At 40.8% G+C, this 288,358-nt stretch overlaps 1 protein-coding gene across 1 annotated transcript; it reads right to left on the reverse strand.

Moving 5' to 3' along the window:
* Positions 1–79,403: 79,403 nt before the first annotated feature.
* Positions 79,404–193,509, reverse strand: SEMA3D (semaphorin 3D). The gene is made up of 19 exons (XM_070947741.1): positions 193,458–193,509; positions 190,770–190,861; positions 151,554–151,746; positions 141,861–142,021; positions 135,749–135,811; positions 131,774–131,893; positions 129,401–129,494; positions 122,497–122,625; positions 120,860–121,002; positions 113,496–113,610; positions 112,402–112,471; positions 111,867–112,011; positions 100,324–100,546; positions 94,836–94,924; positions 93,419–93,460; positions 92,257–92,414; positions 91,613–91,677; positions 89,530–89,669; positions 79,404–79,808 (listed from the first exon to the last, which is right to left on the reverse strand). The coding sequence occupies exons 1-19, from the start codon at positions 193,507–193,509 to the stop codon at positions 79,404–79,406; spliced, it is 2,499 nt and encodes an 832-aa protein (XP_070803842.1).
* Between the last annotated feature and the right edge of the window lie 94,849 nt (positions 193,510–288,358).

The following is a 288,358-nucleotide window of genomic DNA, read 5'->3' on the forward strand; positions in this document are numbered from 1 at the left end:
TGCTGGGTCTGAAGGGACCTTTTACAAGACCCTGGGGAGAAGCGTGATGGGTTTGGTGTTGTTTTGTGTTATCAAGCCTTCTTGTTTTGTGGCTTTTATTACTTTTATCAGACCATGTCGCTGTGATGGCTTTTCTTGTAAGCCACCCAGGGTTGATTGAGTTGGGTGGCTCTACAAATTTAAACGAATGCATGAATATATTTACATGTTTGATTCTGTTGGGATGGTCCTAGCTGATGAGTCTGGATGTAATTTAGGAATGGTGTTTAAAATTGGACTTGCTGTGAAAAAGAAATCTGATACTTTAATTTGTTTAACACTTCAGGATAAAAAGATGCTTGGCATTTCAATTTAACTCTTGTTGCTTTTTGCAAATGGTTTTCTATAGCAAGGATGACTGGCAAATGCATCCCACAGGCAATCTGTTTGAAGTCTATTGTAGAAATATTTCTGAAAAAACTACACTTAAGAGGGACTGTGTTCAACTGAGTCAGTGCTAGTACTGCAGTGATAAAAGATGGTTGCAAAATAGAAAGTTGGTAGAGTTCATAAGCTTGGCCTTATTAATTGAGCAGAATTGAGCCTGCTTAGTACTCAATACTGTTGGACTTGAAATATAAAATATATTCCATAAGACGTTGAAAGGAGGAAAAAAAACACATCTATCTCTAAGATAACTTTGTGACTGTGTCCATAAGGTCACCAGGAGATGAACTCAACTTGGAGGAGATTTTATTATCATCACTTGCCAAAAGGAAAATGTGGCTTCCTTGGAATTATATTTTGTTTTTATTGCTTAATTTTTTGATAAGGTCAGGCATGTTGGAACATCTTGCTGTTCTGGAGCTCCCTCATCCTGGGTCTAAACTAGCCATGTTCCTTACAACAGATGCTCCTCTACAAGGTGTCACAGGCGGAGGGATAATGGCCACTTTCTTCACCATAATAAATGAAATTCGTATTTAGTGGTCAGCATCTGGAACTTTGGACCAGGCCTTCTCCCTCGGCCCTCAGGATTGCTGTAATGGAGAAAATAGAAGGATTTGTATGTGTTTGTTGCCTTGAGCTATTTACAAAAATAATAAAGGTATATAAATATTGTAAATAAATAAATAAATAAAAAGACTATATTTATCAAATTACAGAGCACTCTAATATGGTGAATTGAACATGTGTAAACGTGTATATTTATGACTGATATACCCTTAGAATGGATCCTGACATTTAGAAATTCCAAATAAGGGATAGAATTTTGAACTTCAGAATATTTTTCTCAACCCCAACTCATATTGCTAAGGTTTAGCCCATGTAGAAGTCTGAATCCATGGTGTTTTCCAGTATATGATTTCTCCAGTGTTTTCAGTGAGACCGGTCCACCAGGGCAACCTGGTCTACCCAGTTATGGGACGGAGCATAACTGCTTCCGCTTTTGCCTTTCAGCCCCAATCCAGGAGCCTTCGCAGGCAGTCACTTGCACAACAAACTATTTTTTGTGTTGAATTCACAAATATATAATATAAATTCAACATTATTTCTTCAGCATCCTGAACTCTATGGCAGGTACCTCAAGCTGTTTTGATGACTGATGAGACGGGACGAAGCTTCCTCATAATCCTATCCTGCTAATTGACCTGCAAGGGCAAATGATGCTGAAGTTGAACAAATACACGGAGTCTTTCAAACAGGGGGCTGATGTAAACCTTGCTGGCATTTTGTCACTTGGCCATGGCAAGTCTGAGCGGAGCCACGGATGGATGGACGGATGGGCGCTATTCCTGGAGAGGCAGATCATGGCAGCTGCCAACCACTCAGCCCGGGTCACCCTGACGCTGATTAACAGCTGAACGAACTATGAAAGGCAGCTTCATGAAGCCCCATTGAGATTCCAGGGGAATAGAGATGTAGGCATATGTCAAGCTAATGAGATGTCAGCCGAATGGGAACCAGGGTCTCATCCAGGAGTTATTGCAATTCCGGCCTAATCAGAATCCGTGCTAATATTAGTGTGAGCTGAAGTAGGTGGATGAAATGCTACATCAAAAGCTCAAAGGAAATCAAAGTCACAGTCATGCCCTCTCTCCCCGATTCTACATTTCAAACCGTGACCTGGGCTTCTGTTTCATGCCCTTACCTGATAGCATAAATTAAGATGAGTTATCCAGGGAATATTTCTGCCCAGAATCCTGGATGGGAATATGACAGATTTGGGATGGCACAATCCAGCCCCATTAAAAGTGGGAAATTACAGCTCAGAAGCAACCTGTTTCCATTGCTTGCAACCCTCCAGGGTCAAAGTGAATCTAATAGCTTGTTGGAATGACCTTGGGAGGCAGGGCAGAGAGATTCTACTAAGGGATGGACAGGTGAAGGGCAGCTGAGCCCCCAGGAGGAAGAAGGATGGGTCAAGAAGCTCAGAGGAGAACCTCCCCTCCCTAGTTTTTTGGGCTGTAAAGGTGGTGGGGCAGGCAGAGGTGTAATTTCAGACTTGCAAGATTCTGTCAATGGGGCTTTATAAAAAAAGCACAATGAACAGAATAATAGAATATCGGACTTCGAAGGGACTTTGGAGGTCTTCTAGTGTAACCCCCTGTTGTGACCTAGGCTTACTGAGTCATTACAATACACAATTAGTCCCAAACAAACCTATTTTATTGTAACAGCTGAGAATTACGTTCATTCCCAGCTGAATCCCAATTAGTTGCAAAACAAGTCCTTCAGAAGAAGTCCTTGGGATAATCACCAATCTTTATATTCTTTGACACCCTGCCAAAGGTTTTACTTGGCAAAGCCCCATGAAGTTCAGAAACAAACAAGAGATGCCAACTAGAAACCGAGTTAGCAATGTTGCTTTCCTGCAAAAGGCCCCAAATGCCTTTGTTTCTCTTTTAAGCCTTTTGGGAGGGGCCAATCATCTCCTGGCCTTACTCCCGAGTTGTCCCTTTTGCTTTAGCTGCTCTTGCCTTCTGGCAGCTCTGCGCATGCATGCAGTAGGAACAGGCTCCTCCTGTTCCTCTGCCTCTCTGCTGTCTCATGGGAGCTCCGGAGTCCACGCATCACTCCCAGATGGCCCTGGCCCCATCTCTGCCTCTGACACAGAGCCCTCATCTGAGCCTTCCCCAGACTCCAGGACTGGCCCATGTTCCTCCCCAGCCTCCTCACTGCCAGCTCCGCGGGCTGTTGGTGGACCACAACACCCCCTGCTCAGGCATCCTCTACCATTCTGGACAAATGGCTGGACAAATTAGTTCAATCTAGTCATGTTTCCTATCTGGTCTACCTTGCAGGGCTCAAAATATTTAAATTCCACATTCTACTTTTGGCCACTAAATCATAAGATAAATAAAGCAGAATATTTGGAGTTGCCTATCTGGGTGACATCATCACAGCCTCCTGTAGGCCCAGCTGAAGATCAGATATTGCTTCATTCCTGCCACAGACTCTGCGTTCAAAAACTGCGGCCCAAAACCACCTCGTTTAATGGATTCTTTCCAGCGATTATATTTCCCATCAGATCCAATTCTCCTCAGAGGAGAGGAATTTGGTTCAGCTGGACGGGATGCTTAAAAAACAGTGTGTGCAGACTTTCGAAAGAAAAAAAATGCCTTGCACTGTTGTGCATTTTAATCATCGATGTCAGAGCAATGTCTTAATTCTTGTGGTTGGTGACAGTGATTGTCATCCAAAAGCTCCCCGGAGAAATGTTTCCATCTGAAGCTCTGTTCTTAGTCAAACCCTCTGGGCATCTTCCCTAAAGCCTTCCACCTCCTGACCAGGAGACACCTGCTAACGCTTCTCCTTCCGAGGCTGAAGATGTGAAGATAATGCCCTTCATATGACCCATTGCCATATTTCAGGGGTTGGAAAAGGACCTTAAACACATTTTATTCAACAGGACTTCATTTCAAGGAGGCCCCTTCTGAACTGTACGGAAGATATTCAGGTGAAAATAGCGTAGCTTTCATCCTGTATAATTGGCCATACGGGCACCCTCACTCGTGCCTAGAAAGTGTAACTTGTAACTTGCATATCACAGTGATTTCAAAACAAAGAAAAAAAAAAGCCAAACTCTAAGTAGGTATTTCTTATCAAAACGCGGAAAGAAGGGTCAAAGCAATCCTAGGCAATCTCTATATGACTTCATTCCTAAAGTTTTATCCTGTTGTTAATATATTTTCAATTGTTTGAATCCTATGCGTTTTACCCTTTTAACTTGTGGAATGTGTTGGAATTGCCACTTTTCATTTGTCTAACCCTTAAATGGCTCCATTTGGCTTTTGCCTCACTTTGTGAAATTTCATTTAAAAAAAAAAACCCCAATGCTTCTTTCTATGTTTTACTGAATGCATTTTATCTGACTTCTGGTCATCCGTCATCCAACTATCTGTTTTTCTACCTAGTTCCTCTTGCATAGCAAGTATTTGTGCACCGTTTCCCTTTATACGCTACATGATTGTGTTGGCAGCAATTGTGCCTGTGGCTGGGGGCAGATGGGAGATGGCAATGTGATCAAAGCCCCTGCGCGCCCCCTCCCCCCATCATTTTGATGCGTAAACACATAATTCTCCTCATTTTAAGAACTGGATCTGTAGTCATACGGCTATCTTCTTCCTCTTGACCAATACCCGGAATCCATTGGCAAATTGATGAAACCCTACCTTACGAGGTCCTATGGATACCATCATGTCCTAACCTAGCAGAGTCTGACATGGAACAGGAAAAGCATCTTGGTTGCTGAAATTTAATCCGAGCCTTTTTGTAATTCCAGGGGAGTCAATTAACTGCTCACTAGCTTTTTACCTCAGAAGTGCTGCTTAGGTCAATCCGAGTGTCTCCTCCTCTTTCGTTTGATTGCCATGCTTGCATCCTGGCTCTTCCCTTTCCATGGCTGGCCAGGAAGTTTCAGAGGAAACAAGAGGCCTCCTCCTTTCCAAGAGAAACAAAGGCAGCCCTGCGGAAGGAGAGGAGTTGCATCCTTCACACCTTGAATGGCCTTCAAAACACGGACCCTCCCTCCCCAGAGTTACCTCTGCTCCTTGTGGCTTAGCAGGGCTTGCCCCACCCAACAAAGCGGGAGCTGTGTTCACACGGCACGCTCGACCAGCTCAGGACAGCAGCCATAGCCTATTTAGTTAGCCTTCATATTCGTTAGTTTTCTCAGGGAAAATATTATACACAAACCTCAGCTATTTCATGGCCTAGTGCATTGTGTGAATCCAGAAAACAACTTAATTTAGCAGCCAAACTAAATGTGTTGTCTGAATATGATTTGAGTTCTGGAGAAGAATTCACATTTTGTTGGAAAGTTTCCCAAAGCAAGACAAAAAGTATGAAAGTAAAAAGTTAAACTATGTTAAGGGGCCAGGATTAAACACAGAGTGCTCTCTATATATACAGACGAAGAGAGATTGCCAGCATTTTAAATGAAGCCAAGTAAGAGATGAGGTTGGAGATGGATGAAAAAGGGAAGATGTTCCACTGTTATCCAGCTTGGAAGACAAGAATGCAACACTAATGACTGTATGACTCAGTCAATCAACACTGGATCTCAATCACCAGATTATATAAAAACATATATTTTTACAGAACCCCTGTGGTTAGACTTATATTTGCTATTCGTTACAAGCCTACAAAATTCAGCTACCAGACACTGTATATAATAGTTTCATTGTTGAGAGAAGTTTACGTGCCTTGACATAAGAGATATTACGCTAATGACATGTTATCCTTTGCATTTTGTTTTTATGTTGTACCTTTTCACTTATTTTTAAGCACTTAGGTATTTTTTTTTAATTATGTAGGTATTTTTGTGTTTGTTCCTTTTAAATGTTTTCTGTTGTTATTTTAAAAGCAAATTTATTTAAAAAAAATATTTTTAAAATGGCCATATTGAAGGATATTTTTGAACAATGGAGGCAGAAGTTATTTTTGTCTGCCTCTAAAAATAGACTAAAAGATGTGATAGAATCGGCAGAAGTTCTGACAAGATCGAGACTGAACTGAATGTGGTGCCACAATTCAGAAGGAATCGTGACTTTTGGGAGGAAGTTCAGGAGGGCAGGTAGGATGAAGACTCTGATGACCGAGCCTTGAAAGGAACGGTTAAAGAATCTGGATAGGTTTGGTTTAAAGAAAAGATGATCAAATGGAGAAGAAGGAATGGACTTCTTTTCTAGTCATCCAGTGGGCAGAACCAGAACTTTTGAGCTGAAATAACAAGGAAGGAGGCTCAGGCTTGACATCAGGATAAATTCAATTCTATGGGGTAAATGGCAGATAAAGGAGAATATTTGTAGCTCAGAGTTGAACTGTGGTGTCCTTGGTGATCTCTGAGTTTGTTTCCTTGCAGATGTTTTCATTACCAAACTAGGGAACATCATCAGTGCTAGAAAGGAATGGGGTTTGCTCTCCGTTTATATTCTGGTGGCTTGCCCCATCAGTGTTGCGGGGCGGGGGGGGTTGGCCTTAGAGCTTCTTTGGTTGGGCTGTTGACAGTGAGCTTGTTTGGGCAGTAAATAGCAGAGCCTTTCAGATGTTCTTCAGACCAGCAGTTTACCAAAGAGTGGGAGGGTTAACATCAAAAACAGCTTCACCCCACTTGAACAGGCTACAGGATCCTCTCCATGTTTTCAGTCCAACCAACTATTCCCAGTAGCCATTGGCTTTCTCATTTGGAAAATTTCTGTTAAGCTGCCAGATGGAACAAAGACAGGTTAGAAGTCTATGGAGAATATGACAATTAAACTAATAATAATAATTCCACAAATAAATAGAGACTTGAAATATATCATGATGCTACTTCTGAATTATCCCCATTTCCGCCCCCCCCATATTTTATTTTGCCATAAACATTCTCTTGTGGTACTCGAAGGGCTTGTTCTAAATGGTGAAATGTTGTGAATGCATCTGGAGCCAATAAGGCTCCCCCTCCCATGAAGGGTTCACGTTCTTTGTAGTTGAGGCATTGTTTGGTCCTGAATGGGTGTTTGTTTTTACATACTTTGTATGTTTTTGCACAAGGATCCCATCCAAAACAAACACCGAAGCAAGTAAACTAGAGGAAAAGGTTGGAAGGTTCCTGCTGAACAGCAACAAGGAAGCACCATGTTAGAGTTAATGTTTTGCCTTTGGGCATATTGTCAGAAGAAGAAAAATGAAATGTGTTGGAAGGGCACCAAGAAAACCCAGAAGTTGAGGCTGAGCTGGAGAATTGGGAGAGCTGATTTTGCTGCTCTTCTATTCCCCTTCAATCCTTGTGATAGTTGAATAACACATATTGTTGCATGCAAAGTGAGTTGGTGTACTACAGGCTTTACACGCAAAAGATCCCAGGTTCAATATGCAGCCTATGGCAAGAAACAAGCCCCATTCCGAATTCCCCATAATGGTTTATAGGGCAAAGAAGTCAGCTGCTTTTGACCAGTGGACCTTCTCTCTCTGGAGCAGAATCAGGTGTTCATTTGACTCCCTGTTACTTTCAGAGGCCAAATAACAAAGGGGAGCAACCAGTTTAACTCATGGAAGCAGGACTTCCATTCAACTCTCTTGGGCCCAGCGGTTGGAAGGGAGAACGCATGGGGGGGGCACCAAAGCAAGGCTTAACCCCCCCCATTGCACCCTGTTATTAACACAGCTGCCTGCAATTTCTGCTGGTTCGAATCTCTCCAAGGCTCAAGGTTGACTCAGCCTTCCATCCTTTCTAAGGTAGGTGAAATGAGGACCCAGTTTGTGGGGGCAATAAGCTGACTTTGTATAAAATATACAAAAGTATGAAGGCTATTGCTTAACGCATTGTAAGCCGCCCTGAGTCTCCGGAGAAGGGCGGCATATAAATCAAATTAAAAAAAAAAAATCCCTCCTGCTGTTTCCCTTCCAGCAGGATAAATGCCAGCTGCCACGTATTTGTTACATTTGAACCGGGGCAAAACTGAGTATGCCAATGACAATCAATCTCGACCTCAATAAAGTCTGCCAGTTTTTGTCGCTAATGAACAAAAAATTGTCATGGACTCAAAAGTGATAGATAAGTTGTTTTACCGTAGAAAGGAAAGAAGTCCTACATTTGCCAATTTGCCTACGGTGTGTCAGCCTCAGGGTTTCAATCCCAGGCCTTCCTGTTGATGGACCTTTGGCCATTCTTGTCCTGGCTCTGAGTCTCTGAGCAGTTTGGACCATCTTTAGATCCTGATGATTTCTGTTCGGCCTAAGAATTGTTCCTCCCTGCATCCCCATGCCAGGACTTTACCTTTACTTTACTTTACTTTTATTAGACTTCTATACTGCCCTTCTCCCGAAGGACTCAGGGCGATGTACAGCCATATTAAAACACATAAAATTTACAAAATTTAAAAACCATTAAAATCAAATATACAAAAATTTGGCCCACAAATTAAAAAACTTACTTATACCCATTAAAATTCATATTCATGTACATTCATGTACAGGACTAGTACAAGGATCCTGCAAATAGAAGTCTGAGAAGATCCACTTGATCAGGAGTGCTATAAAAACAGGTCTACACCATGGTGCAATATCCCAATATATGGTTAAAATGGTACACCCAATGAGGTGATCGAAGGTCCACCTGCTTTTTATGTGAGTTGTGTTGTATATAAGAAATAGGTAGAACTTTAGTTGCACAATTGTAACCACATTCTTGTCTTTTTTAATCATAACTTGTGGAACATTCTGGATACACTGATAACATTGCCAACAGGAGGATAAATGTGTAAGCAAGCAAAAAACAAAAAAAACACCTTATTAAGGATGCAATATTTTTTTGGGTGTGGATCTGGGGGTGCAGTATATTTTTATTGAATCCATTCAGACTTACTTTTGAATTTGGGCCTGTGATTACACCCAGACAAGATAATCTGATGATGTGTGGGGTCCGTTTGAAAGGAACCAGACTGGAAAACCTAATTGTAAGAAGACTGAAAAATATTATGAAGATATTGCCCTGTGCTGCAAATTATCTTTCCTATTCACATAATATTTTGTTCTTTCTCCTTATGCCTTTTGCTTTCATATAAGGATTTGTACAAGATGTTGCAGCGTTTGAAGGATGTTGATGTCTGCTTTTAATACAGATTCGAGATATAGATACAGTAAAAAAAAAAACGAAGGGAAAGAAGAGAATAGAGAACTTTCTGAATTAATTGCAGCCCTGAAGAGAGACAGGATATGTGCCCTGCATTTCTTCAATCAAATAAATGGAATATATTAAATCTGTGTGATGATATTTTTATTAAGATTGACTCCTGGCTACTACATGGATTTGTCAACAATAAATATGAAACTGGCTTGCCATTGCCTTACTCCAGAGTATCCTCCCTCCCCCCCCCACACCCTGATTCTAGTTTACAACTCAGTGTGTCCCAGAAGGTTTCCTTGTAAGGTCCCACTAATCTTTTTGGAATAAGTCAAGGAGAGCCAAGTACTGCCACCTACTGAAAGTTAGAATGCACGGGGCCCTTGCGAATGTGAACATCTGTACTGAGGACCAAACTTACCAATGAAGACACTTGCATGACTTTAGCTAAGTTTTAGGATGCCTTTTAGAAGAACTGGAAGGCAAGCTTGGGAGGGCTTGAGTTACATCCTCCTTATATAAAAGCTCTACTGATTCAAGAGCTTCCTGGGTTCATGTATGCCCATTTTATTGTTAACAATTAGTGAATATTTAAATTCCAACCCATCATTGGAATTTAACTGAGGCTGTAGCTGAGTCAGGGCATACAGAGGTGCGCAATCATTAGAAGGGAACATGGATTTCTTGAAAAAACGGTAAGTAAATGCACCCATGCACCAAAGAGATAAAGGATTCTTGCTTGAGGGACAGTCTAGAAATGTTCAGAAATATGCAAACGTGTATTACCTAACAATAGATTGTGACAGAGAGACTATCAATTCAACATGTCTCCTGCTCTTGACCAATTCAATCTTTCAGCATTTTTAGACAAATGACCTTATGTGGGCCTTCCAGACTAATGCAGAGCACAGAGTTTTTAGGCTGCTAGCAGACTTTGCACTTTGTTGAAAGTTGTGATGCTGCTTTCAGCAGATTGGAAGTAGCTCGTTTTTACTATTATAAAATGAATAATGGCTGCCTCAAGATGTGCTCAAGTCTTGGTGATCACAAGCCCATCACCATGACACTCCCTTGGCAGCTGTACACAAATTGTTTGCTGTTTCCTTCTCTGAATTTTTTTTTTATTTTTTTTTCCAAGTTTTCTGCCTTATCTACCTGTCTGGTGTTCCCTGGTGGGTCTCCCAGTCATTTGGCTTCTGCCAAGCCTATGGCACAGTTTATTATTTTCTCTGACCAGAAGCTAGAATTACTCCTGATCCAGAACGACTTTCTCATGATGTTTCTCATGCAACGGAACTCTTTATTTGAAGCACTTTACTAATTTTCCTCCAAAGATAACATTTTACATCATATTTGTAAGCTGTACGCTAAATATTTAATGGCGTCCAATTCTCTGTATTATGGGTCTTTCATCTGGCAGAGATATTTTATTTATAGGAAGAAGTTCCATGAAATCATGAATAATGTCTCTTCATACCAAACAAAATCTTCCTTAAATCATTGTTGCTTCAAAACACACACCCACACAACCAAAAAAAAAGGGGGAAAAGAATTCAAGCTGGCATACCTGATTCTGCGGGAAGCTGTGGTCATGTCCATGATTTGGGTATTGTGATTTTGGATAGGAATCAACAGAACAGTGTTTCTTTAGTTCAACCCCAGACCAAGAACTAGAAGCAAACTTTTATGATCAGCATAAACCTCACTTACCCTATTATGCTCATTTACTTCAAATGACAATTAGCTTGGCTTTAATAACCTTTTGCTTTCATTTATCTTTGAATATCTTTTTTAAAAGTTAGCAATCTAGATCTGTCAGATAACAGTACCCAGGTAACCTTGGTTGATCTCAAGAATCGGAGCTGAGTTGGCCCTCACTAGCAGTTGGAGGGGAAGACCACCAAGGAATCTCAGACTTCCATGCTAGACTGGGAAGCTGAAGATTTTGTCCTGGAAGACGTCTATGGAAAACTACTTTGGAAGTGTTGCCAGGAATGTGACATGGTTGTGTTCATAAAGTCACCACAAACTGGGAAATACTATATTATAGATGAAGTCCAAGCACAACAAAGGAGTTGTTGAAGGTTGCTAAAATAAAGTTTCTAATAAGAGATTTGCTACTGGTAATTGTCTAGTATAGGTGGACAATAGTCAACCAGTTGTGAATAATGATATGCACTTTTTGAAAGACAGGACTATGGAGCTTTAGTGCTTCAAGCTGAAGGACCTGTAGTAGTACCAAATGTCTTTTCCCAGCTGTGACTGAATGCCAACCGTAATCTGTCCTAGAAAGTCATCCATTTATCCATGGCTAGTTATCTGTGCTCTGGTAACCTTCCCTTTCAATTGTGGAAAGGAGTTATATGCGAGGTTACCTTTGAAGTTGTTAATGCAAATCACAGCTGGCAGAATTCTTACTGCTATTTTAAATGCATCTTGTTGGTTTTCAAGGAGTTTCAGTACAATAACTTTAAGAAAAGTTAAACACGAACTCAAGTTAAATTCAACTCTTGAGCTGGAATTCAACTCAAGTTAAATTCAACTCATGGACAAAAAGCAGAGGTTTTTAATAATAATAACCTTTATTGTCACTGCACAACATATGTACAATGAGATTGGTGGAGCTCCCTCCACCCTTGTTGTTATTAGTGGAATGTTGTGGGTTTTTTTTTCTTTTTTGACAATTTAGAAATGGCTTGCCATTACGTTCTTCCAGTTGGAATTTTTTTAAACTTCCCTTGATCAAGCCTACCCATTCAAGTATTAACTACATTTCTGAGCTGAAATCAGGCCAGGGACCCTTGAATGCTTAAGTATGAAGCCATAATTGAATTGAGAGCAAATACTACAGTAAGTATCTCTTTCCCTAACAAGCAGTGGTGGGTTTCTCCCTGTTCGGCCCGGTTCGGCCGAGCCAGTAGCGGTGACGATATGACATCACCGAACCGGTTCTCTTTGTTCAGGAGCTGGGCCCCCCCCACCCTCCCCGTGTTATTCTTACCTTTTATTTGGCCCCGCCCCCAATCTATTCGCTGCCTCCCAAGTCCCAGCTGATCGGCTAGAAGGAAAAAACCTGTTTAAACTCTTGCCGTAGGGCTTCAAAGGGCCGCCCTACAGCTGATCAGTGTTAAAAGGCAGTGTGGTGGTAGACTGGTGCCTCCAAAAACAAATGAGAAGACCGGTGCCTCCAAAAACAAATGAGTAGACCGGTGCCTCCAAAAACAAATGAGTAGACCAGTGCCTCCAAAAACAAATGAGTAGACCGGTGCCTCAAAAAACAAATGAGTAGACCGGTGCCTCCAAAAACAAATGCGTAGACCGGTGCCTCCAAAAACAAATGCGTAGACCAGTGCCTCCAAAAAGCCTGGTAGACCAGTACCTCTGCTAAATCCTAAAGAATTGTCACATGACCATCAAACCATTCCCACAAAATAAGCCACGTCCACAGAACCAGTAGTAAAAAATTTTAGAATCCACCCCTGCTAACAAGGTGCTTTAACTTTAAGTAATCCAGGAAAGATGTTTTCCAAGTGTCTCTCTACGATTCAGAGCTGGAGTATCCCTGCCTTAAGGTTACCGGCTGTAAAAATCTGGATGACGACTAGATTTAAAAAAAGAGAGACTGAGATGGGGAATGTTGTAATTCAGGTATGGATGCCTTAGGCTCCCGTTAGACCTCAAGGGAAATGAATCATCCTCTCATGAAGTGCTAAGTAGAGTCTCATCTTTTCATAGATTGATAGACAACTTCTACCCCATTTCAGGACCCACAGATTTGGAAGGAGATTGGGCCTGACCCCAAAACATTTTTAAATGTCGAGGAAAAGAAAAAATATCTGGAAGGTAAAGCTTTCGTAAAGAAAATTCAGATAAAGTTTTTTTTTTAAAAAAAAAATGTTCTAATGCAATAGATTTAGTAGTGAATTTACCTACTATAAATAAAATTCTTTTCACTGGAATGTCCAGTGTGTGTCTTGTCAAAATCATTTTTGTGCCTTTGAAACTCCCTCCCCCTCCCCCCATGCAATGCACATAAAGCTCCTGGACCTTCAATGGTGTCACCTTGATCTATTTTTCTTAAAGAAACCCTAGAGAGATTCTGGATCTGCACCTGGGTCTAAAATGTGTGATAATTTCATCTTTTAATAGGTACGTTTAACCTCTCCGTGACTGTAAGGAAGATCCGAGTGTTACTTAGTGTGGGAAGTTTGCCAAGTATAACAAATTGCACTTGAATATGGAATTATAAATTGGAAAGGAAGCTGATAAAAGGAAATTCAAGTAATACTACAAAGTGGTCATTAATGTTATATATGCAGCACAGCTTACGGTGTAGGTGAGCTTATGTGTGATGGAATTATTACATGACAAGAAAGGGAAAACAGTTGGAAATCTGCAGATATTCATCACTTTAGTAAAGTGTTCTCAGAAGATTTTGATTTCCAAAGTATGTCTACTATTACCTAATCCTGGGACCACAGTGGATACACTTAATCATAATGTGTTTGGCTGACTCTGTATTTTGTTTAGTGTTCTAATCACAGCATACTTACTTCTGCCTCACTTTAGCTTTACAAGGTAACATAAAAGAAAATGTTGCTCCAATAAGCCAAAACTGCTCTGGTAAAGCTTTACTGCCAAGTTAATTTATTAGAGAATTACTCTGCTCTGCATTTGCACAAGCTCAGCTGGTCAGGGAAACCGAGGCCTTATCAAAATCAGATTGAGAAGTAAAAAAAAAAAAAAGAACAAAAATCAAAAATCCCTAATGGAATACTAAGCACACTTCAAACAGGGAACCATATGGACTTTGTTACCAGGCAGGAATAAACCATAAACTCAAGGAAACAGATTGCAGAAGTCTTAGGCCTACAAAAATGGCTCTTGGCAAATGAGGCTGCATTAAGAATACATGTATCTTGTCAAAAAGTGAATTGCTGTATTACTACCTGGGCCAGCTCTTTGAAAAAGCTTCTTTCCTCGTCTATAAAGCACACCTTACATATCTATTACTACCCAGGATGGAGGCTCTCTCTCAGGAACTCCTTCCTTGATTTAGGAACGCTTGGGAGGAACTGCCCAATTCGGAGAACATGGAGCTCCACGGCAAAAATCTTTTACAATCAAGACCTTGCCAGCAAACAGCCAATCTCCAGATGAGCATCGTGCAACTTTAATGGTTTTCTTTTATTAAAGGACATGAAAGTTTATAGAACATTTGGAACGATTAGGAAACCATCTTTTATGTAGCCTTGTAAACCAGAACTTCTACAGCGCGATTGTTAATCTTAGTGGTTGCAAAATGTTGTGCAACTGTCATGTGGACAATCAGAGTCCTGAGTTGTTCCTAGGTCCAGCAAGCACAGCTAGGGTAGATTCCTTGCAGCCATCTTGCATTATGAAAAGCTCTGAACAGGCTAAAGAACTTTGGGGTGTCAAAGCAGAACAAGTGTTCCCCCAAACCTAACAGCAGAGACCAAAGAGATGCCTTCCTCTTCACACCTATTTTACGTCTAGTAGTTGTGGTGCTGATTATTTTATGCACATTAGAGTGGATTAGTTAATTCATCCTCATCCAGCTCCCCGTATTACATCAGGCTCAGATGCGAGTAAAGCTAATAGAAGGAAAGTTAATGAGGAATAAATGGAAAGACCACGATACCATCTTCAGTTCTGACATACGATTTAATATACGTGATTAATGGTTTAATTATTCATCCCCCTGCCTGTCCTGCTTGTGGCCTAAAGCTAGCATGAAAACATTCACAAGAAGTTAATTGCATAGTCATAAATCAGTCGAGAATCTTACAGAAAAGAAATAGTTTCAGTCAAAGACAGGGGAAGGGAGTTCAGGCTTCAAGCAAATGGACAGCACACACTGTAGGAAGGACGTGATGTATGGCCAGGCCATACAGAAATTGTGTGGCTTATTAAAGAATCGAGATACAAGAGTTTATGACAAGCTGGATCAATCAGCTAGTGAGGATCAAGTACTTCCCTCTTCAGCGTATGGACCCTTCTTATTTCCTTCTAGTCTAAAGGACATCAGCCTTCATTGCTCAATCCTCCTCTTCCTCCGATGCAGGCACCTGGCCATTTCACTTCATCAGCCTTCCTCCACCTTCCTGGTCTTCAGGGGTTTTGTCTGACACATCAGCCAGAACTGCAGACCAAATCATTGGAAGAGGCTCTCTGTCCTCAACAGTTTGGATTTGGAAGCAATAACCTTATTAGTAGGAGTATTTAAAGGTTTATCCCAAGACATTATAACAAAATGACATACCAATAGAACACCAGACAGCAATCAAAAGTCATCCAATCACATAGAGGAGTGGGGGGGGGGGGAGAAAAGAAATACCTTTCAGCCCATCTCCGAATCAGAATGAAGATGACAATGATTAATATCTGGCATCTTCATGGTTACGTCTGCACCCAAGTTCCATTCCGTGGATCCTTTGCTAATATAGCTTATACAGCTATATACAGTTCACACCATGATTCATCATACCTGTTTCCAATGATTATCTTCTGGATTCCTGGCAGTTAGGAAAACAGTGGGAAATTTATTACAAAGCTTAAGGGTTAACACAGATTGATTTTTGAGTCATGGCATCATAGAACATCGAATAATAGAATTGGAAGGGACCTCATAGGTCTTCTAGTCCAACCCCCTACTCAAGCAGGAGACCCTCTACCATTTCAGACAAATGGTTGTCCTCTCTCTTTTTGAAAGCCTCCAGTGATGGAGCACTCACAACTTCTGAAGGTAAGCCGTTCCACTGATTGATTGTCCTCACGGTTAGGAAGTTTCTCCCTAGTTCTAGGTTGCTTCTCTCCTTGATGAGTTTTCATCCACTGTTTCTTGTTGTGCCTTTTGGTGCTTTGGAAAACAGTTTGACCCCCTCTTCTCTATGGCAGCCCCTCAAATATTGGAACACTGCTATTCTGTCTTCCCTAGTCCTTCCTTTCATTAGACTAGACATACCCAATTCCTGTAATCATTTTTCATATGTTTTAACCTTCAGCCTCCTAATCACTCTTGTTGCTCTTCTCTGCATTCCTTCTAGAGTCTCAACATCTTTTTTATATTGTAATGACCAGAACTGGATGCAATATTCCAAGTGTGGTCTTACTAAGGCTCATGGTTAAGAAAGATTTACTGACTGGCATCAGAAGCAGTTTTACTTCTGGTCATAAGGTGATGAAGACTTGTAGCCTGATGGCAAATGTTGGGTACCCACGAGAACTTGGCATTGTTCAACAATGCATCACTGTATGAATTTTTCTCCTAACATGGGCTGGGGGCATCTAGCTTGCTTTTTTTTTTTTTTAATGTTTGAGTCTCAAATGCTTTTGTATTACTAACTACTTTCTCTAACCTGCTTCATCAACATTTTTTTCCAAACCATAAATTTATGACCAGGTCAGCTTCCATTAACAATTTCAAGTTTCTCTAGACTGAATTCTTTTTTTTGCCCCATTAGAAAACCAAGATTGGATTATAAACTAACCTCCTTCACAGCTGAGAAACGAAGTTAGAAAATGTGATGATTAAATGCCTACATTATTTGCACGTTTGTCAAAAAGCCAGCCTCAGAGGTGTTACAACGGATGCAAAAATCTATATTCATATTTAATTAAAAACTTAATTGCTCTTTACATATCTGACGGTGTGACAACAGCTGGTTGGTGTGACAGATATTGATGAATAAACAACAAACTGGAAGCAACCAAGATGGGAAGAAAAATAGGGGAGGGGAAAAGTTTTTTGTTTGTTTGTTTTTTAACAGCATCCTGAAAAGCCATTGGGAATTTATGTGATAGAGAACGAAACATGGCATGGCAAGGATTTAAGTCTCGCCAGGTCTGGTGGAAAGGTGTGCACCAATCTATTCTAAGCAGTGGTGAAATCCAAATGTTTTTACTACCGATTCTGTGGGTGTGGCTTGGTGGGCATGGCAGGGGAAGGATACTGCAAAATCCCCATTCCCACCCCACTCTATGGGAAGGATACTACAAAATCCCCATTCTCTCCCCACTCCTGGGGGAAGGATATTGCAAAATCCTCATTCCCACCCCACTCTGGGGCCCGCCAGATGTGATATCTCCTGGTTCTCTGTGGTTCTCTGAACTACTCAAATTTCTGCTACCAGTTTTCCGAACTGCTCAAAATTTCCACTACCAGTTCTCCAGAACCTGCTGGATTTCACCCCTGATTCTAAGTCCTTTGCTTCTGAATCGAGGGAAAATCCATAGATTACTTTTCTCTTAAGGCAGACTTCAGTTGAAAGCAATGGATTGAGATCACAGATACGACACCAATGGAAATGAAAATGCTAAGTACTGAAAGTATAAACAAACTAATATAGAGTAGTAAATATGAGAAAGAATTTACGTAATTATCCACTAAAATTGTCTCTTCACAAAATCAAAAGAGATATACCAGTGTTGGCGATCTCCAAATCTTACTCTAATTTTGACATCCACAAAAAATGAATTCCTCAGATAAATCAGAATTTTTACAAAATTAATTTCATGTTGCAGCCCACATTCTGAAATACATGTTCTCTTGCCATGTGGCTTTCAGAGTCAAATATCTTGCCAATCTAAATGGCACAGGCAGTTATACCTTCTTATCCAGATTCAGATAATTTACTTTTGTAGGATAATAAATTTCTTTCCCGCTATTCAATTACCCACTGAATGCTTCATGACTGGTTATGGGCTAAGCCATGTTCTCTTCTGCAGCACTGTTAGAACCGTTATTTGTGGAATGTCAGAGAACTGGAGCTAAAGATGATGGATTATGTAGCAAATAGTTTGTTGGAAAAAAATGAACATTTCTGTACTTTGGTCACACTTAGTAGTGGTCACACTACTAAGAAATGCAATAAAACTTTATATAATTTTCCAAAGATATTATGTGAAAAGCGGTAGTTGACATTTTGTTTAGAACAACCTCCAAAGAGCATTTGGGATATATTTGGTCAATATTGTGTGATATTTTATTGTGATTCATTCATTGTTGTGATGACCAATGCCTCGGGGCAAGAGTAAAATCATGAACTAGCCATGATTGTTCATGGTTTGGGCTAATTTTAGCCGGACAGTTCTAAACCCAGGTTATATTCGGCGAGAGGAGTCCTTTCTGCTAAAGACCATAGATCTCCAACTGAGCAGGAATTGTTTCTTGGTTGATAAATTGCATGCCAAGCTTGGCAGCTGCACTTGATGACTTCCATTGTTAGATTAGGAAATGGCGATGGGTTATGCCAATGAATTTGCTTCTACCGCAGCCCCGAGGATTGCAACTTCTTTCAGCCTGAAACTTTCAGAGTTACCTCGGGAATAAATCCTCTCATAAGCATGCATGGTTTGCTTCAACATGTTTGTGGTTTGGAAATAAAACTGGGAAGATGAAGTTTGACAGCTTCATGCCTTGCCTTGTATGGAACCCATTACTGGTCAAATAGCCCATTGTAATCAAAGGGAACTGTGGTCAGAGCTGCCATATGCAGAGGTTTGACTGGATAAACCCTTAGTATTAAAATAAATTACTTTGGCTTTTCAAGTTGAAACACCATTATGTGCTGGTATCAATCAGATCTTCTCCAATGGGTAATGTTCGCTTTATATTAGCCACTTGGTGATTTTCACTTTGTGTTGAGGAATGCTGTGGAGTAGACTCAAGTATTATTTCCCTAGGGTTGCCCAAGTGCTTCTGCTGACCAACTGCATTTGTGGGCTTAACGTCTATGGATATTATCAGTCACCCAGGTCACGGTTGCTCCAAAGGGGCTTTTTCAAGAGGCAACTGGACTGGTTTTTCTTTGAAGACGTTTTGCTTCTCATCCAAGAAACTTCTTCAGCTCTGACTGGACGGTGGGGATTGGAAGGATTTATATTCCTTGCAGACAGTTGGTCATTTGCATTCTTTTTAGTGAGTCATTAAGGCCACCTGGACGTTTATCTGTGTCCTCAGGGTCAGCTGAGTGGGGCAAACGGGAGTGGAGTCTTCTTAGAACTGCTGAAAGGATCGTGTTGTAGACTGGAGATGACTGGAGAGAGATGGTGTCATATCCCCACCCCCCCGTCTGTTGAGATAGAGCTGTTCCATTTTGACATAGATGGCCTCTTTGACCCCTCTTTCAAACCAGTGGCCCTCTCTGTCCAAAATGCGGACTTTGCTGCCTTCAACAGAGTGGCCTTTGTCTTTTAAGTGCAGATGGACTGCTGAATCCAGTCCTGATAGGTTAGTCCAGTCCTATGTTGTGCTTATTATGGGCTTGACCTTACCTCAACTGTCCATCGCTCTTTCCGACTCATTCAGAGGAAGGAATGCAGTTCTCCAGGGATGAGTTCTGTCCCCAGATGAGTTCTTTCTCCTGTCCATCTTATTTTTCATGGTTATATAACAGTTTCCATTAAAAATCCTCCATGCGCTTTGCAATCAAAGTCACAGCCAGAGTGGTGGGAGAAGCTGCTCACAGGTTTATCCTTGGCAGTGATGTTAGGTGAAGGAATTTTAAATCTGAATTTGGAGAGGTAGGGATGGGACGTTGGCGATTCCCCATAAGGCTGTGGGAAATAAGGCCAGTTAAAAAGCATCCATTCATTATTACACATAATGCTACCAGCCAACCACTCAGGCTCCTGCCCAGTAAGACATTACATTCTATCCAGGGTTACTAAACCAGGCTTGCAATTCTTATGGTCTATTTTCTCAACTAAACACTCCACTCAAAAACACATCCCTACATGTATCTCTCCAATTCAAAGTCCAGAGAAAGTGAGGCGGGATTCTTCATTAGGCTCAAAATGTGCACATTTCTCATTCATTTAATAATTTCTGGCAAGTCTTGCTTTGAGTTCCTCTCATGCTTCCTGATGTTTTTCCATATGAATGCCTTCATCTCTACCAGTTCACATGGGAACCCTCTCTTATCTTCAGAACAATTTCTGCTGTATCTTCTTAGAAATAATCATCTTTAATCACTGGTGGCAAAATTTAAGAAGTGTGTTTTTGCTTGCATGGTGCCATGCACTTCCATTGGCCATTCTGCACGGCAAATATAAAAAGACACCACTGATTGAAAGACTCCGTCCTCATGGCTCTGGAGAGATGAGACCATTGGACAGACAGAGACTCCTTCGATGCTCTTTTTATAGAGATAGTCAGGAACCCTTTTTTCCCAATAACCGATAGGCATCCTGGCTGTCCCAGCACTGCTTATCTCCAGTGGCTACTTAAGGACAAACTGTGATCGCAGCACAGGTGGCTGGATTCGGCACGGCAGCCCTGGGGATTCATCGGACACACATGATTAACCCATCGTAGCTATTTTACACAATTAATGCAGCAAAACCTTTTGCATTTTCACTCTCTCACTCTCTAGTATTTAGTGACTAGATTAAGGATTGATATTATATTATAGTTAGGTCATGCTGTGTTTGGTTTGTATGTAATTGACAGATTGGATGCCAAACTGTGATTTCAATATAGATTTTATTTCTTATTTGATTTTAACAGAGAATTTTTAGCTGGATATTCCTGGAGTGTTTTTAATTTGCTCCGGTCCTTGTAATAAACATTGACTTGACTTGAAGAAGTGCTGTATTTCTATAAACTAAGAGACAGTTAAAATAGGATAATAGGAAACTCTAAAGAAAGAAAGTTCTGTGAAGGGTAGTATGCTCTAGATAATTGTCCAGCATATGGAATCATTGCTCCTATTATAAAAACAAAACCTTTTTTTCAGACATTGCCACAAAAGACAAGAATTATCAAGACAAACAGTGATTATAAATGTTTATTTTAAGCCTTTGCTCTAAAGTTGGAATTAATTTATTTGAATGTAAAAGAGAACAATATTTGCATTTATACTCTTGTGGTACATAATTTAAATGCTAAATGACATGGTGCCAGAATAAACACTCTTTCTCCAAGACATAACATTCTATTATATACATTTAATTTAAATCTACAGAGTTCAAATCATTATTTTTTTTCTGCATTTTGTTAGAAATGAGCTGTTGGCTAAATCTGAACATGATTTTTAATTATTTGACAATATATTTAAAATGTTCTGTTGGTCTTTATAAAGAGACACCATATTTTCAGGTAGAGTCTTCATTTGGGCACCTAACCAATAAAAGCTACCAGTTGCCTATTCTGGCTAAGAAAATGCTTGAAATTCTTTCGCCTGGGTGAAAAAAGACCCAGATGGCTAAAAAGGATGAATTCATGCTTTAAATAGGAGAGGATTTTAACTCTCCTTTAGAAATTAACAAAAATACAAATAAGTATAAGGGGAAAAAATCAGGTGGAACCAGCTATTAGGTAAATAAAATGCTTTCCTGGGATGGAAAATCTGGGAACTCAGAACACATGTGGAGATACCACAGATATTCCAGCAGATTTATTTCTGGGAGATCTGGAAGAACATGCACATAAAAGCCAGAACGGTATTGTCTTGAAGAAGAGAACATTCCAGAATTCCTTGGAGCATTTGGTTTCTGGAATGTGTTTTCTGCAGAAAACTAATCCAAAGGGGAAAATGGTAACTGTGGAAGGTGAATGGATTTCAGATGGAAGCAAAGAAAATATTATGAAGCCGTGTGGAATTTGATGAGCGAATAAGGAGATGAATGTTTCTTTTCCTCTAAATGAGATGGAATATGGTTATAGGCAGATACGTCCCCTTTTCTGAATGTTCCAATACAATTTGCACCCAAAACATTTATAGATTGAAAAAAAAAAATCTGGTGCATATTCAGAGTCGAACCAGAACAATTTCTGCTAAAATCAAAATGGGGTTCAACCATGTTGCTGTTTCAGACACCTGCCCTTCAAATGTTACCTTTATGCAATGGATCATCATCCTCTCAACCTCCGAAGACAGGATTTTGTTGAGTATTTTAGTCTTCCTGGAGATGCTCGTGGTAGCCAAGATCATCATCTCCCACTGTCACTGCTTCCTGCACCCCTGGAAGGATCCCATCCATTTATTCTAATGGTTAAAAGGGAGATCGAGCCCTGACTCTCTGACTTTAGTGTCGTTTCCTTCTAGAAGCTTCCATTCATGACTTCCCTGCCTAATGAAAATTAATTGCCAACTCACCTTGACAATTCAGTTGTGTTCGATCGTGTTTCATGGAGCTGCAAGGGTCACTCGATGCATTCCTTAAGCAGCCCCTTCAATCTGCAGCGAAGGGTAACCTTTTGCTGCAGTCTATACCAAGAAATGCTAACGATGATGCTAAATGTCATTGTTTATTCAAGAATCAATACATCAAACTGCCCCCTTTTTATGAACCCTGTTCAAATGCGTTCTCTCCTTAATGATAAGAAAACACCTCTGCAGCCCATCCATGTTCCTTTTCAAAAGCCAGAAGGTCTTCATGCAGGGCAGTGAGTAGCTTCATTCCTGACTTGGATCACTGTGAGTGGACACTGACCTTATCACTGATGGTCAAAGTACTGAAATGATCTCAAGGAGTTTCAGTAATGGATAATTTTGCTTTAGCAAAAAGTCTGTAGAGATTCTCAGTCATCCTGGTCAGGATTGTCCCAAAGGTGCTTTTTCTGGAGGCAACTGGACTTTCTTTTTGAAGACCTTTCACTTCTCATCCCAGAAGCTTCTTCAGCTCTGACTGGATTAAGGGAAGGATTTATACTCCTTGCAAACAGCTGGTCATTTGTTTCCTTTTACAGGGTCATTGAGGCCACTTGGAGGTTTATCTGTTTTCCTTGGGGTCACCTGAGTAGTGCAAATGGTTCCTGTAGTCTGCAATTTTTCCTCTGGAAATCCATTCCTACTCCCACCCCATTCAAAGGGTGTTCATCCCAAATTGTATAGCTTAGGTTTGCTTTAGCAACTTTTTAAAAAAAACCCTATTATCAGACACCCTACTTCGGATCTTACTGGGTGCTCTACTAAGATTATGTCTTAAATCCAAAGATCAGTTCAATGAGGTATGGAAGCAACACAATTTGTTTCATTAAAGCTCTTCACTTTGCTGCAAAACAGTGATAGACACTTACAATTGCCAAGTGATGATCCTGCACATACGTTGTCCACGAAGCCTCTTGTTGCACCCTTCCTAAAAATAATAGCTGAGACTCAAATCCACCTTCATAAGAAAGGTGATATCTAAAGCAGCTTTTCCTCTGGAAATTCAGCAGAGACAGAAGTAAAAAGCAGAAAACTGTGGAGGAGACGTGGTTACATTCATGAGTCTGGAAACTAAATTGTTCTTGCTGTATCTATAAACCCTTTTTGTTATTTTTCTGTATGCATTCTTAAATGAGAAGTCAATTAATTCCTTGGAGCTGTTATGGATGTGACAACATTTTGAGCAGATCCCATCATAACCCTTGAACGAGAGGGATAGTATTTCATAACTTTAAAAGTATGAAGACCCAGGGAAGCAATCTTCAGATGAGGTAACTAATAAGAAATTCAAACTGTTCATAATTTCCAACTTTAATGAAATCTACCAAAATCCAACAAAATGGAAATGAAAGTATGGAAGGACAAATCACCAGGAGTGAACGCACCCTTTATGAAATATTCCTTTGTGAAATTTTGAGCCTTGATTTATTTACTGAACCAGGAATATCTAAAATAAGAACCAGCAGCTTAGGCCACATACTGTATCATACTGAGCCTCAGTGCAGTCTGCTTACTTTAGACTTGTGAGAGATAAATGAACAAATCACAGTTTTAGAAATCCAGTTTCTAAAGCGTACAATGGTTTGATTACAATTCGAGATCTCTTTGCAGAGTTCAGACCTAGCAAATGGCGACTTGTTTATGTTTTCTGCTTAACTGTTAGGCTTCCTATGTCCATTCTCCAAGGCTCTTTTCTTTCATCAGTAAACAAATGCTTTTTGAGATTGGTCTCCTTTTATGGGAATGGCAATCTTCTTTTTTCCAAATAAATATTTCTCTTCATTAGCATAAGAAAATAAATCATGTTTTTTTCTGCTTAATAAAGACCATTTTCTTTCATTGGAAATCAATGGATTTAGAGTTTGAGCCTAAACTAAATATTTTTGAGTTCCCAAATTACGCTAAACAATGATTCATTTTATTATGACTCATTAGATAAAACACACCTGGCGTGGTTCAAACAAAATGCCATGTCACAGATTGTGGTTTATAAATGACCATAGTTGGATGCATACAATATTCTAAGACAGCACCAAGCAAACTTTACTACCAACCAGTGGAAATGTTGTTCCACTGTAGCTCATTCAGAGCTTTTGTGTCTTCTTTAATTATGTATCATTAAGTCAGGATCAACTGTTAATGACCACAACCACACAGACCAGGGGTTTTCCAACCTTGGCAACTTTAAGACTTGTGGACTTCAACTCCCAGAATTCCTCAGCCAGCCATGGAATTTTGGGAGTTAAAGTCCACAAGTCTTAAAGTTGCCAAGGTTGGAAATCCCTGATATAGACTTTCTCCAGGATAGTCTGCCCCAACTCCCAATGGTGCCCTCATTACGATTGTCCATCAACCTTTCTGCTAGTTGTCCTCTTCCCTTCCACCCTTCCCAGCATTATGCACCTCTCAAGAGACCAGCTATCTTTATGAGGTTTTATTCAGACAACCGTGCATCACAACTTAAAAACAATTTTCAGAGTTCCCTGATGCCTATTAAATACTTTTAATGACTTACTGGAAACAAAGCTGTCAAAGAGACTTTCAGGAGATTGACAGGTGCAATGGAGCCCATTTGTCCTATGAGTCATACTGGTTTAAATTTGAAGCAGGGCGGCTGAAATCCATCAGCTGACAATGTAATCCACCATGAACTGTAAACTAACTCACATCAGATGGTGGATCACAGGCTGGAAAGTACCTGAATTCCAAATGGGTTACCATTTCAGCCTCCAGTTTTTTGTTTTTTGTTTTCTCACATCCCTGGAATCTGATCAGGGAATTAAAAAATTACTTCTTAAACAGGCAACATTCCTACTTTGATGGTTGTGATAGAATAAAGTATCACACTATTTGAACAATCTTCGCTCAGTCTGCAGTAGACAGTCTTGCTCAGAGTTGAATTTGGAAGTCGTCCATGTCTATTTGTTTAGATATACACGCCTGCCCCAAAATACAAAGCACCAAGCGTGAACCACTGTTGCTTGACGGCCAGGCTGTCCTTTGTGTTCAGTAACTGGATTGGGAGGAGGTCTGCAGCAGCCTTTGAAGTCCAGTCAGATGGTGCCAATCCATGCACAGAATCAAACACATCAAACAAGGCACCGTGGATTGTTCAAACAGCAGACTCAAGAAACTCAAGAAACAAGAACCACTGAGATTTTTGAGGAGATTGTTGTTGCCAGTACTATACAGTAATATAACAACATCTTGAAAGTCTTCTAAAGGGATTCTCCTGCACATCTCACTTTATACCTAGTAGAATCAAGGTGGAGTTACTCTGAGTTTTTTTCTGTCCCACACTTCCTCATTCCCCTGGATTCAAGAAACTTTTACGAAACAATCTTGTTGCTGTCTCCTCTGTTTTACCATCACAGTTTGTTATACATACAACTTTTTAAAGAGTGGGACAACTAAAATGGACTTCAGCTGCCTCCTACATGGGATGAGAGTGAGGTGGAGGTGACATCATGAGGACATGTCTATTCAAAGCAGTTTGCTTGGCATTTTCATGCCTGCAGATGTGCGAGGATATGTTGCCAATTCACTTTGTGACCAAGACACTACATTTGACCTACAATTGCTAACTTAAGCTTGCTTACTTAAGACGATCACTGGAGGTCACAACACTTGTATGTTGTGGTCAGAAATGGAGCTTAATCACCACTTCTATGAAACGCCAGGAATGCCTTTTGTATTTATAGCGCAATATAGATGTTCCTCATTTTCCCTTTGAACTTGTCAGATGCTGATGGTGTTGATGGACTTTGACCTAATGCCCCAGACAGACCTGACCACAAGTCCAAGGACAGAAGGCAGCCGCTGGCCATTTAATGACCTGCTGGCATTTAACTTTGTTTTAAATGGATCTGCATTGTCGTACTTACTAACACTGCAATTTACCATTAGTCATTTTCATTTGAACATTGCCACAGAGGGAAAATAATCCAAACAAAGTTGAGCAACCATTGTGTTGATTTTGTTTTTCCGAAAAGTAGATCTCATGTCATCCCATCCCATATTTATTTAGAAGTAAGGAAGGATACTTAAGTACGTGCTTAAGGAAGACGGAACGTGCCTTACATTTTTCAGAAGAACAATTTTATGGATTCAAGCTAGCTCGGATAAAACCATTTTAAATATTCAAGTTGTTCTTTGGTTTTCTCTGATACTAATAAGATATTTTTAAATTAAAATTTCTGAACATCCATGGAGTTGCATTAATGGGTTTGCAGAGTTTTGCCCACAATGAAGGATCCATTAACTTGGATTAGTAGATACAGCAAAGATGTACAGAAAATGATCTCAGCTGCCCTTCCATGATCATCTGGATTGTCGTGAGAACTCTCTTCACCTCCATTTTGGTTTAGGCTGCAATTCAGACCAGACGTTTGTATGGTGCAGAGTCATCCATGGGAATCCTCTTCTCTCTCTCTCTTCCCAGCTTTTCTCTTTGCTATAGAATGATTGTTCTCCCAATGGGTCTATGTGAAACCAATTTTCCATTTGACCTTGGAAGGACATAGGAAGGACCTGGGAGGCAGACGGAGTGAGAAGGAACTCAGTTGAAGTGCACCATCTCAACTTAGTGTTGTATTCATTGCTATTGTAATCCTACACTGTGTGGGTACGCTCATCGTTCGTTCAGGCTGACTGGTGAGAGGGCATCTGAAGCCCTCCACCCCATTCCTTCACGTGCCATGTTGAGGGATTGGGGCTATTTTTGAACTGAAATGAAAAGAAGGCTCAGATTCCTGCATTAAGACTTGAAGAACAGCCTCTTAGCCATGGAGGCCCCACAATTTATGTTGCCGACTCAAGGATGGGAGCCTTGCGGTTTAATGTGGTCACAAGAAAGTCCCCCTTTTCCTGTTTGGCTCAGCAGCTAAACAGGCCCATCAATTCTGGTAAATATTTGGATTCGAGACCTCAAGGGTCGATAGGATAGACTGAGGAGTTGAAATAACATCCTGAAAGAACGTAATGGTGGACCTCCTGTATAGCTGCTAACAAAATGATCTGGACGAGTCTGCAATATCACCAGTAATCAAGTGGGTGACCACCCTGGGCCTAATCAAGGCAGAGAAAGAGGGAGGAAAAATATCTGGGAAGAGCACTGCAGATCGCTTCCCTCCATTGTTGTCAAGACAACAAGAAGCCAATTTTTCCTCCTGACAAAGTCAACGTTGACGTTTCTCTTTATTGAGGCATAACAAGAACACCAAAGAGTTTAGGATAAAGCTTTTTATTACAAATACATTATTTGGATTTGGGACTCTGTTATAAATTGCTGTGATATGTTTAGCATAGAAAGCTTATCTTTTTTAAAACTATAGATAGCACTCTTGAATTTTTCCAAATACTTTTTGGGGTATTTAAATCATTTAAAAAGATTTTTTAATTCCGCCTTTTTATTTTTATAAATAATTCAAGGCGGTGAACAGACCTAATGCTTCTTTCTCTTCCCGTTTTCTCCACAATGACAACCCTGTGAGGTAGGCTGGTCTGAAAGAGAATGACCGGCTCAAAGTCACCCAGTGAGTTTTTCATGGCTAAAATGAGACTAGAACTCACCATCTCCTGGTTGCTAGCCTGGTGCCTTAACCTCTAGACCAACTGGCCGTTATTAGGCATGAAAGCAAAATAACTACTTGTTGCATTGCTACAGCAAGTTTGATGCCGTGATCTATTTAAGGAGCAACCTGGAACAAAAATGTTTGCTTATTTGTTTATGACATTTACAGTTCTGTAGCCGGCCCTTCACTGTAGGCTCTGGCAGGTATGAAATAGAGTGATAATTATACAAACCGGGGAAAAGCATTCCTGAAATTGTAATAGAAAATACACCGGGTTAGCTGACGTGACACAAAACCGCTCATATTGAAGGCGTGATAGAACAGAATTGATTTAATCACCTTTCAAAATGCTGGAAAGGAAGGCGCCTTAATTTTTAAATATTCCCTGTGCTTTTCCCCCATTTGCATTTGCATTTCCTTGCATACGGTCTGTGGACTTGATAGAGAGATGAGGATCATTCTAAACATGGCAGCATCTGGAGAGAAGAATTACTTTGTGCACCTGCCTCTCTGAATGAGGGATACAAGCCTTTTCCCACAGCAGACTAAATCTAAAATCCCTCTTCTTTCACTAATTGAATAAGGACATAAACCATTCGTACCAAGTAAATCCACATTAATTTATTACAAAATTTCACCCTGTTCTATTGGGTATTCGTTATTAAATTACCTCCGCATGTACGAAATCTGATACGTGGGTGTAGGCGCTTTCTTGTCATATCCATTCTTCAAAAACTAGGGATTCAGACCATCACAACAATGCTGGAACTAATGAGGAATCAATTGCACACAGCAGGTATTCTTCTGTGGTCTCCGCTAAATGTCATTGTTCTTGTATCCTGCCATTGTTTATAGGTCTCCAAGCATAAGTGACATTATTCATCATGCTTTTTAATACATTGAGATCATCCCAAAGTTATGTTTTCCAGTTAATTAAGAACACCGTCCTCATTCTCATTGTGAAACTATAGACAAAATCAGAAGCAATGAGAGAAAAGCTACTTGAATGGAGGAGGGCTTGGAATCTGGATCCATCTGCCTGGAATCATCAGGACGTAAGCCATGAAACCCAGGCTGTACGTCAGACGTTAAGAGGCAAATAGTTTATTAGGAACCAAGTACAAGAGTGTCAGACCCTCCTTTAAGTAGCTTGAAGAGCATAGCAAATCTGAACGATGCTTTTGGAGAAAGACAAAAGAGAAAGAGAGAAATGAAGAAAAAGGATGACCTTCTCAGTCATGACAGGTGTCAACTAGAAAAGCAAATGCTGCAAAAGTTTTGGGAGCGCTCCAGTGACTGACGTTAAGAATCCAACTTTCACCGGAACATTCCCGGCCAGTGTGTGATTGTTTTTATAAGTGGATTCCCTGTAGAAAATTGGTGGATAAAAGACGCACCTGGCAGACTTATGAGGCCTACGTAGCATTAAAAGTGAGTTATACCTTTCAACCTCTTAGAATCGTTAAACGTAAGATGCTTTGAATGGCATGTAAACCTGATTTTTACGGTTTCAGAAATTGCCAGTAAGCATTAGTTCTGGTGCATTAGAAAGATTTTTCTTTCTCTTCTCTTTGAGAAAATCAGAGAGACACCAATTTCTGCTAACATCAGTTTAAAGGTCAGGCAATCCACACATTGATTTCTCTACCAACCGTATCTTGTTATGAGTTTCGTAATAAAGCAGTGAACATTTGCCAATTCTTGGAGGAAAAAGAGTTGATTCTGAGTGCCGAGACTTAAGTCACACGTTCAAATTAATTACACGGATAACTTTGAGTAGAACCCAGCTACCTAGATTTTCTTTGACACAATCTCAGCAGTGATTAAGCAATGAGAACAGAAATGATTTCTTTCTTAGTCTGTCTTACATCTGTATCTAATTTGTGCATAAAAGGTTGGTTGGTTGCTTTAGATCTTAATGTCTTTGTATTCTTTTTCTGGAGAAATGCATAATAGTTTTGACTTAGATGCAGTGTATATCATAATTCGTTCAATTCCAACTGTTTCTGCTCCCTCTATATATCCTTGAATTCCATTTTGATTCAACCGACCTCTCAGTGAATGGAGACTTCTATCATCCTAGCATAGAGCAGTATCAAGCAATATGTTAGGATTCACCAGGCACATAGAACAATGGGCCATGTAGATCATCCTGCAATGTATGGTGGCATAGAGGAGAAGGTGCTTGGCTCTGGACCAGATGGCTACTTCCCTCGTATAGGTACCATGAGTAGGTATTGATTAAGGCATTGTTTCACCCGGTTAGTAAACAAAAATAAGAAAGCCCACAGCACTAGGGGTGAAGTGGATTCCTTGCCAAACAAGCTTAGAATTCTTAGTTTTTATTGTATGAAATTTGCCTGTTGGGTTTCCTGTTCAGGATTTTTTTTTTAAAGTAACTTGCATTTGCTCTTATGTTGTTTTACATTTTAATACCAATATTATCATAAGTGGAAATGATATTTTGCTGCAAATAAAGGATCACAGGATGAAAGGTACCTGCTTACCATTTAAAAAAAAGAAAATTGGTAGATTTATTCTTTTAGCTCTGTCTATACCAGGGACGCGATGGCTCAGTGGCTAAGATGATGAGCTTGTCGATCGAAAGGTTGGCAGTTCAGCAGTTTGAATCCCTAGTGCCGCGTAACAGGGTGAACTCCCGTTACTTGTCCCAGCTTCTGCCAACCTGGCAGTTCGAAATTGGCATAGGGAAAAATAGTAAAGACAAATCACAATCCTGTTTTTCTTTGACATGAGTGTAGATTTCAATTTAAACAATGAAACCAGCAGAACAATGTCATAGCTAATGACAAAGTGTTATCTGTGGAATAGCTTGCCTCCTGGAGATTTTCAAAAGTCGACTGGAGAACCATTTGACTGGATGGCATGAAGGCTCCTGACTTGAGCAGGGGGTTAAGACCAGGAGACCTCTCAGGTCCCTTTCGGTCCTATGATTTTATGTCCAGTTTTGCAGTCAAGAGCACCTGGGGAGAGTCAATCCCCATATTTGTTATAACTAGAGGAACAATCTGGAGTATTTAGTTCTAAAGCCCAACACGACGAGGCCAAAACTGCAGCTACTGCGGACCGAAGCAACATTTGTTTGGCTGCTTTTGCACCTGAAAAAAAAAAAAAAGCCCACATCATCAAGAGACTGGGGTGAATTATTTGTTCTGGCCTTGCCCATAAAATCCAGCAAGTTGTGCCAAGAAGGTGAATTATGAGGCAAAAGGGGGAAACCAAACAGGTTTCTAGTAATGAAGTGTCACCCCTGCAAAAAAAGGTGGAAGGAAGAATGATGGAAAGCTGGAGTTCTCTGAAGCCAGGCAGAACGTCCACCTTCCCAGATTTACAACGGCAACAGCGCAGAGCCAGTCCAACAACCACAAATTCTTCTTTCTGCCTTTGCAAAATAAAACCACAGAAAAAAAGAAAGTGTCAGTCTCCCTAAGAAGAGAAGTGTTTTGTTTCATACGGGCCTTATTTTTTTCTTTTTGTATTCCCATTAATCATTATTTTAACTCCCGGTGATGCAATATAATGTTTCACTTGATGAAAGAGTAGCTTAACTCTAAAGGCACCGAGGCTTTCATCGTGGTTCTACGACAGACCCCTGGAAAAGTGCAGTCAGGGGGTGGCCTTTCACCAGGACAGGGGTATTTCTGTGTCTTCATAACTATGTAATTTGGTTTATTCCTACATTAGCAAGATTACCTTCCCATAAAAGTAGAATGAGCTTTGATGTCTCCTCTCAAACTCTGTTGGAACACATTGCCCGAATACATTGTCAAAATATTCCGATGTGCTCAGAAGAATCCTGTTACGGGCAAACCCCTTCCAAAATATGATCTTCCCAGTGAATTAATCAATACATAATTCAATGTATGAGTACACTGGGACCCCAAGCCTTCCATAGGTTTCTCCCCATTTATGCTATGGTCCTGCTATCCAGGTTAGTGGATGTTAGCCCTGTGAGGTAGTCGGGCTAAAAAGGACAACTCGATCTTTATTGTTTAATGATAATAAGATAATTCACATAACATTGCAAGTCTGGAAGCATTTCTTCCTTCCTTTCCTTCCAATTTCAGGGAAACTAGGAAGGGTCCCTTCTGAAAATATTTTCCATGCTCTTCTACTTTCTGTGGGGAAAATATCTTTTGCACCTTAGTTGTCCATTACTGGGACAATTTCCAATTTAGCTTATACCCGGCACATTCCCAGTTAATCCCAGTATCCAGATCAGAGCAGGAATAGACTGTATACCAGTCAGTTCAGCTCGTAAAAAAACAAAGCTTGTTTTTCTTTTTTTACTGATTAAACCTCAGCAAACCTCACCCAAACTGATAAAGGAGGATGAGGCACACAAAAGCAGGAAGAAAAAAAGACACAAACAAGAGGCAACCATTTACATTATCTATATCTTCCTAGTTATATTAAAAAGCCCAGAACATTCCGTGAGATCCTGGATGAAACTGATTGCAAACTGATTGCACGCTAAATAAGAGCCACCTGTGAGTTACAATTGCATAGAAAGCATGTGCAATTTTAGGCTGAATTAACAAATGTATCTTAAGAAGAAAAAATTCCATGTGGATTGTGTCAGCCCTCCGTCTTGCGTACTAGGGCCGGTTCTGGGAGCTACACTTTGTAAAGAAGATTCAGAGGAACCAGAACAGCTTCAGGAATGGAAAAACCACTAACTAGGTACTACATTCTGGGATAAGTTTTAAAAGAACTGAATTTGCTGAGTGAAGACAACATGGAGGGAGATTACAGTCTTCCAATATTTATTTATTTGATTTCTATACCGCCCTACTCCCGAAGGACTCAGGGCGGTGAACAGCCAACAATAAAATCCATACATACAAAATTTAAAAGCAGAATTAAAATCAAATTAAATAGTTTTGGCCCAGACAAATTAAAACCCCAATCAATTTAAAACCAGTTTTAAAATTTGAATATATAAAATACTAAAAAATATTAAAAATTAAAAATTCTTTTATAAAAGGGGGAGAAAATTAGGCCAGGCCCGCCTGGTAAAATAAAAAGGTCTTTAGAGCACGGCGGAAAGTGCACAGATCCGGGATCCTCCGTATCTCTGGGGGGAGCTCGTTCCAGATAGTAGGTGCCCCCACAGAGAAGGCTCTCCCCCTGGGGGCCGCCAGTCGGCATTGTTTGGCCGACGGCACCCGGAGGAGCCCCTCTCTATGGGAGCGTACCGGCCGGTGGGAGGCTACTGGTGGTAGTAGGCGGTCCCGCAATATATGGTTGGAAGGTGATCCATATGACAAGGTTGTTCATTCAAGATATGGAAGAATGCATTTAAGCTACGGGAAAGTTGGTTCTGATCAAATCCAAGAAATAATTTTTCCAATGAGTCAAAACGGTTCAGCAAAGGAACCAACTAACCAGGGAGAACCTGCCCATCTCTTCCACCTGATTCTCTTTAGCTGCCCATCTGCCTTAATTTTGAGAGTTGGACTTTTAGCTGAAGGGTTTCATACACAGAATTCCCATAGCTTAATTGCTCCATAGCCTTTAGAATTCAGAAGGATGAAGCTTTATCCAATTCAACATTTAATATATCATTGATATTAAATCATTGACCGTTAACAAATGGTCATCAGGATGCAACTTCAAACTGTAAATTTGAATTAATTGTATTAATATGTCACTAATTGTATATTTTGTGTTAAGTATGTACCCAAGTTATCTATTCATTAAAATAGATATAAATCTCCATGTTTGCTCCTTTGCTTGCAACAAATAATGTTCAACATGGTGAACAGAAAAAAATGAACAGGAGCAAAATCTGGTTCTCTTTAACACCATCTGTTTTAGTGATAATGTTTTTACTTCTTCTTCTTCTTTTTTTTTTTTTACTTTTTCTCCAAAGTTCATAATTATTCTGATGATATACTCTATTTCACTACATGCAGTCACTAAAAACTGCTAATAATAGTCATTCCTATAATTTTGTGTGCCATCGCTCATTGAAAATGTTTCCAAAAATCTCATTCTGAAAGCGTCCCTTTCTCCAAATAACCAGTTTATTCCGGTTTCCACTTCCCAGAATGACACCGGCAAAGGCTGTGCTTACAAATAGGGCATGCCTCGTAACTTTGATTTCTTTTCTTTCTAACAATGAATGAAATGTACAGATGGCCTCCTGGTTCCTACTCCCTGGAGTTGCGGTTTATTAAAACTGCAACTGTTTTTTCCCTTCCCATTTGCACTGGTTTCCATCTAAAGTTCATCCTCCTTCACTTTATAAGAAACATGCTATTCATGGAAATGGCGTTATTGGAAACATAAATCATGACATAAACCCAGCTTACACACACCCTATTGTAACTCTTGTGGATTTCATTGGAGGTGGGGCAGAGAGGGTGGGAATTATTTCCTGGGCAGTTAGTTGCCTTCGGAATTGCTAAAGAAAAGTTTCCTTCAGGTTCAGCACAATCCTTGTGAGTTGGCTGATTTTATTTTATTTTTTTCATCTTCTGCCTCTCACCAGCCTTTTCAGCCAAGGCAAGGATGGGTGAATTCAGAATAAATAAAAAGGCATTTGATTCCTTTTTGATCTCTACAGAGTTGTTGCAATTGTTGTGTCTTTTACTTACAGCAAATTAAATTGCACTAAAGGTTTCAGGAAAAGCACAAAGTTAGAAAGGGTTGCCATCTTGAAGTGTGGTCCCTAGACTTCAACCTCTCGGTCAAATGCTCTGTTTTTAGACCAGCTGCAACTTAAATCTTTAAATAGAAATGTTCCTCAGCTCCATTTATTGAGAAAGGTATAGTTTTATTAGAAGTTAAGTGTAGTAATGCAAAGTCAGAATTGAAAATAATGTGCCAAAATCCCCAAATTAAACTTTTTCATTCCTTAACTACTTCCCATCACTCACTTACACACACACACCATGACCAATCAGGTTCAAGTCAAATGTTTTCCGAATGGTCACTTGAGGCATAGATTGGTATGTAGCTGCCTTCTTTTCCTAGCTGGGTGACCTTGAAGCAGTGTCTAAGAGAGAGACAGTACTTTCGCTTTCCCCCAAGCACCCCGTAGCATAGCACACAAGCAAGCATAAAGGTGGCAACTGAGGCTCTACCATACTTGATAATTTTCTTCCAAGAAGAAGTGGACTTATAAAGGAGAAGAAAGGAAGTGGACTTCTCTGTGAGAATCAAAGGTGCAAGTGTGTCTTTCGTACCATTAATTCCAGATAATATGACCACTGGCGATTTCTCACGTCTGCCTTTGGGGAAGGAAGAGCAGTTTCTATGCATATTTGGAACCCTGCGAGGGATGTGAGGCGTAATCTGGTTTCACTTTGGTTAATATAAATCTTGTGCATAATAAAAGGGTATAGAATGCTTTAAAAGTCAGCATGACACTGATACGGTCCCATTTTGCTCCCCTTTCTCACCCGCTCTATTTATCTTGAGTCTTTTCTTTAAGTTAGTTCTTTGAAAAGGAGATTGAAACAGGAAGGAAAAGCCCAGGAAGGCAACGTGCTACAGTCTTTCAATGCTTTACTTCTTGGCATCGGGAGAAAGAAAAACAGGATTTTAGGCTCTCCAACACTACCACAAAACCTCACGTTACGCACTTGCTACATGATCATAGGAACCATCATTGTCAAATTCTGGAAGGAGAGCGGTGGTTTCTGTTGGTGGCAACTATTGTCCTCCTCTCTACAGCTCCTTCTGAAGGCTACTCAAAGACGTCTTGGAGCTTACAGTGAAGCTTTTCCTCTGCTCCAGTTATTGGGCACTGGTTGAACGTGGCTGGAAGAGGAAATCAGCCCTGCAGAGTAACAAGATAACTGGGACCCTTTGTTGAGTTATTTGCAAGCGGGTAAGTTTAGTGTGGCTGAATAACTGAATAACAGAGTTGGAAGGGACCTTGGAGGTCTTCTAGTCCACCCCCCTGCTCAAGCAGGAGACCCTGTGCCATTCCAGACAAATGTCTGTTCAGAGTCTTTAAAAACCTCCAGTGATGGAGCACCCACAACTTCTGGAGGCAAATTATTCCACTATTAATTGATCTCGGATTATAGAATAACCGAATAACAGAGTTGGAAGGGACCCTGGAGGTCTTCTAGTCCAACCCCCTGCTCAAGCAGGAGACCCTTTGCCATTTCACACTGGTGGCTGTCCAGTCTTTTCTTAAAAACCTCCAGTGATGAAGCATCCACAACTTCTGGAGGCAAACTGTTCCACTGATTAGTTGTTCTGTGTTAGGAAGTTTCTCTTTGATTCCAGGTTGCCTCTGTCCTTGATGAGTTTCCATCCGTTGCTTCTTGTTTCTTGCCTTCAGGTGCTTTGGAGAATAGGTGGACTCCCCCTTCTTTGTGGCAGCCCCTCAAATACTGGAATCCTGCTATCATGTCATCCCTAGACTGGATAGAATTAGAGGAACTATTTATGGACAGCAAAGGGAATCCACTGGAGGTTTTCATTCCCTAATTTGGTGGAAAACGAGTGTGGGGTGCATTTGTCCTTCCTTCCTTGCACATTCAAATTACATATTTTTGCAACATCTGAAAGTTGGACTATGTGTGTTATGTGTGTAATTATACTGGTAAATATCTTGGTAATTGCATTTAGCAAGCATTCCCTGTACCAAAATCACCTTCTATAGCTCAGATCAAAGAAAAGTTTAAAACCATCAGAAATAGCCCATCTACTGTAAGTAAATTGGCCCATTCCCAGGGGAGGTGCCATCCATTGTTAGAAACTGTCTGGAGCTATGAAACATCAAACATTTCAAACTTTCTCCACACAGGCCCCAGATTTTTCTCCTTAAATCTAATATCTCTCTTATTCCCTTAACGTTTCAGAAGAGGACTGTTATAGATTAAGGGCCATTTTAAAGGCCATGTTGCCAGCTGAAATAAATGTTAATAATTTTTGAGAATGGAAGAATGACACTAAATGAACTCTGTAGGATACACAAACTATTATCTGTCTTTATAGCCCCTTTGAGTTGTAGCTTTTAACATCTGAGACATTTTCTAGGCCAGGGAAAGGAGATGGAAAGAGAGCTTTGGTCCTGATCAACTACAGATGCTACGGCTTAATCTCATTGGAAAAGCAGCTCAAACAACTGCCTTCCAGGCCATTAAGTGAAGAAAGTCGAGCTTTCTTCCCAATTATTCATTTGTGTTCCCTCTCTTCTTTTGGGAACTGACACTTTCCTGAGGGCATCTAAAAATGGGAATGTGACTGATAATCCCCCATGAACTAGAGGCCTCTCACTCCCAGGGCCCTGCTCTCAAGCATGGTCTTCTCATCCTGGAGGAAGAGCTGTCTGCTTGTGGGGGGATGCAGGTCTCAGGGAATAACCGTGTTGGTTGGGGCCATCAGAAGAGGAATCGCTGGTTTCATGAACGCTTTCCATGTGGTGGGAAGATGGGAGGAGAAACGGAAGTCTTCCTGTTGTTTTTACTGGCAGGGTAAAGAAGAGGAATAGGAAAGGTTAAGAATTAGGTGGTTGAAGGAAAAGGGAGGATGAGAGGCAGAAGGAGAGGAAAGGGAAAATAGGAACAGAAAACGGAAGAAGAAAAAGGAAGGAAAATAGCAACAAGAAGAAAAAAGATAGAAGAGAGTTTTAGAAAATGAAGACTGTCAGAGGAGGAGGAGGGATGAAAAGATAGCAAGGGGTCTTGATCACATGATCAAAGACCCGCCCCTTTCTATGTTCATTGCCACATCCCTGCTACCAACACCCCTGTCTTGTACTGGGTTTTCCTTCTACTGCAGGGAGACTATTCCCTTCACCCCCAACTCCCTCATCAGCTTCTACCTCCTCTCAAACACAGTCTTCCCCCACTCCAGGTCAGAAGCAGCTTTGCGGTGGGGTCCCTGTACCTGCACATGTTGCTGTGACATAACAATGGAAGGTGGGTTTCTGACCCAGTTGTATCAATAGTGAAATCCTGAGTTCTACTTATGGGGGATTTTAGGAGGTTATGGAACTACAAAGTTGGAAATTCTTTCCCTTAGGGACTTTTCCTTGGAGGGGTGTGTGTGTGTGTGTGTGTGTGTATACTGGGTAAGAGGACAAACACATATTCTATGTGTCCCATACACACCCTTGTCAAATACTCAGGAGGCTTCCCATTTGGGAAGGGGGTGTGTGCATCTGTTAAAGTTGATACTTGCTGGCAAAGCCACAGAAGAATACATTCGGTCCGCAGCCCAGACAGCATTAGCGTGATGATAAATATTTCTACCAAGACAGACCACCGGGCCGTTTGCCCTCCATCCAAATCTGAGAGGAGAGAGAGAGTAAAAATAATAATAATAAATCCTTCAGGAATAATGATAAGTTGATCCTCGGCTATATTGTATGTCGCTGTCAACTCTCAGTTTACTAAAATATTACAGAAGCTCTTACTCCTAAAGTCTAGAAAAATAGGACTCTCTAGCACTGTTATCCAGAGGCAGATTTATTCTTGCTGCCTGTCTGCACAAACCTGAATGGTTTTTTTGTTGCTGTCATAACTTTTTAAAGTTCAAAAGCTTGCATTAGCTTTTCATAGGAGCACAATTATTTTCTGTCTCAATGTGGGTCTCCTGCAGAAGAGTCCTTCCCAGAAAATTCCCCGGACGCTAGAAATAACTGGGGCTAAAAATCAGAGGTAGAGGCAAAAATCCAGACGAAAGCATTGCAATCAAGTCCTGTCCCTTTTCACATCTTTAATTGCATTAATTGCCACTACCATTTTGTGTCCCCCCCCCCACACTTCCATCCTTCCCTCCCTCCCAGACTGCAGCTGCCCTGTGGTGAGTCTAGAACAGTCTTGGAGTGAACTTTTGCAGGACCGACAAAAGTAGTACAGCTGCTCTCAGCACAAGAGACACAAACGCCATAGAAACCATGGATGGATTTGATCCAGAATTACCATTAATTCTTTACTCATTTATTTTTTTAACTGATCTATACCCTCATCTTTCTGGAGAGAACTCAAGGCATCTAAGAAAAATTAAAAATAAAAGCAGAATTTTAAAAAAGTAATATTTTGACCTATATAGATAAACACTATAATCAATATTACCACCATTTAATAATTAACAGCTTGGCAAAAGTGATTAATTTTGTCAATGGAGGCCTGCAGGAATTGGCTTTGAAATCATCATCATCATCCTCATCATCATCATCCTGGACCATGGGGTTTGTGGGTTGCTTAAGAAATCTGTGAATGACACTCACTGGGAATAAGAGCAGTGTTAAATATTAGCATCCCTTCGTTCTTCTGGAACATCTTCAGGGGTATCAGGACTGAAAATCAGAGAACTACCAACTCATTTTTATCTAACCCAAGGATTCTTAAATACACTGATTAACTTCTGGACTGGGTCTCCAGATTTTATTATGTACTTGATTTGATTTATGCCCCACTTTTCTGCTTTAGGGAAAGTAGTTCACAAATTGGTAAAAAAGATAGAATACAAAAATGAAAATAAAAACAGAAACAACATACCCATACACCCTCGTGCTTTCACCTAAAACTAGTGGCTGTTTTCAATATCACAAATAAAACCACCCATTTTTGCCAGTCTAGGTGAAGAAAACAACGAGAAAAATCCATCTTTCCCAGAATTCCATTCACTCCCCTCTAAACTGGAGTATGAAGGTAAAGGTGGGATGGAAACACGGAAAGCGTTCTGTTTCAAGGAATAAGATTGTTAAATGAGAAAGGAGCCCTTTGCTTTTAGAGAACAGGGGAAAAAATTGCCTATGGTTCACCTCAGTGTGTTTAATGCAAAAACTAACACAATTCTGCCCATATAAACATTTCTAGTGTTACAAAGTAATCCAGCTCTTACTATGTTCTTTGATGGATCTGTTGAATATCTTCATTATAAAGGAAGGAGCCAGATTACTCAAAGACAGGCTTTCCACAAAACGGCTCAGCTCTGTTTGATGGCTGCTCAGCAGGCAAGACTTGAAGGACCAAACTAGCCTTTGCCTGACAAGCCGGTTCTTGCTTTGCAAACCTTGTTCTCTGCAGTGCACAGAATGGGACTAATGGACTGTGGGCTTCATGTCTTCTCAGCCATTCCACCACCTTCGGTGGATTCAGGAGGCCTCTTCACAGCTACAATAAACTTCTCACAGAGCAAAGAATTCCTGTTCTCCCTGTCTTGCAGGACATAACAATCATAGTACGCATGGTCACTTGCAGAGGGGAAACATTTCCAAAATGTTAGGCTATCAGGACCAGTACATTGAAACCCCAAGAATTAAGCCCTACTTAATTACTTAATTAATTAATTACTACAGTACATACAGTGGTTTGCACTTTAGACAGGGGATGCTATTAATTTCTGTACCTTAGAAAATATCCCTTCTCCCATAAACGCAATTCCAGCAGCCCCTGTGTGCATTGTAAGAATGGAAAGCCAGAAATACTTCAACTGCCTTCCACGATGAAGTTGCCAGGACAAATCCCAATGCAACGGTGCCATCTATTCAACCACAACCTGATTCCCTGGCCTGGTTTCTGTTGAGAGTCTCTGAATTCTGTTTCCAGCTGCGTCTCTCTGTCTTCCCTTCCACATTCATTAAACCATCTGTGTCTCACATTTCACTCCAAAGGAATTGCCCAGCAGCTGAACTGAAGAAGTTGCAAGTACTTGAGAGACCCACTTCTCTCAGGCCTGAAAAGAATGCATGTTATTGTATGGAATGCATGTAAACGCTGTTTTCTTAAGCATTAGGAACAACTCTGAAGATGCAGGTAGGTGTATATGTAAGATAAAATATGGATTATGATGCTTGAATTTTCAAGAGTCTACCTATAGTTCTGTCAGTCTTCCGTCCTTCTTAATAGTATTCTGGCTACAGATAAAAAAAGAAACTGCTTGTACAGAAATCTGTTCTGACATGTTTTCTCTTTCTTTACATTATTTTTTTTGAAACTTTCTATATGCTGTATAGCACAATTTATACTCTGCATTTTTATCTTGAAAGATATAGTGAGGAAGGTTCATAGACAATTTAAAGACTCTAACCATCCCATGGGGAGACTCTGATGTACCTTCCCCGAACCAAAAACACTGCAGATGCCTTGCTGCCCCATGGGCTACAAAGCATGGGAGGGTCTAAGGCTAATGTTAATGCTAATTTTTATCTCAATCATGATTGATTCAATCATATGATTAACTTATTCATATTGGTGACTTTCCATTTTTTAACGAAACCAAATTCTCTTTTCTCTTTCCTTGTCTATTCTAAACTTTAGTTCCCTTTTTCACTTGCATAACGATGATGATCTAAGATTTCATTTCCCTTCTCAGAGAAGACAGATGCAAAGTAAGGATGCCTTCACGCCATCACCCATCCGTAATTTCCTTTCTCCTCTTGGCAGAGCTACAGAAGATCCCTTTCCTCGTTGCTTTTGGTCTATCTCAAAGGCTTCAGCTCCTTTTGAGGTTGAGTCTTTCTGATACACAGTCTTTCTTTCTTTCAACAGTTCCTCAATACTACCTTATGGTCTCCTTTGGTCTACAGATAAGAGCTGATGTCACCCCAAAAGGAGGATCTCAAGACCTTTCAAGGGATGGAAGGAGATTGTTGAACAACCTTCCTCATCCTGGTGCAATCAGGAGTCCTTACTTTAACTGAATGGCCATAAAAGGGGATTGCAGAATCTCATTGTGGCTACATATGTTTTAGTGATTTAGCTGGTAGTGCTGGAGAAGCACAAGCGTATTCAATGCTGTGAAAAGCTTTTCAAGTTGTAGAATGTAAAACCGATGCCAAAGTCCATAAACACCGGGTCTTGCTTCTGGGCTGAAACAATGCCGCTGTTTATACAAAGTACGATTAGAGAGTGGTACCATATACTGCAATATAAACAATTTAATAAATACTGGCTGTATTATGAGGATTTTAAAAAAGACCATATGCAGATCAGATGGATTCCTGTATTTGGAGAAAGCAAACATCTAAGACAAAATTTGCTGATGTGTTTTGGTTAAAATGTTTACAAATTCAGTACGGGAAAAGTGTAGATAGATTTTTTTCCCCAAGCTCCAGAAACAAAATGACAGTCTTTCTCAGTGCATTTTTTAAAAATTAACCTTACAGCAGGAATTTTAAGTATAAAATAATCTCCCACGTGGTCATATATATAAAATCCTTGTCATCAGCAGCACCGTGTTTCAGTTAATATTGTTGGACCTACTTTATGCTGTTTGTGAAAGACTGGAAAAAAAATCCCAAATTCTTAGCCCATGTGGGAAGATTTCTATGGAAGGCTTCCTTGCCTGTTAGTCATTGGATTTTGAGCGGAGATAAATTGAGCTCTGAATAATTTTGCATGATGGTTATTTATCCACATAAACAGAATTCAGTCAGGAATGGCACTAGCTAACCAGGGACAAATCCAATGTGAGATTTTGATGGACTATTTGAATCTTTATGGGTGGTATTTTTTAAAACTTCTCTATGCAACAAAATCACTGATTTCCATCAAGCGCTAAGCTTGTTTCCAAAATAGCCTCGTTTCCTTTGCAGCAAATAATCTTAGTAATCTTCATGAGAATTGATACCGAAGCAGGAAGAATGAGTTCTAATTCGTTGCTGAAGACTCTCCATGGAGGAAGAGTTTGTCCAATCACTCAGATTAAACAATTTCCTGGACAGTATTTCCAGTATGGCTGATAATTATCATACTCACAGTATAGAATCTGAGGTTTGCAAATAAAAGAACAATCTACATATATTTAAAATAAAATATTAAAAAAGCTTCCTGAAACTCTGCTCACATAAACCTGCAATTTGGCACAGCCTGGATTAAACTTTTATTTCTGCTCGATCTGAACTTCCACTGTTATCATTTTGAGTGTTTTGAGCCCCAGGTGTTTTGAGATTCAGGTTTCTTGAGTTTCCTTTTCAACTTAACAGAATGGCAGAGTTGGAAGGGACCTTGGAGGTCTTCTAGTCCAACCCCCTGCTCAGGCATTTGAAACAAATGGTTGTCCAATCTCTTCTTAAAAACGACTTTGTTTTATCCATTTCCTTAGTTCTAAATAAGATTTCCTAGTTCTTTGAGAAACTCAGGAGAATGATAACGAGGGCTCCAAACTCACCACAAAGCTCGATTACCTCATTTCAAAGTAAATACATATTACGATCTAAAGATCTGAGGAGTGAGAAGATCATTAATTCCAGAACTAAGTTTTTCTAACTACATTGCTATTCCAGACAATGCTCACTTACATATACAGTTAATTTGAAAGAAATAAGAACAATATGTTGGCAACCACACAAATGTTTATAAAACAAAGAAAGTTAAGTTTAGCTTTACTTATTCATTTTCATGTACGAAACACTGAATTCCTCTGATTCAAGAAACTTATTTACTGATCAATCATGGTGGGGAACAAAGAGCAATAGATCTTTCTGCATTTCTCAAGCAAGCAAGCAAGCAATTTTTCTTGTTTTAAAAGTCTCCCTTCTCTGTAATGTTGAAAGGTGCAGTCAACCGAAAAACTGCCTTCCACACCCTCCTCTTGCTTAGCTGGAGAAATTATAGTCTGATGTCTTTCCTGATGCACAATGTTAACCTTTATCAAGTGTATTCTACAGTAATTAAAAGCAGGCCCAGATCCTTTACCGATCAAGTCATTAAAAGATATTGTAGAAGACGGATGCTACTCCAAGCTAAGATGAAAGCTTCCCAATGTATGTTCTCAAAGGTTCTATCAGCAGAATTAAACACAAGAAATTTTTCTTAAGCAAAATTGTTTGAAAAGAGAAAACTTGCTCTCTGCTTGCAATTAGTAGGTGAAAAGCCAGCCGAAAGAGCACACCAGTATCTGTGTCTTTGAGAAGGAAAAAACCTTCAGCTGCCCATGAATTGCTGGAACATCCAACGAGGACAAGGAAGAGCAGCCACTGAACAACCATCGCTATTTCTCCAGGGACCAAATCCCTCTTAAACACTGAAGGAGAGATAGGAAGCAGCAGTCAGAAATCTAGATTGCAGAGAGAAAAACAAACAAACAATTCAGATTACATGACCTTTTAATTCAAACCAAAAATAAAGGAAGGATACAAGACTATTTTCCACCTACAGAATGCAATAAAAACAAACTTTGGGGAAAGGATTCCATCAAACAGAATGTTCTCTAAGTAGGGGTGAAAACCTATTTTGATGCTAAAATGTTTAACGAACCAATTTATTTGCTATGTGCAATAATTTAAAAATTATTGGTTATTATTCTTACTATGTTGTGGACATATTGTGAGACGGCTAGAACAAAGCCCAGTCCCCCCCCCCCCCCCGACAGAAAGTTCATGATATTCTTTTAAACCTGTCCTTGAGTATTGGGGCTTTGGAGCCCTTTCTTCCTGTGTATGAAAATATCCTATGCAAAGACTATTAGGCTCTCTTAATGACCCTGGCATCCCTCTGCCATTGGGCTGCTCAACCACAAAACTGTGAAGAATAGACTTCATTGCAGGAACCAGTCAATAGAGAGCGTGAGGGCTGGGGAATTCTGGGAGTTGAAGTCCACACATCTTAAAATTGCTGAGGTTGAGAAATTCTGGTTTAATCTGTTCTAGCTGACAAATGTCTTAAGCTTAAGAAGGTGCTAAGAATAGCACTTCTCTTGCCAGCTCTTATAATGCTAGCCTTCGGGGATAACATGATTGATTTTATTTAAAAGAAGCACAGTAAGAAAATATGCTTCAGTAAAATGAAATGCCATTGATTGCAGCCCAATACACAGTAACAGAAATGAACCAGGTTTTTTTGTTTTTTTTTTGTGACTGATGTAGACATTCTTCTACATTATTTCACTGAAATAATTACAATAATATGTAATCATTATTTTAATCATGATTAACAGGCTACCCGTAGGGGTCATTTCACTGGGAATAATCATACTGTAAGTTGTTTGTGTTCCACGAAACTTAAGCTATGCAACAGTGCGTTAAAGATGCACTCTTCCATTCAGATTAAGAACCAAATGACAATCTGTAGTTGAGTTGTGAAGAACTGTACTTGGTTTTCCTTAACAGGGATTTTTTTCTTTTAGATCATAGTCTTCTATATCTTTCAAGCCAGATCCTTGTGAAATTGCCCTCTTTCAAATGGAGCCATGCTTTGTTAATGGAAGTCTCCTTTATACTTCGGGGAGCTTGCAAATGTCTGAATTAAACTCTTCTTATTTTTTTTAAAGTTAAAATCCTCCCCCCCCCCTTTCATTTCACCATAAGCCTTTGATTATAAAAATCTATCAAGGGCCTTCTTTATCCATCTACCATTCTCCCCCCATGGATCAATCTAGACACCTCAGATTTCAGGGTGTCACAAACTTTGGGAAAGTAGTTTGAGATCAAATAGCTTCGGAGAACTCACCCTGGTGGCTATTATCCTAATGTCCAAGGCCCACATCACTTAACAGCCCTTACTTGACAGCTCCCCCTTGTGAGGGATAGAAGAGTCATTATCTCCATTTTTCCAAACAGCCGAAGTCATAAGTGGTTTTGTGAAAGGTCATTCAAGAAGATTGCTAGCAACATGGATAATTTGAAATTTGTTCCCCATCTCCCCAGGCTGAAAACTTAGCTATTAGTCTTTTCCTTTACCTGTCAGCTTATTCTACTGTAGGGTTGGATGAAACCTAGGCCTTCATTTCCGCAGACACGTGTTGACAAGAAATATTTGGGATACCAAAGGGGCGAAACCATAGTCAAACACTATTTAAATATCTATGCAGGTCCAACTGATTGTGGAATTTCTTCTCCTACAAATAAAATACTTTGATTATTTGAACAAATATTTTTTTAAAAAGCTGATTTAAATCATATCTGATCATGAATCCTGCTTGTATTGGTAGATTTTCTTTGAGTATGTGTGAAAAGTATATTCTTATTCTATTGCATGGTTTCATGTGTGATTGCTTAGAAGTGGTTGAGGCCAAAGATACAGTATCAAAAAAGATGATCAAATGACCAAAGCAGCTCCAAAATTATCCAGATGGCTCTCTCTGGAGCCCATGCCTATCTCAGGTTGGGTCCTACATAGATTTAGGACTTAATCCATGTGTAATATTGTTTATGTATAACATTGAGTGCAGAATTACAAATAGATTGTAAAGAGACGCAGATTTGACTACCTCCAAAGAGAAATTCCTACATAAATCTTTCTCGCTCAAAGTGGGTTTGGTTACTTCCTCCGTCTCCATCCATAAAATTTCAAAAGAATGCTAAAAATGTAAGAATAAAATAGTAGAATATAAGAAACAGCAGGATGGGGATGGCATCAACTGCATTGAGTTTAGCACAACACTTCTTGTTTACCTGAAAAAATAAAGAAGATTATTTGACTCTCCCTCTCTCCCCTCTCTTGTTGACAGCGAATGAAATGTGTGCATATTCCAAATAACTCTGCCTGGAGACAATTGATTCTCCCCCCCCCTTTCTTTCATGCACACACAAATGCTTGACCTAGGCATCACACTCAGACACCGAGGGGAGCCAATGTGCCACAGCGAAATTCGTGTGTAAGAGTCTTGTTTGTCAGAAGGAGAAGGGAAAAAGAAAGAAAGAAAAACCAACCCAATTTAGCTAGGAAAACTCTCACTGCTTTTACAAGGCTTCAGGTGTGCACAACAGCTGCTCGAGCAAGATAAAATGCTGCTTTAATGACCTATGAAGACAACTTTAATGGAAATGGGATATAAACACGTTTCAGATCATTTGGGCACACTTAAAACTCGAGTGTGAAATCTGCTAAGGAGTACACACTCTAATGGCTTTTATCTGCTATTACCAGACTCTCACGGAAGTTCTTCTCTGACAGCTGTTCTTATTGTCTCTGGTAAACAATCAGTCAAGTCAAAAGACTAGAAAGGACGGTGTAATTTCTAATACATCGAGCATGGAATAAGCTCTAGTACTATTACATGCACACTGACAGGAACACAACCATCAGTCAATGCTTTGTGTTCAAGCCGTATTTTGATTTGCTCACCTGACACAAGCCCCTTGGAACCTCACATGTCCAGATCAGGATTTAAGGTGTGGACTAACCACGAATCATGGGCTGCTTTTCACCTTAGGAATTTTACAATTTCTTTTCCTGTCGCCAGAAGATATGATAATTTGGACTTTTATTCCTCTGACCAAGATTGGAGCTCTGTTTGGTTCCAATTGTAATTGACTATGTATGTTTCGGTGATTCTACAGTGCCCATAATTCTATTGTTCCAATTCTCTAATAATTACAGTATCTATAATAATTATAATTCTATAATTTCTATAATTGAATCCTATTGTTGTCATCCTATTTCTGAACTTGCTTAGGACGTGAACAGGAACCTCTCAGAGAATAGTCCGGTGGCATTTTCTTAGTGTTGCCAAGAAAACGACATACATTTTCCATCAAGACACCAAGGTCAGTTTACCTCTGCCATTATTTTTACAATTACGGCTATTAACCCTCATTATTGTCTTCATCATTATTTCTCTTATCACGGCTGCAGGAACTCTTTTACTTGCAATACTGTAATTTTCACCATGATTATGATCGCCCGCAGAATGGCGTACTATTGTTATTGTAGTCATCATCATTATTGTCAGGACGAGTATGTCGGCTGGTTTCCTGACTGCCTCCCAAGCCATGGAAAATCTAAGCTCATCTTTTGGCACCCAAAATCCATGCTGCTCTAATCCGGAGAGCCTCCTTCATTGAGAAGGCTGTGAAGGTTCCTGATCGTTTGTCTTTGGAAGGGATTGTATTTGAACAGGGCCCGGCTTCCTCAACACTTTTTACAGTCTCTCTTCAAACTCTCTGCTGGAGGTTTGTGCTAAAACCTGGAAGCAGGACACATTACTAGCAATTCACATGCAGATGAATGATTAGGAAAGCCCAACAATTTCAGAAAGAATTTGGAGAACCGAGCAGACGTCTCTGGAGAACTGCTTGCCCTTGACTGAAGGAAGGATCCATTAAAAAAAAATAAAAATAAAGTGGAAGTGGAAAATTTAAAAGAGGAAAAGTACAGCAAGTGAATTGTTGAAACAAAATTTCCTCTGTTAAAAAAAAAAGTTTTTAAAAAAACATATGAAGAAAATCCAGATGGAAACTTTTCAAGTAATACTCAAATAGTATTATATTGAGTAGTAGTATTCCGATGTTTCAACGACGCTAATTTATGCCCTCCACACTTTTTTATGCTTCTGATATTACTGAACTTTGTAGGTTGAAATGCAATATAGGAATGCTATTTTTAGGATCTATGCTCTTGTTTATTGCTTGTTTATTAAATCAGCACCTTAAATTATTTTCTGCTATTTTACCCAAAAGACTGAGCCTCATTGTCATCTCCTTTGCTCATTTAATTTTATGGAAAGTAATATTGTAGAGATGATAAATTGCTTCAGAATATTAGATGATTAGATGTAGATGAAGTCAGGGACCGGGGGAAAAAAGTCATAAAAAGTGAACTACTCAAAAGGGCATTTATTTAAAATTCCTCACTGCACATCTGTTACTTTTACAATACTTTATGAAATAAAGTTTTGACAGTTTTATTATTTCTATATTATTCTACTTTTCTGCTACAAACACTTTATTTTTTTGTTTTTTTACTGTATACTGCCATGAGTTTATATGGGGCATGGAAGTATGAGAAAGTAAGGAAGAAATAAATTAAAAACTACATGGTGGAAAATTGTATCATCAAGGTATGATGGTGATTATCCATGCAGAAGACTTGGGGAAGGAATTAAGCACAAAATAGATTGGCTGTGTAGTATCTTCAGGGTCAGAGATGACAAATTTCTGCTCACCATTGAGGAGTGAAGTTTTGGTGTTTCTGCTCAAACTCTTCTCTAGGAAGCTTTACTCCATCTAGGCTCCCTGAGCTTAGTAGCTCCCTCTTTCATTTGAAACCACTTCTTCAGCTCCACCTGGTTTAATTCGAACCATGCATCTTTCTGTCATCTGAAGCAGAAATGACATCTGATGAACCATTTCATTTGAGAAGAGTAGATTTCATCGTCTCATCAGTGAGAGGCTCCATGTTTCTTCCACTCATCATCATTAGTTGAATGGATCATTACGCTAATTCTGGGCAGTCTTGAGAAAATGAGAGAGGGTTTCTGAGAGCTTTGTGGGAGGCAGATATGATAGGTACAGTACAGGATCAAATGAGCAGTTGGGGATTGGCCTCCTTATTAAATGATCCTGTGTCCTCAATCACAACGGAACAAATTGATATTCAAACGCTCTTACTGAGATCTGTATGACTGTGTGTGTCTATATTTTGGGGAACACCATGCTTTCTGATTAATCAGGAATTGACTTTTTGATCTAATTTTCCTTCCCTTCAACACAGCTAATAATACAACTGTCATATAAATCCTTGGCATCAGTGGTCGGTTGCTACGGATTGGGAGAACTGGTAGCGGCGGTGGTGGGAGGCTCCACCCACCTGCCCGGATGCTTCTGCGCATGCAGAACGAGTGAATTGGTAGTGACGGGTTTTGAGACCTGCCCCTGCTTGGCATGATGAGTGAACTGCAAGAACGTACCATAAATTTTTGGCGAACCTTTAAGTTAGAAGCAATAAATGGTTTTCTGCTGCATTATTGAAGCCAGGTTACATTTTTTTTACATCTATCGCTGACATTATTTTATTCAGTTTGTATGGGTGATCTCAATGGATGGCCTTGTATCCTGAGTCCTCTGTAATTTTATCAGAACTTTGCGTTTTCCAAGCAGCTCTTGCAGATCGTGAGATCAGACTTATGTTTCTCATGTACTAATCAAAAAAACTTCTTGCACAGATATTCATGCCATCCTATACAGCTAAAGCCAATCCCATAACGATAAGGAAAACAATGGGAAATCAGACGTACTGGCTAGAAGATGTAGATCATGCTTCTAAACCATCCTCCAGTTGAGACGCTTTGCAATATAAAAAGAAAAGCAACGACTTTAGTAGGTCGTATTGTATGGATGGAGAAGGTATTGATTTAATTTGCTTATTATTCAATTCCAAATTCCCCTGGTTAAGTTTCAATTCATTGATATTGGGGGGAAAATCAATATATACAAAATCCATGAGTCTTCCAAAGAAAAATATAATATTTGAAATAGTGTCTGTCCAAAATGGAAAATTCTGTCACAAGAAGCCTGCTGTGTTGAAGAAGACGACGACTTGAAGAGGCCTTGTGAGACAGAGACCCTGTCCTTCCTGCTTCCAGCAAGGTGATCCAGCCCCAAATCCAGCAGAGAAACTGAGTTTACGACTATGAGGGAAATCTGGGAATATCGCAACAATAAACACCATTTGCAAGACCAGGAAAGCACTTGAGCATTTCATAGGCATCAGCTTTACAGATGTTAACAGCCAGATGATATTCTCAGCTAGTTTATTGGTGATCTCATCAAATCAGCAAAACCACTTGAATAAGAAACCAATCAACATTTATATGAAAATTCTTAGGATTGGGTGTGTTAATATACTTTATTCATTAACCATAAGGCATATCAGAATACAAAATACAGAACAACCATTATGTAACAAAATAAAGTAAAAGAACTAAAAAGAGCTACACATTACATTTATCTCCTGTACAATTTACCCCAATCAGATCCACTTGGGCTCCCCCACACCAAATAAAAGCCCGTGTTATATGTCATATTTGGGTTCTGACTGCATTTGTTTTAATGCATGGATCCCAATAGGCTGTTGGTCTAATTGTAATCCAAGATATTGATCTCTCTCTTATGTGGTAGGGGAGATACCGTGATCATGACTGGGTTATCATGTTTGTTTTTAGGGCCCGAAATCCACTAATCAAATGTACACAGGTTGTATCTTTGGAAATTGAGAGAGATCTATATCCCTTGGTTGCCACTCCTCAGATCCTCCCACCGGGTCCTGAAAATTGTGTGTTAATGCTGGAAGATGTTTGACTGTTGTAGCCACAACTGTCCAAAGCAATGTTTGAAAAAGCAACCATGTTTTGTGGCTCACAAAGATTGCTTATCACTCCAAAAGGCTTCCTCACCAACCATTTCGCCTGCAAGGTCCTACTGGAATTCTTCCAGCGATGAAAACGGAGAAAAAGGCAAATAAAAGCCCTCACACCTGCATTGCTGAGGGGAGCCGTCTTTTGTGAAGACAAAGGGGAGGGCAGACAGCAGCTCTAAAGCTGGATGCTTTCCCTTCAATTACACAATAAATTAAGGGAAATGACACAAAGGGGAGGGGACCAAACACAATTCAGGAGGTGCATTTAAGACAAGATGATTTGGGAATAAAGACATCTAAAAGAGAGGGAGGAGTTAACACCTAGTGAGAGGGAAGGAAGTTTCCCCCCCAATTCATTCCACCCACTTTTCTTGTTCCTTCAAATTGCAAGGTTGGAATTTAAAGGCGTTTCCTTTAGTTCATCTCAGAGGGGGGAGGCCGCAATTACAGAAGCTGAAGAACTGATAAAGGGAGCATCAGGCATAGGGACCGATGGCATTTTAAAACTGCTTTTAGAAATAGAAATAAAGCTGTTATCTGACTTATACTGGATTGGGTCTAAGTTTGCCTCTTCCACTGTAGCACTCCTTAAATGCTTGTAATGTTTGGAGATGGCGTGACTAGAGAGCCATGTATGCACTTTTATTTTTCAAACAATAAACTTGTCAGACGGATACTAGAAATGTCGCATGGCTCCTTCAGACAAGAAGAGACTGGACAGACATTCTGGACAGAATAGAATAGGTTCTCTTGCTTGAACAGGGGATTGGTCTAGGGGACCTCCAAGGTCCCCTCCAACTCTCTTATTCTGTCAAGTGTCCTTAAGCCCATTCCAAGAAACTAGTTGGAAGAAACATCTCAGACAGGCCTCTCCCCTGGCTCACAGTAAGATGGAGTGAAGGAGGGATAAACATATCCGAACTTGCAAGTTCCTGTTACTAAACCTTTACCATAAGAGTAGCCTAACCTCCATGACATTGTTTCTTAATCTCTCTTATAACAGACTAACATATTTGGAAGGGACCTTGGAGGTCTTCTAATCTAACCCCCTGCTCAAACAGGAAACCCTAGACCAGGGACCTACAAGTCTTAAAGCTGCCAAGTTTGAAGACCCTTGCCCTAGACCATTCCAGACAAAATGGTTGTCCAATCTCTTCTTAAAAACCTCCAGTGATGGAGCACCCAAAACTTCTGGAGGCAAGTTGTACTCACTCTCAGGAAATTTCTCCTTAGTTCTAGGTTCTTATTTCTATGGACTAGGTGGAGGGAGTGGGGGCCGTTCCCAGCAACGGGTACTTACAGGAGCTGCTTCTGGTTTATACAAACCATTGAGTACTTGCTCCTCCTGAACAGGTCCACTCACTTCCACAAACATCCAGTCGGCTGCCTTATTGGTTTTATTTAGTAAGAAAACAATTGTTTCTGCTGGTTCCTGCATTTCCCCACGTTTAGCACTGAGCTGAAGTTGGATAATTCCATATGGTATTTATTGTTTATGCACATGGTAAGTGGAGGCTCTGGTTTGAATTGGGACTCCTGCTCCCCACGCAGTAGCAGGGCAACCCAGTCCCCATATAATCGCTTCAATGAGACATGAAGTGGGTTTTGTTGGAACTTAAATGGGGCTCAGGGTAAGGATCAAGTTGGAAATTGAATAGCAGGGGTGCTGGCTAAGTCACCATGTGGTACATATTTGAATGGTGGACTTGCCATTAATTATTCAATTGCTAAGAGGCTTCTGGGAATTAAAAAATCAAACATCAGAAATGCTGTATAATTTATGGGCAGACCCCACCAGGAAGTAGAACAATTGGAAAATTAACAAATGCCCGGACTTTCTAATGATTCTGCTGAACTTTACTATTTTCTTCCACAGAAGTGCAGTGGAATGAAGCATGACCAATGCCGTCTATTTATAAAAAATGTATTTGGAATAGACGAAAGAAAGAGATACTCCCCAAGGGAGGTTCAACAACTCCCAGTCACAACCCAGCACGTACCATTTACTCAATTCAGAAGCCAAACCAAATAAATCAGAAGTCAAATTGTTATAAATCTGTAATGGCTTAATCCCATGTTAATGTTGCTCTTGATAGTTAAATTCTTCTTTTTTAAAAAATTTCTATTCATAGATAGTTCCATTCTTCCTTGCAAACCTTCTGAGCATTTCAGTTCCTGGCAACACAGATGTTGTGTCAGAGCCCCTCATAAACATATATAAATTGAGTTTAACTAGCCACAGTTTAATTTAGATTCTGGAAGTTATTGATATTTTCTTACTATTTTGTGCTATTATCTTACTTGCGTTTTAATCTAGTTTTCCAAGAAAAGTGATTGCTTTCCTACTTCTGAGCGAAACAAACTACTGTGTTGTAATCCTTGACCCTTCCTGCAAGATCAGTCCACCTATGGATCTATTTGAGGCATTTATCGTTAAAGTCTACATTCTTCTAACACAAAGGGAATATTATCACAACAAAAACCACCATCAGAATATTCAGCCATGTTATAATTAATTGCAATTAGTATCATTATAATAAATGGTTGCATTATTTCCCTGTGCACCCGGGTTTCTTAACTTAGGCAGATTCCAGATGTGCGGACTTAAGCCTCCCAGAATTCTCCCAGGGTTCTCATGGCTGGCAAAGGAATTCTGGGAATTGGAGACCACACATCTGGAAGTTGCTTAGTTTAGGAAGCATTCCCCTCTGCCATCAAATTGTCCTTGAAATGAGGAAGTTTCTTTAAAATTAATATTTATCTGCACTCAATTGTTCCATTTTTTTAAAAAAAGTCCTTATTTATCCTAATACACTGAATTGTGCTAGGATTGCAGGATTGCCTAGGCAGTAGGGTCATGGGTCATGGATTTTGGACCCATTCTGTTAGTTAATTCATTTGAGCTACGTTGATTCAAAAAGTGTGGCCCTATGATGCGCTATTTCCCTCAATTGAAGGTTACAAGGAGAATTTGGTCTTAGTCATATAGAGTTGCTTCTCCCAAAGGTGCTTTCTTCAGAAGGCCACTGGACGTTGGTTTTCCTTGAAGACATTGAGCTTCTCATCCAATAAGAAGAAGCTGAACTGAAGAAGTTTCTTGGATTAGAAGCAAAACATCTTCAGGGAAAAACAAAGTCCAGTTGCCTTTGGAAAAAAGCATCTTTGGGACAACCATGACCTGGATGACTGAGAATCTCCACAGACACACAATCGCTTCATTTTTCACTTCCTTTTGCATTTCTCTGAAATTTATCTTCTATTTGTTATATTTTCTTTAAAACTAATCATTGCATTTTAATATCCAAACTCGTTCTAAAACAAAAATTAGGCAATGTCAAAGGACACTGGAGGGAATTGCCCTGATTTGTGATTAATTTCGCCAAGGTTTCTCAAGAGCTTCGTATTTACTGAACACCGAATGAGCTCGTCGAGATCACCTCATTAATTTTAATGTCAGGACTGGATTTTTCCAGGTGATTCATCATGTACAGTCAGAGGTTTTGTTTTGTTTAATGGATTACCTGAAAAAGAAAAGGAGATACGACCATCGAAAGACACAAGGGTGCATCTCATTCGCCAGTTCATCTTCCTGGTAGAGGTTCTGGGTCAGATATGAAACTATTGCAGTGAAAAAAAAGGGGGGTTCCTCCCTTCAACACCCCCCCCCGAGAGGCTTTTTATCAGCAGTTTAAAGTAAAAAGGCCAAATATGTCCATGATGTCAGTGACACGAATTCTATTCTTACTGCTTTCTCTCCTGCCTTGCCTCTCAACGTATTTCCACTGTAGGGTATGTCATAAATAAGAAAAACTAAAAGGCAGCTGAAGTGTCAACCACCTACTGTAACAACCTATAAAGGCCATGAATAAATTAGAGCTCAACCAACTGCCATTTTTTTGGGGGGGGTATTTTGATTTTAATATATTTTTTAAATTGCAAGCTTCTCAGAATCATTGACTGAGATGGAGGCTCTTTCCTCTTGATGAACATATATTTTCTTCTATGTACACTGAGAGTGTATGCACCAAGACAAATTCCTTGTGTGTCCAATCACACTTGGCCAATACAAAATTCTATTCTATTCTATTCTCTTTAGTTCTTCGAAATTCACCCATAATGTCCAACATTGTGTGGCCAGGAAGATAAAGGCTCTGTCCATTGGAGCTCAACTCCCAGCATTTGCATGGATTGGGAAATGTTGTTTTCTAGGGTCTGGAATCTCCCTTGTCACCCATTTAGGTTACTTCACGAAATCCTTCCCTCTCTTTCCTCCCTCCACCAAAGGCTGAAACTCCCTGCAATTCTCAGAAAAAGAAATTAAATGTATGTTTCAGATAGCTAAGAAGGTTGCCCATTCTTCAGTCAATGGCTGCAAATGATTTTTACCAAGGAGGCCAAAGCACCATAAGGTTGAAAATTGACTTCACTAAACTTTTCATTATTATTATTATTATTATTATTATTATTATTATTATTATTATTATTATATAGGTAGCTCTTTATTCTTCTCACATGGACAGTGGATTGCCAGGAGTGACGTTATGCTGCCTGTATCACCTCTAACAATAACAATTGCAAAGAGTGGAGCATAATCTCTCAAATCCACCATACAGTGGCTGTCCAAACATGATAGGTATCTCTTACTTTTATTAACAAAAAACAGGTGATGAATTAAGTGTTTCTGATAAATGACACTCTCTTCGAGTTCTGAAAAAATGAGACACAGAGAGAGAGAGAGAGAGAGAGAGAGAGAGAGAGAGAGAGAGAGAGAGAGAAATTTCAAGCAGACATATGTTTTGTATAAAATAAAGACTCTTTCATAAAGACATCCCTAACTTGGATTTTATATTGCTAATGGTTTAGAGCATATAAGAAAAAATTAGTAACTTAGGGCCATATTTCTAGGACTGTCTTCATATTTTATCACCCACCGACTCTTCAGTCTCTGCCTTGACAATGAGAGAGGTGGATAGGAGTGTTGCAATTATGACTTACAGGCTTTAATTTTTGCCATGTGGAGAATAAACTATTTATTGTACAAACCTGGACAAAGTAACTGAAACGGTATTCTTCAGAGCACCCAGGAAATGGTTGTGATGTAGGAACACCAGACCAATACAGGATGATGTGTCTGGATAAGCATATGATGAAGGCCACAAATCAGTGTAGCAATACTAGGAACTCTATCAGTGTTTCTCAACCTTCATAACTTTAAGAAATGTGGACTTCAATTCCTAAAATTCCTCAGACAGCAAACCTCTTCTACATTATTGCTCAGAAAATTACATAGTGTCCACAAAGCCAGCCACTACTGAATTCAACTCAAAGGCACCCATAGAATCCAACTTTAAGTGACTTGCTTCATGCTTTGGTTGTTTAGATGGAAGCTTCTAGTTTCCACCACAGTTGACCAGCTCCTACTGCATACCTCTCCCATTCTTCAATTATACACCAGGAGCAAAGATGTTAAAATAGTTATGGACTAATTAACCAAAATTTAGTGTCTGGTAAGTGCCTAAATTAGCAAATGATGAAGTGAAATTGTATCTGCACATGAATAATGTCTGAGTCTCAGGTGGAAGTTTAAGGCAGCCACAAATCTTTGTCCCTCCTCAATTGGGGGAAAGATGCAGCTCTGCGTTTCACACACTCTGCACCTGTCCAATAAACGTGTCACAATGTATTTTGCATGGTGATTTTCCCAAGAAAAAGAGACGATGCTGGGGTTCTTGTTGCTATCAAAATATGTTTCCCAGACAGCAACATACGTTCTTTCGCAAATGTGAATGACAGATGTAAAAAAGTATTTTCCTATTCCTGAGGGACAGGTTAGGGTTGAAATTCCTTTTTTTAATCAGGTGTAAGATTGCAAAAATAATTCTGTTTGCCAGATTTTGGAAACCGCATCCTTAAAGTGAAGTCATCAGTTCCATAGCCGGAATAATACCTGAACACAAAGCTTAATCCTCATTTCAGAAACCCCAGGAAACATTTGCCATCTGGTCAGGATGGGCTGCTGGCGATTGCCTGGACAAATCCCTGCATTTTTTTTGTCAAGATTTCAGAAGTGACTTGCCATTGCCTGCTTCCTAAGGTTGAGAGAGAATGGCTGGCTCAAGGTTACCCAGCTGGGTTCATGCCTAAGGTGGGACTTGGACTCATGGCCTCCTGGTGCCTTCACCACTGCACCAAACTGGCTTTGTAGGGGAGGATGCAGACTGATGTTATTCGTACGGTTGGCTTTATATTCTTTATATTTATATTCAGCTGGTGTCAACCAGGTGCTCCTTCATCCTACCTATAAGGAACATCCTTACAGACAGAAGACCCTACCTGAAATTCAGAGTGAGAGAGTTCCTGCAAATCTTGAGGAACAGAGACCTCTGGGGCTCCTGCTACCCATGTGTCTCTCCAAATCCCACAGGGTGGCCTTCAGACTGGGACCAGGAAAACCAAAGGTTTTTGAGGAAGCTGTGATAAAACTGTCATGTAAACTCTGAGTAGGCACCTCACCATCCCAAACTGGATGGCGTTCAAAGGGCTCCATCTCCCCCTTTTCAACCATCAGCCCTTCCAAAAGAATCAAGTGGATTCCCTTGCTCAACCCAAGCGTGTCTCCTCTGCTGTTCAAGAAGAGTTTGGGAGACCTAACTAGCCAGCGGGTCCTCTTGTAAACAGAGGCAGGGACCAACCGGAGGTGGGGGGGGGAAGCAAAAGGGTATCGGAGCAGTGAGGCTCTTGGCTGGCTCTCTGCAGCATCTGGCACCCAAGTACCTCCCAAGTCGCTTTGGCTCTGGAAGTGAAAGAATTGGGAAATACACTCAGGACCTCTGCGGTGTAAATCTCTTGTTCATTTGTACTAAGGCAACTAATCCTTTTATAATCATAAATGTCCCTTTGTGTTTAAGTGTTGCTCATTTTGCTTCATTTGGTCGGAAGCCCAGAAGGTCTGTTCTTTATTTGATTTTGGCGTTGGGTTGCCGTTTCCTAGTGGCTGCAGAGAGGATAACGCCGAGAGACCAAGAACTTGGCAGGCAGCAGGACTTTCTGTGAAAGGATTTATTTCAGATCTCCAAGATTTGGCTTTCCTGATTTTCTTTAAGCCTATATTTTAAGACTCTGTCCATTAGTAAGAAGGCCCGGTCTGCATTGGGGATAATTTGTTAATAAGTTCATTTCAAGCAATACTTCGAGCGATCTATACATCAATGATAGAAATTAGGAGAAGGTGCAACCTTAACCAAAACTTTACTCTGAGTCCAAGACAGGGCTCGTTTTCTGAAAGAAGGATTGGATATTAGTAACAGGCAGCTGAATTTTCCCCACAGATTCTACAACCACTAAATGCTAAAGGATTATCTCTAATGTAAGTGTTTATTTTTCAAAGTTTTGAGGGGTGGTGGGGGGCAATGAACTAAAATCACCCGGCCAGGTGACTCCGTTTGTGAGCGCCGACTTTGTTTTTACTCACTGCAGTGATTCTGTTCACAGCCCTAGCTGACTTCCAGACCAGAAGTTTTCCTGGCAGCCAGGATCTCATCCCATTTGAAGGCCTGAACAAGGTCACATGGGAAACGGTGCAGCTGAGCGAACCTGGATTTCCTACATCTAAGCCCCTTTGAGAGCCATCAAAAATCACACGATGGGGAAACCTCGATTTCTTTGGCATGAGGTTCCATAGAAGGGGAGAGTTTCCAAAAGTTCATTGGCCTGTTTGAAAAGGGCATATAATCCTCATGATTCTATCATTGCACCAAGTTACAAAGGTTTTAAATAACCTTTATAGCTAATAGAACAATGTTTGATGGTTAGGAATGGCACACAGTGGTGAGTACGTTGGACTGTGGATATCAAAGCTCAAATGTTAACAGTGGCAGGAAACTCACTCTTCTTAGTCATTATCCTTCAGGCCAGTCTCCTCACAAGACCTCCTTCTGGTCTTCTTCTGCAGGTAAAAATCAAGGTGGTTCAGTTATACCTTTCAAGCTAACTAGTGTCCAAATGGCCTGTGGTTCACGAATTCTTGAAGTCTGTGTCCTTTGGAAAATGGCATGCAGAAATAAGACATTTTATGTTTATTAGCATGTATTCAATCCATATCCTGATTTTTTTTTTAATCCAGAGAACATTTCTCTTTGGAAGAAACGCTTACAAAATGCTCATACTTGAAAATAGCCTGAGTGGCACAGCAGACTAATGCTACTGTTAAAAGTAGTATTTAGCTTCCAGCTGCCTGCAATTACTGCAAGTTCAATTCTCACCAGGCTCAAGGTTGACTCAGCCTTCCATCCTTTCTAAGGTAGGTAAAATGAGGACCCGGTTTGTGGGGGCAATAAGCTGACTTTGTATAAAATATACATATAAATAAAAAAAAAAGTATGTTTATTTGTAATACTTACCGAAATGCCTGTATTAGAAAAAACGTGGTGCATTATGTAAGGAAAATGCATATAAATACTCAGGGTGCACAGGACAATTTTTTACCACCCTGTTGTTCTCAGGTACTACTAACCCTGTCACAACATGTAGCTTTTGCCAGTTTTCATGCAACCGCATTCAAAATACACCAGAAGATGATTTATGACACTATGACTTCTAATGAGCGTTTACATTATAGACTGCTATGTACAATGACTTGGTTTACGCTCTTTTAATTACCATTCATTGCTTTTTAAAAGACTTAAAATATGTTTAGATGTTGTTTTATCTTTTTATGTCATTTTTATTTTTGTATTTTTCATTTTTTTGTTAAACCTCATTCCTTATTGTGGTCATTGACTGAAGCAAAGGTTGATTAATTGATTGAATGTTTGAAACATTTAATATATTTAAAGAACTGTTTACCAAATTGTATAAGGGAGAGTATATGGGAATGAAAAAAAAAAGTGGACACATTTGCATTTCACCCCCTAAATTATAGAGTGATCAGATTGACTGAGATAACAAGTTACTTCTCATTAAGTATCATGCCCTGCCATGCATGATCATAGATCAGATAAAAACTGAGCCATATCCTCTCTTATTAGAAGACAGGGTTACACCAAGTTGGGATGAAGTCTTCCTTCAGGGAAGTGTGAGGGATGGTCTTTTTAAGCACATAAACCTGAAGTAGGTATCTGAGGCAGTCCAGATGATTCATGGATTGTTAGGAGAGAGGTTATAAGTCTACCTCTGGGGCAGCTTTGAAAATGCAGAGTTCTGATAACATTAGCTACGCAAAGAGGCTCCAGCAAATCTAGATTACAGGTACAGACTCTTTCAAAAGACGAACGGTTATAAAGCACATTCTTAAGCCTCTGTTTAAATTCTTCTGTCAGGAGACATGGGTAATGGATGCCAGGGGAAGAGAGGACTGAGCAGAGATCTCTTCAAAAGGAACACCTATTTGGGTTTCACTTTAAAGTTACCTTTAAGCTATTTTGTTTGGTTCATGCACGGTGGGGGATGAGGAGTGAATTACAAGGATAACTGATGGGTTGGGTATGATCAGCCACTCCTCTTCCAAAGTAAACCAGTCAATGTAGATAATAAAGTTAAATCTTTTTGTCAGCTTTCCTTCTTTTTAAGGCACATCCACTCTTGAGAGAGCCAAATAGATCTAGTGGTGATTGGGCTTGGATCCAGACTAAGTTTGACACATTTTATTTCCTTGAGTTTCCTTGGAAAAAGGGTCATCATCATTAAGATGTCATGTTTGATTCTCAATACGATGATAGGATGACTAATTTAATTTGCCTTCAGTTCTTTCTCTTTCTTTGCTTTCCTCGAGGAGGGATTCTCCAGCATTTTGTCTGATGTGCCAAATGGAAAAAAGCTTTAGGCCTTTGTGGGATTTTTATAGTTGACAGGAGATTCAAAGATTCTGATTTCCAAGCTGAGATTTTGATTCGGTCCCATGTAGAATCACAGAAAATTTCTGAATTTGCATTTTCTCCTATTAATCAAAATACTGTATATCCATCCTCAAGTGTACTATCTCCTTGAGGTTATTTGGATAAATATTAGAAAGTAAGAAAAGCTATTAGAGTTCAGGAACATTTGTTATCGCTTCAGAAAATCTGAACACTGTTATTATGCCTTATAGCAATAAAGTAGAATTCCAGACCTTCATGGAGTGTCTGTTTCTGGTCTACCTTGAAGGACTTACACAAACACACACATCGATTCTTCTTTTATGTTTAAAACATCCCTCTTCGAAAGGCCTTGTCCTTTCTTGAAGCACACCTCATCATTTTGTGCTATCTAGAAAGATGGAATTCCACATGTTCAGACTTACACTTAAACACTTTCACATTCATCAAGTTGTAAACCTTTTAGGTGACTTTGTTATTTTCATCAGTGCCGGTACTGCTGAATGTGTGGTTCTGTTTCCTGAACCCCCGAGCGTGCCAGCTGGCAGGCCAAAAGGCATCAATAAAATTATGAAATTGCTATTAAACCCCGTAAATGGATCTCTTCCATCCATCTTTCTGCACCAATCCATCTAGGTTTAGGGTTGGGTGCAGTTTCAGCACGCTGAACCAGCTCTCCTTCCGTCTCTTTCCCTGCTCTCAGAAGGAATGACAAGCAACGTGCCTCTGCTTTTCATTGGCAGCCAACAGCTACCTTGTGGGAAAGTAATGAAAACCTTGTTGTAAATAATAAAATATGCTGCAGAGGAGCTTCTTATTCTTTGGCTTTCTCTCTGGAACTTCCTCCTCTGTTTCTAGATGCCAGCAGGAGGCGTTGACGAAGAGAAAACAATGACCCATAAACCCCTCTGCCAGTGTGAACTCGAGGGCACAATAATTTTCCTCCTTTCCACGGAAGACTCCCAAAATACACACTTTGTGCCAAAGGAACACCCCTTCTTTTTTGGGGGAAGGATCTCCCTCAGACTTCCAATGTAAAAGCGGTTGAAACCAGATTTCACAGACTTCAATTCCCACAGCCTTTTGATTGTCCCCAGAAAGCTCGGCATGCTAGCCAGGCGATGTGTGTGGGTTTTCCTTTAAAGACCCTCCTTTATTTTGCTCTGTTTAACTTAGACAGAAAAGATATATTTTTTTCTTCCAAGAAGGTGTAACAGGGCAACTTTCAGATCAGTTCTCAATCATATCACAAAAGGCCTTCCTTCCTTCCTTCCTTCCTTCCTTCCTTCCTTCCTTCCTTCCTTCCTTCCTTCCTTCCTCCCTCCCTCCCTCCCTCTTTCTTTCCTTCCTTCCTTCCTCCCTCCCTCCCCCTCCCTCTTTCTTTCTTTCTTTCTTTCTTTCTTTCTTTCTTTCTTTCTTTCTTTCTTTCTTTCTTTCTTTCTTTCCTTCCTTCCTTCCTTCCTCCCTCCCTCCCTCCTCCCTCCCTCCCCCTTTCTTTCTTTCCTTCCTCCCTCCCTCCCTCTTTCTTTCCTTTCTTCCTCCTTTCCTCCCTCCCTCCCTCCCCCTCCCTCTTTCCTTCCTTCCTTCCTTCCTTCCTTCCTTCCTTCCTTCCTTCCTTCCTTCCTTCCTTCTCCATAATTTTTACATCCCAACTTCTATTTGACAAGATGTTTAAAAAAAGAAATAGAACAGCATGTTCTGAGCATGAGTTGAATCTGCCACAGTGATGAAAGCAGAAGTGGGCTTGTAAATTATACGTTCATTTATATGAGAAATAAGGATCTCGGAGCCATCAAAGCTAGAGCAAGTTAAACATTTAATCCAAATACATTTTTCTCCCAGATGAAATTGGCACCATCTAAAAGCAACGTGAACTTTGCAGAGTGGGAGGTCTCATCCTTTGGTTGAAATCCATCAAGCTAATTGGTTTTCGGCTTGCAATGCTGATAGTGACCTAAATTATTCCTGCAAATTGACTATGATGGGATATTGAGATGCATCATTAAATGCTGGTTGTTGGTTGCTTTTCTGTAATGAACTTATTCTTAGGAATTCAAGTCAGTGTACACGGAAACTGCCCCTTTTCTCTGCCTAGCAGGAGGTCAGGTCCAGAATCACCCCAAAAGTTTTGTGCCCCAGAAGGGTTTGGAACTTTGCTCTCCTGATGCATTTTCAGAAGTTTAATTGGGACTTCACATGCGGACCTGGCCTTTTGCACCTGACAACTGGAGAACCTTTTGTCTGTATATATTTTTTTAAATTTCTCTGGATGGGAGAGAGGGTTGACTCTTCTTCCCTCCTCATGACATGATCTTTGGGGGGTTTTTTTGTTGGACTTTTGTCTGTTTTCATATGTTAAGCCACCCGAGTCACAGCCCAGCCTAGAGATGGATTTCCTGTCCTTTGTAGGGGAAAGCGAGTGAAAACAATCACATAACCCAGTGTTGAAGCTTAACATTGTCCCCACCCTAGCTGGAAATCTAACACCTAAAAGAAACCTTTGGAAATTCCCAGCCTGCCCACCTTAGTGTTATCGACATAGCAAATCTGACTAAAACAAATATAATTATGAGGTCCTGGGTAAAAAGACAACCTGTCCACAGTGATGAGAGAGACTCATTTAAACTGAACGAACTATTTCGGCCTTCCCAACAGAAACCTGACGCTCGGATCCTTGAATGTTCAGCTATGGCCACAATGCTGGGGGGAATTCTGGGCGGTTACGCTCAGAATCAAGAGAGTGGCCGGGTTGGATCATTAGCACAGAATTGTATGCTTTAAAAAGGACCGAAGAGGCTCAAGGAACAGGCTTTTCCCCCTGTCCATTTTGGATCATACCGGGTACATTGTTGAACCCTGTTTTTACAGCTACTATGGCTATAACTGACTAATACACGGAATTAATGCTCATTTAGTGCTGAGGGAGAGGCTTGGAGAGCAAAGCAGATTTCAGAGAAAAATAGCTGCTCTACTGAATACGTCATCTGTGGTTTGCAACCAACTCCTCCTCTAGTTTGGGGGCAACAATCATGTTCAAAGAGTAGTCTCAGGGTGGCAGCTTCTGGTCAGTTGGAGGATCAATGAACTGGGACACCAGTTCAGAGGCTGTAGAACAGTGTTTCCCAACCTTGGAAGCTTGAAGATGGGTGGACTTCAACTCCCAGAATCTTCCACCCATCTTCAAGCTTCCAAGGTTGAGAAACACTGCTGTAGAAGATGCAGGCAAGAAGCACTAGAAAGAAATGCAGCTGTGGACAATACCAGGAGAAATCAAAGGGGAAACTTAAGTCTCCTGAAACTGAGCACCTCCATCAAGGGCTGCCTCCTTATTCTGCTGGAAGAAATCTTGGCTTCTCAGATCCATTATCAGCTGTGCTTTCTGAGACTCTGGTGGTAGAGACTGATTGCTTTTCTCCTGCCTTCTTATCTTTCAGATAATGCTTTGCACAGGTCCTTCCTTCCTTCCTTCCTTCCTTCCTTCCTTCCTTCCTTCCTTCCTTCCTTCCTTCCTTCCTTCCTTCCTTCCTTCCTGTCTTCTCTCTCTCTCTCTCTTTCTTAATTTTGCTTCCCACCCTCTTTCCCTCCCTCTCCGCCTTCCTGCTTTCTGAAAAGAAAAGGAAAATCTATCTTTTATACCGTACATTGATTTGTCAATGAATTCACTACTATGTGAAAAAAATGTGAGATGCTATTGTAAGATATCATGGAAACTATGGTGGAGATTGCTGTATCCTTTGATTAGTAGAAAATATTGTCTGGTCAGTCAGCTCTTACGTTTCTTACACCTACAGCATTAAGAAAAAAAAACTGTTGTCCATACTTTCACATACATTCTTTGGTGAAATACAATTTTTGCTGAATTAACCTTAATCTCAAATCTATGGCTACCTCCATGCGCAAGTTCTTTCCCTACAGCTGGCCAGTCTGCTAAGCTCTGGGCATCAAGGCTTCCTGGTTAGAAGCCATGGCACCAAGTCCAAAGCCTGCTTCTTTGGTTGTTTTCCACAGGGCCAAAGCAATATGTGCATCTCACCTCTACGTCACCCACAGTGTCTTCTCCAGGGAATGTGATGGATGAGCTCTCAAACCCAAAAGCTTTGGAAAAACTGCAGAGAACTGAGATCAAACCTCACCGAGCATAAATCAAACACAGACCCTCCGACTTCTTTTCTCCCCCTTTATTTTGAGAAGCAGCAGCAAGGATTTCTTGGCATCCAGTTTGGTTGACTGATATATTAACTTTCCATCCTGATGGAAAGATAATTCCAGAGGGGAAAAGAGATACTTTCCCCAATTTATTAAAAGGCTGGCCTAAGACCGTTAAAGCCGTTTGCCAAGGGGGGTTGGTGATGTTCAATATATATTTATCTTACATTCCTATCAAAATGCACACTTGAAAAATTCAGCCCAAACTCAATTTCTAGTCATTATTATAACTTACCCTCTAATATGGGCTTATTGTAGTCTACATACATCTCATGCACACTTCTCAAAATAAACTCATCTTCAATGCCATTATCCAGATGTTCAGATATCCTGGAATGGGGCTTCTATATTATCTGTCTCTTTTCACAGACTTTGAGGTACATAAAGAATGTTTTGCAATGTATTTCTGTAAAAAGACACGGTGCAAATATTTTTAATCAACACAGGTGTGACTGTGGAGCAGGAAAGTGTTGCTTATTGTTCCAGAACTTCAGCAACTTCAAAGGCTGTCTGGAAAAAAGGACTTCCAGTAATCTTGATTGGTTATCCTCAGATGAAATGAATAAGGTAGAAAATATCATCTGGAAGGATTCACCCACCCATCCTGCTTGGCCGAGCATGAAGATGACCCACCAATCATTGGTTAAGAACATCAACGTCCATCATTCTCAACCTGCCCCAGGATCAATGTCTTCCCTTATTTTGTTTCTAAAACATGTCTAAAATGACATTTTTCAACTTTGGCCTGCCCAGGCTGTGCTAAGTGTCCGCTTCGAGGCAAGTTTTTCAAAGGAAGCTTATTGGGCAGTCCCTGTGTTGTTGTGTTCGGCTACCTACCACATATCCTTGGACCTTGGACAGTGGTCTCCAGGGCTGTAGTGGTTGATAGGCTGATTCTAACATGTCCACCATGTTGTGTAGGTGGGAAGAACTGTACATGCGTCTCTCTCTCTCCCTCCAAAATTCCTCTCCCTCCACCAGTCTTCTAGGGGAAGCGTCTCAGACCGAAGTCTTTTTCTTTTAACACCCGGGTGTCTCTTGTTGTGAATCCCTCCCCTTCTTTCATAGGAGTTGGATCAAAAGTACAATATATGCTTTCCAAATCAAAGCAACCAGAACTAAGAAGGAGGAAATACAAATTGTCCCTTTCATTGTTAAGCACGTGGATGCTAAACCAATTACAGGTAGCTGAAAGAAAGACTACAGTGCCGATAAAGTCATAAACACCCTCTTAAAAATCAATCTCCAATAAAATACTATTCAGGATACTGAAGAGCAACTGATAGTGGTTTGGACGTGTAGCTGAAAGAGCCAAGGTGGAACAAAGGCACAAGAACCGAGTAGGCATCAAGTACAATAAACTCCCGATACAAAACACCAGAAACAATGACCAGAGACGCATTCCAGCTATCAGCATTGATCGAGTAGATTAAAGCACGCATCTTTAAAAAGATCAAGGACCTGACTGCAAAATGCTTTATTCTTTAGCAACAAAGGATTCTCCCAGCATGCTTTTTCCCGTTCGCTTCTCCGGGGCTCCAGTATCTGGTGTGGACATTGATTGGTTCATCTTTAACTGTGGGTTAATTTGTGTGATTGAAACCACGATGAGTTTCATTTAACTTTTGATGGGTTCAGAAGATTTCTGTGAAAGGAAAAGCGGGCCTGAGTTAATTAAGGTTAAAGGAACAGCTTCCTGTTTCAGTCTAATTTCACACTACAATGAACAATGTCGAGGTGTCAACTTCTTTGTTAAAAGTGTCTTGCGTTGCACTGGCAAACTGCTCATTGGTGTATAATTTGGCAAAAATTCAGGAGATCCTGTCAACTGATATTTTCTGATTTATTTATTTAAAGCATCTGGGAAATGAATTGTGAATAGCACAATGTACTAAAAAGTGAACAAAAGTATGAATAAAGAGAAAAGCTAGATTTGTTTGTGCCTCTTAAATTTCATGAGTGAAAGGTTGACATTCTTCTAGTCAGATCCGCTCTTGATATTCAGTTGCTCACTTGGATCTCTTTTATAATTTCAAGAGGACCATGATTCCCCTCACCTGGTCTCCCTTTCACGTACATCTTGCAAGCCATCTCCAAATCATCATTTGCTTCCTTTACCTATTAGTTAGATGGATACCCTACTTTTTAGTCAGGAACTCAGGGCAATGTGAGCAGAATTCTCTCTTCCCGTTTTGCATCCTAACCACAAACCCTGTCAGATGGGTGAATTTTGAGACAGGCTCAAAGTCATCTAAAGAGCTCTTGCTGCTGCAGAGGATTTGAACTTATGTCTTGTCCTATCCTTCCATTCCCCTCCCCCCATCAGAACTGTTGAAGCTTCTTGGGTGAGAAGATATTTATGGTTGTGGTCCCAGAACAGATATAAATCTCCCAGCAAAAGGAATTAATTTCATTCTGTACTATAATTCTGTCCTTCCTAAATGTCAGTGAATTCATTCAATCTTAAATAAGAGAAGCAGAGAAAAGGACAGGCCTGGAGCAGCGGAACAGATAACAAATTTGGAGGACCTGAGGATGAACTCCTTGTTCCCTCCTGTCAGGCTGTGAACAATCATCCCAAATAATGACTTGGCATCCACCAGGAAAGGGTGAAGAGCCCGTCACACTTAGAGCCTTCAAATTATTTAAACAGGTGCCCAATAGAGCAGGACAGTGTCCCATGTTTAGGGGGATGGAGGAAAACAAATAAGAACCAAGAGCTAAGCAAAAGTTGCAGAAACAAAAGTTGCTTTGTTCTTCTCTGGCTGGATGAAACTTGCCTACAGATTGCTGATAGCATTGCAATTTTTTTCATCATGAGTTTTTCCCCCCTCTGGTACACAAAGAGAAAAGTATATTTGTGACAACCCTGTGATAGTGCTTCCATCTAGATGAAGTTCTTTGTGATGTGTGATGGTATATACCATGGGTATCTGCAGGGAAGGTTCAAAAAAATCAAGATGGTGGCCATGGCCATGTAATCAATGACCCATTCATTTGATGTGCTGTACCCCTCCCTGTGGACCCTTCTGAGATATGTAGAATTGGTCTACATTCTTTCTTCTCTCATTTCCCCCCTCCCCCATCGTCTTCTAAACTCTCTGAGAACATTTGGACAGTTTCATGTTTAATCAGGATTTGAATCTAAGAGCCCAGGACTTAAGGCTAAGGTAGGTTATCTGTGATCCCTCAAATTGGAATCCTCACTTGGGATACAAAAGAAGTCATTTATGGATCTTCCTTACTTCTGAAGATTTAACATCCACACCCATTCAAGACTGTTTCTCTCCACCAGCATCAGTTGATCCTGGATGACCCTGCTGATCTCAAGTCATCTCAAGAAGAGACGTTGAGGGTCTCCACTCCAAGTGAGGAGAAATAGGCCTGAAAAGGCTCAAACTATGGAGCACGTTTCTTCTCAGATATGAGAGATAGCATCTTAGCTGCCTTTTGCGAAGCGGTATTGATCCTTCTATTCAGGAATGGTTTTCTGGTGGATGATGGACCTGAGCAGTGGTTATTTTATTAATTAAAAAGAGCCTTGGTAGTACAGTGGACTAAAGCACTGTTATTAACATCTGCTGCCTGCAATTACTGCAAGTTCAAATCTCACCAGGCTCAAGGTTGACTCAGCCTTCCATCCTTTCTAAGGTAGGTAAATTGAGGACCCAGATTGTGGGGGCAATAAGCTGACTTTGTATAAAAATATACAAAAGTATGAAGGCTATTACTTAACGCATTGTAAGCCGTCCTGAGTCTCCGGAGAAGGGCAGCATATAAATTAAAGCAAAAAATAAATAAAATTGTTTTGTGTTCTTTTCTTTCAGTTTTAACCAGCATGAGTCTTTGTAAACAAGGCAGATATAGAAACATCTATATAAATCAAATACATCAAACAATTTAAAAAAATGCATGAAAAGGGCTAAGGATTAAGTAGCCCTGTTCCCAACTAACTCAGCACCAAGAAAGGTCTGTGAAAAAGCAACCACAATTTCAGATTCCATCAAGAAGTATATATTTTCTACATATCAAAAGTAATTGTTCCACTTAATTCTATATTGGTCAGGCTTCACCTCAAACACCAAAGCCTTTTGTGGCCTCACACTTCAAAAGAATTCTCAGAGAAACTGGAAGAGTTTATTTTTAATGGTTCTGTACATCATTTAAAAAAAGTTCCCTTTATAACAGGGTAAATTTCAACCTTTTAACCACATATTTTCCCATCCTTCCATCTGTATATTATAGCCAAAGTTTTTAGCTCACTTTATCATTCGTTCTTCCGCTCGTTCATCTTCTGTTTTATATTTCAATAAAAGCTTATACTTTAGCAATCACATGTGCATCGTTTGTCTATAGTGCTGTTTCAAATTCAGTCTTAAATGGTTCAAAACCATAAAATCTTTTATCTACTTTCAGATAACTGTAAAGAGTAAAACATAGATATTCATCCCTATAAAGACGGGTTGAAGGAATAGGATATTTTTAGCTTTGAAGGAAGAAAAAGACTGATGGGAACCTAATAGCATTTTTCAAAGTCTTGCAAGTTCATCAGACAATCTCATCTTATTCCAGCTTGCAAAAACATGGAATTATGGATTAATGTTATAGGAAGTTACAGTTTCCTGCTCTGAAAGCCATGATTTTAGGAATTCTGGTTTATTTATGGAGCTTAACTCTTGGTTTTTATTTTACATATTTATTTTATAAACAGTTCATTTCCTAATGATGTAATTCCACTCCCCTTTAACTAGAAATAACTTTTGCAGAAAGCATAAATATGCTCTGCTTAAAGCTCTACTCTTTTGGTGCAGAAACTAAAACTAATATTTGTCATTTGTGATAGAGATTCGGACTGGATTTGGAATTCTAATACTAGAACGTTATTGGGAATTAGAATGTTCTAATATTCTCTTTTCTATAATAGAGAATATTATATATTATAAAATATTATCATTAGAGATTAGGATATTATTTTTTTTAGCGATTTGGACTGGATTTGGTGTTCAAAATAGTAATTCTAACATTTTGACGTTCTAATGTTTATGGGTAGTTATAATTCCAACCAGAACTGAACTGGAATCATTTGACTTTCTTCCTCTTCCTCCCCTCAACTTCAAGGGGGAAAATCCTCGCCACAGACCCAAGCTTTGAAAGATATAACTCAATGTCCTAATATCCCACATGTTCACCCCGAGGATGTGATCTAACCCAGTGACAGTTGGATATAATCTTTATTAGTTTTACCTTTGGAAAGGTTAAACGTGTGAATGAAACCCGCATGAGAAGGCTTAACTCCGATGCTGCTGGGGGATCAGGAGAGGGTGGCAGAAGGAATGTTCCAGAAGTGAAGAAGGGGCCCTCCTGTGATCCGAGGCCTGATGTGATTTAACACAGAAGCCCAGCAGCCTTTCAAGATCGCACTTCTGTTTTCCTAAGGAGCCGCTGCCGAAGATACGCACACAAATTATGATAATACAGAACAGTTGGCAAAAAAGACCAGCAATGACATCTAATAAAAAAAAAATGAATATTCTGTAGGCCACAAGGCTCTTTTGTTATCACAAACCATCTGTTTCTACAAGACGTCTGAACCTCATTGGCATCCTGTAGCTGGGCTTTGTGGAGGGGAAGGAGAGGGAAGAAATATCTTCAAACCTTCCTTCCCATGCTTAGAATTTTCTTTTATTAACAAATCTGTTAATAAGCCACATTTTGGACTATCACCTGTTATTAACCTGGATCTGTAGATGTGCTTAATGCATAGTATCTGCTTTGGAATTGGTCCAATATGTTGGCCCTTGAAAAAAAAACAACACAATTTCCATCAGTTTCTAATTGTCTTTTTCTAATGTTAAAACCAGAAGAAATTTAGAATGGCTTGGTCTAAAATGAGGGATTTAAAGTAGAAACACCTGGGGAAAATATTTGAAGGCTCAACTTGTCTTTGATTGGCAGATGGAAGGATTGGGCCATTCCATGCCACAAACTAGAGGAAAGACACGAGTCACACTTGTGAATATATCTGGGAGAGGGGCTTGGTGGTCTTCGAGCTGTGAAAGAAATGTGAGGAACCCAAATTAAGAGTTTAAAAGTTAATGTTTGAACAGGGTGATTTTTTAAAATTATTATTTTTAATTTGATTTATATGCCGCCCTTCTCCGGAGACTCAGGGCGGCTTACATACAATGTGCTAAGCAATAGCCTTCATCCTTTTGTATATTTTTATACAAAGTCAGCTTATTGCCCCCACAATCTGGGTCCTCATTTTACCTACCTTAGAAAGGATGGAAGGCTGAGTCAACCTTGAGCCTGGTGAGATTCGAATTTACAGTAATTGCAGGCAGCTGATGTTAATAACTGTTAATAACAGTGCTTTAGTCTGCCGCACCACCAGGCCCATTAGATTTAGGCTGTAAAAATCCAACTGTTCACTGGATTCTGATGTACTATCATTCATCTCTCTCCCTCTCTCTCATCTCTCTGTCCATCTTTCCATCCATCCATCCATCCATCCATCCATCCATCCATCCATCCATCTCTATCTATCTATCTATCTATCTATCTATCTATCTATCTATCTATCTATCTATCTATCTATCTATCTGCATGATCTCAAATATCACTTGAAAATGGCTTTTGCAACTGGGGACACTCTGGTAAAGCCCCAAAGTCACCTACCTCTTGCCCTTTCTTCCTTTCTGATATCACAATTTGTGAAGGGAAGTAACTTTTTTCATAATAATTTATGACTGCTTCCTTTTACCCAATATGATAAATGTCATAAATCAAACATTTTAATTTGAATAACTTATTCAACTGTCAGAAACTTAATTTTGTTGCCACAAACGTATTTCCTCTTTTCCAATACTTTGCTTTTTGGCAAACTGTCTCTGCATTTCTGGACTGCAGGCAAAGAGCAAAGATTTCCATTACAAGGAATCTAAAGAAAAAGATCCTCTTTTGGGGCAGCTGGTTACTATATAGCAGTTGAAAATAATCCTACAAGCAACAGGGAACCAGATATTGATGTAATTTGCCATATATAGGATTTCTTTCTGTGTGTGTCTCTCTCTCTCTCTCTCTCTCTGTTTGTATGTGTAAGACCATATGCACAATAAAAAACCCCACTGTGTGTAACTTAATATCAATAGACTATATATTTGAGAAACACCTTTGAAGTGCCAAATCTGATGATCCAAAACATACGTCTATGGTAAAGATATTTATTCTCTCCGCTGCTGGACTGGTAGCCTTTAGGCAATTCAGGGGGGTTTTGTTTTATAATCTGACAAAACAGATATCAAGTTCTCTAATATTTTGAACTGGGGGCATCGATACCATGACTATATTTTAAAGATCTGGGTGTGTTTTTTTCCACGAAATGCTTTTTTTTTTTTCCTTTTCACTTAATTTCTGTGATTTTCATTACTGCTCCTGAAAGTTATAATTTTTTTTTGTTACACTTTTCTTGTCCAAGGTTTATTTGATTGCTGCAAGCTCGTAGCCTTGTGAGAATCAGTCTAATTATTTCCACATCCTTTCCTTTTCAGATAAAACATCAGTCACACCCTTAGAGTGTACTTCAATGTTGCTTTTAAAACTCCATTCCGGTCTGTAAAAGTGTGAACTCTGTAGAATAGTATAAACATTTTCCTAATTTTTTTTAAAAATGACAGCAGGTGGACAGAAGCATGGCATTTCCCTTCTTTGTGCAGTTGTGTTGATCTGGACTTGTGTTGACTGAATTTATTTTATTTATTTATTTTATTTATTTATTTGTCAAGAACCTATTTGGTAATAAGTATAAGCATGGATTGGATACATAAAATAGATACAAATAGAGGAAACATTAGGACAGGGACGGAAGGCACGCTGGTGTTCTTATGCACGCCCCTTGCAGACCTCTTAGGAATGGGGTGAGATCAACAGCAGACATTCTAAGGTCAAAATTTTGGGGGGTTTGGGGAAGAAACCACAGAGTCAGGTAGGGCATTCCAGGCATTGACCACTCTGTGGCTGAAGTCATATTTTTTGTAATCGAGTTTGGAGCAGTTCACTTTAAGTTTGTATCTATTGTGCGCTCGTGTATTGTTGTAGTAGAAGGTGAAGTAGTCATTGACAAGTCGGACATTGTGGCAGATAATTTTATGAGCTACGCTTAGGTCAGACCGAAGGCGACGTAGTTCTAAATTTCTAAGCCCAGGATACATAAGGTATTTTGTTGCGAACAGAGGAGTGGAGGACTCTTCTTGTGAAATATCTCTGGACTCTCTCGATTGTATTAATGTCCGATATGCAGTGCGGGTTCCAGACAGATGAGCTGTATTTGAGAATTGGTCTAGCAAATGTTTTGTATGCTCTGGTTAGTAGTGTGATATTACCAGAGAAGAAGTTACACAAGATTAGGTTTACAACTCTTAATGCTTTTTTGGCAATGCTGTTGCAGTGAGCTCCGGCACTTAGATCATTAGATATGAGAACATAGAGTACTCCAAGGTCCTTGACAGAGTGAGGGTCATCTACAAGGTCGTGTCCACTCAGCTTGTATTTTGTGTTCTTTTATTTATTTATTTATTTATTCTTAAATATTTATTATTTACTTATATTTATATTTATTTATATATTATTAAATATTTATTATTTGTATTTTGTGTTTTTAGCAGCTCCAAGATAAACACTAAGCCCCCCCCCATTACATTGTGCACTTATAAAATGCAACAAGGCAGAAAAATAACCAGCGAAAAATTACCCGTGTTTGTGCCGAGGCTATTTTTATGCTGTCATATTGTTGTATACATTTAATAACTAAATCACCTGCTTTAGTAACAATCACCCTGCCTCTTACCTAAAGCAGAAGGAGAATGCCAGTCTCCCTTATTGCTTATCCTTGCCCATAATTCCATTTTTTTTTAAAAAAAAAAGAGAGAGAGAAAAAACCCTATATTTTTCATGCCAAATTAAACACCCCCATACATTCCGCATTATTGCTCTCGAGCTGCACTCTTGGATAATGGCGGATAATTACAGCCCAGCCAAGCGCCTCAGTTCCCTGTCAGGAAGAACCGGCTCCTTGCTGGGCTGCTTCCTTTCCCGCCTGGCTCCCCCACTGGCAGGTTGTGATGGCAGAGGCTCCTTTGCTTCCTCTGAAGCGGAGGACACCCCTGGCAATGCTGGGGTTTTTCCCCCTGCTGTTGACTTGATCCCAATGCTGGCTTTGGTGGGAAGGCCGGCTCCATTGCCTCTGACTCCTTAGCACCTCCTGGCCCACTGACAAAGGGGAGGCTGTGGGGTGCAGCTAGAGAGCTCAGTATTTCTTCTGGTTTTCCCTCGCTTTTCATCTTGTTTAGTTGCCAAGTTGTGTCTGACTCTTTGTAATCCCATGGACCAGAGCCTGTCAGCCCCCCCCCCATCCTCCATGGTCTCTGGGAGTTTGCCCCAATTCACGTCCATTGTGTCGATGGCCCTATCTAACCATCTCCTCCTCTGCCGTCCCCTGCTCCTTTGGTCTTCCCTCTTTCCCAACATCGGGGTCTAAGAGATGGCAAATCTGAAGTCTATTCCTTTGGCTCTTCTACCTAAGCTTAGAGTAGATGCTTTTGAGCATTTCTTCTGGTTGGGTGTACTATAGATGGCTGGCTATTTTGCTCATTCTCACAATGTATTTCAAGAAATAAGCCTCATTTCTGTTGTAGTTGTAAAACCTGATTGGCTAATGATTGCTTGGGTAAGATTCCTGAGTTCAGGAATTCCAAAACGTACACCGCCAACAGATTTAATTGTGGTAGTGATTATATTTTGTAAGCTACTTTGGGAGGAGAGTATGTGAGTATGGGAGGCAGCCGTTGGATCTTTGAAACTGGGTCATAAGTAGCTCTTGGGAAGTCTGTCATAACATTGAACAGTTGCTAAGCAACTGGTTGTAAATTAAGGACTACCTGTAAACAAACTGTAGTCAGAAGGCAAAAGAAGATTTATTATATATTAGAATATGGTATACCATCTGAATTAACAGCAGCTGTGAAGCCTCATAAAATCTGGAGGCCAATTCATCACCAGCTGACCAAGGACATATTTGTGAGTCCAGGGGATGGAATTCTCTTGTCTTGCCTTTTTCTGGGAACAACTGGTTTTTTTTAGCCCTGCATTCTTTTTTTTTCCTTTTCTTTTCCCCCCTATTTTTTCCAGTGCTGCTGTTTAAGTTTCTTGTGTTCCCAAATCCAAGCCAGGGATACAGTCAACTTTACAGGATTTTCTTAATATAGGAGAATTCATTTAGTTCTGCAGAAAGGTTGATAATTAGAAACAACCCGGAGCATCAGATATTTCACTAACTGTCTATAATGTTTGACCCCTTTAAACCTTTCGTGACAGAATGAAAAATTTCAGCTTAATTGGCTCTCCCCTCAGTGTATGTTTGTGAAACATATTGCAAAACTGGTGCCAGAAAGCAATTTGAAATCTCTCTGTTTATTTCTCTTAGATATTTTTTTCCTTTCTCTCCAATTTTTCGTTTTTCAAAGTTCATGCCTTCCAGATTCAGCTGGTGAAACTTAGGGAAGCTAGTGAAGCAATAGGAAAGTTTTTTTGGATGATTGTTTGCAAAATTAGTTGTTTTTAAGACAGGATTGTGGCTTCATGAAGTCTTTGATTCATTCCAAAATTATTCTTGTTTGCATTCAACAGTTTTTGGCCTGTCTGCCGCAGAATCCACCTGCAGCTTCAAGGCTGAATCTTGCATTCTTCAGTTTCTCAACAAAACTTTTATTACTCTTTGTCTTTAACAGAATACCAGAGTTGGAAGGGACCTTGGAGGTCTTCTAGTCCAACCCTCTGCTCAGTCAGGAATCCCGATATCATTCCAGACTAATGGTTATCCAACATCTTCTTAAAAACCTCCAGTGATGGAGCAGCCACAACTTCTGGAGGCAAGGAGTTCCACTGGTTAATTGTTCTCAGTGCCAGGGAATTTCTCTTTAGTTCTAGGTTGCTTCTCTCCTTGATTGGTTTCCCTCCGTTGCTTCTTGACCTCCACTCCCAAAGTTACAACTTGGTGAAGGATACCTTTTGCATTCATGGGCCAATTATCATTCTTGTCCATCTATAAAGGATCAGAAGCAGTTGGCTGAGCTTGAACCTTTTTTAAAATCTTCGCCTCCATGGAACATCTGACCCAGGTTTACTGAGAACTTTTCTATAAATAACGGTTTAACCCGTTTTTAAAAGTGGGAGAATCTGTTTTGCTTGCTTGCTTTTCAATGACAATGCAGCTATTTTACATATTCATTTTTGCAACAATCCTTCTTCTCTGTATTTTTCAATTCAGCAGTCTAGAAATCACTTTTCACTTTTCCCAGAACAATACATTCTTTTCACCTTGTTTCCTTTTTGCTTTTGTTCACTTTCCAGTCATTTCAATGGAGAATTAACTTACAAACAGGACTCATATTTTCTTTTCTTCCTTCTACTGTTCCTTTTCCTTCTTTTTTTCCTCTACATCTATTAGTTTTCTTAACTTCACTTTTGATACAAACTTTTCCCATATTCAGAACCTCCAGCATCCTTCACTAATCCTCTCCGAACATCAAACAGGTCATATCCAACACCCTTCTAGATTCCTTCCTTGCCCTGGTGTGCATATGAATACGCTCAGAGCATGTATTTGAAGCAAAACTAATGACTTGTGAACAGAAACACACCAGTCACGGTATCGATTCATTCATGGGTCTCCAAATGGTCCAATGGCTTTTTGTAGTCTCTCATTCTGAGCCCTTGTCTCTTAGCAGAATATTTTCCACCCTGGGCTGTGTTCAATCTGGCAACACATCATCTCGACACTTCCACTGTTTTATAACTTAAACTTACTTTAAAGGGTTTTTTTTTTAAAAAAAATCTTGCATCGTTTCAGCCAACAAAAATGTCCTTTGTTGTATTTTTACTTCTTTTCATGCCCGTCTAGTTGGGAGGCCCTCGCTGACTTTGGCTCCCCTCAAAGAGTTAAGCAGGTGTCCTCCTTGTAACGTTAAGTATGAAAGGCCCATGAAACTATGGGCTGTGATGTCTTAAATGTGCTTTGTAATTTTGTGCTTGGGGATGGATGGAAGGACAAGGGGGATTCACAGCAGAGTTGATTTTCTGTGCAGAAAAATAGGGAGGTTTATTTGTAGGCCAGTCCAAGAGTTTTAGGAAGTGGGCTAGAAGGATCTAGTCTAAAAACCAGAGAAATTAAGCCATCCCTGTGATATATCAATTTCACGCCCATTTTCATTGTCTTTAAAAATCCATTCTTTGTAAAATGACCCATACAATTTGGGTCCAAGAAATCCCACCTATACTGTATATACTATTAAAATCAGTTTCATCCCTCTGAAATAAAATTACACTAAGAATTTTCTTTATTTGTACTACCAGGCTAAAGCAATGAAGGGAGCCTGTAATGGCCCCCCGAGTTACTTGCAGTTTTATTTTATTCATTGATGTTTTTTACCCAGTAACCTGAACCACAACATATGAACACCACTGAAATAGTTAGCCTCCACTTAATTTTTAAAATAGGAACTGCCTGAGAGTTTCACTGTGTTATGCAGAAGCCACTGAGCTATTTGGATCCACTGATTTCATCCTACCCGCCCCATATATTTTAATTAAATCCTTATCGGATCTCAGTGCTTTTTCTCTTCTGTTTTATATAATCTCCTGTTTTACAAACAAACAAAAAATCCCCAGTCTTCCAAATTGCATTGGGTTGGACAGTTGACCTTCTTGATGGAGATGTTTAGCAGTATTTTATTCCAGTAACAAATTTTGGTCAATTTGATTTTGGCTCCAGCAATGCTTCAAGATTAGATACTTGAATAAATGCAAGGCCAAATGGCTCACGAGCGCATGGATTCCCCCCACCCCAAAGGTGCAGCCCTTTACCCAACTTCCAAGGCCAAATGTGGCCGCATAATTATTAATCAAAAAATTCACACACACAAATACAGGAAGTACGTAAAGAAACATCTATTTCCCCCCCAAAGCTGGGAATCAAAACCAGCCTCTGTTTTATTGAGTGCCACGCCAATTACATGGATTTCCCACAAAATTTACTCCCAAGATGAAAGAGAACGCATGAGAAATAAGAAAAACCTGCCGTTTTTGGTATCAATCAAAACCTGTAAGGAAAATGGCTAATTTGTCATTTCACACTGACAAAAGGCATGAAACAGGAGGGCGTTAGGTGAGGTAAGGGCAACGGATGGAGAATTGGCATCAAGAAGACAATGCTTGTGCAAAAACAGCCTGAAAAATCAGCAAACTAGGCTCTCCTCCGTCTCGCTTCTGATGCTACAAACCAGCTTCTATGAAACCAGGATTGTGACTTTGGCTGGCCTGTTTCATTTGTCTGCTTGAGAGTAACAACCTGCTGAAAATAAGGCGTCCTTTTGCAAAAACGTATCAATCATTTAAGCAGCAAAAAGTTAAAAAAAATTTTTTTTTAAAAAAAGAGAATATTTTACAAAATTTTTGAAGCTGCCCATCTCTTTTGTGCGCATTATTTACACATGGACTTTGTTTTCATTTTATTTTAGTAAAAATATAAAACACAATTTCCGCCAATGCGCTAAGGCTTCTAACATACCGGGGAAAAGGCTGTTTTCCCACATCTTCTCAACAATGCTGCTCCCCTCCTTTTGCCGGTAGAGTTAATCGGTCTAGATTTCATGTCAAAGAAACACCTGAAAAGCAGCAAGAGAGTTAACATGGTAAGGCGAGAGAGATGTGGAGAAGAGGGACAAAAAAATATCTTCCAAAGAAAACGGGTGTTGCCAGAAGTTCTGCGCTGGCCACCCACTTGCCTCCTGGATATGAGAAGACAGAATAATAGGGTTGGATGGGACCTTGGAGGTCTTCTAGTCCAACCTTCTGCTCAGTTGTCTTCCATCTGTTGGCAGTTCCAATCTGTGTCGGTGTATCCTTTCAACAGACAGTGATCCAACCGGTTGCCACTCATGTCCACCTTCTTTCTATGAAGCTAAGATTACACTGGTTTGATATACGAAGGCATCCCTCTTCTTCCCTAATACAAAGCCTTTCTCACCTGTCCATTCCACCCAGGACATTTGTGGGTGGACCCAAAATGTGTCTGGATGAGGATCTATGGAGGGCTGGAAGAAATCTCACAGTCTGACAGCCACACCTATTTTTTAGTTTCCTTGAATTTAATAGTTCAATCATCCCACAGGCCTTTTGTTCAACCTTGGGGAAGCAGCCCCGGATCTCCTTCATCAAGGAACTTTGCAGAGCATTGTTTTATCTCAGTTCAGAACTGAGGAACATACAAATCCCAAAGGCTTCCCCCCATTAATGGTCTATTTGTCCAAAGATCTCAAAGTCCTTGGTGATTATGTGCCACCAGGTCTCTTTGAGAAGCAACATGGCTGGAGAGAAGCCCACCACAACCACAACAAAAGTACTCTCCATGGCACAACTGTCTCTTAAATAAGACCTAGGAGCTATGTGGATGAGGGCTGGTGATGCCTCCGGTTCCGTTTCTTCTTAATCTCTTGAACATGCTTCCATTTTGGACCGCCTTTGTTACGCTGCCGTTTCTTTTCCCTGTGCCACATCTGCTCACAGTACTCGTCCAGGCTGAAGCTGGGACTGCTAAGCAGCTGGAGATAATCTTTGTATCTCAGCCGGGACTCGGCTTGGAGATCTCGCGTCCGGCTGGGTTCTTCTTCCACTCTGTGACTGTTCTCCATCTGTCCGTTCTCGATGACGTTCAAGTTTAACTTCACGATGGTGTGGACAAAGGTGTGTTCCTGTGCCTTACAGTAATACGTCCCAGTGTCCTTCTTTTGCAAGCTACGGATTAGCAGCCCGTATTCTGTCTTGAAGACCCTTTCGTCGGGTTTTAACTGTTGGGCAGAAGAAGAAGAAAACACTATCAATTTTTATTTTATATTTTATAGAAAAGCAGTATATGTTATATGAACATTGGACCCAGAAAAAGGAAGAGATTTTTTCAACAAAATCTAACACATCACCTCTTTGTGAAGCTCTTTTCTACTCAGACTTAGTCCATATTGTTTTGTAGCTTCCATGTGTTATTTGTGATTACTCCACAAACAAAGTTTGTGATTATTATGATTCTGCAGCCTGTAAAGCTTTCCCTCATCTGTCCAGTTTCAAGTTCAAGTAAGATAATATATAAACATGACATGATCCTAAAAGAACATATCTGGGTGTTCCAATATGACTCCTGTGATACAAAGTCTGCACTTATTCTCATGATAGATAGGGAAAGAAGCAGAATTCTCAGCTGCAAAATGAAAAAGAAAATGTAATTGCTAGATACCCATAAACTGTGGATATATAAAGTAGAGAAACAATCTTCATGGTATGTTCTTGGACTATAATAGAAAGTTATTCTGGAATACATGTTCCATGTAAACTCATATAAACTTTTTTAGATTCTTTATTTCTAGATATCCCATTTCATGCATGAATGCCATTGGCCATTGTGGTATTCCAGATGTTTCTGAACCCATCATCCCTCATAATTGGCCAAGTGGATTATGGCTGCTTGGAGTTGTAGGCAAGCAACATCTGGAAGATGACAGTTTTTACACTCTTACATTTCCTAAGAACAGGAATGTAACAAGATGGTTAGCATGCCTAGAACTAAAAAGGATGGGTTGAAATTAGTCAAAAAATATCGATCAATGCAGGCCATGATGCTTGGAAGCAGTAATTCCAAAACAGATGGAGTATGGTTTTGATCTAAGAAGCTTGAAAAAAATAGATGGTAGAAAATTTAGATGGCAGAAAAATTAGATGGTGGAAAATTCTTAATGTCTGCAGTGGTAGAACTGACAAAAACATCTATTTGATTCGGTGTATGGATGAAACTCCTAGGCCATGCCAAGAGTGCCTTTGTCCAGGGGTCCCAACAGGCCAGATCAAGGAAGTTTTCAAGGAAGACCCTGTTGGTGCCACGGAGTCGAGACAACAGAAATGCTTTCTAATAATAGTGATTCTTAGAAGGGGCAGTCTATGAAGGGAGGCAGTTACTTCCAACTTCCATAGTGGCAATTCTAGGCTTTTTGTGGTCGTTCTTTTGTTAAATGCACCATTTGAAAAGCATGCTCTGGATTTATATTCAAATATTGTACAGGTCAAAATGCATTTTTTTCTTTTCTCCTGAAGAAAAACCAACTGGGTTTTCTGAGCTACTCTGGGTGTGGGCTTGTGTGGATGCCATCGAGTGGGTTGCATTCTCCAATCTGTTAGCAACTGAGTCTACATGGCATTAAAGGGTAAACCGCAGCCATCTTGTACAGATCTTGCAATCAATGTAGTACAATAAACATTTCCTGATGTTGAAGCCAGTATTGGTTTTCAGGCATTTTTACATGCAATTAATAATTATAGGATCTATTACAAATAACAACTGTTTGCATTAGTCTTTCACTGCTGATGAAAGGAACAATGGAGCCCTGCGGTCTAATATTATCGGACAGGTTCATTTGCACGACCCAGTTCCAATCTGCAGCTCTGATCCAGGTATCTGGAAACATAATGGATGGCATCAATCATCCCTAGCAATTTATTCCACAGTGGCTAAATACAAACCCACGAGAAGCCTCTTTCCTTCCTTCTAAGGCAAGGCCGTTTCATGGTGGCTCATCCCTTTATTGTACAATATGAATTCCACAGTTGCCTTTTGCCTTTTTGTTTATCTTCAACCTCTTTACCTTTCAGCTTTCCTGAGTGAGTCCAATTCCAGTTTTATAAGTGAGGAAGAAAATGATTTTCCTATTTTTTTCTCTGCACTGTGCCCATTTTTTTTGGAGGGGGGGCAGAGGGTAACTTTTCCATGCTTATGGCTTCATGCCATTTTATTCCTTGTGCAACTCCCATAAAATATATGTATTTCCTCTTTGCCTGTTCTGGATTGAATGAGAATACCCCCAAAAAATGTCTTCCTCTTTGCTCAGAAGATTTCTTTCAATACACTGAAATGACTTTACTTTAATCACTTTACTTAAAAAAAACCAAAAGAAAGATTAAGGATTTAAAATGGATATTTATTCTAACTGACAACTATTCCCATGGAACAAATATGTGTTGTTGTTTTTCTTTCATTTGTGAAGTTGAGACAACTTTATACTTTAACTTAACAGTTGGTCCAACTGTTTCCCCCAATATAAGTTTAAATGTTCTCCTCCTCTGATGAAGGCAGATGGCAAGGGTACATTCCTTTTTCTGCACTGCCTCCATCCCAGGATGTGAGAGATTGCTAATGTGGTGAGAAATATCCTGTGGAAATACTTCTGGAGCTTCTGATATTCCAGAGCAACAGTTGAAGGAAGCCCCGTCCAGCAGTTCTTACATTTCTGAAAGTAATCTTGGAACTGGACCAGAAGCGATGTGGTGGTCAGTCAAAAATATAGCTACAATGAATTCAAAATGGCTGCCCCAAAATTTCCCCTCAGTAGAGCAGAACAGATCTTAATATCTGATAATCTCATCTTGAGGACATGTTTGTGTTTTCCTTAAATGTTCCAACAGGTTGCTGCATGCAATCCGCCTCAGAAGATTCATAAGTCATTCTGGCCACTGGTCACTGCACATGAAAAGCTAAGAGTGAGGTATAGACTTGTCAGACAGGACCTCCTGATCTTTGGGATCTCCCATTGGGACTTCCTGGCTCACAATTCATGCATTCAGCCATTATATCCCAGGCAGGCTTTCTAAAGCATGTTTTCACTGAAGTAGAGATAAATCTGAAAGCATTCCCTGACATCATGTTCTTCTACTGCCACACTGAGGCCTACAGAATGAAAAGCAGAAATGGTGGAAGGCTGAGCTTGACCAAACAGCATGTAGCACAAATACTGGGAAATCTCAGGAATATGCTAATCATACAAAATAAATTGTCGGGTTAAATTTTAACTTTCAAAAATTCCTGGTACTGTCTTTAGCAGAATAAGAAGAGGGTTCAGATGAGTAAAGCAGAAGTAAAAATGGAACGCTGCCCACTTGATTTGTGTGCCTTTCTAGCAAACTTCGGAAGGAATAGATTTACAAAGCAAGGAGGATGACTTAATTGAATGTATTCCCAGTGGGCAGATCGTATGCTGTTCCTTTACACGAAAAATATGTGGACAAAATTCCCTCTTTCCCTCATCATTCATTCATTCTCTCTCACACACATTCCCTGAAAACTGAATAGCAAGACAGATGCATGAATCTGAATCACTGATTGCATCACAGATTTTAATGTAGATGTTTTAAAAAAAGGAGATTATGACCGAATACCAAGCTAGACATAAGTAGCAGGGAAGACTTCAGGATTTTGATTTCTCCTGCTTCTCATTTGTAATATGCTTTTCTACCGTGAAGTCCAGATCTATAAAACTACCAACAAATGGCCATCAATATCATCCAGTCATTTAGCAAATTTGCAGAAATGAGGAGGCCCTTTTGGTGGTGACAAAGGAACTTTGAAGTTGGAACTGGAGATTTAGAAATACCTGCCATGGTCCTATTTCCTTTCCTATTCCCCCAATGAATGAGTTGCAGAAGGGTTTTGGTTCAGTTTGCCATTATATTGCTAAGGATATTTTAATAAACTCTATTATTTTGTATTAATTATGTTTATGATGGATAACCATTTGTCTGAAGTGGTGTAGGGTTTCCTGCCTAAGCAGGGGGTTGGACTAGAAGACCTCCAAGGTCCCTTCCAACTCTGTTATTCTATTCTATTCTAATTATGGTTTTCTTTTCTTTTTTTTTTTTTGACTTTTTTATGTTACTCAAAGTCACTTAGTTGGTGAGTTGGGAAGCCATATAAATACATCAACTTTAAAATAAAATAAAATAAAATAAATGGAATATTATAATTTTATGATACTTCCGTTGCATTTTAAATTTTGTTGCTTCTGGGAAAAAATGAATGACAGCTAGCCTTGGGCCATAATGAAAAGTTATTCTAGAATAAATCTCTGTATTATCAATTAGATAAACCACTTTAAAATAACCAGCTTATTTAAAATCGTGACTTCTTTTAAATTAAGGAGTCACACCTATTGCAGATATCTTGCTGGAGAAGTTCTATATTTTCCCTCCCACAGTAAGGATGATTTTATTGTTCATTATGACACAGGCATGCATTCTCTTCCAGAGAACATTTTCCCTTTTCAGCCCAATCATTCCATTCAAAGAAAGAAAACACGCCGTCTTGTCATTGATTAACAGTCCTACAATTATTTGACCAAAACATATTTGACTGACAACTGCAAAGAAAAAACCATGAATGTCAAGATTAAGTAGAACTGCAGTGTTATCTCAGCCAATATTTGCAAGGACTTAGCTAAGAAAAACAGATTCAGAGATAGGATGTGGAAGGGGAAGCTCTAAAGAAGGATCTGGAGGAGAATGTCTTCTTTAAATCTGGAGTGGGGAGGCATTTGCTAAGGACCTGTAGGCCGGAAAGTGAGAAACAGCTGACACAAGGACAGAGACCCTTATCCATTGAACTTTGGATTCTTTTTTCTGCATGAATTAGGTTCACTTAATAATTAGGTCCTACAGGTTGCTCCAAGCAGATTCTTCTGAATGGCTAACATTCTAATTGGCGGGTACTTTTAAGGGTTGATCTTCTGCCTTTGACCATCATTCAGTCCTGATCCTTCTTAGATCAGTATAAAAGCTCTTTTTAGACCCAGTCTAGGGGTAGATCTCCAAGTATCCATTTCAGGGATTTTGCGCAAGTAACCACGCCAATTGAAAAGTTTGATTTTGGCTTTCATCAAATTATCTCTGAACTGAATCTCCTGATTGAACTCTTGCACACTTTACATGAAAGCAAAACAGTCCAGATGAAGGTAGTAAAAATGGCTTTTTCACTGTGATTATCTTGAGCTCCGACTTCTGATTCTCTCTCGTTCTAAAATACTAATACTTTCCAGATGGACTGAGCTTCTTATCATTAATTTTCTTTTGCAGCATTAGCTGGGAATTGTGAGAATTGAGATTCATTCTGAGATAACAAGATGACAAGATGGTCTGTTTATCATTGTAGTGATTTTTTTTTTTTTTTTACTCCAGCACTTATTTTTCTCGTCATTGTGATAGGAATATTTCTAACTGGTAAAGCAAATACCATATTGATACAGATTATTGTATTCTGTGTTCCTTATAAGGAAAGTATGAGTTGTATTCAAATTTGAGGTTTTCAGAAATACATGTCAAGAAAAGAAGGGAACCTGGATTTAGTGCCTGACTATCATCTATCATCTTCAATGACACGAAAAAATGACGCCTCTACCTCTCTCACTTTGAAGAGCAGTTCAATATTTTTGTCTTCCTTACTTCCTTTGGCATTTTTGTTTGCCCATAAATTTAGAATTCTTCCTTCCCTGTCCTCAGGCCTCTGGAGTTTCATAAACAGCAGGCATTTCATTTCTTGCTACCAGGTCTTCAATCTTTCATTCAGATGCTTAATTTATAACAGGTTTGGTGGATATAATAGATATACTAAAAAAAACTTTGATTAAATTCCAAACAGTGAAAAAAAAAAAACACCAAGGCACACAAAGCAACTCTACAAGATGTAGATTAAACAAACATTGTGGCTGGTAGATCAGATTCAGTCATAACTAGGACTGTGCAAACTTTTGAGGAGATGCAGCCTTAACAAAAGCTGTTGCTCTCACCCAAAACCTTCACCTAGTGAAGTAAAGCAGAGGTATTACTAACACCTCCCACAGTTCTAACAACGGCAAGAGGTCCTGTCTATGCCAAGAAATCTCTGCCAGTCTTCTGTCCGGCCAAAAGAAGCAGATGTTCAAAGCCGCTTCCAGGGGCAGAAATTCCTGGGGAAGGCTTTGAGCAATCTAATCTTCAGTCAAACTGTGCTGCGTCTTCCGTCTTTAGGCGAGAATTGCATCATTTCTGTGCATACAACGTCTCTCCAAAGCAAAGCCAAACCACTTTGTGCTGGCCCAGAAAAAGAAAGAGGGCTGCAGGAGGACATTCACTTAGGAGTATCTCTATTTCATCGAGTTGTGGACTATTTTGAAGTCTGTATAATCTATGCCTAACGAATGCAGTGGTTTTGTTGAACTTGGCTCTTAAAAAGTGAACATTTAAAGCATGCTCAGGACTGAGTTCAGTTCTACACATGAGCCAATGTGGTAGCATGGTTAGTGTTGGATGAAGATGGGGCCGACCTAGGTCGAGGCCACCCTTAGCTATGGAAACTCACTTGGGAAACTCAGCCCAGACACTTTAAGGTACCAGACTTATGACTGAGGACAATCTTCAGAAATTATGAAGGCGAAGATGCCCATGTTTAAAATTAGAATTCTCCCCATGCAGCTGCAAGAGAAATTATCTTTTACAAAACAGAAGATCTGGGAATGAAAGTATTTTGGGTGGAGGTCACGAGAATCACGATGGAAAAGTGTCAATTGTAACAGTGATGTATCAGCTTCCTACCAATTACAGAATCCTCGGGGAATATTCCACGGAGACAAGATAATGCATTAAATAACTCCCACCATTTCTGCTGAAATAGTCTTAACTCAAACTGAAAAATGCCAGACATTTTCAGTGAGACTTAATTATAGCTATCTGCATGTGAAACAAGCTGCAGATCTCTCTCACACACTCTTACATACAGGACTGAATCCACTTCTAACTAAAACTTGATCCCACCAAAACCAATGGGGAAAAGTCAGCCATGATCTGGGGTCTCCCATTCTGGGGATGGAGTCCCATCAATAAATCAGCTCTAAAAAAAATCCCATTTCCTGGCCTCATCCCAACCCTCTGCTTTGGCCACAGTGATATTTTGATGTTTCATCTAGGTGGCCCTTGATGAATGGAGGATAACATCGTGTCTTCTTGCCTTGAGAAATGTCCTGTGGTCTATACTGGTGCTGACACAAGCTGATCATCTCTTGACTTTAAATGCCACTGATGTCAATCAATCATCTTCATTTTCTTCATCTTCATAGCAATGACATAAGGAATCTTGTATTTTCCGAGCTTGGACTCATATTAATGACTGGGATATCCATTTAGAGCCATTCCGTCTTTCAATACAAATCAAAGCACCATTCAAGGGGATTGGATATTAGGGAGAAAGTATTAAGAGAGTATTTAAAAAAGACAGAAAGCAACAGATTAAAAGTGCACTAAGGGCTGGCAACTTCACTTGCCTTTGCGAATGGTTTATTTAGAAAGGACTTCGGTCTTTCTACTCCCAGAACCTGGAATCTCCATATTAACTCCATTCTCTTATCTATTTTGAGGTAAAAGGCTAAAAAGGTTACATTATGTGGAAATGTCAAAACAGGATATACACGTTTCCCTTTTATTTTATTTTCTGAATTTCATAAACTGATGAAGAAGTGAGCCAGAATGAAATTATATATAAATATTTGCCCTAAGTCAAAATAACCCAAACAATAGATAAATATTTCCTTTCTTAATGATAATATAAATAGATAACATTTGTACAGCAACTTATGTAACTTAAAACATTGTTGGTTTAGGACTTAAGACAGCAAAATTTCCATACCCAATCTCAAATCTCATGGGGTAACTTCTGATAACCTCAGCCTATTTTAACCATTGAGGGAGGGGGAAATACAGAAATAATACTTATGCCACTCTGTGTTCCTTGGAGGAAAAGAGAAAATAGAATCTCAGTAAGTAATGGAATGTAGTTTAGTATTATTATTAGTCCCACATTTTAAATGAAATATAGAAAGATTTAGAAATGGGGAGCTGCCAAAGTTCCTGGCAAAAATGATACCTGAATAAGGAAGTCCTTAATTCATAGCCTGAGCTTCCAAACCATTAAGAGACCTTCCTTATTCTTCACATGAAATCTTAACTGATTACTTAGGAAACCACCCGGTGGGGAAAAAGTCATCAGAGAAGAGTACGGAAAAACAAGAATATACAAGTTGCCATTTTAGGTGTAGGACCCATTCAATTTCTATGAAAGTATACTTTTTATTTTACTAATAAAATTTATATGGCCGCCCATCTCATGGGAAGTGGTTCTGGGCAGATATAACAATCCAACAAAACAATAAATACAAAACAATGGTTTTATATTTATGGCAATCTTGGGGAAAATTGGACTTGGGGTTGTAACTTAATGTAATTAAATTAAGCAACTTAATGTAACTTAAACTGCATCTAATATTTCTTTAAAGTGGCAAACGGCCTTTACCAAGAAGTGGGCAGAAGTTGGTTCTCATGCTTACGTGCCTTTGTATTTCACTGCAGAAAAGAACTTTATGATGATGACTAAATCATTGGATGAGGGTCCTAGGTATCTCAGCTGATTCCAGCTTCATGAGCGAATGATGTAAGGATGATACCCTAATTCCTTTCTCCTTCCTCTCCTCCGGGACTCTAGTACAAGCAGGAGAACAGCCTCAAAACCAAGAGACAAAACTGCTCGTTGGCTTGAGCATCCCTGAAATAAAAGTGATTCCTTCTCACTGCAGGGAGATGTCCTACACACACTCACACACACACACACACACACAGAGAGAGAGAGAGAGAGAGAGAGAGAGAGAGAGAGAGAGAGAGAGAGAGATGACCAAATGACATGGTGAAAGCGACCGGATCACCAGAGATCCTGTTTACTTCCACGCCCAGCTCTGCCTGGAAATGACCCTCCAAAATCTGACCTTTTGGGTGAAGGGGAGGAAAGACCCTGCAGAGCCAAAGGGCCGATCTGGAAGCTGCCCTCTCCTTCCTCTTAGGAAAGCAGATTTTGCACCCTGATGAGACACACCGAGGCCTCTATTTCTGGAGGGAGGCACGGAAGGCCTGGGAAAATGTTTCTGCACTGGAATTCCAGGAACAACTTGTCACTTGCTAAATGTGATTCACCTGGAGTTACCCAAAAGTGCTGGGATCGGGGCTGGGAGTAAGATGCAAATGGAAAAGCTACAATCCCTACTTTTTTGGAGGAAAGGGAAAAGTTGAAAAGAGACACAGAGAAAACTTTAATAAAATAAAAGAGGTTTGGCTGTGGCCAACTTATTTCTGACCAAATATGCAGCATCTATCTATTTCTATAATACAGTACATCCATAGATTGTTCTGTCTGTCTGTCTGTCTGTCTATCTATCTATCCATCTATCCACCCACCCACCCATTCATCTATTATCTATCCATCCATGATCCATCCATGATCCATCCATCCATCCATCCATCCATCCATCCATCCATCCATCCATCCATTCTTCCATCTCTCTCTCTCTCTCTCTCTCTCTCTCTCTCTCTCTCTCTCTCTCTCTCTCTCTCTCTCTCTCCAGTGATGGGTTGACCCCGGTTTGGACCAGTTCAATAGAACTGGTAGTAAAACTGGACGGAGGCTCCGCCCACCGCCCCTGACATCATCAGAACGCTTCTGCGCATGTGTGCGGCCCCATTGCGAACCGATAGTAAAGGTAAGTAGAACCCACCCCTGATCTCTCCCTATCTCTCTATTTCATGAGCTCAATCAGTTATGCTGAATCTAATACTGACAAATTCTATCAGCCCCAGTTTTTTGACCAATGAATATGCAGTTTTCGCTTGAGGGAAAGCCAGCCTCACCTCTTCTCGGTGCTCTTCTCCAGAACGCTGAATAAACCACCTGATGGAAGCTTGCTGTGACTTTGGGACACATTCCAGAAACGTTGAGTTAAATTCAATGCCGAAAATCACCTTTTCGTCCCCGGTTTCAAGACTAAGGCCTGAAAAGCAAACACGGGAGAGGGGATTAACCCTGCCCTGATGTCTTTAAGAACGGGGAAACACGACTGATGTGGAGCAGATGGCAGAACAGCACATAAGCTGTTAAATAAAGCAAACGGTGTGGAATGGCACGCAAACGTTCGAATTAATGTGAGCCATTTCTAACCATGCCCTTCTTCTCTGACTTAGCCCCTTCCTGTCGTCTCCCTCACTGGGAAAGAAGAATTTGATCGATATTCTTTTGTTCGGAAATTGCTTTCAATGAGGCGTAAGACAAGGACGTCAAAGTGGCCCTTCCAAGTCTTTAATTCATTCTTCCTGGAATAACCTATGAACCGGAACCCAATTATTATTTCATTATTATATTTTCCAGTTCATGGAATGCACGTCACCATGATGACCCCCATACAAAAATAAATACATTAACCAAAAAGTGTTCTGGGAAAGAAGAACACACGAGAGAGAGAAAAATATGAATTTGTGGAAAGACCTTTCGGGCTACAGAGTAACCTTTAATCGCTTGGATCTCCAGAGCATTCAGAAGTACTGGAATAATTCTGCTATGAAGGTATCTACATGAATATTTTCAAGGACAGGATAGAAACAATGGACACAATGAACGACACTTTTGTGGTTATGGGGAAAATAAAGCGAAGTTGGGTGCAACAGGAAACTTAAAAAAAATATCGTCCTGTATTTGCTGCTAGAGACAGGCTCACATGCTGGCAATTCAATTCTTTCCAAGATTTATTTTGTGTCATCTCCATCAGCCTACATCCTTGCCTCGTTACAAGACAAATAAAATCTGTTCCTTCCGGAAATTTTCTTTTGACGTCTTCGCTGGGGCAGCTCTTCTCCCCACAGAACAAAAGCAGAGGAACTCTCGTTTTCATTAATGCTGACCGCACTCAAGCCCTGCACATAGCTTTGGAATCGCACACACAACAGGATTAATATGAAAACAACTGTGCAGTAATTGAAACCCTGAATTAGATACTCATTTCTTTTAAGGAAAAAAATACTGTTTTGCTTCAGTGGTTTCACCCTCCCCCACAACTCCTCTAAGAAAGGAAAATAAATATTCTGAACTGAACATTTTACATTCTATGTTCTGTTGTTACAGAAATCTCAGCCTAACCACAAGGCTGACTCTAGATAATGCCTCTTGCCAGACCTGTTGCCAGGGAGCCAGCTCGTCTGGCAGGAGCATCAACAGCTACATTTGTGGGAGACAGTAAGCTCTTGTTGAAAAGGAGATGGCTTAATTAGCAGGGAAGAATTAGAAGGAATCCTGGATTGCTTGCTAATTGGAGCGAGTATTTCAGAATTTGGTCCAAGAGTCGCTGTGCAAAAATAAGTAAGAAAATGTAAGAAGAGTATTTGATGATTTTGCTTCAGGAAACTCTCCTCATTTGGCTCCCTCACTGCAAGTCTTCCCACATTCTTGTAGACACAATATTTTTCCATTTGAGTTCCAGAAGGACTTTTTTCATCTCTTGATGGCTGCTGCTGATAGCTAAAGAGTAAGTTCCAGTATTCAGAAAGAATAACAATACGCCAGCCACCTTTGGTTATGGAATATTGGCACCGATTTGTACACTTAAGCTTCTGCACCAGGGACAAATTCCTTGTGCGTCCGATTACATTTGGCCCATAAAGAGTTTCTGCTCTGCTCTACTCTACCCTGAGCTGAATATCCCCCTTTATTCTACTCTATCCTATGGAATGGGCAACCTCATTCCATAGAGGTTGCTCTATTCATCACAGAATAACAAGAGTCAAGAATACAATTCTCAGCATCTAAAACAGACCAAGGCATCCCTCGGAGACAGAAAGGAGCACCATGAGTTTTTCAAACAAAACAACCAAAAACCAGCCATCACTTTTGGTTGGGTTAAGGTTGCCAGCTTCTCAACTGAAATGAGAAGAACCCAATACTTACTGTCTTCAACGTCCCAGCACTGGGTAATTGGGTCTCCGTATTTCACATCTTGCCTCCTTGCACGCCTAGAAAAGGAACAAATACATTGCTTATGAACGAATTGTTGCCCAAATGGCAATTTCAGATGGAATTCTCATGTTCTTGGTTGCCAAGGCTGGTAGGTACATTATATTTCAGGAAGACAATTCATGGACTGAACCAAAGTAGGGAGATTCATTGGCCATGCATGTTGGGGACGGGAATAAGATGCAAATAATGAGGCTGAAGAAGATTACAAGTGCTTGGTACTTTAAGATCTTTAAACTTGTCCCTGTTGCAACTTTCTTGACTCTTCAACTCCAGGACTGCTTTCAAGCAAAGAAAGAATTGCCAAGATATCTTGCCATGAAACCTGAGATTACATCAAATGAGTGATCAAAAACTATCCTTTCTGTCTAATTGTTAAGGTTTCAGAGATACTTTCTTCTAAATGTGAATAGGAAACTACGGACCCTGTAGAGAACTTAGTAGAGAAAATGATAGTAGACATCAATGGAGAAAGAGGGAAGGAGGAGTCTAATATGCTCCTTGGGATATGTGCCTCATCATGATCATGGTTCAAGGAAGAAGCTACCGTTGACAGCTCAGAAGGGCAGATGCCTTACCTTTTGGAAGTTGGGGTGTATCTGGAGCAGGAATTTCCATCCCAAGCACAATATGGGTCTCTGGCAAGGCAGCAATCAGCACACGCCTTCCCATATGTGTGGCATCTGTGCAAGGAAAGCTGAGCCAGCCCATCTCTGGAACCAATGTACAATTGTTGCTACAAATCAGACAAGGCAAACAAATGAGAAACAACTTCACGTTGATTTATAGCATTAAAATACTTTTTTAAAAAAATCTGCTATTGTAGAAATATGTCCACCAATATTAGGGTTTATAGAGCATGGAACAGACCATTCCATGAAGCAGTCTCTTTCCACATAGTTAAATCAATTTGCTTTAACTAGGTTCATTGGCTCACAATACACAATATTTTCTGCAACCATGTTGTTATAAAGATAAGCAGAAAACCCTGGTATTTTTCCCCCCTGAGACTTTCAACTCTTTCTTTTGCTGCAGTTCACCTGTTTAACATCATGGCATCACTTCCAATTATTTAGATTTGGCCTCAAGTCTGCTTTGAAAATCCAGGGGCAATAACAGTAAAAAAAAATACAACACTGGCAGAAATCTACAGGAGCCATACGCAGAGAAACAAACTGATTAAGTAGCAAAGCCCAGACCACTTTATCTTCTAATTAATGAACACAAGTTTCCAAAAGAGTTGAGATTTTCATGGCTCTTTAAGTCTTGAAATTGAAGGTGTATGGACTTCCTCAGCATGCTGGCTGGGGAATTCTGGGAGTTGAAGTCCATCCATCTAAAAGTTAAGAAACCCTGCTTTAAATATCTTTGAAGATTAGGTTTGAATGCACAGGGTTGGATTTGCGGAACACAATTACTGATAATGATGTATCAGTGTGACAAATAGGTTCTATAGGCATAAAAGCTGTCATCAAGGAAGAATCAAAGTAATATGTATGCCGCATCTTCTTTATTTGTTCCCTCTTTTACTGTTCTTCTGTCAATATGCAATGAATGTAGAGTGTTCATGTGGAATGTGGAAATGGATTTCAAATCAAAAGGAGTAATTTTGACAGGAAGGACCGGAAAAGGTAAGATTAGGGGGAAAAAACCGGGAGCAAATATTAAATCATAAAATATTAAGACATGGGCTTTAAAAAAGCCACTTATCAAGGGCTAAAATTACTACTTGCGAATTACCTGCTTTGGAGACATTTCCATGGTCAAGACAGGTGATGGATGCTGCAAAGCAAATGAACAAACGAAAGTGAAGGCAGGGTCAACATTGCTTGCCTTTATCTGGAGGAAAAGATGTTATCAGGGAGTGATATATTTCTCACATCACCCAAAAACACCAAGTTGAATCGAAGCCTTTTTGAGAAATCAATTATCTTCAGGTCTAACTTGGAATATCAGAATGGAATTCCGGGCTTATATAATCCTGTAAACGAAGGTTATTTGATGGGGGAAACACTCCAGGGCAGTCTTGAGTTTTTGAAGTTGCTTCCTGGATTTGAGTTTTCCATAACTAAGAACTCTTCCTGGGAGACTTCAGGAAGAACGTATTAATTGCTTCCATTCGAATTGATCAATCTTTGGGTGGTCAAATAAATCTTTTGCCTGAAGCAAGCAATGTGGGCTACAATATTCCTTGAGTGAGGAAATCCCTCTCCTCTGTCAATCACGTGTTCTTGGAAATACCTACATCAAATTAAATAACCCTCAGACGGGTTAATAAAAATATACAGGACCTACAGTGATTTTCCCCTTCTATTTTTTTTCTGTAAGAAAAAAAGAAGAAGAAAAGAAACGAAGTACATAAAGTAGAAGGACATCTGTTGAGCTAATAGCTCTTTTTGGTATTAAATCCGATACTACAAATATGCAACAAATTGGTACATGCTTAATAATTCCAGATTACTTGGCAGCTGATTGGCGAGTCTTGATTTTTTTCAACGTGATATAGTTATAATTGGTCTCTGTGGCAGCCAAAAGATGATATAGGGAGGAGGCTTAAAACAAGAATCATCACATCTACTTAACATCATAAAAAAAGCATACGGGGAGATTAATTTCTTTTTTTAAAAAAAGTTTTTTCCCTGTGAAATGATTATTTTGCAATAATAGCTCATCGTATCTGAACAGCCTGAAGGTGTCCATGAAGAGAACAAGGGAGCTTGCCTGGAAGAAGATTTCATTCTGAGGGTTGGTACTACTAATGCGTGTGACCATATCACAAAAAATCTTATTACATCATTGTTATTGGCAGGAGAGCTGCTTAATTAGCAGCCTCAAGATTTGGAACAGGGACACAGCAGCATAGCAAGTGAGTTTGCTAAGATGACCAGAATGATTTTCCTACCCTTGAAGTGATTGCAGACTTTTACTCCACCAGGATTGAGCTCAGATTTCACTCTTCCTGCTTTTCCTCCCTCTTAGTACATAAAAAAGGCATACTATTTATGTTGCTGTTACTGAAGTCTTTATAAGATATAAATATATCTTAGCTGCCCAGAGTCACTGGACAGCAAATAAATTTCATAATAAAATAAAAAGCAAATACCTTACTAATTATTCCCTTAGTGTAAAAAGATAAGTTTGCTTTTTGGAGACTTACCTTGAATACTTGTAGTTCTTCCAGGATCACCTCTTCCATGTCCCATTTTTCTTTGGTGATGCTCAAAACTTTCAGCACAGTTCCAGTATCTGAAATCGAAAACATTCAGCTGAAAAAAAATCTATCACGAAGTTTCCCCACTCTGGAAACTCTTCTTTCGTCAACACTTTCCTGTAAACAGAAGCCTTGTACCTCCAGTCTTCTCCCAGTACTTTTTAGCTAAATCCACACCATATAAATGTCTCTTTTTATTTCTTCTCTGATCACTAGTTGCTGCTGCTGTTGAATACCAAGAGAGAACATGTTATGAGGCCAAGGGATAAAGCTAATTTGTTGCTTATGTATGGCCACAGCCTACAGGGGTGGGTCCTCTCAAGAGAAGAGGGGAAGAGCCTCATCCAAGGGAAAGCTGGTTGGTCTTGTGTTCAGAGACAGGATTATTTGTATTGGTTGTTGTGAGCTGCCTAATAAGACCAGGTGAGATAGGCGACCATATACCGTATTTTTCGGAGTATAAGATGCTCCGGACTATAAGACGCACCTACCTTTTTTGGTAAGGAAAAGAAGAAAAAGAAATCTGCCTCTGCCTCCCGGCAATTTTGCCTTCTTGCAGCAAACAGCAAACAGCCTGTTTTACTTTCATTTTCATTTTCAGCATAGCTTGATTAGCACAAGGAAAAAAAAAAATCTGCTCCCAGCAATTTACCTCCTTGCAGCAAGCATCAGAGGCTCACGCAGCAATAGGCCATGGCAATCCCTGCAGCCTGAAACAGCTGAGAGTAGGGAGGCCGATCCAAGGACAATCAACTTGTGTTAATTAGGCTGTGCTGAAGCTGAAACGGGCTGTTTCTCCTTGCTCCTTGCTGCAAGGAGGTAAATTGCTGGGAGGCAGAGGCCAAAGGGTGGGGGCCAGCGGGTGGGCGGGGCTACATTAAATGTATAAGACGCACCCAAATTTTCATCCCCTTTTCGGGGGAAAAAGATGCATCTTATACTCCGAAAAATATGGTATATTATTTAAATAAATAAGGTATAAGAGATTTTAATCATGGCTGTACTCTAAACAAGTCACAGGCCGTGTCTTTGGCCTTGTGCTTCTAGGAGCAATGCCGAAGCACAAGGCCGAAGACACCAGCCTGAAGATAATGAATGAGACTTTGTTGAAACGTCGCCAAGGTACTTCCAATTTTACGCGGGAGAAAACCCGAATAAGTCGTAGGTTTTTGTGTGTATATTTTTCTTCAACCGGGTATTTCCTATGTAAACCAAGTTTCTCAATTTGCAGCCATAGCTCAGTGGATGTGATTTCGTAGGAAATACCCGGTTGAAGAAAAATATACATACATACATACATACATATGTCTGTCTGTCTGTCTGTTATCAGTTGAATTAGCTCTCAGCAACTCCTTTGACGTAATGTTGTGTCGGAAGGATCTTAAGAAGGGAGAGGAAGAGATGCTGCCTAGGGAAGGATCAGAGAAAATGCCGAGGAGCCCACAGCTGCTTAACAGGCAAAGAAAGAAAGTTAGGAAGGACCCGGCCTAACATATCAGACTATTAAAAGTGACGGTGGGAGACTTGTATTCTCAGACTTGCAAGATTCTGATAATAAAGCCTGACAATAAGGTAGAATTAGATCATCTGGTGATGTTTCCTGTCTGGTTTAACTGGGAGGGCTGACATTTTATTACCGTTCTATTCTCCTATACATGGAAGAAATTAATAAATGATCACATATACTCCCCTAAAATGTTATATAAGGTTGTGTACTAAGCAATCTTTTCATGTGCCGCCTTCAGAGCTCATGCAGTTTTCTGCCACGGACAAGGCCTTTGAGCATGGACTCAGCACTAGAAACTTTTCCTGATCATTCAAAAAAAAAAAAAAAAAGAAAAAAGAAAAAAGAAAGAAAATCAGTTTGGTTCCCATGCACCCCAAAAGCCCTCCAGGTACATTGTCAGTGGATTATGCAAATGAGCAGCATGCAACAATGCCAATTCCGCTGCCATGAATTGTGAATTATTTCCTACATTTCCCCCTGGCCTGCACTGTGTGCATGTGGAACTTTTCATATGGCAGTGATTGAACAAACAAAAGATCCTGAAATGAAATGACTGAGGACCAAAGTTGAAGGAAAGAAGCATCTTTGAACTTAACAGCAGACGTTGCTTCAAGCTTCTCCTTTGATTAAACTGACTGCCCCATATGCTAATTTCACTAAATTTAAACCTCATGATGAAGGTAATTATACCGTTAGTATTAATCTTTGTTAAGAGAAGAATGATTGAGAGATAAATAGTTTCCAGTAAACTGACCACATTCAATTTCCTACTTTGGTCAAATTCTTTCCAATGTGCTAAAATTTCGTGCAGTATCGCTTAATCTGAAGGAAAGGAAGACGACTCTTGTATGAGTAAACCAAATTCTGAAGGTTGAAAAAATAAGCTGAGTCTCATCTATTCACCACATTTTCGAGGCGAAGGGGGTGTCTGGTTACGTGCCGTCTGAGGAGGACTGAAGAGGAGCTCTTGAAACATGGCATAACTGGGACAAATGTGGAAAGATTGGCTATCCTCAGGTCCCAAATGTAAATTGAGGGTTACCTCTACAATGTGGCTCTGAAATCAAGCCTGGTGTAGTGGCATTGCAAAAGACCATTGTATTTAGAGGAGCGTAGTGACATCTCTTGACTTCTCCTTCATATCACGAAGATTCTAGAAGTGTAGAGTTCATTCTGAATTATGATCGTGTTTAACTTGCTTGTCCCAAAGGTGCTTTTTTTTTTCCAAGAGGCAACTGGACTCTCTGGTTTTTCTCTGAAGACGTTTTGCTTCTCATCCAAGAAGCTTCTTCAGCTCTTGAGCTGAGCTTCTACAGAGCTGAAGAAGCTTCTTGGATGAGAAACAAAACATCTTCAAGAAAGTCTAGTTGCCTCTTGAAAAAGCACCTTTGGGACAACCAGGACCTGGATGGCTGAGAAGCTCCATAGATGTTTAACTTGCTTGCTTTTTTGATGCATGAAGAAAAGGAAGGAATCTTCACATAGCTCTAAGAGGTCTTCAGGATCATTTAGGTTGACATGTTTCCCAGGGTCTCATTTACATCTCAGGCTTCTGTGAGTTTGCGTGAGAAACAGATGCACCATCTAGCCAAGTTCAGGTCTTGGTGCCATAGAAACCAGGCATAGTTGTGATCCCGGCTTTTGCTAAGACCCGGTGTTGCCCGTTGAGCTGCAAGCTTCAACCAAGACCCAGCCTTGGGTACTGTGTGACTTGGCTGCTTTGGGGTCTCTCCGTTGTTATTCCACTGGGCCTGCCAAAATCCTCATCTCACATCGAGCTTTTATGTTCTGTTTAAATCTGTCTGCTAAAATTAATAATGTGTTATTAACATGGAATATGTTAACGTAGAAGAGCTCTGCCACCTCCTTCTCCTAAAATGTCTTTTAGGCTTTCCAGTCTCGGAATTTCCTCAAGGAAAAGCAGCCCAAGTGCTAACCACTTCTCAACTTGGATAGTTTTCTCTGAAATTAACCCTGATTAGCTGTCATTAGAGTGAATGTGATCCGGATTGGCACACAGCTCCTCCACTGAACTATCCTGTTCACAAATTACAAAATCTACCTGGCTTTTCCAAGTTCTCAAATGACTCCGGCCACCCAGACTGAACACCGAATTTCTTTTTTTGGTCCCCCGAAGAAGGTTCCTTTTTCACTAGGCAGCCAATGAGTGTGAGTGTGTCCCCTGTGCTTGAGGAATGCCAGGGAAAACTTCCTAAAAGCCAGCAGAGTTTATGCTTCCACCCGGCCATTGGTCAGAGATACCACACCTTCGACTCCTGCCCAGAGCAGAGGGTGGCCGGATGTGTCAATGGCCTTCTCCGGCTTTAGCATTATATGACTCTCTCAGCCCCCCCCCCCCCCCTCAACCCCAGCTCCTGCCTCCCATTTCTTCCCTTCCCTGATTGTCTGACAACATCTACAAAATGTTCCCAGATTGGAAGAGATATTCATAACCGCTCACCTGTGATTTGCAATTGGCAGATAAACATTAAAGGGTATCTACTACTTCTTGAAAAAAAACATATTTTTGTGCCCATTGAGAATCTGGAAATGGATGAGAAATAAGTATCCAGTTCAAGGTTCTGATTAGCTTTTTGGGAAAATAAGTTTTTGTAAACATTATACAATTTGAATTACTAGATACAGTAACTTACAATTGATCTTCAGAATCCTCTACTTTCTCTGCCTGTTTCTAACATTTCTGTTTATCTATTAAGTTCTTATGTTTGGAGGCTTTTATTTGTCTAACAAAGAATTCAGAGTCAAATTTTCATGGCAATTTGGTGGGCGAGATTAGGCTAAAAATGGACTCTGTGTATTCACTTTGCAAGCTTATTAATTGAGCGCTTGTTTCAGCTTTCTTTCAAAACCAACCACAAAAAACATGTTGTTCAGTCTTTCATGCTATTATGTTTAATTGCTGAGAAAACTGCCATTAGATTGATTTAGTATGGAGCAAGTTTCTAGTTTCTTAACATGTCAGAAGAATCTTATTTTTTCATAGTCTAGATGAGTCTTCTCTGCTGAAATTCTGGACTGCCACCTACTGGCTCTTTTAAACCTGCAGGCATCTACTATAGTGAAGAGCAAAGCTGAATAACTAGAGCCAATTTAAATAGGCCTGACATTTTCCTTTGAGAAGAAATCTTGTAAGGATACTTTGCATTCCAGTGGAAGAGTGATATAAAAAATAAAACGTTGGTAAACTAGGGTCAACAAAGCTGCTTCATGTGAATCTTCCATTATATCGGAGGAGGGAAAAAAACTAGTCAGACCAGCTTGTCACTTTGCAAGTTAAAAAACTAGAAGAAGCCTAACTCTTTGTGCAGTATGGAAATGCAACCTTTTGCAGTCTGCTCAGGGGCCTTTCTGGAGCGGAGAAGTAAAAATAAATCAATAAGCAAACAAGAGTGACCATCTGCTTCCATGGGGTTACAAAAACCCCTCCGTGAATATATATATATATATAATATGTTCTCATCAGGACCAGAATTGGATTGTACCTTTAGGTATTGAATGCTGCAACTGCTCTGCTCTAGTTATCGCATCGCTTGTTATTATCATTGGGGTAGATTGTAGGACTGACACCGAAATGTAGTTTTATCATATTTTATCTATATCTTAAATTATTGTATTATATTCCATTTTCATCTTAGATTGTATTTTATTCCAATTTCATTTTAAATCGTATTTTATTCCAATTTCAGTAATAATTTGTTTCTGGAATTCTGCACTTTGATATGGTCCAAGGGCTAATCAATCAATCAATCAATCAATCAATCAATCAATCAATCAATCCAAAAGTGATATCTCATCTCCTTGTGTTTCAGGGTCCAGTCCATCCCAAGCAATCCTTTGGGGAAATTAGATATAAAGCTGCTTTTTAATGATTTGGACATCGCACGGGTCTCTTTGTCTGTGACTTACCTGTCCCTAGAAACAGGACGTCATACTGTCCGTCTTCGGCCGTGACTCGATCCACCACGATCTGGGTCAGCCAGTGGTCCACGTTGACCTGGGTGAAGACCGGAGCCCGGCCCACCGGCTGGACCGCTCTGTGCATCAGGGGGTGGCGCTTGATGAAGCTGATGACGTCATCGGGGAAATCCCGGGTGGTCTTGACCGTGGGGTCGTAGGTTCGGCTCGGACACTGGCAGAGATGGGAGAGAAGAGGCAGCCGCATTTAGCCTGGGGAGGTGTGTGGTCCCAGTTGGCCAGAAGGAGTGAAGGGAAGAGGTTCGGATATTGTCATCAATGCTGATTTGCTCCAGGATGACAAGTAGTCCTCGGACTTACAACAGTACATTTAGCAACCGTTCAACGTCACTAAAAAAAATGACCTATGACCCTTTCCCACACTCATTGCAGCATCCCCGTGATCACGAGTACAAAATCCGGACACTTAGCAACTGACTCGTATTTATGACGATCGCAGTGTCCCGTGATTTTGCGACCTTCTGACAGGCAAAATCAACAGAGAAGCCAGATTCACTTAATGACTACGTTACTAACTTTACAACCACAGTGAATCACTTAACGACTGTGGCAAGAAAGGTCGTAAAATGAAAAAAAGTAACTTAAATGTTTCACTGAATAACAGAAATTTGGGGCACAACTGTGGTCGTAAGTGGAGGATTACTTGTTCTATGACCACCCTGCAGTTGTGGGGAGCCCACTCCCCAGGTTCCCAGGGCCCTCCCTTCTTTCAGAGGTCCCAGTTCCAGGGGAGGAGAGGGCAGAGAGAGGAAAGCAGAGACAGGAGGAGGAGATCTAGAGAGCAGAACAGACTACCAGGGAGTGGATCACCGGAGCAGATCTGCAGTTCAAACACATTCATTGCTAATTGTATTCAGTCCTGCTCTCCAATAATTTCAGGTTTCATTTGTTTCACACAACCTACACCTTTCTTATCTATCTCTCTATCTCTCTATCTCTCTATCTCTCTATCTCTCTATCTCTCTATCTCTCTATCTTTCTATCTATCTATCTATCTATCTATCTATCTATCTATCTATCTATCTATCTACAAGTACAAGGAAAGAAGTAACAGTATAGACATAGACATGGACACATGAAAAGAATTGGCACAAATAAAAGGAAATAAATAAGCAAAACAGAGCCATAAACACATAGAATGATTTCATATAAACGGGGACAGTAGGACAGGGACGGTAGGCACGCTGATGCGCTTATGCACGCCCCCCCTCCTGTTAGGGACCTCTTAAGAAACGTGAAAGGTCCACGGTAGACAGTTTAAGGTGAGAGGTCTGGGGGTTAGAGAGACTAACAACAAGATCAGGTAGAGCGTTCCAGACATTTACTACTCTATTGTAGAAGTCCTATTTCCTACAATCAAGATTAGAGCAAATTACATTTGAGTTTGAATCTATTGATAGCCCTCGTGTTGTTACGGTTGGAATCAAAGGACTCATTTACAGGCAGGACCTTTTGGTAAATAATCTTATGAACTAAGCTTAGGTCGGAACGTAGACGGCGTAGTTCGAGGCTATCAAGGCCTAAAATTTCAAGCCTGGTGCTCTAGGGAACTTTATTTCGAGCGGGGGATTTGAGGACTCTTCTAGTAAAATATCTTCTGCAGTTTAACTGCCGTCATTTGGGAATCTGTCCCGGTGGTGAGAAACATTTCTCATTTAAATCTGAACAGTTAAATGGCTTTCGTTGCTATCATTACGCAAAATATTAAAACTGTCTCTCATATCTGAAAATGCCCAGGTCTTGACGGTGGTGAAAGATACGTCTCGGCTTCGTCTCTTGAAAAGATTCCGTATTTTACTATCTGATACTGTCAGGGAAAGCAAAGGAGGGCCAGAAACCAGCCGGAAAGGATTTGGAGGCTGTCGGGAGTGAAAAGCCTCGGATTAATATGGAAGTTCCTGTTCTCGTAGTCAGCACCAGAGGGATAAACAACAATGCTGATTCACCCAGGCTCCGTTTTCATGATGGCACAGCCTTAGCCAGGCACTCAAAGAGGTACTTTGGCACCGCCAACAGCAAACATTTAATTCCATGTAGTTGAAATCTAAGCTGATGGTCCAGTCGATCTGAATTTACTCAGAGCAAATGCCCAGATTTCTTCATTAACTATTTTTCATCAGTTAATCAAGATCGCCCTCTTCCGGCTGCTGTTGGAAAACCACTTGAATCCTGATGAACTGTATTCAAAAAGATTTATACGCCTAATAAGAATATTCATGTCTCAAAGCCTTACAAATGCTTTTGTTACAGCCTCCACTGCGGCTACTGGCTGGGAAAATAATACGGTATCAGAACATCTATAGACAGGTTGTCTTGAATTCTGATATTTATATTTCTGACATAACATTGGTCTGTAACAGAAGCCTTGCAGAGACCATAGGACCAAACTTATAACAACAATAATAACTAAATAAATTATCCATGCTCCAGAAACAAGCAATGACACTCCTTAAAAATGAATTAAGGAAAGATTGGTCTCCCTGGCCCTTATTCCTATTCTGGATCAAGGTTACCATACACCAGGAACTATTGATTGTCAATGGAAGGCGATTCAAGAATATTAAAAGGCAATTTATGACACAGCATTAATAGCAATGCCAATAGCACTTGGACTTATATACCACTTCATTGTGCTTTACAGCCCTCTCTAAGCGATTGACAGCATATTGCCCGCAACAATCTGGGTCCTCATTTTCCCGATCTTGGAAGGATGGAAGGTTGAATCAACCTTGAACCAATCAGGATCGAACTCCTGGCTGTGGGCAGAGTCAACCTGCAATGCTGCAGTCTAACCACTGGGCCACCATGGCTTTTAATTAATCCAGTAGCTTTGTTGTGTGGTTGTGTGTGCCAGGTAGGAGGGATGAAAATTTTCAGTTAACATTGCTCTGGTTTTCAGAATCCTTTTACAACACTCCAACCAGAAACTCAACACCAGTGAGATGAGGAGGACCATGACTTTTAAGGCAGTGTTTCTCAATCTTGGCAGGTTTAAGATGGGTGGACTTCAATTCCCAGAATTCCCCAGCCAAGTCCACCCATCTTTCAAGCAGACTGGAGCATCAGATGGTAGACTTGCTTATCTGTGACCCCAAAGGATATTAACCAGGGGTGAAATCCAGCAGGTTCTGACAGGTTCTGGAGAACCAGTAGCGGAAATTTTGAGTAGTTTGAAGAACCGGCAAATACCACCTCTGCCTGGCCCCAGAGTGGGGTGGGAATGGAGATTTTGCAATATCCTTCCCCCAGGAGTGGGGAGGGAATGGGGATTTTGCAGTATACTTTCCCTGCCACGCCCACAGAACCGATAGTAAAAACATTTAAATTTCACCACTGATCTTAACACTCCATTATCTTCTCCTATTAAATGGAAAATGCCCCATGTTTTCTCCCAAGGCTCCCACAATTACATAAGAGAAGCCTCTTACATGAAGCAGATGGACAATTGATAAAAAGTTGAAGTTGGAGTTGATGGATTCGCAATTTTGACACAGATCTTTCAAGCAAGTCCAAGCTGCCATCATCAGAGCCAAACACATCATGTGGCAGGTCCATTATGCTGAAATGCAGATAGAATTGGTGGTTTCGGGACGTGCTTGAGAACTTCAGATTTGGCATCACTTAGAGAACATGATGCACGCTGAAACTATCCAAAAAACCTGGACTGAATCTTCTGAGTTGTTTGTGTCCGTTTTTTTTAAACACCCCCCAATTGTTGCCTAATGGTACTTAGGTAATTTTATGGCCGAGTGCCACTTGCTTAAGTCCAGGCAACTGATTTGAACTTTGGGAAGTCAGGAACATTTGTTTCTGATAGGGACTGGAAAATCAGATTAAGTTCTAACAGCTGCAACAACCGTCTTAACACAATGTTTCTCAACCTCATTGGTCTGGACTTGAACTGGCTGGAGAATTCTGGGAGTTGAAGTCCAGATGTCTTAAAGTTGCTGAGGTTGAGAGAACAACCTCATATACTATATATACCCAACTTTAAAACCCAAGGACAAAACAAGCAGTCCACCCGTTCTTGTTCGTTTTCTTTGTTTGTTGAGAGAGACAGACACATTTCTGTGCAAAGAGGCCATTGCTTTCTCCAGATCCAGAGTTCATAGGTTAACTACTGAAAGTAGATCTAACTATCATCACACTAAGTGAATCTGGCCCTGTTCATACCCTGGTTAGATTAATCTAAATGATCTCTCCCCATGACCGTTCAGGTAGAGTATTTCGTGTCTTCTGAACACCGTTTGTAAGGGGAATCACATCTCCTTCACACTTCTCTAACATGATCTGTAGGTCAGTCATCTCAACATTTGGCTCCAGGTTGGCAACACAGAAAGCCAGAGAAATTTCAGGTATTCTACCCATTTTGATTATGCTACAGCTCCCATTTAGATCCTGTCCTAGAAATATCCAGCAAATCCAGTGCTATTATTTTAAAATTGAAACTTCTGCAAACAAGCCTTTACATCTCCCTTCCATACTCAGAGACAGGAAAGCATGCTCTACTTGGGATAACAAATACCCAGAAATCATAAAGTCCAGAAGACAGTAAGGAGAAATATGTGCACTTATAAACATTTAACTGCACTCGAAACAAGCACCACTGCCTGAGCGCTGCTCCTTGTCATTATGTATGAATGTAAGTAGTAACCTTGTGGTAAGATGGGCGTCAATTGAATTTTATAAATAAATGAAAAGAAATGTATTGCCAAAAGCAATTTGGTTTCTTTAACAAGACAGAACAAAAGTTAAGAATTTGGTAGAACAGAATGTTTAACCTCGCAGTGGACACGGCTGAGCTTATGGCAGAATAGCTGTGAAATAAAATAAACATTTCAACAACCTTAATTAAGGTAAGCACTTGGGGGTTTGGAAGGGAAGCCGCATTTTGGAAGGCTCTGGACCTGGTTCACACCCAAGGAGGCGTGTATGTACTAGTACAGGGGTCTCCAACTGGCTAGGGAATTCTGGGAGTTGAAGCCCTCCAGGCTTCAAGTTGCCAAGGTTGGAGACCCCTGTACTAGAGTCAAGAAAAGGTTTCTGAGAGGCTCCCTGTTTCTCCTGTCCTGTTCGGAGGAGGAACTAAAGCTTTAAAAGCAGGAGAAAAAAACCTGCATTCTTGCTTTTCATAATGATCAGCGGTAGTTGGAAAATTCCCTTCCCAATTCTACAAGGGTAGTGTGGAGAATAACCTTCTGAATTCTTACATGTGGGCCTATCTTCCAACGAAGGATCAAAAGACCATCGGCACCATCTCTGCATGGACTGCCCAGCCTCCACCGTCTTTAGACCAGAGTGAGGATTTAATTGCGGGTGTAAATCATACTTTTGCCAAACGTTTCAACGGCTCATTCAAAACCGTCAATGGGATATGGATGTTCTTCATCTCTGCCTAAGGAATCTCTCCGCTTTCTGTTCACCAAGCAGCAGCTGTTCAATATTTCCCCTCCATCCACAGGGAACAGGTAGTTCTGCCAGCTCAAACACCTCTCTGAATCACCGTCTGGGATATCCAGGGATTGTGGGAGGTTAAGCAGTGTCATGCATGCCAGTGAAAACAGCCCATCCTGATGTACTCTGAGCCCTGTTAAAACCCAGAAGGATCGTGAATTTGCCAAATCTCTGATGGGTTTTTATGCGCATCACCCACTGACTGCCAACAATTCAGAGAAGAAAGGGAAGAGGTTACCGCCATTGGGATTATCTCTGTGTCTTGTCAACACCAATAGTCCTAAGAGGCCTAACAGAACCGGAAGCAAAGTCCCAATGGTTAAAGAGAGCTACGTCGACTCTGGAATTTCATTCACACCACAGTACGCAGAGTCCCCGAATCTCAAATCCTGCACCAGAGGGGGGAGGTCTGGAATACATCTGGAGCCCGAAGCAAGTCAGCAGGCCCATCCTGAGCTGGCAGAAGATGAAACTTTTACGCCAATGAACTCAGTTTCCGTCAGGGTAATGAGGGACCCAGGGACAGGTTTCACAGCCTTTGGGCTGCCTTAGACAGTGTCAGAAGAAGAGGGGAAGGCTAATTTAATATCAGCTATGGATGGCTTAAGCCTGCTTCGTTTATCAGCATCAGGGGGACAGGATGATGGCAGTGCCAGAAGAACCGAGGCAGAAGAAGATGTCCCAGGCCATGTGCATCGGATAGGTTGGCCATCTCGAGTTCTTTGTAAAAAATGATAAAGGCAAGATAGAAATAAACATATAAATAAAGTGCAAAACAGATCAATACGGTTTGTTGAAAAAAAAATTGTGTTTGATAAAAACTCCTTTAGGATTCCATGCATGTCAATCATCACTCAAAATCAAGAAGGGAGGGGCTTCCTCAGAGATGGCAGCCTGATTCCTTTTTGGCACACAGGCAAAGCTTTCATCACGCAGTTGTGATACACAACCCCTGTGCACAAGCCCCTGGGTAGAAGCTTCACAAGCAGGAAGAGACTTGTATCTGAAGAAAGCACCCGGCTCCAACACTGTCAGGCAAAACACACAACAAAGGATCTAGCGAAGCACCCACAACAGGAAGAGGGATACTCTGTCTCAAAAGCCTCCCAGACATTTTCCTCAGTCTTTCAGAGAAATAGTTGCTCAATCGTATGGCGTCTTGGCTGTAATTTGAGTTCCAAGTTGGAGCCCAAAATAAAAGAAGCTTCCAAATTCTAGCCTGGGAGTACACCTATTGTTTGGGATTATTGGAAGGATTTAGTTAAGGGTTTTTATTATGCATGGCACATTCATATAAACAATGAAAAAGTAATTTTAATACCTCAAACAGTAAATGCCTTTACCAAAAATCTCATGCAGAAAATCTCAAGGTACAGAATGACCCCAAAATGTTGTCCAATTTTGCCATGAAATAAAATACGTTACATGGATTCCTTAAAAAAAAAAAAACACCCTTCAATATTTAAAAGCTTTTTTTCCCTCCAAAGAAACCCAGGCAGAGCTTGTTTGAATTTTTACAGACTTCATGCCTACAAATTACATTTAATTCCTTCAATTTGCTAATGGACATTTGTTGATTTCCTTTTGGCACTCAACTGAGAAATATGAAACAGTGGATTTTTCTTAAGCAAGATGCCAGTTTAGTCTGCAAAGCAATCTGAATTAATTCAGATTTTTCTCTGAGGTGGGTTCTGAATCGTATCTTATCTGCTGTGCATACTTTTGCTTCTGAGTAATGCTTTATGCCTCCAGTGGCCAGTCAGACATCCACAAGGAGGCGTGGAAAAGGTCCCTTTTCCTTACTATTTGTTTCTCAGAGGAATTTCGGTTCTAATGTAGGAATTTCTATTTATACATTATTAATAGCCACTGCAGACACTCCCTATTATCACATTTTGACACAGTAAATTCCATAACTACATTATGAATTGTGTTGTACGTCTCTATGGGCCTTGACTTTCACGCAAGGGGACTTGTGTCCAGTTTGACAGAGATCTCTTCTGGACATCAGCAGTGAACTATATCAGAAGCAATTCAACAAGAGCCTGGTGGCGCGGCAGACTAAAGCACTGTTATTAACAGTTATTAACATCAGCTGCCTGCAATTACTGCAAGTTCAAATCTCACCAGGCTCAAGGTTGACTCAGCCTTCCATCCTTTCTAAGGTAGGTAAAATGAGGAGCCAGACTGTAGGGCCAATAAGCTGTATAAAAATATACAAAAAGTATGAAGGCTATTGCTTAACGCACTGTAAGCCGCCCCGAGTCTCCGGAGAAAGGCAGCATATAAATCAAATTAAAAAAAAAGTGAATCACTTGTTTCTTTATGAAGCAGCCTTGCAATTTCAGTCTATTGCAGTTGTTAGAAATTCTGTTTATATAAAGCACCACACAGAGCAAACAACGAGTACAGTCACCATGTGCTTTACTGCGCAGCTATTTTGCTGTAACAGAAAACAAGAAACTCTACACAGAACAAAAGAGCACAGAGGTATATACCATAGATCCAAACTTGTAAATACTGCCATCTACTGGCTGAATACTACTGTAGTTGTTGCATAGAAATACATTCCAACAATTAATTCCAATAGCAGTCAAAGAGTTCTGGGCATCTCCGCAGACTGAAACAGCTGGTAGCTATGTCTGATGCATTGGACACATTGAAATATACTAACCTGATTTTTTCCTTTACCCAAGACATTGCCAGGAATTAAATCATCATAATAATGATAATTTATTAAATTTTTATGCCATTCAGCTCCAAGTGACTCCAGATGGTTAAAACATTTTTAAAAACCAGAACAATACAGAACACACTAAAACGAGACAAGGGAGTCTGATGTCAGAGGAGCAAAGGAAGGAAGAAAAGGGCACCAAGGACCAAAGAGCAGGTACTGAAGGCCCTTGGAAATCCCTCTGGATTTGGATTTCGGAGGAACCCTCATTCCAGAGGGCATAAAATAGCAGGCAGACCCTGAGAATTCTTTATTTATTCTGTTGACTTTGGGTAAACGATGTTTGCCCAAAAGAACCAAAATCTCCTATGGAAAAAGGTGTTGGGATTTTCTCTGAAATGCTAGTTTTTAAAATGCAAGCAGACAACAAATATTACATACTGCAGTTGGCTGGGGAAGTCTGGGAGTTGAAGTTCAGACATCCAGAAATCTTAAAGTAGCCAAGTTGGAAAAACACCGTTTTAAGGTAATGTAAGAAAGTTGAACTTCCACTAATTCACCTGATGTTTAGTTATGAAAGGACACGCATGCAAGGAAAATGGTCAGCAGGCAAGCAAGTCAAGGTAAAATCTATGTTTTTCTTTTTCCCCCAAGAAAAATATTTTTGCAAAGGAAGGCTGGGCGCTCCAGCTAATGCTTGATTCTGCATCAAATCAAACTGTTAGTTCAGGTGGCATCTGGAATCAGCTCCTACCCTGCTTAGCGTTGGCTCTGCTCTCTTAGCCTAGGGTTTCTCCTTCAACATTTAGTATCATATTTCTCTCCAAAACATCATTTAAGCTGTTAAAGTGAGGGAGAATTTGGAAAGAGGGTTTGGATTATTTTTTTTCCTTTGGATAAATGCAAAAATCCCCCCCACACACACACACACTTCCCACCCCCAAAAAGAAGAAAACAACTTTGAGTTGGCTTTGTCTGCCTAAAGAACTAGCAAAACTATGAAATACAACGAGATTTACAAGATTCAGGGAGGGGACCTATTATTTAATCAGCAATGATTCATTTGGGAGGGGAAAAAAACCCCAGAACATATTAAGGGTGGATGAAGAGAAGAAAATTTGCAGAACAAAAACAAGTGAACTTTCTCTTTTTAAAAAGCAAAAATAAAATAAAATAAATAAATCCCAACAGCCTCTAACTTGGAGATGCAGACAATCCACAACTTATTCAGCAATACTGAATGTGTGTCTCACTCTGAACGTGTATTTATGTTTTAACATTCTAAAATAAGTGTGGGGTGAAACACAAGGGGAAAAATGGCCGGTGCTTTTTATTTTGGTTTTTAATTTCCTCTTTTGGCTTAAAAGGAACCAAGAGAATTATTTGGTAGAGGCAAAGAACCAGGCTAAAATATTATCCTAGGACTGCCATCCTCCCCCCCACCATAGTCCTGAAGTGGGTACATCAGATGCCCAGATGTTGCTCACATCTGGATGAGAATCAGATTCAAGCCAGTCTCTTTGCATGGCGGTTTTTCTGCCCCGTTTGTATCCCAGAAGAGAAACATGGATAAAATCAGGAAAACCCAAAGAACTGAAGATGCAACATATTGAAACTTCCCTGAGTAAATCCAAGGGTTAGGAAAAGCTTACACAAAAGTATAACAGACATTCACGTGATTGTGCTTGTTTTTCTACTTCACCAAACTGGGAAATAAAACGACACAGATTTGCTCCTGATCTCCTGATACATCAAGTGAGAAATGTCACTTTTAATGGTTCTTTTGGAGCTGGTATCCATTCCCCTGCCTCCTCCTACACTCTGGTTTTTGAGCCAGGGTCCCCGCTGGAGTTAACAGCAGAGGGCAGTCAAGGAGCTTTCGGGAAACTGACGAAAGGAGCATCTTTTCCCATCCATTCAGGCCACACTCAGAAACAGGAGCCCCAGGAGAAAAATTTTGCTCAAAGTCTGACTGGCTCCCATAGGCTGAGTGACTCTTAGACGGAAAACACGCCAAACCCAAGATAACATCTCCTATGCTTAAAAGACGCTAAAACTGGTCCTAAATAAGTGAAGTGCTTCGTTTGCAATTAGTCTTGAACGAGTATGGTTCACAGCGCATTTCTTCGATGCACTCAGAGTATAATCAGAATTTTAAATGACCATCTATTACTTCCCTAGATTCACGTATTTCACTAATTTCCCTGCTTTTTCTACAAACATGAATTACAAATCAGCAAACAACGGACCTCAACAAACTAAATTAGAACAGAAAAAAAATGAAAAGGTGAAAAAAAGAAAGAAGCGTGGCATTTGATTTCTACATACCAGGTGATTTCCCATGTTTCCTATTTAAATCATTTTAATATTTAAATCATTTTAATAGGAAACATGGAAAATTGTCTGATATATAGAAATCAAATGCTACCCTTCTTTCTTTTTCACTTTTTCATTTTTTTTCTATTCTAATTTAGTTCGTTGCAGTTTTTAGTATTGTTCTTAAAACTTTTAATTAAACATATTTTGAAACAAATAAATAGAACATTTTCCTGAAAGAGAATCTTCATATATCTAGGATAGGATAGAATAGAATAGAATAGAATAGAATAGAATAGAATAGAATAGAATAGAATAGAATAGAATTTTTTTTATTGGCCAAGTGTGATTGGACACACAAGGAATTTGTCTTGGTGCATAAACTCTCGCTGTACATAAAATGGTTAAGGGATTAAGGGATAAGGGATAAGAAAGGATAGGACCACCTCAAGTGACTACTACCTCAAAAGTGCTCTTTATCAGATGGGTACTTAAAGGTTTTTGCATGGTCCTGTATTGCCATAACTCATGCTCATTACTATATCTTTTAAAAACGCCAGCCATTATTTACTCTGCTTCTACGAAACGCATACCACCAAGAGGTCACATTTAGTGACTTTATTTAAAAAAAATATTGTGAAGATGAGGTAAGAACACAAGGAAATTGCAAGAGGTGAGAAATGCGTGCTTGTGTTTTAACATTTGACAAAGTAAAATATTCCATGGATGAGATGCTGGCGGCCCTGGAGATGAGCTCCATTTACTTCCCCCAGGAAATCAGAGAAAAAGCAGAAGAGCAGAGAGACACAGTCAGGAAACAGGCAGTCTGATCAAGGCAATCTCAAAGAACAGAAGAAATTAAAAAAAACAAACAAACAAACAAAAAAGAACAGAACCAAGTTGTCAAGTTGAGGAAGGAACAAAAGCAGAATCTTAAAATATTCTGGAAGGAAATTAGCATCCATTCAAGCGAACCCAATATCGGAAGAGTTTTCAGCAAGGGGTCAATATGGGGGGGGGAGATACTTACTGTGCCAGGCCTAGGATAGGGAATTCGCCCATCGTACTGAACCCAGCGGTGGTCCACGCTTTCTTTGTGGGCATAATAGCCGCTGAAGACTGCTCGGATGTCGGCCATGCTGTAGACACAAACAGCTGAGCCCTTGAACACAGAACTGGGAAGGACACAGGGGTGTCATTAATCAAGTTCAACAGAGGCCTGAAAGCCCTCCTCACTTTAAACACAGCTGACATACGATGCGCGTCATTTTTATCTTTAATTGGCTAAAAAGTCGCTGCAAACCCACTCCGTTCTAAACTGATGAAGTTACCTAGTTGGGTAATGAAACGTCTTCAGGTAAACAACCAAGCCTCACAGAGCACCAAGGATCCCCCCTGTCAACCCTGAGCTACAAATATTCTCCTTTAAACCACCAATTTCCTGTCCTTCCCCTCCTTCTAGAGCTCTTGCGAAAGGTAAAAAGAATATTTATTGTGATTCAATCAACAGCCTAATATTTAGCATAATCCATCAAGGGAACTTTAAAGTTTCTTATGGAGAGTACCTGGTGGTTGTGAAAACGCCGTAGACCACGGGGTTCGTTTCGTCTCTCGTGGAAAGCAAGAATATGTCTTCTGCAACGGATAACCTTATTTTAGAGCTCAGATTGTACGCGCTTTATTATATATCATGCCGTGTGATGTTAGTATGTCAGAAAAAAAGCAGGCAGGCACAAGACACACATATACAACTTCCATATTTTAGTTTACACGATATTGTTTATTCACCGAGTGAAACTACATCTCTCTTTAAAATTACTAGATCACTTCAGTGGTAACTACCCCAGAAATTGATAATTATCAATGCTTTGCACATGGTAAAAAAATGTTTGTCTGCCCAAACGCTAAAAGTGCTAATTTTTTTTAATGTTTAAAGATACAATAGACAAAAGTATGAAATTTCAAAGAGGTAAGATAATTTAAACTTCCAGCATTTTAACTGTTGTGCTCTGAAATGATATTTTGTCATTTACTTTAATCTGTCTGAAACTGCCTAGCTGTTTCTAACCCTTAACATAGTAAAAAAAATGAAGAGTTATATATCATTTTTCTTCATATTCTTTTTTTCCTCTGAAAGTCTTATCTGATTTTCTACTCTTAAGTCAAATAAAACACAACACGTGTTCATAAGAAGCAATCTAAAGTATACTTTCCATTATTATTTTGCAGTACAAAGTCAAGCCTATGTTTCATTTGTCGAGATCAAGAATGTGGAAAGGAATTCAAGAATTCTTGATCGGTATTCTGTTTTAAAAATCTGTACTCTTCATCAGCAACTTTATTTTGGAAGCTACCACGGTAATAAAAATTACAACAATTCTTGGTACTTTTCCTATTAATAAAGAAATGTTCATTGTACATTCATTTTTCGGTCCAGATAAGCAGTCCGATACTCAACTAGAAAAAGCTTTCAGGTAAATTCTATTCAAGGAGATTATTCTATGAACTCTATGTTTCATTCTCCCACCCCCCAAAGCATGTAAATATATACATTCTCTTCCAAGGCATCGTGTTTTCCTAAATTCACACTGCTGGCATCACTGAACTCTACAACTCCATGACTGAGGAAAAGAATCAGCTACTACCAAAATTCACTTACGGAGTTCATCAAAATGTGTATCGGCTCCTTCTGGACCTGGGATGGAGCAAACCAGCCTGGCTTTCAGGAATGTTGTCCACTTGTTGATCAGGCTACGTTGACCTCCAATGTCATTCTAAGCAATGAGAATAGCAATTTTAACCGTTGTTGTTTTTTTAAGTTGATGGTTAATAGGAAGACTTAAGTCATGTAAAGAGAGGAGCAAATCTGGAAATGGTTATCCAGCCCATCTAAAATTTACAGTGGAGGAGAGTCCCCAGCCTCCACAGCAGTTCTCATCCTCAGTAATTTTTAGATCTGTGGATTTCAACTCCCAGAATTCCCTACGCAGGTATGCTGGGTGGGGAATTCTGGGAGTTGAAGTCCATACATCTTACAGTTGCTAAAGTTGAGAAACATTGCAGTCAGTTCTACGGTTGACCAGCTTTTCCTGATGTCCAACCAAAATCTTCCTTGGAATTTAAAGTCATCATTTCTTGCCTTATCTCCTCAACTATTCTGCCCCATCTTCTACATGTGGTGGTGTCACACAAGTTTAGCAATTTTCCAATTCCAGAAAACAAAAATCAACAAGAGATAATGACTTTATTTCTTGGCATGTTGTCCTCAAAATTCAGCAATATGATTTTTAGGGGGAATTACCCAAAAAGGATTTGGAGTTGTTATTGAAAGGCCAGTGTCCATGAGGGCTTACAAATAAACACGCCCAGTTCAGGAACTATGGATTTTTAGATGTTACTGGACTACTCAGGAACATCTGGTTACGTTGACATGAAGGTGAAACTTGGGAGCATCTGGAAAGCTCTCCACTGGTGATGCTATAATCCATATAAATCTGGGCACAGTTATTCTTGGCAACTCAACAGCTCTTATCTCTTCACCTAGTCTTAAGAACAGAACATTAGTAATGAAGAGTCAACTGGGCTATTACATTCCCATGTTCATTTTTTCAACAACTTCCTCCCCTTTTTAAAACTGCATTCATGCTGCGGGCGGTTGATGAAAATCCAAAAGTCCTGACTGAGCCCACTAGGAATGCATGGATATCAATTGGCTGATGAAGCGATAAACTTCCTTTGTGCACCTTTCATAAAATGTAAGAAGTCATTCCTTTAGCTGAGACAGGGGAGCCCAGGATTTCAATTTACTCCCCTTCTGTAACTGGATCAATTATGACCACAATGGATTTGTTAGCCTTTTAGGCCTCAAAGTCTTGCCATCTGCTTTGCTGCATTTCTGGAACCTTCTTTTCACTACAAATAACCATTTTATTAGCACCCACTGCTTATTAAACTCTTACCCTGTAACAGAATACTTTGCCTTGAAGTGCCTTGCCTGGCAGTACAAGGAAATAGCTATAAAATCTCTGTTTATCTTTGCACTTGGATCTTAGAAACCTACATAAAGATTGTCAAATGGGAGGTAGATCATTTACCTTGAGAGATTGTTTACAGTCAATGGATAATCATATAGAAAACTGGAGCCTTCTCTCAAACCAAGAAGAGACTAAGAGGCAACCTAGGATAATTATACCTCTGAGTCAGCTCTCCTAGTGATACATAACAAAGGCTCCTGCGGAACCTTTTAAGATTAAACAAAATTTGATGAACCAAACTCCAGGATTTTGCTGCAACAAGTAAAATGGTTATCATTCTAGATCTGTTCGGTCTTCTGTTTCAATAGAAGACCTCTCAAAAGTATTGTTCTAGAAAGACATGTAATTACATTGTGGACCACCAAGTATCAACTACATAATCTCTTTGCTTGTGTTATAAATTAGCAGAAAACAGCTGCAGGAAATCTTGCTAACTTCCTACAGAAAATATGTTTCAAGGCTCTTTTTTTATAGATTTATTTAATGTTTCGTATGCTTTATATTCACCAAAAACCTCAGTGACATCTAGAAACAGATTCCTGTAAAAAGCACAGCTCAAGTCTGGAATCCAACATTTCTTATGCTTTATTGACAGCACTGTATTGCATGCTTTTCTTTTTTAACAAGCAATTATTTTCCCCTTTGGGAAAGTCTGAATAACAAATATACTTGTGCACAAAGAAAGAAAGGAGACATTCAAAGATAAGCCACTGCTTGTGATTGCAAGCTTTACCATTTTCCTGCTGCAGGACGATATGCTGGCAACACAAACTCCTTCAGCTCTTTGTACCCCATCAACAGTATTACTCATTATTATTTTATTCTTTTTCATTGACCCTTTGTTATTCTTTTCCCCCTGTGCAAGTGAAAGGTGGCATACATAGGAAATTCTCACTTATTTTATCCTACAAAAGGAACCAGGTGAAGTTATTGGGTTAACTGGCACAAAACCCAGGGCCAACGGGGGGCTGAATCAGAATCCTTCTAGAATTTAAACACTCTCCTATATTACATCAAAGAAATCACAGATCACGTGATGTGTGATTTCTTGGCTATAATGTAGTAGAGTGCTTAAATTGTAGAAGGATTCAGATTCAGCCCCTCGACCATGCAAAGGGATCTGTGCATATCTGTGCACCACAATGGAAACTGGATCCCACAGAAACATTTAACTTGATTGGAGCAGGAACCAACAGCAATGATAATGTCAGACAGATCAGCCAGTTAAAGACACTGTTTCTAGCCAAAGAGACTAATTTTCCAAACTTGGGAGCCCTCTTTCAGCCTTGTCCTTTGATATTAACGGTGAACCCCTGAACTACAAATATTCTCCTTTATTGAAACCGAAGAGTGCCGTAACAATTTATAAGAGTAACCATGATAAACGGGTATCATCTGAAAAAAACTCAGTTCACCTCTGACCATCTTTGGATAGGAATTTCAAGCTCTTGCTTGGAAACACTATAAACAATGATTAATTCATCAAAGCCAAAAATGTTGCTGAGGACCTATAAAAGCATTGGTGCATTTAAAGTCAACCGTTTTATATGGCTGATCAAATGAAAGCCTCTTTTTGTATTCTTTCATCGTGGACTTACCAAATCCACTCAGTATATTTCAAATACTGCAACCTATCCTTTTATGGATTTTATTTATTTTTATTGGTATCCCCGATTAAGTTAGGTATGCAGAGCAAAGTTGAGGGATATTTATGTCGCATTTTTTTTCTTTTTCTTTTGATTTCCACTGACATCCTGCTTCTTCTGCCTGCCAGGACCACCCTATGATTGATGTTCCTCAGATGCCTGGCCACAGGCACTAATTAATAAGCAACTTCCCCAAACTCAGCTTGTAATCTGGGCAGACTCACACAGCTGCTCAGCGTAATTACGCCTTTTAAAGTGTATTTGCATTTTGCCCCATGTCCAACCTTAACTCTTGTCCAAAAGTTCTGGTTTAGGCTGCTTTTTTTCTGGATACACGTCATCTTTATTTATAGCCAGATTTAGCTTGCTGCAAGCTGCAGATGTGCTCTTAAATTTTATTTTGACATCTTTCTTTGCTTTTCCTTGTTTATGATTTGAAAAGCGGACATCCTATATTCTGCATAATACTCTTTTTGTTAAATCTAGTCAAGCAGAGTTGTTTTGTTATTGGCGGTGTTGGTGGTTTGGTTTGAGGTGGTGTTTTTTTTTTGCCACCCTGCAAAAGTAGCGAGAATAGAAGCATTTTTCTCTTTCTGGTTATGTGCAAATGGAGACAATGCATTTCATGTGCTGGACACTTCTACCCGGGCATCCATATCTTTTAGAAATTTGCTTAGGTCTTGCTAAAATTTCTCTACCACAAATACAAAGAAATATGGGAAATGTTCAATCAGATGAAGCATTCTTGGGAAAATCAAATATCTGTGCATCTTCTAAGCCTGCAAACATATTTTAAATACGAAGCTATCTGTTTTTCTTAGGTCTGCCACACTTTCCATGAGAAGGTCATCCACACCCATTTTCTCCTTCTTCCTCTTTCCTTCAAGAGAAACCAGATGGTTCTTGAGACCTTAGAAGGTAAAAGCACGGAGGTGATAACTGTTTGCATTCAGAAGCTCATCTCTAAATCTACAGTTGAAGGTTAGCCCGGGCCGTCAAAACACATCCCAGGAGAAGACAGTGGAAACCACTGTTGCCAAGAACACTGCATGGACATGTCTGTGAAATCCTCAGCCTGGCTTAAAAGCAGCTTTGTGAGACCAAATGTGATGGATGCTCAGTTGATGAGTGAGCAATGAAGGCAGACATGGATAAATGAAAGGAGAGATTAAACGTGTTGTGAAACGAAGCCTACATTTCATCTAGGTAAATAACATCTTAGATCATGAAAATAAGAATGTATACATGGAGCAAAGGTATGACAGCTACATACTACTGGATATAATTCATCCGCACAATTTCTAGCCAAAAGAGCAAATGTTTTTCCCGAGTGCCCTCGAGATGAGTTTAAGGGCTGCAGTATAAATGGCATAACTCTTCCATGAGTCACGGTAGTTAATCATACATAATTCCCTTACCAAATGAACCCAATCAGGCAAGTATCTATCAGTTTGATAAACAGCGCAAGAGCCAGAGGGACCAACAGATATGCGTTTGTATCCATTGGAGCTTATTATTTTTTAAAGTCTTAAATGTTCATGACATGAAAATACTAAAACTTTGTTGGAGGGTGGGGAGATAAATGAGAGAGAGGGTTGGGAGGAGTGCGAGCTAAAAAGCCAGTTTTAGTTTCAGTTTATGCATCCAAGAGATGGAAATTAGGATTAGGGAAAAATGTCTATGGAGATTCTCAGTCATCCAGGTCACGGTTGTCCCAAAGGTGCTTTTTCTCAGAGCTGAAAAAGCTTCTTGGATGAGAAGCGAAACAACTTCAAAGAAAAACCAGAAAGTACAGTTGTTTCTTGAAAAAAGCACCTTTGGGATGATTAAGGAAAAAGTGCACTGCAAAATTTTAAATAAAGTTTGGGGATATCATTGGAAAGAGGGAAGACTCTTCAAAAGTTGAGGAAATCACCTGTATTTTTTGGCCCATTGGGGTGTTCCTCAGAGTAGGAGTCTCCTCCCCCCCTCTGGTTCATTGAAAAATTATCTTCTGTGAAACCGGTCCCTGTGCCACAAAAGGATGGGGGACTGCTGGCTGCCTCAGAGGACAACGAAGCCAATCCCACAGTTCAGTTAGAGCAGAGGTGGGGAACTGTGGTCCCTTTATGACTTGTGGACTTCAACTCCCAGAATCCCTGAACTGCCATGCTGGCTCTGGAATTCTGGGAGTTGAAGTCCACAGGTCATAAAAGGGCCATAGTTCCCCACCCCTGAGAGTTAGAGGAATTGCTATCCTGCTTGGAGCAGATGGCTATCCATCTTTGAAGACCCTCAATGAAGGGTGACACAACCACTTTATCCGACACCTGCTACGTTGGTTCTAAAACTCTTTATCACCTGGATTCTACTATCTAACCTGTATCTATTTCCTTCTAACTTCGTCTTCCTTCTAGTCTTCTACTATCTAACCCAAATCTACTTCCTTTTAATATCAACCTTTGTTCTTTGAGATAGCACAGAGTAAGTCTATTCCCTCCTCTAAATCACAATTCTTTAGATATATGAAAATTGCCTTTCTTTCTCCCTGCTGAACACACCCGGTTCAACTGATCTTCTCCTCCAAATTGGGAACCAAACCTTTGGAAAGGAATGATTTATTATTTATTTAATTATTGTTCCTTCAAAAATCAATGCTGTCTCAGAAATCCATTGAGGAGTAGCTCAGGGCTGACCTGAGGGGTCCTTGGTGCTCTCTGAGCTTGGTGGTTTTCTTGCAGATGTTTCATGACCCAAACTAGATGACATCATCAATACGCGAGATATTTAGCACTGATGATGTTCCCTACTTTGGGTCCTGAAACGTCTGCAAGAAAACCCCCCAACTCAGAGAGCACCAAGGACCCTTCATTATCTCAGAAATCTACCCCCAAACCCTTAAGGAAACTGGTGATATCAGAGGAGGCCTCACAAATCAAGGCGCTCTTGAAATCTAGAGAGGATTCTTCCTGGGAATTCTGGCAGAAATAATCTCAGCACTTCTGGAGGTCACAAAAAATGAAGATAGTCAGTGAAAAGCTCAGTAAAAAAACCTAGAAATTAAGTAAGAATTTATCCGTGCAATATTTGAGACAAAACAAAGGCATTGTCTCGCATTGTCTGTGACTTTATTATCAAGGTCATTATCATTAGAAGGCCAGCAAAAAGGACACTTCAGGGTTAGATTAAAAGGAAACAAGAACCTCAGCTCCCATTAAGGTTACTTTTATTTGTGGAAAAAAGTAGAATTTAAAATGAGAATATTTAAGCAGATTTGTTGGGTCGTTGTTGTTCTTTTATCTCAAATTTACGTAGACACTGGGCAGAATGGCCATCAGAATAATGAAATGAAAATGTGTCATGAGCTAATAATCTAATATTTAATTATTTCAGAATTAAATAGCACCTTATGATACAATGTATGATATTTGCCATTTATATACCTGAGCCTTTTGCACAGAAAACGCCATGGGTTTTGAAATTTGCAAGCTTATTCCTCCACAATATATTTAAATAAAATGCAAAAACAAAGGTTTAAACTGCATTTCACTTGATATTAGTGGGAACCTTCCAGTGTTTCCCAAGCAAAACAAAAAATGTCAGCTACTGCAGATAAACGGCTGATAAGACTACTCCTTTTTTTTTTAAAGCAAAATATCAAAAATGCCATTTGTCATGACAAATTATGCATTTCAGCCTGATTGTGAACACTGAAAGCATTTCCTCTCAATTTATAACACTCTCCCCCTGGTGATATGCCGAATGAAAAATGACGTAAAGCCAAATTAGGGTTTGTGTGTAAGTGCATGGAATTTTTCTCTCCTTCTCTCTCTCTCTCTCTCTCTCTGTGTTTGTGTGTGTGTGTGTGTGTGTGTGTGTGTGTGTGTGTGTGTGTGTGTGAAATACACATTAAAACGGAAATAGGGAACAGTAGAAAACTTAGAAACCCGAAAGGAAGAAAAAGCAAGGAAGCACAAACAGAAATCTGGAGCCTCAGACTGGTTGGGGAGGATAAATACATTGGCAAAAGTTTTATCTGAAAAGGCAGCATCCTTTGAACCCAGGACCAGGAGCAACGGATGGAAACGAATCAAAGGAGACTCTCTGCAGCTCAGTGGCTGGTCATTAAACTGGCTGCTATTTAATTTCATTATCAGCTGCGAAAATACTTCAGGGCCCAAAATACAACCAGGCTTATCACACTAAGAGTGCAGGACCAGCTGGAGGGATTCTAGACTTTATTATTAACCCATATGATGATGTGTAGGCTAGACGCCACTTAAGGGGAAATTATCCCCTCCCTGGGGGCGATTTATTGAAGAAACAGCAGGATGGGTTTATTTTACAAAATCCGCATTGCTCACCTGACAGACGCGGCCGACGTAGGAAAGAATGGCTCTCTCGGAGGTGCTGCTCTCTTGGGAAACTTCTCGGAAAAAGAAATAGATTTTGTCATCGTCTGGATTATAGGTGTCTGGGATAGGAAAGATTCCAATGAACTTTGCTCCTAAGAGAAATTAAAAAACAATAGGAACAAGGGTAATACCATTTCATTGTATTTTCTCATGCTTTAAGCCCATCGAGACGTTGGCAAAAGAGTTTTCAGGGGACTTATTTCTTCACTTCCTCTTCTTCCTAACGGATTTTTTCTCTAGAATTTAGCACTCATAAGGTAGTCGACTTACAAACATTTGTTTAGCCACCATTTGAAGTTACATCGGTAGTGAAAAAAGGGACTGATGACCGGCCTCCATACTTATGCATAACCTACAGTCATGTGATCAAAATCTGAGCAACCTTACTTTCATGTCTTACTTTAATATTATATATGAGCAACAGCAATAGCACTTAGACTTATCTACTGCTTCACAGTGCTCTCTCTGAACGGTTTACGGAGTCGGCCTATCGCCTCCAACAATCTGGGTCCTCATTTTACTGACCTCGGAAGGACGGAAGGCTGAGTCAACCTTGAGCCAGTCAGGATCGAACTGCTGGCAGTTGGCAGTGAGTCAGCCTGCAATACTGCATTCTCACCACTCGACCACCATAGTTCTAAAACATTATTTTAATATTGAAAATCAGGTATGATTCCCAGTACCGCCAGCCTAACAAAATGGCAGAAGTCTGAGGATGACAGGGGCATAGAATATAATTATTTGCCCTACAACCCCTTCGTTATAGCTTTGCTCAATGTCTATGGAGATTCTCAGTCATCCAGGTCATGATTGTCCCAAACTATTTACTAAGACTGTATTACTATTACTCTTCTCATCCTTCCTATTACCTATATCCCTTTCTACTTATGACTACAAACTTGTTGCTTGTATCTTTATTATTTACATTGTTTTATTTAGTTTCCTAGTGTGATTTTGATTGCTTATTTAGTATCCTATGACTATCACTAAGTGTTGTATCTTATGGTTCTTGATGAATGTATTTTTTTGTGTACACTGAGAGTTTATGCACCGAAGAGAAATCCCTTGTGTGTCCAATGACATTTGGTCAATAAAGAATTCTTATTCTATTCTATTTAATTCTTATTCAAAGGTGCTTTTTTCAGGAGGCAACTGGACTTTCAGGTTTTTCTTTTGAAGACGTTTTGCTTCTCATCCAAGGAGCTTCTTCAGCTCCTTGGTGGGGAATGGAAGGATTTATAATCCTTGCAGACAGCTGGACATTTGCATCCTTTTAGAGGGTCATTAAGGTCACCTGGAGACTTTGCTCATTCCCTCTACTTCCCCTAAACGAATACACAACCTAAAATAAATCTAAACCTGAGATTCTACTGGTGCTTCTACACATATATGTCTTAACATGCAGCTGTAGGTGCTCTTAACGTGCAACTGAACGGGCTCTGAACGTTGGGATCTGTCAAGATATCTGCAGAAACCGCCTTGAATATTGCACGAAGAGTCCTGTGTCTACAGATCTGTTCCTGAGCCCATCAAGTAAAACGTGTCCTGAAGCAACAGGCTCCCCAGCCCCCTGCGAAGCCTCTTACCGTTCAGCCAGTAGTGTTCGGACATATCCGTCCTGATGCAGTGCTGGTCTTGCGATGCGCCCAGAGATCGGGTGAGCGCCGTGTCCTTGCCAAGGAAGTCGGAGGCTGTTCCAGAGTAAAGGTAGCCGTCTGCAAACAGGAGGCAGACAGGGGAAAAAACATTATTTAAGACCACAGAGCAGAGATACCGGCCTTGATACCATCTTGGTCCTTAATTGTCAATCGCGGAAGTGTTTTGTGCTTTTCCAAAACAACCGGCCTTCTCGCTGTTTCCCCAGGGAGATGGGAATTTGCTTTCTTTTCAGAGAAAAATCACATTGTGTGGGGTTTTTTCCCCCTGAGCAATTAATCATTTACTGTAACTGAGTATTTTGCTCAATAAATAGTTTCTGCGCTGCTCACTTCATAACTTTGTCGCTGGGATAGTGCAGCCTTTTTATAGTGTTATATACATGGTAACCTAACATTCTTCGTTCATGAATAATGATCAATACAGCTCAAAAGATACATAAAACGTTTGATTCATGAACACTGGAAAAACTGTTCCAGCATTTGGGATTCAGAAAACGCAGCCCAGCCAACTGTCTCCGGAAAGTTCACAGCCTGCCTCTTAAGGTTTCAGAAGTAGAACAGCTCCATATTTGGAATTTTTATCGGCTACTTTCAGTCAATATGAAGAAAAGGGCCATCCAGAGGTGTCAGAGTCTCAGTCATTCTGTTTGTGGTTGTCCCAAAGGTGCTTTTTCCAAAGGCAACTGGACTTTGTTTTTCCTTGAAGACGTTTTGCTTCTCCTCCAAGAAGCTTTTTCAGTTCTGAATGTTCAGAAGTATTCAGTTCTTCTTCATTCAGAACTGAAGAAGCTTCTTGGAGGAGAAGCAAAACGTCTTCAAGAAAAAAAGAAACCCCAGTTTCCTTTGGAAAAAGCACCTTTGGGACATCCAGAGGTGTAGATAAAGTAGGATTAAGATTGTGCCTATGATCACACAACCACATCATGGTTAAAGCATCAGACTAGAAATCAGGCGACTGTGAGTTCTAGTCCTGCCTTAGGCACAAAGCCAGACAGGTAACCTTGGGCCAGTCACTTTCTCTCAGACCTAGGAAGGAGGCAAGGGCAAACCACTTCGGAAAAAACTTGCCAAAAAACCTGCAGGGACTTGTCACCAGGAGACAGTTGTGCACGCAGACACAAACGCACTAAAAAGAGCAAAATGGCAGAAATGTCTCTCCCCAATACTATAAAAGATGACTGGGTGCTTGGAAGCCCCATTAAAAGAGGCTTCTTTTTGATCTTGGAGTCCAGACAGAGTGAGGAAGGCCCTCCTTCAGATACCCCTTCCTCAGTTCTATACCTAATATCTAATATCATACGCATGCAACCATTTTGTCCATTTGCTCTTCTGCAGTCATCTAATGGTAAAACAAGCCATTTTTATCCAGGATAAATTTCCAAAATTAATGCCATAATGATTCAGTCTGAGTAAATAAGTTGAGAGGAAGAGAAACTGCGCTTGGAGGGAGTAACCAAGAACCTCAGTGAGAGAGAGGTGGAAAATTTACAAACAAAAATGCACAAAAGCCTTCCCAGAAAGGAGAGAAGGAAGGAATATTTGCAACAAAAGAAGTGATAGAGAGGTAGAGTCCACACTGTGGAGGTAAACCAGACCTGGGTTTATTTTCCTTGTTTCCTGTTTTTATTTCTCCCCACTTATTACTTCCTGCTCTTTTTTCCCCCTCTGCTTCTTGCATATTGTTGCTTACCCTAAAGAAACACCACAATGGGTATGGACGTCTTCACGTGCCTTGTGGATGCTACGGTATCAACCTTCTCCAAACTGATCTCCTGCAGATTTTGGGATGACAGTTTGGAAAGCAACCAAAATATGTGAAGGGCATCAGATTAGGCTGGGTGTTCAGAGGCATTTGTGCAACTTATGTTTTGAAGCATCAAGAGGGAGTTTTAGTTTCTCAGACTTTCTTAACATGCTTTATCTTTTTTCTATTGGTGGCTGTGGATGATAGGAAGGAAGAAGAAAGGTAGAACATCAGGATCCAGAAGAAGCTACTTTATTATTTTCTTTCTTTCTTTCTTTCTTTCTTTCTTTCTTTCTTTCTTTCTTTCTTTCTTTCTTTCTTTCTTTCTTTTTCTGTCTCTCTCTTCTCTCTCTCTCTTTTCTCCCTTTCTCTTTTCCCCTCTCTTCTCTCTTTCTCTCTCTCTTTCTTGCAATAACCAAAAAGACATTCTGACAGGTAAAAATCCGTAATGAAGAATGAATAATATAATGAAAGTCTGCCTATTGACAGGCAGACTAAATGACGGATAAGTCAAAGGGCTAAAAGGAGCAACCCTCCCCTGCTTTAGCCTTTGATGACAAGGTCCTTTCAACACCAGCCTTCTTCTTTGTTCTCCTGCAGGTCTGTTATTCTGCGTAGACCCCTTGGGAAAAGCTTGTGATTAAAAAGTAAACGTCAAATAGGGAAAAAGCATCCAAAGTGCTGCATGTGACATGTAAGAGTCGGCTTTTAAAAAAACAGAATCGGCTGAAGGGAGGATTCATAGGATATGGTTTAATTTGGCATCATTCAATTATTGTTTGTCCCTTTTCAAGAGTCGCTCTCACAGCAAACTTCCACATGGGAAGAAATTGTGAAAGTTCCCCAGAAAAGTGAAAAGCTTTTGAAAGAGGGATTTGTTGTTGTTGTTTTTTCCTCTGACACTTCTGTGGTCTGTCTGTCCACATATAAAAAACGGAAGATTAAAGGCTTGGTTTATATTTGACCAGGGCTGCACGGAGTCTACTTTAAGCTGCACCAGCTCTGACTGTGGTGGAAAGTTCCCCTCAGCTTTGGTGGAAAGCATGAGAGGTTCCCAAGCCAGATGTTTGTGGTGATGTACCAAAAGCTTCGCAGGCCACAAGAGGAACAGCCTACCGTCTTAAAAACAGCTCATTATAGGACGGAGTGTGGAGGCCTTTAATTTGTGTTGGCCCCGGATAAGGTGTGTCGAGGTCAAGCTAAAGTCACAAACAACCTATATCTGCATTACAATATAGAATGGGTATTATCCAGTCCAGATCGCCACGGCTTCTTGAATTAAAACCAGAGTTTTCAATTGAGTTAGAAATGAGCTCTGAATTGGAGAGGCATAGTGAGAAGACATTGATTTCCTTGTAAGCTTCTTCTTCTTCTTCTTCTTCTTCTTCTTCTTCTTCTTCTTCTTCTTCTTCTTCTTCTTCTTCTTCTTCTTCTTCTTCTTTCTTCTTCTCCTCCTCCTCCTCCTCCTCCTCCTCCTCCTCCTCCTCCTCCTCCTCCTCCTCCTCCTCCTCCTCCTTTTTTAACGATTCAGGTTCTTGCTCTTCTGGTGGCTTCAACCACTGTTAATTGATATTGTTATAGTGATCTAATTAGATCTGTACTGATGTAATGCACTATCACAAATTCAGATTCCTTGTTTTGGCCAGGCAATCCATAAGTGCCAACTGTGTCCCAAATATGGAAAAAGAGGCTAATGTTATATCTACAGCCCATTCTGAAGAGGAATTTGGGGTCCTTTCAGAGGGCGAGTATAAAAACCAGGATCTATTGATTATGATTTGCAAATCATCAGTATTGTGGCCAGTGTCAACGAGAAGCTAGAGCCCAATGGCTAGTAACCTAAGGGGCAAATTATGTCTCTCCAACAGACACGGTGTCCTAACTACAAAATCATCAGCCTTTAGAGTCCTCATAAAATCCTTAATGCTTCCTTAAACGGTTATCTAAGTATCCGGTTGGCTAGCATTGAATTAATGATATCTATAGCTAGACCTCCACAATGCAAATTAAATTGCAATATATAAATAGATCTGGTTGCTTCTGACAAGCTTTTTATGTGATTTTGCTTACCAAATGCTGCTATAATCTGTTCTGCTGTGAGGAAATATATTACTATATGACCATCTGGGGTGCAGCTTGCAAGATACGATAAGAATTCAATTCCATCCCGTGAAGCATCAATTTCCTCTGCTTTCTCCATGCATGATTTAGTTTTGAAGCTTTATTAGTGGATTTCTAACAGTTTTGAGACCAGGGAAAAGTGATTATGCTTAATTGGCCAAGACTCATTCTCAGATAAGGGGATTTTCAGTTCAGTTTTCCAAATCTCTAATATTAGACGCCTACTTTAGGAAGTAAGTGAATCAGAATTCAACTTTAGAGATTCAGCCTTGGTTATCTTAAGCGTCTACTAATTCAACTCTTAAAAATGTCATCTGCCCTCTGACATTTCCAAGGAGGACTAGATATGTTGAGAAATTTACTATCCACTGAAATCTCTGTCTTCAAGAAAAGAAGACTAGAGATTCTCCCAATAACCATTAAAAAAAATCTTTTACTACCACTTTGAAAATGTAAAGCGTTTCAAGACAGACAATCCCTACTGTTTTGGGTTCTTTATTTTTTATTTTTTAAATAATGGATGACTTAGACCTTAACAAGGTCAGGACTCGGGATTATCCACCTCATTATCTGAGAATAAAGAACGAATATTTATCATATTCTCTTTTTGAACTGTGACCAATCCTTCAAAGAAATAGACTATAACATCTCTTCTGCCATATATTAAACAGGAAAAAAAAAAGGTCAGGTACATTCTTCTTATCTTACAACAAGACATTATAACTTGATGGACAAGTTAAATGAAACCGGGCCAAAAAAAAAGTAGAAAAGAGGCAGCATGTCAAAGGAAATTCTCGGTCGTGTTGAAGTGAAGAGATTAGTCTAGCATTCCAGGATGGCAGTTACCTGACTCCACCAAATATGATTCTGGGACAGGAAGAAGACAGAGTGATATTGTATTTTGACAGGGTGCTTTAGGCTAGGATTTTAGCAATACAATAAGGGCAGGATTTTCTTCCACATGAAATGCACTTAGCACGGAGAACTCGGAGGTCACTTGGGAAGCCATGTACAAATACAGCCTACATCAAAGCTAGGATTTGGCCAAAGAGACCCCAGACTTGCATTTTTTTCCCCCTGCAAACTTCTCTGATTTGCATGGGGATATCTGCATTTCTCTGAATTTTGCGGTGTAGTTCTCTGATTAAAAAAAACAAACACATCGACATTCATACATGGGGGAAGAGCCCAGACAAAAATGCCTAGATTGGAAAATGTAGACAAATTGGTGTCGAAACCCGAGCCATAGTAGATATTCAGACAGGCTTTTAAGAAGTTAAAACAGACACACAAAAAGGAGGCAAAACTAACACTCCATGGGAAATGGAAAGATTCAGCCATTCCTAATGGAAGAGTTGGGTAAATTCATCTCGTATTATTTAAGCCCAATGAATTTGCAAGCAGATCTCCGAATGTTGATTCTTTCCAAATCTTATAGTCTAAGATCCCTTTCCCTGGAGTTGCTCAGAAGCTCATCTACAACACTGTGGTTGAAAAAGCTTTGCTCCATCATTGATCAATGACGGTGTTCTTCAGAAAGTGACTTTAAGGCTAGAATGAAGGCCAGTTTTAGTATTTATGCCCTCACAATCCAATTCTTTATATTAAATTCTTGTAGAACAAAATGCATCAATTTCACTTCCGTTGCTCTGTTTAAGCAACAGATTTATGACACTTCAATTGTGCTCATCTCTGAACTTGAATGGTGCCCTTTTCCTAGGCCTACAGAAGGTTTGTGCACATGAATAATCTTACTCAACCGTTTATAATAATCTCCTTAAAATAGAGTTTATTTTAAAACAATATTTGTTTATATGCAATCTAGAGTGTCAGGTGGAAATACAATTTAAACATCTTATCCTTTGCAGCAGAAGCTAAGAGCTCCTCTTTCTCTCCTCCAAGTCCTTATAGATAAGCACAAATTGTTTCCTGCTTTCTGTTCTATGCCTGGTTATTGATTTGTTAATTGGTGAGGTTTATGCCCTGATTTTTTAGGGGCTCAAGATGGCTTCAGTGATAGAAATTGGCAGGCAGAGCATAGCGAGATGTATCTTCCAAGAGAATCTAAGAGATCAGCCAAGCAGGTGTTTTTGCAAGCTGCCCTACAAACCAGAAAAATCTACTGAGCTTGCAAATGTTTTTTAGCTATGAAAAGCATCTGTTCTTCTGATTATTTTTATATGCAGTGCAATGCAGTGCAATGAGTCTGCTGGACAAAGCTTCTCAGGAATATGAATTACTAAACACATCTGTGCGGCTGTACCAGGAAACCCTGGCCCTACGCCAAAGTTTTCACTTAATCATAACTAAATATGATTTTACTGCAGTGAAATGATATTGATGTTTTATTGATTACAATCTGCAGATCCACCTTAGTTCCAGTTTTGCAATGCTTCCAGAACCTTCCTTGCCCCTCTGCCCACTAATACATTTCCAGGGAAGACACCCTGCTCCAGCTGCCATGATTAACAATCCTCAATCTGAGCAGACAAGAATCTTGGGGTAAAGGATGAACCTCTAGAGAGAGTGGACCTCTGCTCCAGGACTTGCCTTCCTTCTTCCTAGGAAGCTGGTATGCTGACCGGTTTAGCAAAGACTGATGGTGACCAGTCCATCTAGTTGTCCCAAAGGTGCTTTTTCAAGAGGCAACTGGACTTTCTGGTTTTTTCCTTGAAGACATCTTGCTCCCCATCCCAGAAGCTTCAGAACTGAAGAAGCTTCTTCAATGAGAAGAGAAGGGTCTTCAAGGAAAAAACAAAGAAAGTCCAGTTGCCTCTTGAAAAACCAGGACTTGGGTGACTGAGAATCTCACAGGCATCCAATCGAGTTATTAACAGATCCACCAGAAAGGTATCTTTAAAAATCATCACATTTTAAAAGAAAAGAAAAACTGGAAGGAAAAACTCAAAAATGTATCCGTCTTAGCCAAGTGCCTGAAAAATCACCTCTGGGAAGAGGAGTTCTTACCTGCCATGACCGATGCAAAAGGCTGCTGGGGGTCAAAGGGACATTTCAGCCTGCCAGATTCCAGGTGGTGAGTATTAAATCTGAACATGACATCCTGCACAGAAAGGAGATGCACCCATTAGTTCAATGCTTCAGATGGGAGGAAGTCTGGATTTAAAGAGAGTCAGTTGTTATACTGTTGAACTAGGACTGAGGAGACCCAGGAGACACCTCAGCCATGGAGATCCTGGGAGCTGATTTGGGCCAGACACTCAATCCCAGTCCTACCTTTTTCCTCTGTTGGGACAGAATATTGGAGGAAAGGGTGTTATGTACTTCCTCTGGAGTTAAAACAAGGTAAAGAAGTAAAGGAGAGGAAGTAGAGTAGATTATGAGCTTCAATCTGCTCTACAGATGTCTATAACTAATGAATGGCTTGCATGTAGGTCTCTATTTCCAGAAGCTCAACTCTAAGAGCCCTTGTTCAAATGCTCTTCACCCTTCCCTGATTTGACACAAAGCTCTACAGATGCCACATTGGCTGTTAAAGGAATGTTCTCTTTTAACCCTGGTACAGCTGAGGACAGGCCAGGAAAGAGCCGAATGCAATATTCTAGCAAGGGGGCTGAAAAAAAATTGCCAATTGGGTGCAAGTGGAGACATGATTAATTAGGTTTGCGTGCACATCCATTGACTACACTGATATACTGTAATTATAACCAAATACAGAATTATATGTATTTTAGACCGAAGCTAGGCTCGTTAGCACTTCCCCTGCCCATTTTCTGGCTATATCAAGAGAGCCTCAAACACAACCTACCTGCCCAGCAGTGACAGAGTAAAAGAAATACTGCAAAAGAAAACTGGCTTTTAAATGCTTCCCAGAAAAAGTATTTCTCAGTTTTTAGAAAGGAGGGAGGGTGCCAGAGCAATTCAGTTACGCTTCATGCAGAACAGAGCCAAGTTACACAACCTAACAACCTCCAGCAAAGTTGGAGCTGTGATCCTTCCAGTTTCCAATTGGCCCAACTCATTTATAAGGCATTCGGTCCAAATTAATCATTTTAAATGGTGCCCTTCCCAGGTCAGAGCATAAAAAGGGCTTCAAGGGGAAAAGTATCAAGGACCATGAACGGCGTTGGCCATCTGGAATCTCCAAGACGGCATCTCTTTAATGCTGCTCAGAACAGAGAAGGATCTTCAGGCTTGGATGGCTAAACCTCTCGCAGAATTATGCCCTCTTAGAGAGCCATCCGCTGGCCAGATTTCTCTGGGAAACTTAACAGACTGAACAGGACGGTGACAGCTTCCAACCCTTCGGCTCTTACCTCAATGTGTTTATTATAGGTATGGCCAAGAGACTTCTATGGAATTTAGATTAAATTTGGCATGAACTTTAGTGGCAGCCAGCCTAGACTCATAATCTCGTTGTGTAAAAATATGCAAACTTCTTGGAAAAGGATCTAGAAAGCTTAAAATCAGGTCAAAAGGAATCTGCTCTCTAGCCAGACATTTATTTTTCATAGGGAACGTTATCGGCAGGTTATCCCCAAGGCTGACCGGCATCTACAGAGGGAAGGACCCACAGCCCTGAGATTAGAGTCTAGACACCACCAAGGAATTGTGGTCATATTTCTCGATAATTAACAAAATTAATATAGCAGTTATCTGGCCTTTCTGAGATACAGAACAAAATAGGAAAAAAAATGATGCTACTGTAGATTTCTTTATGCAGAGAGAAAAAGTTTTAAGATAAAATATTTCTACTTTGCTTTCCTTTTTGGTTTAGTGGGATGATGACCACGTTTCAATTTCAGAGCAAATATTTGGTAACATAATCCTCCTCCTCCTCCTCCTCCTCCTCCTCCATTGAATATGAACTTTGTAATTCTAATTTCACCTCTCATCCATAATGCTGAGAGATGGACAAAATTCACAGAGAGGCTTCAAGGGGAATCTTGGCTCAGCAGGCACCAGAAGGAGAATGATGAAGCTTCAGAGGGAAGGCTCTGCCCACGGCCTATTCAAAAGGATTCGGGGGGGGGTTTCCTTTCATTTACTGCCACCCCCTGCTAGTAAAAGGCATCTTATGGGCTAAAATGTGCTCTTGAGACCATTAATCACCTGATAAAAGCAAGTCTGTACCCAACCACATTAATCACCTCATCTGAGGTTTGCCAACAGACCAATATTCAAAAATGTGAGGACATAAATTCTTACACGATTTGGTAAAAACCCTCAACCTGCCTGGTTGACAGCAGTGGCTGTCAGATCATTTTTATAAGGCCATAGACTCACTCTCTCTCTTTAAAAAAGAAAAAAAAGAGAGAGATTTCCATGGAAATGATGGATGCTAGGAAAAGTCACGGTCCATTTGGGGAAGGATTAAATTACCTCTTTGTGTGTTCCGAGATCGATGTAGCCACAGACCGGGTGAAAAGCTCCCGTACCGCAGACATAAACATGAGTCTTGTTGTAAGGCTGAAGGACCCTGATAAAGTTGGCACATTCTGTCTATAGTGAAAAGAAGGACAGGCAACATCAGCTGCTATTAACATCCAGAGGGCAGTTCAAGATGCTACCCAACACTCAGGGAAGGCCCCGAGAACCTGAGCCATTGCATTTCTCTTGTAAGATTGCCAGTTTGTGAACAGGGTTCATTATATTTGAAAACAAGCCCTGGCTTTCATTCTCTGCTTGGAGGTTTTGTGTTGCCTGAATCAATAAAGCATTGCCGTTCTCCCAAGAAAGGAGGCTTACAAGGGGATGGGGAAGGGTAACAAAAACGGATGCATCTCTTGGAACATCCACGTGCTTATGGTACCCACGAAAGCTCAAACCACGGCCTCGCTTGTGAATTAGAACAAGGTCAAACTGAACCGGCAGAATGCCTCCCGTCAGCCATTGTGTGAGGAAGGGGGCCACGTACAGCAAGATAGGGACAGACAATGGCAGGAAAAAAAGGGCATTGAGCAGCTTTATCTCAAAAGGGTTACAAAAATATCACTCATCGGATTGGCTTTAATGTTTGGGGTTTCTTTCATTGCCCACCTTCTTGAATTAAAAAGGGGTCTAGGGTAGGTTTCCTCTTCAGAGCCGTGCTCTTTAAATCAGCCATGGAGGACTGCAAAAATTGCTGGCGTATCAATTTGGAAGTCTTCTCTTGCTAGTGTCCTGTGCTCAGGTCTTGCTCAATTTCCACAGAAATCAAGAAAAAAAAAAGAGTGGAAGAACAGACTGTGCCTGGGTCAGTCCCAACCCCTGTTGACTTCAGAGGACGGATGGTGGAAACTGGGAATCTGCTTACTGCACTCCGTAATAAAGGCTGCCTTTCCCCCTCTAAGCCAAGGGTTTGTCACGCTCCGGCATCTGAGCATTTCTGCCTGATTCTGGTCCTCCTCACGTGGCCTCCCCAAGGTCTGCTGGGTCACAGCCCTGATTAAAGGGGAATAAAAGGGAAGCCTGCCTTATCTGAGGTTTTGCTCCTAGACATTAATCACACGGGGGGCATTTCCAGGCATGGCAGCTTACATTCGCCTACCATCCTTTAGTTTTTCTTTTAATAACTTTCATTTGAATGTTGGATGTATTTCACAGCCTGCTGTGCAGCAAATCCCTTATTCTGCAAGAAATATGGATAGAGATACTAGGATATTTTATTATTATTATTATTATTATTATTATTATTATTATTATTATTATTATTATTATTTTTGAAAAGCAAAGTTCTTCTTCGTGGGCAAAACTCTTTGGCTTGACTATCCTCAGATACTTTCCCTTCTCTTTTTCCCAAAAACAGACCAAGTTGGTCAGAAATGGCAGAAATGGCAAAAGCACCAGGAAGCTGCCCAAATTCATTAGGCTGCCCATTTCATCCACATTCCTCCTGGAGTGGCCCACAACAGGAAACATCTATGAGAACTTTGCATTTATGTGTCGCTGGTGTCCATAGAAATGAAAAGCCTGACTTTAACGAGCCAAAGCTGCAAAAGGCCCTTTGTAAAAGCTGGGCCCATGGAGACTTGGAAGAAAAGTCCAGGCAGATGGATCCATGTAGGAGATGGTGGGTGGTTGGGTCGTGTTTGACCAGCCAGACAAAATCCCCCTGATTAGCTGAGCAGGGTGGGTCACATCAGCATGGCTTCATAGCCGAGGAAGTCTCTGTGAAACCCAGATGGCTCTTTGGCCGGCCGCCTGCTCGTTCCAAAGGATGTGGTCTAGAAAAGGGCTGCTGCAACCCTTATCTGGCTGGGTCTACAAGGGTGAACTAAAGCAAGGTCCCTGCAGGGGAGTGGGGAGGGGAGGGGAGGCTTGCTCCACCACCATTCTTGGGCCTTGAGATGATCTGAAGTTTCCTGCAGTCTAGGAATCAAGTGGCACCTGCAGATGTCAGGGGAAGTTCATCTTGACCATCTGCCATGAGAAGGGATGGAGAGAAAGGGAAAGAAGGAAACAAGAGAGAAGAGGTGGACGTAGTTCAGACAGAACAGGAAGAGAGCAGCATTCGGGAGCTGCATCAAACAAATACATCACAATGAAAATTTGTCTACAATGTATTCTCGACAGCTCGATTGCCCTCAAAGGAGGGACAACTGGCTGGAAAAACAATTTAAGTCATTTATGGTGTGGGAGTCTGGGAAAGACCTGCGGTTGATATTACTGAAGAAGTTTCAATATTGACTTTGAAGAGGGACAACATAAGCTGAAAAAAAGGGGAAAAAACATGTCCAGGTGATGTATGAGAAGAAGCAGGTTGCTGTATATTCAATTCCATTTTCTTTTCTCTCTTCCTGACCATCCTAAAGTGGCCTCTTGCAGCAAATTACATCTTCATAACATTTCCAGTACAACATTCCACATATTGTAATGTCATTAGGGGAATAATGATGAAAGGAGGGTTTCTTTAAGCAAAAAGAAACAAATATTCAGAATACCAGATGGAAACATAAAAGAGAAAGGAGAGTGAAATCAAAGAATTGAAGTTAAAAAAAAGCATTGTGATTCCTCTTCGTTATGCATTGGTCATGCTGCACCCAAAACCTTGTGTCTAATTATGGGCATCACATTTTAGGAATGTGATGAACTGCAGCTTGACCAGAGATTTCTTTCCAAAGAATGAAAGGGTTGAATGTACTGTAATTGAGCTGCAAATAAGAGAAGCCTACAAGATGCCATGATAACTTTCTCAAGAGTCATGGAGACTCTTTTTATTCCGATTTTTATTCCATTTTTTTTTTTCCAGAAGACAAAAGAACAATACGGGTTTAAACCACAGATGTCCAACCTCGGCCACTTTTAAAAACTGTGGACTTCAACTCCCAGAAATCCCCAGCCAGTCTTGCTATCTGGGAATTATGGGAATTGAAATCCTCAAGTCTTAAGGTTGCCAAGGTTGGACATCCCTGGTTTAAACCATTAGATTCTGGTTAGATATCAAGAAAAAAGTCCTACGATAAAAGCTGTTCAACAATAGATTCCCTCAGCAGGTTTTGGCCTCTTATTGGAGCACAAGGAGAGGTTGGATAGTTATTTTTGTATCTCCTGGACTAGATGATCTCTGAGACCCTTTTCAAGTTATGTACTCTGATTCTGTGAAATAATAAATCTTGGAGAGAACAAAGAATATATTCAAGTGGGCTTTCCATGACTAATGGCAATAATGCTTTTTTCCTCCTCCTTCTTCTTCTTCTTCTTCTTCTTCTTTCTTCTTCTTCTTCTTCTTCTTCTTCTTCTTCTTCTTCTTCTTCTTCTTCTTCTTCTTCTTCTTCTTCTTCTTCTTCTTCTTCCTCCTCCTCTTCCTTTTCCTCTTCCTCTTCCTCTTCCTCTTCCTCTTCTTCTTCTTCTTCTTCTTCTATCTTTTGCATGATTGAGCTGCCATGAGATGACAGATGGAGTGGACTAACCACTCTTGGCCAAACCAACATCTTGAATGCAACATCTTTTTATAGGCCCCGTGGGTGTCAGGAGCAAAGAGATTCAAAAACACTGAAAAATGCAGAGGAAATCTTCAGCGGAGCATGAATCCCAACAAAAATGGCTCCTGCTTTGATGGTGGCAACACTTTTGACTAATCGTTTTATTTATTGCTGCAGGAGAAAGTAAGGAGCCTCTCTTTGTGGTGAAGGACACGCAGCCAGCGAGCCCCTTCTGTCTCAGGGCCGGTGCAAACCAGGCTGAGTAAGCCATGAGTCAGATATAACCCCCGGAGGCAGCGCTATGCCAGCACCACCACCAGCTCAACGGCCGAGGCTTTGCTAGAGATCAAATCAAAGAGACGTGAACAACCGCCTGCATTTCAGGTCCCCAGGTTCCCCCAATGGACAGATTGCAATCGTAAGGCCAAGGGGAAAGAAAAAGAAATATACTTACATGGGCGTCTTTCCCAGCTAGTTTACATAAATCCACTTTTTCCTTTGCTGCGGGCCAAAATATCTGCAATTCATTTAGAAATGGGTCTTAGGATCAGATGATTTTGTTATTCTTGACTTAAATTATATTTATACGTTCGCTTCTCTATTACATCAGCATCCGAGAACCTCAATGCAAGAGTGAGGCAGTCTATGACTAAGCCTCAGCCACCCTCTGTGCCGTTCCAGACCTACAGTGAGGAAGGAGCTGGCATTAAACAGGGATGGGACCCCCGTTTCCCCTCCCCTCCCAGGCTGAAAGGTGTCATTTGCCCCCCTCCCCCCCAGCAATCCCATGAAGAAATAACAATTTTGCAATAATTTCAGATCTGGACAAGAACTGCATGGACGATGCTTTCGTTTTTTCAAACATTGATCATCACCTTTCAAAGAACAAGATTTTCCTGGCTCTCAATATACTAAAATCTGATGTGAAAATATTTAACAAGCACATTCAATAAAATAAAATATGCAATCAGCAGCTACATTTAAAATTACAATTCAGAAATATTAAAAGTCCTGATAGCATTAAAAATGTTTTTGCATCCTGGAGAAGCATCCATTAGTTGGGTGTATGATCTATACCTCAAAACATATATAATTGTGGGTAAATAAAATGCATGAATGCCTTTAAAAAATTACATTTTGTTTTCTACTTCTTCAATGTCCTCCTTGCATTCCCCACCCGACTGCCTCCCTATTTAGGCCTACTCAGAGTATGAATGGGGTTTGTTCTCTAAGCATGTACATTTTGCTATTTCTAGAAAAGTTGTGCAAGTTTATAACTGTCTTTCAATGACATGAATTTTAAATGTTGGCTTTGATTTCAACTGCATCGTTTTATTGTTATTATTTATGTTATTTTTTTAATTGTTGCAAACTACCTTCAAAGCTGGTGTAAACAAAAAGGAGGGGTATAATTGAGCGCATATATTCTGGAGAGAGAGAGAGGGAGGGAGGGAAAGAGAGAGGGAGGGGGGAGGGAGGGAGGGAGGGAGAGAGAGAGAGAGAGAGAGAGAGAGAGAGAGAGAGAGAGAGAGGGGGGGAGAGATATGGAGCAGTTCCTTGAGGATGGGCTCCAGCATGCATCCAAAAGTTTGGAAGAATAAACCTTCAGTCCCTGGGACCGACTCGGAATGGATCCTGAGTTGGTTCAGCCTCTAGAAACTAAGTCAACTAAGTCATCACCCTTTTTGAAATTGTTGAAAGCACGTCAGACAGAATCAGATAAGGCTGGTTCTCTCTTGTTCGCGATTGCAGGACAGGGAATAACCAGCTTTTGGGAGACAGATTCTGGTTGACTGTTGGGGGAGAGAGAGGGAGCCTTTCTAATTGTACGACCAGTCCAAAAGGATGGGGGCTTTCTTCACCAAGTGGAAAGAAGGTGATCATTAAGTCTGAACTCAACAACTCCTTCCGATTCTGTGACTCTAGGAGATGAAGCAGTGGCTCCTCCCACTCATGTTTCACAGCTCGTGGCCTTTGACACCAGGATCAATAGGTAGCTCAGCCCTCCTGGTGACCCATGGCCGTCGATAAGCTTTTCCTCTGTGGGACTCCCCTGCAGGAGGACCAGAATCCTCCAGATGGAAGGGAAAACACCAGGCGTCCCATAAATCTGGAGCTAATGAGCCACACGTGATGGGAGCAGGGAATATTTTCATGGGGTTGATTTACGAGTCCTTTTCAAAAGCAAAGCGGAGAAAGTGAAGGATGGCTCAGAAGGTTCCTGTTGTATTAAAAAAAAAAAAATAGTCGCTGCTTTAATACTGAGATTGCAACTCAACTTAGAAAGGAGGCAGCAACTCACAATATGTAGAGTGACATGTTTTCCACACGGAAAATGGGTAGCTCACCTAGTGATGGATTTACCACTGTCCACATGGGTGGAATGAAAGTGTCAGATGGCTAAGGAAGAGGAGAATGGAAATCAGATGTGGGTTTTGTGTGTGTGTGTTTGGCTTCAGAGAGCAAGCCATGACTCAGAGAGCAGCCGTGACTCTCTCTCCTAAGTGCTGAGATTCTCCAGCTATCTGTACAGGGGCTGAAATGTGCTTGAAAAATTAGGTTCTTGTGTCGCGTGTATGGCTCACTCGTCTTTATTCCTTTTGGCAGGGAATTTCTAGGGGAATAGCTTTTTTTTTTTCCAGGACCAATTCTAAGCCATGTTAGTCTATGTGTCAGCCAGAAATGAGAAGGCATCTGGCCAGTACTTTTACTGACTGACAAATTTTATTAAGAGGCATAAGGGTTCATGAGTTCAGCTCACCAAAGGATTTACTAAACCCTTTCAGTAAAATTGCTAGTTGCTCAGATTCCTCCTGAATCTTCATAAGAGGCCTCCATGGCTCATGGAAAATATTGCACTAAATATTTTTATTTATTTATTTATTTATTTATTTATTTGGTTTATATGGCCACCCATATTTGAAAAGTGACTCTGGGTAGCGTACAACAATCAAGTAAAACAAATATATAAAAACAATCACTATAAAAATATCAAGGATCATTATTTACATTGAAATAGGCAAACCACAAGGAACAGCACAGAGTGAATAGCGCTAGCAATAGCCCTTAGACTTATATACCGCTTCACAGTGCTTTTACAGCCCTCCCTAAGCAGTTTACAGAATCAGCCTCTTGCCCCCAACAATCTGAGTCCTCATTTTACGGAACTCGGAAGGATGGAAGGCTGAGTCAACCTTGAGCCGGTCAGGATTGAACTCCTGACTATGGGCAGAGTTTGCTTGAAATACTGCATTTTAACCACTGTGCCACCAGAGCTCCAAATTGTCTATTGAGTCATGGAGCTGTTTTAGAATGCCACCGGTGCCCTGGAGCTCCAGGCAAAGCCTTCTCTTGAGTGGCTTCCTAGGCATTGACAAGGATGGAGCTAACCTCACTTCAGGGAAGTGGAGCCAATGTCCCATAAGGCAGAGAAAGTCCAATGCCTTGAATCTGTCAAGCAGAGGTGGCACCAGCAGCATTTAGCCTTCTCTAAGACAGCTTGCTCAAAATAAGAGAGCTCCATCTATTTATCTCTTTGCCCAGATGTCCGTCAACTACATCTAACCTTCACAGGCCTTTAGTGTTGGCAGCTTGTCAACATTTTGTTGTTCTTCGATAGCAACACATCCCAGCAGAAACGGGGTGAATGTCCATGTCAACTCCATTGTGTTTGGTGTGCTGAATCCCTATTTACATTCCTGAGTAACAAAACAACTTAAAAAACACACAACAAACACGTCAAGATAAATAAATATTTTAAATGAGTCTTCCACACTCTATTTATGGAGGACTTTTACTGAATTATCCTCTGTCATTGTGGTGAAATCACTGAGTTGGACAGTTGGATTCTGCAGACAAAGTGGAAACTATGAAAACTCTATCGGGGGCACATTGTTGTAACCAGATCTCTGCCCTGATGCTCAGAAGAGGCAATTAAAGCTCCAAGTCTCAGCACTGCATCATTTCGCTGGGCTTCCCCAGGGAATCGCTCAGGCAGACTGGTTCCTTTTGGAGTGAGCATCTATTTTCTGGAGATTTATAAGGTACAACATCATTTATTTATGGGGGAAATGTATGCAGACGCATTCCTAACTAATAAAAAAAAAATGACCGTATTTATTCCACGGTCCCAAATCTCCCACTAGAGCACTCCATCTTCTCCTGTTATGTTAAAGGCCAGGATTTTTCTCTGTTCTTGATCTGCATTCATCCTTCCTCCTATCATTGCAGGAAGAGCACTTCGTACAGCCTTCTAATTTATGGGGTTTCCCCCTACGGAGGGGATTTTGTCCGATGATGCAATTTCAAGGCACGCGAAGGGCCGACTTCTCCCAACGGATGCCGTTTCCTCACCTACAGGAAGCTCTGAAGCAACCAGGTGGCACCTGGCCAACACAAACCTGACTGTATGAACACAGCACAACACAAACATTACATTCCGATACTCATCTGCTACCAGGAAGCATCTCTCCAGCCTGGTGCCTTTCACGTGGCTTTGACGGACATAAAAATTGTGGTTGGAGGGACAAACTAGAAAGAGATGTTGATGGGCGGGGGAGGAGGGCCTTGTCCTGAAAACTAGAAGCATAAATCTATACAGAGGTCTATTAAAAGGCAGGCTGGTTGCCAAAAGACCAGAGCACCTACAGGTCTCTCTGAGACCACTATTTAGGGAAAATAATTTAGAACAGGAGCTCACCTTTAAAATATGCTGCTGTGTGCTACTGGCTGACGACAAAGGTCAGGGAGAAACTTATCAGAAACAGACCGGCCCAGCTGCAAAACTGTAAACAGAAGCCCAGGAGGCAGCCTGACTAACCACATCCAAGGAAAAGCAGGACCTACAGAAGAAAAGGCCGCAAACCTTTCGGCAGTCTGAAACCCCCCAGGAAGGAAATGTTGGTGCTCCTCAACTTGCATTGGTAACAAGGGTTGAACTATGAAGCAGATAATAGCTAGGTTTAACCTTCCGTGTTTCAACTGGAGTAGAGATTCTACATAGGATGAACCAAGATTCTCTCACCAGGCGTTCTTCAGATGTATTGGGGACTATAATTCTCGGACTTCCTAGCCATCCAGGATGGCTGAGAGTTGCATTTCCATCACATCTTGAGGTCCAGCCTGAAAGCTCTAGGAGAAGAAGGCTGACATGTATCTCGCAGCATCTGTCTGAAGCGGTTCCAGTCCACCCAGACTGATTTACTGAGGTGGAACACCTGGCTTCTTGGCTACAGAAAAGAGCCATGTTATCTTCATGATATGAAAGGCTTCCTTGAATTGGATCTCCCTCACTTCATTACGGTCTAATGCTATGTTTCCCAATCTTGGCAACTTTAAGATAAGTGGACTTATCAACTCCCAGAATTCCTCAGCCAACATGGCTGGGTTAAATGCCTCAAGAGAAGAGTCACTGATTATGTTACCTACTTGGGTAATGAAATGTCTGCAAGCAAAGAACCAGACTCAGAGAGCATCAAGGACTCCGCAGTCCAATGTCTCTATGATTTTGCCTTATTGGACCATATTGGAGACATTGTTCCCTCTGCTACAATAGGTTGAGGGTACCATCTAATAGAACTGTTGGAAAAGATGACAAACAACATGTTCGCTGAGAATTGCACACTCATAAACCATAAGAAACAATCAGCAGGCCAAGAAAAAAGTGATTGTGCTCCAAAATGGGTGATTGCATCTTAAATGAGTTTCTTTGAAAGTCTAATCCGAGGGTGATTTCCCTCTTTGAAATACACAATTTGATATAGCCAGCCAAAAAAAAAAAAAAATCCTCGTGTTTTTCTTCTTAAATGTATCAATACCTATCCTTCCATGAAATCTCAAACAAGTATTTGATTATAGTAAAGTCACTTTGAATTATACCAAATGCATATTAACATTTTATAGGAAGGGGTTATCGCTCAGCGCATCTGCTTCCCATCTAACATCCTTGGAACTCCTGACAGCAAAGACAGCAAAGCCCTTTTTACCAGAACAAATAAAGACTATAGCAATAAACTTTCAGTTAGGCATCTGCGTTTCTGTGCTGTTTTTTAAAAGAACATCCGAGCAAAGAACGAGTTCTAGAAAGGAACTAGAATCAGTTCTGGAACAGAAGAAGAAGTAAGCTAAATCAAACGTGATGCCTCCCTCCCCTATGAATTCTAAGGGCCCCAGTGTGTTTTCGATGACTTCTAACAATAAGGTTCGTCCTTTCTCTTGAAGTGAAGTGAAATATGAGTGTTTCTGCATGAAGACTGACCCTGTTCGCATGTAGCTGTCATAATACACGGGGAAAGGCAGAGAGAGATGTTACAACTGTTTACACTCTAGCTCCATGGAGGGCAAACGTCCAGCTGATATTTATGCTATTATATTGCTTTCCTACTCCGAGGGCTCCGCAGGCTGACAAACTCAGTTTATTAAAAGCAAGCTACGTAACCGTGGGTGGTTAGATTATTAAACCCACAGGATGGCCCAGGACAGATGATCCGAGGTTTTCACGAAATCAGGGAGAGGAAGCAGATCGATTAGGAGGCAGACCTATTGATTTTGCACAATGATTAACTGACCTTGTTTCCATTTTTGTTTAAGTCGACTAAGCTGAGCAGGAATATGTGGTCCTTAGCGCCGAGCAGGAGATGACCCCTTTCTTCATCAAGCAGCAGGGTCCGAAAATCCAGGCCTTCCGCCGAGCCCAGGAACGGGATGCAGCTGTTCGAAAGCAGCAAGTCTGTGAGAGAACGAAGAAAATCCTTGGAACCGAGAATGTATGAACATGGATCACGGGTGTCTTCTATAAGTATAGGCACCCAGAAGGATCTTGGTTAAGATAACTCAGTTGAGTTAGCAAAGGTCTCTTCCTAGAGAACACAGGACAGAGGAAGGCTAGCACAGCAGATGTTTTTTTTTTTTCATAAGCTCCACATTTATCCAAACTGAGGTTATAGTCACCTCTGTAAGTATTTGGAACTTTCTAGTTTGGAAAAAAAAATGTTCACAATTCTAATACAAGATACATAACTTCCCACCTCCAGGCTACTCAGGTCTTTGGCTAGATAGTCAGTTTGGCTATTATGATAGAACGCTTTGAACCAAAAAGTTGAGAATTGTGGACTTGAAGGAGACTACAAGAAACATCTAATCCACGGGTGTCAAACTGGTGGCCCATGGGCTGGAGCCATCATGCACAGGCCACGCCCAGCCCAGCTCCACAAAGGAAAAAAAAATTGCAATATGTCACGTGATGGCAACATGATGCCACGGGTTTGACACTCGTGATCTAGGCCAATGTTTCTCAACCTTGGCAACTTTAAGACGAGTGGACTTCAACTCCCAGAATTCCCCAGCGATTAAAGTTCCCATGGTTGGGAAACACTAATTTAGTCTGATTCTTTACACTGTACAGAACTTATGAAGCCATCTTCAGAGGTAGCTGCCCAGTTCTACTTGCAAATCTCCAGAGATGGAGAACCCACAACCTGTGTAAGTGACCCTGTTTCACTCTTGTATAGATCCTGTGTACAAGAGTGTAGGTATAAGGAAATAACTTGTTTTGGGGGGAAAAAAGGGGGGGGAATGAAAGGTCCAAATATCGAAAGGAGCTTGACATATAAACAGAGTTTGAAAAGCTGAACATCAACCAATTGTGTAGGGAAGCTGCTAAAAGGGAAAAATAATTTTTTCAGTACATCAATAGAAGCATAATATATACATAATTGAAACAAATTGTCCCATTCTCCTCTGCCCTGTTCATATTATTATGCCCAATTCTGGGCACTGCAACCTAAAATGACCACCAATAAACTGTAGGAAGTTCAGAAGAAGATCTGAAAAATCAATCCTTAAAGAAATGGCTCAAGGAACGGGCAATCCTTGGCCTGCAGAAGAGAAGGGAGGAGACCAAAAGGAGAAAGAAGGGACTTGCTTTCGGTTGGACTAGCAAGCAGGACCAGAAACAACAGGAAGCAGAATCAGATATTAGATAGCAGGAAGAATTCCCTGCTAGCTAGTAAGAGAGGTCAACTAATAGAAAAGGTTGCCTTGGAAAGTGATGCTACCCTTCACTGGAACTCTTTCAATTCGCCCAAAGTGCTTTAGAGACCCCGTATTCCAGCTTGGGCAGAGCTTCATATTTGATGCCAGAAAGTTGCCTCCAAGCATCATCCATGGGTTCCCTGGAAGACACCAGAGTTTTAAGGGAAGGGCTGGATGAGTGTCTCCTTTTGGTCCATTCCAGAATCACATCTGAAGCCCTGTAACTGAGAAGCCCTCTCCAGGCAGGGAGCAGCGGCTTTGCCCTATTTATTTGGCCTCCCTCTTTTCACTACAATTGCAATAATGAGCCCTTTTGACCGAAGCCAAACAGAACCGATTTGAAGGGCTTTAGACTTCTCCCAGAAGAGAAAATCAGGCACTGCGTAAGGAGTTGCCTGACATGTGGGAAGCCCTGTGCATTGGATAAATAAATACGTTTCCTTGAAATGCCTCCTTCTCTGTCCTAGGACCAGCTTAGCCATCAACATAATCGCGAAAGGCACCAAACAGCCCCATTAGAACTTTGAAGACATAATTGTACGTCATATTTTCAAATAAAGTTTGACGGAAGGCCCAGCTGCACAAACAGGCCTTTCAAAAATATTGTGGCTCTTATCATTATTATTACCGAGACGATGAAATGCTCTTTTGTGCCTTCAAATTGTTGGTGACAGAACAATAAGCCCGGTTCCCAGAATGTAGCCAGTCCAAATAATTAGCTTATAAACATTGTGAATGAAAATGTGTCCAATCTGAAACAGTTGTCACTACAAAGACGACCTTGAGCTGTGGGCTTGCGCAGGTTCCCTTCTTAGAACCCAGCTTATCTTACTTCTGCTACTGCCAAGCAAAGCAAAGTCATCTTGTTACTCAAGCAGTTAAAAATGTACTTTTTTAAAAAAAAAAAGGAAGAAAGAAAGAAAGAAAAAATAACATGGAAATTGTCTACATGCTTAGCTGTTGATCTGAGGCCTGGAAAAGACCCTCCATTTCCCCTAATCTTAAAATAAAAGTGAAGAAGCAAATTAACTGTTGGTACTTCTCTACTTACCCCAATTTATAAATGTCATCAAACATTGTGGGAAGGAAGATAGCTTAGACCACTTTATGTACCTTAAAGTGAATTTTCAGAAAGCGTTAAGTGTTAAGCATGTAGCTGGGGAATTCTGGGAGTTTTATTTATTTATTCATTCATTCATTTATGAATGTATTTAGAGTATTTGTTTATTGAATTTATTTGTTGTCCATCTTGTAGCAAATGACTCAGTGGAAGCAGAGATGAAGTCCCAAATACCTTAAAACTGCTGAGATTGAAAAACCCTGATCTAGATTCACAAAGGCGGGTTAACTATATAAGGACTTTCATTTTAATGGTGTGGCTGGGGTATGTTTTGAGATAGAGGCTGCACGTGGTCAAGCAATATGGACTGGGGAGTCTTCCTTACTCTCCACCCTTTCAACAGCTGAAAGCTCCATGCGGTTCCAGCCCCAGTTCCATGCAGGATTGTGGCCGAGTCAGGAGCCAGAGCTCCCTGAGGATTTATTCTACAGCAAGAAGAGCTTCACCAGTTACTCCACTGGGCCCACTCCCTTCTCTTTACTTCACTCAGCAGCAGAGATGGGCAGGTGAGCATTGTCCCATAAAATCCCTTGGATTGAGGATCCCTCCTCGTTGCAATACCACCACTACGTTCTCCAGAGCCAGGTTTTGCAGAATTGTTCCTAAAGAGTACAAAATGACATTCTTGCGTGCGGCATATTGTCTCATGCACCTCAGAGTTCTCGAAGAGAAGGCTGTTTAGTGAAGGAGGGTTGACTTCCCTCCAAATGGAAAGTGAATCCTACTTTATTGGATTGGAAAAAAGACTAGGGCAGTAACAGGTTTAAGGATGGTCTGATTTTACCTAGTAATCACAACGCTATCCAGAAAGTAGCACTGAGGATATTGGGGGTAGCAAGATTGCAGCTGCAGGCAGTCCGAATGGCCTAGTGGGTAAAGCATCTGATAAGGACCATGTTCAACTCTATTCTCAACCACAGGGAGTTAACTAGGAGACTCTAAGCCAGTCCTAATTTCTCAGCCAACCTACCTCTCAGAATAACCAAGTACCAGAGTTGGAGGGGACCTTGGAGGTCTTCCAGTCCAACCCCCTGCTTAGGCAGGAAACCCTATTCCATTTCAGACAAATGGTTGTCCAATCTCTTCTTTAAAACTTCCAGTGTTGGAGCACCCACAACTTTTGGAAGAAAGTTTTTCCACTGGTTAATTGTTCTCACTGTTAAGAAGTTTCTCTTTATTTTTAGGTTGCTTCTCTCCTTGATTAGTTTCCATCCGTTGCTTCTTGTTCTGCCTCCACAGAGTTGTTGTTGGGATAAAATGAAGGGAGGCTGCATCTAATCCACCTTGAGCTTCTGGAAGGAAGGCAGGAGAGAGACTGAACTAATAAAAGAGAGAAACACACAAATGCTTAGAGGACTTACACTCTCATTCCATCCTTCCACAAAGCTTCCACTGGTGATTGGACAGAGATCCACTCCAATCACCCAAGCAAAGTAGCTTTGTCGGGTGAACCTTCCCAGATCAGAGCAACTGGGTGGCTTTGCTACCTAGAACTAAGGAGAAATGTCCTGACAGTGAAGGCAATTAAGCAGTGGGACGGCTTGTCTCCAGAACTTATAGCTGCTCCAACACTGGAGATTTTTAAGAAGAGCCTGGACAACCATTTGTCTGAAATGATACAGGGTCTCCCACTTGAGGATGGGCTGGAGAGAAGATCTCCAAGGTCCCTTCCAGCTCTGCTATTCTGTTATTCTGCTGCAATTGTTTCTCTGGTCCTTCAGAGGGGTCTTCTGGAGCCATGTGCCTGTACAAACCCTGGCCTGTACGATGCCTTGCAATGATAGAGCGCATCGGGTCTGACCCTCAGCGCATGGTGCCAAGGCTGACTGTGTGGCCATCGATGCTTGGAAGAAAGCTCTGCTTTTGTGTGGGTCTGCTGTAGAAAGAGGACAGAAGAGTTTATTGAAAGACAAGTTCATTCCAAAACACAACAGCCGTTTTCAGAGGCGTGCGCCAAGAAACAGAGAAGCCCCTTGGAGGCTGCCATTTGTGTCTCCTCATTCACTCTGAGTCGAGTCTCCCAAGGACAGAAGACAATGAGCAACCCAAGAGCCAAACGCCACCACTTGACTCCCCACTGTGCAAAAGAACAAATAAAGCAGAAAATGGCTAAATGCCACCACATTTGGTAAACGCTGTCAAATCCAGCCACTGCTGGCCTTAAGTGGCAAGCCAGTCAGGGATCTGATCCCGTCTTTGTTATCTCTCTTAACTGGAAATAAGACAAACAGATTTTAATTCGTAACAGTCACGTCAATCTCTGTTCCCCATCTTTTACAACTCTCTAAGCTTTCCAGCTTCATTGCTAAAGCGATCAGCACATTGAGCCCTTGGGGAAAATATGCAAAAGTTGATTGGAATGGACGCTCTGGGGCTGTGCTATAAAAGAAGAAATCAAACTTTTTATGCCCCTGGCAAACCTCATGGAATACTGCCTGCTGGGAAGACGCTAGAGGTCTTTGGAGGTCCTTACAGTGCCATCTTAGAAATTACTGTCATGGATGATTTGCCCTACACGCCTGCATAATTCATATTCTCATTCTCTTTCTCTCATATGCTTTTTTTAAAAAGACAAGCCTGGATTTTAGGTTTATCTGAAAACTGATCATTTTACAATTCATCAGCTGCCAGAAAAAAATGGCAGAGATGCTTAAAAGATACTGTGAGTCAGGATAATTAAATTCAAAGCTGGGCTCTTAATTAATTCTATGAATCAATCCAGAAAGGAAGGAGACTTCATCATGCTAAGGAGAAGCTAATCTGGAGGGAAATAGTAGAAACAGATCATGATGGAGTTAAGCTAACTCTTGGATGTGACCTCACATTTATCTCCCAATCTAAAGGGTGTGCTTGAGTCTTGATGGCATCCAAGAGCCACATTCCAGAAACAAAATTAAAAATTAAGCTTGATTTAATGTAATCTTGAACTTGATACTAAGCTGGCAGGAATAGCCAACACCCTAGAAGATAGGCTCAAGATCCAGATAGATCTTGACAGACTTGAACACTGGGCCCTATCTAACAAAATGAAATTCAATGTAGAGGAAAGTCCTACACTTAGGTAAGAAAAACCAAAAGCACACATATAAACTGGGGGAAACCAGGCTTAATAGCAGTGACTGTGAGGGGGATCTTGGCGTCTTAGTGGACAATCAGCTAAATATGAGGCAGCAGTGTGAAACGGCAGCTAAAAATGCCAACACAATCCTAAATTGCATTAACAGATGGATACAATCAAGATCAAGTGAGGTACTAATACCACTCTATAAAGCCCTAGTAAGACCACACCTAGAGTACTGCATCCACTTTTGGTCCCCACACTATAAAAAAGATGTTGACTCTAGAAAAAGTGCAGAGGAGAGCAACCAGGATGATGAGGGGACTGGACGCTAAAATATATGATAAACGGTTGCAGGAACTGGGCCTGGCTAGGGAAGAGAAGGACCAGGGGAGACATGATAGCGTCTTCCAATATTTGAGGGGCTGCCACAGAGAGGAGGGGGGTCAAGCCATTCTCCAAAGCACCCGAAGGCCAGACAAGGAATAATGGATGGAAACTGACCAAGGAGAGATTAAAATCTAGAAATGAGGAGGAACTTTCTGACAGAACAATCAACCAATGAAACAGAAGTTGCCTTCAGAAGTTGTGGGAGCTTCATCACTTGAGACTTTCAAGAAAAGATTGGGCTGCCATTTGTCAGAAATGGTGTAGGGTCTCCTGCTTGAGCGGGGGGGTGGGGGGGTTGGACTAGATGACCTATAAGGTCCCTTCCAACTCTTGTTAATCTGTTAATCTGTTAAACACACTCAAAACTGAAGAAATAATAGTAGATTTTAGGAGAAACCCTCCTATATTACCACCTCTTACAATACTTAGCAATACAGTATCAGGGATAGAGACCTCCAAGTTTCTAGGTTCTACCATATCGCAAGATCTAAAATGGACAGCTAACATCAAAAATGTCATCAAAAAAGCACAACAAAGAATGTTCTTTGAGCGCCAACTCAGAAAGCTCAAACTGCCCAAGGAGCTGCTGATCCAGTTCTACAGAGGAATTATTGAGTCTGTCATCTGCACCTCTATAACTCTCTGGTTTGGCTCTGCAACCCAACAAGACAGACAGAGACTTCAGAGGATGATTAGAACTGCAAAAAAAAAACAATGGCTACCAGCCTGCCTTCCATGGAGGACCTGTCTACTGCACGAGTCAAAAAGAGGGCTGTGAAAATATCTGCAGACCTCTCACCAGGAGTGAAATCCAGCAGGTTCTGACAGATTCTGGAGAACCGGTAGCAGGAATTTTGAGCAGTTCAGAGAACCAGTAAATACCACCTCTGCCTGGCCCCAGGAGTGGGGAGGGAATGGAGATTTTGCAGTATCCTTCCCCTGCCACGCCCATCAATCCACGTCCACCAAGCCACACCACGCCCATCAAGCCACGCCCAAAGGAACTGGTAGTAAAAAAAAATTGGTTTTCACCACTGCTCCTCACATCCTGTTTCAACTTCTATCCTCAAAACGATGTTATTGGGCATTGCACGCCAGAACCACTAGATGCAAGGACAGTTTTCTTCCCTCATGCTATCACTCTGCTTAGCAACTAATTCCCTAAAATCAACCTGGGCTTTGAGGCCTTCCTTTTGCCCTCCTGGCTGTATTCAGCCTGTACCTCCAGTGGGTCTCCAAGGTGGCCTTTATTTTTATTTTTATTTTTTTTTAATTTGATTTATATGCCGCCCTTCTCCGGAGACTCAGGGTGGCTTACAATGCGTTAAGCAATAGCCTTCATACTTTTGTATATTTATACAAAGTCAGCTTATTGCCCCCACAAACTTGGTCCTCATTTAACCTGCCTTAGAAAGGATGGAAGGCTGAGTCAACCTTGAGCCTGGTAAGATTCGAACCTGCAGAAATTGCAGGCAGCTGTGTTAATAACAGGGTGCATTAAACCACTGTTCTACCAAGGCTCTTGGTAGAAGAAAGAGCCCCTCCTTCTCAGGGGAATGGAGCAAATGTGTGGGTCTAAAGTACAGCTAGCTAGTATCTCAAGCCAGGGTACATTTTGTTGTAATTGGACTTTTGACTAATCAGCTGGTTTGAAAGTTGCTACCGGCCACTGCCATCTTGTTACAGAATCCAACTTACCACGTTACTATTGTGTTTGCTATTTCTCGGTTCTCCCTTTCTGTAGGATGGGAAATTCTATGCATCAGATCATATCATACAAGTTGCTTCCTGGCCTTCCTTGCCAAGAGGTACAGGAAAGCAGTGGGTCAAGTGTAGCCAGGCAGCCCTGGTGAAAGGAAACAAAACCTTGGGGAGAAGGAGGAGAGAAGCCCCCTTCTCGGTTCAAGCCAGCTGTTCCACTGTCTCCACCGCCTCCCTCTCTTTCTCCCGCCTATCTCATCTCCTGGGACTCAGCCAAGTCCACTGGAGAATTACGCTGCCGTATCTTGTGGAGAAGTATTTGCTTCCCCTTCCCTCCCTCCTGCTTCCAACGGAGACCCTCTTGCACTTCCAAAAAAGCAAAACCCGGACAAGTTCATAACTGTTTACACTGTCACGAAACCGAGAGGGGTCAGTTCTCAAAGGTTATTCTTAGTTCAGCTGCTGCATAAGCCACTGATGTCACTGAGGGAAGGCTGGGCTGCAGGACGGTGGAAGGGATAATTAACAGAGAGGAAACGCAGAAGACAGTTAGAAACATGGCCATCCCTATTTAGCATCTAAAACCAGGAGAAGAAGCATCACAAAAAGTACTTATTATCCACTTAGGCTGAGCCCCTCTGGCATCAGTTCTCCAAACTTGCAGCTGAGACTTCCCTTCTGGAAGGTGTGTTGGCGGAGACATGTTTCATCAAAACTTTTGACTTCCTTCAGAACAATTCAGATGTCTCAACCGGGGGGAGGGGGAATGCCGATGCTTCTTTGACTAGGAAGACTGCAGATTCACCCCACCATGAAAACCAGCAACAGGTAATTATGTTGGCTGAAAACTGGAAAATGCTTTATTAATTCAGCCACGGACTCACTGGAGAACTTCAGGAATGCATCAGGGCTGCATCCCATTCTCAAAAGAAAGCCACTATCTTGAAGTCTCCTTATTCAGGGCCAAAAGCTTAAAAGGACTTCAAGAATTTGAGATCCTTTAAGATTTGAGATCCACAAGGAAGGATCTCGTATGGTTTTGTATGTTTGTGGCTTTTATATTATGCAACGTTCTATTTTCTTAGTAGTGTTGATTTTTAATGGTGCTTTATTGTGACATTATCAGTGAAGGACTCCTAAAACCAGTTCACAAATCTTCAATTCTACTGCCAGATATTTCTACTCGACCTAAACAAAACAAAACCAAGTAAAGGTTTGTGTTGAAAAGTTTTGTTTGGCCAAGTAAATTCCATTTTCAGAAGCTCTGATGATAATTGTGTTGCCTGCTTTTATTTAATAAGATAAATTATCTTGTACATATCCTGAAAAATACCATAGGAAAGTCACTGCCACAAATCCCAACCATATTGGATCTAATGGCACTTGTATTTTACTCAATGAAACTTTGGTAGTTGACCAGCATAAAGTATATTTAAAAACATTTGTACAGCTATAAATAAATTACTAGAAGATGTGGAGAGACCTGGCCCTAGAATTGCCAAGAGCCGGACACAACTGAATGGATAACTTCATCATCCATCAAATAAATCTGTAAGTGTAAACTTTGTAAATTAATGCAAATTGATTGATCTAACCTAATTTAAAATAACCAGCCTTACCCAGTTTCAAGACAAGAAGCAATAGGTGGAAAGTAATCAAGGAGAGAAGCAACCTGGAACGAAGGAGAAACTTCCTAACAGTGAGGACAATTAACCAGCGGAACAGCTTGCCACCGGAAGTTGTGGGTGCTCCATCACTGGAGGCTTTTAAGAAGAGGCTGGACAGTTCATTTGTCTCAAATTGTATAGGGCCTCCTGCTTCTGCAGACAGTTGGACTAGAAGACCTCCAAGCTCCCTTCCAACTCTTGTTATTCTGTTATGTTCCATGAAATAAACATACATTACATTGAAAAGCCTAAGAAGATTAAAGAGGGACCATTAAAAAAAAAAACCTCTTACCTTTGTAAGAGAGTTTCAGTCTTGGAACATGGTGCTTTGATGTCCCCTCAGCAGAAAAGAGCAGAATCCCCCAAAATAGAAGTAGACATAGAAGTTGTGGCTTGGAAACGCTCGCCCTGTTCATGCCTTCACAATTATGCTTTCTCTTCATATTGCAGAAAACTTGTCTTTTCTTAGTTAATCCAACAGAGGTCTGTAAAGGGAAATAAAAGATCATCTTTTAGCAAACAGAGCTTGGAAAACACTTTGGAAGAAGTGTAAATTGTTTGATGGCTAAGCATTATATTTTAAAAGCTCAAAATACTTAACTACGACCACAAATCAACGATACACCCACCACTTCACCAAGGATAAATAAATAAAAGCAGGGGTATGAGATAAATTGATCATATTTGCACTAGTTATTGCCACATTTTCACAGACCCTGAAAAAGAAAGTTATAACCTGGTTCCAAAGTTCAGACGGCTGGAATATTAATCATCTCAGCATGCACTAACTCCCAAAATGAAGTTCAATTCCACATTGGACAATTCATAAAATATGTTAGTTGCCAGTTGACTGTTCTGGAACTACACAGTACTGAAGAAATTGGGCACTTATGTTTTATGATGGTAAATGACAGATGCCTTCTATTGGCCAACACTTAATGTAAATTTGTAGATGCTACAAGTTCTTACGAAGTATAAAAGACTACTAATCACAGAGGAGGAGGTCTTGCGGATGTGCTAAATGCCTTTAAATGTGTGTGTGTTTGTGTACATCCTCTGAAAAAATATATATCCTCTTCTTCTGAGGATATAAAATTTGGCAAAGGTTAAATTAGGAATCAAATCTTTGAATTTTGGGAAATATTTTTGCCTCCTTGCATTGCTGCAGTTATTTCCAGGGTAATTTCTCTGGAAAAGCCATGTCAGTTGAGGTGTATCTGAGCGAGAAATGTGTCCCATTTCAGAAGAACAGATACACAGGCCAGGGAATTGAGATAAATGGGAAACAGCTTAAGGAGTTTTGATTATTTTTCTGCTCAATTAGCATGGAAGACAGAGAAAGTGAGATATGATAGGGACTGGTGATGGATATAAAGCGTAGGGAGGTTGAAGGACCCTGAACATCTGGTATTTTCCAAGCAAGCTGTGACATCCTGCAGGCTTCATCAGGAATTCTTTTTTTTTCAGATTCAGGCTTCTTGGAAGGAGAACTCATAAAGAGCTTTGAACCCTGGAACAGTCCTTCTCTCTAGATGTCCTTTCTCCATCTTCATGGAGCCAAAAGGATTGAAGAGTTTGTGCCCCCATAAACCTCCCTTCTCTCTCTCTCTCTCTCTCTCTCTCTCTCTCTCTCTCTCTCTCTCTCTCTCTCTCTCCCTCCCTCCCTCCCTCCCTCTCTCTCTCTTTTCCATCAGTTGGCACCTATGCCTCCCAGGAGGACAGTTTTACATACAATCTGGGATTCTCATAAAATCAGATCTCAGCTCTTCAGAAGCACAATCACTTTCAGATCCATTTAAGTACCTCCTTGGAGAAGTCCATGGACAGTAGGCCAGGATTAGCATCCCACCCCATCTTCAGCCCATTGTCAATCACTCACATACTCAGACATAGACTCAAAGAGGACTTTTTTTGGGGGGGGCGGGTGGGTAAAGAGTGCTTCAAGTCAGACTTGATTCCTAGTGACCCACCACATGGCATGAGATTTCAGTACTTTCCTCTGAGACCATGTGAGAATTTAGAGGTCAAGAAGATCCAAGTTCCCGAAGATTTCAGCCATCTCACACGACAGTTCATGACTTCTCATCCATGAAAAAAACCTGAGGTGACACTTATTGGCACAGAGAGAGGAAAAACTGAACCCAAAAGAACCCACGTAGCACACCCTGAATTGGGCTACAAAACAAACCGTTTCCTCTCCCTGCCAGTGACTTGGGGTTACTGGAGAGAGGTGCATTTTCTGTGTGTTTCCTTTTGTCTATTTATTCCAAAACATCGTTCAGATGGAACACAACCACAAAGGGCCCCTTTATGCCTACGGCAGCTGGACAGCCGGCCAAGGCCGCCCGATACGTTCGCTTCATTCATTCAGGCCTGGCAGAAGCAGAAAGGAGCTCTTGAGCGTGGCCAGGTAGCCAACGCCTCATTTTATTCTTCATGACAGGGAATAAATGTTATTAATGTTCTTTGGTAGGAACAACCTTTCTCCTCTCCAATTCAACTTTAAAAAGAGTGTCCGCAGGTGTATCACAACATGGTACCTTGTGTGTCCAATCACACTTGGCCACATCTCTCCTCTCCTCTCCTCTCCTCTCCTCTCCTCTCCTCTCCTCTCCTCTCCTCTCCTCTCCTCTCCTCTCCTCTCCTCTCCTCCATTCCATATTTTCCATTCAATTCCATTCCATTCACATATCTATGGGCATCGTTGTGGCCACATTTTTGTAACAGCATCCCATTTCATGAGATTTCAGTCTCCTCTCCCAAGACCTTGTGAGAGGCTTCAGGTGGCCACCCCCAATTTCATAAGAGTCCATGCTTACCAAATTCTCATGAGATTTGACAATATTAAATGTTTTCATATATTTCCTTTTTATTGGGTTATTGGCATTTTTGCACCATGTGGCATAAGAGCTTTCTATTTTTTCAAAGAATCTGCCTTATAAAATGTCCCTTTCCTCCAGAGCCATGTCTGCAATCAACCATGGTTACATTGAACAAAATTCAACAATGTCTAGGAACAGTGGAAATTGGTAGTCCAACACATCTGGATGGTACTTGGGGGGGGGGAGGGGAATAATAAAGGTTGTTTAGGTGTCCTTCTGCAACTTTATCAACTGATTAAATTGAGGGACCTAGTTTCCATGTAGAAAAGCACTGTGAGTATAATGTCCCCCTGTTACTCTCTCCTTTCCAAATCAGGTAATTTACCTACACTGCCAAAAGCGCTTTCCCTTTTTCCCTATAATGTATCACCAAACAACCTGTCTGTAGTAGCCAGACTTACTTCAGAGGGTTCAGCCAGGACTCTGACTCCACAAGGCCCCGGCTGCCCTTCTTCCCCTGAGGGTCTGCTGCCTCATTCGGATGGAATTTATGATTTGCCAGGCGTGGCTCTTGAGCCTCTGCTGAGAAAACTTGGTGCCTTTTAACTGAGACCTCAACTCCAAATATTTGGTGTAGCCCTGGATCTCGCATGAAGGTAAACTCTGCAGTCCAAATTCTCAGCGTTTGGAATGCCTGCCCTTCTCCTCCCCTCCCCTCTTCAATTTGCAAATATCTGGAATTTGAACGTTTGTCTTGACAACTTTCTGAAAAGGAAGCCCTGCACTTATTTAACAGTAGCCAGATGTCCCTGCATTACTCAGCTATAAGGCCTCCACCTTAATATGTCTGTTTCAGATTGCAGATTTACAGTAAACTGGCACTCCACATTTCCTAGGATTTTTGTTTACCTGAATTGAACAGATCTATCTTTCTAGTTCAATTTACAATTACAGCCTGTTATAATGCCTTCATTAAACTTCTAAATCAAGAGCTGGAAAAAGGATGCCCGAAAGGAATCATGTTCAAATAGCATACAGAATCCAAAGAATGTCATTTTCAAAATGCAGCTACCTTGTAAGCAAATGAACCAAATGTTTTGTTAGTGTAAATAATGTACAACTAAACCACCGTAAAATATCACTGCAGAGCTTCTGTCCAAGGAAAACTTTTGAATAAAGTTGACAGAAAATTAAATACTTTGAAAACTTCAAAGTAATGCAAGCCAAACAATGTGTAGAAACGAGTAAATCTACAGGGTACATTTCATTCGTAGGTTAGTGCCTTCTATATAAGTCAGTTTTAATGCGCTTTGATTTCCAAATATTCATATAAAATGGTGGAAAGAAACCAGTATTGGAAGCTGGAATACTTTATTCATGAATAAGTTACATTATGTCAAATGGAAAATTGTTTATTTCAAAGTTTGCAAACTGTGACATGTTATATAAATCAACATTCACCACAGTTGCAAAATTCAAACATGACAAGTTTGGAAAATAGAGGAACTACCCAAACAGAGATTTTCAAACTTTCCCATTCAAGAAACTCCTTCTACTTCACAATGTTGATGAGAAAATACCCCTGGCCTGCCCAGCAATTTTTTAATTTATAAAAAGTTCTGTACAATTCCCTAATCCAGTAGATTTTAGTCACCGATAAGCAGAGAACGAACCATTCCATTTTATGAGGGTCTGCAGGGAAATTGTTCTCTTTATCTTATATGCCGAAGCCAGCTAGACTTCAACATTGCTCACAACACAAAACAGGCAATTTTTCAGTGTTGAGATCCTGTATTTTCTCAAAATCACTTAGATTGGAAGCTACAGGAAGCGAGACTATGGAAAAGTGACAACCTCAGAAGCTGACTTTGTTCCATGGTGTCTTGAAATTCAATGCTTACAAAAACTGATTGATTACAAAAGCTAATACTGTTTTTTTTTCTTCTTCTTCTTCTTCTTGGCATCTGGTCCCAAAATTCAGGAGTTGGGAACATTCTCCAATCTTCCATTATTGGTTTGTTCAGCATTGTTTATACATGAGTTGAGAGCAATGTAGAATGCATCTGTGTTCATCGGGAACATTTCCTAACTTGATTGGGAGGATAATCATTGGAGTGGGAAAGATGATGCTGAAAATCCATTAGATTTCGACCCTCTCTAAAGCTTCATTTGGAAGAAACCAGCTCCTACTCTAAGCCTAAACTGGTTTTAAGAGATCTAGATATAAAATGACATCTTATTTCCATGTTAGACTTGCCCTTTCTCTAATCAAAACTATTTTTAAAGATGCTTTATTTATTTTTCTGCAGGATTCTCATGTTCCATTTATTATGTTCTGTGGTGAGCGCTGATGGTCCCATTCAACTCCCTTGTGGCTGTTATTATTTGTGGTGATTGATTCAATAGCAGTGCAACATAATCATTTCACAAAGTGGACAGAAAATTCAGGTCTTATTTGGCAATTTTTTCTTATTAATTTTGGCTTGGCTATCATCTTCCAAACAGAAGACTGCAATTCTGGAAATGAGACAGCAAAGCAATTAGAACAGTTGAGGAAAGTTTCTGATTATAGTTTCAATAATCTGGTTGTTTTTGCGCAGAAAGAAAAAGATAAACGAGCTCATTACTGAGGTAGATAGAGGGGTTTTTTTAATGATAGACTCCACTTCCTCTTGGCTTCTAGAATACTAGAATTAATGCTGTCTTCTTAAACTGGTGTCCTCCCAGTTTGGAGTCCATTTCCCAGAATTCCCAGTTAGCAATGCATCCATTCTGGTAGAGACTACTTAGGAAAGCTAATATAGTCAGCAGAAATGACACTTAAGGAGAGGTGATGAATAATTACCCTGTAATAATAGTGGGTCTGTGTTTCTTTTGGCAAAATGTTCCAATAGAAGAGAATATTTGTAGCTCAGGGTTGTAATGAGGGATGTCCTTGGGGCTCTCTGGGCTTGGTTGTGTCCTTGCAGAGGATTCATTACCCAACTAGGTAACATCTTCAGTGATAGAAGGGAGCAGAGTTAAAAAGAGGGCCAGCCCCACTCTTTCTACCATTGATGGAGTTATCTAGTTGGGTCATGAAATGTATGCAAGACAACAACAAAGTTCAGAGAGCCCCAAGGACCCACCATTTTGTTTCTCTTCATCAGAGTCCCTTGGGTGGCAGAGCACATTTCCTCTCTCAAAATCTCAAAAATAAAGAGCCTCACAGCCACTTTGTAGCAAAGCTGATTGCTTCGTTATCTGTAGAGTTGCACATGAATCTCCACAGGCTGGGAAGAAATGCTCCTATTTCAAGGCCTGGGAAATTTACGCTTTGAATTTGGAGGGAGGCTAGTATTCACACACTTGGCAAGTGCTTCATACCTCATGTGGCTGTGGACATTTTCAAATCTGGAATGTACCAGCACGCTCCGTTCCTCAGTATCATGCATGAGATGCATTATCAAAGAATATGATTTTTCCTTGGAACAAATAGAAATTAAACCGAGCCTCTTTCTCTCTCAGCCAAATATGGAGGCCTACCAGTAATTCCGTTCCATGTTTTTGCCTGGGATTTTAATAAGGGAAGGAGATTGACAGATATCCACACGTTGTACATCTTGACTGATGGCCTCTTCATGGAAGATCACAGTACAGTATCTTCATTTAGCGAATGCTTTGTTTAGCGGCTGCTTGCAGTTACAATGTGACGAAAAAGTAATTTGGTGGCCAGTCCTCCAGTGGTGGGTTACTACCAGTTCACACCGAATTGGGAAAACTGGTAGCCACAGTGGCGGGAGGCTGCACCTACCCACCCAGATGCTTCTGCGGATGCACAGAAGCATCACATGTGCAAGCATGCGTGTGCCCACGAGCAAACTGGTAGTGAGGGGTTTTGAAACCCGCCCCTGCAGTCCTCGCATATACAACCTTTGCGGAACTGCAGAGCAAAATTAAGCTGAAATGAGATCATAAGCACAGTCGTAGCTTCACTTGATGACTGCTTTTCTTAACGACCAAGTTGGAGAACCTGTAATCCCTCTTTTGTTGTGGTCAGCTTGGAGAAACTGCATGCATGTTAGGCTGGGATATTACAGAAAGTATAAAAAAACGGTGAAGAGAGAACAAGAACAACGTTGGAAGAAAAATGTAATATTAAACCATTTTCCTCCACTGAGTTTTTATTCAGGTTATTAATAAACACCCAGCAAGTAAACCTCAATCTCTCTGAAAGTATTGGGAAGAACCTCATAGGCCCCTCTGTGTTTTTCTGGAACCTTGACCAAATTCCTCCCATGATAACTTTCTTTGTTTTCCTCCTGACTTGGCAGGAGGGGCCGTGGGGAAATATGGGTCCCTGCCTGCCAGGCTTCTGCAGGGAGCGAAGAAGCAGCAACCGCCCTCTTCTTTGGGTAAACATCTCCCCTTATCTCCAGACTCTCCTTGGGTGGAAGTGGCTGTTATCTGACATGTGGGGCGGGGGGCTTGTTCCTAGCTAAGGCTGTGAAGATGCTAAATGTCTTTCGCACGAGGAAACTCCCCGGGAAGACACAAAGCCACACTGCCAAGTCTCACAAAAGCAAAGGCCAGCCACATGGGGGAGAGAGAGAAAACAATCAGGCCTTCAAGCCTTGAAAACGTCATCAATGCCTTTGCGTGCCTGCCCTTTTTTAAAAAAAGACAGGGCCAACTTGGCTTTTAAAAATACTTTTTGCTTATAATAATAAGCCTTCCTCATCCCAGCCCTTCTTTCAAGGAGACTTGATTGTCCTAGGAGGAAGGTGTTATAGTTCCCGCATCAGCCCTCTTGGCTTCATGCAAACACTTGGCTCTTTTTCCTCCTTCTGCTCACCAGCCTCCTTCTCTCTTTTTTCTTAGGGCTTGAAAGAAAGAAAGAAAATGGTGGGTGCTCCATCACTGGAAGTTTTCAAGAAAGAGACTGGAGAGCCACTTGTCTGAAAGGGCATAAGCTCTCCTGCTTGATCAGGGGGTTGGACTAGAAGACCTCCAAGGTCCCTTCCAACTCTGTTATTCAACTCTTTTGTTCACACTTTATTGCAAATAACCTGGGTTCATAGTTTTCCAACTAATACTTGAACTTAAATGACTTGATCCTTCAGTGCCCACAGTTCTCTGCATTGCATTGCATTCCTAAACTTGGCGCAGGACAAACAGACAGTTAAAAATGTTGGCAGTAAAAGAAATGATTCATGTATTTTCTAAAAATTAGAACCCTCATATGAAGAGAATACTGTAGCACAATTGTACTTTTTTGGGGAGAGGAAACCCAAATTATCGACAACCCAGCATTGAAGATTTAAACATCTCCAAGCACCGGTCCCAAAGAACTCAGAAAGATCGGCTTCCAGGAATAGATATGTGACATTTCACTTCCCACTTTCCATAACTGGGATCCAAAAGCTACACTGATCGAAGGATATTTAAATTGATTGCAATCACACTCTCTGGCTTTTTTGATCACACGTTCACACCCTGAATTCCATCTCACCAAGCGACACAACAGAATCCTGAAATAGTTTCATGCAGATGGCGTGATTGCGGTATTGTTAGATATGAAACAAAATCAAATGGTCCCAAGCAGAACAAAAAGTGGCTTTCTGTCATCTGGGACAGTCTTGTTCCCTTTTTGTCGGTCTTTTTTACAGATGGAATATTTGAAAAATGCAGCCTTTCACCTGCAAATGCAAATAAACTGAATCAGAAGAAAATCCGCTCCAACAGAAGAGAATAGCTGCACCTCTTTTCTCTTTCTTTTCTCTGAAGCCTCGTAAGAAAACATTGGTCTGAACTGACAACAGGAAAAAAAGAGAAGCAGAAGAGACTCAAAATTTAAGACATCCCTATTGCTTTCTCCGTCTCCCATAGATCACCCTGCTTTTCTCTGTTAGATAAATTAAAACTCGACTTACTTAGGCAAGGAAGCCTAGCATGGATGAATCCCAATAGAATCAGGAAGTCCTTTATGGCAGTAGATCATATATTACTGAAATTCAGTGAAAACAGGAATATAACAAGCCAAAGGCCTAAGTACTCTACTCCGAGTAGCAAGGTTGGAATGATACTCATGAAACCTGTTCTCTCTGTTGTTTCCAAAAAATGTAATGGGTGGCATGGCTGCTTCCCATCCCAAAATGATGTGGCCAGAACAGATACCATCACTGATAGACCAACTTTGAAGAATTTAGTTGTCTTTTAAGGGCAATTAAGCCAGTGACCTTTTTAATTTGGAAGTGGATGCTTCCATATTTTAACAACAGATAAATTGTGTGCCAATGCCTTCTGGAAACAAATCAAAGGAGAGGAGCAACCCAGCACTAAGGAGAAATTTCCTGACAGTGAGAAAAATTAATTACTACTATGGCTTCCCACCAGAGGTGGTGGGTGCTCCAACACTGGAGGCTTTTAAGAAGAGATTGGGCAGCCATTTGTCTCCAATGGCCTAGGGTTTCCTGCTTGAACAGGGGGATGGAGTAGAAGACCTCCAAGGTCTCTTCCAACTTTGTTCTTCAGTTCTTCTGTTGTTTTGTGTTGTGTTGTGTTTTCTTTTCTTTTGTTTTGTTTTTGCTTGCTTCTTAATCTTGCCTATAACCTACCATCCAGGGACTAGCCTGGTCCAATCTCCTCACCTTTTTATGGTCAATAACATTAGATTAGGTATCACAAAAAAGGAGAAATAATGATAATTGTAATATTGGCAGAAGCCTATAAAATTGAAGAGGTACTAATTAGGGAAAAAATATCACTGACCATCTCAAGTACCCCTTCAGAAAGCCTCCGAAGAATTTCCAAAATCTCCCGTTTTGTGTGGAAAGGTCACCCCAAGGCTAAAACCCGTTGCGGACTATCATTCCACCTAATGAGTTCTCGTAACCTCAGGATGTGGTGACAGGTCTTTCAACCCACTTCAACTGGCAGGTGGCCCCCCGCCAACAAAGACCCCTCGGCCGACCTTTCATCTCCACGTTGGGTCTACATCAACCGAGGCTGCCACTGCTCAAGATGGAGCCCATCATTCGAAGTTATTTGGACAAAGAGGACAACTCGATTGTGGGCTGCTGCCGTTGGGCCCAGTGAATCACAAAGGAAATTGGCTCAGGCCGATCTGTATCTGGCTTGAGATGTGATAAACTGATTATTTTTTTAACCTTTCACTTCTAGGTTCCCATTTATCATGCCTTTAAACTTTAAAAGTTTTTAAAAGAGGGCCTCAAGGAATTTAGGCTGGTGCAGGGAAGCACTGTTACTGTCCAGCTTTTATTTATGATGGCATCAGGGGGGCTGAAGTTATGTCTCTCCCTCGTTCGCTCGCATTCTGGAAAAATCTTCATCCTCACTTCCCTTGGCCTGTCCAGGAAATCCCTCTACACAGAAGGTCAGAAACACACACCTTTTCTTCTTCTTTCCTTTCAAAATACTCGTAGGTAGAGCCTTCCTTCTTCCCTCGGCTACAAACTTCATACTGTCAAAAATGCATTAATTATCACTAATTATTATTATTGACTAATAATCAATATAGGAAATATTCAATCTTGAGGAACATCTCCCAAGTTTCCTTTGAAATTTTGTTATTATTTAAAAATGTTTTTTTTTTTTTTAAATCCCAATGGTAGCCATTTTCATGGACCACGCTGCATACAAATTGACTTCAAACTGACTTTATTCTGTTCCAGGACTGCTCTTTTATTCTATTCATATTCTTTATCACTTGTTACGTTAAACTTTCATCTCCTATTAAATTCAATACAATCTAATAAACCATCTACACACTTTTTGTAAGTTTCCAAGGAGTTCAATTTCTGGGGAGGCACCATAACTGGGGAATGTAACCGTATCTTTTAACGATAAAGGAGAATATTTGTAGAAATGAGGGGTCCTTGGTGCTCTCTGAGCTTGTTTTCTTGCAGATGTTTCATGACCCAACTAGGGAACATCATCAGTGCTCCAGTGTCCTTCCTATCCCATAGTGCTTGCTACTTTCCTGGCTTTCTCTTCAAATTTTCTTGAAAACAAATTAATGAAATTTTGTATAATGAAGACTGCAAAAAAAAAAAAAAAACATGTTTGGATGGTTCAGTTACAGACTGAACTCATCTGAAGAAGGAAGGGGATTTTTATACCCTTCTGAATTGTCTTCCTTATCAGAAATATTTGGGAGTGTTTGGTGTAACACTACCAGTATGATAGATTCAGGAATCTGACAGCTTTCAACAGAACAGCTGTCATAACTTTGTTAAATTTGGAATTTATACAGAGAAAGTGCACTATTCCAAAGACCGACTGGCATATGCCATGTCCAAGGAATATGTTTCCTACTACTGTGGTTTTTACAAAGAAGCCAGCAGAGATTATTCAGCAATAACGTCTTGTTGAAGAGATTCTGTTGTTGAACTCACATTTTGTTGGTGACTTTTCTTCCAACAATTGATCAATCACAGATAGGCAACTGTCCTTCCCTATTTCGTAAGACGATATGATTAAAGCAGGAATATTGCTCACAATTCTTTAGAATTGTCCCAGTCTGTCAAACCCAATAAATTCTGATGAAATAAATAAATAAAAAGAAATATATGGCCTAAAATTCAGAAGTAAATTTCCAAATTCTGATATATAATAATAAACAATTGTTCATTAACCATTGGGGCACCAAATATAAAGATTAAGACAAAATAGCCAGAAGAAATAGACACATACTTCAGATATCTAATTTAAAAACTTACTTTCTTTCTTTCTTTCTTTCTTTCTTTCTTTCTTTCTTCTTTCTTTCTTTCTTTCTTTCTTCTTTCTTTCTTCCTTCCTTCCTTCCTTCCTTCCTTCCTTTCTTTCTTTCTGTCTTTCTTTCTCTTTCTTTCTTTCTTCTTTCCTTTCTTTTTTCCTTCCCTTCCCTTCCCTTCTCCTCCCCTCCCCTCCCTTCTTTTTTCCTCCTTTCCTTTCCTTTCCTTTCCTTTCCTTTCCTTTCCTTTCCTTTCCTTTCCTTCCTTTCCTTTCCTTTCCTTCTTTTCCTTCCCTTCCCTTCCCTTTTTTCCTTCCCTTCCCATCCCTCTTCTACCATCAAATATCACTACCACACAGCATGATTGAAGATACAAATACTTTTGCCAGTAATCCAAATAACTGACCTAATCGTGGTTAATCCTCCCCAACTCATTCTGGAAAAAAACCAAAATAAGTGTGCATGATAATATGACTTGTTTGGATGGGGATTCTGTAATGCTCAACTCTGAAAACATAGCCTGTTAAAGAAAGACATTTCCTCAGATTTAGTGCTTGGATACAAGATGGAATGGAAAAATTATCAACACTGTGAAGAGCACCAAATATGAAAAAGGCGAAGAAAATAAACCAACCACTGCTACCAACAGATTTTTCACCAGACAGTCAGCAATAATAACTTTTCTTCCCTAGAAAGTAAGATATAATTTGATATAAAGAAAATCTGACTTATTTACCCAGACCAACTATATTATTCATACTGGAAAAAGGGAGCTAACAATTACACAATTTACCCCAGCAAGTGAAAAGTTATATTGAACAATATTGGTGATTAATGCTGTATCGTTCAGCTCCAAGATGTTATCAGTCAAACACTGAACAAATAGAACCACAGGACAAAACAGTGAATTCTTTAAAAGAAAAGGAGGAAGACTGGATATAAATCACAAGCTAAAAAGAAAGTACAGAATGCTATTGTTGCTATTATCACCGGTACAAACAACCATTAGTGCTGCGTATTGCAGTACAGATGAGAATGCATAGCTAGCTAACATCTGGCAGGCCTGCTTGGAAATGCATCCACTGGGTTGAGTGGGGCTGACTTCCAGTGCTCTGAATAGAGGACTGCAGTTTAAATGACTTTCTCAGATTCCACCTGCCTGGAAAATCTGTAAAAAAAAAACCAACAACATCAACAACAAAAAAGGCCATAAAAATTGCTACCTCCGATTTGGCTGCATGGGAAACCCCTTTGCTGTTGTTAAGCATCCATCTTGGACCACTTCCAAAACCAACTCTGATAAAACCCTAGTCATCGTATCAAAACAGAAGCTTTCGCTCTCAAATTTCAGCCCATCCCCGGAATCCTTCCTCCTGTTCTGCACACAGATTCCTTTCCCTGCCTCCTCACTCTTGGTCCCAAATATGCAAAGAATGACATCGGCTGCAACTTCGCAGCTTCAAGAGCTGGTGAGAACACAAAATCTCAAACAACAGCGAGGAGCCTTGCTTAAAATCAGAACATGCTTCCCAGCTGTCCTCTTCCAACTGTCTCCAACCAGAAGTTCATGGCCCAAAGGGATGGCCTGAACTTTTCTGATCATTTTTTGATATTCCGGGATCGATAATCAAAGACAAGAAAAGCCCCATCTCTTCCTGACCGACTTTCCCTTTTAACAAACACAGAAGTAGACAGTCAAGATTTATTTATTTTATTTATTTATTTATTTTATTAGATTTTTATACCGCCCTTCTCCCACAGGACCTCAGGGCGGTGAACAGCCAAGAATAAAAATATCACATACAAAATTTATTTTTTTTTAAAAAAAAGAATTAAACTAATTTTGGCCCAATAAATTTAAAACACCCCAACTAAAATCAATTAACAATTAAAAATATCTAAGGTGGGGGGGGGGGTTTAAGCCAGCCCAGCTTGATGAAATAAAAAAGTTTTAAGGGCACGGCGAAAAGCACAGAGATCTGGGATCCTACGTATCTCCGGGGGCAGGTCGTTCCAGAGGACAGGTGCTGCCCCAGAGAAGGCCCTCCCCCTGGGGGTCGCCAGCCGACATTTCTTGGTTTTCTATTTAAGTGGGCAGTCAATCTGAATTAAATTGTGTCCTTTATCATTATCCTGCATGCATTTTGGAAAAGGCTAATATAAATAAAGGAACACTGACAATATATTACTTACTGGAAACAATAAGTGTTCAATGAAAACTGTATTTATCATTATCTGGTTTATTTTGCCCAAAATGATAAAGAGTTGACACAACCATTCTTGACTTAGCGCTCTTCAGAGGTATTGGACTTCAAAACCCATAATTTGTAACCAGCATCTGGGAACCATGAGATTTGTAGTCCAGCATACCCAGCAGGCACCAGTTTAAGGATCAGAGGTGATTTGAGTAGCAGTACATACTATATTCTTCTCCTTATACCTCAATCTTTTGTTTGTATAAATACTCAAAGAGGCTTGGGATAATTTTTAAAATGCCAAGTAGAAAATTGCACTTAACAATAAATTGCACTTAAAATTAAAAAATAAAAAACAATAGTATCAGCATTACTTAACAATACTGTCCGCCTTTTTCTAAAAACTGGCCCTTCTATAACAGAATAATTCTTCACTGTATTATATTTCACCAAATGTATTCTTAGAGTATTTTCCAAGTATTGGGCATGCTGTTTTCTTCTCATAAACACCTGCAGTTCTATGCACCTGGGAATAAGTCAAACTGAACTTAATAGCATTTATCTCTGAGGGTATTGGAATATAACTTCTCAGCAAGTGATCCAAATAGACTTCAATATACAGATACTTCTTGCTTAACAGGAAATATCTTTGTTCAAGTATTCAGCATAGACTCTCCGTACTTTAATTGTTCCCATACATACATTTGTTTTAAGATCCACTAATATACCAAGTCTCTTTGCATCTTCTTTCTATTTCAGTCAAAAATGTGCATCTATTTAAGCACACTTCTCAGAAAGGGATTTCCACCCCAATTCCAACTAGCTCAAGCCTTACTAACTTGGCCTAGCTACTCCCAAGGAAACTATCTAGGTAATGTTCGAACATCTGGACAATGCAAAGAGGAATTAAGATTTCTTCTATTAGGCTGAGTTCACAGTAAAAATGCATGCAATTTGGCTGATAGCCTTAATATAAAACAAATCTCCCCTCGTAACGCATTAAATGGCATGAACATTTGCCAATAAAATCATTTCTCCCTTCAACATTCCTTCAGTCATGTCAAATGGAAAATGTGCGTTTAACTTAAAGCAGGATAGATCCACCTGTCTGGAAAGAGTCTTTGGGACGGACCTCATGCGCTCCAGGAGGAACTTGTCACCATCTACTTCAGGAAGTTCCACAAAGATCACAGAGGTAGCTACAAGACTTGTGGGGCGGGTGAAAATCCCATTTGTGCTTCAGTCAGTCAATCACCTCAACCAGCAGCCAATCCAACTGACCACAGACAACTATTGTTTTCAAAACATTTGGGCCATCTTCAGTGTTTGTCTCTGTCTTTCAAGAAATGAAGAAGCTCAAGACAGATACTGTAGCTCAGTCACAAGGTATAAAACCCAACATTGGGGTGTAGAGGATTAAGGATTAAGTTTGTGGGAAACACATTTCATTCAGGGCATGAGTTGACGAGCTTTTCAATGGCGGACACTGCTACATGATGGCTCTGACTCTAGAAAGATTTCCTTAAAACCTTTTAATCAGCTCTTTGTACAATAAAGGCCGAAAGTCAATAAATTCACAAGATTTGAATCTCCAAGTGCCCAGATGCTGCCTACTGAAGCAGTGGAAATGGAGACAACGGAAGGTCTTCTGATTCCAAGCCTTTAACCCATCTCTATTCCTCTGTCACTTTAGTCTCTCATACCCGTTGCAAGACCACAACCATCCTTGAACACCAACTGGCAGTCAGAAGACACAATGAAAATTCTTTAGTGTCACAACATATAGACAGATTTAACCATGGTTTCAATTGGGAAAATGTGACCATTCTAGACCAGGGAATTTCTAGAAGCCTGGCACTCTGACATATCAGCCATCAACGGACACATAGACATAAACAACATCTACAGACTATGCAAAAAGAGACAACTGACCAGCCCAAAGGAGAACAAAAAGACTCCAGCCCCTCTCCACCAGGAATCAGCACCCAGATGAGCATAGATTAACTCCAAGGTTAACTTCAGACCAACAATCAAGTAAGCAACACCCCAATCGAGAAACTGCCAAAGAGCCATCAATAAACAGCCCAACCAAAGAATGTCTAAGCCCACAACCCACCCACCCACCCGCACAGAAAGGCAAGACACCAGAATATAAACGGACAGCAAACAGCACTCCTTACTAGCACTGATGATGTTACCTAGTTGGGTCATGAAACATCTGCAAGAAAACCACCAAGCTCAGAGAGCACCAAGGACCCCTCATGTCAACCCTGAGCTACAAATATTCTCCTTTATTCACCCTTTAACCTTCAACCAAACCTCCCTAGGAAGCCTTTTCAACAAGGGCTGCAGAATTCTCAAATTCTATTCCAATGTGAACAATTGCTAAGAATTCCTTGGCCAAAACAATTTGATGCTTATCCTGATGGCCCTTTTGCCAACTGCTCCATTTTATTTGCTCCCAGGGCAGCCTAGAATATCTTGGCACCCAGTTTATCTTGCGTGGCTGATAAGAACAATTCCTTGCAATTAAATGGCAGTATCTGAAAATGGCGTTAACGAAATCTGTGTGTTTCCACAGCTGCAGACTTCACCTCGACGACAAAGATGTCAGCCAGGAAGCAGGCGGTGTTGTTTTGTTCCGCGTGTGAGATTTCTACATTAAGAATTGACGATCCCATCTGGGTAAACTGGAACACTCGATCCATGCAACAGATGGTATGTTCAGCATATGTGCAGAATGATTTTCACTGGATATTTTGAAAAGAGGGAGGGCCTCTTCCCACATCACAGTTCAACACACACAATAGAATTGTGGAACTGTTTTGTTTATATCGTAATTTTCCAGAACTTCTTCCTCTTCTCATTTCTTTTGTTCCCTTTTAATCTGTCTTGAAGCTGCTTGATAGTTAACGTTGCAACATGGGTACTTTTGTCAATAGGTTTAAACATAATAAGGAGAGTATGAGCCCTGTTGTGGCACAGTGGTGAGAATGCAGTATTGCAGGCTAACTCTGCCCATTGCCAGGAATTCAATCCTGACTGGCTCAAGGTTGACTCAGCCTTCCAGCCTTCGGAGGTCGGTAAAATGAGGACCCAGATGGTTGGGGGCAACACACTGGCCTTAGAAACTGCTTAGAGAGGGCTGGAAAGCACTATTAAGTGGAATATACGCCTAAGTGCTATTGCTATTGCTAAAAAAATAAAGTGTATATAAAACCTGAAACTTATATTGAGCAATTGTAATAACTGAGTTTTATTTGTATGCACCCACCAGAAAAGCAGGTGTCACTTTCCTTCCTTTCAAACAAACACTTAATGGCAAATTTAGGTTTATTACTGTTTAAAAATAGACATTTCAAACTCTTTTTTAAAAAAATCCCCAAACTTGGAATTTTGAAAGCACGGCTTAAATAGATTAGCAAAGCGTAAGACAAATGGCAAAGTTGTTTATAAGCATGGCCAACACAGGTAATAAGTCTACACAATCTTGGCACTTCTTAATAATACAGTAAATATAGGGCTGGTCTTGAGTCCAGCTGGAGCAAATCAATCACACAAGTATTTTTGCTCAATTCACATTTTGAGCAAACTGAATTGAGCTCCCAGCATGAATACAAGCAGCCAGCAAGAACACAAAAACTGTCCCCATTGCATTGCTGATGTCGAGTTAACATGCAGGAGATTTACACTAATTTTGTAAACACCAAGTAACTAACACAGAGTAATCCATTTATTCCAGATTAATATAAATAAGAGATACTCCACAATAGTTCAAAGCTGATTGTTCAAATCAGCACTAATAATATTCAAGAGATTTCCACTAATTTTGTAAACTCCAAGACATTCAAACAGGGTAATATTTTTATACCAGGTTAATATAAAGAAAAGGTATCCATAACAGTTAAAATTTGATCATTCCAATCAATATTAACACATAAAAATAGGTGTCTGGTTTAGTGGCACCCATTGTTCAGACTGCAGAAATTATTATCAAGTAGTATCTCCCTTTTTATTCTTTCCAAGAATATTGACGTGTTACTGTATCAGAGAAGACAATTCTAACACCACCTCTCTAATTGACCAACCCTACGGATAACAAATTGTAGGGAGGAAGGGAAGGAAACTCACACACTCACCCAAATGTAAAACATCAGAATGGAGACACCAAACAAATCTGGAAAAGAGGTTTTCGATATAATATCTAAATAATAACAATAATAATAATAATATATCTAAATACTGCTTAACTTTGGGAAGTTTCTCATTCCATCCCATGGTCACCATATAATCTTCAACTGAAACATCCAAAGCACCAGGTCTCCAATCCATATCCTTCACTTGTCTACAGTTATTACAAGGGCTCAGCTCGTAATCGTTGTAGAGAAGAGTAAAAGACCATTCTTTCATTCAGGCTTAGACATAAGACTTGTTCAGACAATACCTTCAACAGTTCAATCCAACAATGGAGAAAAAAAGGACCAGCCCAATTCATGGGGCACTGGAGAGATGGTCTTCTACACTTACAGTGCAATTGGAAACCTCAAGAGTGACTAAGATGGAACCCTTCACTTCACAATTCTAAATTCTGGAATAGTTCTACAAGTAGGAAGTTAGAGGTATTAAATGGAACAGTTCCTGCCTGAAATGTCCAGCTCAATGACAACTTTGGATGCAGCCTCCTATTCACGGGCAGGTGGTCCTCTGCCGAATTCCAGCTCTTCACTATCTATGGTATATGAAACTCCCGATCATTAGAAGATCAGAATAAAATTTAATCAGTAACACTGTTGACCCCCAACTCATTTTTTTGGTTTGTTTTAATCACCTTTGTCAGGGGAAGTTATGCAAGTTGTAATTTGGTCTCCAGGTGTAGTTGGAGGCTGGAGGAAGATCAAGGGAGATGCACTCCTTTTGAAGGAGAAGGTGCCTAGCCTAGAGGTCTGCGTAACCTCTAGGAGCATCAGTGGAGACACAAACAGTTTCCATGGCAAGCATTGCGTTGTTCGTGCTCTGGCTGGTTCCTTGAGTTAAGGGCATTCCTGACCAGAGATAGCCCAGCCACAAGGATTCAATTGCTAATAAGCTCCAACTTCCATGACAGTTATGTGCATATCCATGTGTATACATTGCCTCTCATTTCACAGCAGTGTTCCTGGATAGGATACAACTTTTAAATAATTAAAACAAGCCAAACAATAAATGTCCGAGGTTGCCAACAGCAATTCCAGCTTATAGTAAACAAGGCCATCCGTCAGAGCTTGATTAACCTCCTGGCCCCAAAGCCTGGGGGGAGAACCAAATCTTGAAGGCCCTGCAATTAGGACACTAATGTTTGCTTTCGTCTTTTTTGTGTGGCTAACAGAGGAACTTATTAGAAACATATTGTCCATGGTCTGCAGAAGCTGCGCTCGCCTCCAATCTGCTACTAAGCTAAGTTGATTTGAATGGTCAAATCTACACTTGGGCACTTACAAGACACCGGAAGTGGGAAAGGCCAATAAGTCAACTTTCCACCAACTGTTACAGTAGCTACCTCATGCATAAGAAGGAAAGGATGGCATTTCATTTCTTTGTAGGACTTTTTGGGTTGCTTAGGGTTTGTTTAAATAATCTCAAAGGGAGGCACTGATTTCATAATACTTTCAGTTCTGAAATATTACAATAAAAGCTGTTTTAAAATGCACATACTTCTCAACAAACCAGTAACAAGCCCAAACACAACAGTACAAACAGTGGTGGGATTCAAGTAATTTAACAACCGGTTCTCTGCCCTAATGATTTCTTCCAACAACCACTTTCCCAAACTGCTCAGAAAGTTAACAACCGGTTCTCCCAAAGTGGTGCGAACTGGCTGAATCCCACCACTGAGTACAAAACTACCCAATGGTATATCTTTAGCTAGATCCAAAGATGTGTAACAGTCAATGCCAGCCCAATTTAGCAACAAATGAATTTCACAATTTTTACTGGAAATGCCTTCTTTAGCATTATAAACAGAGAATCTTTAGTGAATGCAGACTTGCACAACCATTAGATCTTTCTCCCTGGCTTGTACGTGATGGGGAACATGCTGTTTCACTTAGTTAAATAGTAAGTTGGTAGTTACTTGATGCACCCTTCTAAGTAGCCTAAAAACATCTTTATGCTATAAAGTTGATTCACTCCGAAAACTTAGTTATGATAAAAAATATTCATTATTGGAAAGAAGAATGCTGTATGTAGGTACTATACATCAAGAAAGAGATGGAGAGGGAGGGAGGGAGGGAGGGAGGGAAGGGAGGAAGGAAGGAAGGAAGGAAGGAAGGAAGGAAGGAAGGAAGGAAGGAAGGAAGGAAGGAAGGAAACAGTTAGAAAGTCTGCTCATACACATAGTAACTCCATATGGTAGGATAAGCAGAAGAGCAAGCATAAAAACATATTGGGGGAATTAGAGGTTTTAGAAGATGGTTTGGGGATTACCACTGTAACCAAGACAACATGTTATTCATAAAAATAGTTTGCAGGGCAAAAATACTAAAAATAACAAAAAAACATTATTTTCAGTATCCAACAATTTATCTGAGAAAGCAAGTAATGGCACCACACACTGTTAGGAGTTTGGGCCAATTAGGTTCCATTCCTTTTGAGGAACAAAATGACTCCTAGGGAGAACTCAAGAGAGGGCTCTCTACCAGGTCATCCATGTTCCTCTGCAATTTTATGATGAAGCCTTCTTCTTCACTACCCATACTTTCAAAAGGGCCCGGTCCCTGCATCTGCTATGCACATGGACCTCCCAGATATTGAGAAAACTGGGCAATTCACATAAATTTCTGTCCTTTTTATTTTGTCAACAGCAACATTGAAAAAAAAGTGGTGTCCTTCATGGAATCCATGAGCCTCGCTGTCTTGCTCACATTGCTAATGAGCAGAAACCAAGCAAGGGAAAGAGACAAGGTCAAATATAAAAGGAAAGTTGTGAAGACGGAGATATCAGAGGAAGGAACGGCTCTCCCACACTTGGATAGAGGGATCGTTTCAGAAAATGAGTTTTGTAGAGATTCCCTCACTAAGAAAACTATTTTTCAACCCATGTTCCTCCTCCTTTTTCTACTCCTTCAGAACATCTAGAACTGGACAATGACTATCCCAGTAGCAAGTACGTACTGTACTCCAAAAGTAGATAGTAATGTCCAGTTTTTACATACTGGTATGCTTTGTGTATTGCACAAAACAAGCTAAGTATTAAAAAGTTTATGGACTTATCATGGAGGTTGGCAAAAAAAAAACCCTGTGTCCTTGGATAAATCACCTGCTTTATAGTCTTGCTTTTCTTCCAAGTCTCTGCAGAGTGATCCTCCAAGATCAGATCCAATCAGCCTATGATCTGCATTGCAGAGAATCAGCAAATTCATCTCTTTGGATCCGAGAGGGAGAAACGCTTCCCAATCCAGTTAGGTATGGAAGTTAGGGAACTAGGAGGCTGATTCCTCTGAATGCAGGCAATCTGTAATCTGACCTGGCCTTCAGATGGAGAGTGAAAGGAGCGAGGCCAGTGCATGAGGGCTGCAAAACAAATGGGAACAAATAAAAGAGCAAACAGGATTTTATGCAGCACAGAAACAGTAGCGCTAAATAAAGGGAAGGGTAACAGAAGCGTGGAAAAGATTTAAATCTTTCAAATGCATGCAGGGTAACAGATTGAGGGCTAGTCAGCCAGCCAGCCTGCATGTCTTAATCCCTCCTGGCCCCCAAAATCCTGGTTATAAAGAATCTGCCTATTTCTAGATTGCTTTCAGATGTCTTCACCCACAATTCCACCCAGATCTTCATCATCTACATTCTTAAATGCAGAGAACAGGGAGGGGGAGGGGGGGCATTATGTATGAATCCACCACATAGGAATATGCATTTTAAAACAATTTTTTTCATTATTTTTTTCTCTCTTGAGCCAAGAGCTTGGTCAAAATACTTAGAAAACACAAAAGCACTCAAATGTACAATCCCCCACCATGGGGGGGAAAAACCCCAAATCTCAGAAAATGGATTGAAGTTTACATATTTTATCCCTTAGGTTTCTTTATCCTGACAATCTAATGGAATTTAGAAAGGTTTAGCCAAATGATCAACCCACAAGATCTTCTATCTATACCAATCCAGGATTGATCTTCTCTGACAGCACAACCTGAGTTCCAGGTCTGAGCCTATTTTGAAATGGGTTATTAATCTTTCCTTTTTCCCTGATCTTTTCCCAGATCTAAGTTGCTTATTCATCCCAACCTTCACCATGATTTATCATATTAAATCCTCATCTTTTTATAATATTTATAATATTAGATATTAAATATTCACAATTTTTTCCTCCCTCCCTCCCTCCCGCCGTTCCTTCCTATAATGGATCTTCCCATCCATTCCAACCATCTTAACAAAGCCATCTAAAAAACAACTCCCCAAGCTCCATTAACCAAGTTAAGCTTGTGAAAGAGAGTTCGTGGGCTTCCAGAGTCAGCAAGCTGTTGCTTCCTGGTGCGGTTGTAAGCTGGCCTATCATTACAAAATGAGCAACCCGGGCCCAGTTTAGAAAAGAGGTGCAGGTTAACTCACTCCAAAGGTCCAACTGAAGCAAGTCCAGAGTTTGTTTATTTATTTAATATATATGCCATCCTTCTCACTATCCGCAGTGACTCTACACTAATGACACGTGAAGGGTTGAGAAAAAAGTGCTCCAGAAACCATTCCAGGGTTCCAGGATGTGGCATAACAGAGCTGGGGATGAACCGTTCATTTGTGTCAGAAGCATCACAATTAAAGTAAGGCACACTATACGACATACAATTTAAAATATAAAATACAAGATTAAAATATGGACAGATTAAACAGATCTTGCCCAGAAACTAGCAACATTAACTGTGTTCTGTCGCACTGCCATTAAGTTTTCAAGTATGCACTGATTCGGACAAAAGAGGACGTATATTTTGTCCTGCAGGTCACCACAATTGGAAAGAGGAGAAGCCACCCAATTTGTTGTACCTGTGCACCGTCTATTCAAGAGTTTCTATGGCTGCATGATAGCCAGCTGCCTCTTTCCAACAGCCCCTCTTGAGTTGTCTTGAGTGCGATTGCCGCTTCCATTCTTTGCTCTTATTTCAGGCGTGTCTGTATTTCAGGCCAGCCCTGTGGGGAGGTCAGATTCAAGCCATGCTAAAGTGGTGCCAAACGTTTTGTGGTCAAACTGTCCCAACCTGAGAACAAGCTGTTCCGGCTCCATCCGGAGGTTCTGGTGTCCTTCCAGAAGACATCAAACCTGCAAGTGAGACATCCTGATCTCCTCTTGCACTGGGGCCTCTTTCAATCAAAGTCAGAACTGCTCCTTCTCACCACGGAACATTTCCAGAGGAACTGAACTGGGATTTTTGGGGGGTGGAAGGTCAGAACAGTCAGCCCTCACCAAGTTTTGCACATCTTAGAAATTAAACACTGCCAGTCCAGGTTAGTATTGCATTAGAGAATTACCTGGGCATTTTAAGGCTGCTGACTAGGAAAGGAAACAAATGAGCAAAAAATAAATACGCTCCCATTAGAAGACAATAGGAAACTATTTCCAGAATATTACTAGGAAAACTGCATGGATGCAACCATCAAGAAGCAAACTCCTATTTTTTTTAAAAGAAAGTTATACTATGATATTGATGTTTTGAACTGTAACAGCCACCCAGAGTTGCTTATCCAAGATGGGAAACCACATAAATTAAATCAGTAAGAAAAAAACTTAAGTTGTTTATCTTTTTCACACAACACATTGCTATTTTTTTTTAAAAAAAAATTGCAATGCATTCAAGTTCATTTGAAGGTGCCCGTTACGTGCTATGAGTCATGGTGAGGATTTGTACGAATATGCTGTAAAATTTCTGAAAATTCAGTTCATCCCAAACTGAACACAATGTTCTACATTATAAGTCCTCCATAAATGAGCAAATTGTTCTGCAACCAACTCTGGGAAACTTGCACGAAAGTTCTTCAAAAGTGAGGCAGCGTATACACACATATATATACATACTCCAATTTGCAGGAGTAAATTTAGGATGGCTGTTTAAATTTGATCAACGTGAGCACACAATAACGCTGTTCTGTTTAAAATTAACTTTTCACCACCTCCCTTTGGGTTTCCAGGGGAACCTTTATTATTCTTTATTTCACTTTATTACAATAGTCGCAATAGAGGTAATGATGACAGCCTCTAAGCAACAGGAGGCCCCGGCAGATAAAGATTTCAGCAAAGGTTTTGTGAACCTTTCCTGGCAGGAGAAAGGACGGAGGATAACATAAAACAGGCATATTAATCCTAGGAAGAGTGTTAACAAAGCTATTTCCATTGTTCATTGTTCACATGCCAAAAAACTCCCACAGACCAGGCCTTGTTCCCTCTCAAAGCCACAGGCAGCATTGCAGCTGATTATTCTGGCAGCTTTTCTTTTCTACTTTCCTCCCTTTTTCTGGTCCTTCATTCCTTCTCTCCCATGTGTTATTCACCGGGAGATGAAAGTCCGCTCACTGAGACACAAATGGTTCTGATTTTCTTGGGGTGTTTTCCGAGAGAGATTAAGCTGAATCAAAACAGATCCAACAAGACTCTCCATTAGTATGGCCCAAATGAGAAAGACACCTGCTTATGACATCATCATCATCATCATCATCATCATCATCATCATCATCATCTTCCTCCCATGGGTTCTCTCTATCTTCTTAACCTAGAACTCAGCTCTCTCTCTCCTTTGCTTAGCAAAGAAAATGTCCCAAATTCAATTTTTTTGCATTTGGGGAAAGGGGTTCCCCAAAATTACTGAAAAATCAACCCAGACAAGCCAGGATAACTACAATTAAAACCCAGACAGTGCTTTAAAAAAACTGGCCCTGAATTAAAACAAGCAAACAAGTTGGCAACCTCATGAGCTATTCTATCAGATGCAGCTTCATTGCAACCTGAACTCGGACAGGTCCCGCTTTAGAGCTGGGTCATGAATTCAGGAGAACATGTGACATGAGGAAAAGAAAGAATGTTCTCCTATTGGCAGGATCTTCCCATGTGTGAATGTGACATCGCAAACACAGCTTGTGCTTTCAAACAGATAAATCCTCAGATTAACAGTAACAGAATTGGAAGGGACCTTGGAGGTCATCTAGTCCAACCCCCTGCTCATGCAGGAGAACTTATACTAGGGATTCGAACTGCTGACCTTTCTGATGGACAAGCTCAGTGTGTTAGCCACTGAGCCACCTAGCCAGGCTAGCTTCTCACCTGGGCTGATCTCAGGAAGATAAAGAAGGCACGACTGGCAAAGCCTTGGATGGGAGACCAAGAGGAAATCCCAATGCTGTAGGCTACACTGGGGAATAGGGAGAAACGTCTTCAAAGAAATCCACAACTCCTGAATTCACCAGGAATTTGAGCTCCGTTTCAAGGGAATACTCACTGTTTCTTCACATTCGCTCCCTCCAGAGTTGCTGTGGGCTCCTTATGGCAGATGGCAGCCCACAGTGGGCCCTGGCTGATCCTGAAAAGGGATCAGAACTCGTCCCTGGCTTGGATGGAAGGCCAACGGGGAAGGTCAGGGCTGGAGACTGGAAGTTAAAAACCATGAAACAGCAGTGACCAAGCGCTTCTCTGTAGCTCTGTCATCGGGAAGCCACGGGAGATTCCGTGAAATCCCACTCAGCCAAATTCAATTTTGCTTTTTTTTTTTTTACCGCCTCTTGCCATCAGCCATCGACGGATGCAAATGAAAGGCGGGATATGTGGGAGCGTAAAATAGTGAAAAGCGTGAAAGGTTTCCATTCCACAGAGTGGCCTCTTCTCCATTCATTTATATACATTTATCAGCACGAGTTTGTGGTAATGGCTGAGGAATGGTATTCAGGGACAGAGTAAAACCATATTGCTTATGTCCTTTTAGCTACAACCTTTCCCACCCCCCCTTTCCTTTTCTTTACTTGATGCAATCAATATACAGTTTGCACAATCTGAAACAACAACAGAACAGTGGACTTAAAATATCCAGGGAAATCCAACAAACCCCCCCCCTTTGGAATAAATCACAACCCCTCCATTCTCCTCCACCCTCAGCAAATGAAACGTAAATAAATCTTCTAAAATCCTGGTCAGTTTTGGCAAAACAGCTGCTTCCTGAACTCACCCGCCTGTGTTTACCAAGAGACTGGGAAACCCTCCTACTGCTTGTGATTTTAAACCCTAGAAATACAGGCTTTAGCTGTGGAATTCAGCATTTGAAACTCAAATTCAGATTTCTTGAAGGGGAATTTGCCCGCCAAACACCCACAGCATGGGTTGTTGCAAGGGAGTTTTTGAGATTATTTTAGGATGCACCCGTAGTGCAGTTGAAGAGATGCATTTTGACAAAGAGGCGTTTCTCAGAGTAGCAAATGTGCTTTGCTCAGCACTCTAGTTGATGCAAAAAAAAAAAAAAAAAGACTTCCTGCAGGTGGAAAGCCTCAAATCCACGAAGGAACGGTTTCTAGAGCAGCAGCACTAAAAAGCAGAATTGTGTGGCTAATTACTGCATAGCTCTGGAGCCAGAAATGCCAGCCTGTGAAATGGAAGGACTTTGGGCTTCCAAAACAGCATCCCGAATGGTGGGGGAGTTGAAGGAAGGTTGGGAATTGAAAAGAGGCGGATCCATTTTTGGAAACAGAAGATGCATTGAGAGTGTACAAGGGTTGCTTTGCTTCGAATGACAAGGATGGCGAGGCTCCTGGAGGCTAAGGCCTAGGAAGAATGGTTAAAGGAAACAGCTATGCTTTGACTAAAGAAGAAGGGGCTGAGGAGAGCCCTGGCAGAAGTCTTTTGATGTTGAAGAGCTGTCACATGGAAGAGGGGGTGGATTCCTTCTCCATAATGGTCCAGGGCAGGACAAGAAGCAGTGGGCAGAAGCATTTACTGAGGGAGATCCAGGCTCAACTTTTCCTCTCTCCAAGAGCCACTGGCCAGGGTTTCTCCACCTTGACTGTTTTAAGATGCGTGGACTTCAACTCCCAGCATTCGCCAGCCAGCTTTGCTTTGGCAGACTCATCTTACCGTGGTCAAGGTTGAGAAACACCTCACTGAGCAGAGGAAGAGCCACAGGAGAAGTCATGGGTCTCCATCAAGGGAGGGTTTTCCAGCAAAGGTGAGACATCCCTTTGCCTCAGGTGGTCTGAGGATCTATGCAGGGTTTGGACTTGAAGATCACCAAGATCCCTTCCAACCAACCAACCCCATGAGTCTCTTCTTCAACCTCTTACCAGACCTCTAGGCAAAAATGGACATCCTTCAGCTCTTCTATTTCAAGGGACACTGGTTGCTTGGTTAATTCGTAATACAATCGATCTGCAGGTAGGCAAGGTAAAAAAAAAAGCCACACCTGTCTTGTTTTCACAACTAAATCCAGCCAACCAGTCAGACTGGAACAAAACCTGAGCACTGTCAAGCTAAGCCAGCTTCTGGGAACAGGGGCATCCCTACTTTTATCCTGTAAACAGCTGTAAGCCTAGATGAGATTGCAAACTCTGGTTTCACAGTAGAATCTCTGTTTCCCTGCTTATGCCTGAACAAGAGTGATAAAAGGGGCTACCAAATGTTACCTGCTCAGAAATTCAGAGGGAATGTAAAAGATATGTGCAGTCACACACACACACACACAAATAAGATATTAGAATGTTACAAAAAAAAAAAAAAGCCAAGAGACTCGGATGAGGAAAAAAATTATTCTGCTACTGGATTTCTTCCTAAGCCCAAATTTATCATCAAAAGTAAATTTTAATTGACCTTGAACATTCCTTTATTAGAAGAACCAAAATCTTTTATCCACGTAACTTTTTGCATGTTTTTTCCAATACCAGTTTATAGTTTTACATTCTATGTTTCAAATCCACGGGTACTTTGTCTAAAGAGAGTGAGGTTTAACATGCACTCAGAAACCTTTCTATGATAAATAAACTGGATTGTGACATCCAGAAAAGCAGAGCAATCAGAGGACGGTTGTGTTCAAATCTGGATATGAGTCCGAAGAGACGCATGCCAGGTCATTTATAAAGATTAAATTCTTCAATCATCTCCAACCAAAACAAAAATATCTGAAGAACAGAAGGTGGTCCAAGATTTTTGCTAAAACCAGGGGAGGAAGAAACCCCAACATTTTGTGTGCACAGAGAGTTTAATCCATATAATTTACAGTAGATAGATGGATGATAGATAGATAGACAGAGATGGATAAATGGAGAGATAGAGAAAGAGATGATAGATGAGACAAAGAACAAAATAGGAAGTAACTGCAACATGGAAAAGTTTTAAATAGCTAGCAATGAGTTACCCTTTCTTTCTAAAGCATCTTTAATCAGGAACAATGAACTAAGACGTAGGTTGCAGATTGAAGTTGCAGTGCAAAGCAGATACGACAAATAGACAGACAGAAACTTTGTCGATAAAATAAAAGTCCATTCAATAAAACAAACACAAAACTATCCCATAACAACAAGAACTATTGGCAACCATTTGCGGGCCAAATTTACACATCATGTTGCAGAATGTTGCCACTTTTAGAGGAACAAATTTATCTCAATTGTTTAACAAATAACACAAATAAAATTTATCAGAGAGCCCAGGAAATGTAAATGAAAGAGGGGTAATCATGTCCCTGTAGAACTGGCAATGCAGCAGGCAGGCAAAAATCAGAATAAAATGAGGTTGGATGGAGGTTTACAAGTTTAAGATCACTTTCAAATGTTGGATTAATACCTGAAAAGCTGAAACGCAAACACAGACCAGATTGGCCTCCCAGGAAATGCTGCATTTTTATTTATTTTTTATTTTGTCATTCTGAATTTTAGGTTAAGTGGGGAAAAATGTCTATGATGCATGTACTTGGTCGGTTAGCCTACATTTTCCTGGCAGACACACTTCCAAACATAAATTCCCCCACATTGTGTCTGCACTATGCATAGTATGTTTAAGTTCTACGTTCAGATTCTTTTAATCAGAGAACTGCAAACACTATAAAAAGGGGTTTTGCTGCCATATGTGATGGCTGGGCGGATTGTCGTAATTTCTCTCCGTGGAAATCCAGGGCTGATCTGCATCCCTGCATGAAGCCAGAACTCAAGTTTGGCTTATGATTGTTATTGAAGGGCTGCTGAGGGCAGGCTGCCTTTAAGGAATCTCTGCGACCTCGGAAGACAAACCAGCTGGGGAGAGGGTTTGCTGATTAAACCAGCAAGTTGCCTGTCCACATCTTGAAGAAAGAGGGATGTGCTAAAAACTGACCAAGGCATTAAAGACCCTGAGCCTGATGACAGAATCACAGAACCCCCTCAGCCTTCTCTGGATCTCCCCTGCACCACAACCAAGTTTTGGAAGTGATTTTGGCCCGTGTGACTTTCAGGATATTTTTACACACCACACACTGAACCACAAACCAACCAGGGTTTGGGAGGCAGGGTTTGCGCAACACACATGAGTCACACATATTTTGAAAAAAGAAAAGGATGCAAGGGACAAGTGTAACTAAAGGCTACTGCTAATAAAACGTAGCCAATTCTGGAGCTGCAGTTTCTAGATTAAGCAACTGGCATAAATGCAGCGAAAAGAAGACTTTTGCAAAGGTGCCTAAGGTGGAGGCTCCTGAAGCAACTTTTGATGCCTTAATGAATCAGCCCAAATCCCCCCTTCCACAAGAGACGTGGCTTCAAGGACTCTCCCTGTTCAAATGCCAACAGCTGAGAATGGATTTCAAAGTGGGGGAACCTCACCAGAATCGCCAAGTGGAGCCAATAAGGGCACCGTTCAAGCAAAGATGTTGCACCCGTTGGATTTCTCACTTAAAGGCGAATGAATCTACGTACCTAAAGTTTTCGCTTTCTAAACCGCGTCTCCTGTGCCACAGCATAGACAGTGACTGCCATGGTGTCATCCATGCTTTAGCCTGGTTCAAGATGCACAAGATGGGGCTTTGATCTCATTGTTGCAGTGACTATCTTGGCTTTAGGGCCCCCATTTTTCTTTCTGTCCTCCACTGAACGTTGTTTTAGAAGTGCATGTAAGGAGGCTGCACTTTTCCTTTTGAGGGAAAGGGATATACGGTCATATTATATTGTATATTATAATGAATTGAATAGAATAGAATAACAGAGTTGGAAGGGACCTTGGAGGCCTTCTAGTCCAACCCCCTGCTTAGGCAGGAAACCCTCCACCACTTCAGACAAATGGTTATCCAACATCTTCTTAAAAACTTCCACTATAAGTTACGGAAGAAAAATAAGACTGGAAAGATTAATTGTTAATTGCAATAATCTTTCCAGTGTGAAAGATACAATGGACACAATTCCCATCCAGCTATCCAGTGAGAGGCAGTGTGGCCTAGTGGTAAGAGGGCTAGACCAGGATGGAGAAGACCAGCTCCAGCTCTCTTGCAGCCATGGAGGGATCTGTCTGGGTGACTTTGGCCCAAGGAGATTTCTCCACTTACTCTTTCTTACACAAGCTTGTTCAGAGGAGATAGATAGATAGATAGATAGATAGATAGATAGATAGATAGATATAGATATAGATATAGATATAGATATAGATATAGATATAGATATATAGATATACGTGTGTGTGTGTGTGTGTGTGTGTGTGTGTGTGTGTGTATGAACAAGCATCGTTTCAAAACAAATATTACCAAAACAGCTTTTAAAAACCGTAGTGCTCAGTCCATATTTCTGTCCAATCCCAATTTTCTCATCCCACTAGTAAATTGGTTTAATAATCCAGCTTCCTAGCCTGATGCAATTTCCCATTATTCAGAAATTAATCCCACTGTGGTCAAAGGTGATTATTTCCACGACTTTACACAACATTTAAAAAAAAAAATTCTCCCCCATCTCTTAGTATCTTCAGCATGGAGCTGCTTCGTTCCTTCCCCCGCCACTCCTCAAAGATGTTTTTCCTTCTTCCCAACTGTGCCCATCCAAATCTTAACCCCGTTTCATCCTTCCTTGCTTTAGGTAGAGTCCGCTGATTGCTGCCACCTAGCTAGGTGTGAGATTGAGAGAACTGCTGTCCGACAATTCCACCTGAGCTGATTGCAGCTGCCCAACACACTTAGCCTTGGCCCTCAAAAGCGGGAGCAACACTGTTGGGTATGAATCAGGACCTTCCCCCCTGCAGAGTTGAAGTTTTTCCCAGCTAACTTTGAGCCAGCCCTTGTGAGTCCCCTGGAGCTGGTGCCAAAAGAGGAGGAAAAACCTCCTGGTCAGTAATGCTGATACAGATAAGGAGAAGTTTAGCTTGACTTAAGATGTGAAGGCAATGTCCTGAGGACCTGCCGGGGCACATCTGGGGTCTCATCTTCCTTCCAGCATCACGGTACATCTCCCTACTTAGTGCAATCCCTACATTGTGATGTCACTGTGGAGGAGAGGACCATGAGCTCAGGTATCCTCAAGTATAAAGGAGGAGGGCACCAGCCCTGGACCATCAGTTCAACTCGACCATCATCAAAGAGGGCAACTCTGGCACAGGCAGGCAGGGGTGAGTGCATCCATACGCACTTGGCCCTGGGCTGCAAGCCCAGAAGTGAAACTCAGGGCATTCAGAGAGGCTGGATCTTAAATAAATGGATCGTCAGGGGATCCACCCAGCAGGAAATGAACCTGTTGAAAAGCTTTAGCTGGATGGGAACAAACCAGGGAGGCAGATTTCAGAGGGCAGAATCTAGGCTCTAGGTTGCATTCACACATTTCCCCCTGCAGATTCCTTACATCAAAGGAATTATTCACTCCTTATTTTGAAGGTCATCAACACAAAGATATTATTATTATTATTATTATTATTATTATTATTATTATTATTATTATTATTATTATTATTATTATTATTATTATTATTATTCAGAAGGCTTTGCCGGTCCAGACAGAGTCACCCCAAACAAAGCTGCAGGAGCCAAAGGAGGAGGGCAAAAGGCGTGAAAAGCAGAAGACCATCTCTCCTTGAAGTTTCTCTGCCCCATGATTCCCACGGTCTTGGCGCTGCCTCAGTTTCCCTAGGCGAGGGCCATTCCCCCGCCCCCCGGGTTCCACATGGCCCTTCTTCTTTCCCCTTCCAGAGAAGCCGAAGCCTTCCCCTGCTTCCCGCCGAAGTCGCGGGCATTTCCCCGCAAGCGAGCGTCCGCGCATCCCCACGCCACTCTTACCCGAGCCGACTTCGGCCGCTGCTGCCCGCCGTGCGCGGAAGGAGAGAGCCAGGCGCGAAGGTGGAAGAAGCCGCCCGCAACACAGCGAGCGAGAGAGCGAGAGAGAGAGGCGCCCCTTGGAGCAGGGGCGTCCGCTGGCCCCGAGCGCCTTTCCCTCTGGGCGGCGGGCGAGCCCGGCGGCGGCTCTTGGCAGGGGCGGGGGCGGACCGAGGCCGGCTGGGGCGGCAGGCTCTGGCGAGCCGGGGCGGGTCCGGGACTTGGGAAAAGTGGCCCGCGCAGCGCCCGCTCCGCTCGCTCGCTCGCTCCGCCAGCTGCGCCCCGGAGATGGGCAGCTCTGCTGGGCGCTCGCTTGCCCGCCCGCCCGCCGCCCGCAGCGCAGCCCGCGTGGCCCGGCGGCGGCTGCCAGCCTCGGCTTCCCCGCCGCTTCCCCGCCGCCCGAGCCCTCCCTTGGCGCAAAGTTGGCAGCGGGCAGCCCGACGGCCGTCAGGTGGGGAGCGGGGCTGTTACCTGGCGGGGTCTCCGGGTGGGTCGGAGCCGTCTGCGGAGGAGCCCCCGCCTCCCGCTTCCCCTAAAAGCTGCCCGGTGCAAAGGGGGGGCCGGAGGGTCTCCGCCGCCGCTGCTTTTCCCGGGAAGCCTCCGCTCTGCCTTGGGGGGATCCCCGCCGCCGCCGCCGCCGCCGCTGCTCCTCCTGGAGGCGTATTCCTCGCGAGGAGGCGGCGGCCCTGAGCTCCGATTCTGGGCTTCCTCTCAAAGAGTCGGAGGTCCCTTCTCCTCCGCCCCCCCCCCCCCCGTGGCACAGACCCCACCCCCAGCCGGCCTGCTCCCCATCCCCCCCTCCAACCCAGCCTTAACCTCTCTTAGGGGTTGCTGCCACCCTGGAAGAAATTCCGGTGTCTGGCACCGGGAGGAGGGTGGCAAGGAGTCCGCTTTCTGCCCTTGAAGGAGGAATCAAGCTGGGGGAAGGGTCTTGCACAAGGCAGACCTTAAAAGCCCATTACAACTTGTGTTTAGCTTCCTAACATGTTGGACTACAACTCCCATCATGCAGAGATTGGGAATTGTACCTTACCACAGCTTCAGAGTGCCAGTGGGCTAAGTTAGTGTGGTGCGATGGTTGGGGGGACAAACCCCTGTTAAAAAGGACCAAGTGGCCTAAATAGATGGAAAGGCCCTCCTGCAAGTACCCCAGATGACCTCCCTTCCTCCCATTTCTCTTAGAGGAGAGGAGTCCAAAGACCTTGGATGACTTCTCCCTGCCCTGGCCAGGAATCCCCAGCCCCTCCCAGCCCAGTAGCTGCCGGCCTTCTCTCCAGGACCACAGACCTCCTTTGGGGCAGCCTTCACACTCACCGGATCCTAAAATTCTACACCCCAGAAAAGCCTCTTGGACTCCAATTGAGCCTTCAGCCCTCCTTCACCAGAATGGGAGCGGGACTGTCATAAGTATTTTTGTTTCCACGGATTCTTTTATTTATTAAATTTATAGGCTGCCCATCACTGCAGTAAGATGACTCTATTTGTTGCTTTTATTATTAAAAGAGTCACTTGCATGAGTTGGGCGGCTACCGAAATTGAATGAATGAATAAAATAAACTTAGCTTTGCAGCTTCTCATTCTGCGGTGCGCCATCCAGAGTCCTGTGAGGCAGGGAAGGGCTACAAATACAGCTAAGTAAATAAGTAAATTCGGGAGTTGGAATATGAAGTCACCCGGTCTGGCACAGGATTACTAACATGAAATTAGTCACTCGTATGAAAACGGCACAGGTTTGCCTGGGCTGTATCCCCTGAATTTGTAATTTATCTAAACATCAGGAGTTGTGGACTTTTCATGCATGAAAGGGGCAAAACAAATTATTACAAGCTCTGGAAGGCATGCTCTATTTTTGATTTGCACCAGTGGGTTGCTGATTCATTTTGTTTGGCACCGTTTGAGTTACATATTTTTTTCCCTACCTTAGAAACCCAGAAGAAGCTTTACAAGTGATGGAAATGAAGAGGGAGAGAGAGGGAGACAGAGAGAAAGGGAGAGAGAGAGAAAGAGAGGGAAAAAAGAGACAGAGAGATGCTCATTGTCTCCCCCTTTGTTTGATCTAATGAAATAGTAAGAAGGTAATTACCTCGCTTTGTAATTAATGGATAAGAGAGAACCCAGTTTGGGATGGTGATTATAAGTGCTGGGAAGAAACCAGGAGGCTGTGAGTTCTAGTCCTGCCAGGCGAAAGGCCACCTGGGTGACTTGGGGAAGTCCCTCTCTTTCAACCTTAGGAAGGCGGCGATGGCCAACCACTTATGAAGAAAGAGCAGGGCCATGCTGCTGTGGTTCCCAGCAATCGAGGCTGAGTCTAAGGCAATTTAGTCCAATTTGACGCCACTGGGGATGTTACAGGAGAAGGCCAGCAGCTGAAAGACAGAGGCCAGCTACCTGCCTCTGATCCTGGAGCCCTCACAATCTGGAAAGGAAATGGGATGGAGGCCAGCCATGTTTCTTGGTGCGCCTTTTATCTGCCTCCGTCTTCCTCCTCTTCTTTCTAATCTTTCTGGGCTGGGGGAAGATCAAAGCCCAAGAAGGCTCCAGGAGAGTTCAGAGGCCGAGGCTGGTGCCTCAACTGGCGGCTAGGAGGGAGAATTGGAAGCAGGCAAAGGAGATGCCAGGAGCACCAAAGAGGTCAACTTGGTAACAAGGTCTCCCTGCCAGGATCTTTGTGTGCTTGTGGTAGGTCCCTCAAACCAAATTCATCTTGTTCCTAGCACAGGTCCTGTCTCATGTTTGCTTAATTTTTGTTTTTTATTATTATCAATGCAACCAGATCTAAATTAGTCCAGACGATGCTCTCTGCAACAACGAAGCTAAGGAATAAAAAGTTCAGGCAGGTTATAATTTTAGAAAAACCGAGTTGCCAGTCTTGACTTGGAAGAAGACTGAAATTCCATGGAAGTAAGAAATTGGCAGACAAAGGAGAAGGAGGCAGCCACAGCGTTTCTCTGAGAGGTCGGTAATTCTGTACAGGGGGAAAAAAACAGTTTTTGCAGTAGAGTTTTCCAAAAGGCAGATTTTCATCTGCAGCCCTATTCTTGTACCCAGAGAAAAGAGGCAGCAAGGAACACCAATGGGTACTTGGATAGCAAGTGATACCGTGGCACCAATGGGTACTTTGTGCCAAGGACGCAGGGGTCATAGCTTGCTCTATAGGTTGCATGAATCTGACCCCAATGGGAAATTTGGAAAACCATGATTGATGGTTATTAAGCAAATCTGGCTTCCCCCATTGACTTTGCTTGTTGGAAGCCAGCTGGGAAGGTCCCAAATGGGGATCACATCAGCCCGAGGCAGGGAAACCGTCATAAATACATGCCCGTTGCCAAGTGCCTAATTTTTTCATGTGACCCTGGGGATGCTGCAACGGTCATAAGTCATTCTTCAGTGTCATTGTAACTTGAAAGGGTCACTGAGTGAATGGTTGTAAATCAAGGACTGCCAAGGATGAGAACTGGAAGAAGAGACTGGGCTTCTCTGCCTCCTCTCTTCCTCGGTCCTGAGTAGCTGGAGGGAAGTGAGGCAGGTGATCGGGTTGATCACACGGTCAGTCTCGGAGTGAAGGCGAATCAGCCGCGCAACCGTCTCTCCTGACCCTTTGGGAATGGAGGTGGGAAGAGGAGGGGTGAGCAGAGTCTTCATCCAGAATGGAAGGCCAGGAGGCAAAGCCCAGGGGACACAGCCAGGAGGAAGCCTTCCTGCTTCCACTCTCACAGTCCCATCGTCGTTCCGTTCTGGATGAAGATGAGCTAAGAGAAGATATTCTCAATTCACACAGGTCCTCTGAGGTCTTCAGACTGAGGGTCGCGGGTCATACAAGCAGAGAGAGAGAGAGAGAGAGAGAGAAGGAGAAAGGGAAAGAAGAGAGAGAGAAAGGAGAGAAAGAGAGAAAGAAAGGAGAGAGAGAAGGAGGGAAGGAAAGAGAGAGAGAGAGAAGGAAAGAGAGAGGGAGATAGAGAGAAGTGAAGCTGGGAGAGCAAGAGAGAGAGAAACCTGTCTTAAGGCAGCTGCAGTGAGTCATTAGGTTGGTTTCCCAAAACCAGCAAATGGGAACTTCTGTCCCAGTGCCAAATTTCCTGCCAATGCACAGTTTGATCACCGTCTCTGAGCCGTCCACAAAAGCCCCTTCTTTGCGTCCCTCTGAAGAGGGGAGGAAACACCCAGATCCTTTTCATGGATCCAAAGGCCCTCTGGTGCTGGGGAATTGTACTCCTTTACCAGAGTCATCAAGCCCTCAATTCGGCAGGAAGGCTGCCAATGCTCTTGGCCTGAAGATGCCAGTCAAGGACAGCCAGGCAGGCTGGAGGCCAAAATACCTTGGTCAATCATACCAAGCTCAAATTAAGATTTAGAACATAGAGTTGGAAGGGACCTTGGAGGCCTTCTAGTCCAACCCCTGCTCAAGCAGGAGACCCTGGACTATTTCAGACAAACGGCTGTCCAGTCTCTTCTTAAACACCTCCAGTGTCTGGAATCTTGCCTGCCCTTCTACACACGCACACCAACAAAATCCACCAAAGCTCTCTCTTTCAAAGGAATTTTTTTTTTTTGTAAATTGAAGGGGAAATGAGGACTTATTTTTCTTGGGTGTACAATTCCGTGCCTCTGTGTTCTTCTGTATCCATGGAGAAAAGGCTGAATTATACTTTCTCCCACATGCAAATCCACTTTATTTCATATTTAAAAAGGGATGGTAACCCAGCTCATTTCTCGCATGTGAGAACTGCTTGGCAAGAGCAGCTAATTACGTTATTAATAAGGCCGCAACTATAAGCAGCAGCAATTAATTAACGGGCTACACAATGGCTTTTTGTCTTTGGAGAAGAGGCCAAGCTGAAGACAATCAGGATTTCAGGAGAGAAGATGTTGGGGTGAAGGAAGCTTACAAAGACGGTCCAGAAATATTTCCATCCACATTATTCCTTCTCAGTCGACCATTCGTGATTTATCCTTTGCTAGCTGAGCTTTGCCTGGATAGAAGACTTCCTGCCACAGAGACCATGAAGTTCTCCTCATGGATGATCTTTGTGTCACTCAAAGTCCCACAAGCTCAACATCTGGAAGGGACTTCTCTCTGTGTGTGTTTGAGTGTTGTGCAGCTGCAAAAAAGTTTCTTCCAGCTACCAACAAGGTTCTGGCAGAGAAGACGCACGAGGCCATAAATCAAATGTTCTTACTATTGGGCTGGGTTGTACAACCATAAAGCCCTCCTTGGCTGCAACGGGGAATGGCAAAGGGCCAAGCAGCAGCTGTGTTCAACTCAATGGGGACCGAGATTTCGGCAACCGATTCACACAAGATCCCTCTTTGGCGTTGTCTTCTGAATAAGATGGTGGCCAATGTTACTCCAACCAGGAATCTTCTCTCTGAAACAGCCTTAAATGCCCAGGTATTTCACAGGGTCTACCCAGGTGTAACTGAAGCTAAGCATCTATTATTGCTAGGATATAATTGTTCTGGGCTCCACTTGACTCCCTTCTGGCTTTTCAAGAGTTTTGCACTACTCTTCCCAAGGGCTGTAGAGTCTTCCTTTATTTCTAGATTAGAGTTCTGGAATCAAGTTCAGAGAATATGGCATACAGAATAAGAGTTTAAGGGACCTTGGAGGTCTTCCAGTCAGGAAACTCTATACCATTTCAGACAAGTGGCTCTCCAGTCTCTTCTTAAAAACCTCCAGTGATGGAGCACCCACAACTTCTGGAGGCAAGGAGTTCCACTGGTTAATTGATATCGCTGTCATGAAATTTCTCCTTAGTTCCAAGTTGCTTCTCTCCTTGATTAGTTTTCATCTGTTGCTTCTTATCCTGCATAGCTTGACTCCCTCTTCATTGTGGCAATGCCTGAGATATTTAAAAAGTGGCTTTTTTCCCCTCCCTGGATCTGAATTTGTATCGGATGTTTGTTTGTTTGTTCCATTTTTGTTTTGTTTTCTAAGGAAATGGGCAAGTCCATTTTAGAAAAATAACTAAGTTCTTCTATCCAACTTCATCTGTCAGTTTCCATTCTTTTAAGCTTTAGGTAATAATTTCTGAAGTTTTGAAGGAAGATTTTGTATCTGCAGAACAATTTCTATCTTAAGTGGTTATTCAGATAGCAGAGAACTTAAGATTCCCCCAAATCTAAACTTCGCTGCCAGAACCTGACAGATTCGAGAAGAAATAATTTCTCAACCTTGATATCCAGTTTTATCTTCATTATTGCTAAATAAAATAGAATAAACTCCAAAGCATGGTTGATGCTAAAATTAATCCAGGTAATTCTAGTAGAAAGAAATCCCTGGGAAAAAAATGCCCTCTGGTGGCTGGCTGTTAGAGTTTTTTTGAATGAGCCATAACACTGAATAATAGCTTGTACAATTTTAGGTAGGAAGGGAAAGAAATCCACCATTTAATCAAGGTTTCTCAACTTTGACAACTTTAAGATGCGAGGACTTCAATTCCCAGAATTCCCCAGCTGGCACAAGGCAATTCTGGACTCTCAAGCTTACTCAACATCTCAATTGTTAAGTGTGAAGTTGGCAATTGTTACAAGGAACTATCTGTGAGGGATGGTGGCAGTGGATGGAAAGGGATTCTGGTGGGCTACAGTGAAGCGATAGTTTCCCAGGAAGAAGGGATAAATTCTAGAAAGGTGGAGAAGAGACCAGAGCTAAAGAGGAGGCAGAGGAAGAGAGTTTTAGGTCAGCCACTGCCTGGAATCTCCCAGGAATTCTCCATTAGGGTGAGAGTAGTAAGGCTTTAACCTGGCAAGATTCTGTCTATTGTGTGTGAGAAATAAAGAACTGAATCCTGGCAAGAGTCATCTGTGTTGCTCTTGGACTAAACCTCACATCATCATCAAATCTCAGGTGCAGCTCCTTCCCACCCACCCCTCCCTATTTCTTCAACCCAGCAGTGGAGATCAATTGTCCTAGAAAGGTAGGAGAAAGAAGTTGATGGGTTAAAGTCTGGAACATATGGAACATATAGAGCATGGGCCTTGGCTTCTGTATGCTGCAGCAGACAGTATATTTATTATTTACCCCATAAAACATCTAATCTAGCCAAGCTTTATCTGTGAGCCTCCTGCCAAGTCAATTCCTGAAATAGGAGTCAAAATTTCCTGCTGGAGGAAAGCCTGACATTAACCACTGCACCCACACTAACTGGGTTGGCTTTGATTTTTCTAATCTAGCCAACATTGGGGGCTTGGAAGATGAGGAGAAGAGGCAACGAAGTCAAGGAGTGGTCAGGAACAAGGGTAAGCGAAAGGGATTGTTTGGAAAGAAGGATTCAAGGAAGGCCATAAATTCTTCCTTGCACTGCATATTAATTTAAGCGAGAGAAGAATTTGAGAGGTTGTTCCCTGCTTTGGAGAAAGGCAGGTGTACCAACAAAGCTAGATATGCATTCTCAGTGAGATTCAGATAATGACCCATCGGCACATTTGATTTAAGGCTGCTCTCCCTGGTTTGTGGTGTTTCCCATTTCATGTAATGCTGCGGGAGAGGAGATGGTTAATTCGATGGAAACAGCAGGAGAAAGAGACAGATAATCTTACCTTCGTGCTCTCTGCCATTCTTTCCATCCAACCTGCCTCGCATCTGCTTCTATTTTCATTGTGGAAGAAAATGGAAGGAGAGACATTTTGATCTGGAAAACAATACCAGAAAAGAAAAGAAAAGAAAAGAAAAGAAAAGAAAAGAAAAGAAAAGAAAAGAAAAGAAAAGAAAAGAAAAGAAAAAAGAAAGGAGCAGAACAGTTTGTCTCCTGCAGCTCTTCAAAAGTTGGCAAAGAGAAGGGAGAAAATTTCTCTATCATCCAAATGTTGATGTCCAACGCAACATAAATATAGTGTGATTCCCACAGAGTGTTGAAAAGTGACGATTACCAACATCGGCCACAGGAAATGGCTGCAGAGAGACACAAATTGTTTTTCTTTGGTCTTAAAGCAGAACTTTTTAAAAAAAACAACTCTTGTTATTTCATATTAAAAATATGAAGCCATGGCTAAGTCAAAGAAACACCTGAGCAACTGGAGAAACAGAGTGAAAAGCTTGTGGTGACTTCCAAATACACAGTACGTTGTCACCTTATTTATGACTAGTAATAAACACAATTGTAATTATTAATTTTTCAGCAGTTTCCTTTTTCATTTACAGAATATCACTACGTGAGCCTCCCATCTTGATTCACAGTTTATGTCTTCACCAGGTATATATTTATTACCTGCTGATTTTTCACTATCCGAGAAATGAGAATGCATCCATTTGAAACGCTGCATTTGGCATATGCACAGGTATGCAACTTACGAGCACAATTAGAACCAGAAGTTCTGTTGCTAAGTGAGCTGAGCTTGATTTTCTGACCTTTTTAGTTAAGCCAACCATGACAGTTCTTAAGTGAAACATGCAGTCGTTAAATGAAACCGGCTTCCCCTCCCCCACCCCTTGACTTTGCTCGTCGGAAGCCAGCTGGGGAGGCTGCAAACAGAACTGCTATGACCTTGGGATGCTGCAACTGACCAAGTCCCTGCCAGTTGTTAAATGCCTGGATTTTATTATTTTTTTATGTTTTTAGAAAAAAAAATTTTTTTTAAACAAACAATTCATCATTAATCAATCAATGTAACATCTGGGTGCAAAAATTTTTGTGTCATCATATTCAACATTTATTATCATTTTCTTAGTACATATATATCTTTCTTCCTACATTTAAATTCAATGTATTACAACATATTTTCCCCATATTTCTTATTTTTACATTGCCTATTGTCTATATTCAGTCTCTATCCATTGATAAAATTGCCCCCATATGTTGTAATACTCCGATTCTTCCTTCCCTCTAATTGCTAATGTTAATTCCTCATTTCTGCACATTCTAATGTTTTCTTAATTAGCTCTCCCTTTGTAGGATTTTTTTCTGCTTTCCAATTTTGTGCAAATACCATTTTTGCTGCTGTTATTACATGTATAATCAAAGATATATTTTCTTTACTAAATTTCTCCGGAAAGATACCCATGCCTGGATTTTGATCATGTGACTGTGGGGATGCTGCCACAGTTGCAAGTGGGAGGACCAGTCGCAATTTGCTTTTTTCAGTGTGGTTGTAACTTTGAAGGGTAGCTGAAGGGATGGTTGTAAGTCAACCATCCCTTCAGTACTGTAGGTACTCTTAGCAAAAGAATCTGCATTCAAATTTCAGCTTCTCACAGCAGTTGAGAAGCTCTAAAACATTTACTCTACTCTCTGAATCTATCTTCCTTCCTTCCTTCCTTCCTTCCTTCCTTCCTTCCTTCCTTCCTTCCTTCCTTCCTTCCTTCCTCACTGATCTGGTTATTAAAGAATGAAAAAAAAATAGCTGTGATTTTGTTTCTTAAAGTGCATTGAAGAATTAATTAATTTAGTAATTTTTGGTGCCTTTCAGTCAATGCTGACTAAGTAAAAAGCTACATATGACATTGTGCCACAGAGTTATGGATATTCATTTATATTGGGTTTTACACTGATCAGTCCATCTGCCTGTGCTCTACAACTTCACTAGGTGAAAAATCTCTCACTAAGCCACGAAGGAGCATGCCGGGTATTGTAAAAGGTTGGTTTAAAAATAGAAAGTGGCAGCTATGGTTTATTGGTCTAAGGATGAGGCTGAGAGTAAGGAAACTTTCCTAAAATAGCAGAGTCAGCTTATATCTGCTGGAAATTTTTAAACTGCCCTGAACTGCTATGTGGTTTAAAAAACAGATCAGTCACTCTAGTTTAAATAACCTGTCTCACAAGATGTGGGGGGAAAATGTAGAAAAGAGGCACACAAAAGATTGTCTGGTAAATTCAATACAACCCTATTGTACTGGGAATATCCCACTCAGTTTTGGGGAGCTCTCACTCCAGAGTTACTCATGCCCCCCAGATGTTGGTTAAGATTGGGAGAAAGGGGAGAAAAGGGGAGGAGAAAAGAGGACAGGGGAAGGAGGAGAGGAGAGAGGAGAGGAGAGGAAAGAAAATAAAGAGAGGAGAGGAGATCCATTTTCCTATCGTACAACATAGGAAAAGCAGAGTCAGCCATAACTTGTGTTTTTCTCCACTTGTAGATGATCAAGTGTACCTACTATAATGTTTGAGGGTAAAATATGATGATGTTCGCAGCGATGGCAACCCTTACAGTGGGGAACAAACAACCTGAGGACATTTTGCAGAAAGAAGAGAGGTGCTCATAAGGAATTTATCTGGGTGGCGGTTTTGAATTTACCTCTGCTGAGAGGTGGCTCAGACTGGTTGGCTTGAGTTTTGCGGTTCTGCATCTCTCACTCCCTTTCGCAGTCCTCTCGGAAGTTTCCCCTTAGGAAGTTTTCATATGGACCTTAGGGAATGATGGGAAAGCCAGAGAGAAGAAAGAAGAGATCTGAACGAGGAAGGAAAGACAGGCTCCCTCCAGACACTCTAGACACCCCTCTCTAAAGCTCCTCATTTCCATGTTGCTGAAAAGTTTCCCAAGAAAGCCTCGATATTGCTACTCCTCGGTATTTCTTGTCTCCCAACATTAACTTGGCTTTCATTAATGTCATTAATTCCCCCTTTGACTCCCCTGAAGTTCAGGTGGCTTTCCATCAGGTGGTTTTAATGCACTCCTACAGAAGCAATGGCCCTTTGGCAACCACAGTGAAGGAGTTGCATTCACAAGGTCAACCATATTTATGGGGAAAGCATCTTCAGAGAAGTAAGAGGCATGGATTTCAGTGGGGCTTCTTCCCAGGAGGAGCTGGAGGGTTGCCAAACACTCTTGCTGCTACATTTTACTGGAAGGTCAACATTTTATCTTTGGCCTTTGAAGGAGAAGGATCACATTTTGCAAACAGATCTGCAATGTAACTTACCCAGTGAAACTTGTCTCATTCTGTACAGCAGAGTGCTTTGCCTAGTTGGTCAGATCCTCCATGATTAATCAGAGCATCTTGAAAACAAGCTTTCTAGGTGTCACTTACACAGAGATACCCTCTAATGCAAAAAAAAAAATGTTAAGACTTTAAAAAGAGGGCAGAGAAGAGCAGCAAAGATGATTAGGGGGCTGGAGGCTAAAACAAATGAAGAATGGTTGCAGGAATTGGGGATGTCTAGTGTGATGAAAAGAAGGACTAGGGGAGATATGATAGCAGTCTTCCAATATTTGAGGGGCTGCCCCAAAGAAGCGGAGTCAAACTATTCTCCAAAGCATCTGAAGGCAGGACCAGAAGCAACGGATGGAAACTAATCAAGGAGAGAAGCAACTTAGAACTATGGAGAAATTTCTTAACAGTGAGAACAATGAATCAACGAAATAATTTGCCTCCAGAAGTTGTGGATGCTCCAACATTGGAGGCTTTTAGAAGAAATTGAACAGCCTTTTGTCCAAAATGGTACAGGGTTTCCTGCCGGAGCAGGGGGTTGGACTAGAACACCTCCAAGGTCCCTTCCAACTCTGTTAGTCTGTTATTTTTTTAATTGCTTTTTTGCTGCACAAGGCAATTTTTAGTTGTATGCTCACTTTAATGTGATTTACTTGAGCAACATGTCCAGAATCCAGCTAATGTTTGGCTGCCTTTCAGTCTTTTGCAGTCTAGTTTAGAAACGCACAATTTATTGGGTTCAGCTTCATGGAAACCATCTGCATTCCTGTTAAACTATCCATTGGCATCCTGCATCGATGGCAAGCTGAAGCTTTGGATATTGATTCAAAATCAGTATAGCTGCTCATTGTATTGTAATGGGACCAGATGAGCCAGCTGTGTTTTGTTTTGATGGGAAGAGTAGATATTCTTGGAAAACCTGGGTGTTGCAGAACCTACTTTGTTCAACCTATCACTCTGTTAATGGTACTTGGTCTACTGAAGGTCCTTTGGACTTGTCGACTATTGTCTCTAAGTGCTGAATTTTATTTCCCTGGCATGGCTGTGTGTTTCAAAATTGAAAAAGAGAGATTAATTCTAGCAACATTATCCTGGGAGACCTGTATTTACCCTCATTTGAAATTCATGATCTTTTGAGACTTCTTTCTATAAGCCGGTCCCAGACCTGATCCATAGAGAAGTCAGGTCTTCCTACCGGCCACATTCCATTATAAAACAAATAAACCTAATTCTGAAGATGGAGAGAAGAAGTTGGGAGAAGATGCCATCCCTAATGCTAAAACTGAGGATTTGAGCACCTTTTGAGAACACACTCACGTTCAAGGGAAGGAAAAATATCCACACAAGGCTTGAGTCTGATTGTTGCTACTTTTAGTCAAAGCCTGGGCTGGATCTAAACTTCCTTCCCATTTATCAACTGAAGATGGAAATGAGCTCCACACCACACTTTGGATGCTTCTGCAGTGAAAGGATTAGGCAGCCATAAATTCTTGCCCAGAGGACTCTGAATGTGTGAACAGCACAAATTCTTCAGTGAGGCTCCTTTCATGTCCTCCATGCTGTCATGGAAGAAAGGCTCCTGAGGTCCACCAGCTGATGTCCACAGCTGGTGATTTGCAAGGTCAAAAACATCAATAAGGTGGCCATGATGATTCCACTTGGAGCTTCACCTACATGATTGCAGCTGCCAGCTTGAATTTTTTTACTACATCCTGTAAATGCTCACGAACTCCTGACAAGAGCAACTATCTACATGATTTAGGAGAAAACCTAGGATGTTGTGGAACAATGCAAATGTTTTCCTTAACTGCGAACATAAAAAAAAAAAGATTACTTGGCATTTGCCTATGATCAGATGTATTACTGATTCATATAGTATGTCTAATTTTGGGGGACTACCACTTCAGGAAGGGGTGAGAATGTAGGTCCTGATCTCAGGATTGAAATGCAGCTTGTTTGATCTGATAGAGCAAGGATGTGAAACTCACATCATCATGCCGGTGCCATGTGCATCCCCCCCTCTTTGCTAAACCGGGCGAGGGCATGGCCAGCGTGTGATGCATCCGGCCTGTGGGCCAGGAGTTTGACAGCCCTGAGATAGAGAATGCAAGGATGTCATTAGTCTTATCCTACATTTCCTTTAGAATTCCACACCTGTTTGCTTTCAGCAAGGACAAATATCGAATTTCAACCTGATTTGTCATCCTTGTGAGTTCTTGTGGAGACCCAAGTCAAGAGAAAGGAGAACTAGCACTGATGATGTTCCCTAGATGGGTCATGAAACGTCTGCAAGAAAACCACCAAGCTCAGAGAGCACCGAGGATCCCTCATGTCAACCCTGAGCTGCAAATATTCTCTTTTAAAGGAGGAATTATCCAGGTGCCGTGCTTGGTTCCCTCTTCAGCTTTGGCGAGCTTCTCAGCAAAATTTAAAGGCGGTGTTTGCTTATGCTTGAGATGACATAGCCTGGGGAAGAGGACTTGAATTCACTTCTGTCGTGGTGGTAGCTGTGGTTAGATTGGATGCTGTAGAGCAATAACTATAGGAGAATTTTCCAGAAAGGTCAGTGACTGTGTTATCCTCCTCTTTTCCTTCCTTTTATTTGAAATGCAAACAATGGAATCATGCACTCCCATCTATCTCTGCACAGTATCCAGGTCTATATAACTGTTTATAGAAAAAATAATTCTGGCTTCTATGGAATTAAAGAGCTGGCACATATCTCCTTCCACATAACCCACATGGGCTCCCACCAAACTGATTAAAGGAAGTTATCCTGGATACATGTAAAGTTTGTTAAGACCATCCATTCTGGCAATCCGGTTGTCTCAGCTGAAAACTATCTGAACACACCACTGTCCATTCTTTTTCTTTTTTAGCGAATGCACAGCTCTGCTCATTGTAACAGAATGTCAGATACCCTTTGATTCTTTTATTAGATATAGTGCAATGTCACTTATCTAAGCAAAATTATATTGATTTCTCCGGGTTTTGGCAAACCCCAGGCAATAAAATGGCTCCTTCTTGCCAAGCAGAGCTGACAGGCCTGTTGATTTATAGCTTGGCTGTTTAGAAAAACACGAGGGATAGTATTACTTGCGAATGAGGACTGGCTGGAAGGAAAACAAAGGCCATTGTGTCTTAAGGCCCCGAAGGTTATTTAGCTTCAGCAAAGTAGCCATGCCGTAGCCATGTAGTCCAATTAGAAAAGCTAAAACCCATCCAATTCATGGCTTGGTATGGCGAGTGATCAGGGAGATAAAGAAATGTAATCCCAGCTCTCCCTCCAAAGAGAGATAAGTTGAGATGGTTAGCTGAACAATGGATCAGAAGAAGGCCCACATAGCAACTATCTGGTTGCTGACTTTGCAAATCAAAGAGGAATATCAAGTATCAGTACCCCTTCTCTTCATAGTTCTCTCTCTCTCTCTCTCTCATGTCATAGACAAAAGAGAATGGATGCCTTTGAATTTTGGATGTGGAGATAGTTATGGACTGCACGAAGAACAAGTCAATCAGTTATGTACCATATGAAGGCTGACACCTCGTCTGAGGGGATTATCAACAAACAGAAGGTCATATACTTGGATGTATGGACTTGAAAAACTGTTCTGCTTGATAAGACTGAAGAACGTAGAATGAGAGGACAATAAATACGATGGAGAGACAGGATGAAAAAGGTTACTGAGGTCTTCTCAGAAGAGCTATGAGGTGGTGTTCAATTGTCCAGGCATTCAGCAGTATTCAACACACGGAAACATTTTGGAACATGAGTATCTGGATATCAGGTATCAGGTAATCCAGATATCAGGTAATGTTTTTGCTTCTTCCTTCCTTTATCTGGTAGTCACCAACTTTTTGTCATAAAGGTTATATCTGCTTCCATATTTTTTGGACCAATCTCCAAAACTCAATGAATTTTGAAGTTTCTATCCCTTTGGGCACTTACAGTTGGAAAGCCTGAAAAATCCAGTAAATCATGTTGCAGCTGCAAAAATTAAACAACCAAAACTTACGGTTGTCTAACTTCAAGCCAGATAAGAAAATATTATCTTTATAGTTTCAAGTTAGTTATATAATATGGTCTAGTTTAATGAAAAGAAGGACTAGGGGAGACATGATAGCATCTTCCAATATTTCAGGGCTGTCACAGAGAAGAGAGGGAGTCAAGCTATTCTCCAAAGCACCTGAAGGCAGGACAAGAGGCAATGGATGGAAACTATTCAAGGAGAGAAGCAACCTAGAACGAAGGAGAAATTTCCTGACAGTGAGAACAATTGATCAGTGGAACGACTTGCTTCCAGAAGCTGTGGGTGCTCCAACACTGGAGGTTTTCAAGAAGAGATTGGACAGCCATTTGTCTGAAGTGGTGTAGGGTTTCTTGCCGGAGCAGGGAGTTGGACTAGAAGACCTCCAAGGTCTCTTCCAGTTCTGTTATTATTCTATTCTATATATTCTGGTTGCAAATTACAGGGTCCCTGTTTGCCTGATGACCTTTTATGGTCCAGCTTTCAGAACAAACAAATAACACATCCTATAAAGAAAAAAAAACCACAATGAAACGTTTGGAAAGTATCCAGATGGTTTCTAGACAATTACTTCCAGAGTTTGTAGTGGTTACATATTGCAAAGTCTAAGTTTTCCTTCTGCAGAACAACTCTGCAGCTTATATCTGTGGTCCCAGGCACGCTTACTCAGAAGGAAATGCCTCTCTTATTCCCTTTCTCATTCTCCTTACTGGTGGCACAGTGGTTAGAATGTGGTATTGCAGGCTAATTCTGCCAATTGCCAGCAGTTCGATCCTGACCTGCTCAAAGTTGATTCAATCTTCCGTCGTTCTGAGGTCAGTAAAAGAAGGACCCAGATGGTTGGGGGCAAGAGGCTGACTCTGTAAACCGCTTAGAGAGGGCTATAAAAGCAATATGAAGTGGTATATAAGTCTAAGGGCTATTGCTATTTATTGCTATCTTAATCTAGTGTTCCAAATGCAGAGTCTTCAGCATAAACCTCTTCCCTGTTTCCTATTAAGCTATTCCCCCATACAGGTTTTGGGCGTGTGCATTTTCTGTTTTACATTGTACATGACTATTACCCCTGAAGGATTCTGAAGCTCGGAATACATGTTCTTATTGTAGAAATACCAACAAGAACAATGCAAAAATAATCTGTTTTGGAGTATTTGAATGGAAGCTAATGTACCTTGTCTTGCTTTAGGTCAGGATTTTGGACTGGATACTAAGAGAGACTGCCATGGGAGAAAAGTTTTTTTTTGTTTTTGTTTTTTTTTAAAGTCAGCCAAATAAAATATTTTCTGCTATTGCCAAGGAAATCCATATCTTCCTATGACCTGGGATGCAACAGTTTCCCCCTCTAAGCACTGGCACGTTGGGCGAAATGTTGAGGAAGGGTCTTTCTGGTGTTGCACTTTGGCAGCCTTCTTTTCCTGTGAGCTGAAACCACATGTGTGAGCATGCACACACCTACACGTGTTTGGGGTAATTGCCAATCACACCAGGCACACACACCCTCACCACAATCGTTGCTTGATTGCCTAAAGCAGCAATTTCAAGGGATGTGGAGAGCTTGGCTCAGGTTTGGTAGCAATTTCAAAGCATTTCGAAGCCTGTCAGTCAGAGTATAGTGAACGTTTCCCAAGGAACCCTCACGCTTCCTAGCTCTGGAGCAAATGAAAACCAAACCCTGTGTAGACGAAACATCTGTGGGATATCAAAGCACAGTTGGGTGTGTTGGATAGCGATGTATTGGGTAGCCTGTTGGCTGTAGAAAAAAATTGGAAAGAATTCCCAGGCTGGATCAGTTCTCTGAATGTCTTTATGTAGGGATGGCTCAGGAGTTTGATCTTGATGAATTTGGAAAGAAAACGGTACGGGGCAGCCTCAGGTGGATTGAAGTGCTGATTAGAGCACAGCTCTACGCTGGATTTCACACAACTCTTGATTTTTGGGCAAGGTGATCCTTGGCTTTGCAACAGCATCAAAATGCATTGTGAAATGCAGCCTACGAAATGTTGAAATCGATCTATCCATCCACCCTTCACCTCTGAAAGTAATCTGGCAGGAGGATGGAATAAATGTGATGCGATGGAAGTCAGGTAGATGGAAAAGGGAGATTTTCCCCCCTTCTCATTCTTAACGTAGCTGCCAAATGTCTGGAAGAGACTTGAGCTCCATCTCCAAAAGAACCAAGGGGATTCCAAAGACCCGGCAATTGGGGAAGGTGGCTGGATGTGTGAGCGTTGGGCCTTTCCACACAGCATCCCTTTGGAGTCTGCTTGTGATACCATGAGACTCCAAGACTTAAATGAAAGCCGAGCCAATTAACTGGGATGTTATCAGCTTGGCCTTCATTCCAGAGAAAAGGCTGCAAGGACCTTCAAGGCAGACTGGCTTCCCTTGGCTGCATCTCCTCCCTTCAAGGTGCCCCAGGCTGCTCTAAGTCTTCTGATTCCCCTCCCATGGAGCCTTTCCCTGGAACACCTCCTCCTCCCCCCCCCCGCTTTGCAGAAATGAATCAGACACTTAATGGGTCTCTTTTGCAAAGTGGTTTAGATAAAGAAGGTTTTAGAGATGAGGATTATTCTTTCAATCTTCTGATGCTGTTGTGGGATCCCTCAGCTAAAACCATAGCTAAAAACATGACAAATGCTTGCTGTAATAGCAATAGCAAACAGGATGGGACACGATTGTTCTTTGAATGGGAGACCATGAGGACTTTTAGGGCCATTCAGAAGATGGGGAAATTGAAAAAGGACATCACAGAAGAATCCATTGAGAAACCACATCTGAATTTTGGCCAAGAGAAGCACATAGAAACATTGAAAAGATTTGAGCCTGACTTGACTGTCCTTATCCAAATCAAATGTATTTGTATTTGTATTTGTATTTATTGAATTTGTATACCGCCCTACTCCTGAAGGACTCAGGGCGGTGAACAGCCATAAAAATAAAACATGGAAATACAAAATTTAAAATAGAGATAAAACAAATTAAATAAATTTGGCTGAACCATATTTAAAACCCCAATAATTTAAAACCAAATTTAAAATTCCCATTTAAAAGCGGAGAAGTTTAGGTCAGGCCGGCTTGCTGGAATAGGAACGTCTTAAGCGTGCGACGGAAGGTACGCAGATCCGGAATCCTCCGTATCTCAGGGGGGAGCTCGTTCCAGATAGTAGGTGCCCCCACAGAGAAGGCTCTCCCCCTGGGGGCCGCCAGTCGACATTGTTTGGCCGACGGCACCCGGAGGAGCCCCTCTCTATGGGAGCGTACTGGTTGGTGGGAGGCTATTGGTGGTAGCAGGCGGTCCCATAGATAACCAGGTCCTAAGCCATGGAGCGCTCTAAAGGTGATGACCAAAACCTTGAAGCGCACTCGGAAGACCACCGGGAGCCAGTGCAGCTCGCGCAGGAGGGGCGTTACATGGGAGCGCCACGTCGCTCCCATCACCACCCGCGCGGCTGCATTCTGCGCCAAATGTACGGGGAATACCCAATTTATCATTCCAGAAATAACCCAATCTGATATGGATGATTTATGAGCAGTCCAGTTAAGCCCAACATCCAAAATATTTTCCAATAACTAAGGAAGAAAAACAGAGAAAGAATGAACTTTGTGAGAGGCCAGATATTGAAGATTCCAACAAATGTAACATGGTAAATAGTTACATTAAATTAAAACTGGTTTTGTACCCGTAGATTTGATTTGAAACCTTAGTGTGATGTTCAATACGTCAACAAGGTCTGTGCAGAATTCCAGACAAAGAAGATATGCAAAAATGAAATGTTTTCAGAAATAATAACAGGGACCATTCCCGATTGTGGTGCACTTAAGGTTGTTCCTCGGATTACGTCCACTGTATAAAGATTGAGGGAGGGGGGAGTCTTTTTCAAAACAGTAAATGAATTACTTGACAAACTAACTAATAAATCCTATTACAAAAAGAAAACAAAGGAAGAAAGGCTGAAGATTCACAATAAGCCAGTGGAATTAAAAAGCCAACTTTGGTCCAATGGCAAAGTTCATTCTAGTTTTAAGGCAGACCAGTTGATGATTGAATATCATATCCCTCTGCTCTTTTCTTCTCACCAGCTTTCCACATTCTCCCACAGCTGTTGCATTGTTTTCCAGAGTGGTCCACCCAAGCTCCAGAGGTGAGTTTTGCAGAGGCTCAGAAGTGGGGTGGGCTTGGGTCACATACCCCAATGGCTCTTCTTCAGAGAATTCAAAATCAATTCTGCCTTGCTGTTCAAGGGCTCGGCCAAATACAACTCATGCCCAAACTTTGCAGTATAGCAGCAAAAGAGCATACAAACTCTTTGTAAAAACTCCTTGGATCAGGTCAGACAATGAAGAAAGACTCATCCCTTCAAATATCAGAGCTCCGCAACCCACATGCAACTTTGTGTGCTAATGCAAGCAATGAGAGCATTCTTCTTTCTACTTAGCCATATTTCATGCTCTAAGGGCAGGCAGAATATCTGCTACATAAAATATTGGACTTTCAACATGCAAAGAATGTGCTCAGCCTTTAATTTATAGTCTCAGGGGAGGGTGATAACGGCCTTGGGTTTTTGTTCTGCATGGAGCTGTGTGTGTGCTTGAGTTGCACCTGTTGCTGTGCAATATAAAATGAATAATTTTTCAGTCTATTGACTGCTAATAAACTTGGCAAACCACACTTTATTTATTTATTCCAGTTTACTCAGAACAAGCTGAGCTGGTATTGGGGGGCTGGCAGGTGGATTATTTTGCATTTATATTGAGAGACAGATTGCAAAATAGGTCATCCATTCTCCTGCAAACCAGCATCTCCAAAACCTCACGGGTTCTCAGATTATTGTAGCCTTTGGGTGACCCTGATCCAGTTCCTTACTTGGCCAACTAATCCCTGCCTCGTTCATTAAGATCAGGGTTGAAAACTCGAGAAATTCATTAAGCATCTGTACAATGGAAGCAAGACAATTTCTTGGCTTGAGTATATGCATTCTGAATTAAATCCATGCCTTAAGTTAAAAATAGAAATATTGTTGTAAATTCTATAAAATGATGCTGCTGCTGCGAGAACCACTAAAACTGGTTTTGTAAAAGATTAGCAAGATTGAGGGAAGGGAAGGATGAAAGGGAAGGGAAGGGAAGGGAAGGGAAGGGAAGGGAAGGGAAGAGAAGGGAAGGGGGAATTATCCTTGATGGTTGAACTGCCATATCCAGGGATATCATGACTTTGTATACTAGTGATCACGGTTTGTGAGCTTGACCTCTTCTGAAAATGAAATTCAGGTCCAGAGAAACTTTAGTTTAATCCACAGTAGCAGCTTTGGGGTTCTAAATATGGCAGTCCATTATATGCTTTCCCATTTCCAAGAAGTCATGAGATGGACTTGCAAGTTGATTGTGCTGATACCACAAAGTACGGTTGATAACAAATTGATTATGATTTAGCAGTGAATGTCACCGGATAAAGATAAAGGCAAGTTTGGGGCTGAATGAAAAGAAATGCAGACTCCAACTCACAGGCAGCAATAGTTGCATTTGATTCTGCGTTGGCCAGAATCAACTGTTGATTCCAGTCAAGGGCTCCATGCTTTAAGAAGAATTTAGACAAACTGGCAACAAGTTAAATGAAAGGAAATGAGAATGACCAGGAATTAACATCTTATCAAGGCAGGTTGAAAGAGACGGAAATGTTTAGCTAATAAAAGACTGGCTGGCTGGGTGCACGATGGCATTCCTCAAATGCTTGAACTGCGGTGACAGTGAAGAATTGCATGCTCTTATCATGGCAGAGGACAAGGCACAAAATAATAGGTTTAGGTTACCAGAACCCAGATATCATCTGAACGTTAGAGAAAAGTTCTTAATAGGAAGAACAGTTCAACGCCCCAGAGAAATTCTGGTCTCTCCTTTGCTAGGGAGGTTTTTGTAAATCTGGATTCTTGCATTGGTCTTTCCTATTTTAACAATGACTCCGGCCTGATCACTGGAAACTTTTAAACAGGCTCATGTTGTTATTGTTATTGTTGTTGGTTGTTATTGGTTTTAGCAAAGTCTCTGAAGATGTGAGCCATGGTCTTCTTCTGGATCTTAAAGAAACTACAACCTTTCTCTAATTTAAGATTCAGTGTATATTAAGAAAACTCCTTTATCATGATCAGATCTTAGTTCTTTGCTTTACAAAATCCTCTATGATTTTATAATTCCTTTCTGTTTCTGGTTTAAGAATACAGTCCTAGTAGCAGGTTGGGAAGCCATAATTAATTCACCTTTGCAGGAATCCCCTGCAAATATCCTATTTTCTATGTTTTGTTGCCTTTTAGCAGCTGGTTAAGCTAAGTTGCCTTCCGGAGAAAGGAAACAAAACCTCATATTTTTCATTCTTCTTCTTCCCAAGAGTTTTCTTATCTCCTGTATTTACCAGTAAACACAACATTCTGAGATTCCATTGCAAACCGACTCTCTTTAGCCTCCGGAGCTACAGAAATACGGTTTTCTTCATGACCAAACAGGAGTCAAATTAATCTTCTGGTGCATGGTAATTGCAGTCACAGAAAGAAGAAATACTGAACTGTGTCAGATAACAAAGAACATATTTTTGACACAGAAATGAATCATGATCCAACAAACTGCAACATTTTTTTTAAAAAAATAATTTGGTAAGAACCATGTGATCTTACCTTACTTGATGGACATACCTGAAAAAGACACAACATTTATGGATCCTGCGTTTATATTTTTGGTCCTTTCTGGTCCATCATTCTAATAACAGAAGCATCCGGACCTCACAAAGCTAGAAAAACCTGGGAAAATAAAGGAGGAAAATAACAGCCCAAGAGTTAATCCTATTGCAATTGCCAAAGGCCAAATTGCTAGGACCCCCTTCCCTAGAGATTCCCCTTCTCATAACTCGGATGGCTCCATTTCTAAACCATCTTTGTATACTAACTTTGTATACATGATTTTGCTGGATTCTTCTCTCCCTTTGTGGCTCCCCTGCCCACAATTTTCAGGATGAAGAACAAGCTGAGGGAGCTTGTGGTGGCTGGGAGGGGATGAAAAGAGAGATGCAGTCAGGATTTTCTTTTCTTTTCTGGGGTGAGGTTAAATTATGTTCCTTACATGGGTGTTCTGTTTGATGCCAGGTTAATAAAGGTCTCCTTCCAGGGTCAAACCTTTCAAGAAACCAACAGCTTTCTTTCCAATCAGAATCCTGACTTCCAAAATGGAAATGAAGAACATGTTTTCAGTAGCTTACACGCACTGGAATAATGATGAAAAGCTGCCCTTTGCCAAGCTGGCATTTTCCCCAGTGTACACAATGCTGTGTTTCTCCCAAGAGGGTGCCTGGCAGGACTGGCAAAGGCTTCTGTGGAGGCAGTTGGCAACAAGAAGTTCTTGGATCAAAGTAAGCGAAGGCTTCTAACAAACAGGCCAATTGTTCTTGCTTTTCTGTCAGATATTACACGGAAAGAGCTTTTAAAAAACACGAGGATGCTTCTGCCAGAGCTCTGTGGTTGGCATTAATTAAATAGAGAGGCGGATTAAAAAATTGAGATTTACTGGGTCTTAATTCAAGTCATAGTTGGATAACCAAGTCTGAAAGTTGAGGCAACAGACAGGACCCAATCAACAGATGGACTCTTGCTGGCAGTAAGTTTTTGGCTATTTGAATCAATCTTGTATGTTGGCATTTATGAGACGTCTTCCAGAGAAGAGTTATAAGAGGACTGCATAAAAGAGTTTGGTTCCCTCCCTTCCAGAATTGTAGATAACCAAATATTTCAACTCCTTCAAATGAATTTTGATCAAAGGGATGGTACAGCAATGATATCTCCGTAATCCTTTGCAAGGATACTTGCAATTCATCTTGAAACTAAGACTACCCAGAAAAAATGCTGAAACCCCGGTCTTCTAATACAGTACAAGGCGCAGCATTTCAGCAAAGAAATATTAGTTGTCAGTCTAAAGTAGTTATTTTATTAAGATCTCCATTAATACTGCCAAGCGTGCTGCCTTTATATGATGACAAAGACTGAATATGAAAAGTAGAATTGCTTTTGATATATTAGCTCTGATCCCACTTTCATCTCTTACTGGAAAATCCCTAGCTCTACATTATTCTGAATAGTAATGAACAGGACTTAACTACTCAAAATGATTTTAACATGAAGAACATTTACTCAAAGTTGTAGGGATTCCTCCCACCCCCCTGAGATTGTAATTCAAGGGGCTCCAATTCTCTACAAAACATTTCCCAGCATTTAATTCCTTAAAAAGGATGACTGTTTTGTCCCTTGATTTTGCTAAGTCCAGAATTTAGATTTAATAGTCATTTACAAGTTACATATACTTTCCCTAAAATATGCCTGTTTTAGGAAATTCACTCTGAATCATGAACTGAGTCATTGTAAAAATTTGGAACGTGTGACGTGCATGCCAACTGAGTTCACCATATGTTGTCAAATTTTGTAAAAACTGTTGGAGACAACCGAAACACATAGTGGTTCCATTGTGTGGAAGGAGGACTTCAATTCACAGGGTACTTAAATCCCAGACTTAATAGGCGGTCTTCATATGAGCCATTCTCTACAGGGGGATGTATTTATATTTATGTCATTGATTTTTATTCATCCTTCTACTCTCTTGCTCTGAGTTTTAGTTATTCACTTAGGCGGGTGTGTTTAGTGCTTCCATAGGAGATCTTCAAGAAAGCCACGTTGATTTCTCCTCAAAGCCATCGACAGTGGAGACGGACTTTGATGCTACCTTAAAACACTATGAACCCAAACCTTAAAACTTTTAAAATCTTTGTTTAAAAAGAGCTTTAAATTTGGTTTTCAGGTCTTCAGGACATTCGGTTAGAACTCTGAGTCTGATCTAAATTAGGGGACTTTGTTAGAAGATTCTGGAGGAAATGTTGGCCTTATCGCTCCATTCATTAGTGAAGTTTCATTTTGTTCTGTTGTGGCTTGTCTTACTGGAGCAAACCATCTGTTGACTTAAATTATTCCTTCCCGGCAAGCAGCTCTGATATGGCATTGCCTGTTTCCTCCACTCATGACAAAGAAGTCACCCCAAAGGTTTGAGTCGATGTGGGTGGCTGAAAGCATCTTGGCTGAGCTGAGCATCTGCCTCGGGGCCTGCAGCTGATTGCACGGAAGAGTCCCAGCCCATCTAACCCAGCCAGGAATCAGGCTCTCCAAAGCCCAACGACAACCCACTCTGAACCACTTCCAGCCCTGCGTTATTCTCCTGTCGTCTTCAAGAACCCAAGGAAATAATTGCCAGAGAGAAAACTGTCCCAGGGAAAAGGCAGGGAAGACAGGTGACACCCCCTCCCCCACTTGAAATCCACTTGAACCATTAAAAAAGTTTTTAAAAATCCCCCTTGGGTTGAGCTGAACTCCTGCAGAGTTCACAGCTACTATCTGCTGAGCTTCAAGTATAAGCACAGAAAATCCATAACTTTTCCTAATCGAAATTTTCTCCCTCCACCGGTATTTATTTTTCCTCCATAAAGAAGGTATAGAGACAGCAAGAACCTGTGTTTAAGGTTGTCATTTTAATATAAAAAAATCTTTGTTTCTTTGTTTTGCACCCTAGTCAAGAGAAAGGTCAAATCTTGGAAGCAGGACTCAAGTTCTGTGCAGTTGCCCTAAAATGAGAAAAGCCACGTTGGCAGTTTGAAGTTGGCAGAAGCCCTGGGTGTCCACGGGAGGAGGTCCAAAGGGCCAAAAGGGCAGCTTCAATTGTACAGCAGTCAAAGGGCTCATAGAGCTGGCACAGACTTCAAAATCACACAAGCAGGATCTTTTAACCTTCTCACTTATATACTTAATATGGCGTGTATATGGATGCAAATATGGCTAGTATCAAAGAGAATTATAGTTTTTGGACCCTTCCTTCCTTCCTTCCTTCCTTCCTTCCTTCCTTCCTTCCTTCCTTCCTTCCTTCCTTCCTTCCTCTCCCTATCTTCCTTTCTTCCAGTCGGTTTCTTTTCTTTTCTTCTTTTCCCTTCCCTTCCCTTCCTTTCCTTTTTTTTCTTTCAATGTCTTTTGCTTTGCCTTTTTTAAATTAAAAATGGTACAGACGGGATGTGAAGCCAGTGGCTGCCTCCCTGCCAGCCTTTCCAAGAGGCTGATTGGTGGGAAACCAACCTGCGAGGGGGAGAGGGGCTCTTGCTCCCCTTCTGGCTGGCATCCTGACCTTCTAGTTCCATGGAGCTTTGGATGTGGGGGACTAACTAACCCTGCGATCCAACGCTTGCAGGCAGAAAGAGCTTTGTCCCAGCACAGTGGAGGGCCTTCTCTACTTTTTCTGGCTGTGTACTTTGGAACTTTTGAGCAGGGTGGAAGTTCTCGTCCTTTCACGGAAAGGGAAAAAGGGGGGAAAGCAAACACTTGTCTTTACCTCCAAGGAAGTCACAGCAAACTGCCAGATGCCTCAAGGATTTCATGTTCTCCTGCAGGAGCCTGGAAGCAGCTAACCAAATGGCCTCTTTCCTATTCAGCTCATTTGGAAGCAAGAGACGCTGACTGGCTGAAGTTGTGGGTCTTCAGGCTGAACCTCGGTGTGTGGCGTCAGATGTTTTGCTGTGCCACCCTGGCTGCTTGCTTAGAAAGCTTTGGGGAAAAAAAAAAACTCTGTTTCTCTTCGGATTATACGGAGTGGTCCTAATTAACAAACCCCTCAAAGCAACAACAACAGCAACAACAGCAAAACACATGGGGAAGGATGTCCCATCCCTTGCAAATGGAACGGAGGCTGTTCTTCTGTCAACCAGATGAGAAACACCACACAATACACACAAAAGAGCCCCCAATCAACGCAGGCAAACATTGTGAAACAAAGCTGGGCCACTTCTGAGCCTCTATAAGTCATGCTGAATGGTGGCAGGACCTCCCAAATTAAACGGGTCCTCTCCAGGAGGTCCATGTCTGATTCAACCCTTCTGGAAGCAGAAAAAAGGAGGACAATTGATGGCAGGCCAACTTTTCTGTTGACCAGAAAGGCAAATAGAAGGTCTCTGGTCAGAGTGTTTTGGGAGAAATTATTAACTCTCACCAGACCTGGGTGCCTTTGATGGATGTCCAAAAGAAGGTGTAGTTGTAGGCTTGGTTGAAAAGTAAACAATGAAAGAAAATCCTTCCATTGTTGTCGTCCAGCTGCCTACATGGTGGAAGTCTTTACTTTTACTTGTTTGCTCTAGCAAATATAATGTATTTTCCTTCTATTGTCCATAAGACGTGATTGAAATCAAGAGCATCCACTGATATAACTGGTGCAACCTCCTTCTAAGAGAGAGGGCCTGAAAACTGTCTGACCCAACTATTCCTTTTCCCAGTTTTGGAAAATGTCATAACTTCCCCCCACCCTGCAACACACACACACACACACCCCACAGAGTCTGTTCTTTTTATGCAAGTGTCTCAGTAGGGGAAGTCCTGAACTGGATCCTCCACCCACAAGAGAGTAATTACAACTTGCTCCGTTATCCTCAGGATACATCCAATATCCCCCTTGGAGGTAATTACCTCTGGTTTAAGAAACCTGCATCTAAGAGGTGTGCTCACTTTCATACTGGAGATAGCATTTTCTCAAAATGTCCAAATAGATCAACTGAAACATTCACAGAACATAGAGTCCTGCATCCAGTTTTGGTCACCACACTATGAAACCGATGTTGAGACTCTAGAAAGAGTGCAGAGAAGAGCAACCAGGAGGATTAGGGGACTGGAGGCTAAAACATACGATAAACGGTTGCAGGAACTGGGCCTGGCTAGTCTAGTGAAGAGAAGGACCAGGGGAGACATGATAGTAGGGTTCCAATATTTGAGGGGCTGCCACAGAGATGAGGAAGGGGGTCAAGCTATTTTCCAAGGCACCTGAAGGCCAGACAAGGAAGAATGGATGGAAACTGATCAAGGAGAGATTCAGCCTGGAAATAAGGAGATTTTTTTTTCTGACAGTGAGAGCAATCAACCAACAGAACAGAAGTTGCCTTTGGAAGTTGTGGGAGCTTCATCCCTGGAAGCTTTCAAGAAAGTGGGTGGGGGGTTGGACTAGATGACCTACAAGATCCCTTCCAACTCTGTTAATCTAATGATGAGTACATTCACCTTGAAGATGGGGGAATGCACCAAAATATGGCCAGGAGTATAAATCTTGCATTTGTGCCCAAAGGATCTCTCTCTCCTGAGGGCTTTTTATTAGAACCCCATTAGGCGATTCAGCAAAGTCTGATTAATCCAGGGACTGTATTGCAGGATAAGTGCCCACGTGGTCCTTCTGCTGACTTTTCTTTCTCTTGATAACTAGCGGAAAAGTAACCTCTTTTTCCCAATCCAGCTTCAAAACCAGACCTATCCACAATGCTATCGTTAATGCCATCGTACCAATAGAAATGTACTAAATAAACCAAATCCGAATGTTTATCAGATAACCCAAAGAAATAAATATTATTTCAAAGCCTGACTGAAGGCGTTTTCAGACAAGGAGGGCCAGGCTTTCTCAGACTTCATACTACAGGCAGCGTTTGACAGGTTTCTTACTAACCTCAGCCAATTGGGACCAATCTCCAGAATTCCTCGTAGCTGATACAGTGAAAATAGAGTTTATTGTGTCTTGATGATATGGAAGTTAAGTTTAGAAGCCCTTCAGTGCCGGAAAGGTATGCAAATCTAATGTAAACAACAAAGAAAGTGGTTAGGAGCTTAAGATTGTATAAAATGCATACATACATGATTAAAACCACAATTTTAGTATCAAACTTCTAAGGTTATCTCGCCCGTTTTGACAATTTCCTAGAAATGAAATCCCTGCTTTAAATTCAAAGTTTTCATTGTTTTTGAATGGATTTAAATAGATGGAAAGAGAAAAAGAAAAAGGAAGAAGATAGTTGTTTTTATCTGCTTACAAGCCATACCCCAAACCTCAGGAGCTCTCTTTCTTTTCTTTCTTTTCTTCCTCTTCCTTCCTTCCTTCCTTCCTTCCTTCCTTCCTTCCTTCCTTCCTTCCTTCCTTCTTTCCTTCCTTCCTTCCTTCCTTCCTTCCTTCCTTCCTTCCTTCCTTCCTTCCTTCTTTCCTTCTTTCCTTCCTTCCTTCCTTCCTTCCTTCCTTTCTTTCTTTCTTTCTTTCTTTCTTTCTTTCTTTCTTTCTTTCTTCTTCTTCTTTCTTTCCTTTTGCTCCTGCAAATATATAGCATTCTGTTGAAATGTGATGACGTGTATACCTTTACTTTATTTTTCTTACTAAGCAGACATCACATCTCTCTCTTTGTATAAACACTTAAAGCCACTTACAATAATTAAAAAAACATCAAATGAAAGATAGAACTATAAAAATTAATGCAATTAAAATCAAAACTAAAATCAGCAGCATTAAAATGAAAGTTGGATCAAAAATTTGACTTTTAATTTTCTCTTCCCCATTTTAGTTCATGAAAATGACTTTGCTTCATACCTGCCTTTCTGCTCTTTTGGGGGCTCTCTAGCCACAAATGAATAAAGTTAAAGTTAAGTGGGATACTTTGCATAGCCCCAAATTAGGCTCAAGTGAATCTTGCTTGCATGCCTGTTCTTTATCTTTAACCTGAGCAGTTGGAAAAACATATCCAAAGAGTTGTAAAGCCAACAGCCTTTTCCTCCATGTTTTCATAAACTCATGGTGCCTTCCAAAGGCATTTAACATACCATCTGGGCTGCCCAAACTGGAGCGCTGAGAAAAAGTCAACCATATTATATGACAGACGAGGGAGTCTGAGGGAACGTTAAAAGCATTTTGGAACCTCTGGCAAAGAGCTTCATCCATGGCTGGCTGATATTCATCTCAACATTTTCTTTTCTTTCAGAGGCAGTCAAGAGAAGGTCTCCATGGGAAGCCAATCTGCCAGACTCCTTCTTTCGAACACATTGGAAACATTATTCACCAAACATTATCCATCCATCTACCCATCCATCCATCCATCCATCCATCCATCTGTCTGCCTGTCCGTCCATCCGTCCGTCTGTCCATCCGTCCATCCATCCATCCATCCATCCATCCGTCTGCCTGTCCGCCCATCCATCCATCTGTCTGTCTATCCACTCACCCACCCACCCGTACCTCTGTCCGTCTGTCTGTCCGTCTGTCTGTCTGTCTATATCAGGGGTGTCAAACTCACAGCCCATGGGTCGGATGCATCATGTGCTGGCCACGCCCACACCCAGGTTAGCAAAGGGGAAAAAGAGTCACAATACATCACATGATAACGCTGTGATGACCTGAGTTTGACACTCCTGATCTATATCATCCATCTATTTATCTAGCTAGCTAGCTAGCTATCATCTATCTATCTTGCATACACACGCACACATGCACATACTGTATCTCCTTTAATGTATGTATATTCCAAGAAATGTTCATTCATTTTACGGATGAAATTACTTTACTGACTTAACAGCTATCTAGCTATCTATCATCTATTTATCCATCTAGTTGGTTACACAGCAAAAGTGTAGAGGACAATGGTTCAAGGGAATTGCTTATAGAAGAGATGCGCAAGCTGCAGAATGATGCAATTGTGATGATTGGATGATAGATCTGCCAATCAAAGGTGTTGTGTATGCTTGTATTTATAGGACTTAGAGACCTGGTAGAATTAAGCGAATAAAAAACTATTCATTTTTGGCTTACTGTATTTTCTAAGTCTATGGGTCATCCTGCATCTTCCTTCTCTTATTATCTTAGATATATACAGAATTTGTAAGTAGAAAAAATTTGCAAATAATAATCTAGCAAGGAGGGCACACAATAGCAGTCCAATCTTATTTCTAGCATTCATAACACTGTATCAGAGTTTGTCTTAAGCCACTCAGAGTCGCTTAAGATGGGTGGCCATATAAATCTTTTAAATAAATAAATAAATAAAATTAAAATAAATATTAGTAAGTCAAGCCATCCCTGACCCGTTATTTTACATTTGCTATGAGTACCAGATTCGTTCCATCACTATGTTCATTGCAACTCTACAATAGGACAGAGCCCCACTGAAACCTATGGAGCTTCCACCAGGGTTGGCATTATAATAACTGGCTATTAGTTTCACTAAGACCATATCAGGTGCTCCTGTCCCAAACAATGCCTGGAATCCAGACGATGCTTTGAATCCAGACCAATTTATATATCAACAGCTACTCACAATGTGGCTGATTTATTCTTGGTTACTTTTTTTTAAAGGCAGAAAGAATTTGTCTGTGTTATTTTACTTTATTTGAACTTCATCAGCATTAAAAAGGACATTGCCCTGACAAATAATTATTGCATATTTATAATATTTCCTCACATAGATGCTCGCTGTTCATCATACAACGCAATAATGCCCTTGGCAGCCTCCTTAGGCTACAGTTTGGCAAGAATTTCCAAGGAGAAGAAAACTGTTATGTTCAGATGAAAGGGGAAAAATCCTCCAGGTTCAATAATCCTTGAATTGGGAGAGGAAGAAAATGAATAGGAGACAAATCCAATAGATGTTGATTCCTCTTTTAAGCCAGAAGGAAGAGAAGGGAAATGGGTGATACATTTAGCACTCAAACATATAAGTTCCCTTTTCACTTTAGAGAAAACAAAAACAAAAAGTATTGACTATCATTCCTATTGGATCAGGGAGTCTCCAACCTTGGCAACTTGTGAAGACTTGTGGACTTCAACTCCCAGAATTCCTCAGCCAGCTTTGCTGTGGGAGTTGAAGTCCACAAGTCTTAAAGTTGCCAAGGTTGGAGACCCTGTATTGGATGATTCTTACTCCTTCTCCCAACTTGGGGTTAAACACGACTCTTTTACAGTAACAGTGGTGTAGTAAACAGGATTCTTGACCCCCAGACCCTGAGATGCCAGGATAGTTTCTACTCACATATAAACTACCATCTATTTCAGCCCTTGAAAGGGTGATGCTTTTTCTCCTAAAGCCTGGGAAAAATTCTACCCTTTGCTCAGCATGTCTGTAAAGAAGTGACTGTGTTGTGTTTCTTTACATAAACATGTTAACTCTCTCCTTAGTCATACTTGACTTTGGGTGCCTTCACCAGACACATCCATCAAGGATGGATTGTTGCCTTCTTGGGTAAGTTTCTTTTAATTGTCTATCCTACAACTTCAGCAGTTCTGGTTGTCTCCTATCCAAATATAACCTTGTTTGGACTCTGTTCAGTTTCTCCAAGATCAACTAAAGCCACCTGTAAGACCATATATATATATATAAAAGAAGAAGTTGAGACTCTAGAAAAAGTGCAGAGAAGAGCAACAAAGATGATTAGGAGACTGGAAGCTAAAGCATATAAAAACAGTTGCTGGAATTAGGTATGTCTAGTCTAGTGAAAAGAAGGACTGAGGGTGACATGATAGCAGTGTTCCAATATCTGTGGGGCTGCCCCAAAGAAGAGGGGGTCAACCTGTTCTCCAAAGCACCTGAGGGCAGGACAAGAAGCAATGGATAGAAACTAATTAAGGAGAGATGCAACCTTAGAACTAAGGAGAAATTTCAAGATGGTGAGAACAATTAACCAGTGGAAAGGCTTCTCCCCAAAAGTTGTGGACGCTCCATCACTGGAGGTTTTCAAGAAGAAATTGGATGACCATTTGAGCTAAAATGGTATAGGGTTTCCCACCTGAGCAAGGGGTTGGACTAGAAGACCTCTAAGGTACCTTCCAACTCTGTTATTCTGTATCATTTAGCTGGGTTCCTTTCCATAATGCCAGGTGAGCTTAAATCCAGAACAGGCAACCAAGACAAGGGATGACAGGACTTTTCATAAACTGTGTGTATGCTAAATGCATCTTTACAGAAGCAGCTGCATGAATGGCCACCATAATATTAATGCACTACATCTCATTGCAGTGGAGAAGGTGGTGTCAGTGGATTCCCCATCTGGAATCCAGCTGTTGCTAATTGTTGATGGGCTATTTCATATTCTCTCCTCCAGGATTTACTATCTTTAAGGATGCGCAGAGGAAAGATAGCCCTATGAATATCGGACTATCCACTGACAGCTCATCCAAAGGAGGGTCCTTTTTTCTCTAAAGCAAAACAGATGACACCCCCAGCACGAAGGAAAAGCTTACCAATCTTGTGCTTAAATATCTGTATTGTTTATATCTTTGCCATTATGGTAAAACCGCCTGCTGACTGCAGACCACATAACTATAAGTTTTCATTCAGAAAAGCAAAGAAGTTGGCAGAAAAGGCTCTTTAAACAAAAACAGTTACTGGTTGCAATATTTCCTCCATGAACTTTCCACTCCAAACCTTCAGCTAAATGCTAATTACTACTGGATGATTCTTACTGCTTCTCCCCATTTCAAGTTAAATATGTATCTTTGTGGGTTGGTTCCAGACCCACAGCGTTTCCACTCGCCATTCCTCAAAAGCAATTTGAAAATTGGCCGGATGATTATCTTCATTTCTGCCTATTCGAAACACTGAGTGGAAGAAGCAAAGAATATTAAGCAAAGAACAATTAAGGGACTGGAGGCTAAACCGTAAAGAACAGTTGCAGGAATTGAGTGTGTCTTGTTCAATGAAAAGAAGGACCAAGGGAGATGTGATAGCCGTCTTCCAGTATTTGAGGGGCTACTATGAAGAAGAGGGGGTCCACTTATTTTACAAAGCACCAGAAGGAAAGACAAAAAGCAATGGATGGGAACTCATCAAGGAGAGAAGCAACCTGGAACTAAGGAGAAACTTCCTAACAGTGAGGACAATTAATCAGTGGAATGACTTGTCTTCGTAAGTTGTGGGTGCTCCATCACTGGAGGCTTTTTAAGTAGAGACTGGACAGCCACTTGTCTGAAATGGTAGGTCTCCTGCTCAAGCAATGGGTTGGACTAGAAGATCTCCAAGGCTCCTTCCATCTCTATTATTCTATGCGTGAATACAGCTCAGTAAAGCAAGTTAAAAGAATTCACCCAATATGCATTTGGTTGTATCACCGTTTCTGTCTCTCGTATCTGCTTGGAAGCATTCCTGCTTTCTGCAAATAGCCTCACCCTGCTAGAACTTTTCTTCAATAAACTCAGCCACATATATCCACCCAGAAATGCTTTATCTGGAAAATATGAAAGGAAGCATGAAAACAAATGTTTATGTTTCCAGTGGGACTGAGTTCGTTCCCCCATCGGTCAGAGTAAAGTCAGATAAAGTGATGCTTATCTATCGTATGTAACCTGATGAAATATGGAAGAAAAAGGGAGAACTGTAATTGATGGCAACTTTCCCCAAGATTTTGTTCTTGTCCCAGATGGAGCTTAATCTTAAACTCTATCAAGTCTAAAACCTGATAAATCTGGGACCTGATAAGGAAGAAAAAAAAAAAACTTGTATCCATCCTCTTTATTATTTCTGGCCTTTTTCTGTTACAGACTGAGGCCTAATCTACAAGCATTTCTTCTCTTGTTGCTATTGCTTCTGTTTCTTCTTCTTCTTCTTCTCCACCCGCCTAACAATTGGGCTTCTGTGATCCATCTTTGATTCTGTGGAAAGTTCCTTTCTAGCTAGGCCCATCTACCAAATAAGGACACGGACTTAGCAATCGACAGGATGGACGTTTACCCTTTGCTCCAGATCACAGGGATTTGGTCTTCTTTAATTAAAACGAACAAGGCTGGCTTGTGGCTACTTCTCAAAAGAGACCGTTGCCCAGAGGTGGTAAGAAGAACCCCAGACCTTTGGCCTGTCCTGGGACAAAGAGCGACCGTTTCATCTACAAACGCAACTGTGATAAAATAAGAAAGAAGAGCTTCAGAGTCAAAGGGCCCACTGGAGGAAAGAGCTACACAAAACTTTATTCATAGAAGAGAAGCCACATTTGGAGAACTCCTTTCTTTCTTTCATTCATTGTGGTGAAAAACCTTGTGGGCTTTTTCCCGTGTGATCGGAGCCCTCGAATAAATAGGGACGTTTGGCCATCTGTCCAGGGTCTGTTCACCAGCCTTGAAGTCCAGTGAAACACAGTCTGGGACAGATCGAGGAAGGGTAAGATTAATCTTTGAGCCCTACCTTAAGGGACCTGCCCCATGTCCCCTAACCATGGCACCACTGTGCCCCCATAACCCTTTTCTTATGCCACATCCTCATCAAAATGTGTACTTTATCTCATCCCCAGCCAAGAGCTAATACAACTTAAAGTTAGTTTAGCTCTTTTAGAATAAATGTCTCTGGAGCTTCTCAGTCTTCCAGGTCATGGTTGCCCCAAAGATTCTTTTCCAAAAGTCAACTGGACTTTCTTTTTTCCTTGAAAACATTTTGCTTCTCATCCAAGAAGCTTCTCCAGTTCTAAACTGCTTTTTTTTCAAAGAAAAGAAACCAAGAAAGTCCCGTTGCCTTTTGGAAAAGCACCTTTGGGACTTCCAGAGCAGGTTTTCCTTCTTTTCCCAACACACGTCTTGGCCAGGGGTTTGATCTAGCCACTTTGTTGACAATATGAATATTGATAAGGTCATGGGTGAGATGCTCGGTACTTCAGAGACCAATGAGCACACGCTTCCTTTCCTCTCGTCACAGGTCACAAGGCTCCATGGCAATTTTGATTTGAGCTGCAGGAGACACTAGAGTCCTGGCTTCACCTGAGGTCTCTCTCTCCCTACACAAGGCCTGAGCAACACTTGAATCTTTCTTGTTCCTTTCTTTCTTGTTGGAATAGTTAAATAGAGAGGGAAAGGAGTTTGCATTAGACAGAGATTAGAAGAGAAACAAGGATTTACCATAAACAAAAACATGTGAAAACTTTCTAGAGGCACATTCTCCTCTTCCCTTCCACATTTCCCCAACTGCTGACTATAAGCTGGTTATTTATGCTTTACACAAACATTAAATATTATTGCTAGTATTTATTTAAGCCCTTTCATGTTATTTTTTAATTGGTCGCAAAACTTTGTTCTGTGTTTCCAAGGTAATGTGTACTGTAGTCCATGAAGTTGGATGGAACAGCCAGGAGTTCTTCTGGGGGCTTCTTATAAACATGTTCAGCATTCTTCAAAGAGCACCAGACATTTATTTAAAAACAAGGTTAGTGCTCTTTGGGGAGAGAACTAGGCTGCACGGCAGGTTGATTTAAGCCAGAAAAAGAAACAAGTTCCACCCGAAGGTTATGGCTTATTCTGTCCCCAGTGGGTGCATTACAGGTTTTCCACTCCTTTTTGTAGTAAGAAATGGTAGGTTGGCATCATCTTATCTCTCCATTTTTCCTCAAGTGCTTTTTTGAGCACTGAGAACCGATTTACATATTACTCCAGGAAGTGCAATTTAGATAAGTCGATATATTAAAAAGGCCACCCAAACCGGTTCTGACCACCTCCAAAGAACCAGAAAGGAACATCAAGTTCTCTTCACTTGGAATTGCAGTTTCTGAAAACAGATTCAGGGCCTTTGCACCCGGTTACAGAGCCAGGACACAGATATCCCCTAACCATCCTTATTTCCCATCCTTGTCCCACAAAGTGGTCTCTATTTCACCCTCAACCAGAGAATAAATCAAAGAATTAAGTCTTCACTCTCTGTGATAATATTTAAGCAGCATTTTCTCCCTTCTTCTGACACCACTCTCTCTGACACCAGCCCCTCTCCCCACCCAAAAATGAAAAAACTCCTAGGTTTTGTTACCCCCTGTCGGTTCCTGCAAAGACTGGGGAGGGAGGCAAGAGAGGGATCAATCATCAGGAGAGTGGATCTCATACGTGGATAGTTGTCCACTGGCTCAAGGACGGGTCAGTGGCAATTTTGTTCGGCAGCTGGAAAGGGCCCTCAGCAAACAGAGAGCAAACGGAGACTTACTTTCTTGGAATTGCTTTAAATATTGCACTCCTTTCATTTCTACATTTCAAGAGGAGGTTCTGTCAGCTCAGCTCCCTGCCAAGTCAGCAAACTGAAACTGGCACTCACAAGGAAAAACAGATTTAGGGCATTTGACAGCAAAGCTTTATCCTTCCATATATCCTTCGGTAGGACTAACAACTAGTTACTTCCTTGATCTCATGAACCACAAGCCCATCTGGCTTGGTCTTGCCTGACATGGCAGAAGGGATGGCAGTCATGAAACATTTAATCAGTCCCAGACGAGACCACTGAACTCAGTTTCATGGGCTGCCAGACTTAATGGTTAGAAACTATATAGAAAAAAAATCCCATGTCCCATATTAGGGGTTATCTGGCATAATTCCACTTTATTCTGTCCTGTAGAAGTTGTTCTGGATCTTGGCCAGACGGGGATCTTTTAACTGAGATGCCAGATTATTTAGAGACATGGTTTATGAGCAAACTTGGTAGTTTTCTGGACCTTGTTCATGCAGAGGTAGTAACTGAAGAGGGCAGCCTTGAAGTCTGCTTCAAGGGACGGAATCTTCACAACTGTCTTGTAGGCCTCTGTATTACTGTAGGATATAACTTGTCTCATTCTACTCTCTCCTGGGATGGACATGGGAAGAGAGAAGATCTCTAGCCCTGTGGATGTTCACTTTGAGGATCAGGAAGCTACAATCTTCTCCACACTTCTATCTTTTCTTTACAACTTTACAACAAAATGGGGGATCTGTAGGCTTATGTGACCCCCAATGACCAGTGTCCAAGGCTGACATCAGCAACCTGGAACTGAGTAGAAACTTCCTCACAGTGAGGACAATTAACCAGTGGAATGCCTTGCCACCAGAAGTTGTAGGGACTCCATCACTGGAGGCTTTTTAAGAAGAGACTGGACAGACACTTGTCTGAAATGGAATAGGTTCTCCTGCTTGAGCAGTGGGCTGGACTAGAAGACCTCCAAGGTCCCTTCCAGCTCTAGTCTGATTCATTTGGGAGCAAACTGCTAATATTTTGCAACACAGCCCTTTTGTTATTTCTAACTAAAAAAGGGTCAAAGCCCTTTCAGCTTTACTGTCCTGTAGAGGATGAAAATTGTGGTGTTGTTACCCAGACAGTGAAGACTCCTCTGATTTGGACAAAAGCCCAAAGACAAGGAAGCTTTTTTTAAAGCTATTCAGCTCAACAGAACAGCAGAAAATCTGGCAACGCAAAACCAAGATAAATTGCCGAACGCTAAGCAAGTTCTATGGTTGGTGGTGGGCTTCCTTTCACTCACCATCAGCCAATGGCTATAAATCACTGCAGATCTGCCCAGATTAGCTGTGGCAACTGATCAAAGACTTTGGGGCTGCTGTTTCCTGCGTTTGAAAGTAAGGTAAGCTTGCTGGGAGACACTCGGGTTTCTTGATGAACGGGGAGCTCTTCGAGAACAATCCATTAGCCTGGATCATTTTAAGAGCATGTTTGGGCCAGGCTTTGTAACGCCGGAATGGTATTATGTGCCGTTCCAGAAGATGTATGCCTGTTCCCTCCACCTGACCTCCGCTGCTCTCAAGAAGAAGAAAAGAGGGGGAAGGAAAAAGGCTGAGTAATTAGATCAAAACCTGAGCCAGCTGCGCTTTGATATTTTGCAAGGCTATCAGATGAACATCTGAGGGGTGTTTCAACGACTCCTTAAAACCTTCCACCTTATGTCCGATTAAAACGTGTAAGATTTTTGCCCTGAAATTTAAACCTTTGTGGGAGGAAAGATTGCCTGGGTGTTAATACCGGACAAGTACATAATGTGTTTGTTCAAAATGTGAGTAATTCATCCCTGCATGGGGGGAGTGGGGAGGGGGGAGAAAGGGTGGGATTGTGGTCAAGGGAACATAATCAGGGTATTCTTGAAAAAGGGAAATGAGAAAATCCTCAGATTCATTTGGGTTTGCGTGTGGATAGGAATCCCTCCTGACCACGTACAGGTAGAAAAGAGGAACGCCTTTAATGGAGGTTGTAATATGTGGAACCCATGCCAGTCCCATTTCCTTTTTTTTATAAACTTTTAGAGTTTAGATAATCCTTGATTTACAACAGTTCATTTAGTGACCATTCAAAGTTACAACGAAAAAAGTGACTTATGAGTTACGACGTTTGAAGCATCCCCATAACCATGTGATCAAAATTCAGATGCTTGGCAACTGGTTCATACTTATGACCGTTGCTATGTCCCAAGATCCTGTGATCAACTTTGAAGATCTTCTGACAAGCAAAAGTTTCTGGAGAAACCAGATTCACTTAAACGACTGATTTACTAATTTATCACCTGCAGTGATTAACTTAACAACTCTGGCAAGAAAGGGGCAAAACTCAGTTAACAACTGTCTTGCTTAACAACAGAAATTTTGGGTTCCATTGTGGCCGTAAGTGAAGAAATGCCTGTATTTGACCGTATTTTGCTAAGAGTAGATCCAAAGGACTTCAGCGGGGAAGAAAGGATTTGCACCCAAGTCTCCCACTCAGTCTGGTAGACTGGCTCTTAACCAAGACAAAATTAAACCCATGATTTCAAGCCACCCTGATTCTGTCATTCAAAGCTTATCATCATTCAGCAATGTGTGTGGGATTACAACCTCCAGAATTCCAGAGCTGACTTCCAGACCCTTGGAATAATTCTTATTTATTTATTTTTTCAGTTTTGATGCTGCCTGATTCCAACTGATTCTGCTCCTGCTGCTTCAGCATCGACAAAAGTCTATTGAGTTGCCTGATAAATCGTTAAATCTTCCCTAAAAGTGTTCACTAATTCACTTAAGAGATAAATTCACTTAAGCCTAATAAAGATATTCCTTGCCTGGTTTTGTGTTCTTTAGTGCTTAAATATCAAAGTCAACAGGCCCTGTTAAATGACACCATCCACTGGATTGCCACTTAATCAAATTATTTACAGCTTCTCAGAAAAAGCTTTAAGGCAACCAAAAAAAGGCAAGTGGGATCTGCAACTAATATTGTGGATACACTGAGCTTCTATCCAGTAGAACAATCCTCAGTTCTGGGGGTAGCTTTTCCCCCCACCCAATTCTTCTCCATTTCCTCTTGTGTGGAGTTTTCTAGACACTCCATCAGAAAACAATCAGTCTGATTTTTCCCCATATTTCCCCCCCTAGTTTTCTTTCTCCTTCTCCAAACTGTACTTCTTTCCCTCCACCTTGAGAAACGAAAGAGAAATTAAGAAGAGATTTTCACAAAGACTGTTTGTTTTGCTCTTCTCATAAGCTGTTAGTAACTTCCTGTAAAATGCCTCACCCTGGCTGCCCTACAGAGCTGCATTCCTTAGCTCTTATTGCTCCGTCAGCAGGCAAATGTCACCCAAAGTGAGCAAAATTATATCTTGTTTGAAGAGCGGGACGTTACGGCTATGCATTTCGAAGGCTTTTATGGAGGTCCGTTGGGAGGGGAGGGACGCACATGATCTAACCGAGACCCAAAGCTCATCAGGAAACTGTCTGTGGAGATAAGAGAGGGGAAGATTTAAAAAAAGGATTCTATTTCAGTGGATTGAAGGCCTTGATGAAAGCTATAAAGCCGGGGTCAGAAACCTGGTGAGAGGTGTCACATGACTAAGGAGGTAATTCCTAGTTCCCAGTTTGATCCTTTCAGTGCCCATTAAAGTGGACGTTAAGAGCACCATGATACAATTTCAGAGTGAGGGTGTTTGTACTGACCTTTCCCCTCCTGGTGCTGCAGAAGGTCAGAGAGCATCCAGGAACAAAAGCTGGACCACATTTACAGTAAACCTGCTTTGGGGGATCTTTTAATCCTTTGCTAGCAGAGATTTCATTTCCACTATGGCTCTCCACCTCCTGAAGGCTCAGATTCACAGGTCAAGCGCTCCGAGAACTCGCTCTTTAAGTGAATTCAACTTGAAGTGAGTTTTATGGATCAGAGCTTCTTAGGGTTCCTTGTTGACCTTCCTGATGTAGAATTCTACCTCCTTTGCACAGGTAACATCCAAAGACTTTGAAACCATCATGCACTTCTTGCCTAGCAGCACTGTTTTTGTTTCCAGGAAGATGAAGAGTAACCTTCTCCCATCCAGTGACATTTTCTTAGTGATGCTCTGAGAATTGTTGCAAAACCCCTGAAAGCTCACCAGGAAGGCATCTTCTCAATGTTCTTAAGGCCCAGAGGTGATCTTGTCTGCCTCCAGGTGAAGGCAGCATGTAGGCAAGTGCTTACAACTGATTTGGGCAGCCCCACTCCTTTTCATCTGAGAGTCCATGCCATGGACTATTGAGCATGATGTTCTCTCCAGGGACAACCTCCTGTAAATCATAAACATATATACCGGTGGTGGTATTCAGCCGATTCTATCCAGTTCGGGCAAACCGGTAGTGGCAGCTGTGAGAGCTCCGCCCACCCACCTGGACATCATCACGTCCTGCTTTTGATGCTCTGATCATGCGCGGAAGGCTCTGCTCATGCGTGGAGGTGGTTCTCAAATGTGAGTGAACCACTCACATTTGTGCTACCGGTTCGCAATTGTGAGTGCGTGCTCACATTTGCGAACCAGTAGTGAAGGTAAGTGAATAACACCCCTGATACCGCTCCAGAATTCATTGTCATCTACAACAGTAGCCTCCAATCTTTCCACCTTTGCAGACTAGTGGGGGGGGGGAGAGGGACTCGCGCTCCCTACACTCACACAAATGGAGTTGTGTGCATTCACTCACTGCTTTCACGGCCTGACGGTGGGGACCTTAGAGGCCACAAAGAGGCAGAAGACTCACAGAGCTCGTCCACAAACACCAATTAGAATTAGAATTCTTCATTGGCCAAGTATGACTAGACACACAAGGAATTTGTCTCCGGTGCATAAGCTCTCAGTGTACATACAACAATAGTGAAAGATCAATTGTAAAAATACATTCATCATAAAACATTAGATACAACACTTAGCAATAGTCATGGATACTAAATAAGCAATAAACATAAATCATACTAGGATACTAATTAAACAATTTAAATCGTAAGATACAAGCAACATGTTATAGTCATAAGAAGATAAGGAGATACATAATAGGGAAGATGAGAATAATGATGGTCATACTGACTTTCTAGATAGTTTGACAGTGTTGTGGGAATTAGTTGCTTAGCAGAGTGATGGCATGGGGGAAAAACTGTCTTTGTGTCTAGTTGTTCTGACGTGCAGTGCCCTATAGCGTTGTTTTGAGGGTAGAAGTTGAAACTGTTTATGTCCAGGATGTGAGGGGTCTGTAGATATTTTAGCAGTCAGAAGACAAGATGAAAACTCCTTCATTGCAAAACTCATGGACAGACTTCACCATAGTTTCGACTGGGCAACGGTGAGCCTCCTGGACCAAGCCAAATCCCAAAAAGGCTAGAGAATTCCTGGAAGGCTGGTGCTCACACAAACCGGGCATCATCAGGCACATAGAGATAAATATACTCGGTTATATTATGTACAGTCCACAACCCCTCCTTGAGGGAGATCTAGAAAATAAATAAATAAATAAATTCTACATACCATTCAAAAGAGACAGCCATCAAGAACGCTGCCATCACAACTGACCGGCAAACCATTATGTACAATAGAGAGCCAACCCCACTCCGTTCCAGCACTGATGGTAGTAGAGTAGTCTAACCTTTATTGTCATTGTACATCGTATATACAAAGAAATTAGTTTAGCCTCTCTGGTGCAATCCCTAACACCGTGGTGTTACTTAGCTGGGTAATGAAATGCCTGCCAGAAAACAACTAAGCTCCGAGAGCACCAAGGAACCCACAAAATTCATTGTTCTTAGCAAAATGTGTGAAAAGCAGGCCCTGAAAATGGTTAGTGAACCATCATTTCTCCTTTTGGCTGAGGTATCTTGGTTGAATCACCCTAAGAACAATTCATCAATTCAGATCCTGAAATTGGCATCATTAATATTGACTTACATTTCACCCAATGGGCTGGCTGCAGAATGGCCATTTGCTACCACTTCAGTTACCAATCCCAAGGAGAAATTTGGGTTACGTATAGATGGTTCACTTTTTTTCAAGTACATAATTTCAAATTCTGGAGACAATTTGGCATGACAATTGTATGTTTCAACAGCCTGTTGCTGTGTAAATTATTAAGTTTGAGAAACCAAATCTGGTATCTTCTGAAAATCCTAAAAGCCATTATTTCTCAAATCCATGCATTTGGATTCATTTAAAGGCTATCACATTAAAAGAGAAACCAACCGCATTCATAACCCATGAATCTATCCTAATTGCTAGTTTAGAAGGAGTCGCAGTTGAAACTTGGCATCTATGCATTATAAATATAGTGCGGTATTTTTTGATTAGGCAAATATTGTAAATTGCTCAACCCTGTGCAATACGACTATTTGCATCTGATCTATGTTTCTGGAATTGATTTGTGGTAGTACAGAGTTTCGATCATGAATTAGGATCATTTTTAATTTAACCAGCTCATCAACCTTTTTGATTCAATTACTGCATTCAATGAATGCTCTGTTGACTCAAGATCTACAACTCTCTTGTTAATAACCATGATGTGTCTTGAGGTGCAAAAGTTGCCCACTGCAGTTGCTTTCACAACAATTCATTTCCATGTCAACCTGAAAAAATTCTACAAATTGTGACTCACTTCAAAGTGATATATTAAAAAAAGGACTTGAGTTTGTGTGTGTGTGTGTTTGTAGACGTTTCATTACCAAGTTAGGTAACACCATCAGTGCCCTAGCCTTGGGAATTCACACTTCAAGGGTTGGCTGAGGTTCATAGCTTTAGACAAACCTATTCCAAATGACTATGATATGATATGTTTAAAACTGTGAATTCTGCTCAGAATCCAGTTGGCAAAGGATTTAGGTACTCTGTGTTCAGCAAACTCACCAGCTCAACTCATGGTTTAGTTTTCCCACCAGCACTAAGAAAGTGGTTTGCCATTTCTTTCATCTTTTTTTTTTTTGAAGACTTTCCAATTAGCTAACAGTCTGTGAATTCTCAGTGGACTCCATTTCCAACCTCAGAATGACCCTGCCTAATTTCCAAGACCAGCTAAGCCGAGCTAGTATTGCAACCTGCTGAAGCTCACATTCAGCAACTGAGATTGCTGAGCAATAGACTGAACTGGCAAATTGAGTATACAATATATGACTTAGTAGCTGGAATGCAACACATTTTGAGCTAAATAGAGTTCTTTGGGGTGGGGGGAGGTATGGCCAGTAAAGTCCCCGTCATGCAGATCATTGAGATTTGATACGAAATTATACCCCATAAATGCACAAGGCAGTCAAAGGAGTGTAAATATTTGCTGCCCATTTAGGCTTGAGCTAACATTTATATATTTAACGGCCTGAAACAGCCAAATGACATGCACTGGTGAAGTGCGGAAGGGTTGTTTATCTTGGCTGCTCTAATTTGGGGGTCCCGAACACTTCCGAACGGAGACTCCCTGTTTGAACTGGGCTACAAACACCTCGCTTAAGAACCACAAGCAGCCCATTGTGCCAATCTGCTCTATAACACGGCTTTGGAGCTGCACCCTGTTCAGTTCAAATGGTTTCCACATGGAGAGCAATTAGCAGAACCAGAGGCGGTGATGACCGATATGGCTTAAATCTACTAATCTGTTCCCCTTTCTGCAATGGAGAAATCAGACCACCGAGTTACGGAATGGAGAAGAAAAGGAAGCATTATCCAAATTCCAAACATTTGAGTAACCTCTGAGATGGGTCACTTCTCCACACACCACTCGTGTATGAGACTTCTGCGGGCTCTTGTTCAGCCAAGCGAGGGTCATTTTTCCAAGCTTCAACCGGCCCTTTGTGTTGGCTTCCACAACTGAGCAGAGCAAAGGCAAGGGGAGACATGCACGGTTCACTCAGGAGAGCTATAAATTACGAGGTTGTGCTTTTTTAAAAAAAGGGGGGGGGCTGGGAGGAAGAGGGAGAGCTTGTAAAACGTTTGCAATGCTCCCTAAAGAATTTTTTTCCGTCCATTATATCATGACGGAATGAGCAAATGACAACTCAAGGTTCTTGGGGTTTTTTTTTTTAAAAAAAAATTCTTGTATCCCTTCAGTAAGCTCCCTTCTTCTTGGAATATCCAATCAAAGCCCATTCAGTTTCAATTTGAGTTATTTCCTTGCTTAATCACCTACACAGAGGGATCAGCATCAGGCAGGTTCAAAAGAAAGTAAGAAAACTTATTTACTTGAAGATGCCCAAGGATACCTAATCCCTGGTAGGATCCGGCATTCTCTAACTTGGACTGGAGGCTAAAACAAAGGAAGAGCTTGCAAGATTCTGTTAACGTAGCCTTACAATAAAGCAGGAATTGGGTATGGTTTGAGTTTAATGAAAAGAAGGACCAGTGATGACGTGATAACAGTATTCCAGTATCTGAGGGGCTGCCCCAAAGAAGTGGGGGGTCAACTTATTTTCCAAAGCACCTGAAGGCGAGAGAAGAAGGAATGGATGGCAACTCATCATGGAGAGAAGCAACCTGGAACTAAGGAGAAATTTCCTGACAGTGGAGAGAATAAACCAGTGAAAGGGCTTGCCTCCAGAAGTTGTGGATGCTCCATCACTGGAGCTTTGGAAGAAGAAACTGGACAGCCACTTATCTGAAATGGTATAGGGTTTCCTCCATGAGCAGGGAGTTGGACTAGAAGACCTCAAAGATCCCTCCCAAGTCTGTTATTCTGTAATTGTTTAGTACAGCTCAGAAATTGATAATATATAATGGAATTCTATGTCACTTCTTTCTCATCTCCGAAGTTCTCTGTTTGGTCTTTAAGCCAACCCTTTCTTGTCTTCTGTATGCAGCTAAAGCTTATTTTTCTTTTTTTTTTAAACTGTGAACTTCCTGCTTTCTATCGTCTGTTCAGAGACCAAAAAAAAAAAAGAGAAACTTGGATCCACAGAATGAGATATGTCGAAGCTGAAAATACCGTAGATATAAGAAAAATGTCAACACTTGCAGGTGGATAATTGACAGCATAAAATATGGATATGTTAGGGAGTATAGAACGAGCTGTTTGAAAGCGGAACTGCTGGTATTGGAAGAAGCAGTGAAAGGAGAGGAAAATAAAGAGAGCCTTATGAAAAGAGGAACCATTTTTAAATAAATAAAATAGGAAAGAAGAGTTTTCTCTGCCACATACAATGTAAGGTTTGTAACGGCCACTATGTAGAACAGACAGGGAGAAGACTAGCAGAGCATATCCATAAACACCAACCAGCAGTCAGAAAACAATATCTCAATCTCTATCTCTCTATGTCTGTATAAACATAATGCATATATACACAGACATAGATATACACGAGAGAGAGAGATTATCTACTACAATGCAGCTATTTAAGTAGATATAAACATAATGTTTTCCTTCAAACCATAGACGTATTCTACTCTTACCCTTTGTTACTCTTTAGTTCTGTGCAAATTTATGAAAAATTCAAATCTTCAGTGCTTCATTCTGGTGTATAAATACCTGTTTTTTGAGACAAAGAATGCATAGAGTTTCCTTCAAAATACCTCAAATTTTCCTGCTGCCTGCCTACTTCACATCATCTCCAGAAATTTCCTCTTTAAAATTCTTCTTTCTATTTTCGTTGTGCAAACGAATCACCTGCATCTAATATGAAAAGGATGGCAGGTCAGTAACATCGATTTGCCTATATCAATAGGAAATATTTCACTCTAATTTTCCAGCTAGCAAAGGCCTTATCCGTGAATTGACACCATGTAAATCCTTCAAGATTTTGGTTTTACGCGACAAAAATTCCATCCTTGTCAACTTTATTTATTATGGATAAATCTTCAGAATTTCAGTCCAAAACAAAAGTTGAAAAGCTGCATTTTAGTCCAGAGCCAAAGACTCACTCCAGTTTATGTTGTTTATATACATCCAAATTGTTCAACTAGAATGGATGATTTGTTCCCTTTTTTACAGCATAAGAGTTCCAAAAGCAGGAACTAAAATCTCATGCGCATTCCCAAAGTGGTTTATTTGCTGCTCTTCACAATTGACATTCATTAAGTCATTAATTGCTGGGGGGGGGGGGAATGTTCCCCCTTCAGCCCAGTAAATGCGTAGCCTACACCAATTTTTACAGGCTAAACCATAGCCTGTCCCAAACAAATCCAATATATCATTTTAATAGAGGTTTCAAAACATTTAGTCTCTTCCATGTGCTTGAGCCAAGCTTGACTCTTGATGACTTCATGGCTACACCCATGCATTGTTCCTTCGGAAACAATCATGGAAATCATTCTCTTTTCCCAGAATTTTAACAATTCTTTCCAACCAAACCAGAGATTTGAAGGAAATTGAGGGAAAGAGCTTGGGATGCTGTCAGGCCTGATCATCAGCAGAGCGGGACCAAATTTGGTGGTGGGAAGGACGAGCCAACAAAAGAAAGAGTGGATTCAAAAATGTGCTGGATTCAGTCAGGGGTTGCAAAGAAATAAACTGGAAGAAAATCCTCAATTTTCTATGGGAGGGAAAGCCGGGAAGTAATTTTGGAATTGGATTAATGATGTGCGGCAATGACCTTGGGAGACACTGCAGTTTTGAAGAAGCTTCTTGGATGAGAAGTGAAACATCTTCAGGGAAAGAAGAAAGAAAATCCAGTGGTCTTTTGAAAAAGCACCTTTGGGACAACCATGACCTGGGTGACTGAGAACCTCCATAGACCCATAGACCTAGGGAAGGTCAGATAAAAGGGAGCAGAGGCTGCAGTTGGATAGTGAGCGGGGTGAGAATTTCAGGAAGAGACACTTCCTAATTTCTCAGGTATAAAGGAGATAACAGATCTCCAGGATTACAAGATTCTGTTAAGGTAGCCTTACAATAAAATAGAATGAGCTTATCTGGTTGTGTTTCCTGTCTGGTCTACCTAGTTGGACAACTCCTTCATTCTTCCTCCCCTCCTGCTCTTAGGACTCGGAGTGGAAGGAAGGCAGCCCAGCTGGCTGAAATCCATAACTGGCAGATAGGTAGTCATAAGATCAAAGCAGTTTTTTTTTTTAATTTGATTTATATGCTGCCCTTCTCCGGAGACTCAGGGCGGCTTACAATGCGTTAAGCAATAGCCTTCATACTTTTGTATATTTATACAAAGTCAGCTTATTGCCCCCACAACTGGGTCCTCAATTTACCTACCTTAGAAAGGATGGAAGGCTGAGTCAACCTTGAGCCTTGGCGAGATTCGAACCTGCAGTAATTGCAGGCATCTGGTCTTAATAACCAGCTTAATAACAGGGTGCCTTAGACCACTGTACTACCAAGGCTCTTATCTAACGATTCAAACATTTAGGCATCATTTCCCAAGACTCTTGAAGATTACGCTTCCAATATGGCCTCTATTATTGCAGACCTTCATTTTATGATCCCAGTAGGCTCAGCTGCTATTAAATAGTTCAACCCACAATCCTCAATGCCCAACTGATATCATTCCAATATTGTATCCAATGGAAAATGAAGCCTTCTCTTTTGAGATCTCAGTTTATGAAGATCTCCTCAGGAGAACGGCCAAGATTTGGCAATCTGTAACTAAATATCAGCCTGGCTCTGACTGGGCTAATTTTCCTAATTATACAGCTTAATTTTATATCTGTGGATGTACATGGTGAGGAAATGGTGCTTAATTAGTTTGTCTCCTCTGTTTCTGCTAAATGTGGAGTTGAATAAGGCCAAGAATTCATTAGACTACCCATATAGTCAGTGGGAATAGAGAGCTATTTCTATTTATATTGAAATAGTTCATCTTTTCCAGGAACTGAATTGAGAAAAACATGGCACCCCACACCTACAAAATATGTGTCTTATCTTCCTCACAGTTACAGATTGATCTTTTCAGGGTTTTCTTCCTGGAACATTGGATGGCAGATTCCCACAAACTCCCAGATTACAAAGGTGATCACCATCTGGATTTGCTGTGACCAAATCTAGGGAGCCTTTTATAAGATTGTATTTCTTAGCCTGACTTGAGATGGTGGCTACTCTTGACATTATCAAAGATTTCCTTGGTCACACCCAGGAACTCTCTGATGTTGACAGAAACCCTAAAGTCTCAGCTTTCTTCATTAAACAGTTATTTGACCCCTGAATTTTTGAAAAATGTTCACTTCTCCAACATTGGAACTTCTGGATCTAAAGATTTCCATTCCAAGAAGATGAAGATCTCCCTATCGCGAAATTAAGTCATGCATACACATCCCAGCTCTTTGAATAGCATCCTTGAAAAATAAAAAAGCATTATTGGGGGAAATAGGAGAGGATAAAGCTATTCTCAAGCAAGGATAGCAACCTAGTAGATACCCTGCTAGGGAAATCAAAGATCTCACCCATAAAACCTACAAGAGGTTTGGCCTATTGGATGAAATCTCTATCCATTTTACATTCTATTTGCACAACTACTGGCCCAGCTCCTCACAAAGGCACAATGACAACAATATATACAGTAAGAATGCTGCAGTAAAGTGATAATTTTTTGCAGTTGTCAAGCCTCTCTTGATTAGTATAAAGTCAGACTATGAATGGCAGCCTTTTCTAGCATGATGCTAGATGTATCCAGTGAAAAAGCATTTGAAATTAAATATGACTAAACATCTGCATTAAAAATGCTCCTATGTCAGATTGCATTAAAGCTGTTGTTTCTGCAAAGCGATGTTTATGTTATACTTTGACTCTTCATTTAGGAAGTGGGGAAAACACATGGCCCTAGATGAGAAAACTTGAAGCCCTAGACTTTGGATGTTGCTGACATGCTAAACACAACTGCTGATATATTTTTCTTAAATACAGACCTTTCAGGGATGTACAGACCCAGGAGTCATATCTGAGCTGCAGGTAGTGATTTAGATTGACTAGGGACATTCTTTGCAAAACAGGCTTTGAATCTTCCGTTCTTTCTCCATGCAGCTGTTTTCCCATTTTTCTTTCTGATTTCTATGCACTTCTGCTTCCTTTCCAGATGTTCCACAAAGGTGAGCATCAGGGATCACACAGAGAAAACAATGATATCATCATGCAGGGTAGCCAATCAGATTAGGATTCTATCACTAAGAGAAAATGAAGGCACTTGGAAATTCTAGCTAAAGATAACAAGTCTTTTATTTCCAGAAAAATAAAATTCCCTCCCAAATTAATAATTTAAATCTTTATTGTCAGTGCACAACATCTGTACAATAAGATTGGTGGAGCTCCCTCAGTGTACCCCCACCACACACAATACAACTCACAGTGAAGACAGAAAATCCCTAACCCAATAAATCCTATTAACGAAACACCCAGTCCTATTGCACCAGTGTGAACATGTTACACGTTGCGCCAGCCCTGCAGTCCATCATACTATGTAGTTATGATGTTATTTCTCATTCAGGAGTCTGACAGCCCATGGATTAAAAACTGTTCTTCAGCCTGTTTGTGCGGCTGGCTATGCTTCTATATCTCCTTCCCGATGGTAGGAGGGTAAAGAAGTGATGACCAGGGTGAGTTAATAAGTTTTTTTTTTTTCTGGGAAGAAAAAGAAGGTAGTTCTAGAGATCTCAATCCTACATATGCACCCATGGAAAAGCTACATGGTACTTAAAGCGCTGGGAATATACTGTAGCTAATGCCGATCCATGTGTTATGAGTTTTATTGTCAGGCAAAATAATATGAATCTTCCATATCTGTGGAAATATCTTAGAAGACACTAATGTTTCATGTACAGGGTGCATAGATTGATTTTTCATGGTTAAGTTATGGAAATGATCCCACAGTTATTCTTATAACCAGATGACTTTGCAGAAAGTCTCATTAAGCTAAAGCGAGTGTGTTTATTTATGCATATTTCTATCATGGCACACAAAGCCCGTTGATTTCATATATTGAAAAGGAGAGGGAAGTGGGTAACATTATCTGCTTTGATCATTTGCATGCTTGCTCCATGAGTCTTCTAATCTATTACAATGTGGAATTTAATTTAATAATGTTGAACTGGAGCATCTGTCGCCAGCCTTATCCTGTGCCAGTAAAATATTCTTATATTTTTCAGTCCAAAGTACTTGCCAGAATTTTTGAAAGGATTTATAAATTGATCCCTTTCCTCTCACCCCAACAGTGACCTAAAATATTGCAGCTTTTGAATTACACCTAATTCTTTATCTGGCCAGCCACTTCCAAGGAAGTCTCAACAAATAATTACATCTCCATTTCTAGCAGAGATCAATTGTTACAGCAATTGGTTTTGAGCTCTTCTTCTCGTTTTATCTTTCTTCCTTCTCATGATTCAGAATTAATAAGACTCTGAAGAAAGAAATGCGTAGCCTCCAGTGTCACATTTTTGCTATTAAAAGAAAGAAAAGGCTAAGAATCCCAGGCATCTCATTTTTTAAAAAAACAGGTGTACATTTATTTATTTTCAGGAAAGATCCATCTGAATAGAATTTGTTCCTGCTTCCAAATGGCCATGTCTCCTTATCAGGAGGCCCAGGGGAATTTCTTTATATCCTGACTGGATGTCAAGGGTTATGAACTAGCAGGTCTGAGTGACATCATGTAAATTATCCTATGGGTTATGCTGAGCTGTGGAGGTGACCGAATCCTCTTTGTCAAACTGCCATCCCTTTGAAGCCTTGATCAGAGCTGCAGTAAGGAATTCTGCTTATGCTCAACAGAAGCCTCCACATCAGTCAGAGAAGGCTTCGGAGACAACGCTGAGTGTTGGGTTTTTGAAGTCGGCTGGCATGCTGCTTCCTGAAACAGCTTTGAAAGCTGCTTCCCTTGAAGAAGAGTTGAGAGAAAACACCTGACTGAAGCTTTGCACCCTTATTTCAGCTGCCAGCACCTGTGAATCAAACCAAGTCTCCATCACGGAATAAGGAGGGCACCCCCACCTCAGTGCATCCACATGGGCCAGATGGAAATCAATTGAAACAAATAAAATATGAATAGGGAGCATCCATACAAATGTTGGCTGTGATTACAAAGCCGATCAATGAGAGTGTTCAAACTGAGACAATTCAATTGCCTTTTAATTGAACAGGAAATATTAGTCCTATCCTTCCTTCCTTCCTTCCTTCCTTCCTTCCTTCCTTCCTTCCTTCCTTCCTTCCTTCCTTCCTTCCCTCTGTCTGAAATTGGATAGGGTCTCCTGCTTGAGCAGGGGGTTAGACTAGAAGACTTCCAAGGTCCCTTCCAACTTCGTTATTCTGTTATGGTGTTTTCCTTCCTTCCTTCCTTCCTTCCTTCCTTCCTTCCTTCCTTCCTTCCTTCCTTCCTTCCTTCCTTCCTTCCTCCTCCTCCTCCTCCTCCTCCTCCTCCTCCTCCTTCTCCACCTGGACTACTCCCTGACATTTTTGGAAGTGGCTTGCCTTGTTTTCTTCCTAAAGCCCAGGAGAGAATTACTGGCTCAGGGTTACCCAATCTAAAACAATACTAAAATTCAGAATCTCTTTGTTTCTAGCTAGCGTCTTTAACAATTGCACAATATTGGCCCTCCTAAACCTGAGTGTGCCTCTGAAGTGCGGACTACAACATTTTCAGCAAATTTCATGCTGGCTGAGCGATTCTCGAACCAAAGTTCACATGAATAGCTAGGAAGGCTGTGGCTTCATGATGCCAGGACATCAATGATATTTGCACAACATGCTAACGATCAATAGAACCGTGGATTACATACTGAAGACAGTTTTTTAAAATTCATGTGACACCCTAACCCTAACCTTAAGCTAACCATATCCTGTTCATAAAACATGCTAAACTGCAACATCATTGGCTAGTTAGTAGTGCAGTGTGCCATGTAACTTGGGTGTCTTGATACAAACCATAACTACGACATGTAAGACATGATGTCATTCTGGCCATGACATCATTTGCACAATGACTTTATGATATTGTGAAATTGTTGCTCTCAGCTTCACCCAGACACTCCTGCTACGAAAGCCCAACTGGAGGGTTTGGTCGAAGCACGAGAGGAGGAGGAGAGAAAGCGGAAATAATTTCTCAGAGATTTTTAAACAACATTTCTGAAAGATTTCCTATACTCATCTCACTGGAGGAAAAAAGCCCACATGGCACTCTGATGGGCAGGTTGCAGCTGCCTCTTGGACTGCAAGCAAAACAACAGCCTGATAGTGAAAGAACTGAAGAGTCCCAAGCCATGTTCTAAACACATCAAGAACATCTACCTGCAAAGCATTGGCCCCTCTTTGCTTGAAGTATCTAGCTCCGAGTTAAAAGAACGAAGAACCAAAAGTTTTGAGGGAGCAACCCCTTGCTTCTACTTATTATTAGCTGCCTCAATTCGCCTCTTGGAGAGATGGGCAGCATATACATTTCATAATGAATGAAAACAAACAAGCAAACAAACAGAGATCTGTGCACACTTCTCTGAAATGTGGAAGAATTGAAAAAGTCTGCCACTTACCCAGCAGGAAAAAAAATCACAACAAAGCGAAGAAGGGAGAATCACAGGCCTGTGTGAAGCCTCTCCTGGAGAAACGGTGACAGGATTTTTCTTACTTCTATCAAATTGACGTTCCAGGATTTGGGCCTATAAATAAGATGAAGAACCTAAGTAAGTAACTTGCAGTCATCTCTAGGACTATGGATTGGAGGAAGTATATTTATTATTATTGTTTATTTATTATTTAAATTTCTATACCACCCTTTTCCTTTCGGACTCAGGGCGGTGAGCAGCCAAAAATAAAACATTTGTACACAAAAGTTAAAATAGTTAACTTAGTTCCATATTTCCATATTTACGTGGTCCTTGACTTTCAACCACAATAGGGACCAGAATTTTCATGGCTAAGCAAAGCAGTTGTTGAATGAGTTACACACCTGATTTTATGACTTTTTTTGCCATGATTGCTAAGCAAATCTCTGCAATGAATCATGCAGTCATGAAACAAATTCAGCTTCAGAAGCCAGCTGGGAAGGTCACAAATGATGATCAACTGACTCCAGGACAGTGCAACCATTTTAAATCAATGTCGATTGCCAAGTAATCAACTTTTGATCACACAACCATGGGGATAGCAATAACAATAGCACTTAGACTTCACAATGGAAGGATGGAAGGCTGAGTCAACCTGGAGCCTGATGAGATTTGAACTGCCAAATTGCAGGCAGCTGGCAGGCAGCAGAAGGAGCCTGCAGTACTGCACTCTAACCACTGTGCCACCAGGGATGCTTTGGATGGTCACTCAGGACTACCAGTACTGTATCAGAAGGGCATCAGAATGAGATAAGTGGGAGTTGCTAATTCCCTCAACACCAGTGAAGGAGTTTTGGCAAGGAGAAGTTTTGTAACTGTAAATTCAGCCCAACTCTGGCTGAAAACCTGAACAAAGATTGCATCAACCCTCATTCGAATCAGCCCCGCTGGAAGCTCTGGGACAGGGTTGCTCCGCGGAAAACGGTGGAATTCAACGCTTGATGGAGTCTACCGACTTATCTGTTTTTCATAAATGGCTCTGCTCAGTAACAACTGCCAGAGCTGGAAAATATTTGAGGAAGGGTGGAACTGCAAACTGTCTACACTTCTCTCTTTTCCCCCCTCAAAGAGTGTAAAAAATAAGCAAGAATGCATCAGGGAAAAAAATGGATCGCAGTTGGTGTTACCCTTGCAATGAAAAGCAGAATTACCTTAATATTTCTACTTAATATTTCATCGTCATGACCTTGGGTTCTGGGGCAGTGAATTGCTCCTTTTCTAGCTTAAACTCTCTGCACTTAAGACACATTCAAGATGGGTGGCTTTTTTTCCAGGCGAGGATTAAACTGGTTGGAATTTTGCAAGTGGGTATTTCTGTAAAAATAGCATTTGTTTGATTACACCAGCCAGAAGGAAGGGAAACGGCAGCTGGCGCCCCTTGCAATCTGTGGCTTAATTCTCAGGTTTGTTCCGCAGCTACAAAATCTGCCAGTTCTCTTGGCATTCACCAGGGCTGACAATGATGGATCACTGACCCTTGACAAATGGCTGGGAGAGGAAGATGCAGGTGGCACGGGCGCTCCTTTCATACATTGGCAGTGGCGATGAGCAATGTGAAAAAGATAATGACCATTTGCAAATATACTGTATCATAAAGTTGGATCATTGCTAAGTAATTTGTAGCTGAAAGCAAGGAGATGGCCAGGCTGAGCCTGAGGGAGGCGTCAAATGCATCATCAGCCTCAAGACAAGAGATATTCTTCTTTATGCCCTCCTTGGAATGATTGTGTACCATTACTTGATCACCTGATCAGTTCAGGGATCCTGCAGAGTAGAAATTGCCTATGAGGAAAAGCAGGGATTTGCTGAACCAGAAGCTCTGTCTGCCTCATATACACTGAAAACTTCTGCATAAAACAGAGAAGGAAGTTTCTGTCCAGAAAAGTCATTTTCCAAAATAGCACAACTCTAACTCCGGGCTTTGTCATTTGTTTGTATAACTTTATCTCAAAGCATTTTGCTTTCTTCAAGGGAAACACCACATGAGATAGGGAAAAAACGGTAAATGAACATGTTTTAAACCTATTTGTTATAATTAATCTTTTCATCATTCCTATCACCCATCTCCTCCCAGTTATGACTGTATGACTGTAACCTTGTTGCTGGCAGCCTTACGATTTATATTGATATTGTTTCCTGATTGCTTATTTGTACCCTATGACTATCATTAAGTGTTGTACCTTATGATTCTTGATGAACTTATCTTTTCTTTTATTTACACTGAGAGCATATGCACCGAAGACAAATTCCTTGTGTGTCCACTTGGCCAATAAAGAATTCTATTCTATTCTATTCTATTCTATTCTATTCTATTCTATTCTATTCTATTCTATTCTATTCTATTCTATTCTATTCTATTCTATTCCATTCCATTCCATTCCATTCCACTCTGGTATTGTCATGTCTCTCTAAGAGACTGCAGGAGTTACCAGGAAAGGCAACCAATCCTGAAACCATCCATGGCTCTCAGAGGAAGATTGCACATCTTGAAGAACTGACTGAGCACAGAAAAGAACAGAAACCCCCAAAGAGCCCATGTTCTTCCTGATTATCAAAGCCTATCATAGATTCCGATTGTGTTTCAAGAAACAGGCACCATACAGATTTCTAAAAATATCTCCTTCTCCTTCTTTCTCCTCTTCCTTCTCCATTTTCTCTTCCTCCTTCTCTGCCTCCTCATCCATTTTTTCTTCTTCCTTCCTTTCTCCTTCTCTTTGTCTATCTTCTCCTCCTTGTCTATTTTGTCCCTTCTCTTTTTCTCTTCTTTCTTTTCTTTTTTCCTCCTCCTTCTCTTTCTCCTTCTCCTCCTATAAACAACTCATCCTGTAGTTGATGAGTAAGGGACTCAGAAACCATTGGATTACTTGAAGTTGATGAGGGCTGGAATCAGCATGTAGCATGTTTTATGGAGTATCTCACCCCTTTGGCATGAATTGAGACCTTAATAAAACAAGCTGCACTATTTCACCTGACTGAAAATAAGCAAACATTGTACATCAATCAAGTTATTGTGGACTTTCCAGATGAATAAACTACTTGGACAATCAACGGGAGGGACTCTAATTGCATCAGTCTGGTTGCATTTTCTTCCCCTGTGTTTGCATACTGTGCAAAACAAAAACACCAAATCTGATTACAACGATAAGCTGTAAGTTTTATAGGTCAACACTATGTGCAGCCTTGTGCAAAGACTTCAATTGTACCAATCAGATGTCCTGGGAAGTGAAGTTCACTAAATCTACTCCCCCAGTTTTCTCGGAATAGCCAAAAGTCACTACTGCTGCTTCTTGCGACTTTCCAGCAAATTTAATTTTAAAAGCAACACATTCCTCTCTAGACTCCACACATTTGTGCTCAGCTATTTGGGAGGAGTATGCAAAATATTGCAAAATAGTCTTCGCTGCACAAGAAGGATAAAATAGCGACATAGCATGGGAGGCTTTACAAGGGGCCCAGTTCAAAATTCTCCCCAATTTTTTTTTCTAGATATCTGAATTGTAGGCTGGGGGATTTTTGTGAAAGAGGGAGAAATGTATTTCAAACTTGCTCACAGCAGTCCCCTTTTAAACTTTTTTTAAAATGCAGTTTTGTCCCTGAGTCAGATGTGAGTTCTTTCCTCCTTCTCTCTGACTTTTTATTTTTGAAATAAAGGCATATTTCATCCTCCATGCAGGACACTAAATAAATACATTCATTAACAGAAATTCTTTGTGTATCATTCTGAGATTAACTAGGCACTTGTAAATTGTCTGCCATTCTGCAAATGCAAGTTTTGATTATATATTTACTTAATTGTAAACATGCTGGTCCCATCTGGACTGAAACCACTTCACACGGGGAAGGGGAAATCTCCTCCTTTCCTTAGCTTTCCTATTATTGTTGTTTTTAAATCACTTTCCTCTCATCCCTTTAAACTCATCCATTCATACTGGCGAAGTTTCTTATTTTCCTTTATTCCATACCTGCATAGGGAGAATGGTTTTATTTTTAAAGCAAAAAGCTTGGAGAAAAAAGTAGATTCTACAAAATAGATCAGGGCTGTGAGTGTTGAGAGTCAGGTAAGGAAAGATAATGACACACCACCATACCATTGTGTGTTGCCTTGTGGATTCATCAGCAATTTGAAATCTTCTTTCCCTGGCTCTTTTTTAATGCTTAGATAATGCAAGGGACTGCGTTATTTCAACTGTATTTGTGGTCATGTCCTTAGCTTCCGTCACCTTGCACTTAATCCTGGCCTTCCTCCAAAGCGTCAATCTTTGCTCTCCCTCTCTTTCTCTCTCCATCTCTTTCTTTCTTTGTCTGGACTGCCCACCTTCATTTCTTCATGGGCACCTGTTTATATCAATGATGCAGGTGGGCATTACCTTTCCCTTCTTAATATTTAAGTTTCTAATGATCCACTTTCCAGCTTTATACCCCACAAGTTCTCTTTCAATCCTTCAATCCTTTGGCTAACAAAGTGGTGCCTTCTGCATATCTGAAACTGTTAGCATTTTGACTTCTAAGTTTGATAACGGAAGTCACCTCTTTAAATATTGCTGATCTTGTTAAATACACACTGTGTAATGGAGGTTGACTGAGGGATAGCGGGGAACTTTTCTTATTCCCTTCCCTATTTTACGGCCAATTCTCCAGGTTGGACTCTCGGTTTCCCCTGCTACTAAGGATACTATCGGTGGTGAGCTGGCAAGTGTTGGACCACACTATGATACCCCTCCCAAGTGAGACTTACAAGTGCGGTACTGCCTAGTGCAACCTCTTTGGCCCTGCTCAGCACAAACACATGCTGGTTGTGAAATACATCTTCCCATTCTTCAATATGTGGTTCAGAGTAGAAGAAAATCACCTGGGATTCCATTTTCCATCCCTACTCTGCTGCTATTAGGCACAGAAAAGGATTGTACCACGGAGTAACAGTCCATGCATCTTCACCATAGTATTGTTTCCAGGGACTCTGAAAATGTCTGTGTCCTTTTGAGAAATGCAGACGAACATATAGATTGGTGTTTTTAAAACTTGGCAACATTGAAATGATTTTTTTGAACTTCAATTCCCAGATTTGGGCCATTTATACACCAATCTCTGCTATGTTGGATTTGATGAACCAAAATCATGGCATTTTCCCCTTCTGCCGTTATAACCAGCACTTCCTTCCACTTCAATCTCATGGCACAGAGTTTTTCTTTCATAAAATAAACATGACATTAGTCATCAATAGAATGTGGGCTGGATAATGCTGCTTCTATGAAATATAGTATGCTTCATAAATATTTACTATATCTGTCCTGCTGTGTTTGGTTCATAAGACTGTAGCTTGTTCCTGCCATCAAAACAAATTATTGGCATGAAATCACAATTTTCAGCCCTATGCGGTTCTCCAAAAGAGTATTATTAATGCCTTGGAACTTGAGGGGGGGAAAGATTAGATTAATTCAGTGCTGAAAATGTCAGTTTAGCCTGCAATTGTAAACTTGATTCAACACCCCCCCCCCCAAACATTTTTAATCATCTATCAACAATTTTTATTGTTTTAATAAAATTAACACACACATGTCCATAATTCAGATCGTCAGAATTATAATCCTATTATCAAAACAGCTCTTTACTCACCAATCAGTATCAAAATCCCCCCCCTCATTTTTCTCCACTTCTTCCCTTATTGTCATATTCAAGATTAAGAACTTGAACCCATAAGTAGCTTCACTTCAGCACCAAGAAATTCTAGAGCAAAGAAAAGCCTTTATGCTAAATATATCCATTACTTAAGACCCGGGACTTCAAGAGTTTTTTCCTAACCTTGCCTGGGCCCTTTTCTATCACAACCATCGTGCAAACCGTTCCTAACACATCATGACCCCAGCCAGCTTCGTCTCTGCTTTGCCCTTGCAACTCATTTCAGGAACCTGTTGCCTTTTTTTATTTTATTTTATTTTATTTTATTTTATTTTATTTTATTTTATTTTATTTTATTTTATTTTATTATTTTATTTTATTTTATTTTATTTTATTTTATTATTTTATTTTATTTTATTTTATTATTTTATTTTATTTATTGAGAACATTTCTCTGTAGCTTCCCATTGAAGGAAGTCACTGAGAAGTTTACCATTAAAATGTAAAGTCCCAGCCACAGGTTAACACCATAAAAACTTGCATGACAAGATTTTATGACACGCATTTCAAAAATGAGATCACCTAATAAGATAAAGAGTGAGGTAGGAAGTCTCCACCGGCTGAGTGAAGCATAAAGCTGGGAAGCGGGAGTCGGTGGGTCCCCTTCTCCAGTGGAAACAAAACAAAACAAAGGAGGAAAAAAAAAATATTGGAACGTGTGTTGCCTGCGAAAGGGTGTTTGCAGCAGGACGCCGGACAAAAATCTGGTTTCCTGAGGTTGCAGAGCAGCTGGTCTTTCGTGCTGCTTGTAGTGATGCCAATGCTGCTTCGCAGCCAGCAACCCAGGATGATGGGTAAGGATGTGTCCAGGAAGAGAGGAAAGAGAGAGAGAGAGTCCTTATGGATTAAGACTCAAAAGCTCTCCCAGGACAGCTTGAAGAGGAAATAATTGTCTTTAGTTCCTGCTATACGTTGGGCCAGAGCACATCTTGATTTTGGGTTTCTGTTGCTACCCGCTTCCTTTGTATGTGGTTGTGTTTATTTGCACAAGGTGGGAGGCGCCTTTGATTAAGGCACCTGCGTTCTTGGATATTTTGACCATCCCACCTGCAGATGCTCTGACTGGATGGTGGGGAATGGAAGGATTTATATTCAGACAGAACTGAAGAAGCTGCTTTGAAACATCTTCAAAGAAAAAAACAAGAAAGTCCAGTTAGACTAGGGACTGGCTCCTTAGGTCTAAGGACAGCAATTGCCTCAGAGAGCAAAAGGCCACCACACTGCCTAAGGCTAAGGGGGCAAATGGGGCTATAGGGTGACACCGCGAGGGTGATGTCCCAGGCAAAAGGCACCCATTGCTTTTTCCCCTCAGCTTTTTCCCCTCAGGTGGGATTTAAACTTTCCCGCCCTTTTGGAAGAAGGAGGGAAACCACTCAGCCAATCCGAGTGCTTCCTCAATTTGCCAGCAGCCAATCAGAGCCCAGGCTTTCAGCAGTGGGCGGGGGCAGTGAGGCGGGTCCGGCAGTGCTGTGAGTGGGAAGAGTTCATGATCCATTCCCCAGGCGGTCGCCATGGAGACGGGGAAGGAAGCAGCTCAACTTTGCACCGTAAAGCATCCATTCTTTTAAATGAATTTGTAGTTACTGTCTTTTGTTTTTTTATTTTCCTGCAAAAGAAACAAATATTTATGAAGAAGTTAAGCATATAGCAATTTCAGGAAAAAAATATTTATGGTGAAGTTAAGAATGTAGCAATTTCAAGGAAAAATATGGAAAGTTAAGGATGTAGCAATTTCAGGGAAGAGGATTTGAACAATATTTAAACTGCTCCATTGCAGCCTCATGAATTTTGGCATACTGAATTATTTTTACCTGATTTCCTTTAGGATCAAGATACGGCTTGGTTGCAGTACAGTAACAAAGTTGGAAGGGACCTTGGAGGTCATCTAGTCCAACCCCCTTGTCACGCAGGAGACCTGTACTAGGGATTCGAACTGCTGAACTGCCGACCTTTCTGATCAACAAGCTCAGTGTCTTAGCCACTGAGCCACAGCTGATATGCTAGCAATAGGTGAGTAATCCACAAATAAGTAGCAATTACTAAGTCAATAAGTATTATTTTAGCTGTGATTAAATATTCCTAGCAGTGTCGTATATTTAAACTGCAAAGTCTCCAGTTATGCACCACCAAATGCAGACTGAAACATAAAGGAAGTCTGGGAAAGTTAGGGAACCCCCACATTAAATAAATGCAAAGCATGGAAAATATATCTCACTATTGTCATAAAATGTGAAACATGTTGGAAACCAATCTGTTTGTGGCTGTGTGTGTTGGAGAAAAAAAAAACCACAACCCCATGGTAAGAAATTCTTCATGACAAAGTTACTGTTCACTATACAGCACATCTGCAAAGAAAAATGTGGGTTTTATAGGACTTGTGGATAGGATGGAAACATAGCAAAAGGCAGAATCTGTCCATCACTTTGACATCTTCACTGACAGTTCTAAGGCTGTCCGTTCAAACTATTTCCTTTAGATTTTCTTCATATGTAATGTTGGTCTCATTATTATTATTATTTTCAATTGTGCTCTTTGACTTTTAGTAAATAAACAAATTTTAGCCTTGCAGATCCTTGGCATTTTTGGCTATTGTACTTTTAAACAGAGCTTGAGAAATCTAAGATTCTGACCAGAAAGCCATAGATTTATCATGTGTCTATGTGTCAAAGATATAAAAGAAAATGCACATATTATTGAAGCGTTTTTGTAATTATTCATGGAAGGAAACCTTTGCTAAGTCTTTAAAAAGGAGAAGGGAGCGTTTTCACACAAAGGAAAAAATCCAAATGGACAATCGGGGAGAGAGAGGGAGGGAGGGAGGGAGGGAGGGAGAGAGAGAGAGAGAGAGAGAGAGAGAGAGAGAGAGAGAGAGAGAGAGAGAGAGAGAGAGAAATAATAATAATAATAATAATAATAATAATAATAATAATAATAATAATAATAATATTTTATTTCTATACCGCCCTTCTCCCGAAGGACTCAGGGCGGTGTACAGCCAATTTAAAAACACAGACAAAACAATGATATAAAATTTAAAATAATTAAATAAGTGGCTCAAATTTAAAACCCCAATAAATTTAAATACCCCAAGAGAGAGAGAGAGATGAAGTCAGATGGCTAACCTAAGATGGACGATGCATGGATATTTATTGATCACAGCAAGGTCTCTTGAGAGTTGCCAAAACTTTCCATTTTTCTTCTAAGGAATCTTTAGAAAGAACAAGAAGCTGATGTAAAAATTCGGTGGCTTATTCAGTGACTTATTCGGTGGCTCCGAATAAGGAATGGAAGGAAGAACGTTATCCTAAGAGTTTCACTGCAGTAGTTTTGTACTAGACTAGAAGACCTCCAAAGTCCCTTCCAGCTCTGTTATTCTGTTATGATGACATCATCATTATACACATGATGTCACTTTCAAGCTTATGCCAATCTTTAGGATTGCATCACTGGTACAAACAGTATCGTGATCAGGATTTTAACCTTATTGTCGTTAGCTACAGATGCCATTGATGGCAAGACAGGAATAGATGAATGAAAACAGGAGGATTAAAGACTAACAGTTTAAGATATGCGGATGTTCTTAGCTTACTTAGAAAGCCTTTAAAAAAATCTCACGAGGAGACAAAAAGAAAAAGAAAAGTGAAAAAGAAAACAAAGTTAATAGTAACCAGTGTGTGAACTTAAGAAAAGCTGACAGCCAAAGAGTGAAAATATTGGTTTTGTTTTCCTTGCAGATAAATAATTTACAAAATAATAATAAAGAAAATGGGATTTTTGACCCCAAAGGGCATTCTTTTGAAGAATGCAAATAAACACATCAATATGTAAAAAGTAAACAGAAGAGGGGAACAGTTTTCGTTGACTTGAACTCATGCTGTTTTCTTGGCAGTGATATGAAAGCAGATTGTCACATGTACATTTTTTTTAAAAGTATATACTTTTTAAAAGTATATACTTTTTTCCCCCTTCCAGTTGCCTCGCAGGAATTTAATTCATGCTACCAAATATGGATCACAGTGACGATGGTAACAGCCATCAGTGAGCTCAGAGCAGGCATCAAAAAAGTTAATATGGCTGCCAGAACCATGTGACTGTAGCCCCGCCCCTTATTACATCCATCACATGGGGGTGGACCTTCGACTGCATGGTTATGGTGGCCATCTTGAATTTTTTGACCCCTCCTCTCCCTGTGGATTCCTCTGGCAATGTCCAAAGGAGCAAATAGAGTTATCAGGAAGGAAGGACAATAATAAGAATTAGAGGAGCACATTGCCTGCAACTTAATCCCTCGAAGGGCCCATTTGAAAGAAAAAGGAGAGGGACATGGCAAAAATGGGCTGCCCTTTTTCTTCTCCATGTGGCTTGGCATATATATATATAAAAACTTTGATCTAGCTGAAAGTCTGTAGAGATTCTCAGCCATCCAGGTCCTGGTTGTCCCAAAGGTGCTTTTTCAGGAGGCAACCGGACTTTCTTATTTTTTCTTTTGAAAACGTTTTGCTTCTCATCCAAGAAGCTTCTTCAGCTCTGACATTCCCCACTATCCTGTCAGAGCTGAAGAAGCTTCGTGGATGAGAAGTGAAAGGTCTTGTTTTTTTTTTAAAAAAAACAAGAAGATCCAGTTGCCTCCTGAAAAAGCACCTTTGGGAGAGGTTTGCCTTAACTGGACCGCATAAATATTCCATTTGTTCAGCTGCAGTTCCATCAGAGTTTGTACCCTGATTTATAGCCTGACCTCTTTTTGAGCAGAGGCCTTCAATATCACTTCAACACCACACAAAAGAGTTACTCGTGACTTGTATTTGCAGACAAATACAAAATTTGTATTCTGCCCTGCCTACTCACGGAGAATTGAGGGAGCATTAAGCCATACCAGAACCTGGTTAGTTTGCATGTGGATTAGGACCAAGGCTACTGCAATTTTGAGATGTGTGAAGTGTATGCTGTTTGGAGAACTCTGGCAGTCGAAGTCTTTGCGTCTTGAAGATGGCTTGAAAAATACTCATTTAAGCAATTACAAAGATGACTTAAATTTTCTTCTAAACACAATCCTGGTTAGAAAAGAACCTTTGCTTGCTGTTTACGGGTTTCAGTTCAAGTCAGGCAAACTAAATTTTGCATTGTATGGCTCTCGCTCTGATCCAACAGAGACTTGGAAGCCAAGTGTGGGTTTAGAAGTAAACACTCTGCATGAACGATGGGAGCTGTGCAAAAATCAACAATTGAGAAACTCTGTAGGGTGCAGATCTTAACAGGATCAGCAAAAGAGAATATTGTGGCCGTTTCAGCCCAACCACACTCCATCTACCAGAGGCGCAGGGTGCCTGGTGATCTCATTGTCCACACAAAGTGCCTGCAAGGCAGATTAGTTGCAGTGGTACAATACAATAACTTTGCAATATCCATGTTATCCCTGCTGTGTTTGGAAAAGGACAGATAATTTAATTTCATTTTGAAAGGTCAGTAAGTTTGCATTCTTCTCTGACCATAAGAATAGCAACTGCAGGCCAGCAATTCTTATCAGCTGGGTTTCTTCCTTCCGCTGGGTTTTTTTAAATATAGGCTCCCCAGAATTCTGGACCTGGACCGCTTACAGCTTATTGTCAACAAACTAAAAACAGTGGAGAGGAATGTGAGCCTTTAATTACAGCATTTTGGGCTCAGACAGGGAGGAACCAGCAGCACGGAGACAGTGAAGAGAGTCTCCCAGGAGGGGCCCAGTAAACAGGAATCCCGAGACACACGGCCAGAGAAAGAGATTCAAAACCCATTGCTGAGTTAAAAATGGAATTGGAGGCTTTAACACATCTTCAGACTTGCGGGCTAATTTTTTTAATATTCATTTGTGAGTCTCCCCAAAAATGACATAGTTTTAGTTGCAGCTACACTTCCACAATCCTCCACACATAATTTTCTCAGCACTCCAGAGCAAATACTGACATTAACAATGAAGGTATGTTGTCACTCTGTTCACTAGTGAGCAGCTACAAGGGACATAATTGAAAGCGCACTGAACCATGCTGATCCTCATTTTATCTAATTTAAAATGGAGCTTGAGTGGTTAATTGGACTTAATTGGTCTCAATTGAAGAGAACCTTATGGGGTCATCCATAACTAAGCCCCGATTTTGTTTTAAATCCCATCTGGTTTGTTGTGGGGTGTGTGTGTAAATCCCCACATTCACAACAGAGATGCAGAAAGCTACTTCCTAACCTGAATTTTACTGAAATCTGCATTTCTATCAAATCCAGTGCTTATAATTAAAAATATTATGGAAGAGAACAATGCAATAAGAAAGGAAAAGTTTGTTGCTGAATAGAAGGATGTTCCATTGTTAAGCATATACAAGAAAAAAGAAGCTAAATTTAGCATTAAAAAAAAAACCTAAAACCGTTAAATTAGAGGATTGTTTCTGATTAAACAAAGACTAGAAAAAACAGGAAGGAAAAAGCTGGTAGAGACAAAGCAGTGAAGACATTCTGGCACTTGGAGTCAGCACAGAAGGAAGACAATAACCAGATAATAGCTCTCAACACATGGTTGTGGCCTTCATCTTAACTTTTTAACTCCATCCTTGAACACCCTACTATGCAGGAAACTAATTTATCTTTAGACAATCAGCTAATTATTATTAACAATTTATTATAAAGGTAAAGGTAAAGGTTCCCCTCGCGCTCATGTGCTAGTCATTACCAACTCTAGAGGGCAGTGCTCATCTCCGTTTCAAAGCTGAAGAGCCAGCGCTGTCTGAAGACGTCTCCGTGGTCTTGTGGCCGGCATGACTCAACGCCAAAGGTGCATGGAACGCTGTTCCCTTCCCACCAAAGGTGGTCCCTGTTTTTCTACAATTTATTATATCAAACATCAAATGAGCAATGGAATTTAAAACAGCCTGAAGAAATAGGTACGCTAAAAATGAAAGGCCAGCTAAGAAACATTTAATTCTTTTCATGATCCAGGGGTTTCCATTACAATAAATAAATATTTAAAATTCTGCACAATTAAATGCCGGGTAAACCGGAAGCTAAGGATTTTCCCAATTTTATGCCAAGCAAAGTTCAAAAAAATGCAAATACATATTTTTAAAGACATCTCCCAAGGGGAACCTATTAGCAATAGCACTTAGACTTATATACTGCTTCATAGTGCTTTTTACAGCCCTCTCTAAGCGGTTTACAGAGTGAACATTTTTCCCCCAACAATCTGGGTCCTCATTTTACCCACCTCAGAAGGATGGAAGGCTGAGTCAACCTTGAGTCGGTCAGGATCGAACTGCTGACAGTCATCAGAGTTACCTTGCAATACTGCATTCTAACCCCTGCGCCACCAGGGCTCCTTTAGCCACCATTCAACTTTAAAATAAAGCATGCAAACTATTTTATCTGTAGGACTGAAATGTTCTCTGTCAGAAAGTTCATATTCCATTTTTTTTTCCTCCTGATTAAGTGTCAGAGCTGGGAGCTGGTTGTATGGAAGCAGGACTCCCATCTGGATCCCAATCTCCAGCGAACAGGCAAGTCCTGAGACAACTTGACAGGAATCGGTCTTCTGCTTTCAGTCATAATCAGCTTAGTGCAAATCTCAAAACGGAGAGTAAGTCCAGAGTAGCTAAGTGACACTTCCCGGCTGTTCGTTTGACACCCTTTGACACTTGAGTCCACAAAGTCTCTTCCAGATGCTGCAGAGGTTTCAGCCTAACAATATTAATTGAACGTTTCCCCTGCTCCAGTTCTCCCTCCACCCGCCCCAGCGTAAATAATTATGCACGCTGCCAATTGTGGCCAAAGGTTAATGAGCATGCAAACGTCCCGTATTAAGGTCTAGTCACACTAGAAGAGCTGTTGTGTTGGAGGTTTTGCTTGTCTTGTAAGCACAGGCCTTCTTTTCTCAATGCTGGGAGATTATAAAGGACACCGGGAGAAGGTGGGGGGGGGAGAGAAAAAGAATTCCAGAATTGAATTTATTAATCGTTTTAACTGGGGGGGGGGGAGGAGGGGGAATGTCTAAAAGTCAGAATGGTCTTATGACATGTCTTTGACCATGGGACTTTGACCATACAATGATGTATGACCACAATTGAGCCCAAAATTTATGTTGCCAAGTAAGAAGTCTGCTCAGTGAGATTTTCCCCATTTTACGACTATTTCTTGCCCCAGTTGTTAAGTGAATCACTGAAGTTGTGAAGTTAGTAACCTGGTTGTTAAGCGAATCTGGCTTTCCCCCTTGACTTGGCTTGTCAGAAGGTCATAAAAGGGGATCACCTGACCCAGGGACACTGCGACCGTCATAAATATGAGTCAGTTGCTAAGCATCTGAATTTCGATCACGTGACCATGGGATGCTGCAATAAGTGTGAAAAATGGTCATCAGTCACTATTTTCAGTGCCGTCGTAACCTTGAACGGTCACTCAGCAAACTGTTGTTGTAAGTCGAGGACTACCTGTACAGCTGCCATCTTAACTTTCTGGACTCCTCTGATGGATGCCGGTGATTTTGAGGGGCTCATTTGTGATGTTAACCATTGTTATTATGCTGACTGCACCAAATGGATCCGTCCAATTTGCTGCCTGCCTCAGCCTGGCATATCTGAATTTCTGGTCTGAAGTCTTCTGCTCTGTGTCTTCTGGAAAAATGTCTTGGGGACTCAGATCACCCATCAAAAATTGCCCTGTTTTCTTGACTGCCAGAAAACCTGGCATGAAAATCTCTTTAAATAAGCAAAGTTATTCTCTGCCTGTCTCTTCTAAACTACAGTTCCCCACCCTCCCTCCCTCCCTCCCTCCTCCTCCTCCTCCTCCTCCTCCTCCTCCTCCTCCTCCTCCTCCTCCTCCTCCTCCTCCAGTTAGGGGAGCTTTTTCCCCTTCTGAAAGGAGTCAGGTGCCAAACAGGAGTTGAAAAGTTCTGTCTTCTCACCATTAACCATTATTAAATCACCATTTTCCCCCTAGAGGGGCCTATATCATCCTTGGCTTTCATTTTATTTCTAGCATGTTGCTCATGTTGCTGCTGTTATATTTTGCAAGCATCAGCTCCTTCTGAGCTTCAGATTTTATGACACATTCCATTGGTATCAGTTAAGAAAAGGGCTTCCTTCCCAATAATCTGAGAATTCCTTAGGGAATATTGGAAATAAACTGAATTTGAAGAGGAGAAAACAAATCAGGTGCCTGTAATTTACTACCTTTTCTTCCTAGAAATTGTAGTAAGGATAATGTGGAAGAATGTTTTTCATGCAGGTGGGATCCAAGAGAGGGGAAACTTTGGAAAAAAGAAACAGAGAGAGAGAGAGAGAGAAAACGAGAGAGAGAGAGAATTGGAGATGGACCAAGATTTCGAGACATGGCATTCCAGAGTCACAGATTATTTACAGTATACTTATCATGTCTTCAGCTGCAAGCAACAATTAGAATGAATTTGATTAATTCTGCCAGATGTTCTCAAGATGTTACTAACCTGAGTATTCTTGCGCTTACAAGCTCAATCTTGGCATCTTGCTGCATCTCATCAAGTGTCTCCCTCCGTAATCTCTGCTGTCTAGGACGATGGGGGGCAAGGAGAATGATTTGAACTTCTAGCAGATCTTCACCTCTGGCTGCTTCTTCAGGAGAAGCCTTTGTCTCCAACTTTTCACTGGCAGGTGCCTGAAAAGGTTCCCTTTTCTCTCTAATGTTCCAGTTCTGAACGGACATCAATCATCATCATCATCATCATCATCATCATCATCATCATCATCATCATCATCATTATAATTGGATCCTTCCATTCCCCACTATCCGGTCAGATCTGAAGAAGCTCCTTGGATGGAAAGCAAAATGTCTTCAAAGAAAAAAACAAGAAAGTCCGGTTGCCTCCTGAAAAAGCCCCTTTGGGGTGACCAGCTACCCCATGTGCAATGAGAGAAGGCAGACTAGATTTTCAAGACAAAATGGCTATGATTGTCATTTCTCTTGTCCTGATGATAAGGCTGCAAGATCTTTTTTTTTTTCAATCAAATGGGGAATTTAATTACTTTTCATTTAGTTTTTATAAGATATGGCATTATCTTGTTCCATATCCCATTCTCCTCTTTTCAAGAAAGTGGGGGGGAGGGAGAGGATTGCCCTAAATGATGAATAGTGAAGCTAACACAAATCCCTGGAATGCTTACCTGGAACAGGTAATAAAGCAGGACATTTATAAGCAACTTGGAGACAAATGTCCTGATGGCTAAAAGCCAGCGTTTATTTATCAAAAATAAACTGTGTTAAACAATTACTTTTTCTCCTCTTTGGCAGAGTAGATCTTCTAGTGGGTAAAGATAATGCTGTTGATTGGGGAGGGTTTTTGATCCATTCAATTGTGTCTGATTCTCAAATCTTCTTGGTCTACAGTTTTCTGGACAGGTTTTTTTTTCAGAAGTGGCTTGCCATTGCTTCCTTCCTAGGGTGGAGAAAAAGTGAGTGGCCCAAGGTCACCAAGCTGGTTTTGTGCCCAAGGCAAGACTAGAACTCTCAATCTCCCAGTTTCTAGCCTGATCCTCAACCAGCACCCAAGTTAGCTCTCCATCTATGTCATCTAATTTATTTTCAGCAAACACTCTTTTCTCTATATATAATCTACCTGAATTTCACCAAAGCCTTTCACAGTGCTTCACCTGACATTCTCATTAACAAGCTATTAAAGTGTGGTTTAAGTGGGTCCCCAACTGGTTAGTAGCCACCCAAAAAGCCAGAATTCATCAAGTGAGAGACAGAAGGCAGCGGAGTTCCCATAGGGATTGGCCTTAGGGACAATATCATTTAACCTTGTTTTATTAATGACCCAGACAATAAAACTGTCTGGGTGCTCATCAGATTTATGGATGCCACAAAATCAGAAGGTTTGACCAGGTCTCTGTCTCTTAAAGGTTTTAAAGAAAAGTCTGGACTTTCTCTCAAGGATGGTATAAATGCTTTTACTTCACTTTGCAGAGGGTGGACTAGATGATCCCTGCAGTCCTTCTCAACTCTACACTTCTACGATCCTATCAATCTCTTTCTCTAATGAACTTAGCACTGGATAGTAGGGATGAATTGTACACAATTACATTACAGTAGTAGTAGATCAGCAACATCTGGATAGATAAATTCCAAAGCCATACACTGTAATTCAGGAACATTTTGAGAAGAGACATTAGGATAGTCTATTTTCTCATTTCTGGGCCATTTAAGACATAAATCTTAAACTTATTTTTTTTCCCCTGTCTTAAGTTGACCAAAAATAGTGGTGGTTGAAAGCAATGGACATAGAGTAGTATAACAAACACTATATCAGCAAATTATCCTGTCAGACTAGCTCTGAAATGATGATAATTGTCTACAACAATGAATTTTCCAAATAAAAATAATAATCTCTTTTCTAACATATTACTTAAGAATGCAGGATCAGAACTGCAAGGCTATTAGAGGGCAGCAAAGAGGTCTCTCTATCCCTTTGCTGCCATCTAGTGGACATATGAATATTGCAACAGATTCTGATTTCACTAATATTTTGGTGCAGAAAGTATAGAAGATTGGAGGTAAGAAGCCAGTTTTATGCAAACCCTGATTAGATGCAGTTTAGCCTGGTTTATATGCATGTCATTGCCTTAGTTTACAGCCAATCGTTGTTCTGTAAAAGAACAGAAGGATACCATGCCACATGTCAGTTTTATAGGCTGATCCTAATAGCTTCTTTCCTGGTGCTGCATCGTCTACTGAATTGAGAAAAAAAAATGTGTGATTTTTTTTTCCTTCACAAAAGAGAATAATAAAATTTATCTGGTAGCAATGAAAAAAAAAACAGCAATTTCTGCTGCTGGCTGACAATATTAATGTTTGAAGGAAAGCAAAGAAAACTTTAGACAATGAAAACTCAGAGATCAGCAAAAGTTAGAAACGAATCTGCATCAGGAATTTATGCCTCTCTTGATCCTCTTTGTTTCTCCAACTAATTCCAAGCAAAGGAAAGTCTTTGGGGGATAACGTACAATTTTGTCATGTTGGAATAAATATTTAGATCTGAGACTTTTTTTTTTTTTTTTTTTTTTGGTAAACTGCTCAGAGTTTGCTAGTTGGAGAAACGTTGGGTAGGAGAAAGATTATTGCAGCAGAATAACCTTTTATTCTGGTTTCTCTCCATATTTCTTTAGGGTTTCAAAGTTCTGGATTGAAGAATTGAAACAATTCACAGCTGGACATGAAACCTGAGGCCGTTCTTTGTTTACTCAGGGGTAAGTTCTCCTCCTTGATAGAGGCCCATTAATGAGGTTGACCCAAGGAGACAGGTTGCTGAAAGAATCAAACAAAAGGAAGTGATCCCTGCTGGCCATTGATAAGGACGCTGCCTTCCCTTCCTCTCGCCTGCCATTCACATGCCCACATGCCCACATTGCAAGGGGCTCTCTTGCTTCCTTGCTATCACAACTTGAGAAAGCAGGGAGATACCTCTTTGACCTTCAATGATTGTATCACCATATTGCATAGTACAACACATGGAAGAGAAATCAGACATGAAAACTTTCATTTCTAATCTCAGAAATATACAAAATTAACTAGAGAAGATTTTAGAACTAAAAATATCCATCCATCCATCCATCCATCTGGTTGTCAGTCATAATTTTCTTCCGGTGAGAACAATTAATCAGTGGAACAGGTTGCCACCAGAAGTTGTGGGTGCTCCAACACTGGAGGTTTTTAAGAAGGGACTGGACAGCCATTTCTCTGAAATGATAGAGGGTCTTCTGCAGAGGGTTGGACTAGAAGACCTCAGAGGTCCCTTCCAACTCTGCTATTTTGTTATACTGTATGTTGCAAAATGTGATATGAGAAGATCTTTCTCCAATTCTGGGCCAATGTAATGGTACAAATCTCTATTCAGATCTTCCCTTCAAGCTGCAATACGTATGTGGAATAATACACATTTATTCTTGTACTTAATGCAATATCCATTTAATCTCTTCTCTTCCCTTAACGGAATGAAGCAGACGGGTGAAATCCATGAAGCAAATATGATCTCCTAGCCCCATTTTTACAATTTTGCAAAATCCCCAAAGATCACATTACACCATCCTCGTGTGCCCCCTGAGCTGTTTGGAGCAACCTAACAGTAATAACCCATCCAGCTGCAAATATGGCCCCATCCTTGCATAGAAAGGCAAGCCAACTTCATTTTGTCAATTGGGTTTAACGGTAAGAAGACCGAATCTTATTTTCTGGCAGCTCTGCAGGAGACTTTGAGCTGGTGGAACTAAATTGCCAGTCATTCAGAGAGTTTTTAAAAGCTACATGATTGTATATATTCTCAAGCTGTTCAACCCTTACTAAGAGTGTTTTCTTTTCATTAAAATGCCAGCATTACCACGGCCATCAAAAAAGGAAAGCACAGGAATGATAAAAGCAATATTTGATTATTAAACAAAAGCATCAACTGTTAACATAGTCAATCTCCATAGTCAATAAATGCTCACTAAGAAATTTCATATAATCAGCCAGATGATGTCATTCCTCATATGTTCCTACCCAAGACTGGGGCAGCCTTCGTTCTCTGCCTGAAGAATATAACGCATAATCAATAGCTGATTAATAGTCTGGATTAGCGAGACTGCCAGCTATTTCATTTATGTTTGTCGTATATTTTATTATTGCATTGAAAATGACAACCGTATTATTTCTTGTCTAAAAATAGACCTAAATACAATTTTGTTTAATTAATTAAAGAATCAAATTTTATCCCCAGGGGGATCCATTGGCCATTATTATATATTTTCTTCTTAAGGTGGCGATGGATTTAAAGTTGCATTTTCTTCATCATCTCAAAAAAAGACTGTGTGGAGAATTTGTCAAATTATTCTTTAATCATTTAAAGACAATAACTATTCTCCAAACTTACTCATGTTTAACCACAGCTATTTTCTTATGTTACTTATTACTTATTACTTTAATATATTTGGGGCTCCGTTATGCAAATGCATATTAAATAAGGAGAGACATTAGTTTACCTAAAAGGAAGCAGAAGTTGGTATTTTATGCTAAAATAAATCTTAGGAGAAACCAGAGAATATTCTATTTCTACTATGGGCAAGAAAAATCATTTGTGCCACATATTTGGTAAAAACTTTCTTTGCAGAGAGCATCCACCACCACTGAAATGTTAGATGCAGTTATGATAAAAAAATTATAATGTATTTTTTTGTAAAATATTTCTTATGAATTTAAATTCGTAAGAAGGGATTGGACAGCCATTTGTCTGAAATGGTATAAGGTTTCCTGCTTGAGCAGAGGGTTGGACTAGAAGACCTCCAAGGTCCCTTCCAACTCTGTTATTCTGTTAAATGGTGCCCTATTTAGGAAACATGGTTGAAATGGTACTCTTGCCTAACTAGTGAGAGTAGCCTCCTCCGTTCTCCCCTCAAGGCTTGCTTTTTCTTTTCTTTTCTTTTCTTTTCTTTTCTTTTCTTTTTTTTTTCTTTTCTTTTCTTTTCTTTTCTTCCTTCCTTCCTTCCTTCTTTCTTTTCTTCCTTCCTTCCTTCTTTCTTGTGACATTGGCTGCTTTGAAACAGTATTACCACAGAATACTGCTAGCGTCCCAGGGAACATAAAAATTGCTTGCAATTCCCCCCACCCACCCCAAGTGGCAATCTCATGCAATCATCAGGTGGGTGCCCCATGCCTTTGTCTACAAGACTCCATTGTCATTTATCACTCAGAGACGTTTCTCATGTTCAATATTGAAGAGGATGTTTCAAGTTTTAATTTACAGTTCACCGGATAAATATTTGGTCTTCCATCTGCAGCCTGGACATATACAGGGCAATGCAAAAAAGGGAGGGAGAGAGAGAGTAGATGTAGCAAGATTCAAATGCCCTGCAGGAAGCAGGATATTTGAAGACACCATAAAGCTGAGCCCCAGGCCAAAGAAAGAAATATTAGCCAAAAAGAAAAGTGTCAGATTCTTCTCTGGCAGGAGGTGGAACAGCAATAACAGCCCTGAACCGCAAGGATTCGCATAAACGCTGGCTTAAATCAATCAGTCACAGAGGGAATTGCTCCAGTCACATCTGAGGCGGAGAGAAACCTCATCATAAATCAGAGCTGCAGAAAGCGGCTTGAAATGTTCTCAGCATCTCCAAACTTCCCTGCTGTGCAGAGTCAGAAAAGGAGAAAGACCTCTCGGCTTTTCTTAGAGGGTACCGATTTTTAGCAATCGATTCGTTTTAGCAATCAGACAATTGGCTTAGAATGAAGACTTCCAACATTATTGCAATGCTTTTTTTTTTTTTTTTTTGCTTTTTAAAATAATCCATGGAGTCTTTTTCTTTCATAAGAACATGAAAAATATCTTCGCGGTCCAAATGAAGTTCCCTGTAAACCATCAATTAAACATCCCAGGTGCATTTTCCAGAGATGAACTATGTACTGTATAGACAAAGTTCCCACCTATTTAAATTTGCAAACTTATTTAATTTGTTTACTGATTTTTAAATTTTATATGCCACCCATTTCTTCTGCAAAGTGACTCTTAGTGTATTATTTTCATATATGTGAAATGACAACAAAATAAAATGTGGTTAGTTCTACTTTTTATCTAGCATATCATTTATTTATTATAAATGTTATAGCTTGCCCAACCCAAAGGATCTAAATAGTTGAAAAATTAGCATTATAAATACAACAATAAATTAAATGAAAATCAAGATGGACACCAAGAAACCTAGGTAGCATTGGAAGCCCAATAAAATAAAATTGTTTAAATTGCATTTAGGACTAACACTTAGACTTATATACTGCTTCACAGCCCTTTCTAAGTGGTTTGTAAAGTCAGCATCTTTTCCCCAACAATCTGGGTCTTTTAAAAATGTTTGTAATTGGTATGAATGAATTAGACATTTCAGTTCAAGTTGTTCTTCATATAGTTATAAAATTTCACTTAAGAGTTTTAGCAGTTATTTCTTTTTGGTTTTTCTTATTCCTGTTCAGATCTACCTAACTTTTAAATGGCCTTCAGCAGTTTGTTAATCTGGGGTTTTGGTTAGAGTCTCTGAATCAAATTGATATATCAAATAAGTCAAATTGAATAGACTTGCCATATCATCCTGGAAAAATGAACTGAATGGATGAATCAAAACAAGTCAATCAAACCAACCCCTTTTCCCCCCTGAATCAGGTATGAAAAATCTAATATGCCCAGTTAATTGATTTAAACTGAGCTGTTAAAGTGAATTAATCTATTTTTCTGAATCGGTTCAACCCAAGTTGAATTTACATAGTCCCGTCTTCAAGTCACATTTTAATACACATCAGTACACACTATACACAAAACTGGATCAGAACCACTGTCCTGTGGTAAGCATGTTTGTATTATTAATGGGGAATTGTATTGTTCACTTTCTTGTTATTAATTTTTAAAGATTGGAGACATAGAGCATGAGAACTCAGAAGCAATGCAGTATTTTTCAAGGCTGCAAAAGAGTGTGAAATTTGGAAAGTGTAATTCATGGCAGCCCTTAAATATGGAAGAAGAAAAAAGTTCTACCAGTGGAATTGTTCTTCCTAACCAGTTGCTCTCTTCTCATGCTCCACCTGAAGCCTGAAATTCCTGCCATACCATCGTGATTCTGCTTGTTTGTTTATGCCCTCAGTATAACAGACCAAGCAAACTTTTGGAATTAGCAGATTTGCACTCTCCAAATCGGTGATGGACTTTTCTGTAGATTGAATATGAAATTAATAAAGTTGGATGCCATGGAAATTAAAAACAGCTGAGAAGGCCAGAATACTGCTTGGCTCTAACACTGGAAACTGTGGGTTTAGGATATAAACTCAGGCGGACATTCCTATTGGAAAACCAGCTAATAATTCTCCATCGTAGGCATCTCTAAGTTATTATTATTCTTCCCTCAAAGTTGCCACAAGAGCATGGATTCAGCTGTCCAAGCACTTCCAAGCTTATTTTTGATTTCTATGTGATTTAGCCTTAAGCACAAAAGCCCTTTTCTTCACCTTTGGTTAAATCTAATGATACCCGCCCCATATCAATTAAATCTTGCCAAAGAGGCACAAAAGTTTTCTAGGGGATAGAACTTATTCTTAGCTTGTCTTCCTTTCAAGGAACTGGCAAACCCTTAAATCTCTGTAAAATTTAACTCAATTGCTGGTGACTTTATGTTCAGACTCAAAGATTTAAGGCAACAAAGTAGAACTGGTTTGTCATAGCCTTTTTGGGGGGATGTTACCCAACTTCCTGAAAGACTGGCCTATAGCCTAGGTATATCTTAGTGTTCTATCCAGGTATTAACCAGGACTGATCCTGATTTAATTTGCAAGATTAGCCATGACCAATGAAGAACTGGTTCCTCTCTTCCTGTATCCTCAGATTTGTTAGATTGAGAGAATTCTGAATAAAAATGAGTTAATTCATTAGGATAAATCATGCTATTGGCTTGATATGCTCTGTTAATGCAGGCCCTGTGGTTTGTAAACCACAGTTTGTGCCTTAGTGGAACATGATGATCCTTTGGATGATGTTTTATCTAATAAACCACAATGAAAGAAAACTTGGCTTGGTAATTTGGGTGAACCAGCTAATAACCTGAGACTCAGTCTCTACCTTAACCTTCAGGATTCTTATTTCAATCATACTCTTTGGCTTTGAGATGGAAATTTCTAGAAGGAAAAGTATGGAAATATGCATCTTATGTCTCTTGGTCACTCAGCTGAAGCCGCGGATTCATCAAATAGTCAGCCATGCTAGTCTTCTTGATTTTGCATCCTCCATGACTCTTGAGGCTTAAAATGTATTTTATGTTTAATCTTCAACTAATTCCTTTACCTTAAGTTCCCAGTTAAATGGAGAAGAAGGTAGGATTGTTAGGAATATAAGAGCCTCGGTGGTGCAGCGGACTAAAATGCTGTTAAGTGTTAGCACTTAGCTGCCAGCTGCCTGCAATTAGTGCGAGTTCAAATGTCACCAGGCTCAAGGTTGACTCAGCCTTCCATCCTTGCGAGGTTAGTAAATTGAGGACCTGGATTGTGGGGGCAATAAGCCGACTTTGTATAGAACAACACCGCTTAGGAGGGCCCGAAAGCCCTAATAAGCAGGTATATACAAAAAAGTATGCAGGCTATTGCTATAATGCATTGTAAACCACCCTGAGTCTATGGAGAAGGGCGGCATATAAATTGGACTAATAAATAATAAATTGGACTAATAAATAAATTGTCCTTTGAAATTTCCTGAGATATGAACTAAGTGTCAAGCATTTTATTCCTGATCCAGGGTTTTGGGTATGTCATCCTATAGTAAAATTATAATTGTGGCTCCTTCTAAAATGCTGACTTGTAATCTCTTAAAGATCCTTTTCCATTCAAAATATTGCGAGTTGAAATGGTGAGAGGAAAAAAAGTAACATTCATGATTCCCCAGCCCATGAATTTAGTTTTCTATTTTTATGCACGCTTCAACACATTGATTTGTGACACTCAGTGGGCAGAAGTCTTTGCTTATTTTGGCTCTGGACAATGGTCAGAATCTCTAGGATGTCCTTACCATTTCCAGACCACAGAATCTGCCCACAGGAAGCTGATGGGGTCATCCCTTGAGCAGGACTCCTAAACATCCAATTCTGCTTGGAGGAAACTCAATATTTTTATTTGAATATAGGTCACCTTAGCACCTGGAGGGGGAAAATCAAATGTTTCACCTATTGGCTTCTAATTCCTGAGCAATGTACAGTGGTACCTTGGTACTCAACTGCTTTGAAACACATCGCATTTGGTACTCAACACATTTTGATATGAAATTTTTGCCCTGCTACTCATCGTTTGTTTGGTACTCAATGCACAAAATAGATCTTGTTACTCCCAGTTGCCTTTTGGCTCACTATATTATTCCTTATGGGAAAAAAATGTTTGGTACTCATCATTTTTGATACTAGTTGCACCTCCTGGGAACAATTAACAATGAGGAGCAAGGTACCACTGTATTTAGATTGTAATTGAAGACAATGGATATTGCTATATGAACTGCACTGAAGGATGTGTAACCTAAACGCAAGTAGCCAGGGATCTCTACCCTGTATGGAAACTAAGAACCCCCTTCAACCCCACATTCCGCTGGGTTTGAAGATGCTCTTCAAATTTGATCAGCTAGCTATTCTTTGAGTAAAGTGAGGGTAATTATATGGACAGCAATAACCACAGAAATACAGAAGCCAAAACGACTTTTGCTTTCCTTGTAATTAAGCATCTTCAAAACTCTGGAGTGTCTAGGGGTTTGTGGTGAAATTCACATTTATGAAGTTGCTCATAATACACAAAGTATTGTACATGGATAGATCTTCAGGAAAAAAAACAATCATATTCCTTTTGAAGGAGGTCAACATGAGTTTTATATGGACAATCATTCATTGCTCGCTTCATTTGAAGAAGTCAAGACTTTTCCCCATCAAAAAGAACATTTGGGATAAAATCACTGCTTAAATCCTGAACCACATCATCGTTCTGGAATTTGTATTTTCTACAAACTTCACTGTATTTAAGTTAACTTCTGTTCATTTTATTCCTTCGTTTAAGTGATGGAACTGGTTACAACTATCAAGGGTTATTCATTGCTTGCACACTTCAATGACATGTGGAAGGCCAGTCAACATTGTTGCCCCGGAGGCATTGGGGTCAAAAAAGTGCTTTTAAATTGTTCTGGCCACTTTTCCACTCAGATAAACACCCGCAATCGGTTTTTAAAAAGAAATATAAAACAGATTATTAAGCCACAAAAGCATTAAAAGTCCATCTGGGAAAACGGCTTCTCACAAACCCAATTGCGCAAAATGTACACACCTTTCTTTTTAAACCTACAATTACCACGATTTCTTCTGAACCTGCTATTTTAAGCTGTAGATCAAGAGGAATGAATGCATTTTTAAAGCGGCGTGACAAAACGTAACAGTAAAAGCAGAAAGTGCTGTCGTTTCAAGGTCGGTTTGAAAGGAGACGGAAAGGATTCCTATTTGGCACCAGAGATCCAGCCACTTCTCTTGCGTCCATAGCTACTTTGGCAGACGGGCTGTTGATGTACCACAAATTGTGCCATTGGGAGGCTGTAACTTTCTCTCCCAATAAAGCAGGATAAGGTCGATCTTTGAGTCAGTCAGAAGAACGAGGCGAGAAGGCTTTGCATTCTCAGGTGGTGCATCTGATCGCCAGTAGACATTTTCTGGGAATCGGTCTAGAAACTGCGAGTTTCCTTTTACTACCGTTCTGCTGTTGCTTCATTGCAGCCTGGCTGGCTTCTGCTGCAGCACAGAAGTGAGAGGAGCCGTAGGGCTCAGATCTTTCTGGAAATCGTTTCGGCAGCAGCCAGTCCTTGGAACGAGGGAGGCTAAAGAAGAGACAATGATTTCCAGACCTGAAATGCCTAAATCTCTGTTTGCATCTTGCATCTCCTTTGTGATTCTCCTTATTTTCCAAAGCATCTGAGGACAGGACAAGAAACAACAGATGGAAACTAATCAAGGAGAGAAGCAACCTGGAACTAAGAAGAAACTTCCTAACAGTGAGAACAATTAACCAGTGGAACGGAAGTTGCCTCCAGAAGTTGTGGGTCACTCATCACTGGAGATTTTTAGGAAGAGACTGAACAGCCACCTATAGGGTCTCCTACTTGGGCAGACGGTTGGAGTAGAAGACCTCTAAGGTCTCTTCCAGCTCTATTCTGATTGATTGATCAGGAGGTTATGAGATGCTGAAATCTCAGAAATATTGAAACCACTTCCAAACTAAACATGCAATTCTTACATGGAAATGGCCCATGCTGAATGGCTGAACTTCCCTTCCCTCCTTGCATCTTAACTCTTCTGATAGCTTTATGCCTATGGAGGTTTTCAGTCATCCAGGTCATGGTTGTCCCAAATCTGCTTTTTCAAGAGGCAACTGGACTTTCTTTGTTTTGCTTGAAGATGTTTTGCTTCTCATCCAAGAAGCTTCTTCAGTTCTGACTCAAGTTTTCAGTTCCGACAGACAGAACTGAAGAAGCTTCTTGGATGAGAAGTGAAAAATCCTCAAGCAAAACAAAGGAAGTCCAGTTACCTTCTGAAAAAAGCACCTTTGGGTCTCATAGCTTTAATAGTTTTAACCCCCAAGCTATATAAATGGGGGATCTGTAAGTCTGAAACAATTTTGCAAAGAATATAAAATCCAGGGTACAGCATGGAGAAGTTGAGTTCTTTTTTAGAAAGGACGCCTGTTCCTGGCTCCAGTCGTGCTACACACTCACATTTTTAATGATGACACACACAAAATAATGGTTTCATATTATGTCTCTGTGTTATTATACCCCTAATTTATAGAGGAGCTGCCAGCAGTTAAGTATCGAGTTAATAGTTTTTGCCGTGTCTGCAATAAGTTTCCTAGGCAATTTGCATATCCTGTCTGAACACATCAGCCAGAATTGAATTTACTTTGCAGTCAGTAAATGGCTCAAGTCACAATCTGAGCTGTCCCAAAGCAAACAGAGATGGGAACAATTATATCATCCATGCACGTTCACTCAGCTTCCACCAGGAACCAGGAATTTCAAGAGCTCCTGAATTGTACCCAGAAAATGACAAATGAGAATAGGGTTGGTTTCCTTTGCAGAGCAAAGGCCCGTTAATGATTTCACAGGAGTTTCTGGCTGGAAGAGGCAGCTTTTGGGATTCTTTGACAGGGCTAAGGGCTTCGTTTGGGACTAATGAGTTCCAGTTGTCTTTGCGAATTTTAAAAGTAGGCTTTTGTGAAGGACAGGAGCAGGAGGCATGCATCCCCCAGCCCTAAAACTATACCAGTTTCCTTTGCAAATATTTCTATGATCTACTGCACAAATGAAAGACTTTCCTTACAAGCACCATAGAATGAAGGAGATGGCATACGTATTTGTTGTGTTATGCAGACTTTTTTGTTAATCAGACAGGAATCTTGTTACACAAACCCAAGACTGAATATGTAAAATTAAGTATAGGTAGTCTTTGTTTAGTGACTGCTCGTTCAACGACCATTCGAATGGCAGTGAACAAGGAAATTTATCTGGTGACTATTGTCTCCTTCTGAAAATGGATGGAAACTAATCAAGGAGAGAAGCAACTGGAATTAAGGAGAAACTTCTCAACGGTGAGAACAATTAACCAGTGGAACAGCTGGCCTCCAGAAGTTGTGGGTGCTCCAACACTGGAAGTTTTTAAGAAGAGGTTGGACAACCATTTGTCTGAAATGGTATAGGATCTCCTGCTTGAGCAGGGGGTTGGACTAGAAGACCTTCAAAGTCCCTTCCAGCTTTATTCTGATTGATCTTCCTAGTCTAGTCTTCAGCCTGTGATTTCATGATGGTTACTTGTTCAAGAACAAGTCAGGTCTACTTAGCTTTTCGGAGAGCCCCTTTGGGTGGTCCCAGCTTCTGAGATAAAAAGAGCTTACATTTGCCAGCAAAAAGAATGACTTTTTGGACTTAGTATCATGTTGTTGGTCAGGTTAGGCTGAATAAGAGTTTCCAAGCCTGATACTTCCCTTCACACATTCTTAGGCACAACATCTGAGAAATGTTGAAGGCAGCAAAAAGATTTCTGATGACACACAATTTATGAAATACTTCAAAGGTATCCAGCCTGGCCCTTTTTTTGCCTCAAGTCAAAACTCAAAATATTTTATTAGTCTCCTGTCCTGCCAAAATATGCAAGTTTTTTGAGGAAAACTTAAAAAGCTTGGCCATGACTCACGGAATATCTGGAAGGTAGGAGAGCTGTCCATGTGGTCCTTCTCCAGGAAGCCTCAGATGAGCACTTGGAGGATGGAGGTTGCACAATGCGGTGCTTGTCTTCTTCCTTCCATGGCCATGAAGAAAACCCCCAAGGAAACAAAAGAAAGTCAGCATTGCCAGGAGTCACTTCTAGAATCACCAACAGCCTCTTTGATGTGCTCTCCTCTTCCCCTCTCAGCCTCATGAAAAGTTAGCATAGCTGTTTTGTTACTAATAAATGAATCCTAAAAATGATACAGAGAGTGGAAAAATTGACATAGTAACCTAAAAACTATCCTGTGACCAATGCTAGCTCATGAGCGAAGTTAAGAAGGTATTTGGAGAGAGATATATGCCTCTTCTTGAACCAAAACCTTGTAATCTGCGTTTAGAGAAATAACTCTACAAGCTAAACCCAATTGATTTTAAAAGGATGGGGTTGTGCCTTTCATTGGGCTCTTTACTTACTTACTTACTTACTTACTTACTTACTTACTTACTTACTTAACTTATGCATCTACTCATCATCATCTTATATTGGGTTCAAAATCTCATTTGAGGAATTTGATCACAGAGCCCTGCATCTGTTATCATGCAGATTTTGGACACCTACAGGAATAATTCTGAGCTCATATTAAAAAGTAAAGTCTCTTTCAGGACAGGCTCAACCCCCGTTGCCTTTGTTGGGAGTCCGTCCAGGTAATTTTCTTGGAACGAGAGAGAAATGATTTGCTGGTGGATTCCAATATATGCTGCTCTGACTTATACTGCCGAAAAGGGAGCTTGCTTGCAGTAAGAATTACAACATCTTTATGTTGGTGGACTGGTTTTACAAGCACCAGTAGCAAGCACTTCTGTATTTTGCATTAGTTTGGAAACTTTTTCCTATCCCAATAATTGCCATCAAACTTAAAACAAGTGTTGAAATGTGGAGAATCTTCATAACAACTTAAAGACTCTAAACTGTTGTTCGTGTGTTTGAGTAAGTGATTGATTTACAAGGATTTACACTTAACTCGATCAAAAAGAGCTGCTCTTCAGTTTTTGGGGACTTATATTTTTGCAATATGTCTTGGCATGCAGGGTTTCCTAGTGGTCCCAGATCCAAGAACTAATTAAATCCAACCTTGCTTGGTTTGTTGAGATCAGCCAAAGTTGGCTAAGCATATTGAGAGTCTAGCACAGAGGACTGTACTTGTTCTAAAGCTAATAAGCACATACAGTATGTTCTTCAGGTTTCGGTAATGACTATGCAGACGTCCAGGAAAGAACGGAGTGGGATTAATCTAGAGACATGTGGAGTGAGTGGGTTACCTTAATCAAAAGCCAAGAAGATACTTAATTGGTCTCTCAAGAGGGCTGAGATCCAGAGTAACAGGAGTAAGGTGTCCAATCAGACTCAAGTCACTGATTCCAAGAAGATCTTCGCTACACTTAGCTCACTAAGCAACCTCTCCATACAAGCGAAGAATGTTCACTTTTTTCAACATTTCCATCAACCCTTTTAGTTCCTAAATTCCTACATATTCCAAGCATTAAAGCACTCGTGTCTAGTGGAGGAAAGGTTGGACAACCTCTGGGTGGCATGAAAGAGATGCAGGAAGCTCTAAGTCTGCTTGTCTATGGAGGTTCTCTGTCATCATGGTTGCCCCAAAGTTGCTTTTTTCAAAAAGCAACTGGACTTTGATTTTCCTTGAAGACATTTCACTTCTCATCCAAGAAGTTTCTTCAGTTCAGTTCAGAAAAAGCATCTTTGGGACAACCATGACCTGGATGATTGTGAAGCTCCATAGATGTTTATACCTATTTAATCTCACTTTGGCTACACATTGATATTGTCCCACAGCCATACCAGAAAATCCCTTTTGGTAAAGAGTCCATCTTTGTGATATGAATGTGCCAGAAATCCTGGCCATAATTTCTTCCATTGGCCATCTAGGATAATGCTTGACATCCATCGTTCTTAAAATTCCATCCCATTGTGAGCTGGATACTCCATGCCAATATTTCTCCACCTCAGCAACTCTACGAGGTGTGGACTTCAACTCCCAGAGATCCTCAGCCAACAGACTATGGAATTCTGGGAGTTGAAGTCTACACCTCTTAAAGTCCCTGAAGTTGAAATGACTGGAGACGACTGGCCTACGTCTCCTCTTGCAGGATGAGAATTATGAAGGGATTCACTAAATTCTTATCAGTTCCTGTATCGGAACAAAAAATATTATTTTTATCTCAATGCGGTTGATTTTTTTGTTACCAGTTCTCTTTTATTCCCTAACTTTATAGACTTTTTTTTCCTGTTCAGGCTTTTATTTTTGTTTTTTATTTTTATTATCATGTTCATTTTTGTTTGTATCTTACTTGTGTTTTACTTTACCCTTTTTCCCTTTATTTGCATTTTTTTTTCTTTTATCTTTTGGTCATAGACCATATTTACTACTAAATAAATAAAATATGATGAGAAAGTCTTGCACCTCTCTTAGCTACAATTCCAGAAAGCAGTGAAGTGTCAGGAATTACAATTTCTGTCAGGAAAGGAGTGCTTAGCCTTAGACAGAAGAGGAAAAAGGGACACACCCATAGATATCAATAGGTAAAGCAACTGTATATTCATAATATGAAAAAAAAGTCCTGTAAACAAGACACGATTAAGCTGGGCAGCCTGCCTTATTCCATAGCATGCTTATGCTCTTATGCTTGTAATTGTCCAGGTCTCCCTCCCTCCCTCCCTCTCTTTCCCTCTTTCTCCCTTTTTTTTAAATGATTTTTTTTTTTGCAGGTCCCCGTTTTCCCACTGGATCAATCACTCTGACACATAAATGGCATTTGCATTCCTCAGGTTTACAGAGCTGGGCCAGAACCGGTGGAATTAATTTTAAGTGGATAGGAAACGAAAGTCATGGAATCTCAGAGGGTCCTTTGGAAAGCGCTGATTTAGATTGGGACTCTCTCCCGTAACCTCTCCTCCTCTGTGTGTCATGTCTTGCTTTCTATATAAAACCAGTCCTGACACCAATTAACAACTCCATGATGTCAACATCTGGTTTTTGTGGTCCCCTCTGGGTCTTCTTCCTTCAGTTCTTTTTTTAGAAGGCTCACACATTTGTGCCAAAATCCCAGCTTTTGGCCAGACTCATACATTTGCAGACTTTCATAAGGTGGGTGCACACACACACACACACACACACACACTTCCTCGTGTGGTTCAGCCGCAACCTATTGGAAGTTCTCTCTACAACCAACCAACCACTTTTCAACTTGGCTTCTGCCTGTGTTGGAACAAGCTGATGGCACCGCAGAACTGAGTTTCCCAGGGCAGAAATGTTCCCAGATTTTTGAGCTGGGTTCCAGCAACTATCAAAATATCAGACTTCCCACAAGCATCTTGAAACAAAAAAGGCATTATGAATCCCAGCAGCCAGCACATGTCATTGCCAATAGGTCATAGAGTTCACTCCTCACAATTATAGATCTGCAGCTCAGGTGACAGGCCTAGCTGACTTTCACTTAAGAAAGTTGAACGGGGTCAGGTTTAATGCCTCATAGGAGACCATCAGAAGATCCTAGGGCTGTATAGGGTCAAAGGGTTGGAGAACAGGCATCCCCAAAGAAGGCCGTAGCAAGCCAATTGGATACCATTGCCAAGAAACCAACAGGGTGGCCTCCATGAAGTCACCAGCCAAGGGGTTACCTTTAATGGTACATTTACACAAAGGTATTCTCTCAAAACCAGCGGCTAAATAGGCTACTCTAATCGGATGGTGTTTTCTATAAAATAACACAGTACAAAGAGTGAATAGCTAAATAGGAATGTGAGTCAAGAGAACATTTCCTACTGTGAACATAACTGGGATCTAGAGTAGGGATCTCCAAACTTGGCAACATTAAGACTTGTTGCCAGCTCAGACAGCATGGCTGGCTGAGGAATTCTGGGAGTTGAAGTCCACAAGTCTTAAAGTTGCCATGCTTGGAAACTCCACATCTGGAAGATCCAGTTAGCAATAGATACCAATCTTCAAAAACATGTTCTTTTGTTTCTTCTATTATGTAGCCTAGTTATCATTGAGTAGTGGATTTTTTCCTTTTTATTTTAATTTATAAACTTAATAATGCATATAGTATTTCTTATCTAAGATTTATCCTCCATTTATGTTGCTTAATGGAGCACTTTTTCCTGCCCGGATCACATTCATTTGAAAGATTGTACAAGTTCTCCAAAACTCAGGGCTGATTCTTAAAATTATATTTGTTCCTTGGCATGTAACATATCACTTTTTTGCATGTCAAAGTTGATTTCTGGTAACTGGGGAGCAAGATCTCTAATAGCAAGCAAATTGTAATAAGCCCTTATGTACCATTCTCTGAGACATCCAAAATATATGAAGAAAAATAAGTTTGATAGGACATTGTTTGAAATAAAATTCAGAGTAACAGAATAACAGTACTGGAAGGGACCTTGGAGGTCCTCTAGTCCAACCCCTGCTCAAGGAGGAGACCCTACCCCATTTCAGACAAATGGTCATCCAATCTCTTCTTAAGAACCTCCATTAATGGAGCTTCCACAACTTTTGGAAGCAAGTGGTTCCACCAATTAACTGATCAGGGTTTAAAGAACAACAAACAAAGTTGGAAGTGACCTTGGAGTTCTTCTTGTCCAATCCCTGCTCATATTTCTCTTGAGCATGGATCTAAAGTTGCAGTGAAATGCCCCAAAAATTAACTAGAAATCGAGCAACACTTAAAGAAGGCTTAGAATAGTTCACAATTCAACAGGTAAACAGATCCACCTCAACTCTTGGCGATTTAATGGATATATCTATGTAGTTTTCTTGATAGGAGTGTGGAAATGGCTTATTGCTGCTTTCTTCAAGAATTTTTCCCCCAACTTTCCAGTCTAATTTAACACCTCTGCTTGGCTTTCTGACATCAGCCAAAATCAATTAGGTATTGCCATATGCTGAGACTCAAAATAACTTGGTAAAGACTCAAGAGTTTTTACTTTTTCCATATCTGGCCTTCCTTCATCAGTTTTAATATATAAAGTGGGAAAGATAATCTCTCTTGGATTTGAATGTAATAGAATTCCAGTTGTATCTTTAGATCTGTTCCATGTTTCGTGATTCCTCATTATGTTTAAAAGGGATTTCCGTAAATGATTTGGGATTTCCTTGTTAAAATAAATATTTGCGGGTAAGCTCGATACTTAATATCAGGCTAATTTCAAATGTTAGTTTGGCATTTAAAAAAAAAAAAAAAAAAACCTGGTCTGAATGAGTTTGAGTTAGTGAAGGCCCGAATAATGGAATTTGAATCCGTGCCCAGATGTCAAGAAATCAGCAATTAAGGGGTATTCAGCATCTTAAAGATCAGCCAAACCACGTAAAGGATGCAGCCCAAATACTGAAGCCTGGCTCCTGCTTCAAAGCATCCCAAAGCTTTAAATAACTCTAAAACAAGCTGAGTTTTTAGAGAAGGAGGAAAATGAGACCAAAAGGAAGTGATATGCTAATTTTAAATCTATCATAAAAATCCTCACGTATTGCTACTTTTCAGCCAAAACTTAACAACAGGCACATTATCTTCTTGTATCCAGTGTTATTACCCAAATTGAGAAATATAATTAGGGTTCTTGCAAGAATCATCCTGGAAGAAGGAGGAGGAGGAGGAGGAGGAGGAGAAGGAGGAAGAGGAGGAGGAGGAGGAGGAGGAGGAGGAGGAGGAGGAGGAGGAGGAGGAGGAGGAGGAGAAGAAGAAGAAGAAGAAGAAGAAGAAGAAGAAGAAGAAGAAGAAGAAGAAGAAGAAGAAGAGGAAGAGGAAGAGGAAGAGGAAGAGGAAGAGGAAGAAGAAGAAGAAGAAGAAGAAGAAGAAGAAGAAGAAGAAGAAGAAGAAGAAGAAGAAGAAGAAGAAGAAGAAGAAGAAGAAGAAGAAGAAGAAGTAGTCAACCCAAGGGCAAGAATACTATAAGTAAAAACTGGCTGCCCAATCTTTGTTTGAAAACTTTGTGATGGAGCACCTGTGAGTGTTCCACATTAATAGCTCTCACAGTCAGGAAATTCTTCCTTATTTTGAATTTGGACCTCTCTCTACTTCCCATGGGCAGCACAGAGAATAAATCTACACTCTCTTCTCTGTGACAGCTCTTCAGTTATCTGAACATTGCTCTCATATCTCCTCATCAATCTTGGTCACCCTTGAACATCTTTTCCGCTCTTCTCTTGCCATTTTTAATGGCTCTTCTCTTGCCATTTTTAATGGCAAGTTTTAATAAATGTTCAGAATCCTTGGCAGAGAAAGATCATCATCTAATAATAATTAAAGTGCTGGGCCTCCCACTTTTTCCTGCCCTCAAAGTAATTTTTGGTTTTGCCCTTGTGCTGCTCTGGTGCCAAACCAAGACTGAGGAGGCAGATATACGATATATTTTTTCTGAAAATTCACATGAAATAATCAAGTTCCTTTCAGGAAGAACTGGGGGAAGATCACCTATTTTTAAACCTAGTATTTATTATGGCTATGAATGCCTTGAAAAATGATTCCAAAGACGTGTTTTGGATCGTACATGAACAGAACTCTGCTACTCATTAAAGTAGCCCAACATTTTCAGGATTCTGCTTAAACCTCTAAAAAGGGTAACGTTTCTTCTGATTTCATTTCCACATCAGGAAGCAGCATCTGTGGGACGTGGAACACATCACAAAAGTCCAAAAACCACACAATTGAGGCTGTCTTTGTGTGTGTGTGTGTGTGTGTGTGTGTGTGTGTGTGTGTGTGTGTGTGTGTGAATCTAAAGAGGGGAGGGAAACCATGGTTCTTTCATGACTTGTGGACTTCAACTCCCAGAATTCCTGAGCCAGCCATGCTTGGGAGGGGGGGAATTCTGGGAGTTGAAGTCCATATGTTGTAAATGGGGATGGTTCCCCACCTCTGGTCTAAAGGAACAGGATTTTGTTTATGTGGCTGTAACCACGCATCCTTCACCAACCTTCAAGGCAACTGTTTTATTTCTAACAAAGCCACTGCATTTTTAAAATATCTCTTCTGATCTTAACCGTTCCTTGCCCTGTTTGACTTTGTATGCTGGCGTAGCACAGCAATAAATATTCGGTTTGACTTTATTCTCTGTAACTATTGCTTCCTTGTGAAGTAAATATTGTTTTTCTCTCGTTCTCATTTTAGTCATTCTTTGATATGCATTTTTCCCCTCATCCATGGCCTTTCCACTTCCTGAGGCCACCAAGAGTCCTTCTTCAGACTTCCTATTGGCATAATTTCACACCCATCTCTGGCACTTTGTAACTTAATTCTTTTCACTTCCAAAAACTTTCCATATCTTCTTTCCTTATGCGTGCTTACTATTCATTCTGTTGAGAGATTGCATTGTCTTCTCACATAATTCTCTTCCTGCAGTCATTATTCCTTTCCTTTCCTTTCCTTTCCTTTCCTTTCCTTTCCTTTCCTTTCCTTTCCTTTCCTTTCCTTTCCTTTCCTTTCCTTTCCTTTCCTTTCCTTTCCTTTCCATTCCATTCCATTCCATTCCATTCCTTCCCTTCTTTTTCCCTTCCCTTCCCTTCCCTCCCCTTCCCTTCTCGTATGCTACAATTTTATTGCTTTTGCAAAAGGAAAGGAAAGGGAGAAAGACTACAATAAATTGGTGATGTTTTAGAACTACTTTAATCCCCCCAAAAGCACTGGCCCTTTCTTTTAAAACCCTACAGTAGCTACCGCTAAGAGTTTTTGTTTATTTTTCAATAGTGCAGGATATATTGTTTCCTTCTATCTGCCTCATTGGGAACTTCTGTACCTTTGATTCCTTATGAGGGGCAGATTGGAGATTTGTGGTCTTCTGCATGTTGAATTTGGCTTTCTTACTTTTTCTGAGCGGTAGCCAAGCTGCTGTCATTGACCGTAATTTATGAATTCTTACCGGCAGAAGTCGAGGTCATTTTTTTTGCAACAGGTTTATTTTTTTTTCCCAATGCTGCTTGTTAGAAGATAACTCAAAAATCTGTCTTAGGTTTTGCTTCTTTAATGTCACAACAGCCCAGTGCATTTATCTTTTGCTTTCTTCTATGCATATATAATGTGGCATTTGATGTGATGTTCTGTTTTTTTCAGCGCCCAAATACAGTGTAGTGACTGAGTAAAGAAGGACTGGGGGAGACAGGATAGCAGTCTTCCAATATTTATGGGGCTGCCCCAAAGAAGAAGGAGTCAGCCTGTTCTCCAAAGCACCAGAAGGCAGGACAAGAAGCAACGGATGGAAACCAATCAAGGAGAGAAGCAACCTGGAACTAAGGAGAAACTTCCTGACAGTGAGGACAATTAGTCAGTGGAACTGCTTGCCTCCAGAAGTTGTGGATGCTTCATCACTGGAGGTTTTTAGGAAGAGACTAGACAGTCATTTGTCTCAAAATGGGATAGAGTCTCCTGCTTGAACAGGGGGCTGGACTAGAACATCTCCAAGGTCCTTTCCAGCTCTATTCTGATTGGTCCTTCTTTAATTTTTGCAATAATGTGCTCAGATGTGTTCCTTGGTTAAGGCAGAAAAAATAGTTTTCTGTTGTAAACCTCAATCTCATTTGTTGACAAAAATGCCACTTGCTTATTAGATCTTTTGGCAATGATATACGCAGGTTGATGTTTACAAATGAACCAATTGGTACAACTGAACTGATACAAATTTTCCTAGGTACCATAAGTTTTTTTTTTTTTAAGAAAAGGACACATCTGCTCTTTGTCCATAATAAAAATTTCTAATATTTAAAAAGTACTTACATTATTACCAGATTTTAATCTTTGACCAAGAACTATAAGACATGTAGCATTGAATTCTCTTTTCCCAGTCCTCTAAGTTCACAGTTTTATTTATCTGTATTGTGGGTTTTAGACTCTATCACATCCCTTGTGAGGTTTTTTTCCCCCTGATCTTGTAGCATTCTTTTCTTTTCTTTCTAACATATTTATTCTGCCTACAAACCTTTCACTCAAATTTGAGTTGTATAAAATACACGGCTAAAATGTTAATCTGGGGTTGTTGCTTTCGTTTGTACTTTCTCATTACAAATCTGGATAGCCTAGTTCGGGTATGAGGGAAAGAAAAGCTGATACCGTTGAAAAAATTGAGAAATATGCTTTTCATTTTCAAAATTCTTACATAAGCATTCTGTCCTTCAGAAGATATATTGTTGTAATGCAGGAATTAGAAATCTTTACCATGAATTCTAATTATCTAGAGACATACCTAACGCCATAATTGACCAATATCTCACAGTACAATCTTCTTTTCTTTAATGCAAATGAAGAAAAACAGATGGGAAGAAAAATGCAACAAGCCAGTTCAGTTTGCCAGAGGAGGATCACAATAAAGATTCTAAGGAGGGTTTGCAACAATTTCAAAGAATACCAGATTTAACAAATGCCTGGGCTAGATCAGTTGCAGCTGCATGTCCATTTTGTGTGAAATCACTTTATTACAGGACTGTAATGACTTTTCAAATATTTGCTCTTCAAAACGAAAGGAGAATTGCTTCTTGGTTTCATTTCTGCTTTCTTGCTCTGTGTGAAAAATTTGGAATTGCTTTTCAAACAATTTGTATTTCCAGCAATAGAAAACAAAGACGGGGAAGCAAAAACCACATTCCTGAGAAAGTAGGAAAAATGTTGGATTCCTAGCAAGTGCCGATTCTGAACCCAAAAGATGTTTTAAACAGAATGGGGTTAAAAACGGTAGAACCTAACTTTATAAAAATTGAAGGGCATGTGGTGTGTTCAAAAAATATGAGAGGAAATTTATGAAGCTTCTGAAATGTTCAAGTTACTCACTATTTCCAAGTGACATTGTGTACAGTTCTACAATGTTGTCAGTGTCATGTGTTATGTCATCACTGCATCCTGTTTGATTAATCATGGCAATAGATGTTTAAGATACACAGCCTGTAGAGACTTCAGCATTTCTGCTGGATGTCTGAATGTTAGTCTGGGTCAGATGGGAATCCACTCAAAAGTCAATGATTTGGTTTCAACTTTTTGAGTTATAGCAACCATAATGATGGTGCCAATCCAAAGATTTGCACTTTTGGAATGATTTAATAGCATAAAAGAATAACAGAGTTGGAAGGGACCCTGGAGGTCTTCTAGTTCAACCATCTACTCAGGCAGGAAACCCTCTACCATTCCAGACAAGTGACTGTCCAGACTCTTCTTAAAAACCTCCAGTGATGGAGCACCCACAACTTCCAGAGGCAAGCTGTTCCACTGGTTAATTTTTCTCACTGTTGGGAATTTTCTCCTTAGTTCTAGATTGCTTCTCTCCTTGATGAGTTTCCATCTGTTGCTTCTTGTCTTGCCTTGCAAAGAATAAGCCTTCTTTGCTTGTTCTGCATTCCAAAGATGCTTTGGAAGTAGGGGCAGTGTTAGCACCCCCCCCCAAGCATTGCCACCCTAAATTAGTGCCCGCCCAAGCTTACTAAAGCCAGCCTTGGCTATGGGTCACTTAAACTGGTTTCTGAGCAACAGAGAAACACTTGAAATAGCTAAATGAATAATCCTGTAAATAATCCCATCCTGCTCAGTAACCCCATTGCTCTGTAGCTTGATATGCATCAAATACAGCCTATAATTCTCATTTCAGACTCAAGGAAAAAGGCATGTCTCTTGTTAATTTATAATCTAATCTTATCGAAATTGTCATCAAACCTCATGGTGCCCATATTATTTTCCAAAATAGGTGTTGCAAAACTCACTTCGGGTTAATTCCAGATCCCACACTTTACAAGGTGAGTAGTTTTAATTATGTTTGACAACTTGTTTTTTTTTTTTTTGCTGATGGAAAATCTGGGCGAATTAGGCAGCAACCCACCCAAAGATCTTAAGTTGATATAAACTGCACAAGGTTGAACATGTTTTTCACTACCCACTTGCTGCAGGAGCAATTTTGGCCATCAAGTATTACACAGTACCTAGGCAATGTAACACATGCACACCAAGATAGTAGTTCCCTTAAGGGATTTACTAATTTTGGAATGCAATTTCTAAGCAGCGTCAAGATATTGGAATGTACAAAATGAAATCCAACATTTGCTTCATGAACATCATCTTCATCATTTGTACTTTTCATTAAAAGGGGGGACATATTTCTTGATGTGCACAACTATAACAACCTTAACCTTAACACATTTTTGTTCAAATCTTTCCCTTTGTACAGTTTATTTATGTGGGGTGGTTAAGAGGGTGTATCTGAACAGCACTACATGGCAAAATTCGGGGAAATAGGGAAATTTACAATACAGCTTTGTTGTACTGGCATTTCTTGGCTATCTTTTCCCCTTTGGACTTGATCCACAAGTTCTTCTCATGCACAGGGACAACGAATTTGCAGTTACCCTGGTTGGTAGCTCCAAGTCAAATACTTGAGTAGATCGTTCCTTATCAAAAATTTCTGGATTGTCAGCCATGATACAACAGTATAAATTTTCTGTGAATGAACTTAGTATGCCATTCTCTGCAGCTCATCAAATAATATCAGCTATGTGTGGCACAGTGATTAGAGTGCAGTATTGCAGGCAAACTCTGCCCACAGCCAGGAAGTTCAATCCTGACCAGCTCCAGGTTGTCTCAGCCTTCCATCCTTCTGAGGTCGGTAAAATGAGGACCCAGATTATTGGGGACAAGAGGCTGACTCTGGAAACCGCTTAGAGAGGGCTGCAAAGCACTGTGAAGCGGCATATAAGTCTAGGTGCTATTGCTATTGCTATAATGTTCAACTCTTGGGCCCCTGTTCACATGTACATTAGTCTCCCTCAAGAATGCCTTGATTCCTGGTGACTTTAAGGGTACATCTTCCACATTCTTCTTTAAAAAACATAACAATGTCTATTTTTGTTCCTCTTCCAATCGACCTGCTTCTGATCAATTTCTAGCATTTTTGTGGCATGACCTATAAATGGCTGAAATTTCAGATTCTGAGATGTTCTTTTGAGGCAGCTTTTAAGGCAGATAATACAATGGTAAAGAAATCCCCAGGTGCCTGAGATTAGCTGCCAAACTGGTGCAGCTGCAGCACCTTTAACAGGTATAATGGGAAGGAAACAGAACTGCCCTTTGACCGGGCAAGTCTCCAAACGTTGCATTATTCTGGAAAGACTCTTGTCTCTCAAGGTGAGAAATGTCTAGCATGAAGAAAATTACACACCAAGGAAGAGCTCTGAATTTAATCAATTCTGGTTACCATTCCTAGATTAATTTCTTTTATTTACAAGTGCCATTCTACAGATAATGCTTAAATATCATTATTTCTCCTTAAGATGACACATATGTTCAAAAATACATAGGTATATGCATTTGTATCCCCCTCCTCCTCTTCATTCATGTCACTATTAACACCGGGACAAGACCTCCGCATTGCCCTTGCCTCCTTCCTAGGGCTGAGAGAAAGTGACTGGCCCAAGGTGCCCCGGCTGATTTTCTGCCTAAGGCAGAACTAGAACTCATGGTCTCCCAGTTTGTAGCCTGATGCTGTGAAGAATCACCATTCTTTAGCCTGCTTCTATTTTTTTTTTTTTTAAATTTGATTTATATGCTGCCCTTCTCCGGAGACTCAGGGCGGCTTACAATGCGCTATGCAATAGCCTTCATTCTTTTGTATATTTTATACAAAGTCAGCTTATTGCCCCCACAAACTGGGTCCTCATTTCACCTACCTTAGAAAGGATGGAAGGCTGAGTCAACCTTGAGCCTTGGAGAGATTCGAACCAGCAGAAATTGCAGGCAGCTGTGTTAATAACAGGGTGCACTAAACCACTGTACTTTCAAGGCTCTTTTATTTCAGTTCCTTCTTTTCCTTTTTAACTCCATGTTTAATTTTTGTGATTTTTTTTTTAAATATAAGCTTGTTTGATTCTAACAAGATAGATGGCATTGCTTGGGTATGATCCAAGGGGAACGGCATTTTCTCCTGCCAGGATCAAACACTTTAGCATTATCTGATCTGACATCTTTTTGTGGACCTGTGAAAACTTTTGTTATCTTCAAGAAAGAAAAGAAAACGCAGTCATTGTCAGCAGATGTTTTACTTAATTCCTCTTGATCAAAACCAGCACTAAGTTGGCTGTTCCTGAGAACTGGACATGAGTTTATATAAATATCAGCCAATCTCATCAGGTCAAATTAATGTATCCCCTGTTAGCTTAAGCCACACATTTGCTTTGGCAGTAACAATGCTCTCCTTCTTCCTGAGGATTCCTGGGGATTCAGTGCAGAGTAGTTTACTTTTAAGACACAGAAAAACAGAGAGGGAGAAATGGCTAAGCCTCCCACTTTAAACAGAATCTCTCAGCAGGATGTCCTACAGAAGTCCAAGAGACCTCGGAGCCAACACGTTTCGGATTGGGAAACAAAGAATGAAACATGAAGAATTGAAGATGGAGTAAGGCCTTTTCGATTTTGTGGAATTTACATCCATGTCAGGGATAACAATGAACTTTAATGAACAAGAATATATATTTTATATCATATCCTTGTTGTTAGTGTCCATTCTTTCTTAAAGTTCTTCCTCAGATTGAGTTAAAAGGCTATCTACTGGTCTTTGAGCTGGTAGGAAACTTATCACCTTAGAAATTGCTCCTATAAAGGAGAATATTTGTAGCTCAGGGTTGAAATGAAGAGCCCTTAACACTCTCTGAATTTGCAGATGTTTCATTACCCAACTAGATACCAATGCATTGATGATGTTACCTAGTTTGGATAATGGGATATCTGCAAGAAAACTACCAAGCTCAGACTCCTCAAATCTGCTCCTTTCACTGGTGACCCCTATCCTCCATCACCATGAGGCTGACAGCAGATACTGTACAAGCCTTTGTCACGGTATACATTAAACTTGGGGATTTTTTTTAAAAAAATTGATTTATATGCCGCCCTTTTCCGGAGACTCAGGGCGGCTTACAACGTGCTAAGCAATAGCCTTCATCCTTTTGTATATTTATACAAAGTCAGCTTATTGCCCCCACAATCTGGGTCCTCAATTTACCTACCTTAGAAAGGATGGAAGGCTGAGTCAACCTTGAGCCTGGTGAGATTCCAATTTACAGTAATTGCAGGCAGCTGGTGTTAATCACAATGCTTTTAGTCTACTGAGCCACCAGGCCCGTCAAAACTGGCTCTATCCAGTTTTCTTCCCCTTCTCCCTAAATAAATATTATCAGCCGCCCATCTACTAATCCCGTTTGCAAACGGCCTGAGGTGGGCACTGGTGGATGTTGACAGATGACCACAATGGCGAATTTCGCCATCTGTCAAAACTCACTTTGGTTTTTTGGGGGGAAGGATTTTACCATGGCAAAGGGAGTCCCACTACCAGATGAGGTCAAACTCCTTTGGGATGCAGGTTTAATGCTAGTTTGCAATGCTATCCTGGATTAGGGATAAACCTGGATTCAAAAGCATCCCAAACAACAGCTTTTGCTTAAAAGCAAAGAGGGAGAAAAGAGAAAACTCTCCAGGCTTGAACTGAAACAAGCCAGCTATTGAAATTTATTTTGCAGATATTTGTGGCCCCGTGCCAATCAAAACAGCAAATGGGGAAAACTATTTGGTAACCTTCAGATCATGCTGCTCTGCAGAGATTATTAGGAAATATCTCTGTCTGTCTGTCGTGCACACTCATGCCACACGTTGCTCAGTGTGTTATTACTTTTGGGATCCAATTTCATTTAAGATTAGAATCAAAGAAGTTTCATATGATTTATTTTGGAATTAGCAAGGGCCTGTACAGATGAAATACCTGCCAGAGATACTGCACTGCAACCACCTAAGCTTTCGTGTCAATAGAATCTAGAGAGATCTTAGCTTGATCCAGGGATCCTCTATATTGTATATTGCCAAAGTCTTCACACATATGTGGCAGTTTCCAAGCATGTCCATTCAAGGAGCTTCTAGGTTGCGATGTACCTAGAATTATGTATTCCTACTGTTTTGCAAAAAAGAACATGAATTCTGAGCTACAGGACTTGTCCCATTTTTGCCAACAACTCTGTCTGCTAATTTGGAGAGAGAGGCGGGTGGGGAGAGGGAGAGAAAGGAAGGGAGAGAGGGAGGGAAATGGAGACAGAGTAAGAGGGAAGGAGGAAGGGAGAGTGGGAGAGAGAGAGAGAGAGAGAGAGAGAGAGAGAGAGAGAGAGAGAGAGAGAGAGAGAGAGAGAGAGAGAGAGAGAGAGAGCTTTCATGTCTGGAAAGAAAATTTTAGCTTGGATTTCCCCAAAGTCAGACCAGCAACATACAGTAACTAGCTATTCCACTCTGGCTCTCACATACAATAGCAAAGCATGCCCTTGTTTGCATTGGCAAGGTGCAAATACAGACTACTGTATGTAGATTCATTTATTTAGTGTGTAGTATATCATACATGGACTAGCAATATATATTAACATTTCACCTAGACTACGTAGAAACACGGTGCATTAGGTTAAGAGTTTCCTGCAAAATAGAGTATTCAATTATCCATTATAATGATGAACATTTTGCTGTTTTTTTTTAATCTATTGTTGAATATATTTGGGAGGCAGAATTCTCTGTTCAACCTAACCCTTTCACAGAAATTATTTTGACCAAAATCAGCAAGGTGTGTTCCATGCAACAATGGGAAAGAAATCTCAAAAGAGATTTTGAACCAGAGAGGTATATCTCAGCCAGTTCACATTTTGGCTTTCCATTTTTTCAGTGTGCTTAGTAAAAACACACATTACAGTTTAAATTGTAAAGGCAACCCTGAAATCTTCCTGATTATTTAAATAAAAAAGCCCAAAGAGGTTCTGCATTCAGATATCACGGTTACATTTCCACAGTTCACCTTAATAGTCTCTTACAATGCAATATTTTATCATATTTGTTGTCTCCTTTATTTTAATATTCTTCAAAATTCAAACTGATTTAATATAGATATTCTATTTCAGATAGTTCTTTGCTTATCTTTGCCATAAGCTAAGTAAATAAATAAATTTGCTTACCTTATAACGATGGAGGGAAATTCTAAAACTGTTTTCTGCACATCAAAATATGCCCCAGCTATTATTCATAAATCCATTTATTGTACCAAATGGCCTTTCTCCATTGACACCTCTTCACCATCATAAAGAGAGATATGAGTCAATTGTATTATTACTATCAATAGTATAGCTATTTTCAGACTTCTTTACACATGCAGTATTTACTAATACTTTCCAAATATCTAGGGCAATGTATATTTACTTTCACAAACTGGATAAAAAAAATTTACCAAGTGAAATTTCACAACTCACACTCTTTTTCCTTTAATAGAGAAATTGTAAATTTCCTATAGGTTTATTTTTGTGCATCTGGGGAGACCAAAACAGTTAAAATGAACCCCTCAGTTCCTTGTGTGCATTTTTGAAGAAAATTTTTAACTAGATTTTTCCCCCATTCCTCCTGCTTAGCACAGCCTTGCCAGACATTCATCAAACCCCTGAACAGAATGAAATGCAACCCCAAATTAAATGAGAGAGAATCCACTCCGTTGCCCATGTTGGATATGTTTCAAGTTTTCTTGAGTTTAGTCCTTGAATGAATTTCATTGCTCTTCTTAACAGGCAGAGACGATCAGCTCATCTGAAAAATTTCAATTCAGTTACATTTTCATTGATTGATACGGAAGACTCTATTCTTTTCTTTTCTTTTTTTAAGCAACAAGATGATCTAAAAATAAAGTCTTCCATAAATCAAGTTCATCAGTTTATGATGACTCCGTGGACATGACAATGAAAATCACAACGAAATTCTGGTGCAGTTTTGCTTCCTCCCACTGGGATTCTTGCTTAATTTCCTTTTCAGATATTAACTGTTCTAATTTGCTTTGAAGTCTAAATCTAAAGTCACAGGAATGCAGTTCCAACATTTTCTCCAAAGGTTGTTGCTGAATTGTAATGTTCTATGAAACAGATGCAAACTAAAATAAGAATAAAAAATAAATAAAATCAGTTTGGAGTTAATTTTACTTATTCAATTTTGTTTTAATTAACCTCAACTTTAAACAGTTTCTACTTTTGGTTATATCCTAGTTTTTTAAATTGGTATCATTGTCAACAAGGGAAAACTAGATACAGACTTAGATCCAGCTAACTCATTAATCCTTGAGTGCCTTTGAGATAGCATTGGCTCCTCCGAAATTGTCTTCAGTCCAGGTTGTGGTCATTTAGAGCTGGCATGAGAGAATATTAAAGGGCTGGCATCTCCCACTAGATTCCTCTAATTTGAACTAATTCTGTCTTGGCACTTTGGGTGAGATCTTTATCTAGAGAATGCTTGGCTGTAGTGTAGCTCACGATTCTCTTCTCCAGCTCACCAACCCAGACAGCTTTGGTGTTTCGTTTGTTTGTTTGTTTTTCCTTCTTCAGTGACATGTTTTGACTACCAGGGCAGCTTTGATGGTGGCTCTTCTGGCAAAACTCAAGGGACAGCCATTAAATAGAAGGCCCAATTTCTACCTCAGCCTAACCGCTTTCAGCTAAGACATCTTTGAATGAGGTTTCTTCATCTAGTTAGCTCCGTTTAGTACCGATGAAATCAATGCAGTTTAAATTCTAGGAATTTGATTTGATGCCAGCCATGCCCTGTTCTTCCATCACTCTGTAAGCAATTTCCACCATTTTACCACAAAGAACAGCTCTAGTTTGTAGGCTGTATTTTTCATTCCTTGCCATTCCACCGAGAATTAAGGGTTGCCGTGGAATTCTACTAACGTTTATTACACTCCTAACATTTCTAAAGACGTAATTTGCAAATGGATGCAGAAGAGCTGAATTGCAGGCATCTCATTATGCCTTCCATTTTCTTAAAGGTTCCCTGATCAGCCAGCTTTGTTTATTGTGAAAAATTACCAACATTAAACAGGGAAATCGGCTAATATGATTGCAATTAAGCGACAGCTGCTCAGAAGGGAAGAGCCACCGAAGCTGGGCTACCATATGGTCTGCAGAGTTAGCAGACGTGGGTCAAATGACCGACAAACATAGAAGGATAAAATAAATTCTAAGAAGACCTTCCAACCTTAGGTACCCCTGAGATGGAGGCCCCCAAAAAATGACATCTGTCTTCAGCGTTGGACTATTGTTTTTCCAAGGAGTCCTTCTAAATGGATTTATTTTATCACACGCATTCCAGGGATGACCTAATGCTAGAACAAATATGAGAAGTTATGTGAGACCGTGGTTGGAAAGAAGGGGAGGAAAGCAAATAAATGCATTGATACTTAAGCAGAAACGAAGCCGCAGAATCGCATAGCTTTGTCTTCCCCCCCAAAAAAAACTCACATTTGCAACATCCAGACTTCACTTGAATAATACAGTATATAGAGAGAAAAAGCCTGTAATCAGATGAATCATTTTGCCTGATGCACAAGAGCTCTCACTCCAGGCCCGAAGCAAAATAATAACACGTCTTCCTTCTTTCTCTATTATTGTCTTTAAAAGAATAAAAGTTAAGGGCCTGGTGGCTCAGCAGACTGATAGCATTGTGATTAACACCAGCTGTCTGCAATTACTGTAAGTTCGAATCTCACCAGGCTCAAGGTTGACTCAGCCTTCCATCCTTTCTAAGGTAGGTAAATTGAGGACCCAGATTGTGGGGGCAATAAGCTGACTTTGTATAAATACACAGAAGTATGAAGGCTATTGCTTAACGCATTGTAAGCCACCCTGAGTCTCCGGAGAAGGGCGGCATATAAATCAAATTAAAATTAATAAAATAAAATAAAATAAATAGGCACTTGTCCGCTTTGAAAAAGAGGACTCAAAAGATGGTTATAATCCCTTTATTTTGGGCTTTGTGATTTATGTTTATAGCAAGAGAGGAAGCCCACCCAGCTGGATGAGGAACAGGTTCTCCCAGATGGCATCAAACAGGCTTGGAAAAGCAAGTCATCTATTTCCTAAAATAAGAGCTCACGTGACTTCATTCCAGCTTGGTGGATTGGGCCTTCTCTAACCTGGGACTGTGTCATTTTGTGATTGGCAGGGCCTCCTAGCTAATCCCAGTTTCATTATGGGCCATTACAGGCTGCAAGGAGTTGACCCGTATAATGTTGGCTTGTTTTCTTCTCCGGGGGAGGGACTGTAGTGCTTCCTATGGGGCTGTGGGACAGGACAGGCTTTTCATTGGCTGTCAGTCTTGTCTCTTTCCACTTAGTTCCTCCCCCTGACACCTTCACATGGTTGCCCTTCCCTTCCCAATGACCTCAAGAGTTGGGTAAAAAGGGAGTGAATGGTAGGAAGGAACCACTGTCAGAAATGACATGGCTAGGCAACTGTATTATTTTCCATGAGCGATGCAAAGATCTTTAGTATGAAGTGGAAAACAAAGATATATTCTCTACCGTAGGTTCTCCCCAAGATAGCTGAAATCTACGCAAGTTCCTGTGACAAATGGATTCTTCTGCTTCAGATTGTAAACATGCAAAAATAAGTCTAGGGGTTGAGTTCTAAGCTTTGTTCCCCCACCCCCACTCTCTCTAAAATACTGAATTATACAATTTACTTCTCTTAATATCTTTAATTGGACGTATAAGGCATCTCTGAAGGGTTGCAAATCACTGCAATATAACTGTCCTTGGACCTGGCTAGACCCAGCTGCATGAAAAGGATGACCTTTGGAAGGCCCGGACTTCAGATCTAAGACATGGAATAAACAAATGTGCTATAAATCATCAACATATTCCACAAGCTTCTTGGACTTCTTATAGACTTTCATATTCACTCTGGAAAGTTTAGGGAATTCTTGAAACCGATGAAAAATGGCAAGTATTGCGATCTTTTGGGATCATCACCGCAATACTTTCCTACCCCTGCCTCTTAAATTTGGAGGAATCTTCAGCAAAATGACAATATCGGAGTCTGACCTGCTGCTTCTATGGATGTTGGTTTCTGCTGGTCCATGCAATAGCAATGGAGCCCACATACCTTCAACGCCATGATTCTATACATTAATATAAATTTGTTAAGCCCTTAGCAGACAAATAGACCTCTGTTGCTTTAAAAGGAACAAGAAAAATTGTAGGAAAACGCCCTCAGTTTTACAATATTGTCGAGAACGTCTCCGTGGCCTCCAGAAGACAGAGGCTTCTACAGCTGCACAAAGGTTGAGACACCCTTGCGGTAAATTCTGCCAAAAGAGAAGACTGATTTTGAGCCTACAGCACTGACAAGAGTTTCTTTCCTCTATTTGGGCATGAGTTGAACGACATGCAAGCATGCTGCACTCATCTAGTAAGCCCATAGTGTCCTTTCCCTAAATCAACACTTCCCTTAATCAGATTGGCAAAACAACAGGAGATTAATATCTACCAGATGCGTATCAGACACAACAAGGAAAGACCTGGAAAGAAGAGCCTGGCAGAGAACCGTCCAAGTTTTTGCCTTCTGTCAGAGTAATAAAATAAACTCATTTAAGTACCTGATTTATAAGTTCAATTTAGTGCTAGAACAAACTGTATAGTCTAACAGAGTTTAGTGACCACACAGAGAGATGCTTGATAAACTCAAATAATGCTCAGTCTGGTCCATAATGACCACAATTGGGGTGCAAGTATTTCAGAAATATGATTGTGTTGTAAAGTTTCTGCTTTTAATTTTAGGAAATAAAAAGAAGAGAATGTAATCACATTCAATCAAAATATGAAGGAGACATTTTATTGCAACAGGCTTTGAGTCCAACACCCATTTCTGGGTGTCTACTAGTAACTGATTAGTTACTGCATCAGTTATGTGCATATACATTTCCTTGTTTTATGTATCTTTTGCTTGGAATTGCCTAAATTCATATGACTGAAGCAGCACTCAGGATCTGGAAAATAAATAAAAACAATAAACAAATGCACAAATAATGTAGCAAATCCAATTTTATTGTGCAGAGGACAGCCCACCATATGGAATGGAGTTTGGGTTTCTTCCAGCTTAAGGTTTGAACTTCTAACTTTATGATTTGTTAGAACATGATTTGAAAAGAAAGGGGAGACTGACATAAGCCACTCTAACATTTCAAAGGAATGATGCAGATCATGACTGAGAAGAATGAGATCTGAACCCAGAAGAATGAAGGTTAGAACACAGAACATAGAACAACAGAGTTGGAAGGGACCCTGGAGGTCATCTAGTCCAACCCCCTGCTCTGGCAGAAAACCCTATACAATTTCAGACAGGTGGCTGTCCAGTCTCTTCTTAAAAACCTCCAGTGATGAAGCACCCACAACCTCTGGAGGCCAGCTGTTCCTCTGGTTAACTGTCCTCACTTTGGAGACATTTCTCCTTGGTTCTAGATTCTCTTTGATTAGCTTCCACCCATTGCTTCTTGTCCTGCCTCCAGGTGCTTTGGAGATTAGATTGACCCCCTCTTCTTTGGGGCAGCCCCTGAGATATTGCTAGATAGACTGCTATCCCGTCACCCCTGGTCCTTCTTTTCACTAGATTAGTTTCATACCAGTATTTCCATGATCTGAGCATGCTTCTTTGGTTTTTCCAGTATCATCACATTTTGTGGCTGCTGAGGTGTGGTGTAGGCAATCAAGTTCTTCAGTTTTTGAGCCAGACAAAGGTAGGCGTCAAGTTTACGCAGCTGTGTTTTGATTCCCAAAATCCTTATCTGCAATCTAGCGAGAGATGGAAGTGCTTTGTTTATCACGTTTAGGCTCTCTAATTCAGTGGTATTTTGAAACAGCCTCTTCCTCTGCATCTAATTGATCTGATTCATCACCCACTTCACAATGTCTTATTACACTTCTCGTAGTCTAAAAATAACTGCACATCTGTTCCCTTTGAAGATCTGGTGCAAATATTGAGTTGTGGGAGGGCTAGGAATTCTCTGGCACACGAGACCGGATCAGGCCTGGAAATCCTTCTCTTGCATTTGTTAAGACTTGAAAGAAACTCCTCCTCAAACCAGCCAAAGCTTTACCTGTCTCTGCACAGTGAATGTACCCAGAAAAGTCACCTCTCTCGAGATACCATCCAGAAAGGAGTAATCTACTTTGAGGGTTGGGATCTCCATGGAAAAAGCACCTAGGAATGAGAATGACTTGCCCCCAATGCCAACTGATTCTTAGAGATATCACTTATTTTCTGATTGATGATTGATTATGTGCCATCAAGTAATATCAATTTTTAATGACCACATAGGTAGATTTTTCTCCATGATGATCTATCCCTCATCTGGTCTTTGGGCCTTCCAATGGTGCACCCATCCCCACAGTAATTGAGTCCATCCCTCTTGCTGCTGTGGCCATCCTCATTCCTTCCCCCTTTCCCAGCATGACAGCTTTCTCCTCCAGACAGAGAGCTCTGCCTTTGCATAACGTATCCAAAGTAGGTTAATTTGAGCCCGGTCATTTGTACCTCAAGTGAGAACTCTGGACTGATCTGTATTAGGATTGTCCATTGGTTTGTTTTCTTGACTGTCTATGGTATTCTGAGAAGCCTTCTCCATCACCCAAATCCAAAAGCTTCAATAATCTTGCTCTCCGGTTTCTTCAAAGTCCAACAAATTCCATTGGTCTTTTTTCCAGAATGGAATCTGTGTTCAGAATCAGGGAAAATGTCATAGGATGTTCAAGTGGAAAGAAAGTCATTAAAACATTTCAGATTCCTCATTTATTGGCTAAATGAAATTCCTCCCTCCCTCCCTCCCTCCCTCCCTCCCTCCCTCCCTCCTTCCTTCCTTCCTTCCTTCCTTCCTTCCTTCCTTCCTCTCCCAGCTAGTTCCCATTAAGCAAAAGATATTTCAAAGATATCCTTTCATAAGAAAGAACATTTCAAGAAAGTCTCTTATGGCAGGCAGTGTGCCCTTGCACTTTCCTGCAGTTTCAAAGTTCCCAAGGCAAGTGTGCAGATCCTTCTACTTTTCACACTTACATTAACGCCAAGTAAAAATATATTAAGGCACCAACTCCCTTACTTGAGACTCACCAGGAATTTCCATCCCATTTTATTTTCCTAACCGTTTTAACCAGAAATCTGAATCTGAAATGCAGGGCATGCAAAAAAAATAATAATAATACTTTGAATTACTCCCTTTCCTCTTCACCTTTCAGGCATACAGTATAATTCAATCCTGACTTTAAATGTTATTATTTTTATCCTACATCTGGTTTTCGAATACAGATATACACTGAATTTTTTGTAGATAAATGTAGTGGTCTGCAAATTATACTGTTGACCAACACTTATTTCTAATCTTTGTGGTCTTTTCTTTTCTGATTGACAGAGATTGTGTCTGAAATACAGATACACACAACTCACAGATACACAGCATATATACACATACCACACCCCGAAACACACAAGAGCAGATTCACATTAGGGAAGGGAACCAAAACAGACAGAATTTGATATTTCTGTTTTAGCCTCTCCACCCCCTCTGACAGCTTCTATAGCTTTGATATGCTAATTCATTGAAATGAGTGGAAATTCTGTATTTAGGTTGCTTGGGTTATGTTTAATGACATAATATGCACGCTTAAACGGCAAGAACAATAAATATATTGGAAGAAAAAAATAGCACAGGTTGAATAGAGAAGGCCAGACCTTAGCTGCAGATTTTCTTTTCATTGGCCAAAAGTTAAAATATTTCAGTTTCCAGCCAATATTACTATATATGTTGGACAACTCTGTAATGCTAGGCATACCAAACCTGGTACATTAGAGCACATAAATCTTATTTGAAAACCTAACTGTGGAAGTAAAAAATGAAAATCTGATACCAACAAAAAATCACATTGCCCCAGCCCTGGTCATGGTCTATTTCAAATGACCTATGAAGTTGGAAGGCGGCCCACAATTGTTAAAAGTTTTGTACTTAAACAGATTATCATCACACTTACCTTGAAAAGTAGCCGACTTGGGTCAAATCACCTCCTGTCAGGTGCTGTCAGAGATGACAGCAGTTTTATTTGTCAAGCAAATCATTAAGTAAATCGTTCAATCTAACAATCGTAATATGAGACTGGATAGCATACTGTGAGGTTACAAGGAACACTTGTTTCAATTATTTTCAGCAAAATAAAAATAATAACTTTGATGACCCTAAAGATAGAAGGAATGTTACCATCTCTCTCATTCAGTTTTCGTGTAGATAGATAGATAGATAGATAGATAGATAGATAGATAGATAGGCAAGCAGGCAGGCAGGCAGGCAGGCAGGCAGGCAGGCAGACAGACAGACAGACAGACAGACAGACAGACAGACAGACATATGCAAAAAATTGAAGATAGATAGATAGATAGATAGATAGATAGATAGATAGATAGATAGATAGATAGATGGGGGGAGAGGGAGGGGGGAGGGAAGGAGGGAGGGAGAATTAGCCCTGTATAAGTGTTCCTCAACTTACAATGACAACTGGGACCAGAATTTTTGTGGCTAAACTAGGTAGTTGGCCTTTCAATATTTATGGCAAGGTTGTTATGCAAACCATTGCAGTCATTCAGTGAATGACACGGTTGA

This window comes from Pituophis catenifer, unplaced genomic scaffold, assembly GCF_029215685.1.
Source record: "Pituophis catenifer annectens isolate HBS135680 unplaced genomic scaffold, rPitCat1.0.hap2 SCAF_7, whole genome shotgun sequence".
NCBI lineage: Eukaryota > Metazoa > Chordata > Lepidosauria > Squamata > Colubridae > Pituophis > Pituophis catenifer.

Excerpts from the sequence above, each read along its gene's own strand:
- SEMA3D (XM_070947741.1), bottom strand. The coding sequence starts at position 193,509 with ATGCAGAACCGCAAAACTCAAGCCAACCAGTCTGAGCCACCTCTCAGC. Across the intron at positions 142,022-151,553 it reads ACTGAAACTCTCTTACAAAG|ACTTGCTGCTTTCGAACAGC; the intron begins GTAAGAGGTTTT and ends GTTCTCTCACAG. Across the intron at positions 129,495-131,773 it reads ATCTCGGAACACACAAAGAG|GATGTCATGTTCAGATTTAA; the intron begins GTAATTTAATCC and ends CTTTCTGTGCAG.